Source organism: Panthera onca, chromosome A2 (genome assembly GCF_046562875.1).
Source record: "Panthera onca isolate mPanOnc1 chromosome A2, mPanOnc1 haplotype 2, whole genome shotgun sequence".
NCBI lineage: Eukaryota > Metazoa > Chordata > Mammalia > Carnivora > Felidae > Panthera > Panthera onca.
In genome coordinates, this window is record NC_138340.1 from 35,926,632 (window position 1) to 36,138,994 (window position 212,363).

A 212,363-nucleotide genomic window follows, 5' to 3' on the forward strand; every position below is an offset into this window, starting at 1 on the left:
CTAATGGACCATTTATTCCCCCCCAAAGTAGTAGAAATGTATCTCAAGGTGAAGCAGTGTCATTTGTACTTGATCTTATTTGGTGGACAAGATCAGATGTGTGTGCAAAAGACACATTCTTTCATGTGCCATAAAATTGACTTTTTAAACTCTCTGTTCTTACCGTGGAGGGTCCTATACCAAAGGCAGCAGAGAATGCCTAAAACATCATGTGGGGCCCTACACTTAATCAAATTTCCCTAGGTTTTAAATGATCTTGAATGCTACGTGTATAGGTCTCAAGTTTGCCATACAGTTGACACGCCCACAATTAAATGTAATTTTAAGTGATTTTTCACATTTGCATTTAAGGCAATAAAATCACAAAAATTTATGTGCCATCAGCAGAGTGACTTTTTTACTTACTCGTAGGACAGTAATAATTCTGGTAAGCATCCAAATTCAAAGTTAGCCAACAAGTGCATGTCAGCCATTTCCATTCTTTTTGCAAGACTAAAATAGACATACTTGTTGCCCCTATAAATGTTATAGTACTGTTTTCCCCAATGACTGTGAAAGGACAAGGATAATTAATAGTGCAGAAAGGATGTTTTTGGCATTTCTTTATAAAATCTATCAGTTATTACAGTAGTAGATGTTTCAATGACATTATGCATTTAAAATCTGGGTCACTTTTCATCTGTAATATATTTCTCCATGACAGCATCTGAGACTGTGCAGACACACGTCTGCTGCAAAATCATTAAACCAAGAGAAAATGACTCAGATTTTACTTACATTTAAAAAAATAACAAATGAGAAAAGTGCTAAGTGAATAAATCATTTACAGTCTAAAAATCAAACATTTCAAGACTTCTAAGGGTTAACAAAATATTTTAAGTGACATAAACTGGATCTCAGAAATCACCCTTGATCTAAACAGAGACTGTTTCAGATTTTAAATAATTTACTTCTATGACTATACCTTAAGCCATAAAAATCCCCACAGGTGTTATTTCTTTTGTGAATATGTCATGATCAAGCTTTGGTTATAAAATATTGGAGCTGATACACTTCCTTAGCACTCAGTAAAATGGTGTACTGATGTTAAAATGTTATTTTATTTCTGCTAACCTGACAACAGAACTTAAAGTGCAAACATTTAAACGCTCTAAAGCAAAAATACAAATGCACACACAAGAACCCCACCAAGTCTATTCATTAAGATTTAGAAAATAAATTTTCTTCCCTAATCAGAGTTTTCATTGATCTACACCTGCAAATATGTTTTGCCAAAGCATTTTGATACTTAGACCCCTTTGAAACCACTTTAATGCAAGGACTAAAGGAAAAGTTCAAAAGAAGACCGGAATAAGAACCCTGTGAACCCGTCCACGCTCCTTTGTGAAGGCAGAAAGAAACAGAAGACCCAGTGAAGATCCACTTTGAAGTCTCTGCTTTGTTCCTCCAGGGTTTCTTGGAGGTTTGGTCCTTGGGATCCAGATAGGATGTGAATTGTGTGGCAGCCCGTGGCTATAATTCAATGTAATAAAATCATGAAGCCGAGAGGGCTGGGACAGTTAAGTGAATGACACTCCGTACAGCATACTTCTACAAATGTGATGTTGCTGAAATCCAAGACGATTTTCCACAAACCAGCGAGGATGGTAATCCAAATAGGAGACTTCTGCATCCTGTTGCTCCTCCCACGTTAAGCACATCTGTCTTTGCTACCGTGTTACCTAAAACAAGTAAGTGAGCATTCAGTATCTCAGCCCCACCAAAAAAGGTCCCTTCTACCTACCAGACCCGTAAGTCCCTGTCTATGTCATTTGTGCACCGTTTGGCACATTGTTCCTTTATTTGTAACCCACCTCACCAAATCACCTGTTCAAATCCTTTACATTTCTTACTTTCAGGTTGCAAAGAAAACATGCACAAAGACTTGCACAACACGATATTATGTACCTTAGCTTGGTTTTTTTTAGAGTTATCAAAACCCCATCAGATTAGGTACATTCATTGCCCATCAAGTTAACTCATGCATGTTGAGGATGCTTTCTTGAAGGCACTAAATTTTTTCAAATGAATGCCAGTTAAGATCCATGTATGTCAAGATCAAAATGCTACCTTTGTTACTTTTTAATGTAGTTAACTTTTATTTTAAAAAATAGGTTATTTTAGAAAACTGCCATAATGACTGCAAACAGATCTTCATTAAGAAGTTTACTATTTTCTCTACTTTTAAATACTTAGAATAAATCAGCAGTTTCTATAGTTTTATTTGGTAATGTATTTTACAGGTTAGATAATCCATACACAAGCTAGAGGGAAAAAAAACCAAAAGCTTAAGATGTGAACCTGCCTATAACATAAAAAGATATTACTTGATGACAGAGTCATCCTGCCTGGTCTTTAGACCCAATCAATTATTTATTCAAACCTCAGATTTGCTGTCAATTGACATAAAGCCTTTATTTTATACATTTTACAAAAGAGTTGCTCTTTTGTTTGTGCTGGGAATACTAGAGCAAACACAACAAAAACCTGTCCTCATGGAGTTTATCTACAATAGGGCTAGCATACTTTTTCTATAAAGGACCAGATAGTAAATACATTCACCTTGGTAGGCCATATAGTCATTGTCACAACTACTTAACTCAGCCTTTATAGCACAAAAGGAGCATAGACAAGACAGCAATGTAAACTAATGGGCACTGTTTTATCCCAATAAAATTTGAGCTGTAGACACTGAAGTTAGGATTTCATGTAATTTTCATGTTATGAATTTTTTTTTCCTTTTGTTTCCAACCATTTAAAAGTGTACAGAGCATTCTTAGCTCACAGACCTTAGGAAAACAGGCCAAAGGCTGGATGTGGCTTGCAAGCCACAGCTTAGTGATTCTTATTCTAGAAGAAAGGGATGGATGAAGAGACAAAGAAAGGATATGTCAGAACGTGATATACGCTAGGGAGGAAAAAAAAGATACTAAGGCCAGGTGGGTAGAAGTCTTGAGATTTCTAGAGGATTGCCAGATGAGGAGAATCTGGAGTGATGAGAGGGAGTCCTGACTACCTAGGGGGAAAAACTAAGGCCTTTCTCCACCTCAGGTACAAAAGTGAGACAAGGGGTGCATGGCTGGACTGTCAACTTAAGAGGATCAGTTTGGTAGAAGTGCTGAAAGGCAAAGCCAACAGCACAAAGGAGGGAGAGAATGAGGATTCAGGAACTACTCCAGAGTCTTAATCTTGAACACCGGTCTTTTTCTGATGGGGAGGAGTATCACTGCCTGAGCTTCTTCGGCTGGTAAATGTTTAAGTAGCATCTTCTCCCTTCATTTATAGTGAAGAGTGAGTGAACCGTGAATGCCATGACCCGGTGCTTGTCCTGTGATTAACCTCATGAAATGGTGGCTACTGCCACATTAGCTCTTTCTGGATCTAAGTACAGATGGAGGATGTAATTCTCAATGCATCTTATTTAAGGAAGCTTCCTTTCCATGCCCAGCTCATTTTGGAGCCAATCTCAAGTTGAATGACAGGATTCTTTAGCATTTATTTTCCTGTAAAGTTTTCATTTTGCTAATTGTATATGTAAGGTTCATTGTCACTTTGAAATTCGGTGGATACCACACTGCTAACATGCCAATACTAGCTCTACTCCACAGGGATCAGGAAAGACAAGACCTCAGGGGAAAGGAACCATCTCAGCTGGAACTTAAAAGACAACTAGAATTTTAGAAAAGAGAAGTGATGAATGAGGTAGCAGTGGGGGTATGGAAATACATGGTCTATTGGGGGAGTCACATTTAGGGGTTGACCTCAAGATGCTTACACTCTATTTTCTGTTACCCATGGGGATCCATTGATGGTCTCTCACCAAGGAGAAACCTGGGCAAGGAATTTACCCTGGAAACACAGAAAACAGCACTACAGCAAAAACAGAGCAGGTGTGGGGCCTGGTTAAGTGACAATCAACGGATGAAGCACTTTTTAAGAATGGTTTGCCCCAACCCAGACTTACTATACCAGACTATCCAAGGAGTGTGGCTCAAAACAGTAGGTACAAGGACCCCCCTAGGATGAGTTTTCTGAAGCTACTGTTACCATTAAATAATTATTATAATAATGCAGCAAAAGAGAATGAAGATGATTCATAGCGGTAGCCTAAGAAACAGAGAAAGGTACCATTCACAGGGTGTTTTCAGGCAGATACCATAAGAACGGGTCATCTTAGATCTTAAGGGTAAGAGATGGTATAGCCGAGAAAGCCTCATTTAACTCTTCTCTCTCCTTTTCTAATATGAAATACTAGAAGCATGCAGAGAATGCAAACTTAGAAGAAGTAAGAGAATCAGGTAGGATGCTTACCAAGAGCTACCGGAAAAAAATACATTTGGATCCAGTTAATTCTTTGCTATGGGGGACCCCTCCTATGCATTTTAAGATTTTTACAACCTGTCTGGCCTCTACCCACAAGATGTCTGAACAACCCCCATTCCCACAACGTGTGGCATCTAAAAATGACCCTTGATGGAAAAACTGCCCCCGGTTGAGAACTGCTCCAAAGGCATAGCTCTTTACCCTTAGATGTTGGAAAAATAAAACCTTAAACATCTAAAATTTCTTGAAATTCAGTACGATTTATTTCCATTTTCAAACATCAAATAGCCCTGGACAGTGGCTGGCTTTCGTGCTGAAACAACATTGTGTGCAATTGTTCGGAGCTTTAACACGAACGACTCCAAATGAAGACGAGGAAAACTGAGGCAGAATGACAGTGAAAGTTGTATTTTTTCCACAAGAACTAGTAGGTGAATGCTCTCTGCGAATACCAAGAGCTATCCAGGCACAATAAACTCACTGCCGACCTTTTACACCTGGAACAGACAGCATGGCTTCCTAGGAAACTGTCCCCCTTGTTTTCTGATCTTCATCTAAATCTGTTAATCTCTCAACTTATTTGCATTTAAATGAAAAATAAAATTCTGACATAGGTCTCTTACTGCAGATCATCTTACTTTTTAGCCTTTCCACGTGTTGATGTTGGTGTGCAGGAATTGTTTAAGGAAAATGAAAACTATTTTGTCACACAGTTAATATCCCCCCTAGAACTGTAATCCCTCAACCATTGTAGGACCGCTGTCTCACTTATGGGTAAGGTTAGTATCTATTTTATGAAAAAGACAATCTCGGGGCACCAAGTTCTTCCCAGAAGCCAGTCACACCTCCACAAATGAATTTGCTCTGTGTTCATAAGAACCATAAAAGACATAAAATGTTTTATGCAGTTCAAGCCACAATGAGTTGGATTAATAAAGGAAACAAAGTTTTACTACTTTGAGATTATTCTCAAGTGGCATATCACTAAAAAAAAAAAAAAAAAAAAAAAAAGCAGCTAAGTATCATTATGGCTTAGGGAACTGTATTGTGTTTCTACAACTTTTAGAAGTTCCAAATGAAATGTCACTACCGTTGAGGTTTTAGCTAGAGCAAACTTATATTCCCAGCAGACAGAGCCAAAATGCCCCTAAAGGTCTGCTTCCTGCAAATGCTCTAACTGCACACAAATAGAGAGGGAGCCTCCCCAGCAAGAGACTACTTAGACACATTCTTTTCCGGAACATAGTTGGCTTGTGTTCATGGTCTTGTTTTATATTCACATATAAGAATCAATACAAGAATAATCTTCTAAATGTTATTTCTTTGTTCACAAGAAATAGGATAAGAAGACATTTTTATCATTGATGGATCTAATATGCTAGCTCCTTGGAAGCTCCAACATTTTTATTCAGGAAGGGAAGGGGGAAAAGGGGCTGAAAAGGGCCAGGGTGGGGGGAAGGATAGTGGAATTATTTTAAGGCAGGGTTTGCTTAGCAAGCACACTTGGGTTTATATAGATTGGAAGTTAATTAGAAATGATGGGGAATGCTAACCTCTTTCGTCCACCAACAAGGGACTCCATGAACGTCCACTGCTGTGGATATAAAAGTATACACAGGCATACCTCAGAGATACAGCAGGTTCGGCTCCAGACCACCCCAGTAAAGCAAGTATTGCCATAAAGCAAATAGCACAACAAAATGAGTATCACAAGAAAGCATGCCAAATTAATTTTTTGGTTTCCCAGTGCATGTAAGAGTTATGTTTACACTACAGTGTAGTCTGTTAAGTGTGCAACATTTGGTCTAAAAAAGCAATGTACCAGCCTTAGTTTAAAAATACTTCATTGCTAAAAAATGCTATCATCTGAGCTTTCAGCCAGTCATAATCTTTTTAACCGTGGAGGGCCTTGCCTCTGTGTTGATGGCACTGACTAATCAGGGTGGCGGTTGCTAAGGGTTGGGTGACATTGACTGACTCTTCCTTTCATGAAGGCTTTCTCTAGAGCACGCCATGCTGTTTGATAGCATTTTACCCACAAAACTTCTTTCAACATGGGAGTCAATCCTCTAAAACCCTGCCATTGCCTTTCTCAACTAAGTTGATGTCATATTCTAAGTCTTTTGTTGTTAGGTCAACAATCTTCAGAGCATCTTCGTTAGGAGTAGGTTCCATCTCAAGAAACTACCTTCTTTGCTACACCATAAGAAGCACGTCTTCATCTCTTAAGATTTCTCATGACATGGCAGCAATTCAGTCCCATCTTCAGGCTCCATTTCTAATTCTTTTGCTGTTTCTGCCACATCCACAGTTAGTTCCTCCACTGAAGACTTGAATACCCCAAAGCTGTCCATGTGTGTTAAAAGCAACTTCTTCCAAATTCCTGTTAATTCTGACCTCTTTCCAGGAATGAGAAATGTTCTTCATGGCATCTAGAATGCCCAGATCAATCACAGGAATCACTACCTGTGGCAGCTATAGCCTGATGAAAGTCAAAATAACATCCATTCTGTAGCCCATGGATCAAGAAGTCATTTTAGCAGGCATGAAAACAACATTAATCTCATTATCTATCTCCATCAGAGCTCTTGGGTGACGAGGTAGATTGTTCTGAAAGGAATCTTTTTTATAAGCAAGAGGTCTCAATAATGGGTTTTAAATATTCAGTAAACCAACTTGTAAACTGAGGGACTGTCATCTAGGCTTTGTTCCACTTGTAGAGCAGACAGAGTAGATTGAGCCTAATTTTTAAGGACCCTAGGAGTTTTTGGAATGGCAAATGAGTCCTGTCTGTAGCCTAAAGTTACCAGCTGCATTAGCCCCCTAACAAGACAGTCAGCCTGTCTAGGCATTGACTTCTCCTCTCTAGCTATGAAAGTTCTAGATGGCATCTTCTTTCACTAGAAGGCTGTTTGGTCTACAATGAAAATCGGCTGTTTTGAGTAGCCACCTTCATTGTCTTAGCTAGAACTTCTAGATAAGTTGCTGCTTCACCTTGCACTTGTATGTTATGGAGATGGCTTCTTTGCTAAACCTCATTGACCAATATCTGCTAGCTGCAGACTTTTCTTCTGTACCTTCATAGAATTAAAGAGTTAGGACCTTGGTCAGGATCAGACTTTGGTTTAAGGAAATATTGTGGCTAGATGGAGGTTTTATTCAGACCACTAAAACTTTCTCCATGGAAGGGGTTCACTGGAGTAGATTTTTTAAATGTCCTTCATGAGTTTTGCCTTTGTATTCACAGTTTGGCTACCTGTGTCAGGCCTCCTGACTAAGCTTAATCACTTCTAGTTTCTGACTTACAGTCAGAAACATGTGATTCTTCCCCTCACTGGAACACTTAGAGGCCCATGTAGGGTTATTAATTGGCCCACTTTCAATATTGTTGTGTGTCGGGAAATAAGGAGGCCCAAGGAGAGGAAGCGAGGGGAACTGAACGCACAAAGGGGTGCCACCCTAAACTTACAATAGTACCATCAGTGATCACTGATAACCATAGCAAATAATGAAAGGATTTGGAATACTGTGAGAATTACCAAAATGTGACACAGGGACACCAAGTGAGCCAGTGCTATTGGAAAAAATGATGCCAACAGACTTACTTGACACGAGGTTGTCACAAATCTTCAATTTGTACAAACAACAACAAATCATAAAAACAGTATGTGCAAAGCACAATAAAATGAGATATGCCTTTATCAGGTCATTCAGTCACCTTTATATTACTAACAAAAGTTGACAATTATACTACTGCTGATCTTGTATTTGATGCCAGCTAAAATTTATCTTTATAGTTGTTTATAAATGTTATCATTGTTCTAAATTTATTCTTTCATTAGAATGACCAATGTTATTACTTTTTTTTCAATTTTATTACTTTCTCTTCAAAAAACTTATTGGGACTATGAAGGTAACTGAAAATCGACATGAGCCCTGACTTCACATGTCTGTTCTTAGAACACTCTAGGTACTAAAAACCTAACTATCCCTTTCCATGGAAAGTATAACCATAGTAAATGTTGAAAGATAGAGGAGACATGGATCCCGTCAGTGAAGGATTCTAAAGAAATAATGGTTAAGGAGTAAAGAGGGGGGGAAGCACATTCCATGAAGAACACCTTTCTCTGCAATTGCAAAGGCACCATGGTAAGAGGTACTAACAGAAGACTGAAACCAACAAACAAACAAAAGAATGATGGGATGTGACTTCCCAGGTTATTTATTAAGACCCAGATAGGCAGGCAGACTAGCTAGGAATATCTGCATTTCACAAATGTGATTGTGGTCCTCATATGGAGAATGACCTAAAAAGGGAGCATGAGTGGATGTGAGGCATCAACATGAGACACAGTGGGGACAGGACCACTGTTGTAAGGATGGTGACCAATGCTCAAGGAGGGAGATGGAAATAACAAGCCCAGGGACCAGTAACAGACTGGACATAGAGAGGTAAGGAAGAAGTAAGATTTTGGGCTCAAGAACTGGGTAGACACTGGTAGACTTCTGAAAGTGTGGGGACTAGAAAGCACATCCTTGGAAGAGACAACTCTTGACTTAAATCCAAATGTTACATAAGTCTTACTCCTCACAGGAAGTATCCCTCCTTGAGCAAATCATCTGGATGTGGAATCTCACCATGCTGTTTGGATATTGCTGGCTGTCGACTCTGATTCCTTTATTTTAAAGTGGGCTCCCGAAGGAGCTGCAATGAATTGAGTGACTCATCCAGCAAGTCCCTGCTCCATACGATCTGACATAAAGGGTGATATTAGGCAATGGGCTTTTCAAAAGGCCAAAGTAATGGGATGGTACCAGCCAAGGAGGTTTATCAACATAAAATAGCGTCGCTGGTGGTGCCAGGATAAACTGAAGGGGGGACACCACATAGTTAATAACCTGGGGAAGTTGTAAATGAGAGTTGTGTTTGTCTATACTTGCCTTTGTAGTTTTGACTTTATTGCCACTGCTACAGGACCAACCTGAGTAATCTGGAAGCACTTTACAATCCTCTCCTTCCAAGCAAGGATTCATCTGGCACCACCATTTCTGAATCACGATGGAAGCTGGAAAACAAAGGCCAAACAGTGTTTGTGAAGGTGTTTCTTCCTCCAAATAGGGACAACATAAAGCTCAGATGGATCAGTATACGGATTTCAGACTGTAAATAAGAACTATTTCAACGTAAGTCAATTTAAAGACTGCGTTCAGCCACATGCTCTAGAAAACAGTGAGATCCCAAGCTTTACAACATGCCTGGGTATGAATTTGGCTGTGCTTTTTTTTTTCCCGCCCATGACCTTAGGCTATTTAACTCCTCCTGGACTCAGTTTCTTCATCTGTAACATGGGGATAAAAATAGAACCTCACCACAGATGTCAAGAAGATAAAGGTAATCCACAGCAAAGTCTTGGCTAACCATGGACCAGTCACTGGGTTGTCAGAAAATGTTAGCTACTGGTGTGGTCATCATTTTGTAGGTTACAACAGTGTATGTTGAGCTGGCAAAGTCAGTACATTTGACGGGCTTTGTTGCCAGTGGCACAGATTAAAAACAGTAAATGTTTCCATCACAGAGGGGTTCATCTCTCCATGCCAGTCCAGCAAGTGGTAGAATAACTCCTTAAACTCAACAGCTGGAAGCCAAGTAAAAGTTGGCGAGCCTGGTACTCCCTCACATGCCCACATTCTAGGCTTGTTCTCTCACCTGGAAATTCTCTTTCCTCCTTACCCCATCATCCCTGCTGACATCTACCAGTAAGAATTCTCCAGGTGTGGACGCAGACTACGAGAAGTTAAGGAAACTCCATCAACTTGGCCAGGTATTCTCACAGAGTCAAAGGACAAAAGGGAATGTGATTCATATTTAAAGGTGGGCCCAGCCAGAAGGCTGGTACCGATCAGAGATCTAGGGCTGCAGGTACGGTGTGTGGATTAAGGGAGATGGGGTGGCTGAGCCCTGTTTCTCTCTTGTTTTTAATTTTTTTTAAGTTTGTTTATTTTTGAGAGAGACAGTGTGAGTGGAGGAGGGGTGGAGAGAGAGAATCCCAAGCAGGCTCCATGCTGCCACCGCAGAGCCTGATGCAAGGCTGGAACTCATGAAACTGTGAGATCGTAACCTGAGCTGAAACCAAGAGTCAGATCCTTAACTGACAGAGCCACCCAGGCACGCAGAGCTCAGTTTTTCTGTTGAAATAGCAGCACTAAGGTAAAAAAAAAAAAAATACCTCAATGGATGTGACTTAAACTACTATGTCTTGGGAAGTCTGAACTCAACTTCAAGCAAATCTTGAGAATTCCTAATAGCTAGTTTTTACTGAGGGTCAGGCATCCTGCTAAATGTATTTCCTTCATTTTATGGAGAAGAAAAGGCTGAGGCTCAAAGTCACACTGGGCAAACAACACTGGAACAGAGGCATTCGACCACTGGAGCCCCCTCATCAACCCTTGTTGTATTCATACCCCTCCCTCACACCAGCGAGCTGTAGTAGAAACAACTAGAGGTATAGAGGCAGTAAACAAAAGTAGATAATACAGCAAGCTCATGCATTAAAAACTCTTCTCCTGTCAGGCAACAGCACTATGGCAGGATTAGGGCACAGGACCATTTCATTATCAGCTGAAATGGCCAGACATTGTGTTTACTCTACACGAAACCACCATTCCTTATTCTGGCCCAATACTGTGCTACTGTCAGATTAGAGTCCCATTAAAACCAATAATCCCTAAATGAGGCACAATTGTGATCTAGAAAAACCATACGTTAGAAGGTGCCAACACTGAGAAAGGAATATAGCTCTATGGGTTACTTATTTTGGCAGAAATTGCCAATGAACTTGAGTAGACAGAGATAGTAGGGTGAAGTTGGAGAAAGCTGTATGCTCTTCAGTCACAAATATTATAGAAGTCTCACCTTAAAACTGAGTGGAGCTTTGTTATTTTCAAAGCCCTTTTCTATACCGTTGCTCTTATGATTGTCCCAACAACCTTCAGCAGCAGGAAGCAGAGGCAGATGGTTCCGGAAATAAAAACAAGAGCCTTCCACAAAGCAAGTAAAATGAGGGAGGAGGTAGGAGAACCTAGGCTTCTTCCTCTTGATCTGCAAGTCTTTCGACTGTACCACAATTTACAATAATAGTTTAGGTTACCATAGGCTACACAAAGTTTGACCAGATTCAATGTGCTGACCAGTCCTTCATTATTTTCTGAATACCTCAGGTTGGTCCCAAGTGGATATAAAGGTAAATAAGAGATGGTTCCCAACCCTCAATTTGAAAATTCCATCTGCAGGACTGCAAAAGTTATATAAATGTTGACAGAGCTTAGTTATATTTACACAGAGTTACAGCTGAATTTAAAATACTTTTTTTTATCTTTAAAACAGTTTTCTTAGGCAGATTCTCTGCCACTCAGCAGTGGCAACCTGACAGGTGTCAGGGCTTCATGGAGGATTCCAAAGAGGCTCAGACAGATGACAAGTGATCTGTGGAAGTGAAGACACTTGGCGCTTTGAGACAGGGAGTGGCCCACCAGAAAGCCAGGAGGAGGTCCATGTGGCTGCAGTGAGGGGTCAGCAGAAAAGCAAAGGACAGTCAGCTGAGCAAGGTGGTCTGAGAAGCAACCTTCAGGGGCTCTTAATGTCAATTCCAGATTAGACTTGATTTCTCAAGCAGAAGGGAGCGATGGAAAGTTTCTAGTAAGGTGGTTCCACAACCAAGGGAAAACTGTGTGCCCAGGAGAGCTAGTCTGGCAGGTGATAAACCATTGGGGACAAAAAGGAGTCTGAAAGAGACCAAGTGAGGCATAAGTTGAGAAATCTGGGTGTAAATTCCCTACAGAGGAAATAATTTGATTCTTTCTATCTCAACTTCACAGCAGAGAAATACAAGCCCTTATTGGCCTCATGGGGTCCCAAGATAATTCTGATGCCAAATCTAGAAAAGGAGCTTGAGGGGATTTTAAAAAATGCCAATTCTTAACTATAGAAAAGAGTAAAATAGTTTCAGAATACTTTAAAAACGTAAATTTATTTAAATAAAATAACAGCATGGAAGATCGAGCTCTTGTGAAATTATTTACCAGTTTTCTTTCATTTAACTGGAAAATGTGATTTTTCTGAAGACAGATTCACAGTAGGTTCCTTAAAATAGACTTTAAATTTCAGGATAGGTTGCTATTTGCTTAAAAAAAATCATTTTCATATCTTAGTGAATACGTGGGACCCTACAAGTGTGTTAAAGACTTACTTAACAACAAATGCTCTTTCAGAAAGGAAACCTTCACGAGAAGCACCACAGTAGCCACAAGAAAAGTTTCCAGTTCCTTTATGGGTTAAAGACTGACTAAAGAACTCACAGCTAAAGTGAGGACCATTTAAGGGTTTCACCCACCAGTGAATAAGGTGATTAAAAAGTCCAGAAGTCCGGGCATCTGGGTGTCTCAGTGGGTTGAGCATCCAACTTCAGCTCAGGTCATGATCTCACAGCTCATGGCTTCAAGCCCCCTGTCCGGCTATGTGCTGACAGCTCAGAGCCTGGAGCCTACCTGGGATTCTGTGGCTCCCTCTGCCCCTCCCCCTGCTGGTGCTCTGTCTCTCTCTCAAAAATAAACAAACATTAAAAAAAATCTTTAGAAAAAAGCCCAGAAGGTCAAGCTCTGAGTGCGTACTGAGCTCAGCTTTGGGTAGAAACAAAGGACCCAGGAGCAGGATTTTGTTAAAATAACTCTTGAGAACATCTGCCCACTTAACTGAGCCTTGTCTCCATAGGAAAATAAGTTTGTAGGAGGTCTCTATTTTATCCTGTTATAAAATTTCATAATGAGAAAGTGTCTTGTCACTTCTATTTTTAAAATAAAATTCTTTAGAAAGCCCCATGCCTTCCTGACTTATGAAAATACAAAACATCCCTATCTTCAAGCTGCCAACCTGTAATGAATTTCTAGTTTTATGCAGAAAGAAGACAAAAAAAAAAAACAAAACCCCAAAACAAAACAAAAAACCCTAAAGCTCTGCTTTTATGGTAGTGACTAGTGTTTTCTGTAATGCTGTTTTCTAGGTGAAAATATAATGGGACCAATTAGCTATTTCGTTCCTGGTACATTTTCCGTCCTCTCTGTTGCATAAAGTAGATTGAGATTTTTTTCTATTCCTTGTCCCAATTAAATATTACTCCATGACATAAAACACAATGTGTATTCATATAGCTATTTACGTAAACCCACCTTTGAATAAGACTACCAACAAACAGGCTCACTTCTCAGGAGGTGGTCTTCCATTTTTTGTCTTAGTTCAGTTGTATTTATACCCAGTTAAGCTTTTCTAAAGAAAAGGACACTTTGACGCTGAAACTACAGACAGAAAGGTGAAGAACACATCTTCCTAGAATATGGATGTGTTAAAAATAGAAACGATCACAAAAATATGCTCTGAGTGTCTAATATACTTAGCTACTTTGTTCTTAACATTGTCATTTCAAGATGCTCTTGGCGAATTAACCTTAAAGAAAGATTTATTAACTTTAAGCCGTTGGTTAACTTTAAACGTAGGCAGGTGGGAAGACCTGCCAATTTAGATTTGTTATTTCAAGAAAAGAAGCCATTCCAACCTGACCCAGGTAACATGCAAAAAGGCAGTCCTAAGAACACGATTTTTTGTTCAAGAACCTTTCACTTGTTCACACACTTCACACATAACAAGGTACTGTTTTTTCCGCAAAGTACACAGAGTACTGACTGAAGCTGTGGATAAATATGTACAGAACGATCTTTTGGGATCTAGGTTTGTCTTCTAAACTACGTGCAAGCTCACACAGTACAACCATGTACAGCAGGGACCTGCCTCTAAGGCAGAGTTACTTGATCGTAGCCCTTTAGAGGCCCCATAATTCTCGATTGTATGGGGTATACATGCAAATGATAACACTGTCACCAGCATCCCTGACTTCAACCCACGAGATGCCAGTAGCACCCTCTCCCCCAGTATACAACCCAAAGTGTTTCCAGACATCATCAAATATCCCTAGGATGGCCAAAATCACCCCTGGTTAAGAAACATTGATCGAGGGGGGGCGCCTGGGTGGGTCGGTCAGTTAAAGGTCTCTTTCTCACCAATGGTTGAGTGTGAGCCCTGCAAGGGTCTCTGCACTGACAGTGCAGAGCCTGCTTGGGATTGTCTCTCCCCTTCTCTGCCCCTCCCCCACTTGCACACACTCTCTCTCAAAAATAAAGGGGCGCCTGGGTGGTTCAGTCAGCTAAGCATCCAATTTCAGCTCAGGTCATCATGCTGTGGTCCACCGTCCACGGGTTCGAGCCCCAGTCCAGTTCTGTGCAGACAGCTCGGAGTCTGGAGCCTGCTTCGGATTGTGTCTCCCTCTCTCTGCCCGCCCACCCAACTTGCACGGTTTCTCTCTCTTGCAAAATAATAAACATGAAAAAAAAATTTTTTAACTCTGGTTACAGAGATGTACTCAGCCCATGATGAGAAGCTGAGCTAGTTCATGAGACTTCATTAAAGCTTTGGCTGGTGAAAATAATCCCAATGCATGGTAAATACAATGCCACCTCTACTCCTTATCTTCCCTCCTGCCTCCACTGTGGCCAATCCCCCAAGACGAAAATCTGCATCATCTCTCTCTGAATCTGTTTCTCTGGCTCACTCTCACTGCTCTCTCTCCCACACACAAATCCTGGCTACTCCAGGGCTCACCCTGAAACCTATGCTGACAACCTATCTGACCCGTCAAATTCAGAGATCACATCGTTCCTTTTCAGGAATTTTAGGGTATTTGAGATCAACCTTGCTCCTTGAATATAACTTCGCCAAAGGCAGGAATTAAATCCTAAAATTTGAGTTGATGGCAGGTCTCTAATAGCAAAGGCTCTGCCTGCATCTCCAGCTTCAACTATGACCACCTCAGAGCCCAAACGAGCTACTTCTACTACACCACTTAGTTCCCCTCCTGCCTGGTGAAATCAGACCCAGTGCTTCTCACTGGATGTCATCCCTGACCCCACATCTGCTTACTCTTCAAGTACCTTATTTCCTAGAGTTTGTCTCTCTTTCCCCATAAACTGAGCTCCTTGAAAGCAGGGCCAGGTCCCATTAACATGCTATTCCCCAGCACCTAGGACATGCCAGGCGCAATGTGCTAAGTTAAAATACAATGAACCAATGTATGCAGGGTGCACATCCTTCCAACCTCCCCCAGTGCTTCTGTAAAGTACACCTTGTTGTCATTTACCCTACCGCCACTGGGAAAAACTCAGAAACCCACTTTGTCTTTTAGGTGGCATCATGGAACACAGCCAGTCACAAAACCTTGTGAAATCACATCTTGAAGACAGACTCTGTAACTTATCACACAGTCCATAAAGCCACGCAAGTTGTCTACAATATGAACAGGAATTCTAGGCCTTAACTAAGTAATCTGTGACATCTCAGAAAACAAACTGGGGCATCAGAAGAAGAAAAAAAATAGCTGCCTCCCATTTCTCAGCTTTTATTAGTCTTTTTTAAACCCAATGTTTAGAAAGCATTCACTCTGACAAAATAAATGATGCTTCACCATAGTACACATTTATCCCGTTTTATCATAAAGCATTCAGCATTATCTCTGTACAGTGGTATTTTGATAAATGTGAAGAATACAGTTCCCATCATTAAACAGCTTCGTATATTTGGCAGTTGAAGATTCAAATGGAAACATGCTCACCAACCACATAGTTGTTTGCTGTAGGAACCAAGTAGCCTTGGCTATAATCAAGTAATTTCCCACCCCTCTGCCCAAATCCCCAATGTGTGGGACAGACACATTTCAACAATGCAGGATTTTATAAGTTAATTATAACTAAGAAAAAAAAAGGACTTATTGGAGGAAAAACAACAGCTAATTTTTCTCCCTTTTTAACTAATAAAAGCTATGATTTTATGGAAAAGCAATGGAAACACAAGGTAAGTATCTGTGCTCTAGATTAACAGAAATGCGTAAGGAGATTCCACTTTCTATGTCAACATTAATTAATGCCCTGCTCCAATGTCTTCTCGCTTTTGTTTTAATTTAAATGTAAATTCAAGTGAATTTTATATTTTAGATCCTCTCCACATTCTTATTGACAAATATGAAAAGAGGGACGGATCAGCAGAGACTAGGTCTTCCACAAACCAACTAGCAGCATGATCCTGCATAATTATTGTGGGATAAAGATTATTATGGGATAAAGCTAAAAGCCCTAATGGAAGCATTCAAATAATGAATAGAAGATCAGGGGGATATGAAAACAGACACATATTCTAACTAGAGCCTAACCTACGACTTCCAACATCTCCTCTGTGACTTTGATCCAATAAACATTTATTGAACACTGACTGTTTGCCAGGCTAGGCTAGGTGCAGGGGACACAAATATTAACACACAATCATAATCCTATCCTTCAGAATTTGGTTATTCTCTGGATACAAATGTTGTACTCATGAGCTACATATGTACATACAGCTAATCCTGCAATGTTCAATACAGAAGCTTCTAGTTACAAGTTCCAATTTAAATTTAAATCCATACCAGTAACATCTCAAATGCTCAATAGCCACATGTGGTTAGTGGTTACCAATGTTAGTGGACATACGTGCATCAACACATCTAGCTGAGATATAGAGAAAGAATATATACATCATCACAGAATGTTCTACTGAACCAACTCTGCTCAGACACCAAATAATTGATCTCTATTACTTACTTATCGTATGACACCAAGGAAATCATTTAATTAGCATATAAGTCTCTTTGTCTTGACACAGACACAACTAAAATGTCCTGCAGTAGATGAACAGCTAAACAAATTATTACCCAGCCATTCAATGAAATGCTAATCAAGCGAGTAAAAAAAAAAGAAAAAAGGCAAAACAAAACAAAAAACAGGTCAATAGGTACCAGCACACAAAGATCTCATCAACATAATAATGATAACAGGTTGGATTAAGAAGTACACAATATTGGTGGAGGGACCAAGATGGCAGAACAGCATGGAAGGTTTTTTTTTTGTTTTTGGGTTTGTTTTTTTTTTGCACCTCTCATCCATGAAATATAGCCAGATCAACACTAAACCACCTTGCACACCTAGAAAACTGATTTGAAGATTAACACAATATGCACAACCTGAACCACACAACTCAGCAGGTATACGGCACAGAGAGGTGAACTGGGGAGAGAGAAGCCACAGAGGGCAGGGAGCTGCTTTTGCTTGCAGAGAGAGGACAGAGGTGGGTGGGGAGAGTACAGGAAAAGCATCTGGAGAGAAAGTGGAAAGTGGAAAAGTGGAAACAGCCACAGGGACTGAACAAAAAAGGGAGAAAGGAGAGGGTTTAAATTCTATTACGACTCTATAAACAAGGGGAGTGCAGAGTCTGAAACTCTGCAGCTCTATACCTAGCAGGACTCTGGTGGGAAGGGCAAATCCCCAGGGGCAGAGAGTGAGGTCTGAGGGGTCCTTGGGCCACAGAGGGAAAGGTGGTTCCCCTGCTGGGAGGACATTTGGTAGAGGCTGTGCAGCTACTCCACAGGCAAAGGTCCCAGCAGACCCCAAAGAACAACCACATTCGCTGGTGCTGGAACAAGGACATTAAGGGTGAAGCCTGGCGCCAGATGTGTGTTGTGATTTTCCATAATCCCTGAAACACTGCTACACAATTGCGTGAATTTTTTCTGGGGTGGGCTGGCACCCAGCCACAGTCTCTGGGCATCGGCAGCAGCACGTCATGTAGTGTGGCTGGCACCTGGCCGTTGCTCAGTGAGACCCTCCCCCAGAAGGTCTGAATGGGTCAAACTGCAGTTTCTCAGAAGTGAAGGGTTGGGAAACAAAGCTGCATCTGAGATACAACTCAGGAGGTAGGTACCGCCTGGCAGCCTAACAGCTTGGTCACGGACAACGTAAAAGTGGGGAGTGGATGGAAGCCAGAGACAAAGGATGGGTGTGCGATTGCTGATCAGGCAGAACAGAGTTCTGATACTAGAGACTGGGTAGCTGGGTGACACCCTTTTCACCCCTCCTGCACCTGCGCATACAGCCCTACAAGCACCACCACAATACACCCCATGAGCTAAGCAGCGCCATCTAGTGGAGAATGGAGCCATTACACTAAGCCCTGGCCAACTGGGCCATCCTCACTCTTCAGGAATACCACAAATCTCTCTGCCTGCTTAATTTATGCACTATAAAGTGCTTCATAGTTTGACTTCTAGGGGAAACCTGTGTAATTACAATCGTATTTCAGTCTGTACACTGATCCATCTATACAATTTTTTTTCTTTTTCTTGAATACAGAGAAATAAAATATTTTTATTTTGTATTTTTATTAAAAATATTTTTAATTTTTTCCACTATATATTTTACTTTTTTGTAAATTTTTCAAATTATATTTTACTTCCATCATTTCATTTTATTCTATTTCACTGTATTCATTTTTTTTTTTCAAAATTTTAAACGTTTTCCTTTTTTTTTTTCTTTTCTTATCTCTTTTTTCTCTAACCTATTAAGCTCCTTTCAACACCCACACCAAAACACACCTAGGATCTGGCATCATTTATTTGATCTGTGTGTGTTGTTTTTAATTTTTAAATTTCAATTTTTTTACCTTATTAATTCCGTTTCTTCTTTCAAAATGACAAAACGAAGGAATTCACCACAAAAGAAACAGCAGGAAGAAATGACAGACTGGGACTTAACACAGATACAAGCAATATCTTGAATTCTGAATTCTGAATCACGATATTAAGACTACTAACTAGGTTTGAAAATATATTAGAATCCCTTTCTGTGGAGATAAAAGAAGTAAAAGCTAGTCCAGATGAATTAATAAAAGCTATAACTGAGCTGCAATCTCAAAGGGATGCCATGGCAGCAAGAATGGATGAGGCAGAGCAGCGAATCAGCAATACAGAGGACAAACTTATGGAGAATAACGAAGCAGAAAAAAAAAGAGGGAAAGTAGCAAAAGAGACGATTTAAGAATTAGGGAAACCAATGACTCATTTAAAAGGAACAACATCAGAATCATAGGGGTCCCAGAAGATGAAGACAGAGAAAAAGGGTTAGAAGGGTATTGTGACCAAATCACAGCAGAAAACTTTCCTAACCTGGGGAAAGACACAGACATCAAAAAGACACAGATTCAACAAAAACTGACCATCAACAAGACATATCATAGTCAAATTCACAAAATACTCAGGCAAGGAAAGAATCATGAAAGCAGCAAGGGAAAAAAGTCCTTAACTCACAAGGGAAGACAGATCGGGTTTGAAGCAGACCTATCCACAAAAACTTGGCAGGCCAGAAAGGAGTGGCAGGATATATTTAATGTGCTGTATTGGGAAAATATGCAGCCAAGAATGTTTTATCCCACAAGACTGTCATTCAAAGTAGAAGGTGAGATTAAAAGTTCCCCAGACAAAAATTAAAGGAGTTCGTGACTACTAAACCAGCCCTGAAAGAAATTTAAGGGGGACTCTCTGAGGAAAGAAAAGATGGGAGGAAAAAAAAAAAGACCAAAAGCAACAAAAACTAGAAAGGACCACCAGAAACTCCAGCTCTGCAGGCAACATAATGGCAATAAATTCATATCTTTCAGTACTCACTATAAATGTCAATGGACTAAACACTCCAATCAAAAGACATATGGTAACAGAATGGATGAGAACACAAGATCTATCTATATGCTGTTTACAAGAGACCCACTTGGGACCTAAAGACACCTTCAGATTGCAAGTAAGGGGATGGAGAACCATCTACCATGCTAATAGTTGACAAAAGAAAGCTGGAGTAGCCATACTTATATCAGACAATCCAGATCTTAAAATAAAGGCTGCAACAATAGATGAAGAAGGGCATTATATCATAATTAAGGGGTCTGTCCATCAAGAAGATCTAACAATTGTAAAAATTTATGCCTCCAACGTGAGAGCATCCAAATATATAAATCAATTAATCATGAACATAAAGAAACTCATTGGCAATAATACCATAATAGTAGGGGACTTCAACACCCCACTTACAACACTGGACAGATCATCTAAACAGAAAATCAACAAGGAAACAATGGATTTGAATGACACACTGGACCAGATGGACTTAACAGATATATTCAGAACACTTCATCCTAAAGCAGCAGAATATACATTCTTCTCCAGTGTGCATGGAACGTTCTCCAGAATAGATCACACTGGGACACACATCAGCCCTCAACAAGTACAAAAAGATCAAGATTATCCCATGCATATTTTCAGACCACAACGCTATGAAACTCAAAATCAACCACAAGAAAAAATATGGAAATATAACAAATACTTGGAGACTAAAGACCATCCTACTGAAGAATGAATGGGCTAACCACGAAGTTAAAGAGGAAATTAAAAAGTACATGGAAGGCAATGAAAATGATAACACCACAGCCCAAAACCTCTGGGATGCAGCAAAGGTGGTGATAAAAGGAAAATATATAGCCATCCAGGCCTTCCTGAAGAACAAAGAAATGTCTCAGATACACAACCTAATCTTACATCTTAAAGAGTTGGGAAATAAACAGCAAATAAAACCCCAAACCAGCAGAAGACAGGAAATAGTAAAGATTAGAGCAGAAATCAAAGCTAACAACCCCCCCCCAAAAAAACAGTAGAACAGATCAATGAAACCAGAAGCCAATTCTTTGAAAGAATTAACAAAATTGATAAACCACTTGCCAGTTTGATCAAAAATAAAGAGGAAAGGAACCAAATAAATAAAATCAAGAATGAAAGAGGAGAGATCACAACCAACACAGCAGAAATACAAATAATAATAAGAGAATATTATCAGCAATTATATGCCAGTAAAATAGGCAATCTGGAAGAAATGGACAAATTTCTAGAAACATATAAACTACCAAAAATGAAACAGGAAGAAATAGAAAATTTGAACAAACCCAAAACCAGTAAAGAAATTGAATCAGCAATCAAAAATCTCCCAAAAAACAAGAGTCCGGGGCCAAGATGCCTTTCCAGGGGAATTCTACCAAACATTTAAAGAGGCTGTTAAGAAGCTCTTTTGAAGCTGTTCTGAAAAAATAGAAATGGAAGGAAAACATCCAAACTCTTTCTATGAAGCCAGCATTACCTTGATTCCAAGACCATACAAAGACCCCACTAAAAAAGGAGAACTATATACCAATTTCCCTGATGAACATGGATGCAAAAATGCTCAACAAGATATTAGCCAATCGGATCCAACAATACGTTAAAAAATTATTCACCATGACCAAGTGGGATTTTTACCTGGGATCCAAGGCTGGTTCAATACTTGCAAAATAATCAATGTGATTCATCACATCAATAAAAGAAAGGACAAGAACCACATTATCTTCTCAATCGATGCAAAGAAAGCATTTGACAAAATACAGCATCTTTTCTTGATAAAAACCCTCAAGAAAGTAGGGATAGAAGAATCATACCTCAAGATCATAAAAACCATCTACGAAAGATCCAATGCTAATATTATCCTCAATGGGGAAAAGCTGAGAGCTTTCCCCTCCAAGGTCAGGAACAAGACAGGGATGTCCACTCTCGCCACTGTTATTCAACATAGTACTGGAAATCTTAGTGTCAGCAATCAGACAACACAAAGAAATAAAAGGCATCCAAATCGGCCAAGAGGAGGTCAAATTTTCACTCTTCTCAGATGACATATGATATTCTGTATGGAAAACCCAAAATATTCCACCAAAAAAACTGCTAGAATTGATTCATGAATTCAGCAAAGTCACAGGATATAAAATCAATGCACAGAAATCAGACGCATTTCTATATACCAATAATGAAGCAACAAAAAGAGAAATCAAGGAATCAATCCCGTTTTCAATTGCACAAAAACCCATAAAATGCCTAGGAATAAACCTAACCAAAGAGGTGAAAAATCTATACACTGAAAACTATAGAAAGCTTATGAAAGAAATTGAAGAAGACAGAAGAAAGCAGAAAAACATTCAATGCTCCTGAATAGGAAGAACAAATATTGTTAAAATGTCAATACTACCCAAAGCAATATACATATTCAATGCAATACTATCAAAATACCACCAACATTCTTCACAGAGCTAGAAACACAATCCTAAAATTTGTATGGAACCAGAAAAGACCCCAAATAGCCGAAGCAATCCTGAAAAAGAAAACCAAAGCTGGAGGCATGACAATCCCAGACTTCAAACTGTATTACAAAGCTGTAATCATCAAGACCATCAAGACAGTATGGTACTGGCACAATAAAAGACACTCAGATCAGTTGAACAGAATAGAGAACCCAGAAAGGGACCCACAAATGCATAGCCAACTAATCTGACAAAGTAGGAAAGAATATCCAATGGAATAAAGACAGTCTCTTCAGCAAGCGGTGCTGGGAAAACTGGACAGTGACATGCAGAAGAATGAACCTGGAACACTTTCTTACACCACAGACAAGAATAAACTCAAAATCGATGAAAGACCTAAATATAAGACAGGAAGCCATCACAATCCTCGAGGAGAAAGCAGAGAAAAACCTCTTTGACCTTGACTGCAGCAACTTTTTTCTCAACACGTCTCTGGAGGCAAGGGAAACAAAAGCAAAAATGAACTATTGGGACCTCATCAAAATAAAGCTTCTGCACAGCGAAGGAAACAATCAGCAAAACTAAAAGGCAACTGATGGAATGGGACAAGATATTTTCAAACGACATTATCAGATAAAGGGTTAGTATCCAAAATGTATAAAGAACTTATCAAACTCAACACCCCCAAAAACAAATCATCCAGTGAAGAAATGGGCAAAAGACATGAAAAGACACTTCTCCAAAGAAGACATCCAGATGGCCAACTAACACATGAAAAAATGCTCAGCATCACTAAGGAAATACAAATCAAAACCACAATGAGATACCACCTCACACCGTCAGAGTGGCTAACATTAACAACTCAGGCAATGACAGATGTTGGCGAGGATGCAGAGAAAGAGGATCGCTTTTGCATTTTTGGTGGCAATGCAAGCTGGTGCAGCCCCTCTGGAAAAAACTATGGAACTTACTCAAAAAATTAAAAATAGAACTACCCTCCAACCCAGCAATTGGACTACTAGGTATTTATCCAAGGGATATGGGTATGATATTTCAAAGGGGCACATGCACCCCAATATTTATAGCAGCACTATCAACAATAGCCAAAATATGGAAAGAGCCCAATGTCCATCGATGGATGAATGGATAAAGAAGATGTGGTGTGTGTGTGACACACACACACACATACACACACACACACACACACACAAACACTGGAGTATTACTCGGCAATCAAAAAGAATGAAATCTTGCTGTTTGCAGCTATGTGGATTCAACTAGAGGGTATTATGCTAAGCAAAATTAGTCATAGAAACACAAGTATCATAGGACTTCACTCATACGAGGACTTTAAGATAAAAAAGAGATGAACCTAATGGAAGGGAAGCAAAAATAATACAAAAACAGGGAGGGGGACAAAACATATGAGACTCTTAAATATGGAGAACAAACAGAGGGTTGCTGGAGGGGTTGCGGGAGGGGGGATGGGCTAAATGGGTAAGGGGCATTAAGGAATCTACTCCTGAAATCACTGTTGTACTATATGCTAACTTGGATGTAAATTAAAACACACACACACACACACACACACACACACACACACACACACACACACAATATGATACCATTTGGGTAAAACATGCATTCATACTGCAATATACCACTTTTTCTGGAGAACTATCTCAAATACACAAACAGGCCAAAAAAAAAATGTATTGACCAAACAGATAAATGCAGTTATTCTTACAGTGGTGGCCAACAGGGATTTGGCCCAAATAATAAATGTATATAAAAAGTAAAATAAGCTACTGCAGAATAAGGTATTAATATTTTCTTTAGCAAGGGAAAGATATTAAATATGATTGCCACCCTAACTGTATTTTCCAGATCCTGATGCTTTGAGAGAAATGTAGAAGACTTCTTATATCTAAAGATTCTATGCTGGATAGAATAGAGTTTATGCTATAATTCAAAATTCTTGAAGTTTAAAATCCACACAGTAAACAAACACATTCATTTGAAAACAATCTATGATTACTGAAAATGATTATGTTCTCCATTGTGCCCAAATCATTCATGCACCAGCCAATGCGAGAGTGGGTAGAAAGAAGAAAGAGAGACAGTTCCCATCTTCAAGCAACCTAGAGATTAATGGGAACGCACACATTCGGATCTGAAAACATAACGGGATACATGTCATGAACTAGATATACAGGGAGACACCAGAGCATACAGGAGATAAGGAAGGAAAGGAGGAATTAAGTAGACAGAATGTGTGTTGTGGGGAAGAAGGCAATGATCCAGGCCAAGGATACAGGTACAAGTGCAGGATAAAAGGGAACATAAAGTAAGGCACCTAGAGGCACAGTTGGTTAAGCATCCAACTTTGGTTCAGTTCATGATCTCAGAGTTTGTGAGTTTGAGCCCTATATCAGGCTCTCTGCTGTCAGCACAGAGCCCACTTCGGATCCTCTGTCCTCCTCTCTCCCTGTCCCTTCCCCACCCACCCCCTCAAAAATAAAAAGGGAACATAAAGGACCCCACTTGGATGTGGGTAGTATAGTTGAAAGAGAGGAGGGAGACAGAGCCAGACTACGCCAGGCTTCAAAAGCCAGGGTAAAGAATTTGGATTTTATTTTAAAGATACTGGGAGGTCATGCAAATGTGGTTTTAAACACAGGACTGACATGATAAGTTCTGTTTTTGCAGAAGGATCTTCTGACTGCAGGGAGGAAAATGGGAGATAGGAGTAGTAAGCTTGTCAAAATGTAATCTGGGCTCCTACACTGTGGAGGTGACAGTGGCACAGAGAATTGGAGACAAAACAGGTATGGTTTGGATTCAATTGATGGAGAAAATAAATATGTTCAGCTGTCCCGTCTGGAGAGAGAGGAACTTTGCAAATTTCTTTTAAGTGACTCTTGTTTTAATGCTAACCATCTTCTTTTATAGATTACAATCCTTTATCTGTTATCCCCAAATCCAAAAAGCTCTGAAAATGGACAGGAGTTCTGTACAATGGCAACAAAACCTGATTTGAATTAACAGGAGGTTGGTCATCTTGCCCTATCCTGTTCCGAAAGAATATTCTATATACTGCACTGTAGAAATACTAGCATCTGTGAATATGGGGTACAACTGGAAAAGACAGTAGGTTCGTTAGGTAACAGATGCTGTATGTACTATGCTGCCTTTAAAAAATCTGAATTCAGCAACACATTTGGCCCCAGGGTTTCTATGAAGAATTGCAGATGGTAAGTTGGCCATATTCACTTTCCAGATTTAACGGTCACTGAGATCATGCTGATACCCAACTCTAGTGACCATACAGACCATAAATTTGTACCTGTGTTTGGTAGGGGAGGTGGGATATAGGAAAGTCAATTATTATTCTTGATTGTGTGATTCTGGAGTAAAGAATGCATATGTGCATTTTAATGGCTGACCTTTAGACACGCATCAAGTAAGAGTAGAAGCATTCACTTTCAGGGAGTTTTCTTGCCACTATAGATCAAGTGCTACAAGGCTTAACCTCATGTATCCATTCCCCTGGGGAATGATACTTGTTTCTAACAAGCTGTCTGCTAGAAGCGGCCAGAGGCATCAAAAGGAATCAATCCCAGGCCTCTATCAACATTCATTCATTTTTTAAAAATATTCATTGGCACAGCACTCTGCTAGGGGATTTGGAGACAATAAATGACATGTGATTCCAAACTTTTCTCAAGGAAGTTGTTCCAAAGAAGATGTTTCATAAATGTTTGTTAAAATAGTAAACTAGATATAAAGAGAATGTAAGTCTGTAACATTAAATATGAGTTGAGAAAATCAGGGTGCTAATCGCTTTGGAATTGAGAGCTTGAGATCAGGGAGAAAATTGTGTCTAGGGAAGCAACTGCTTTTTTTTTTTTTTTTTTAATATATATATTTTTTAATGTTTATTTACTTGTGAGAGAAAGAGATAGAGAGAGAGGCATGAGCAGGGGAGGGGCAGAGATGGAGACACAGAATCCGAAGCAGGCTCCAGGCTCTGAGCTGTCAGCACAGAGCCTGACGCGGGGCTCGAACTCACAAACCATGAGGTCATGACCTGAGCTGAAGTCAGACGGTCAACCGACTGAGCCACCCAGGTGCCCCAGGAAGCAACTGCTCTGATGCACACGATTTGGATAGACAGTTGGGGGAAAAAAAAAAAATCAAAGCCTATCTCCTTGATTGTCCAGTAACAGAATTCCCTACTAGTACCTCTTGGGAAATATCATTAATTAACTTCCCTTATCCACCAAGCAATTTGTGGAGTTACAATTACGTTCATTTTCAGAGCAGCACTAACCTAGAATCAGCCTCATATTCCTTGAGTTGCAACGACTGTAAAGCAAGGAGGTTCTTGGTAGTTTTAGGCACTTTTTGCAGGATTGGAGAAAATGGACCAGAAAGGTCTTACCTTCAACGCAAGAAGGCTGAGCCCGAGTTGTGCCAGCAACCTGTCCTGGGAAGCAGGAACACTTGACTGTTTGCGATCGCTCTTCTATGCGGTTCTTATTACAGCACCTGTGCACAGCGACCACCTCACAGGTCCCTTGCTTGATTTGGTGGTGACCTGATGGATAAAGGGGGAGAAAAACAAACCCGGCGCTGTGAGGAAAAAATGAAGCTACCACATAGACGAATGATGCCATGACTACATTTTCTAACTTCCTGTTCTATGCTTAGGAATCTTTATAACTTTTCCCTTTCATATAATTTCAAATATATATAAAGGTGGTATGAATAATGCAAAAAAAAAAAAAAAAAAAACTCCTATGAACCTGTGGTAGTCAGAAATTCAGCCCCCAGGACCTTCAACTCCTAGTATCACAGCCACAGCTAAATTATGCTATTTACATGGCAAAAGAGATTTTGCAGATATAATTTAAATCACTAACTGGTTAGCGGCACCTGGGTGGTGCAGTCTGTTAAGTGTCCAACTCTTGAACTTGGCTCAGATCATGATCCCAGTCAGTGCGTTCAAGCCTCCCATTGGGCTCTGCACCGATGGCTCAGAACCTGCTTGGGATTCTGTCTCTCCCTCTCTCTGCTCTTCTCCCACTTGCACATGTGCGCTCTCTCCCTTCTCCCCCTCAAAAATAAACATTTAAAAATTAAAAAAAATTTTTTTTAACATTTATTTCTGAGAGACAGAGCATGAGCATGAGCATGAGCAGGAGAGGGGCAGAGAGAGAGGGAGACACAAAATCCAAAGCAGGCTCCAGGCTCTGAGCTCCAGGCTCTCAGCACAGAGCCCAATGTGGGGCTCGAACTCACCAGTGGTGAGATCATGACCTGAGCCAAAGTCAGACACTTAACAGACTGAGCCACCCAGGCGCCCCTAAATTTTTTTTTTAAATCACTAACTGGTTGGTCTTAAGAGAAGGAAATTATCCTGGATTGTCCAGATAGGGCTGATGTGATCACGTGAGCCCACAAAAGCAGACAAATGAAGCAGAAGGGGAAGTCAGATTGAAAACAGAAACACTCAAATCACCACTGCTGGCTTAAAGACAGAGGGGTCAAAAGGCAAGGAAATGGTGACTTCAGTCCTACAACCACAAGGAACTGAGTTCGGACAACAAACTGAATACATGTGGAAGCAGATTCTTCCCCAGAGCCTCCATAAGTAAAGCGGTCCTGCTGATACTTTGATTTTAACCCAGAGGTCAGACTCTGAGCAGAGGAACCAGCTAGTGTGCCAAACTTCTGTCCTACAGAAATAAGCCCCTAAACTTGTGGTCACTGGTCACAGCAGCAATAGCAGAATAATATAAGACCTTATGTGTAGGTTCACCATTGTTAACATGCAACCCAATTTGCCTTGGCATTGCCTCTCTTTCATGTATCTTTCTGAACCATTTGAGAGTCAGTTGCAGATACGATACCCCTTCACCCTTAAATAACACCTGAGAGTGTGTTTTCTAAGAACAAAGACATTCTCTTACATAATTATCAAAATGAGGACATTTGACGCTGATACAATGCTATTACATAATGCTATTATATAATCTACAGGTTTTCCAGATGTCCTAATAATGTCCTTTATAGCCATTATTCCCCTTGTTCAGGATCCAACCCAGGGACCTATGATGTATTTCGTTCTCACATTTCTTTAGCCTTCTTTAATCAGCTAATACTTTTCAGCCTTTATCTTTCCTAACCTTGACATTTTTAAAGAATACATGCCAGTTATTTTGTAGACTGTCCCGCAATGGTTCCTATGGCCCTGGTCAAGTCTTCAAAGATTCCAACCCCAGCTGACAGCTAACTGCAATCAGACAACCCTGAAGCCGGACCACCCAGTGAAGTCACACTCACATTTCTGATGATGAGAGAAGAGACTGTATGAAATAATATTTGTGGGTTGTTTTATGCTTCTAGGGTTTAGGCTAATTTGTTACAGAGCAATAGATAACTAATACACTAATTCTGGCTATACCAGGATTGGATAGACTTACCTCTGCTCTGATAAAAACAATGTAAACAAGATTGTGGAGGCAATGTTTAGAAATTATTAATAAAAGACAACCTTTTCAAGCCCCCTTGAGCACTCTCAATTTTCACACGTACTATTTACATATAAATTGTTCCGTGAATTACAAGCAATCTCATCTACTCATTAAAACAGGTTTCCCCAAAGACTGTCAGGGGCTAATGCTCTGCTTGGTTTCTGTTGTTTGGTACATGGCCTTCAAATCACAAAACTAGTTTAAAAATCTGAATTAGGCAATGTTTTTAATCGATCAAGTTAGCCCTTCCACAAAACAACCTCTATATTATTCTGACAAGTTTCTCACCCTTCCTCTGCATACTGTGCTGTCGGTGGAAGCAAACTTCAAAATTACTGGCAAGAACAAATACTAAGGCAAAGTTTCATTTGTAAAACACATAAAAGCAGAACCAGTTCCCAGAGAATCAAACCACCATCATGAGAGAGAGTTTTCAATCTACTACAGAAGAAAACATCAAGTGATTACAACTATAAACCTAATTAAACGTATACAACAAGAATGCAGATTTCCCATAGGTAGTTATACACAAACTGTAAAAATTAAGTAAAAATAAATCGTAATTACAATGTGAGGAAAGTAGCATGGGAATTTAGTGCTGAGTAAGCAGAAAAGTAAGGACTTTGAAGAGTTCATGAGGAGATCCTGTCTCTGGTTTCCAATTGCAAGCAAACACAGTCAGGTCAAACATTCCATGAATGGCTAGCCATGTAGTTGGGGGGGGCCAAGGTGAATTTATCCTCAGTCCTCCAACAGTGTCTTCCCCTCCCTGTTGGCCACTGTTGCCATTTGCTCAGCTGCCACAACAAAGTACCACAGGCTGGGTGGCTTAAGTAACAGATCAAGATGCTGGCCAATTCAGTTCCTGGTGAGAGCTTTCTTCCTGGCTTCCGGCAACCAGCTGCCTTCTTACTACGCACTCATGCAGCAAAGACAGTGCTCGGCTGTCTCTTCCTTTTTTTTTTCCTTCCCATGAAAACACCAACTCTCCCTTATGACCTCACTTAACCTTTATTATCTCCTGATAGACTCTGTCTCCAAATATAGTCACATTTGGGCATTAGTGCTTCGACATATGAATTGGGTGGGGGGGGGGGGGGGGGGACACAAATATTCCATCTATATAACAGCCATCATGCATTAATTAGATTTTTTTAAAGTTTATTTATTTATTTTAAGAGAGAGAGAGAGTGAGAGTGAGCATGAGCAGGGGAAGGGAAGAGAGACAATCCCAAGCAGGCTCCGCTCTGTCAGTGCAGAGTCCCATGCAGGGCTCGATCTCACAAACCGTGAGAGCATGATCTGAGCTGCTATCAAGAGTCAGAGGCTTAACTGACTGAGCCACCCAGGCGCCCCACAGTAATTAGATTTTAAATGACCCTAGAGAGTCATGAAGATAGCACTTAACCTCCTTAAGAAAATAAAGGAAATGTGTTTTAGCAACTTAAAATAGTTGAGAAGTGATTGGACATTTACTAATATTATAGTTGCTTAGAATTTTGCTGCTAGTTAGATAGCCATCCACGAATACAAACAGATTTTTTTTTTCCTTTTCACAAACTTGTCTCTGAATAATCAGCTTGCTGGTCTAGGATTTTATTCACATATACAGACCACTGACTATTGTACTTCATTGATTTTTAAGATACATATTTTTCTCATCTTTAACATTTCAGGAGCTATCACAACTGATAGCATCTTATCACTGTAATTGGCAATGCTTTTCTTTCTTAGAAATACACAAAACAGCAGTCTGTCTCACAATCGATGGTCTTAGATTTGATAAAATAGGGTAGTTTGCAGGCACTGTTTTAAATTCTTTAGAAATACTTTCCTATGTAATCTTACAAAAATGCTATGATGTGGGTACTATTTTCATTCCTTTTGCACGTTTAACAGAATGTACAAACATTAATTTGCCCAAGGTCACACAACTAGAAATTGAAAAATAGAGAGACATAAACCCAGGCAGTGTCTGGACTGTCAAAGTGTGCAGGGGAAAGGTAGTAGCTGTAGTAATTACTATTTCACTAAGTGGAGCCAAAACGGCATCTCCACCTCAGCCAATCACAAGAAATGGCTCAGTCTCCCACTGAAAACATCTTTCCTCCATGAGGACGGTGTCTGCGGGACTCTATACAGTCACTAGGTCTAGTCGTCTGTGTACTGATAACACTGGACTGTGGTCTTTGAGTAAGAATAGCCCTCATTTCTTTATAACCTACAGTTTCTGGTGGAGGCGGTAAGTCTTCAGAAACGAGTTCTTAAAAGTGCTTAAGGAACGAGAGCAGAAGACAGGAATCCATTGTGAGCTGCAATGCACAAAAACCACAGATCGTACTTGCTTGAGCAGTTCATCTTGTATTAGCCAGGGCTCTAAGAAACTGGCTCACGTGCTTATGGAAGCTGAAAATTCCTAAGATCTTTAGGGTAAAGGCACTAAGATGGAGATTCCCGGGAGCCAAAAGTTCAGTTCAAGTCTGAGTCCAAGGGCTTGATGAGACCCAGGAGAACCCATGTTGGCATTCCAGCTCAACGAATGGAAGGCTCAAAACTCAGCAAGAGCTGATGTTTCAGCTCGCAATGGCAGGAAAAGATTAATGTCCCAATCCACAGTCAGGAATAATTCCCTCTTATTCAGGGGAAAATCAGCCTTTTTGTTCTACTTAGGCCTTCAACTGATTGGATAAGGCCCACCCACATTAAGGAGGGAAATCTTTACTCAATCTATCAATTTGAATGCAAAACTCCTCCAAAACACCCTCAAAAAACACACAAAATAAAGTGTGACCAAGTACCTGGGCACCCCATGGCCCAGTCAAGTAGTTATATAAAATAAGCCACCATAAACATCACACAACTATGTAGTGTAGTCCTGTTACTTGGGGGGAAAAATGAAAGCTTTTAAAACAGACAAGAAATTTTCATGGTAAACTCACTTTTCTAGAAAAGTACAGGAGGGATGCCTTGCACAATAAGATTGGTACCAACGAGTGGCCACTACCAATAAATTCACTTAAAGATACATCTCCCTCTTCAGCAACAGGAAACATTTTGGTTGGGGATCCATCTTGAAAACTAAAGTAAATATGTATACATAAGAGAGGTTGCAGCTGAAACTTTTCATATGGGATTTACCTTACTGTTTCAAGGTATGAACTAGGACAGGTAAGACTAAGTTATCCAGGAGTAGAGCTGTTCTCTGAAGAAAAACTGGCTGAAGAAAAAACAAAACTCTATCCTCTTGATGCTGTCTCTTAATCCCTGTGAGCTGCTAGGCCATTTCCCTGCCAGTTTTGTCTGGGTAGGTAGAAGGGAAGATATTTATTTCTATTTATTTAACCAACACTTGGATACGATATGCTACAGACTAGACACTGTTCTCAGTGCTCTTGAAGACATATCTTCTAAATGTGGAAAATTGACATTGTTCCTTGATGCCTTTCCACACTTCTGACCTTGCAACCAGGTGGGGTAGGCATACTTTCTTTTTTGGGGGGAAAATAAAAGGTGACTTAAGATATTAGCAAGACTCTAAAATCTAAGATACACAATTCTTCATTCACCTGAAGTTAATGTGGACATCATCTAAAGTATTATTATCATTCTTAAAACATTAATTTACTACTATGCAATTGCTAGAGAAGATGGATTAAACTTATCTGGAGAGTAAACTGTTTAAATGCTTATCTTTTTTTGCTTATTAACTATGCTTTTTAGAGACGTTGCGAACAACAAAGGAAATGTTCATTTGTCTCAATGCAGTGAAAGCCCTTCCACTGTTCAGGAGAGAAACTACAAAACTTCATTTGCAACAGAAGTTCTTTCACTGAAACTATTTGAAAGCCAACAGAGACACAGGAGGCATCAGATGAGAGTGATGTGCTTCCTGCTATTATTTCCCTTGGATCCTTTTCCTTTTGTTCAAATCCCTTTTCCCCCTTCCTTCTCCTGCCTAGCACAAGAACATACACCCTTAAAAGGAAGCCTCACACTCCAGTGATCTTCTTAGAAGGCATTTATTTGAGTGTGGTTTTCTCTGTGGCATTCTCATCCTTTCTCTCCACGAAAGCACGACAGAGGAAAGAGAATGCTGAAAAGAATTCATGAAAAGAAAGCAGACAACGAGGCATCTCCTACATTTCTCAACTTTCTCCCCCTATGCCTGCCCCAGGTTGGCTTTCAGTCACAAAGTCATAGTACCGATGTAAAACAATGGTAGCCATGGGACTAGCTGGGCAAGTTTGGTAACTTACTTGTGGAGACAAGTATCTTCTGAGCTCACACTAGGCATCAGGCCCCCTGCTGGCAATGACGATAGAACAATAAAGAAGCCACATGGCCTGTGGTCTTAACAAGTAGAGAGACTTGAAGAAAATATCTCACAAGACTCCCAAGGAGGAAATGGCCTTCTCCTTAGCTTCTGGTAACGACAGAGGGAGCCATGGCCTTGCAGTCAGAATTGCTGAGCTAGGATGCTACCTTGCAGACTTGGGTAATTCCAAGGAGGCTCTCACTCTCATTTTCTCAGACACAAGGAATTTATTATCTACATCACATGATGGTTATAAATCTTAAACTGCTTAATGAACATAGTGAACTACTTGAAAAACCATGGATGTTGAATAAATGACTTGTTTTTGTTGACACATTTATTCAATAAATATTTGTTGAGCATTTACTCCGTGCTGGCACATGCAAACAATGCTGAACAAAACAGGCCCCCAAATATCCTCTTCCTCAAGGACTTTTCATATTTTAGTAATGAAAGAAACACAAAGCAGGAAAGATACAATTTAAAATGGGGAGGGCCTCAGAAACTAACATTTGAGCGAGAAATTAAAGCAGTAAGAGAGTAAGTCCTGAAGATATCAGAGGGAAAGAGGCCCTTAAAGCTAGAGCTATGTGAGAGAAGGAAAAATTAATAGTAGATGCCAGAGAAATAATGGAGGGTGAATGGGCAGATTATAGAGGGCCTCATGGGTCACTGGGGGCTTGGGCTTTTACTTATAATGGGGTGGGAAGTCGCTGGAGATTATGAACTTAGAATGACCTGATCAGACATATATTTTGTAAAGATCTACTATGAGCAGAAGAGTAAGGATGAAAGCAGGGACATAGCACCTGCCCATAGTAATCCAAGGAGAGGTGATAATAGCTTGGACCATCATAGCAGTGGAAATGATAAGAAAATGTCAGGTTCTGGATTTATTTCGAAAGTAGAAGGGACAGGATTTGTTGATGGCTTAAATTTAAGATGTGAGAGGAAGAGAGGAGTCAATGCTGACTCCAAAATTATAGACCTGAACAATAAGAATAGTGGGTTGTCCCTTAAATAAATGAGTGAAAAACTAGGAGCTTGGTTATTAAGTTTTAAATGCCAATTAGATATTTAACTGAGGAAGGTCAAATAGGCAGTAAGACATTTGAGTCTGGAATTCAAGAGAGAAGTCTGGTTTTCAGATGGACAGTTACTTACCACTGGAATATAGGATGATATTTAAAGTCATGGCACACTGGATAAAATCTCCAAAAGAGTAATTGTAGCCAGAGGGGAAAAAAAAATAATTATTTATGCGTTGAGTTTGGAAGAAAAGAAAAAATAGCCAGTGGCCTTAAAAGAACCAAAAGTGAATGCATAAGGTCAAAGAGGTGGGTTCAAGATGGTAACAGAGCAAGATCTTGAACTCACCTCCTCTCACAGACTCAGCAAATCTACAACTACGTATGGAATAATTCCCTCTAAAGGGGCCTGAAAAATCACTTTAGAGAACGTCCACAACAAAGGGTAAAAGGACAGCATTGAGACAGGAAGAGGCAGAGACATGAACTCACCAGGAAAAAAATCATCCCAGCCTCAGTGCCTCACAACCAGAAGACATTACAACGGTACAGAACTTTTCCTTGAGAAGCAAGGGATTCGATCTCCACATCAGACACCAACCCTGCGCAGGATAGACAAGCCCCCAAATACCAGGCTTTGAAAACTGATGAGGATTATGCTCAGGAGAACTATCAAACTGTGGGGACTGGAAACACTGTGTAAAGGGGCTCATGTGCACAATCACTTGACCTAGAAACCAGCTCAATAATACCAATCTGAAAAGCACATACACCCTAGACAACAGAGATCCACTTACCAATTGTACAGTGTCTGTTACAAAGGCAGCAGACAGCAGAGACTCTCCACAGAAAATAAGACACTGGTGGGAGCCATTTTTGTGATCTCAGTCTACCTTATTAATACTGGCACCGAATGGGTGTCATTTTAGAATTCTCCCCCTAACCTGCTAGCACCAGTGGGTAGTACCACTGAGAACTCTGCCCACAAATGCACAGAAGCAGTTGCTGATGAACCCCAACCTTGGACCAGGGGCCAGACCCACCCACCTAACATAGGAGGACCAAAATATTACAGCAAATATTAACAGGCATAAAGAGAAAAAATAGGCAGTAATATAATAGTAGTTGAGAATGTGAACACCTCACTTACATCAATGCACAGATCATCCAGACAAAAAATCAGGAGGGAAACATTAGCCTTAAATGACACATCAGAACAGATGGACTTAGCAGATATATACAGAATCATCTATACAAAAGCAGCAGAATACACATTCTACTCAAGTGCCCATGGAACATTCTCCAAGATACATTCCATTTCAGGCCACAGAATAAGTCTCAATAATTCAAGAAAACTGAAATAATTTCAAGCATCTTATTTAACCACAATGGTATGAAACTAGAAATTAAATACAAAAATAAAACTGGAAAAAACACCAAAACATGGAGATTAAACAACATGCTGCTGAAAAATCAGTGGGTCTTTGGACAAAAAATAAATTAAAAAAATACCTAGAGACAACTGAAAACAAAAATATGATAAAATAAAATCTACAGGATGCAGCAAAAGTGGTTTCTAAGAGGGAAGTTCATAGCAATGCAGGCCTACCTTAAGAAATAAGAAAAATATCAAATAAAAAATCTCCCTTTACATGTAAAGGACCTAGACAAAAAAGAATAGGTAAAGCCCCAAATTAGTAGAGGGATGGAAATAATAAAGATCAAAGTGAAGAGAAATGAAATTGAGACTAAAAAGATAAATTATATTAAAAAAAATAAATTATTGTCAAGTTAGCTAACATACAGGGTATAGTGTGCTCTCGGCTTTGGGAGTAAATTTCCATGATTCATCACTTACATACAACACCCAGTGCTCTCCCACCATTTGCCCTCCTCAATCCCCATCACCCATTCCCCCCCCACCACACCTCCCATCAACCCTCAGTTTGTTCTCTGTATTTAAGAGTCTCATGATTTGCCTCCCTCTCTGTTTGAAACTATTAAAAAGATAATTTAAAAGATCAGTGAAACTAAGCTGGTTCATTGACAAACACGTAGACAAACTAACCTAAATAAATAAATAAATAAATAAATAAATAAATAAATAAAATAGAGGACTCAAATAAATAAAATTTGAAATGAAAGAGGCAAAGTTATAACTGATAGCATAGAAATAAAAGTATCAAGAGACTACTACAAACAATTATATGCCTTCAAACTGGATAACCAAGAACAAATGGATAAATTCCAAGAAACATACAATCTTCCAAGACTGATTCAGGAACAAACAGAAAATCTGAAAGGACCATTTACTAGTAAGGATATTAAAATACTAATCAAATACCTCCCAACCAACAACACACCAGGACTAGATGTCTTCAATGGTAAGTTCTACCATCCATCCAAAAAAGAATTAATACCTATCCATCTCAAACTCTTCCAAAAACTAACAGTGGGTAAAACTTCCAAACACATTTTATGAGGCCAGCAATACCATGATACCAAAACCAAACAAGGATACCACACTCACAAAAATTACAGGCCAATATTCTTGATGTATATGGATGCAAAAATCCTCACCAAATTACTAGAATGCTTAATTCAACAAAACATTAAAAGTATCATACATAACAATCAAGTGGGATTTATTCCAGAGAGCAGGGAAGGTTCAACATCTGCAAATCAATCTACATAATATATCACAATAAAATGAAAGATAAAACTATACAATCATCTCCCAAGATACAGAAAAGCACTTAACAAAATTCAACATCCGTTTATGATATAAAGTCTCAACCAAATGGGCTTAGAGGGGATATACATCAACATAATAAAAGCCATATATAACAATCCTACAGCTAACCTCAACTCAATGATGAAAAGATGAAAGCCTTTCCTCAAAAATCCAGAAGACAAGGATGCCTACTTTTCCACTTTTATTCAACCCAGTACTGTAAATTCTAGCTACAGTGATTAGGCAAGAAAAATAAAAAAGAAGCATCCAAATCAGAAAGGAAAAAAGAAAACCATTTGCAAATGACATACTATATTTAGAAAACACCAAAAAACTACTGGGGTAAATGAATTCATTGAATTCACAAGATACAAAATCAATATACAGAAATTTGGGCATTCCTATCCACTAAAAAACAAACAACTAGCAGAAAGAAATTAAGAAAACAATACCATTTACAATTGTATCAAAAAAGAGTATAATTCCTAAGAACAAATTTAACCAAGGAGACAATGGCATTTTTCACAGAAGCAGAACAAATTATTCTAAAATTTGTATGGAACTACCAAAGACCTCAAGCAGCCAAAGCAACCTGGAGAAAGAAGACCAAAACTGGAGGTATCAGGCTCCCTGATTTTAAACTACACTACAAAGCTATACTAACCAAAGCAGTATGGTATTGGCAACAGAAACAAATGATCAACAGAACAGAACTGAAAGCCAATAAAAACACAAACATATATAGGGACAATCTATAAGAAGGAGCCAAGAACATACAAGGAAGAAAAGTCGGTTCAATAAATGGTGTTGGAAAAACTGACACAAATGCAAGAATGAAAGTAGACCGTATTTACATCATACACAAAATTAATTTAAAATAGATGGACTTGAATGGAAGACTCGAAACCATAAAATTCTTGTAAGAAAAAATGGGCAGTAAATTCATCAGTCTCAGCAACATCTTTGTGACTCCAAAGGCAAGGAGAAAATAAACAAATGAGACCACATCAAATAAACAGCTTCTGCATAGCAGAGTAGACCATCATTAAATGTTAAGGCAATCTAAAGGAATGTGCAAAGATATTTGCAAACTGTCTACGTGATCAGGTGCAAATATGCAAAATATATAAAGAGCTCCTAGGGCTCAACAACAACAAAAATAAAAACACTTAAAAAACGGGCAGAGGATTGGAGTATACATTTCTTCAAAGAAGATATACAGATTGCCAACAGACACATGAAAAGATGCTCAACATCACTAATTATTAGGTAAATGCAAACGAAAACAGAGTAAGGTAACACCTTATACCTGTCCGGGTAGCTCTTATCAAAAAGACAAGGAATAACGAGTTTAACAAGGCAAGGATGTGGAAAAAAAGAAAACCTTCATACACTGTGGGTCACATTGTAAACTGGCATAGTCACTATCTAAAACAGTGTGCAAATTTCTCAAAAAATTAAGAATACAACTAACATATGACCCAGCTATTCCATCTCTGGATATTTATCCAAATAATACAAACATACTTAAGTCAAAAAGATATATGTACCCTTTTGTTCGCTGCAGCATTTATTTAAAATAGTCAAGATATGGAAACAAACTAAGTATCCATCAATAAATGAATAAAGATGTGAACACACAGACACAGCAACATGCAGGGAATACTGAGCCAGAAAAAATGAAATCTTGTCATTTGGACAATATAGATGGGCTTCTGAGGGTATTATGCTAAATGCACTAAGTCAGACACAGAAAGACAAATACTGTATGATTCCATTCACCTGTGGAATGTAAAAAACAAAATAGATAAACAAACCAGAAACAGACTCATGGAAACATCAAATAAACTACAGGTTACTCAAGGTGGAAGGTATTAGAGGGCAGGTGACATAAATAGGTGAAGGGGATTAAGAACTAATATATGAGTCACAGGGATATAATACACATCATGGGGAATATAGGCAGTAATCCTAGAATAATTTTTGTATGATGACAGATGGTAACAACTTGTCACGGGGATCATTACATCATGTATAAAAATATCAAATCACTATGGTGTGAAACTAAAACTCTAACAATACTGTATGTCAAATACACACAAGTGCAAATACACACATGTCAACACACACACACACACACACACACACACACACACACACACAATAGCTCCCACTTTAATTATAATACAAAACCTGGCTTTAATTAACAACACATAACTTTTCAATGTTACGTTGAAATACCACTTAACATTTTAGTGGAACGAATCTTCCATTATTTCACAAGCAGTCCATCAAACTGTCTGTACACCCCCCATCCCCAAATTCACTTGTTGAAGCCCTAAACTCCAAGTGACCACAGTTGTAGATAAGGCCTTTTCAAGGTAATTAAGGTTAAGTGAGATCTTAAGGGCAGGGCCCTAATCCAGCAAGACTGGTGTCCCTTCTCTCCATACAGGCACAGTGGGAAGGCTACATGACGTCACAGTGAGAAGGTAGCCATCTGCACACCAGGAATCAAGTCTCCACCAGGATATGAATTTGCTAACACATGGATGTTGGACTTCTAGCTTCTAAAGCTATGAGAAAATAACTTTCTGATGTTTAAGCCACCTGATCTCTCCTTTTTTGTAATGGCAGGCCGAGGTGACTAATATACACTGTTACTTATTAATTCTAACTTTAGAGAATGAGTAAAGGTGACATACTTCAGATCAAGGGGTATCGCACTAATAACATGACTGGGCAAAACAAATCTTTGGGGATCACTCATGTTTCTGAAAAAGTCTCTCTCCATGTGTGCATGGGTACAGGTGTATGTCCGTGAAACTGCTTTTACCATTCATTACAGAGTATTGGGAAATATCAAGTAAAAGGCATGATTTTTGTCTTTACCTGCTGGTGGTCTGGATTCTGCCTGCCTTAGTTTACAGCAACAAAGACTACTACAATGCCAAATTGTACTGGAGAATGGTCTGGTCCTTTGGAAATATATGTAGCTTGCCACTTACTTATAAACAATTCAGAAAAAAATGGCAAGATAGGCAGACAGATTTTTAACTGGTAGTTCCAATATGATAGGGTATAATGTGATAACTCTTGTAAGAGATATAAAGATGTTCATTCTACTTTCCTTCCAACCCTTCTTTAGGTTTTCTAAGTGTGCAAATATGAAATTGGGGGGTGTAGATGGAGGCAAGCTAACATTACAAGAAATAAGTAGAAGGCATTATAGAGCTATAGACCCCAGATGCCTCTGTTTAAAAAACCAATCTGCCATCTCTCTACTTCTGTGAGGTTTCCAACAAGGGGCTTCACTTCTCTTTGCCTTGGTTTCCATATCTGCAAAATAATAAACCTTCAGAGGTTTGATGTGAGCATAAAGCTAATATAGAGAGCACCACATGGCATATAGTAGCTGCTCAATAAATATTAGTAATACTAGTAATAATACACTACATATGATCATAACTATTATTACTCTATTATTAGAAACTATTAATTTTTTTAATGTTTATTTATTTATTTTGAGAGAGAATGAGCAAGTAGTGGAAGAGCTAAGAGAGGAAGAGAGTGAATCCCAAGCAGTGCAGAGCCCGATGTGGGGCTTGATCCCACGACCCTGGGATCATGACCTAGGGTCAAGAGTTGAACATTCAACCAATTGCACCACCCAGACGCCCCTATTATAAACTATTTAAACAACTAGTAAACTGGGAAGATCTAGGAAGAAATACAAAAAACTAGATTCAATTCATTTTCCAAAAAATTATACTTCTCACAATAAGGAAAAAGTAAATGCCTTCTCGGAGCAAGAAATCAGCATTGCAAAGGCCCCTTAGCCAACTGATATTCATTGTTTCTGAGATAGGAGATAGTCAGGCATCTTTGTTTTAATTTTTTCCAGCATGGCACATGAATCCATTTACTTCCCCCCAAGTTTTCATCCAGTACCTCTTCAAACCCTGAGCTCTCCGATCAAAAACCAGGTGATAACAAACTTAGGCATTTCCAATGACGTGAGTCTTGACTCCTATCCATCCTGGACACTCCAGTTCCTATTTCTCTGGCTCCTGGTTTTACTACTGCCTAATACTTTTACTGGTTTCAAAATCAGCAGGATCACCAGGGGACAGGAAATCAAATGAAGTGCCTCCCCATGCCAGGGGATGAGACTGAGCACCCTTCCTCTGAAAGGGGAACATAACTGCAGAGACATAGAAGAGACTGCCAAAAGCCTCTCCAGTTAGAGGCAACTGATGAAGCAGAGAGCCCACATTACACTTCACCCATGCCTCCCCTCTGAGTCCCAGTCTGCCTCCCCCCCTTTCCTAGCACACAAAAAAAGGAGGCGGACGATTAAATGTAAGGTTTATTTGAAAAACAAAAAGAAGGACAAGTGAAATTGCTGTGTTCAAAGAACATATTTAAAAAGCGATACGTACAAAATAAAAGCAAATGAGAATTAAAGATAAAATAAACAAGGCTTGTTTTAGTCCCTGCAAATCCCTTTCAATATCTGCATTTGTGATTTCAGTAACATTTCATACATAGCTGGATAGATTTATTTGTTCTACTAAATTTGTATGCACAACCATCTCAGTAGACAAAAATAAATGTATGCACATATAATGTAGAAATTGGCGATACGCTTCTATTTGTACATTTAAAATACAAAAAGTATATATGTATTTTTAACATTCTCCCTTAGGAAATTTTGTTCTATTTTACTTTCTAATGGAAATAGACTCTAGCAAGAAACTGCATAATGTTTTTCATCATACCCTAAACAATATTTTAGGTGTTACTTAAACACTCTCTTATAACTATGATTTTTCTTGACATATTATACATGGCACGAAGTACCTAAGTCTAGAATTCAAACAGAAAATTACCTTGACGTGGCATTATCAATGTGTCTTTAACAGCACATAGCAGAACCAATTTTCAAGAGATGTTGTAATTTCTAAATTCCAGTTAAAGACGGTCGAAGAACCAGTTTTGTTCGTCTCTCTTTCCTAAGACTTGACTAAAACTCCAGTAAAGGAAGACAAAAGATCCAAACTCACTAAAGCAAAGAGAGCAAAGTGGAGGTACCAACAGCCGAGACACCTTTAATAGTCTCTGGGAAGATGGAAAGTAGGTGGATTAGGAGTAAGTGACAGAGACACAGAGAAGTGGATACTGAGGGACCGAGACTGATTCAATTCCAAGGCCCTCAATGGGTCCTTCAAAGCATGGGGCTGAAAGCATCAGTATACTCAAAATTAAAATCTACTAGTCACTAAATCCTATCTATATTCAGAGATGTCACCATTCCCTAAGAAAGCACAGCTGACCTTTGAACAACACAGGTTTGACAGTACGGGTCCATGCATGCCTGGATTTTTTTCGATAAATATATTACGGTACTGTAAATGTATTTTCTCTTATGATTTTGTTAGTAAGATTTTCTTTTCTCTTGCTTCCTTTATTGTAACAACGCAATATATAATATGGAGAACATACAATACAAGTGGGGTTTTTTTTAATATTTATTTATTTGTTTTGAGAGAGCATGAGCAGGGGAGGGGCAGAGAGAGAGGGAGAGAGAGAATCCCAAGCAGGCTCAGCGCTGTCAGCATAGAGCCAAATGCAGGTCTCAATCCCAGGAACCATGAGATCATGACCTGAGGCAAAATCAAGAATCAGCCACTTAACGGACTGAGCCACACAGGTGCCCCCAAAATGTGTTAATTGACTATGTTATCAGTAAGGCTTCCAGTCAACAGTAGGCTATTAGTAGTTAAGGTTTTGTGGGAGTTAAAAGTTATACATGGCACAGGGGTTGGTGCTAACTTTTGCACTGTTCAAGAAAGAGTACAACATTTGGAGAAATTTTCTAATATGAAAAAGATTAAAATAAACAAAGTGAAAAAATAAAACTAGAGAATAGAGAATTAATGCAAGGAACAGACAAAGACCTAAGAGTGCTAACAGTGGTTGTAGGACTCAAAAACAAAAAAAAAGGAGGAAGAGAAGGAAGAAAAGGAGATGATGAACTTTTACTGTGTGTCATTATACATGTATGTGTATATACACATACACCTATATATTTGCCTTTATACATATCCCCTTATTAGTTTCATATATAACTTTATCAATTCCCATAGTTATGGAATACACACACACACACACACATTAAATCTTTGACAATAGGTAAAATAGGGGAATAACACAGTTTCACAAAATCATCCATCAAATATTCAAAATACAAAATGAAACCACATTTCAAATCCCCATAATAGGTTACTGAAAACCGTACGATAATAATGTCAGCAAAAAGAAAACACCATTAAGAATTTTTTTAATAGCAAAATCAAGAGTTCTCCCCCAAGAAAATCTCTCAGATTTCAAAAAACATAAAGAGATGTAAAGAATGAAACCAAACAGGAAATACTTCGAGAAACAATCCAGATGGCCCAAAATCCTATTCTAGAGATAGAGAACAACAAAAGCACAAAGCATGGTGAGAATATCACCAAAGAAAAAACACATGTCCAAGATCAGAACAATGAGTAACTTCAATCCAGTTTGCAGAAACACAGCATGAAGAGCAGAACAACACCACAATACACATAATCAAGAAACAAACTTTTTAGGATAACAACAACAAAAACATACCCCCCAAAAAGGTAAAAACTTGGAGATGCCAGGGTAGGAAATATTAATAGAGAGAAAAGGAAACAAAACCATTTTATTAGGCTTCTCAAAACCACCACAGTATGCTAAATATCAATGGAGTCATGCTTTCCAAATTCTAAAGGAAAATTTCTATATCCAACCAAACTATCAATAAAGTGTGAAACAAAACATTTTTCAGGCATTGCTTCAAAACTTTTATTTTCATGAACCCAACTATTTAAGAACTTAGAGGAGGATATGCTACAGCAAAATAAAGGAGCAGAGTGAGAAAGAGAGAGATATGGGAAAACAAGAAATTCAATCTAAAAGATCAGTGAAACAAAACCACAGGGTCAGTGTTTCAGCTAGCCAGAATGGATAATTCTGGAACAAGAGACTCTTGATATGATGCCTAACCCAAAAAACATATATACATGCAAATAAAACAGTTAGGAACAGTAAAACTGTCCAAGAAAAGCAATGTAATCTTTTACCTGTCGTAACAGAAGATTAATAATGTCTAAAATTGATGAATCAAGAAATCACAGTATATGCCTATGTTTAGAAACATGGTACAAATAAAAATCTAAGATATAAAAAAATAGTTTCAGCTGGAGAGAATTGGAAATACAGTGAGAGGAGGGAGTTTATTTTCAATAATATACCAATCTTAATTTGGTAAATTTAATCGTAACCAGCCAGATGATTTTCAAAGCCATCCTATCTTATATTCATAGCTGAAATCTTTACAGGCATGCATATATATATATAGATATATATATATCTATATATATATATGTTGATATGCATATATATGTGTTGATACGCGTGCACGTGCACACGCACACACGCACACACACATGTATATGTGTGTGTGTGTGTGTGTGTGTGTGTGTTCATATACACATAACACAGATGTATGCACACATAAGAAGTGGCTCCTTTGCAGTGGTAACTATGCCTAAGTATAGTTTGCTATTTTAAGTAAGTTTTTTTTCTATGACACTAAGGTTCAAGTAAAAAAAAAAAAAAATCTATCTTTATGTGCTGCATTTTTCAGATATACTTAAGTAGTCACACAAGAGCACCGTAATTCCTTACAAGAATATTGGCTAAAAACTCTTTTTAAAACTTCCAAGACAAAAGGGGTAATCTCAATGAAGGATGGGCTTATGATAGTTAATTTTTTTCCTGAGCACCTTCTCTTAGACTATAAGCTTCATGAAGGCAGAGAATACAACTTGTATTCATGATTAGATCCCCACAATAAACATTCAATAAATTCTTTTGGAATTAAGGAATTAGGCCTGTTAGTCCTCTTTTTTCATATACAGCCCACATTAATACTAGAAGACAACAGCTGCATCAAAGGTCCATCAATAGCCTGTGAACTCAAGCCAGTAAAACCTTAATACCACAGAAAACCAAGGAAGATTTCCCTGCAGGAGACTGTATGCTCATCCTCTGGGCTAGTTGGGAACTCAGACTCATTAAAAGAGGAAGAGGAAGAGGAAGAGGAAGAGGAAGAGGAAGAGGAAGAGGAAGAGGAAAAGGAAGAGGAAGAGAAAGAGGAAGAGAAAGAGGAAGAGAAAGAGGAAGGAGGGGGGGAAGGGGGGGAAGGAGGAGGAGGAATTCAAATATAATCCTATTCACATGCCAAACCTTGTTTTTCCTAGATTTTTATCAGTTAGTTCATTTTTACTTTTCGGTTTTGTTTTGTTTGCTTTTGATAAAACTCTTGAGATAAACACATTAAAAAATGCCTCCCTCCTAAAAACATGATGGCCTTAAGAATGATGCCCAAAGAGGGGTAAAAATAGAGTTTCTTGTGTGGGTTATACAATTTAAATGCTGTAAGGACAGTAAAGTTTTTGAGTATCCAGGACAAGTGGGTGATAACATGTTTTGAACTGCCAGAAACAAATCTAGTACAATATACCACTGCTGATAATAGTGATCATCTCTGAAAAATGACACCAAGGAAGACAATTTTTGGAATAAACAAGAATTGATTTTATAATTAAAGAAAAGAAAAGCACTATAAAAATAGGAGTAAATAAAGCAGATGTCCTCTTAACCAATGTTCTGCAACAGCAGTTTTCAAAGGAGGTTATGCCAACTTCTAGAAATACAGAAAGATTTTTGAAGAGGTACACTCACAATTAAGAAAACTGGTTTCCAGCTAATTCTCCATACATGGTTATTTTACCTAAACATATAGGATGTGCTCGGATGGAAGCATAAATATGCCTGCTCTCCAGTCCCGGCTCGCTTTCTCTCATTTTATGAAGAGAAACTTTTGTGCAACCCATATTTCGCTGTGGTGCTAGGAATAAATATTTCTGGGTTAATACCCCAAAAAAGAAGAGTTTGAAATTTGGTGTCACAGAAGTCATCCTCCCCAACTTTCATCTCATTAAGAGATGAAATCCCAAAACAATTTTACTAATGAGGAAGAATTTTAGATGTCAACCTAAAGGCTTCACAAGGGTCTCAGAACCACCCTCTACTTTTCCAAAGAATCTCCAATTCCAAAGTGACAAATAGGCAAGCTTTACACAAACAAGACCATATGGAATTCAGAACATTAGATCCATGCTGAAAGAAATAACCTTCATATGACAAATCAATTGATTGGGAAATGAGTGCACATTTACAGACACTAAGTTCAAACAAAATATTTAAGGCAAGTTTTATCTTTTTTTAAAAAAATAACGCCTTCTCTAAAGGATTTTTTCAGTTAACCAGGCAACTACTGCTCTCTATCACCTAGATGAGAGCATCTACTAAAAGAAAAGGTGGCAGTTAATTGCAACAGTCATTCCTAAAAGAGGACATATTATCCCCTATAACATTAGGTGTTCTGTTTCTACCCTAACTAGGGTGTACTGCAATACTACAGTGTAATCCTCAAGCTACCTAGAATTACCGCAGTTTCAGAGATTAAGGGTTACATCCTCGACAAGACTGCTCCCACTTCAGATGCCAAGTCACCTGCAGTTCTGACCACCTTGGCTACACATTCAGGGGTTCCCACAAGCTCATCAGCTTTGATAAGTCACTAGAACAGCTCACACAACTCAAGGAAACACTACACTTATATTTTTATTAAGGATATACACAGGGTAAGGTCTGGAAGGGTCCTGGACACAGAGCTCCCATGCCCCCTTCCCTTGGATTAAATGCATGTCATTCTCCTAGCGTATGGAGGTTTTGTTTACCAACCTTAAGGTCAATGGAACTTGTGCCCAAAGATTTTACAGAACTACCATTACATAGTCGTGACTGATTAAGTCACTGGCCACGTGATTGAACTCAGTCTCCAGCCCTCCTCCTCCACCCAGAGGTTGGAAGGCTGCAAGTTCCTAATGTCTAATCACAGCTGGGTCTTTCTTGTGGCCATCCCCTACCTCCCCATCCAAAGCTATCTAGGGACCCAGCCTGAGTCCCTGCATTAGCTGCATTAGCATGACGAAGGGGCTTCATTAGCATGACAAAGACAGTACTATCCACTCAGGAAATTTCAAAGTTTTTTAAAGTACTTGCCAGGAAGGGGCAAACACCAGAAATGTTCTTTATTATATCACAAGAGATAAATCAAAATTGTGGAAAGATTTTGGGCACCTGGGTGGCTCAGTTGGTTAAGCGCCAACTTCGGCTCGGGTCATGATCTCGTGGTGAGCTCAAGCCCCAAGATGGGCTCTGTGCTGACAGCTCAGAGCCTGAAGCCTGCTTCGGATTCTTTGTCTCCCTCTCTCTCTGCCTCTATCCCACTTACACTCTCTCTCTCACTCAAAAATAAATAAACATTAAAAAATTGTGAAAAGATTTTGTTAAATTTTTAATGAACTTTTGGGTTGAGAGAACCAAGAGCACGGCAGCTTAAAGAGAGGTAAGAACAAGAACAATCCTGGGATCTTACAATGATAAAAAGCAGAACTGTGCTGCCATTGTGGGTGGGGAGAGAGGAGATGGGTAGGAAACCAACTCCCTCCCACACTGCCTTCCCTCTATAGATGCGAGGGCAAGTTCAGCCACCAAGGAGGGAGAAGCAGAAGAAAAAGCATTGAAAAGGCCCTGTCCTTGAAGCTCAGACATACAGGGTTGCCTAAAACTGATACTGGAAGAGAAGAGCTATCAACATCCCTGCTTCCTTCACAAGACTTGCACTGAGAAAAGAGCACTATCAGTCTACCACTGGGGAAAGGACAAAAGCAACGAGAAAGACCACCTCTACACGGGTCCAACACTAAGCACAAGGTAGTACCAGTCCACTACTGAAGGGATGGGAAAGCTGTGGGGGCACTGAGGGTAATGAGGGCAAGAACAACATCAAAACAAATTCAGCTTAACTACAGACTAGACTGACTTAACTCATGGACTCATGGAAGAAAAGAGATGGGCCTATTCCTGATCGTAAATAATATTTATCTCAGTTTCCTCTTCCATGCACACTGTCTTGCATTAAATGACAATTATGAGACATACACAAGAAACCAAGAAAAAAATGACCCAGAAAACAATCGAACACCGGTTTTAAAGTATTGAAGGAAAAAACCTGCCAACCCAGAAATTTATGTTCAAAAATGAAGGCAAAATACAACAGGAAAATTAAAGTATAATTCCAAAAACTATTCAAAATGGCAGGAATGGGAGGATGAAGGGACAAAAAAAAGCAACAAGCAAAATAAATAAATAAACCAGTAGTCTCAAATCCAAACATATAAATTATTATAGTAAATAATAATGGACTATAGAATTCAGTTGAAAGGCAGAGACTGTCAGAATAGACAAAACAAAAACCTAACCCAAATATATGCTAGCTACAGGGTATACACTTTAATTATTTTTTAATTTTAATTTTTTTCAGGATATACACTTTTGAAACAGAGAGGTGAAAAGTAAATGAATGGAAGAAAGATATACTATGCAAGAGCAAGCACAAAAAGAATAAAATAGCTGTATTAGGAGTAGACAGAATATATTTCAAGATACAATGCACTACGATGGATAAAGATGAACAGTTCATTAGAATAAAAAGGTCAGTTTAACAGAAAGATATAGACATCATTACACTATATACAATAGAGCTTAAAAATACATAAAGCGAAATGATTGATTTAAAGGGAAAATGGAAGGAGGGCTCAAGGTGTCAGCCAGAAGACCCTGAACTCCTCTCCTCTCATGAACACAATAAATTTACAGCTTACTTACACCAGGCACCCCAATCTCCGGGGGCCAGCAACAGAAAGATAAGTACCCAAAATATATGGCTTTGAAAATTAATGGGGAATAAGACGAGGAGGATAACAGAATTACAGGTAATGGAGATCTCAGTCTTAACAAGCTCATGCACAAACCCACTCACCCTGATATCCAGGGCAAAAATAAAAGTTTGAAAGTACCTAGACCAATAGACAACACAACTTATTAATTCCAAAGCAGCTATTAGAGAGGCAAGAACCTGCAGAGACTCCACCTAGGAAGGAAGTGTGGGTAGAGGCTATTTTTGCAAAATCATCCTAACTTGCTGGTGACAGAGCTGATAGGTGCCATTTTTGGTGTCCTCCTTCTAAATTGCTAGTACCATATGGTGTCCCTTCCATACCCACACCCTACCCACCACCTACAGTTCAGAGTTGCAAAAAGGCTGAGCAAAAACACCCCAGCACTGGGGCACCTGAGTGGCTCAGTCAGTTGGGCATCCGACTTTGGCTCAGGTCATGATCTCACAGTTTGTGGGTTCGAGCCTATGTCAGGCTCTGTGCTGACAGCTCAGAGCCTGGAGCCTACTTGGATTCTGTGTCTTCCCCTCTCACTGCCAATCTCCCACTCATGGTCGGTTCGCCTCTCAAAAATAAATAAATGTTAAAAAAAATTTTTTTTTAAAACAAAAACACCCCAGCACTGCCCAACCCTTGCAAATACTGGGCCACAGCTCTATCAGGCAAACAACCTGATCCTGCCCTTCTAGTCCAGAACTGGGAACGGCAAGCACCCTGAGCCCTACCCACCCCAGTCAGCAGCAGCCAAGCCAAACCAGGCCAGGCAAGTATCCCAGTCCCACCCTCCCCAGGCAATGGATGGGGACACACATGGACCAAGGAGTGCCCCAAGCCTCACTCATCCAGCTATGAAACTGAGCCACCAAAGGGCCCGAAGCCGTGACATCCCAGTACTGCAGCTAACCAACAACTGGGCGCAGCAACTGCCCTGAGCAGAGCCCATCCCACAGAAAGATCAACTCCAAAGCAGGAAGAGTAAGCACCTTGAACCCCATCCTCCCTATGTAGTAGCCAATCCTCAACAAGTCCCAGTAAGTTCCTGGAGCTCCACCAACCCCACCAGAAACTAAAGCGCAACCAGCAGGGTAAGTGCCCCAACTAATGACCTTCCCAAGCAGCAAAGGAGTGCCCCAGTGCTGCTGCCCCCACACAGAGACTGAGCCACAACCAGGATGGGCAATCAACTCTAACACAGCTCAAACCACTCAGTAACCAAACAGCAACCTGTTACAAATTAATACCCAGAGCCCGGTCCTTCCCTTACAGAAGCCAAGGCCCAAACACAACACAATTCACAGGAAAGACACCACAGAGTGCCAGACTCTGATGGAGAAGAGAGACTGCACTCTGGGCCACAAGGAATAGCTCCTACAGAAGAGGAGTTATGCAAGACTGAGGGAGGTAGCTGTTTAGCTTAACATATACAGATTAACAAAGACAGACAGGCAAAATGAGGAGAGAGAGGAATATGCTCCAAACCAAAGAAGAAGGCATAGCCACTGAAAAAAAATTAGTAAAGTTCATTTATGAGTAAAGTTCATTATGTAGAGAATACATAAAAAAAAAATAGTAAAATGTATCACCAAAAATATTAAAATGTAAAGTTTTGGACTGTGTTCAAATTTAAGTTATTATTAATTCAAAAGAGACTGTTACATCCATATAACCTATTTTATGTAAACTGAAGAGGAACCAGAGCACCTGGGTGGTTCAGTCGGCTGGATATCTGACTTAGGCTCAGGTCATGAGTCATGGCTCATGAGTTCAAGCCCCACATTAGGCTCTCTGCTGTCAGCACAGAATCCACTTTGGATCCTCTGTCCCCCTCTCCTTCTGCACCTCCCCCACCCAAGCACATTCTATCCCTCAAAAATAAATGCACATTTAAAAAAAAGAGTAACCACAAAGAAAAAAAATCTTACAGTAAATACACAAAAGGAGCCAAGAATCTAAACAAAACACTAAAGAAAACATTCAAAGAACAAAAGAAACAAAGAAAGGAACAAAGAACTAAAACAACAGCCAGAAATAAATGTACAAAATGGCAGTAAGTACATACGTATCAATTATTACTTTAAATGTAAATGGACTAAATGCTCCAATTAAAAGACACAGCGTGGTTGAATGAATTCAAACAAGCAAACAAACAAACAAACAAACAACAGTTTTTTCTATGTGCTGCCTACAAAAGACTCACTTCAAACCTAAAGACACGGATGGAATTTAAAGGGTTAGAAAAAAAATGTATCAGGCAAATAGAAATAAAAACAAAACTGGGGAATAATACTTGTATCAGAAAAAATAAACTTTAAAAGAAACTGTTACCAAAAACAACAACAACAACAACAACAACAACAACAAAGAAGAGCATTACAAAATGATAGGGGCTCAATTTAACAAGAATATGTAACATTTGTCAATATTTATACATCCAACACGAGAGCACCTAAATATACAAACCAAATTCTAACGAAAGTAAAGGGAGAAACAGACAGTAATACAATAATAGCACAGGACTTTAATATACCACTTCCATCAATGAACAGATCATTCAAACAGAAAATCAATATGGAAACATTAGCTTTAAATATCACATTAGCCCAGCTGAACTTAATAGATATATGCAGATACATACAGAATACTCCATCCAAAAAAGGCAGAATACACATTATTTACATTCTCCAGGATAGATTACATATTTGGCCATAAAACAAGTCTCAATAAATTCAAGAAGACTGAAATATTTCAAAGCATTTTTTCTTCCCACAAGGGGACTGAACGACAAATCAACTGTGGGAAGAAAGCTGGAAAAAACAAACAAACAAAAAATTAAAAAACATAAAAATGTGGAGATTGAACAACATGCTCTTAAACAACCAGTGAGTCAATGAAGACATCAAAGAGGACAACAAAAAAATATCTTGAGGGGCGCCTGGGTGGCGTAGTCGGTTAAGCGTCCGACTTCAGCCAGGTCACGATCTCGCAGTCTGTGAGTTCGAGCCCCGCATCAGGCTCTGGGCTGATGGCTCGGAGCCTGGAGCCTGTTTCCGATTCTGTGTCTCCCTCTCTCTCTGCCCCTCCCCCGTTCATGCTCTGTCTCTCTCTGTCCCAAAAATAAAAAAAAAAAAAAAAAAAAAAAAAAAAATATCTTGAGACAAGTGAAAATTGAAAGGCAAAGTTCTAAAACTGTTGAGAGAGCAAAAGCAATTCTAAGAAGTTTACAGCACTACAGGCTTACTTCAAGAAACAAGAAAAACCTCAGATAAACAATCTAACTTTACATTTAAAGAAAACAGAAAAAGACAAAAATGTCCCAAGTTAGAAGAAAGGATAAAAAAGATCAGAGTAGAAATAAATGAAATAGAGACTGGAAAAAGACAAAGGATCTAAGAGTATTAAGAGCAGGTACCCTGAAAAGATAAACAAAATTGACAAACCTTTGGCCCAACTCATCAAGAAAAAGAAAGAGGGAGCCCAAATAAAATCAGAAATGAAAGAGGAGAAATTTTAACCAATGCAACAGAAATACAAAGGGTCAGAAGAGAATACTGTGAACAATTAGCATATACAGAAATAAATACTGTGCAACAAATTAGACAGCCTAGAAGAAATGGACATATTCCTTGAAACACACACCCTTACAAGACTGAGACAGAAATAACAGATTAATTACTAGTAATGAATTAAATCAGTAATTAAAAAAAAATTCCCAACAAACCAAAGTCCAGTGTCAGATGACTTCACACAAGCAAATTCTACAAAATATTTAAAAACTTAATACCTATCCTCAAGTTATTCCCAAAAATTGAAGAGGAAGGAATAATTCCAACCTCTTTTTACAAGGTTAGCATTACCCTGATAACAAAATCAAAGTTGGTTTAGAGGGAACACACCTCAACATAATAAAGGACATACATGAAAAACCCACAGCTAACATCACATTCAAAGCTGAAGAGCTAAAAGCTTTTCCTCTAAGATCAGGAACAAAGCAAGGATACCCACTCTTACCATTTACAGTCAACATAGTATCGGAAGTGTTAGCCACATAAATAAGAGGAAAACAGAGGCATCCAAATTGGTGAAGAAGAAGTAAAATTGTCATATGTGCAGGTGGCATACCACATATAGAAAACCATAAAGACTCCAGAAAGAAACAGAGAGAGAGAGAGAGAGAGAGAGAGAGAGAGAGAGAGAGAAAGAAAGAAAGAAAGAAAGAAAGAAAGAAAGAAAGAAAGAAAGAAAATATTAGAATAAATGGATTCAGTCAAGCTGCAAGATACAAAATTCACACACAGAAATCTGTGATGTTTTTATATACTGATAATGAAGTAGCAGACAGAGAAATTAAGAAAACACTCCCATTTACAAGTGCAACAAAAAGAATAAAATACCTAGAAATATATTTAACAGAGGAGGTAAAAGACCTGTACTTTAAAAACTATTTCACACTAATGACAGAAATTAAAGATAACACAAATAAACAGAAAAATACCCTGTGTTCATGGATTGGAAAAATTAATACTGTTACATGTTACCCAAAGCAATGTAATCCCTATGAAATCCCAAAAGCATTTTCACAGAACTGGAACAAATTATCCTAAAACTTGTATGGAACCACAAAAGACCCCGAAGAGCCAAAGAAATCCTGAGAAAGAACAAAGCTGGCAGTATAGTGCTCCCTGATTTTAAACTACACTACGAAGCTACAGTTAAAGAAAAAAACAAACAGTATGGTACTGGCACAAAAAACAGACACAAAGATCAATGGAACTGAATAGAGAGCCCAAATATAAATCCATGTTTATGTGGTCAGTTAATCTATAAAACAGGAGGCAAGAAGAATCAGTGTAGAAAAAGACAATTGCTTCAACAAATGGTGTTGGGAAAACTGGACAGCCACATGCAAAAGAATGTAAGTGGACCACTTTCTTACACTGTACACAAAAATAAACTCAAAATGGATAAAAGACTTAAATGTAAAACCTAAAACCATACAACTCTTTCAAGAATACACAGGCACTAAGCCCTCTGACATCAGTCTAAGGGGTATTTTTTTGGAATATTTCTTCTCTGGCAAAGGCACCAGCAGAAAGAAACAGGACTGCAACAAACTACCAAGTTTTTGTACAGTGAAGGAAACCATCAACAAAACAGAAAGGTATTTTAGAAAAGTAGGAGAAGATAGCTCCAAACAATATATCCACTAAATATCTAAAATATATCAAGAATGCACACAACTCACAAAAAACAACCCAATAAAAAAAAAAATGGGCAGATGATCTAAATAGACATTTTTCCAAAGAAGACATACAGATGGCCAACAGCACATGAAAAGACACTCAACATCATTAATCATCAGGGAAATGTAAATCAAAACCATAAGGAGACACCACCTTATACCTCTCAGGATGATTATGATCAAAAAGAAATAACAAGGTTGGCAAGAATGTGAAGAAAAGGGAACACTTTTGCACTGTTGGTGGGAATGCAAACTGGTGCGGTCATTATGGGAAAATATGGAGCCTGGAGACTCCTCAAAAATTGAAAAATAGAACATATGATCCAGTAATTCCACTTCTGAATATCTATCTAAAGAAAAGAAAAATGTCTACTTGAGCAGATATATACACCTATATTCACTGAAAGATCATTATTTACAATAGCCAAGATAAGGACACCCAAGTGTCCACAAAAGATGAGTGAATAAATGAATAAAAAAACTGTAGTATTTGTATACAACACAGTATTACTTAGCCAGAAGAAAAGAACAAAATCTTGTCATTTGTAACAAGGATGAACTTTTAAGGGTATTGTGCTAAGTAAAATGAGTCAGACAGAAAAAGAAAAATACCATATGATTTCACTTGTATGTGGAATCTAAAAGGCAAAACAAATAAAGGAACAAAATTCATCAATGCAGAGAACAGAGTGGTGGTTGCCAGAGGGAAAGGGGGTTGATGGTGGATAACAAGGGAGGAAAGGGGTCAAGAGGTACAAACGTCCAGTCATAAAATGAATGGGTAATGAGGATGTAATGCACAGCATGGTGACTGGTTAGCAATGTTGTATTGTACATTATGTAGCTTTATAAGGTGTTGGAAACTAAACTTACTGTGATCACTGCAGTATACACAAATATTGAATCATTCCGTTGTACACTTGAAAGCAATACCAGTATGTTTCAAAGAAGAAAATATCACAACTTGGATTTAGCAGTGGATACTTAGATATGTTTAAGACATTAAAAGTACAAGCAAGAAAACAAAATTAGATAAACTCAACTTCATTAGAATTAAAAACTTTTGCCCAAAAGACACTGTTTAAGGAGTGCCTGGGTGGATAAGTTGAGCTTCCAATTCTTCATTTTGGCTCAGATCATGATCTCACAGTTCCTGAGTCTAAGCTCCCCACCGTGAGTGCAGAGTCTGCTTAGGATTCTCTCTCTCCCTCTCTCTTTGCCCCTTACCCCACTTGCATGCTCTCTCTCTCTCTTTCTCTCTCTCAATAAGTGAATAAACTTTTTAAAAAAGACACTGTTTAAGAAAAGAAGAAATTTTAATACACGGTGTAGGAAAAATAATTTGTAAAACTCACCTAATAAAGGACTTGTATCCAGAATATAAAGAACTCTTGTAACTCAGCAAGAGAACAAACTAATGGATATATAGCTCCTTCTCCAATAACATTCAACAACATCAACATATACTAGAGAAATGCAATTTGCAACTTTAATAAGGTGCAGTAGGTGCCTATTAAAATAATTATAATCATAAAACTGACAAAACCAAATCTGATGAGAACGTAGACAAAATGGAATTCTCATACACTGCTGGTGGGAATGCAAAATTGTATAGACACTTATGAAAGCAAATTTGCAGTTTATTACAATGTTAACCAGGCAACTACCATACAACCCAGTAACCCATTTCCCAAGGGAAATGACAACTTATTTCCCCAGATGGACTTGTATGTAAACACTGGTTATAACAGCTTTTTTCTTAATGGGCAAAAACTGGAAACATCTCAGGGCACATGGGTGGCTCAGCTGGTTAAGCATCCAACTCTTGATTTCAGCTCAGGTCACGATCTTACAGTTGTGAGCTCAAGTCCACGTCCAGCTCTGCAGTGAGTGTGGAGCCTGCTTGGTATTCTCTCTTTCTCCCTCTCTTTCTGCCTATTCCCTGATCATGTGTATGTGCACATGTTCTCTCTCAAAATAAATACACATTAAAAAAAATAACAAAAATTAAAAGCTAGAAACATCCCAGTGTCCATCACTTGGTGAATAGAAAAGCAAATTATGGGAAATCCATACAAGTGAATACTACTCCACGGTAGAAATGAACAAATTACTGTCATACACAACAATGTGGAAGATTCTCAAATGAATTATGGTAACTGAAAGAAGCCAATATATTGTATCATTGTATTTATATCTCAATCAAGAAAACAGAGAAATCATAAGGAAAGAAATCAGATCAGTGGTTGCCAGGAGCTGGGTATTAAGGAACAGGAAGGCAAACATACCCAAGGCAACTTTCAGGAATGATGGAAATTTTCTGTAGTTTGATTGTGATTATTACACCTACTTGTATGTATTTATCAAAATTAATCAAATGTATGCACTTACAAGTGGTCCTTTTTCTTACTGAAGTATAGTTGATACGTAATATTATCTCAGGTTCAGGTATCCAACATACTGATTTGACAATTATATACATTACAAAATGATCACCACAATAACTATAGTTACAACCTCTCACCAAAGTTCATCACAATGTTGACTATATTCCCTATGCTATACATTAAATCCCCGAGTTACATATTTTATAACTAGAAGTTTATGCCACTTAATCCTCTACATCTATTTTCACCATCCCCACAACCCCCTCCCCTCTGGCAGTCACCACTTTCTTCTCTGTATTTATGAATCTGTTTCTGGTTTTTTGTTTGTCTGTATGTTTTGTTTCTTATATTCCACATTTGTTTTTATCTGACTTATTTCACTTGGCACAATACCCTCTAGGTCCGTACCTGCTTTTGTTAGTAGCAAGATTTCATTTTTTTTCTTTATGGCTGCGTAATTTTCCATTGTGAATATACACACCTTCTTTATCCATTTATCTTTTGATGGACACTTAAGTTGCTTCCATACCTTGGCTATTATTAACAATGCTGCAGTAAACATAAGAGTGCATATATATTTTTGATTTAGTGTTCTTGTTTTCTTTGAGGAAAGATGGAGAAGTAGAATTAATGATATTTCAATTTTCAATTTTTGAGGAGTCGCCATACTGTGTTCTATAATGACTGTACCAACATGTATTCCTTGCCAACAATGCATGAGGATTCCAAAAGAGATGATTTTTGCATATGTAAATTATGTCTTTAAAAAACTGCCATTTTTTCATTTTTATTTATTTATTTTTATTTCTTAATTTACATCCAAGTTAGCATATAGTATAATAACGATTTCAGGAGTAGAATACAGTGTTTCATCCCCTACATACAATACCCAGTGCTCATCCCAACAAGTGTCTTCCTTAATGCCCTTTGCCTATTTAGTCATCCCTCTACCCACAACCTCTCCAGCAGCCCTCAGTTCTCTAAATTTAAGTCTCCTATGTTTTGTCCCCCTCCCTGTTTTTGTATTATTTTTGCTTCCCTTCCCTTATGTTCACCTGTTTTGTATCTTAAATTCCACATATGAGTGAATGCATATGATATTTGTCTTTCTCTGGCTAATTTCGCTTAACATAATACCCTCTAGTTCCATCCATGTTGTTGCCAACAGCAAGATTTCATTCTTTCCGATTGCTGAGTAATACTCCATTGTATATATATACCACATCTTCTTTATCCATTCATCCATCGATGGGCATTTGGGCTCCTTCCATTCTTTAGCTGTTGTCAATAGCGTGCTATAAACACTGGAATGCATGTGCCCCATTGAAACAGCACACCTGTATCCTTTGGATAAATACCTAGTAGTGCAATTGCTCGGTGGTAGGGTAGTTCTATTTTTATTTTTTTGAGGAAACTCCACACTGTTTTCCAGAGTGGCTACACCAGTTTGCATTCCCACCAGCAATGCAAAAGAATTCCCCCTTCTCTGCATCCTCACCAATATCTGTTGTTCCCTGAGTTGTTAATTTTAGCCATTCTGACTGGTGTGAGGTGGTATCTCTTTGTGGTTTTGATTTGTCTTTCTCTGATGATGAATGCTGTTGAGCATTTTTTCATGGGTCTGCTAGCCACCTGGATGTCTTCTTTGAAAAAGTATTCATGTCTTTTGCCCATTTCTCTACTGGATTATTTGTTTTTGGGATGCTGAGTTTGATAATTTCTTTATAGATTTTAAATACTAACCCTTTATCGGATATGTCACTTGTAAAAATACCTTTTCCCATTCCATGGGTTGTCTTTTAGATTTGCTGACTGTTTCCTTTGTGGTGCAGAAGCTTTGTATCTTGATGAGATCCCAATAGTTCATAGTTGCTTTTGTTTCTCTTGACTCCCAAGAAGTGTTGAGTAAGAAGTTGCTGTAGCCGAGGTCAAAGAGGTTTTTGCCTATTTTCTACTCTAGGATTTTGATGGCTTCCTGTCTTACATTTAGGTCTTTCATCCATATTGAGTTTATTTTTCTGTATGATGTTAGAAAGTGGTCCAGGTTCATTCTTTTGCATGTTGCTGTCCAGTTTTCCCAACACCATTTGCTGAAGAGACTGTCTTTATTCCAATGGATATTCTTTCCTGCGTTGTCAAAAGATTATTTGGCCATACATTTGTGGGTCCATTTCTGGGTTCTCTATTCTGTTCCATTGATCTGAGTGTCCGTTTTTGTGCCAGTACCATACTGTCTTGATGATTACAGCTTTGTAATACAGCTTGAAGTCTGGGATTATGATGCCTCCAGCTTTGGTTTTCTTTTTCAGGATTGCTTTGGCTACTCTGGGTCTTCTCTGGTTCCATACAAATTTTGTTTGTTCTAGCTCTGTGAACAATGTCGGTGTTATTGTGATAGGGATTTTATTAAATATGTAGATTGCTTCGGGTAGTATCAACATTTTAACAATATTTGTTCTTCCAATCCATGAGTATGGAATATTTTTCCATTTTTTTGGTGTGTCTTCTTCAATTTCTTTCATAAGCTTTCTATAGTTTTCAGTGTATAGATTTTCCACCTCTTTGGTTAGGTTTATTCCTAGGTATTTTATGGGTTTAGGTGCAATTATAAATGGGATCGATTCCTCGATTTCTCTGTTGCTTCATCAATGGTGTATAGAAATGCAACCTATTTCTGTGCATTGATTTTATATCTTGCCACTTTGCTGAATTTGTGGATCAGTTCCAGCAGTTTTTTGGTGGAATCTTTTGGGTTTTCCATATAGACTATCATGTCGTCTGCAAACAGTGAAATTTTGACTTCCTCCTTGCTGATTTGGATGCCTTTGTTCCTTTTTTAGGAAGGTGTGGATTGCTATACACTTCCCTCTTATGACTGCCTTCTGCTGCATCCCAGAGGTGTGGGGCTGTGGTGTTATTATTTTCATTGGTTTCCATGTACTTTTTAATTTTGTCTTTAACTTCTTGGTTATCATTCTTTAGTAGGATAATCTTTACTCTCCAAGTATTTGTTGTCTTTCCACATTTTTTCTTGTGGTTGATTTCAAATTTCATAGCATTGTGGTCTGAAAATATGCACGGTATGATCTCAATCTTTTTGTACTTATTGAGGGATGATGTGTACCCCAGTATGTGATCTATTCTGGAGAACGTTCCATGCACACTGGAGAAGAATGTATATTCTGCTGCTTTAGGATGAAGTGTTCTGAATATATCTGTTAAGTCCATCTGGTCCAGTGTGTCATTCAAAGCCATTGTTTCCTTGTTGATTTTCTGTTTAGATGATCTGCCCAATGCTGTAAGTGGGGCGTTGGAGTCCCCTACTCTTATGGTATTATTGCCAATGAGTTTCTTTATGGTCATGATTAATTGATTTACATATTTGGATGCTCTCACGTTGGGGACATAAATGTTTACAATTGTTACATCTTCTTGATGGACAGACCCCTTAATTATGATATAATGCCCTTCTTCATCTATTGTTACAGTCTTTATTTTAAAATCTAGATTGTCTGATATAAGTATGGCTACTCCAGCTTTCTTTTGGCAACCATTCACATGACAGATGATTCTAAAACCCCTTACTTTCAATCTGAAGGTGTCTTTGGGTCTGATATCCATTCTGTTACCCTATGTCTTTTGATTGGAGCATTTAGAGAATACTGAAAGAAATGAACTTATTGCCATTGTGTTGCCTGTAGAGTTGGAGTTTCTAATGGTGTTCTCGGGTCCTTTCTAGGCTTTGTTGCTTTGGGTCTTTTTGTTTTGTTTCATCCTTTCTCCCCTCAGAGAGTCTCCCTTAAAATTTCCTGCAGGGCTAGTTTAGTGGTTACAAACTCGTTTAGGTTTTGTCTAGGAAACTCTTTATATCTCCTTCTATTATGAATGATAGCCTTGCTGGATAAAGAATTCCTGGCTGCATATTTTTCCACTTTGGCATGTTGAATATATCCTGCCACTCCTTTCTGGCCTGCCAAGTTTCTGTGGGTAGGACTGCTGCGAACCTTATCTGTCTTCCCTTATAGGTTACGCATCTGTAATTCAAATGAAATTACATCCAGTTTCCCCTAGAAGTCAAACAATGAAGCACTTTATAGCCTGTACACTAAGCAGAGGGAGAGACTTGTGGCGGTCCTCTAAGGCTTGGCTGGCACAGTTGGGATGGGGCTTGATGTAACGGCTCTGTTCTCCACTAGGTGGCACTACTTATCTCACTGGGGTGGATCCGTGTGGCCCACACACAGGTCTACGCACATGCATGGGAGAGGTGAAAATGGCGTCACTCAGCTTCCCAGTCTCTAGCATCAGAACTCTGTGCTCTCGCCAACAGGCAATCATGCATCCTTCGTCTACAGCTTCCGTCCACTCCCTGCTTCTGCAGTGTCTGAGACCAAGCCATCAGCCTGCCAAGTGGCACCTCCCTCCCGAATTGTATGTCACATGGGGCTGTGTTTCCCAACCCCTCACTTCTGAGGACCCTGCAGCTTGAACCTACTCCAACCCTCTGGGGGAGGGTCTCCCCAAGCAATGGCCGAGGGTCAGCCCAACCCCAGGAACGCACAACCGCGCTGCCGCAGAGGCCTGGAGACTGTGCCCAGGTGCCAGCCTGCCCCAGAAAAATTTTCCATGATTGTGTAGCAGCAGCAGTTCAGGGACTATGGTAAATCACAACACACATGTGGTGCCAGGCTTTGCTGCAGCCTAGCGTCCTTGTTCCCACACCAGCAAACACAGCTGTAATCTGGGGTCCGCTGGGACCTTTGCCTTTGGGGAGGCTGCATGGCCTCTACCAAATGTCCTCCCGGCAGGGGAACCACCTCTCCCCACGTGACCCGAGGACTCCTCAGACCTCCCTGTCTGCTCCTGGGGATACGCCCTTCCTACCAGAGCACTGCCAGGTATTGAGCTGCAGAGTTTCCGATTCTGTGCTCCCCTATTAATAGAGTCCTAATGGTATTGAAACCCTCTTCTTTCTCCTTTTTCCCTTTCTTGTTCAGTTCCTTGTGGGCGTTTCCACTCTTTTTCTCCAGCTGCTTTCAGGGGGAGTGCTTTTCCTATACTCTCTCCCATCTCTGTCCTCTCTCCACAAACAAAAACAGCTCCCTACTCCCCGTGGCTTCTCTCTCCCCTAGTTCACCTCTCCGTGCTGCATACCTGCTGAGTCATGTGGCTCACAACTAACTGTTGTGTTAGTCCTCAGATCAATTTTGTAGGTGTGCAAAATGGTTTGGTGCTTCCATGCTGCTCCCCCATATTGGCCCCTCCCCCCCAAAACCTCCGACCTGCCTTTTTTTATTTTTTTTTTCAACATTTATTTATTTTTGAGACAGAGACAGACAGAGCATGAACGGGGGAGGGTCAGAGAGAGGGAGACACAGAATCTGAAATAGGCTCCAGGCTCTGAGCTGTCAGCACAGAGCCCGACGCGGGGCTCGAACTCACGGACCGCGAGATCATGACCTGAGCCAAAGTCGGCCGCTTAACCGACTGAGCCACCCAGGCACCCCGACCTGCCTTTTTTTAAATGCAGGATGTGTAACACTGTAATTGGTCTTCAAATACTATAACTACATCCCTAGCAATAAACCAAAACAAAGGTGGACAGTGTCAGAATCAGACAAACATAGACAAAAAGTTCTAACCAGCTTAGGAGCTTCAGTGCTGTGCCCCAAGTCCAAACAGGAGAGGCCCATCTACCACTTCCTAGGAGTGTTCTTAGATAAACAACAACAAAGGATCCTTGCAAGCACTGAGGATTTTCCTTCTAAAATAAAATACAAAGAGGCTGGTGATGCAAAAAAGGTGCTGGATCTGTTTCAGAGCTCCCCACCTAGTTCTCTGACACCCCAGATGATTCCAGAATTTGCAAGATGAAATAAACTTTGAAAAAACAATTCTCTCTCTTCCTCTTTCTCCCTCTCTCCCTGACTCACTCACACTCACACTCACACACAGAAAAAAAAGTTAGAAAGAACATATACCAAATACAACAAAAGTGGTTGTCACTAAATAACAAGATTACGGAGATGTTAATTTTGTTTCACTTGTCAGATTTTCCTGAGTTATTCTTATAATGATCCTGTTTGCTCTTGCAATAATGAAAAAAAGGTCAAAACACAAATGATAAATTAGAAAAATATTTGTAACAGGACAGATGGAACTATGTTCTTCAATATGTCAAAAATGCTTACAATCAGTAACAAAAGATTATGGAGTATCCAAAGAATCACAAATAGACCAGACATAGAAATAAAATACAAACTGCTTCTAACCATATGAAAAGATGTTCAACCTCACTAATAATTTAAAATGTGCAAATTAAACCAACCTAGACTGGCAATTTAAAGTTTCAGGATTTAGGGGCACCTGAGTGGCTCAGTGGGTTAAGCATCCGACTTCGGCTCAGGTCATGATCTCACAGTTTGTAGGTTCAAGCCCCGCATCAGGCTCTGTGCTGACAGCTCGGAGCCTGGAGCCTGCTTCGGATTCTGTGTCTCCCTCTCTCTCTGCTCCTCCCCATCTCGTGCTCTGTCTCTCTCTCAAAAATAAACACTAAAAAAAAAGTTTTAGAATCTACATAGAGTCATTGTGAGGGATGACACAATCTTTTGTGTAAATTGTTACATTGTGTAAATATTGTAACAATGTATTTAGGACACTTTTAGAAATATGCATCAAAATTTTGAATGCACATACCCAATAATTCAGCAATTCTAATTCTAGGGATTTGTGTTTGTCTAGGTACAGAAATATTTGTAATATCTACACAGCATCATGTATCAGGCTCTTCAGTACCAAAAAGCATAAACAAACTTAATGTCCATCAATAGGGGACTAGTTAAGCAAATTATGTTAAGTCCACACAATACAGGAGAGAGATCTGCAGGGATTTCTATCACACATGTTCAATTTCCACAATTAAATTAAGAAGTCAAGTTTCAGGACAGTATGGAGACCATTCTCCTCCTGTGTTTAAAAAAAAAGAAAAAAGGAGACACAAGTGTAAACATGCATGGACAGTTATTGGAAGAAACACAAGAAAATGGTTAACTCTGGCTACCTCTAGGTAGAAAAACTTTTGTACATCCTTTGCACTGTTTCAAATTTTACCATGTACATGTATTAACTTTTATAACCACTTAACCTTGAATAATAACATACCGTACCTTGGTTTTCTACTTTGTAAAATGGTAATACGTGTCCAGCTCATCTCAGAAGGTAATTGTGAAAACTTAATGAGGAAATACAGATGCATGGAGGTGATTTGTAACCTTTAGAGAATGTTGCATAAACTGCATTAAAGTCATATATTATTGCTAATCATGATTTTTTCTAAGCTAGAGGTAATCATTTTATGGCCCAGGATTTACATGATATAGATTTAAGAAAATTTAATTTAAGGTGAAAAGATAAATGAGAAATAAATGCTAAGAAAATAGCTATAAAATGTACTAGCGGAAGGATTTTGTATTGTTTTGCTTTTAAGGACAGAGTAGAAAAATTAAAAGGGTCAAGGAAAACATACAAATACTCATGCAAAAGGCTTTTTGAAAAATCTCTGTGCTAAATAAAAATTTCATCTCTAACATTTTTGAGGTCCTTAAAAATGAAGAGAAAAACATCACATGAAGTTCCACAGGAGCCTCGTAATTAAAGGAGAGTCAGTCGAGGCCAAGGTGATCCAAAGAGAAATATGTTCCCTCCATGCTGAGTGAATTTTAAACAGGTGTTTGCAGGTATCAATAAAGCTAATGTTAAGAGGAAATAGAAAAACAACGAGACCTCAGAGTATTCAGCAGAGACTGAAATTGCAACAAACTAACCCCCTACACTCACTATTAAAAGCTCATTAACTCCCAGCTGTTCATCCATTAGGCTGAGAAGAAGAAAAAGCGCATGCCCTAGCTGTCACATATTTATACCAGAGGTTTTCATCTCATAAAAAGGAGAGAGAGGGAAGATAAGGAGAAGATAACAATCATAATTATCTCACCAGGCTGTGGAGAAAGCTGTGCTAAGTACAATAAACCTCTCAGGCAATAAAGTCAGATAATGTCCAAAGTCTGTCATGTAAAGAAGAAGAGCAGAAGTTGGATGATGCCCACTGGCATCACGGGTCTCGTCCTTGAGCCTTTCAGAAACCAGATCCCCATGACTTACCCCAACAGGTCACATCTAATCTGTACTACAAGCAGAAATACCTGCAAATGAAGTATTTTTCACCAAGCTATTCACTATGGGACACAGTCTTTGACTACAACATTAAATTAAAAGAGGGCACAGGAACACAAATCAAATTTAAAGCAATCTGTCCTTAAAGAGGGATGGAATGGAGCTGCTTCTTGTTGATAAGGCTTCTAGGCCAGGGCTCAAAATCTGGTAACTTGTAAAATGATTCCAGCCCACAGGTATTGTGTTTGGCTCAAGGATCCTAAAGGAATTTAATTTCTTAGTTGTCAATATTTAAAAGTCAAGAGATTTAATTCAATGGTCTATCTCCAGCTTGCCTGACAAAATTGGAAGACTGCAATGCTAGGCCTACATTTGCCTATTTCAATTAGAAACAAGTCTTAAGTGTTTGAGGTTTTTTGACCCTTGTTATAGTCCCAGAAGCAGAAAGACTTAAAAATAAACCTTCTGTATATAAATGTCATGCTATGGTGTAACAGATGGATCCTTTTTCCCAGCTCTTTTTCACTATGTAGCCTCTCTATGAACCTAGCCTCACCTATCTGGCTGAATGCCTACATTTCTTCTCTCTCACCACCTGGCCACCTTGCTCCTCCTCAAACATGCCAGTCACCTTCTGAGTCAGGACATCTGCACTTGCTGTTCCCTCACCTGGAACATTCTTCCCCCCAGAATTCATCAGTACTGGCTCCTTCACCTGATTCAAGTCTTTACTCCCACGTTGCCTTCCAAGAGAGGTCATCCTTGACAACCCAATTTAAAAGTCCAACTCTGATCCCAGCTTTATTTCTTCCTGGAGAACTCATGACACATGCCATAGTTTATTTGCTTATTTATTGTCTATTTTCTCCCACCTATGATGTTAGCCTCAAGAGGGCAATTTTTTTTTCTTTTGTCTACTGTTCTATCATCAATTGTCTGGTGAATAACAGTGCCTGGCACATAGAAAGCACTGAAAGAAAACAGTCATTCAATGAATTAAATGTTTCTCCTCAGAAAACAAAAAGCACACACTTAACACATACACGTATGTAATAATGAAACCATGATTACTCCACACCTCTAAAATGAGAGTACAATGTATCATAGCCCTAAAAGAAATGCTAAAGGATATTTTTCATGCTGAGGGGAAATCCTAACAGAAAGAAATTTGCAACTTTATCAATAAAGGAAGAGCAATTTAAGTGGTAAATAATTACATACATATTGTCTATTTTTCTCCTCTTACATTAAAGAAAATGTGTATGGCTATTGAAGGCAAAAATTATCACATTACTTGGTGGGGTTTTTAATGTACACATCTATAATACATTTGGCAGCTATAATATAAAGGAAGGAGGATAAACAGATTTATATGCTTGAAGGCTTCTATATTTTGCTCAGTGAGTCCAAATAGCAACTTTAAAGTAGATTGTGAAAGATTAGATATGTGTATTTTAAGCCCTAATTTTTTAATCAACCATTAAAAAAAAATAATAATACAAAGAGATAGAACCAAAAAGATGATAACAAAGTATCAAAATTCACTCAACCCAAAAGAATAAAGGAGAACAAAGGAGGAAAAAGTAGTAACCTACCAAAAACAAAAAATAAACAAAAAAAAAAAAACCCAAATAATTAAATGATAGACTTAAGTCCAAATATATCATCACGTTAAATGTAAATGATCTAAGCAACTAATTCAAAGACAGAGATTATCAGATTGAATAAAATAACAATACTTGTAGTTTAATGCAGTAAGAACCCTTCATATGCTAAGGGAAAAGGACGTGCTAAGTATACTCAGCTGACGTGTGTTACACAGTCAATTCTGAGATGGAAGTTCACCGTCCCATTCATAGGGAGATGGAAATCCCCTGAATCCCCTAGTACAAATGACCTTAAATTAGACATGAGTCTGGAAGCACTGCAACCAGGGAACAAATTGTTACAATGCCAAAGAAGTAAAGTAAAATGGATGCAACCATTGGATCTGCAAACTTGGGGCAAAGTGGGGAGAGTATAAGCCAGAAATAGCAATAAATTTAAAGGATCTCTCCCACCTTTTGTACAAGTTTAGCATTAAGAAACTAAGAAAGCAAGACTCAGGAACCCTACTCTGGCAAGTTTTGGCTCTAATATCCATGCCCACTACCAACACACACACTGATTTACTTTTAAGTATTTATGGGCAATGCCAATGTGGGTATTAGCTTAGTAGGAGAGTAAGTCAGGTGTGTAACAGATGGAGACTGTTATCAGAGACATGTGACTCAAAGAGGAAGGAACATGGTAAAACAAGGTCATTGTGGCTGGAGGCATCTCGGTACTATGGACTGATCTTAGGCCACAGGGTCCAATAAAGGGCTCCACCCTAAAGACCTGACTATACATGGCCCAAGGGCCACTGGTCACAATGGTCTTGCTCTCTGTTCAATCAAAGTGTTACAGGTTGAGTTGTGTCCTCCAAAAAGATATATTGAAGTCAGTACCTAAGAATGTGTGCTTGTTTGGAAATAAGACCTTTGCAGATATAATCAAGTTAAGATCAAGTCTAATCTAAAAGACCCGTGTCCTTACAAGAGGAGGAAAATGCCAAGTGAAGACAGACACACAGAGTGTAACAATGGAGGGCAAGACTGCAGTTATCCAAGGAACACTTGGGGCTATCAGAAGCTGAAGAGGCAAGGAATGATCCTCCCCAAGAGCCTTCAGAGGGAGTATGGCCCTATGAACAAGCTGATTTTGGACTTCTAGCCTCCAGAACTGTGAGAGAAAAACTTTCTGTTATTGGCAGCCATCTAGTTTATGGTACTTTGTTAGGGCAGTCCTAGGAAACTAATACCGCAAAGGGCGACATTTCTCTTTGGAATATATAATCACTTCAAGAAGAAAAGATAAGGTTTTGTTTCCATTAGAAGAACACCCAAGAAATAAATCATTCCCTGCCTCACACCTTTGTCTGATGCAGGCATCTCAGGGTTTTTAAAAGCCTAGGAAGTAAATGAGAAGAACAGCCATATAACCTAAATAGGTACAAAAACAAATGGAAAGTCCTGTATCTGAGGTAGTGGCAGCTTCTCAGCTCTGCATATACTAAACTTCTGTTAGAAACAAGAAATTAAGATTCTGATGTGTATATTTTCAGACAGTGAAACACTGTGCAGGCTGAATACAGCACCTATTTGGGCCAAACACGGCCCACAAGCTATGAGCCTACAATCCCTTCTGTCAATCACACCCTGTACCCCAAGGCAGAGACTAAGATTCTAACAAAACCCTGGAACTGGCAGAAAAGTCATAGTACTTTCAATACTTAAGAACCTACCCGTGGATTTCACTAGTTGTCTGGACTTTTTGAAGTTATTAAACACTCTTAATTTTTCTTAGAAACATCCCATCAATATCCATCCTTGCAAGCTCATTTCACTCATAAAATGAAATGCTGGACTGATACCACATTATTAAATAGTACTTACGAAGGTTACGAGGTTAATGGACAAAAAACCCTTAACTCATCATCATTAGTAGAGGGAAATTATAAATTATTAATCTTATTTCTGTTTTTTGATTGAGAACATTAGCTATGATTACATATATGGACTCACCCACTGACAATCATTTTTTCAATCAATGAGTTGAGGGAATTTTTCTAAGAGAGAACTGAAATTTCAAAGTCGATGGCACATATCCTGATGTCGTGGTCTGGTACATGGCCTGGATATCAAGATTTTTAAAAGCTCACCAGATGGTCCTAGTATGGAGCAAAGTTTGCAAACTTGTACAACAGAAAATAGAATGAAAGACTTTTTCTAACACTTGGGTAGTATTTGTTTCAAATTCAAATTATAATGTACTTATACCCCAAAGATAATCTCCTCAAAGCTTTCAACTTCTCAGGAAAACAATCAGATTGATTTATGCTGTCTCTTGCGCTGTTTTAGCTGATAAAAAAAAAATCTTCTGGGTTACTAAATTGGTCTAAAGTTTCCCATGTCATTGTGTAATTATTTTTCTTTGCACAGGCAATAATTTCTATCTTAGGTGTTTTCAAATTAACCAGATTAAAAGAATACCAATTAACTGTGCACAATATGTGTTCAGAGGATGGATACAACTTTGCTTCTACTCCTAATGAAACTGAGACCTTTCATCTCAAATTCAAGCAGAATCTCAAACACTAAAATGAAATGAGTTTGATATTTTCCTATTTCTATTAAATTGATGGCCATCTACACACAGGTAAAAAGCCTCCTCATTCTCTTCATTATCCCTGTACAGCTGCACTACTGCTTCTGGGAGATCAACGGGTTATAGTGTCTCTTAAGAGTGGGATTACATCTTTCCTATATTTCTGCTGTTGTTATTCTTGACTTCGCAAAGCATCTCAAACTTTGGCAGGCAAATACAGGCAGTTTATCTCTCTCTCATTTGAGGGAAGTGGAAACCAACTTATCCAAATCCTACACTGGGAGATAGATCTGCGGATGAGATTATGTGATTCAATTCAGAAAAAGACACATTCCCCCAACACTTACTAAAAAAAAAAAAAAAAAAAAAAAAAAAAAAAAAAAAAAAAAAAAGTATTATTTTTAAATTCCACTAAGCGGATTGTGTAATTAAGGAATACTGGGCCAGTAACTGCACCAAGATGATCATCGGTCTACTGAAAAACGCCCTCTGTTTTAATTGCTCTCTTGTCATTCGTTTCAGGGTTTGGTTTTGCAGCAAACTGTTTCAGATAAGCAATCCTATTTGGTGGTTTGTAGCTAGGCAGCCCAATTCGGAAATCCAACTGCCACTTATACAATGATTAGTCATAAAGCTAAATGGCAAAAATGGCATGTTAATTTTGAGCTGATATTTGAGCAAGAGAACATTAAAAACATTTAGCATAAGCCAAAATGCTCTCTACTGTAAGAGTTAGCTGAACTTCATGAAGAGTAACAGTTACAATCTTTTGCAAAAGGAAAGAGACTTTGAGCCAGTTCTTTAAAAAAGGGAGCTTCCATTTTTGTTGCCGTGCTTGAGTTGTGGATTTTAAAAACTGCATCACCCATGCAAGTTTAATTCACTCTTGTAACAATGAATCAAATGTAGGCATAGACAGAGGGATTCCAAATCAGATAAAATGAAATTCAGAAAACGCCATCTCTTTACCTGCCGATCTATAAAATAACTCAAGATGTAGCCTTACTGTGTTTAATGGCATAATCAAAAAATGTGTCAGGACACTGGAATTGCAAAGCTGCTTCACTTTACACCCTGTCCCCGATGACTCATTTAAAAGTGGGCAGGTTGTCAGAATCGATGGGACATAAACACCTTTCATTCCCTGAGGAGCTGCTAGGATCCTGACCCGTGCCACCCCCTATTTTTTTAAACTCCTCTCTTTGGAATACAAGGCTTTCTTAAAAATTCTAGTATCTTTTACCAAGCTTTGGTAAGCCTATGATTATTTATTTTGTCATTGATGAGAATATGGAACTCATGTTATAAGGAGTCAATGACCATGAATATAAGCTAAGGGGATTAATTTGCTTCATTTTCTTTACCCTCTATTTACCCTTTGTTTTCCACCCTGGCTGTTCTCACTTCTTCCTTGGTCATTTTAAAAGCCATAGGTTAATATAAACATGGCCTTATGTTACTCATGTTAAATATATGCTGTTAATACAGAGTAACCAAAAATGACTTTAAAGACCCTCACTGTCAGTTAATACAAGTAACAGGGACAGCTCTGGTCTTCAGATGATTTTCTCCTTTCCCCCCCTGCCCAGATGACCACAGGTCTGCTCTCCAGCTTTGTTAACCCTTCCAAATCACTTCTTTCCATTTTCCTTGGCTCCCTCCTTCCTTCACACTTCTTTCAAAATGCCACACTAAGTATTGATCTCAATAGTAAATAGCTTAGGCCTCTCTGCAAATATCAGTGCCAAGAATATCTGTCAATCATGGCAGGTGGAGGGCGAGGGGTTGGTATATACACTCCACACTGCAGAAAGCATGATGCAACCCCATTAATGAATGTGACCCAGCAATTCTGATTCCCTTCATTATTATTAATAATCACCCACTTAACACCACCAAGGCAAAGAGTAGTTGAAATTGGCTCCATCATAACACAAAGATGAAAAACAATACAGTTACTGCGGAATTAAGGGCAGATACAGTTGAAAAAACATACTCTACTAAGAGTTATAAAGCCTAAACTAAGCCTTTGCTTTTGAATCATGTTTATGCTTCACTAGCAAAATCACCATTAATTTTGAAACCTTACATTGCTATAATTGCTTTACTAGCATTGAAAGACATACTTGGGTTTTCACAGTGATTCACTCAAGAACCACAGGTAAGAAAAAGAATAAGCATAAACACACTTTTCCGGCACAAGTGTTTCTTTGGATGTGTAGGTTACTGAGGAATTACAACAAGGAGCTGAAGGTAGTGAACTTATAGCAGAAGCTGGTTTTCTGATGTGCTTTTGCATCTCTATTTTAGAGAATAAAGACAGGTGTGTCAGTCCACGAACTACAAAATAAATTCCAAAGGCTCCCTTTTTCAACAATAGGTATTTGAAGCCTACTGTGCATCAGATGCTGTTTTAACACTCGGGATATAGCTCTGAGCAACAAAGACCTGGTCCCCATCCCCACGGAGCACACAATCTTTTCTACTCCATTCACTGGATGAATCTGACAGTAACAAGAGACATCACACCACTGTGTATTGTCAGTAGAATTACAAACCATTTTTACCAATGTGCATACACACTTCAAGGGCTGAGGCCAAATAGTAAGGCCTCAACACATGAGACTATCAAATGCATCATGGCGGAAAGAACCAGGGTATGCAGATTCTATTTTTCAGGGGGGGGGGGGGGGGGGCTTTATGAAATAGGGAAGTTTTGAGCAAGGTTTATTGGGAAGGAAATGAACATGGAATACTATTCTGTGTGTGGCAAATTGGTGCTGTGATTTAGTCAAACTCAGGTGGCAAAATTGACAAGAGAATAATTTTACTTAACTGGGACAACAAATAAGTTGACCATGGTATTAGGCAATCGTTTCCTCTACTTCATGACACTCTCTGTCCTACGTGTATATTCTGGTAGGGAGATTACATGCACACACAAGCCAATCATGCTCACTCTTCCACACTCGGTCACCAGACCTGACAATACTATTTCCCAGCTACCTCCTAAATCCATCATGACAGACTGCAAAATTGGCCACAGATTTCTCCCCTCCTTTTATTTATGCCCTTGCAATGGACTTTGTAGCTTCTCCCAGCAAGAGGTATCTGTTTCTATCTCTGAATCCAGGATACATACCTATGACTTACTTTGGCCAGTGGGACATTAGCAAGCATTTGAGTGGGACTTGCACATTGAGACTTGCCTTCTTGCTGTTCTTTTAACACAGTCAACATGTGAACAAGTCCAGCCGCCCTATTATCACTCAAAGCCAACCAACCTCAGACATCTATGTGGAGCCATCCTGATCATTCAGCCCCTAGGAGACCTGCTAAATGACCACAGACACACAAGCAGGTGAACACACAGGCACCCCAATCATACTCTGTTGAGCCTGGCACAAACCAAGACAACTGCCAAGAATCTCAGGCTAAACAACGGCTGTTGTTTTAAGCCGTATGTTTTGAGGCAAAAGCTTCTACATTGACTTACTCATCTCCTTACTCGGCCATCATAATTTCTCGCCTACAGTATTGTCTTCCATTTTGCCCTCTCCAACCATTCTCCGTGATATGGCCAGAACAATCTTTCAAACTATACAAATGAATGTGTATTATATAAACTACATGTATATGAGGCAACTGTCTGGGTCAGTCAGTGGAACGTGCAACTCTTGATCTCGAGGTTGTGAGTTCAAGCTCTACACTGGATGTAGAGATTGCTTACAAATAAAATCTTAAAAAATAGATACATATACACACATACACATATACAATATATGTATGTATTTGATGAACAGAATGGTGTGTTGCAAATGTTTAACAACCATCTCAGAGGCAGGAAAGGTGGATGATTTGTGGCATTTGCTAATTTCCATGGTGTAACCAGTCCTCCATGGTGGATTTCAAGCTACCAGGGTTTAAAAATTTGTTTGCCAAAGTCTTACAAAGTGAATCACCAGTTTTCAAAGCCAGTATACACCCCGGTCTTGTACAACACTCACTCTTCCCTCCTTAAAAAAAAATTTTTTAAGTAGGCTTCATGCCCAGCGCAAAGCCCAATGTAAGCTTGAACTCATGACTCTGAGTTCAAGACCTGAGCTGAGATCAAGAGTGAGAGTCAGACGCCTGGGGTGCCTGGGTGACTCAGTCGCTTAAGCGTTCCACTCCCAATTTCAGCTCAGGTCATGATCTCACAGTTTCATGAGTTTGAGCCCTGCATCAGGCTCTGCACTGACAGCACAGAGCCTGCTTGAGATTCTCCCTCTCTTTCTGCCCCTCCTCTACTTGCATCTCACTCTCTCAAAATAAAAAAAAAAAAAAAAGAACAAAAAAACCCACACAATATGTCAAAATTCAATGGTTTACTCCATTCCTTTAAAAAAAAAGTCAAGCGTTTAACTGACTGAGCCATCCAGGTGCACGCTCTTTAAAACTTTTAATGGCTAAAATCCAAAATCCACAGATTACAATTCTTAGCTACCCGAACAAATTCATGTGTCCTGGAAATCACAAAATAGACAGAGAAACACTTCAGTCAGAATTTTATTTTGCCCATACAATTAAATTTTAATCTACTGCCAACATTTTTAATTCCCCAAGTATGAAATGAGAAACTCTTGAAAAACCAGACAATCTAGCATCGTAGATTGGAGCTCAGAGGACAAAGACACTTGACACCGGTTTGAGTGTTTTGATTCATAATCCCTGCCCCCACAGCTTGTACCAATTCTGGCTCACTTCTTGTTATTATGCATCCTCCTAGACACAGGAGTTTGAATATGGTGTATAAAACTTTCTGAGCCTTTCTACATCCTTCAATAGGCAATATTCCATTCAGCTTATTCTAAATTCTCCACACTTATGTGTAGGTAATTCCAGGACTGATGTTAAAATAACACCTCCTCATGGAAGACCTTGCAGAACCCCCTGACTAAACGTTCCTGTTACACTCTCCCATTCCTTCTTTATTGTTAACATTCATCGTGCTTACAGCGACCTGTGAAATGCCAGTGTCCCCCTCTACATTTTAAGTCCCTCAGAGCAATGATCAACACTTCAGTACTCAGCACACATGGTCTGAGAGACAAATATACTTTAAATGTTCATTAAGTAAAAGAATAGATTCCACAGATAATCAGATAAACATGATTTTGTGCAGAGATTCCCACAGGAAGCGCTTGGAAAAGAGGTAAAAAAAAAATTAGCTAGACATTCAAGAATAGCTGTAGATACAAAAAGCAGAGAGGGCAGAAAGCATTCTAGATGGGAACAGCTTCTACAGTTGTGAGCTTTGGACCGCCCAGCATCTCAATGCCAGTAACAGCCTGATCTTCCTTTAGTGAAAGACCTTCCTTTCCCAGGCTCAACCTGGTGACTCAGGTAGGATCCTACCTTCCAGCTCCATGTACAGACCTTATGACCCAGATCTAAGAGGTCAGTGCTTTGCATTTAGCCAAGTTCATGACTCAGTCCTACCTAAAGCAGGCCCAGTTAGAGCTAACCTGGTCTTACACCCAACTGATGAGTTTATTGCTCTGTCCCAGAACACTGAAACCCCTAAGGACAGAAGGTTTGAGCTACTGCTGTCATCTTGCCACCACATGGAACCAGAAAATAAAGGTAAAATCCACAGGAGAGCAGAGGCAAAAAACAGACAAAAAGTGAATCCTGGAGCTCTTGTTGGAAGGTCAGTCAGGCTATAATGACAGCAAGCTCTGCCTTCACAAGGGTACCTTCCATCCATGATTTGTTGTTGGCTTCAGACACATTGGATAAGTTACTGCCACTTGGAAAGAAAGCTAAGTAAAAAAAGGATCCTTATGACCAATGTTATAAAAGCTCAAGACCCTGAATAAACCACATGCTCATTGCAGGGGGTTTATAGTCAATGATTAGGGGATGAGGCTGAAAAAGAAAAAAAAAAAAAAATGGCCAAACTATAGACAAAGACCTGATTATAGGAATCAGACACCTGACTAGTTCCAAAAAGAAGGGTGCTACACAGTATTTTTAAAATATCTATATACAGAATAAAATTGTATATTGCCTTTTTCAGAAAAGCAAAAATAAAATGGAAGTCACACAAAGTAAAATAGGACCAAGAAAAATCATAAAATATATAAGTATCAGCAAATTTATTGTAATTAAGTTTAAATAGGAGCTGAGCTGGGGCGCCTGGGTGACTCAGTCAGTTGAGCATCCAACTCTTGGTTTTGGCTCAGGTCATGATCTCGTGGTTTGTGGGTTTGAGCCCCACATCGGGCTGCCAGTCAAGAGCCTGCTTGGGATGCTCTCTCTCTGTCCCTCCCCAACTCCCACTCACTCTCTCTCTCTCTCTCTTTCTCTCAAAATAAATAAATAAACTTTAATAAATAAATAAATAAATAAATAAATAAATAAATAGGAGCTGAGATTCCTGGTAATCAGGGTAAACGTTTATGTTCTAGACAACAGGGAACCATCCATCAAAGGATTTTTGAACAGAGACACGTTAGGAATACTTGGTAGGCAGAATAAAACCAAACCTTCCCCTTGCCCCACTCCACCCAACAAATGTCCACATCCTAATTCTCAGAACCTGTGAATAGGTAACCTTACCTGGCCAAGGGACTTTGCATGTGTGAATAAGTATCTTGAAATGGGGAGAAAGGTCTGGATTATTCTGGTGGGCTCAATAGGGTCATAGGGTCATTCTAAGAGGGAGGCAGGAAGCTGAGAGTCAGAGAGAAGGCGATGTGACAAGGGAAGAAGAGGCAGAAGAGGCCAAGTCATGAGAGGCCATGGCCAAGGAATGAGACAGAGAAAGGACAAAGAAACAGATTTACCTCCCAAGCCTCCAGAAACAACCAGCCCTGACAACACCTTGATTTTAGGACCTCTTATCTCCAGAACTGTGAAATGATACATGTGTGTTGTTTGGAGCAATTATGTTTGTGGTATAAAGCCAGTGGTCTTACAGACACTCTATCCTGGCATCACAGAGCCAAGCTTTTCAAAACAGAAGGAAGCACGGAGTGATTCTTGCACAGCCCAGCAGTTCTGCCGATAGGAAAAAATGGAGCCACAGAGCAGCTAGGCAACCTGCCCAACCTCAGAAAGAGTGACTTCCCTGCCTCGCTGTTCACACTCCCCTCCAACAGGTGTGCCCCATGCTTGTTTCTCAGCTCTCCAAGGCCTGGCACCAGAATGGGGAGGCTGCCTTTTGAAGAATTTCATTAAGGTGCGTTTGAAAGCTTGTCAAAACTTAAAGAGCAGAAGAAAAGCAAGTTCTTCTGCCAGGTACATATTCCACAAATTTAATGAGAACCAGAGCGCATGAAAAAAATGTGTTGGAATCATCATTAATGAGACGTGGAATTGAAAAGAGGCTAAGGAGAGGGCAAAGTTATAAGATCAAAAACAGGGGACATCAGCTTTGTCACCAAAGCCATAGGTATGTGGCAGGCATCCGAGGGGAAGAGCACAGATGCCTACCTTTTGACAGTTGCAAAGCTAATTGGGCTTTCACGTGTTGAATGGCCACCGCAGCCTGGCACAAAAGAGCCCACCATTAATTTGGGTGGCCACTCTCTTAGGATGCCAGAGTTGCACAGCCAGAACTGTCATGCATTTAATTTCCAGAAAAGGTCACCCATCATCCCAGGGTCATTAATTTTACTTTTATGGAGACAGTACATGAAAATGGTATTTATTAATCATTTATTTTTTTAATCATGGGACATGTCGATTTCCAGGTGAAACACACACCCATATCCCTCTCAACCAAAATATTAAGAAGACTTACTGTTTTGCTGAAGCACCCCTGTTTTATTGTGTCAATTTATCTAATTGACCATCACCTTGTAGTTATGAATGAGCTCTGGAATCCCTATGAATTTTGCTGCAGTGTTTTGGGCAATATACACGTACAGGTTGGAAACCAATTAAATCTCTTTTCCACTAATAGCTGTTTGTGGCTTATGTGAAAAGTATATTAAGAAGCTTCTTAGAATCTTAGATTAACAAGCTTCTTAGTTCTTTATACTTCTCCATTCACAGCACAAGCTATGGTGGTGCTTTGCTTGCTATAAGTATCTGGTGATAGCAACAAGAATGTGGCCCCTAAAACCATTTTTACCTCCCACTCATCTATCACACCAATTCAATTAGGTCAAGTCTTAATTCCATGATCCAGACCAGAAGTTGGCAACCTTTTTCTCAAAAGACCAAACAGTAAATATTTAGACTTGGAGGGCCAAGAAGCAGGATAAAGGATATTTCCATGCCTAAATAATCATTTAAATTGACCTTTTAAAAATTTAAAGTATGAGGGGGCCTGGGTGGCTCAGTTGGTTAAGCGTCTGCCTTTGGCTCAGTTCATGATCTCACCAGATGAGTTTCAGCCCCGCGTCAGGCTCTATGCTGACAGCTCAGAGCCTGGAGACTGCTTTAGACATTTACGTACAAGAGATTTTTCAAAATGACAGGAGGGAGATTACACTGTATTCTTACCCTGTTACAAAATGATAATAGCGGTATTAAGCAACAGAGAAAACTATTCTAATGGTATCACCAGTTAGCTAACTTTTATAGGCACTTTTTCCTTCTCTAATTGACATTTTATAAATGGAAGCTGCTTCGTAAGTGTTCCATTTTGATTTGTACCAATCTGTTGACATTGCACATGAACTGGAAGAAAATATGGAGCCTTCTGCTTCAAGTATCTTAATTTACATGCTAATCAGAAGGTCAAAATGAATCTTTGTCACGTTTAGAGCCCTGAACATTGGCCCAGAAATAAAAGGCAGCCTGGTGATTCTTTTTTTTTTTTTTCTTTTGCTGGCAGGAAGGAAAATCTTTTTTTAAAAAAAGGAGCAATTGATAACAATGGAGGTTTAGGACGACAAAATCTAGCGCATTAGAAAATAAATACTGTGGAAACTGCTTTGGTACAATGAGTATGACTGTGTTTCAGTTGAAAATTGTCCTTCATTCCAATAGCAGTGGAGCAGCAGATGGCCTGAAGTTACCATAAATATGGAAGCTCTAGAAGTACTCTGCTTTGAAGAGCAGCCAAAACACAACAATGTTGAACAACACAGAGCACACAGAGAACCGTCTGACACATGCAGAATAATGAGAATCCCTTCTCCACAGCATAAGATTTCTAAGCACAGTAGAACACCCGAGACATCACCCAGCTTTTCCATGCAGCAGTGACGCATGTGGAAGCCCCATTCTTAAAGGTTACATGACAAGGAAGTTAGCCTTTCTTTCTTTCAATTAAATTACCACATTTTCGCAATACAGAACCGGAAAGAGAATTTCAAGGGCTTTCTTTGGCAACTTGCTGTCAAAATCCCCTCTTACTCTTAAGATGAAAAGCTGTACAACGCAATGGACAATTCTAATGGGTTGGTTTGCTTTAGCTTATGTGTAACTTTCCACCATTCTCTAGATACTGTGACTTTTTTCCTTGCTTATATCTACCTAACTGGATACCTGAAATGCCATTCAAAAAGTTCTTCATTGCTGAAATTACAAAGGGAGCTCATTTTCTTTTTTTTCTTTTTTTTTTTTTTAACGTTTATTTATTTTTGAGACAGAGAGAGACAGAGCATGAACGGGGGAGGGGCAGAGAGAAAGGGAGACACAGAATCGGAAGCAGGCTCCAGGCTCTGAGCCATTAGCCCAGAGCCCGACACGGGGCTCGAACTCACGGACCACGAGATCGTGACCTGAGCTGAAGTCGGACGCTTAACCGACTGAGCCACCCAGGCGCCCCAGGGAGCTCATTTTCTATGTACTGCAGCTACTGTCGCAATATTCTGTAGTTACCAGGCTTCAGCAAATAAATACATGTGAGATCCACATCCATCTACTTGTTAATGCCTACTATTTACTGTACTAAATAACTAGAGATACAGAAATGCATAACTTAGAACAATACTCCTTTCCCTGTGTTTCTAGAGAATTGGTTTGAAACTGCTATCTTCTCTAGATCTGAACGGTAAAAGGAGGAGTGCAACATCCCTGATCCGTAACTCCGTCCTGGGCAAGGTTGATTTGTTCACAAGTGCCACGTTGACGTGACCATCACCCATTCAAGGGGTATGACGAAGGCCGAGACCTGCCATGATGATTTATGTGGAAAAAGAGTGACTGGCAACTACTCTGCCAAGGGTGAGTCCCAAGAAGAAGACTAGGGTGGGGAGGGAAGCATCAACAAGTCTGGCTGGGCTGGAGGTCTGAACCTCAGTCTCTAACCCTATTTTACTGATGTTTTGATTTTTCTCTTGTTTTCTCTTGTTTTTCATTAGGTTCAGTAAGTGGAAAAAAGAGGGATAGGACTCATTGTATCAACAGATAAGATGCCTGCCCTCAAGAAGCTGAGAGCCTTTACTTTTTGGTGTTTTGCAAACATTATTTATATATTTAGACCATGAGTAGAAAACAACGTCTAGCCCACTTCTTCAAGAAACATGAATTCAATGTATCCCTTTGAAGAAACTACTGACCCATATTTCAAGGCACCTAAAAATGTAGTCTCTGGATAAGTCAATACATAAAGGGCATTAGGTACATATAAGATAATATAATTATTTGAAAACAACTCACAAACAACCAATCGGGTACACGGTATCTTGAATTTGGATGACTGTAAGTACATGATAACATTTTGAACATTGCAGAAAAGCAATATGCCAGTGACCTGGACAGTATTTTATTTTACAGTTTATGCCCTGGCAATCAGGGGGCAGAGAAAAACACTTCCACTGAAGTCTGTGACACAGTATTTTCTTTCTAAGAGAAAAATGGCTTTCCTCAAATTCACTAGTCAGTAGCAGACACTATTCTACTGGTTCTCACGCACTATAATTGTCTGATTTAAAAACTGTCAAAGGCATCAAATAAGAAAATATTTTACTTTAAGTGACATTTCTAAGGAAGGACAAATAAGCCCTAACCATTTACTTTGCCAGTCTTATTTATCTAAAGCATGTATTATATACGGTGGTTAAGCTTTTATTATAAAAAGCTTACCACCCAGGACTTGGCCAAGAAGATATAAGCTTTACATGTAGGATTTGGCCAAGAATGCACAGACTGATGATATACAAGTGTCATAAAGAGTTGTTTAATGAATGCTAGCAAGTGCCAGAAACTATTCTAGAAGCTGTGAATAGAAGAGTGAATAAAATCACTCTACAACTACTTTAGCGAGGGACAAGAAATGCTGAGTATATCAGACATGTCAATCACAACATCTACTGACTTGCTCTCTCTGCTCACATTCAATGCTCGATCATCTTGTGCCTCATTTCCTACAACCGAATGGTCTAGCGTAGCTAATCCATAGGCTGTCTAGTGACTAAGACCTTTGGTCTGACATTAAAAAAACACCAGATGGAGTTGATCTCCTTCCACTCCCGAACTTGAACAAAGGACTGCCAAGAGATAAGGTAGTTAGCAAGGGCACTTGAAGCCAGGAGTTCATGAAGTCTGTCTTTCTGTAAGGAGGACAGCAAGGCCTTGTTAAAGGCAAATGCTAGCTAACGTTACAGCACAGCAGAAACAGGGAGCAAGCAGAAGCAATGACGAAGAGCAGTAATCCCCAACTCAGAGCCAGACTGCCCACACATAGACATTTTGGAAATATATAGGGCAGTTCAGGTCGTCTCAGGAATTGGGTGGACAAGGGCATCTTGCAGTACTCCTGAAGTCTTGCACAGTGAAGAACTCTCGAGAGATCTACTTGAGTTTTAATATCCTGCAGTACCTTCATCTACATTGCATATAAAGGTGGAGTGCACTAACAAGTAAATGTAGGGAGGACCGTTTTGTTTTGTCCGGAGCTTTGCAAAGAGACGCTCACCATTTCAGGTAGACCTACCACCCACACAGGACTGCTTTGTGTCACGTTCTCCAACCTAATACACCTCTGCTGGTTTGCGTCTGAAGCTGTTACATTCAGAGATTCCACAGAGTGTTAAAGTATCTGATAACATCATGCCCTCTGATGCTGTCAGGCCTGAGCATTTACATATTGAATACAGATCATTCTATTCCTTTTGGTCTCTCCTTCATAATAGGGTAAGGCATAGTACTAGAGAGTTTTTCTTTAGTTGTGTGTATAAGTAGATTGTACTCTTGGTGAACTTTGGCTTAAGTCAGTAAAGGAGGTACTGAAAAATATTTCTTGGAAAAAAAAAAAGAATTGAGATGGGGTTGAAACCAGTCAGAACAGAGGAGGAGGAACATACAGGAGAAAGGGAGTGTTCTAAGACACAGGCACTCACATCCATGAGCAAGCCTCTAAAAATGGCCCTTTCAAGGCTTCCAGCTGGCCCTGGACCTTCAACTCCCCCACCCAGGTCAGGCCATTGCAAATACCTCTTGCCCCCTTGTCCCATGACCCTAATATTTATCCAGCCACCATAACAATCATCCTAAAATGATCATTACTAATGTCTTTCCAAAGTTCCAAGTTATCTTAAAGTGTTCACAATCTAGACCCAACAAATCTTCCTAAAATAACTTATTGCCTACTCAAGCCCTCTCAATGAGCCGCCCTAATCTACACTTTTCCCTAAATAGATCACAAGCTGTCTCAAAACCCATCTTCATACCTTCTGGTTTCCCTATGGCAAAGCCTATTCTCAGCTAATTCTAAACCCTTTATCTTTCCCTTATGTTTCAATACAAATCCCATATACAGAAGTCGTAAGTGATCATTTGTCTTCTAAATATCTAGAGGGAGCCACGAGGTATGACACAGAAGGCCAAATAGGGTATGTGACAGTACAATAACAACCTGCCCCCAAATCTCATGGGCTTACAACAATAGTTTCCTTCTCACTTATGTTAAACATCCGATGTAGATCAACAATGCTTCTGTTCCAGGTCATTCATTTTCATTCTAGAACACAAATTAAGGGAGCAGCCTTTATCTTAAACATGGCTGCTCTTCATGACAGAGAGAACAAAGAACATGGGAATTCTTTTTTTTTTTTATTTATTTTTTAACGTTTATTTATTTTTGAGAAGAGAGAGACAGAGCATGAGTGGGGGAGGAGAGAGAAAGAGGGAAACACAGAATCTGAAACAGGCTCCAGACTCTGAGCTGTCAGCACAGAGCCCGATGCGGGGCTCGAACTCACGGACTGCGAGATCATGACCTGAGCCGAAGTTGGACGCTTAACCGACTGAGCCACCCAGGCGCCCCTAGAACATGGGAATTCTTAAGATTTTTACTCAGAAGGTGCATGTCACTTCCACTCAGATTTCACTGGCTAAAGCAAACCATATGACCAAACATGTTGTCATAGACGCAGGGAAGGAAAGGGCAACAAATAGTTTCAAAGAATATTAAAATCTTTGATAAGTGAATCAGCTTACATAGTTAGTGAACACTTCCTAGCAATACTTTCATACCTCTAGTTTACAGGGTTCATGCTCAGCAACAAGTCATTCATTGGTACTCTATTCTAATAGGATGATAGCAGTGGGTTTGAACATGTTTAATTAATTTTTTTAAGTTTATTTATTTGAGAGAGAGAGCATGAGTAGGGGCAGAGAGAGAGGAATAGAGAATCCCAAGCAGGCTCCACACCGTAAGCATAGAGCCTGCTATGGGGGGTTGAACTCATGAACTGTGAGACCATGACCTGAGCTGAAATCAAGAGTTGGATGCTTAACCAATGGAGCCACCCAGGGGCCCCAGATTTGAACATTTAAAGTGTAAGTCGAAGCCCTGAAAGAACAGTGATCGATATAAATCAAAACCAATAATATCTCTTGGATCGCCATTTTGTGAATTTAGTTAACCAATGCAATTAAGTTCTACTACAATAAAATACGGTAGACATGAATTTATAGTGCACTTTAACAGTATGGAGATTATAGTTATTTGTCTAGAAACATGATTTGTTACCAATAACATATGGCTGGGTGGGGGTTTTTTTTTGCATTTTTAAAATATACAAATTTATAATAGGGAGATAGAAAATACTACAATCTTACTACATGCAAAAAGTTAGGAAAAATGAAATCCTCCACAATTAAACAAAATGTGAAAAACTTCATTTCAAAGTGAGTAAGCCATGGAAACTACAAACTGGTCATGCTATGCCACAGGAAGGTGTCCATATAGCTGGAATGAGGACGCCCAGTGACTTCGTTAGTACCGTGGAAACCAATTCTGCCAATTATCTTACTCACTATTGTGCTGTTGTTTTAACAGTCACCACTTACAAATTATCTTTAGTTCTATAATAATGTCATCCATACATTCAATGATGCTGAAAAACGTGGCCAAACATCCATAACTTTTGAACCACCTCCAAAATATATACCAAGCTCTTAATTTAGGAACTCAGAGCTATTAGAGGTAATACGGAGGAAATGAACACAGCATCAAGGAAACAATAAGATATGATAGCTGTAGATTTATGAGCCATGAAGTTAACTTTGTTTTTCTCGTTCTTTTTTCTCCAGGAGAAAACAAGTCCTCAAAGATACACGCATTATGAATTACACGAGTTCTTATCACTCCAACAATAAACCCCACTGCCCCCCTCAATTTTAAGTCTTGCCACAAAGAGTAAGGCCATGAGGGCCCATTCACAATAACTACGCTTCTTTCAGGTGTTTTGCCCATATCCAACTTCTTATCCAAAAGAAAAATGAGAAAATATTGACATGCTTAAACCACGATAAGTACCTAACAGCGCTCTGTCTTCTATTTAAAGACATACATGGCTGTCAAATCCATCACTTACAGAGATATTTGCGAGTGCTCCTCCAGTAAATCTGCAATGAAAACTGCCTGTAGAAAACCTCTACTGGTATTAATTTTTGCAATCCTACTGAGCCTCATGTTAACAAAATAAAAATGTATTATGCTCACTCTATTTTTGTGGCAGGTGTGGAAAGCTTTGAAAAGCTACTTGTTTACTTGTGGCTGGCATAGCTGTCTTTCTAAATTATCCAGTGAAAACAAATACTGACTTTTGAAAAAAAAAATGTAATCCCGAGGATGAGTAGGATGTAAAATACTGAATCGAGTCAATGTCACTAACATCTACATGCCTACTACGTGCAAAGCAATGTGCCAGATGTAAGCCTAAAATTCTCACCCAAGGAGCTATTTAATATGCTATCAAATAAGTGATTCTCTTATGAATTCCAGCTGAAGCTCATCTGCGTATACCTCTCAGGGACAACCATCAGCACCATTTACTGGACCTTCTTATTCATTCTCAGTCAAGAAAATATTGCTAGCCACTGCTACTTATCCAAAATACCTCTAAGAGACTTCACTGAAAATCTTGCTGCATGTTTCATTCCTTTTGCAGTGTTTAAAGCTTTGCTAATATGGAATTAATATCACACTCACCTCTTTAACCCTACTGTAAAACTGTTTATTCACTAGCTCTTCTCTCCTGGTACATTAGTTTTGTTCCAATAATGTTTCAAAACCATGAGGCCTACATCAACTCACACGGATTTACCAGAATTGCATTCACCTTTTCTAAATGAAGGAATGCACTCATTTCCTAGTCCTCACAGACTTACCACCTCTTCAACCCCAGAGAATATATAGAAGATATTCACTGGCTTTTAAGTATGAGAACCCTGGGGTTTCAGGGCTCCTGGGTGGCTCAGGTGGTTAAGCATCCAACTCTTGATTTCGGCTCAGGTCGCAATCTCACAGTTCATGAGTTCAAGCCCACATTGGGCTCTGTGCTGTCAGTATAGAACCTGCTTGGGATATTCTCTCTCCCCCTCTCCCGCTCACTCTAATAAACTTAAAAAAAAAAAGAGAGAGAGAGAGAGAGAGAGAGGGAGGGAGGGAGGGAGGGATATCCTGGGGTTTCATCATACTTCCTGTTGTCTTTTCGTAATGCCCCTGCCAGGGATGCATACCTGAGGTCCTCGGGCATCAAGGGGCCCACAGTCAAAACTTGTGGGGGAGGGGATACAGGGAAAGTGAAGTTAAATGGGGAAAACAAGTTATATCTTTATTCCCCTGACCTCCCACTGAATCCAGCAGTTCCTTCAATGATGAATATAGTCAATGAAATCCAATACTATCAGCTGTACCTGAGATTTTGTCACCCAAACAATCGTGGATATTTTCATCTCACATTTCAGTTGTGTCAGACGTGCTAAAAAGTCCTTTCTGTTCACTTCTGCTTCAAAATTACAGTAGTTATTAGGCCTGCTACATGATCTTTTTAAGTGTGTTACTAAAGTTCAAATATCAGCTTAACTCTCAGTTTTTTTGATATTTGATAACTGTATTTCAGTATAATGGGTTTTCTTAGTTGTAGTATTGAACTTTATTTTATGAATTAAAAACATAATAAATTTCCTGGGGGCACCTGGCTGGCTCAGTCGGTACAGCACGCAACTCTCGATCTAGGAGTCATGAGTTCAAGCCCCACACTGGGCCTAGAGCTTACTTTAAAAAAAATAAAATCAGGATTTAAAAAAAATGGTGAAGATGGTAAGTGGTATGTGTTTAAAAAAAAAAAAAAAAAAAACATAATGGGTTTCCTTTGTTGTAGTAATGATTTTAATTTTGTCAACTAAAACCACAATCCAGGGGTCCCTGGGGGGCTTGGTGGGTTGAGCATCTGGCTTCGGCTCAGGTCATGAGCTGTGAGTTCAAGCCCCTGAGTTCGAGCCCCGCGTCAGGCTCTGTGCTTAGAGCCTGCTTCAGATTCTGTGTCTCCCTCTCTCTCTCTCTGCCCCCATCCCCACCACTCACGCTGTCTCTATCTTCTTTCTCTTTCTCCCAAAAGTAAACGTCTAAAAAATTGTTTAAAAAAACAAACATAATCCATACGTAACTCTTTTCTGACAAAAAGAGTTCATGACTCGGAGGATGAACGTTGGTGGTGTGGTTCAGGGACAGTGCCCAGGACCAGTGAGGAAGCTAAGGCCTGGAGAGACTAAGTGGCTACTCTAAGTTATTCCCAAAAAAAGTGACAACGACAACAAAGATCATTTTTTTAATACTTAACTGTATCTCTTTCCTATTACTGTTGTAACAAATTACTTCAAATTCAGTGGCTTAAAACAATACCAACATTATTTTTATCGTTCTGCATGTTGGAAGTCCAAAACAGGTGTAATTGCATTATAATCCGCATTGACAGGGCCACATTCTTTCTGGAGGCTCCAAGGAGAAGCTATTTCTTTGCCTTTCCCAGATTCTACGAGATGCCCGCACTGCTTGGTTCCTGGCTCATTCATCTCCACAACTAGCAACCATATCACTCTACCTCTAACTAACATCTCATCTCTTTCTGACTCTGACACCCCTACACCCCCACTCCCTTTTACTCAAAAGGACCCTTGTGATTACATGGGGCCTACCTGACTCATCCAGGACCATCTCCATACCTCAAACACTTAACTTTTTTTTTTTTTTAATTTTTTTTTTTAACGTTTATTTATTTTTTGAGACAGAGAGCGACAAAGCATGAATGGGGGAGGGTCAGAGATAGGGAGATACAGAATCTGAAACAGGCTCCAGGCTCCGAGCTGTCAGCACAGAGCCCTACGCGGGGCTGGAACTCACGGACCGCGAGATCATGACCTGAGCCGAAGTCGGCTGCTCAACCGACTGAGCCACCCAGGCGCCCCCCAAACACTTAACTTTTAATCACATCTGCAGTGTCCCTTGTGTCATGTAAAATAACTCATTCACAGGTTCCAGGGATTCAGATATGGATCTCTTTGGGAAACCTTACTCTGCCCACCATTCTAACCATATTTCTTAATTATGTTTAGCATGACAAAACAATACAATGAGTTTGAAAATATCATCTTCAGTGTAACAGAGGAGAATTTTGAGGTTTTAAGTTCGGAGTTCAAGGTCACATGGCCAGCAAGGGGGACAACCAGGATTTGCTCCTCTTAGCCACCAGAGCTCCCTTGGGACACCTACCATGAATGAGCTGCTTTACCTGTTTGGTATTTCCCTGTCCTTTTTCCTCCAGACTTGCTGCCCTATCTTTTCTAGACCCGCTCTCACTTACTCTTGAACAAAGAGTTTTAATGCTTTCCTTCAGGGCTTTTGAGAGCCTAGTGCTGTCACTGCCATGACCCCGGTCAGTTTAGAATTTTATTTTTATTTATCCAGTATTAACCTTACCTTAAATGACATACTTCAGAGGAGGGGAAAGCAAAAAGGAGAGGCTCACTTAGCAGCTTCTTTATCCCCACCGTAACTCGTAAGAATGAAAACACAACCTTTGAAGGGAAAGCCTTTCGCTACCTGTGAGTCCTGTTCAGGATATCTCAGGTCCATTCAATGACCATTTCTGCCCTTCTGTGCAAGACTTTCTTTTGCATTCTATGGGCAACACAGTGAAGTGTCCATCCCTGCTCTCAAACAGTTGACAACCTAAGGGATGTGAGAGGGAGTAAGCAGAAATCAACAGTGCAAACCTGTTGGACGGGGAGGGACACGGTCAGTAACCCAGGCTGGTGGTCAACATCACGAAGAGGCCTTTAGTAAGAAATCAAACCAGAAGGACCTTCAGGACAGGCAGGGAGCTCTGCAAGAAAAGAGGGTTCTGAAGGGTGAGAGAGTGCTGCTGGACAGAAACAGAGCACAGAGGCCAGGAATCATGGCAGAGTTGAGGGAAGTTTATTTGAGCTAAAGAGAAGAGGTAAGATAGCAACAGGACACTGACCTGGAATCAGAAAGCCTACTTTTTGAGGAGCCAGTTCTGCCACTATGTGCGTAACCACAATTACTTGACCATGCCAAGTTTTCTTGTCCGTAAAAAAAAGGATAAGAAGAAGGTTAATTCAGAGGCGTGTTATGCAGATAAATAAAATGATGTAAAACCACCCACCAGTGTTTATCTGCATTTGAGGGTACAGTCGCAGTAAAGAAGCACTACCTGGAAAGGAAGGGGAAGAGGAGACAGACATAATGCAGATGGTCCCCGACTCACGATGGTTGGACTTAACGAGTTTGTGACTTGGAGATGATGCAGCAGCGGTACACATTCAGGAGAAACCATACGGAATTATCGAATCTGGATCTTTTCCCAGGCTAGCAATATACGAGAGAATGCTCTCTGGTGCTGCTGGGAAGTGGCAGCCACCGCTCCAGTTGGCCACGCATTCCCGAGGGTCACCACCAACACATTTCCAACCATTCTGTACCCACAGAGTCATTTGGTTTTTCACTTTCAGAACAGTACTCAATAAATCACATGGGCTACTCAACACTTGATTCCAAAATAGGCTTTGTGTTACTTGATTTGGCTCAACCGTAGGTTAATTTAAGTTCTCTGAGCACATTTAAGGGAGGCAAGGCTAAGCTATGATATTCAGAAGGCTACGTCTATTAAGTACCTGTTTGGTTTATGCTATTATTTTCAACTTATCATGGGTTTATCAGGACGTAACCCGATCATAAATCAAGGAAGATCTGTACAGTATCATCAATGGTCTGAGGAGGCTCAAGAATAATGAAAACACACTCCTTCTAAACATTCGATACTTGTCTACTCCAACCTTTCTTACCCGGTAATGTTATGAGGACAACCAGATGTAAGATAAAATAAGAGGTCGTGTACTATTTCAGATTTCCATTTTAAAGGAAGTTACCTGCTGCTCCAAAGACTTTGGAATAATAACAGATTCAGCATATGTAATACACAGACACAGAGCCTAGGATTTTCCATGACTGCAACATAACTTCATATGAAATATAGCACCCAAGGTTATATTAGCATGTCTGTCTAGGAAGCCGCAGTAAAAAAACCAAACAAACAAACAAACAAAAACATCAGTGTAAAGATTATCGTGAGTATCGAAAGCATTCCGGTTAGTCGTGAAATAGAACTAGAAGAAATAGAACTAGTAGAAATAGAAGTGAAATCAAGAACTTTTCCTAAAAATAAGTCTGTTAAGAATGAACACTCCACAAACTTTTTTTATTTAAATTGTGTGTAAATATTTAATTTGGAGGAACTATTTTTCTTAATTCTTTTATAAACTTTGAATGAAAGTTTCCCTTAACTGAGATCCACTCCTAAAACGTCATCAACAATGACAAAAATCAAACATTTTCAGGTCTACAGTTTAAAAAATGTAAAATCTAACCGCTTTCAAAGTTCCTGTCTTTACAAAACAGAGGAATAAAAGTCTAGTGTCAAATGCATACCAAGGTATTCCCATGGTGAGCTGGGAGATCTACGGTAAAGTGGCAGCCTCAAGTCTAAGCTGCCTCATGTACATAACAATGATAAAAATGTGACGATTACCTGAAACATTTATTGTAAAGTTTCGAACACTCTGTTACATGGCTAGCGGAGACATTCATTCCCCATTTGATATACCTCATTAGCCAGGGTAACACTCACCCTGGCTTCTCTCCCCAAGTTGGAAGAACCCCTCTATAGAAAGGAGAAACAAAGACTTACATAATTGGTGGATTGGCAAGTGTAGGCAGAAGGAAGTGGCCATTCCAAGGTCCATCTGTGGTATGAGCCCTTTTATAATCTGCTTACCTGAACGGACACTAACATTCTGATCTGCTTGGTTCTGTGCAGTAAGGAACCTACACCAACCATGCATGGTAAAGAAGCCATCTCATTTAAGACTAAAGTATGGGCAAGTCCCCTTTGCCATAAACCCAAGGCTACATTCTCTAATCTTGCCGTTATTGGCAGTAACGTTGAAATTTTAATTCTCCACCTGTTTGATTTTTATCACTTGGTTCTGAATTCAGACACGTGGTAAAGAACGTCCTCTACCTCAACTAATAGGCACATAACACTAATACCTATTACTAGCATCATCACCTAAATCTTCCTGAGGTTCACTACCTTATATCCAAGCGCCTTCTTGACAACTTCATGTGAGTAGCTAATAAGCATTTCAACTCAACATATCCCACATCCACTTCCACTCCACACACACACACCTGCTCCTCCCATACACTTCCTCATCTCAGAAATAGTACCCCCTTCCTTCTGGCTGATCAAGCCAAAAATATTGGCATCATCCTTGATCCCTCTCATTCTCTCTCAATCCACATTCCATCTGTCAGCCAAGTCGTGTTGGCTCCATTTCACAACATTTTCAGAGTCTACTCCATTCTTGCCACCTCTCCTGCTACCACCCTCATCCAAGGCACTACTGTTTCTTGCCAGAAATTATTTCAACAGCCTCCTAAGTGGCCTCCATGCTTCTGTTCACTCCTTCCTAAGTTTCAACACCCCAACAGAGTGATTCTTCTAAACTGCAAGTCAGGCAATGTCTCCCCCTGCTCAAAACTCACCAAGCTCTTGCAGCTCATTCAGGGTAGAAACCAAAGTCTTCACAGGGGCCCACAAAGCCCAATATGGTCTACAGCCCCACTCCCTGCAGTACTCACTCCACTTAACTCCCTGATCTGACCACCTACTTTCCTCACAGCCTTGGCACTCGCTCTGCCCTCCGCCTAGAACACTTGCTTCCCGTTATTCTCAGGTCTTTGTCTAAATGGCACCTCCCAGAAAAGCCTTTCCCGATGACCCTTTCTGAACAGCCACATCACCCACACCCACCCTGCTCCTCCAGTCCCTTGTCTCTATTATTTTTCTCCTTAGAACGCATCACCATCCGATATTTGTTTTTCTGTTTATCGTGTATCTCCACTCATTAGCATTAAAAGTTCGTTGAAGACAAAGACTTTGTTTCCCTGAAATGAGAACTCTGGCTGATACAGTTAATAATACCCAGATATTTGTTAAAGGAATAAATGAGTGAGGTGAAGGCACAGGATACAAACAAAGGTCTTTCTTCCTTGCCTGCGGCTTCTAGAAGACTTGATAATAATAACTATCTTGAAAAAATAAGCCCCAAACTGCAAAGTTGCAATTTCTCCAACTAAGGTAAACTCGCGAAGTTAGCCGCTCAAGCGCAGCACAGAGAGAGTATTTTTGTGGGAAATCTCACTACAAAGCTCCGATGTCGCGTGGCTGTCTTGCAAAGGTACAAAGTTGGCTTGCAGGTGACATAATTAGGTCACTGGGGGCAGGAATTGCTTAGAAATGATAAAGAAATCCGTATGTCTCCTCAAGTCAGTCTCCCGGTCGCTTCTACAGCTGCGCCTTTCCTCTTCCCTCCTCGGGAACAAAAGCCAGACTCTCAGCCATTCCACACCATCTTTACTCTAGTACATTCCACTTCAGGGCGGCCATTTTATTCGTCTTTGCACACCCCTCTTTAAAATCACTTGGGATTCTTCAAGCACGCCTACAAAATTGCCCTTCCCTTTGAGTCAGAAGAACCCTGTGCAAATCACGGTGTATTTTCCAATAATATGCAATATAGTTACCAAAAAGAAACCCATTCCAGCAAGATCTGGACGTTTTATTCTTAATACCTTATTAAGTGCTCTAAAATGAGAAACTACAGAGAAGAAAGAAGAAATGGGTGTACGGCCCTCCATCAAAGCCTCTTACCTCTTCTGATTGTTGGCATGAGAATGGACTACTATGTTTTGTAGGAACACCCCCATCACAAGAGGATGGGGGTTTTGTCTCAAATCTCTTGCCCCAGAAATAATCCTGATTCCTCCATCCACCAGGATGTTTTGTCAAAACACAACTTTATTCCCAATACTGAGAAGAAATTGAAGGCTCAAAATTAAAAGGGGCTCATATCTATTTAAGCCGCAGGGAACAATTTAGGTCCCTGCAAATGGTACTTATCAAATTTAAATCAACTGCTACATATGAAACAGCCTGAGTATCAAGAAGCTTGAGAACCAAGGAGCCTCTATGTACAAAAATCTGGATTCTAGGACTGACACTTACACAGCAATTCATCGACTGAATTACTTTACCTTTAAAATCAGTTTCTATAGGGCACCTGGGTGGCTCAGCAGGTTAAGCATCTGACTCTTGATTTTGGCTGAGGTCATGATCTCATGGTTCCTGAGTTCAAGCCCCACATAGGGCTCTGCACTGAGAGTGGGGAGCCTGTTGAAGATTCTCTCTCTCTGCCCCTCCCACCTGCTCTCTCTTTCTCTCTCTCTCTCTCTCACTCAAAATAAACTTAAAAAAATAAAAACACCAACGTTAGAAGTGGCAAATCATAAACTAGTCGTTCATTCAATAAATGTCTATTGAGCACCTACTATGTTACAGGTACCCTTCTAGGCAGGGAAGAGAGAACAAAACAAAAAAATTCCTGCCCTGATGGAGTTTACTTTCTACTAGTCCTTCAAAAAGAAAAGTTATTTCCAAAGCAAAAGTCATTGCTAGTATGGAACTCACTTTGTATGGAAGAAAAAAAACACTCAAATTGGAATCCAGAGGTCAGGGTTCAAGATTTCACCATGTCGACTGCTTGCTGTGCTTCCTTGAGAAAGCTCCTTAATTAACTTTCCAGCTCTTTAGTTTTGTGTATTATATCAGGATGCAAAGGATGAAAGAAAGCACCTAGCAAATTACCTGGCATATGGAAGGTGTTCAAAATCTCTAAAGAACAGTGGTCATAATCGGTATGATTCTCCAACCCAGGGCTGGAAAATTTTATGACCCTGAGGCCAAATCCAACTGGCCACGTGTTTTTGTAAACAAAGTTTTATTAGGACACAGACACACCCATTCATTTATGCATAATTTGTGGCTGCTTTCACATGACAACACCAGATCTGAGTAGTTGTGACAGAGGCTGTATGACTCACAAGGCCTAATACATTCACTCTCTGACCCTTTGGAGAAAAAAAAATTGCCAACTCCTGGTGCAATCCCAGAGTTACACTAAATGATCCAAGAACAGGTACCAAGAGCATCTCCCAGTAGCGGGTTTGAAGAGTAGAATCCGAGGCCTGAGCCCATCCACATTTTAGCAAGATCTCCAAGTGTGATTCATTCGACACGGAAGGTTGGGAAACCCAGCTGGGGAGTGAGCCCATGATAATACATGCATTCTTGCTCTCCAATGACTGGGTACATTCCAACTTTCTCCTTCCTACTTCTCCAGCCAAGAGATGAATTAAGACCAATGATTTTATACCTTAGTGAACATCAGAATCACACATATAGCTTGGTGAAAATATAAACTCCTGAGGCCTCACTCTAGTGATTCTGATTCAATGAGCCTGAGATGGGGTCAAACAATTCACAATTTTTAAACTATCACCCCCTGAAGATATTCAGACACAAGGGATCCTGGAACATCACTTTGGAAACATTGAAAAGTATGCTTTTATATCCTATAGAATTGGGGCACAAATCAAAAGCATCATTTGTGTCGAGTGCTATTAACATTTTTCTTATAATACTGAAAATGTCACCGGGAAATTTGTTAGTAGTTTATCACAAAGTGATGACTCCACAGCTGTACATGGGTTAAGTGCTGTAACTCTGAGCTACAAAAAATACTTTACCAGAATTACTGTTTTCAGTGACAAGAATCCATTTTTATATCTTCATGACCTTAATCAAGGAACTTTACTGAACACCAGAGGTTTATAAGGCATCACTGTAGGTAGACGGAGAGTCCAACACTGAGTGATCCATGTAACATTCATTCATTGCCCAAATATTTGTCCAGAGCCTGTTCCACAGCCAGGCACTGTTTTTTAAGGCTTTGAGGGCCCCCTATTATTTCTTCAAGTTTTAACACCCCCCCCCCTTTTAACCCTTTAAAATGTAAAAATCATTCTTGGTTCTCATGCAATACCAGAACTAGCTATGGGCCAGATTGAGCCACTGGGTTACAGTTTACGGATCCCTTCTCTAGGTGATAGGACTACAGCAGTGAATAAAAACAGACAAGAGCCCCTGCCCACTGAGAGACCATACTCTAGCAGGACACATGTAGTAAACAAATACAGTAAAATGTAGAGAGCAATTAAGTTCTATGAAGACAAATAATGAGATAAAGAGTGACAGCAGAAGAGGACTTTTCATAGAGGGTGGCCAAGGAAGCTTACATGTAAGCAGAATTCCGAATGAAACAGAGAAATGAATATTCCTCTCGCAGATACAGCATAGCCTGCCAAAGTTAAATTATCATCATGGGTCCCTCCATGCTGTTGCAAATGGCAAGATCGCATTCTTTGTTATGGCTAATACTCCGTTTTATATAAATACCACATCTTCTTTATCCACTCATCTATCAGTGGGCACCTGGGCTGCTCCCATATCTTGGCTTTTGTAAATCTTGCTGCGGTAAACAAGGGCACATAGAGGGTATAATGCTAAGTGAATTAAGTCAGAGAAAGGCAAACACCACGTGATTTTACTCATATGTGGAATTTAAGAAACAAAATAAATGGGAGTGCCTGGATAACTCAGTCAGTTAAGCTTCCAACTCTCGCTTTCTGCTCCAGTCATGATCTCATGATTCATGGGTTTGAGCCCTGTGTCAGGCTCTGTGCTGACACTGCGGAGCCTGTTTGGGATTCTCGCTCTCCCTGTCTCTCTGCCCCTCCCCTGCTTGTGCTCTAGCGGTCTCTCAAAATAAACAAACTTAAAAAAAAAAAAAAAAAGAACAAAAGAAAAAAAGAGACAAAAACCAAACTCTTAAACACAGAGAACAAATTGGTGGTTGTCAAAGGGGAGATGGATGGGGCCTGAGGAAATAGATAATGGGGATCAAAACTTCACTTCTTTCTTTTTAATTTTTTAAATTTACATCCACGTTAGTTAGCCTTTAGTGCAACAATGGTTTCACTTCTCTTGATGAGCACTGAGAAAGGTACAGAATTGTTGAATCACTATTGTACACCTGAAACCAATATAACATTGTATATTAATCTCCCTGGAATTTAAAAATACAAATAAATAAAACACAGGCTTTGAGAAAGAAAGAAAAAAAAAAAAACCATGATCACCGTGGTGAATAATGCAAACACCATAAGGAAACATAGGAAACAATGTCCAAAACAAACACAAGTCATTAATAAAAATGGCTTCAGGCCACAAATATTAATGGTCAAGACAGAAGTGAAAATTTTACTACATGATGTAAATGCAAATATTTTAAACAGGTCCCAGAAAACTCCGCACCAACTCAAGCTTCATTAACACTCCAATGCAATTCACAACCTTTTCATATTGAAAAATGTTCCCCTGCCTCTTAAAAAATCATTTTAATGCCTTCTTTCCCTGACATATGGCCTGCCACTCTGCCTTCCAACCTCACATTAATCCATTAGAAGCATTAAGTTTGAGATCAGCCAATCCTCACTACCGAAGTCTGATGCAAAAGAGTATCTGGTCTTTGGATTTACAGTTAAGGCAGGGGGGTGGGGGGGGGGGAATCTAAGGACACCAACTCTGTAAACTGATGATCATAGAGACCATCAGCGACAGCCACAGAGGTGCTGGGATGTGAGGAAAATGGAAGAGAACCGTGATGGGTCCACCATGAAAACCAAGCTGTGCCCACAAATTTAATATTCTATAGGCAGAAAGCTAGAGGAAGAAATAACTTTATTAGACTCTGCAGTTTACCTCCTTTCATTTCTGATAGAAGCTGTGAAAGGACAAGATCTTTTCTCCAAAGAGACGCTTTGCTCCCATAGGCTAAACTCTCAAGAAAAGATAGAGATTGTGAGACAAAAGGACCCTATGGCAAATGTGGGCTGTATCAGGAAACCCCCTGGGACGGAACTTATTCTCACCACTTACAGGTTGCAGAAAGACCATTTGTAAGCCTAGGTAAGTAATCTCTCCAAGAAATGCTCCAGAGATATAAAACACATGGCTTTTAAAAATAAAATTCTTTAATTCTGTTTCCTTTAATACCCAAAGACAGGAGCTAAAGAAGTCAGCTGATGACCTTGTCACATACCCAGTGTGGTCATGGAGAAAGGAAAACCGAGTCCTGGCCCTTCCCCATGGTTCCACAGGTTATTAGCAAACACCCTTCCTGCATGAGGAGGCTTTCATGGTTTCCCTCTGGGAGACACCATACCTGCCAAACCCTTCACCAACCATGGCTAGACTGACCAACAATTGCCATTCTTTATGTTTGTTTATTTTTTGAGAGAGAGACACAGTAGGAGTCGGGGGAGAGGGGGGAGGGCAAAGAGAGGGAGATGGGAGACCCAGAATCCAAAGCAGACTCCAGTCTCTGAGCTGTCAGCACAGACCCCAACACGGGGCTCACACCCACGAACCACGAGATCGTGACCTGAGCCGAAGTCAGACGCTTAACCAAATGAGCCACCCAGGCGCCCCAACATTGCCATTCTTGCTTCAGTTACTATTATCTCCTAAAATACTGAACTAAGTGGAGTTTCTTTCTAATCCTGGGCTTGCCCTGTCTCACATTCTGCACCTCTGCTGTCAAGACAGTAACGCTGTTATTACGTGCAAAAATCTAACACCATTCAAAGGCTTCCTTTTTACAAGTCTAAACAGAAGGTTACCTTAAAGAATAACACACACACACACACACACACACACACACGCGCAACTTTTAATCTGCATTAAGTCTCTGTGGTTCCACAATAGTCTGGCTTTGTTCTTGCCTCTCTTTCCTGACAGCACAAGGCTATCAGCCCCTGAGCTAAATCACAAGGCATGACTATCACCCTCCACAATTCATGCACTGTCACCTTCAATTGATCTACTAGAGGGGCGTGAGAGCGTCTCAAAGGCTACCAGTTCCACCTTGGTAGATTTGTGCACAATCAGGTATGAAATCACTTGGTCATAAAATCCACATTAATATCCCAGATACATAACATATTTTGGAAACATTTGCCACCTTTGTATGCAGTTCCTGTCTTGAACTTGTCCTCCACAGGTTAAGCGAAACATATTCATAATTCACTCACCAAGTATTTTTTTTAACGTTTATTTTAGGGGCACCTGGGTGGCTCAGTAAGTGTCTGACTTCAGGTCAGGTCATGAAACTCATGGAACACAGGTTTGGACCCCACACAGGGCTCTCTGCTGTCAGCGCCGAGCCCACTTTGGATCCTCTGTCTCCCTTTCTCTCTGCCCCTCCCCCACTTAAGCTCTCTCTCAAAAATAAATATTAAAAAAAAAGAAATGTTTATTTTATTTATTGGGGGGAAGGAGCAGAGAGGAAGAGAGCGAACCCCAAGCAGGCTCTGCACTGTCCACGCAAAGCCTGACGTGCGGCTCGATCTCACAAATGGCACTCACCAAGTATTTTTAAGTCCCCGCCTTGTGTCAAAAATTAATGCTAGGAATTTCTCTAGGAAAGCTAAAGACTACCGCTACTAATACCTACTCCTTTTATAGCACTATGCCAACTTCCTACGCAATAATGTATTCTATCTTCACATCTACCCTAAAAGGTAGATGTTATTATCAGCCCCATTTTATCGTTGAGGAAAGGGAGACAAACGAGTCTTAGTTTCCACAGCCATTCAGTGGCAGAACCAAAATTTGAACACAGCCAGTCTGGCTCCAGTGCCTGCACCATTAACCGCCACCTTGCAACACCTGTGGGTATCGGCCTTCTCCATCTGTAACTGGAACACACACAAAATGAACCTGTCCAGCACTTTCCGAGGCTCTACCCTGCAGGGAACTCCTGAGGCAGATAAGGCATGGAAGACAATGAGTCGGACAGCATCCTCTCTCTGCTGTTAGCCCTCTATCTGCAAATAAAAATCATGGTCTCCGCTTGTAGTCTCTAGTCCTGTGGGCATGAAATTTAACTGGAGTTTCCCGTGACCCGTGTAAGGTCTTCAGTCAGTAAGGTAGAAAATGTAACGGTCTTTTTGTCCTACTATTCGGCCTCTCCATGGACCATGGTTGGTCAACTCACCTTGGTGGCAATGGATCCATGAACGTGGATTAAAGGTAAATAGGGGCTAGCCTATTCTGTCCTACTTCCTCATCCCCTCAATGATCCCTCTGCCCTTTTAACAGCTCCCACATCCAGGGCCAGCGGCTCAGGGAATACTATCTATTACTACCTCCAGAGGCAGTGAAGCCTGCATGACACCCCTCCCTACCCCGAGACAGAGGTCCTAGCCCCCGTACCACATTCTTAGGCATGACTGCCTTAGGGTGGGAACATGCACAGTTCGTAGTACGTGGAATGTGGCACACTGTCTCTTTTCTATTGCGTAAGCTCACCTAACAAAAACCAACTGGATTCACTGGAACAGTTTGTCAGGGAGAATGCCAACTAAAAAAAAAAAAAACAAAAAAAAAAAAAAAACAAAACCAAAAAACGCCTAGGGAAAAATAAAATAAAAACAGTCCTCTAAAAGTTCTCCCTTAAATAAATTTCCTACCTCTAGCACAAGCTATCCTTCCAGGGAAAAGGAGCAATAAAAACTCCAGCTGATGAACATAATGCAACATAGTTTTTCCATTATTTATCTTTATTTAGCTATTCGAGTAGGAGCCTCACTTAAAAATCCATATTTCCCTCTTCTCAGATTTCTTACGTTCTTTTTGCTCAATCGATTGATCTGAAATGTGACGGTAACTCGGTGTGACATTATTAAAGATAGCCACAAATGCTTTGACACTCAGCTGAGGGAGAGATGGGGTGGGTGTCCCCTCCCTTTGAATATGAATGTGCTGTGTGACCACTGCAAATATTAGAATATGCAGAAATCACACTGAGCCGATTTCTGGGCCCAGGCCTCCAAAGACTGACAACTCCTACTCCATAGCTTTTGGAAAGCGTGTTCTTGAGCCCTGAGCCAGTAGTAAGAGGTTCAATAACGCTGCTAGAGAGACCGTTTGGAGAGACCTGAAACTACATGCAAAGAAACACAGCTGAGTTCAGGCTTCCCACGCCAGCCAAAGTAGCATAAACCTCAGTGAAGCTACCTTAAATCCCTCACACTAGCCCAAATGTCATCTCAATGCCACTAAGCAACCCAATCCACGTGGAGAACCACCCCCTCGCTAAGTGTGCCATATTCCTGATCTGTAATCACGACCTAATAAAATGCTATTTGAAATCATTGCGTTTTGGGAGTCATCTCTTACAAGCTTCAAATAATAACCAGTCCTGCCTCAAAACCCCAACTTTTAATCACATTGTCTCACTCACCATCTTCTCTCCCCAAGGATCCACTATTGAACAGCTTATTTGCCATTCCTCAACAGGTTCATCTATTTGCACTGCCCTCCCCATACTTCAGTCTCTCTAAAGGGCCTTTGGCTTGCTGGTTGCCATTTACCAAGATGCCACAAAATTGCCACTTTCCCCGTAGAGCAACCAGCATCTTTGCCCTCCTTTTCAAATTCCATCTGGTCACCAAAGGCTCTTATACCTTCAAATAAATGCAACACGCTATACTAAACACTTAGGCATAAGCTACTAATTGGATTATCTAATTTCAAAATTTACTGATATGGTCTAGTAGGTATGGAAGATCAAAGGTAGGCAAGACTAGAGGGGGAAAACAACCTGGGGGAGAGATAAATGGGACTGGAACCTGGATGGTGGCAGCAGAAATGGAGACAGTTTCAAGGGCAGGATTAAGGTCAAACCTCTAGGACTGGGTTGAGCAAAGTTGAGCACACCTCAGAACAACCTTCTTAAAAATTCAGCTTCCTAGGTTCAGACCAAGAGACACTAACTGAGTAGATCTGAGTGGGAGCCCAGGAACATGTGTTTTGATAGCTTCTGATTCTGATGCAAGCGGCCACAGACCACTCTTTGAGAGGCCCTACTTGGGGTCTTAGCACATGATGAGTGACAAACATGAGAAGACATGATGAATCAGCACGAATTCTTCAGTCTCAAGACATACAAGGCCAAGACAGAAAACGGGAGATCAGGAGGAGCTCATTTGCAGGGAGATGAGTGTTTCAAGCCCACTAGTGTTAGGAAGAACCAGGCATCTTACTAACTGCATTCAGGAGTTTGGGAGGAAAAACTGGACCCAGCCCCTTCCTTCTCCTTTGGGACTTCCACGCCCGCAGGACACTTGTATTTGGCCAGCTCTGAGCCACGTGAGGGCCACTTCTGTGCAACTGACCTACGGTTGTCCACGTCTGCCAGCAATAGAATACAGAAGTTCCATCTAATTCCAAGGAGAAGCATTACCAAGCCCCACTGGCTACAGAATTGAACTGAAGTGAATTGAAATGGCCAAGCTTCAGCTCGGCATAAAAGTCAATGCACACCCACGACCAACTTCTTTTCAGATTCACTAGGCCTGAATCCTTACTCATTGAAATTCACTAACCAAGTTCCCAAACATTATCAGACCACCCTCAGTTTAGCACTGTCACCCACCAAAAGGAAAGTAAACTACCAAGACTGAGCCCTCAGCTCTCATGAGCTCTGGGGTCGGGGGGGAAAATCCCTCATCTCATATTCATGATCAGACTAGATAATCCTTTTGGATCTAAAAACCCTCTGTGTTTCCCCTACAGTGTTCTGAAATAATTCCTCCTTAATAAACTCAGCTCCCTTCAAAGGAAAACTGAGGGTTCTTAAACCAGAATTGCAAAAGTTCAGTTGTGATTCACTTGAATCTTTTGCAAGAACATGGTAATAATGTACAAAGCAATGTCATTTCTGAATAAGTAAATTATACTTTAATTTAGAATGTCAAATAGATATAAAGTTGGAGTGTCACAATGTTTACATATCTATTAGCCTTAATTATTATTATTATTATTATTATTATCTACTACAGAACTAAGGGGGAAAAAAACACATTTTTCCCCTGCTTGTGTTCTAAAAATAACTCAAGTGTTAACAGATATGAGTCAGTTGTGTTTTTAATATGAGAAAGTGTGACTCTTTAACATTCATCTTCCTTCTATTAACTTCTAGCTTATTTTAATGTTTTAAATGCGTGATTTACCATTTATTAATTCCACCTTACCTCCTCTCTGCCTACTAGAAGGAACTTGTTCTTAAAATCCAAGTAAGTCCCAACTGTCCTGTGACGTGGGGTGGGACTGGGACCTCTAACTTTTTGTACAATGCAATCAGCACCCCTCTATATTTTCCTATACTCTCTAACTCATCTGTTTTCCGTGATATGGCCCTTTATTAATTATTCACTTCAATGCAATAAATATTTATTGAAGGCCTACTCTAGACAAAGACAGCACAGCCAAGCAGGTAATGGATGGAAAAATGCCCAAGTCTGAGGCATTCTGGATCCTCTACTTACTACGTGCGTGACTTTGGGCTAGCTGCTTAACTGCTGTGCCTCAGTTTCCCTATCTGTACAAACAGAGCTAACAGTATAATATACAACACTGCCTCAAGCGTAGCAGGCCTCAGTAAGTATTAGCTTTGACTGCTAACACTATTTCTAAGCATATTCCTGGGCTCAGGGAAGATGGAAATAAACAGGGTACAGTGACCGTTTCATATTTTAGAACTCACTCCCCGATTTAACAAATACTAACTGAACACCTGCTATGTACCAGACACTATTCAGGGGATATCATTGTGAAACCTCTTTCAATGAGAGAGAAAAACAAACGAAAGTCTACTAGGATGTCAGATAATTGTGAGTTCCATAAAGAATTATAAAGCAGGATAAAGGGTGAGAGAGTAATATGGTGGGACAGGGGGCACCTGAAGAGACAGCACTGAAGCAAAGTCCTCAGTGAAATACGGGAGTGAACATGAAAGAGAGTTCAAGGCAGAGAGAACACAAGTCTGAGATGAGAGCAATTCTTTTAAGAACAGCAAGGAGGCCAGTGTGGCTGCAGCAAAGTCAGTAAGGAAGACAATGGCAAGAGATGATTGTCAGGGATCGATCTAATGAGGGCCTTGGAGGTCACGGGAAGGGCTACGGGCTTTATTCTAAGGTCACTGGAAACCACTATATGGTTACAAGTAGGGAAGTGACATGATGTGCAGTGTGGAGAATATACTAGAATCACATGGATTTTCACTAATTTTCAACATGCTATCCATTCACTAGTTGCTCTTGTGAGTTCTCGCAGCTCCTTGTGGGCAGACACCAAGTCCTGCAATTCTTGGAATCTCACCCAGCCTCCCTGGAGCAAGGAACAGATATATGATCAAAGCTTTCTGACTGAATGAATGATCTCTGCTTCTCATTTGACTCCATTAAAAAAAAAAAAAATCACCAAGTATCTTCTAATAAGCTCTTTTCTCGGGTTTTGTTTTGTTGTTTTTTTTTTTTGGGGGGGGGGGGAAGCTGGTTTGTTTCCTTTCCTATCCACCTTTCAAAGAAAAGTGAATAACAATTTCTCCTCCACAGAAGTCCACATTCCAACAACCTCAAGCAGCTGGAGCACAGCCCTGAAAGAACACAAAACATTCTATGGAGCTCTGCAAGAACTGGTCATAACTCGTGGCACCGGGGTGGCTCAGTCAGTTAAGTGTCTGACTTCGGCTCAGGTCATGATCTCACTGCTCATGGGTTTGAGCCCCAAGTCAGGCTCTGTGCTAGCAGCTCAGAGCCTGGAGCCTGCTTCCGATTCTGTCTCTCTGTCTCTCTGTTTCTTTCTCTCTCTGCCCCTCCCCCACTCGCACTGTGTCCCTCTCTCAAAAATAACCATTAAAAAAAGAAAAGAGAATCAGTCATAACTTCCCAACACACTCTTACTTAACCTATAATCCTAACCCTTGGTCTCAAATGCACAGCAGAATAAAAATTCTAATACAGGATGGTGGAGTTCTTAGGGACCAGAATATTGACCGTGATAACAGATCATTATATGGAAGTTAAAAAAAAAAATCTAAATCACAAACTATGCAGAGTGCTACTACAAAACTCAAAACTAAACGCTTCTAAAGTAGTTGACACCAAAGAGTTCACTTACATTCTATATCTTTTAATTTACAAAAAGTAAACAGTAAAATAGAAATCTAGATTCGTCGAATTCAAGCCAAGTTTCAGTATACAGTAGGTGAAGATTGATTTGCTGTTGTACTTTATATATAATGAGAAGAAAATTTGATTTCTGTAATGAAGCCCAATAAATTGCTGACATTATAAACTGCCAAGTAGGGGAAATGAAGTTGCAGAAGATTATTTAGAGTAGGTGTCATTTAGGTTAGGAAAAAAAAGAGAGCAAGGGTTTTGTATGTACTTACACATGTACCTAAACATCCTGAAAAAGAATGGGTGGATAAGCAGACAGTGGTAAGTACCAACCCAACATCCCTTTGCCCCAGCAAATCAGCAAAATGATTGGGTTCCAAAGTGGTCATGTGACAATGTTGTGGCCAATGAATGCAAGCACATTGTACTGGACACGTTTTCCAGAAACCTATTGCACTCCTGACAAAGAGGATGGGAGTCAGGTGCCATGTTCATGTTTCCCTTTGCCCTTTCCTGTTTTTCCTGCCCGAAATGAACACGCGCTAGCTATCTAGGATTAGAGCGGCCACCTTGCCACCATAACCACAAAAGTCACACAATAAGGACAGCAAGGCAGAAAGGAAAAAAAATACCTGGATTTTTAAACAGTGTACCACTCTGGACTATCCACCTCTAGGTTCCTCATTAAGGGGGGAAAAAAAATAAGTTGATTTGGTTACATTTAGTTGATGATGTGTAGGTGAACACAATCCAAACTGATTAATACACCAAACTAACAGCTCTGGTTAGCTCTGAGGTCAAAACTGGGTAGGGGCACATGGGCAAAGAGGCCTGGAAGCTCTGATTTTATCTTTCTGAATGTTTTAAAAGAACATTGCTTTATTATTTGTGTCCACTTAGTCAGAAAAAAAGAGAAAAGAGGATCATTCTAAGAGTCCATAGATAATATTGCACAAAGGAATGGGCGAGCATGTTGGCTTACACAATGTCCCTCTCCGAAGATTAACACGTTCCCAAACACACCTAACTTGTCTGACTATTCCATTCTTCCAGAGTCTTATGGAAGCTTCTCTTGACCTAGATTTCAACCCACTAAGCAGCCTCTTGGGGTAACAAACTTTATAAGCTCCATATGTAGCAGTAACCTTCACATGATTTTTAAATTAACTCCTAAGAGTAGTCTCAGGTAGGAATCCCGAGCTGCAAACTAGGTATTATGATTCCCCTTCTACTAGGACTAATCGATACTAGGAAAGGCACTCACCCCAAGATACGGTTTTCAGCACTCCTACGGACGGAATAAATAATAATTACACCTCAGGTCACTGAAAGGATCTGAGCGTCACCACAAGCATGAGGGGATAACAACACAGACTTCCAGGACCAGGGTGGAAGTCAAATGGGATGTGCGTACGGTAGATGATTTGGCTCAGCTCCGGTTAATAACATCGTAATAATTACTACTGTCAACTAAACTCATCACCATGTACATAACATTCTTCTTGAATTAAACTTAAATTCCCAGAGCATTCTTATAATCAGCTTCCATGCACCTGTTCCAGGTTCCAAATGTGGCAATCAGATTCCCTGTCACAATGGCATTCAATGATTTCTCCCACTTCACGCAAAGTGTCCACATGTTGCCACATAGCTACTTCTGAAAGCTCAAAGATATACTGGTGGCACAATTGTTAAGTGATACAGTACATCTAAAAGACAAAGTCCCTCTCAATAAAGGAACATCATGGCCTGTCAATTTGCTAAGCACATTAAGCATACAGAGAGCATTGCACAGATGGAAAAACAATGCCTGTACCCTAAACTATGGGACTAATTTGGAAAGAGGGTTAAAAAGGAAATAATGTTAGATGTTAGCTAACAAGAACCCATGGATGTCAACCTTTAACCACTCAGGTAATGCTCTTAATTGCCATCAAAATGATTTCAAATCATTGAAATGGAAAATGGTTTTTACATCCTATGACTGCTTTCCTAATGTATCGTTACCTAAAAATAAGTTATGTAGAAGTACACTGTGAAACATAAATGCATATACACTTATTTATATATATAACCATACTTAAATATATTTACATATACATATATATGTATGTATATGTATATATATAGTAAAATGTTAATTCTCCTTGTTAGAGCTCCAAAGACAAAAACCACTCAGAAATAGCACTTAGTTTTAGCACCAAAAAGCCCCTGAAACCAACATTTTTTTAAAGGGGGAGTGGGGCAGGAAAAAGCCCTATTATCTGAAGCAATACAATATATTAAGCTCTGACTCTAGTCAAGAGAGGAGGTAAGGACTAGAGCAGACCCATTTATCTCCATCTCATTCCATCATCCAGTCATGTAAATCTGATTTCTGATTCTCCATCTGCTTATCAAACATCAAGTATCACGACAAGACGCTGTCTTCACTGAGAGTGATCCTGTTTTTCCTCCCCTCTGTGGACTGTCGGATCCTGCTCACTTTATCAATCAGTATGGCATTATCTCTAAGTCCTCACGTGGAGCAAGGAAGCCATCGCATAAAGCCACCTGTTCCCGTATGAGGAACAAGGCTCGCCCACAGATAATACTTCATGGAAATGCTTGCCATCCCTTACACATGCACCATCCCCTTAAGTCTCAGTGCTTGGAAGGCTATCAGGAACAGCAAAACGTCCATCCGCTTTCACAATATCCTTCTTGTAGTTATGCTACAGTGAAATTATAATACTATCAATCTAGTAACCCATCATTTTAAGGAACGCCTGTGGGAAGCAGAAGTATTACTTCTTGACTTTCTTAGTTGATGGGAAAAGAGAAATTATGTTTTTTATTTATCCATTAAGTCTTCTTTTTCAACGAAATTGTACATAAAAATATTTGATGGGTTAGCGGGAACTATTCTAAGTGGTGTGGGTGTGTCTGAGTGTCAGTGTTTAATGGACACACATCCACACAGATCCAAGTGGAATCCTCACAGCAACTTTACAAGGTACATACAATTGCTATTTCATTTGACTGAGCACACTAGTGTTCAGAGAGGTTAAGTAATCTGCTTAAGATCACACAGCTCATCTTGAAGAAACCGGCATTTATTTCCACACGGTTTTGATCCTGGAGCCGAAACTCTTAACCAATGGGCTATGAATGACGACAACGCATGCAACCTGAAATAAAAATCTTCTAGTTACTTTTATCTTTATTCTTGAACATGTGAATCAAGGCTCTCAGACTCAGTTGCTGATACTGCAGGGTCAAGAAAGTCAACATAAATGAGGGAAGCAGGTGGCATAGAAAATGAAAAATGTCCCAAAGGCTGGGGCAGCTAGCAGTCAGCTACAGCAAACTGTTACAAAGAAGAAACAAAAATCTAGTGTTTCCCGAAATCTGAATTTGTATGTCAAATCCTGTGATTTTCAAAAAATGCAACCGATAAAAAAAAAAACACTTTTAAATATAATCTGGGCCAAACAAAACATTATGTGGTCCACCACTTTGAAACCTCTGCTTCCAACGATAACTTAACCAAATTTTGGTGGGGGAAAAATACATCCAACCACTGGCAATAAATAATTGGTGATGTTCACATTTCCTAGCAAATATCTGATATCTGTTTAACTCTGGAAAACGTGAATCCCTCCTTCCTCCTGAGACAGTTAACTAAACTTGTTTCTTAATTCATGTCTTCCTGCTGCAAAGTTTTCCTTTGCTCAGGTAGAAAATGACCTTGCTGCTTCTATTTATTATTTAACAGAACTCAGTCTCAAAATCCCTGTCATAATCCATAATAAAATAGAGAGCGCAAAACTTAATCGGCTGTAAATGTACAGTAGTTAGCATTCACCGCAAAATGCTAATAATATTTCGAGAATGCCATTTCTCTTCCTGGCCTTTGGACCAAATTGGTTAATGGGCTGAGACCCGGGAAATAATGGAAATGATTTAGGCAGAGAACTTCCCAACCATGCGCCAACCTTGAACTGCACTGCATCCAAGCAGGAAAGCAGCGCCGAGGTGGTAGCCTATCACACAGGTTTGGCGATGAGAGTTCACCAATCTGTGTGGACACCTGTCACTCTGACAAAAGGACCATCTAATATTTCAGTCCCAAGCAGCCACTGCCCACTTTGTAGACACTCCCAGCACCTGATTTTCTTAGAATACTACACAATTAAAACTGAATGTCTACTGGGTGTGCAGAATGTTTAAATCCGGTGGTTGCCAAGGGTTTTCTAAAAGGTAGTTCTAGTCCATTTAGGTCTCTAACCCAATATGCTAATCACGTACACTCATCACTGGGCTGTGACCCTGAAACGGATCAAGGGAAGCCCAGAAATTATTTTTCCACAATCTTTGCCTTCAAATTCCTCCCTTTCAAAGAAGACATCTCATCCACAGCCTCTGGGACTAGAAAGGAGAATGGCCACCGTGGCCTGCCACCAATTAATATTTTGTAATGTGGCATCTGCACCCCACACATACACAACCCAGCAATTCCTCCCAGCCGTCCATATATCCCAGGGAAATTTCTGAACAGGTCCATACAGGGACACATACATGGATCACCAACGCACTTTTGTTGGTGTTCGTCTGGTTTGGCTCTGGGATAGTGGAGAACTGGAGCAACCCAATGTCCACTGCGAAGAGAATGAAGTCACCTGTGGAGGGTGTCCGCTCGCTATGGGATGTTCGGCAACAATTCGAATCTTGGGTCTGTTCTTTACTCACTCTCAGGAACTAACTCGGGAAAATCTTTCCCGCTTACATCCTGAAAAGCCGAGATGACAAGCCCTGAGAAATTTTACTTTACATGAGAAAATAGCCTATTGTATTCAATATTCGCTCCATTTTTTAAAACAAATCATATTGTGCCAGGTACCCTGTGAAACAAAAATAAGATACCCGTGCCCATCCTTTCGGAATTCTTTGCCTTGGAAAGGAGAAAGACACAAATCCTTTTCATGCCCAGTGATAAAGGCCGCAAAAGACGTGCACACCCATGCAATGAAAAACACTGAACGCACTGCCACCACCACAGGAAGCCGGGAGATGGAAGGACACGCTGCTCTAGGCAGCCATGCAGGGGCGTGAGCCCACCTCCCCTGGGCTCAGCTCTACACCCTCTGCGGCAAGGCCATGGTCCTGCAAGTTTTCAAGCATTCCCTTATTTCTCTCTCCACAAATGGGCAGGAAGGGACACTAGGAATCACCAGAAAACCAAGCCACCTGTGACCTGTCGTCTTGACTCCCACCTGCTGGAACTGCAAATTGAGAACACGAATGGGAGCCGTGGAGATTCAACTTACTGGATACCTGATGAGGGCCAATAAACTCCACCGATGTCCCCCAAATGGGTCACACACAAGCTCCATGTGCCAATATTGCAGTATGGCACCGGAGCTTTCCCCTAGCATGGTGCTGACTGACGTATCCCCTACGGCCTTTCCCAGCTGGTCCAAGAGTAAGCTTATCTTTGCTGACACCTGAGGTGGCGACAGGCCAGCCTGCCACACAACCATCAAGTAATTGCCCTGGAGGGAAACAGCTCTCCGTGGATGCCACTAGTTGCCTGTGTTTCCAGCACCCCTTACCAAGACCCTGGGCTTGTTAACAAGGGCAGGGAGACAAGGATGTGGCTGTAAACACAGCAAATCTTCCTCTTTTTCAGGCCACGGTGAAACCTGCAAACTTCCTCTCAAAACAAATACTGGAAATGGATAAAATAAAATTCATGGGATTGCAAAGTAAAATAGCCACATTTTTAAACAGTGTTTAGGACACATGCACACCCACATGTCGCTGTTAGTAAAAATAGGCATAGAGTGGCACACGGACCACACGACAGTCATTACAAGGATGTTTATTTTTACCCTAATTAACCTGTTGATTAACGTGTTCCTGAGGGTTTCCAAACTAGTACATATTATTACACAATATTCATAGAGATTCTAATTCTATCCTTCAGGAACGCTCAAGCTACAAATATCTTCTAATTGTGAAATGCATCACTCTATCTGCCACACATGCCCCCTTATGAGCCATCAGCAACGTGGATCAAGCAGGATAAGGGACACTGTCAGGGGCCAGGGAGCAGAATGCAGGTATTTAGTCATCCTGGATTGGAACCATCTGAACTGGCATCTCAGCGATGATGAAACCCACTGGCCACAACTGCTGACCTATCTGTGACCACGCCCTCACTACAGCTCAATGCTCACGAGCACCTTCGCAATAGATCATTGAGCTGGAGGGTTCAAGCTACACTGAGTGTGAATACATTTTACTCCTAAAAATAAAGGTCACAATCTACTTCCAATGAGACGGTAGGTGCATTGTTGCTACAAAAAGGCACCCATGACACAGCATTAATAGAAAATCAAAGCCCTTTTAAGTCAATTTCTTTTTTCTCCATTAAAATGCCATCAGCACACGCTTGAAAAATGAGATACGTACAGATGGGGGACATCTATCTAATGTTGTAATTGCTACCAAGATGGATAGAAGGACCCATAAGAATCTGCCCCTCTCCTAGTCAGATCTACACATTGTCAATTTAAAAACTCATCTAACTTCTGTGTTTTACAGCTGTAGAAACTGAGGCCAAGAAATTCAGAAATTTATCATAGTAATATTTCATGGTCTACAAAACTAGTTACTGTCTAAACCTGGAAGAAAGGTGGGTCTCCTGGCAGGCGTTCTCAGGCATTAGAACTACACAGATGTAATTTAAAATATTTTTATCCAAAAAGTTGTATGGTTTAAATTATGACACCATTATTTTAACTTACTAATTCAGACTAATTAGAGTGGTCATATCAGTCTGGCTTATTAACATGCCTAAGTAATTTAAAAATAAATCTATGATTTTATTATTTTCAAGTACTCTCAGCAACTTCACCTAGGTAACAAGAGGAGAATTTATAATTGGCAATATTTTTATTTTACCTGCTAAAAATGCATTAGGTGCATTATTTACAAAAATTAACTCCACATGAATCACAGACCTAAATGTAAAGCCTAAAGCTAAAACATTTTCTAGAAAACAACCTCTGTGACCTTGGGTTAGAGACAACCATTCCTAAGACATCAAAAACGCAATACAGAAAAGCACACACTGGGAAAGTGGACTTCATCAAAACGACAAAAAAAAATATGCTCTTCAAAAGACACCACTAAGAGGATGAACCAACTGACAGAAATTATTTGCAATTTACTTACCTGGTGAAGGAATTATATCAAGGATACATAAAAAACTCTCAAAACTCAGTATGCAAAACAAACGCTACTTTTGAAAAAGGGCCAAATTACTGGAATCCACACTTCGCCACAGATACACACAGCAATGGAAATCAGGTGCGACATCATCAGTCATTAGGGAAAAGCAAATGAGAACCACCGTAGGGTATCACTGCACACTTAGTGAAAAGCCCACCAATAAAAACACAGAGCCTACCAGGCGTGCACAACAACATGAGGCACTGAGACTCTCATTCACTGCTGGTGGGAGTGGGGGGCTGGTCCAACCACTTTGGAAAACAGTTTGACAATTTCTTAAAATGTCAAACATACATCCACCACACGAACCAATCATTTGCTCCCTGGTATTTGCTTAAGAGTAATGAAAGCTTAGGTCCACATAAGCTCTTGTACAAAATGTTCATAAGGCCTCTCTCTGAAATGGCCCAAACTGCAAAACACCCCAAATGTCCATCAACAGGTGAATGGATAAACAGTGTGTGGCCAACAATGGAATTACTCAGCAATTTTTTTAAATGAGCTGATACACACGACATCACGGAAGAATCATAGAACAATTATGCACACGGAGGGGCACCTGGATGGCTCAGTCAGTTAAGCGTCTGACTTCAGCTCAGGTCATGATCTCGCGGTTCGTTTGTTGGAGCCCCCCCATGGGGCTTCTCTGCTGTCAGCACAAAGCCCACCTCAGATCCTCTGTCCCTCTCTCTCTGTCCCTCCCCTGCGCATGCATGCACCCTCTCAAAAAATAAGTAAACTTAAAACAATTATGCCCAAAGAAATCAAAGAAGAAAAAAATATATACTGCATGATTCCACTTAAACACAATTCTACAAAATGCAAACTCATCTCTAATGACAGAAAGATCAGTAGTTTACCTAGGGATGGTGGGGGCGGGGGCAAGAGGTACCGGTTATCATGAGGGGCAAACCTCTTTCAGGGGTGACACATATATTCATCATTTTGATCGTGCAGATGGTTTCATGATGTACATATATGTGCTAAAACTTAACGAACTTGGATGTCTGCGTGGCTCGGTCGGTTGAGCATTTGCCTCTTGATTTTGGCTCTAGTCATGAGCTCATGGTCCGGAGATGGAGCCCTATGTGGGGCTGTGCACTGGGTATGGAGTCTGCTTAAGGTTCTCTCCCCCCCCCCACCCCTCCCCAGCTCACACGCATGCAGCGCGCGCACTCTCTCTCTCAAAAGAGAGAAAACTTATCAAATTATACACTTTTAAATGTGCCATTCGCGGTACGTCAGTTACACTTCAATAAAGCTGTTAAGAAGAAATGCAATTAAAAGAAGGGCTTTACATTCCAACATAAGACCAAAACTCTTTATATGAACTATTTAATTTAAAACCTCACAAAAACACTTTGAAATGTGGCACGTTGCTAGGCCCATTTCCAGGAAAAAGAAACTGAGGCTCCAAGAGAATGAATAACTTTGCTATTCAGGAACTCACATAGCTAGGACTTTACAGAGCAAAGGCACAAGCATTTTGATTTCACGTTAAATAAATGCTTCCAAAGAACTTGACAATTTTTTAAGATAACTTCAACAGCTCCCAGGCAAATATATTTACACTATTTATTTGCTTAGCAAATCTCTTTTCATAGACAGCACATGGGTAAATGTCATCCCTATCATTCCAGGATAATCACAAGCTCTAAAATTAATAGGGTTCAAATTAAGGTTTCAGTGACTCAGAAACAATCCAGGTTCTGACGTGTGACACACCCCCTGAGAGTTGCAAGTGAGGCTCACTGTAAAATAAATTCAACATCAGCACAACACAGGGTGGAAAGGACAGGCTAATAACCTTCTTGCTCCCACCTGGAGAGATCAAACCCCTGAATTTTTCTCCAGGAGCAGACACACATGCACACACACACACACACACCCCTGGCAACCAAACGCTGATCTAGCCATTCTGTGGATGTTTCAAATTTCTAGGTGGTGCCCTAAAAGTACGCTAACTAGGAAAATAGTAAGCTGCCCTCTCTCTTTACATACAGGCATTATTTCCTACAGGATACGACTGGCCAGCAACAGCTTAAGCCCATGTAATACTGCCAACTGGAATTCCCCATCGTCCGCTGGTCAACACTACTTGGAAGTCTTTAGGATGACACTGCAGGACATCTGGCGAAGGGGTAGAGAAAACAGAAACATATTCACTTCCCTGACTCAAATCTACCCAGGCTCTCAAAGCTCCTGTTGGAAGAAGTGCCTTCCACCATCCCTTGCAAATGCTTTCCAAACAACAACTTCCGTGATTGTGCTTCATTTGGAGGAAGAAGACACACAACTCTGTTCTCCTTCATCCATCACCAAGTTCAGGTTGCTCAAGTCCTCCACCCCCAGACTTCAGGTATTTATTTCTAGTCCTTTAGCAGGTAGCAAAGGTCAGTGACGAACCAGAAAAAAATTACCTGCTTCTAGTAACACTATGGATACTCCCATTTTATTCATTTCATGCTCATAATATCTTTTTCCTGAAACAAAGTTCTCTATTATTTTCCCTTCTGACCTTGAGACCCCATAACTCACATCAAACAGGTAAGAAACAGGAAACGCAATTGGAGACGTCACCACCTTCAAGCTCTCCTAGTCTTGTTTAAATGGGTTACAGTTCTCACCTGATTTCCAACATTCCCTAAAACAGAAACACTGATGGCACATGACATTAGGAGTGAAATTGGGTTTTTTAAATTTTTTTAATGTTTATTTATCTTTGAGAGAGATGGAGAAACAGAGTGTGAACAGGGGAGGGGCGGAGAGAGGGAGGGAGGGAGGGAGGGAGAGAGGGAGAGAGGGGGAGAGGGGGGGGGGGGGAGAGAGAGAGAGAGAGAGAATGAATGAATCCCAAGCAGGCTTCAGGCTCTGAGCTGTCGGCACAGAGCCCAACGCGGGGCTCAAACTCACAAACTGTGAGATCATGACCTGAGCAGAAGTCAGACGCTCAGCCGACTGAGCCACCCAGGCGCCCCAGAGTGAAATTTTTTTTAACTCTGTATACACACATAGCCTTCTCATAAACAATCAATCATTTCTAGTAGCTTTTTGAACATCTCTTCAATAACATTATTTCCAGTGTGCTATTGTGAGACCACCATATGGGGCAAAATATTTCAAGCATCCAAACTACACCTAAGAAAACACAAAACCTTTTTCTTCCTGTCCCATCTCTACCCTTCCTGACTCTTTTTACCAATGATTTCATTTTCTTTATATGGGACAAAAGATTCTGATTTCCTTATATAGCACTGACATCCAGAGGAGATACTGACCTATAGCTTTTAAACCCCAAATTGTAGGCTTTGTTTAGATGAGTTTAACTACATGGCTTGAAAGAGGAAAGAGGAACTTTCTTCTCAAGGGTGAGGAGAATCTTTTTCCTAACTACCCAGAGAACTCTTCAAAGGCGGGATCTTTGCCTGCTCTGCCTCAAAGACTCAAAAGGGGGCAGAAGGAAAAGTCTGCTTTGCCAAGTAGGGTGACTCCCCAGCTCATTTAAGGAACTGAAATCCTTTTCTCTCCAGTCAGTGAAACAACCCTTCCTTCCCTCGAAAAATGATGTGAAGCCTGCTCATTTGTCAGGCATTTTGCAAGGCTGACCTTGCCGACAGCACTGGGACTTGAACTTAGAGCTGAGGACGTCAGAAGAAGCCGGAGATTAACACCTCGTGTAATCTGTTCCTTTCCCTTCATATTAAATGCCAAGGTTCTGAAAAGCCCATCAAGATGGCACTGGAGGAAAACAATGTAGGGTACAAGGTAGGTGAATGGACGCTAGAGGCTTTCGGCATCCAGGAATGACCGTGCTGGTGCAAAATGAGTATTTATTCACAGTCCTTCCGAAAAGTGGAGATGGAAGTCACCTTTTTAGAGGCAAAATATCCCTCTATCAGGCCAGCTGTGGCACATTAAGGCTAAAATGGAGACACAACAGGCCTGGATGAAACCAGAGCTTGGTAAGAGCAAGAGTCTCCCTTTGTTTTTCCTCCCAAATCAGTGATTCTCATCTCTGGCCCCAGGCCTGAACACTCACCAGGTAGCTATTAGCTAATACAGTTGCCTGGGCTCCACCTGGCAAGATTCAGACGCAACGCAACTGTGGTGAAAAGCCTCTGCCTTTGATCGTGTAATAGCTCCTCAGAGAGAGAATTAAGTAGGCATCATCATACAGACACCCTTATCAATCACCGCCCAAACAGAGGCTTTTTGACCATTCCACAATCCTTCTTCTTGTTGATAAAACAAAGGATTTGCCTGTGGAGCTGCGTCCATAAAGAAACCATTTGCTGGAGGTGGGGCAGGAGGAGGACAGGGAAATTATGGAAGAAACCGTACTGAAACTGCATCATCAGATTGCACCTGAGGGGGTAAATGCCCAGTATTGGTCAAAAGAAGCTGTCCGTGGAGTAACTTCAAGACTTACTGGCTGGAGCCATCACACACACACACACACACACACACACACACACACACACACACACACACACGCACTCACTCTATCTCAAATTATTTTGAGACTTCACTCTTCCTAAAAGTACTCTCTTGCAAAGAATGGTCACATAGGCAGTGATGAGGAAATGGAACGATCTTCCCCACTCTTTATGAACAGAGGTCACAAACCCCACTTACCTAGCATCTTCCATAAACCTAGAGGTAGTCATGGGGGGGAGGGGGGGAAACTAAATACAACATAAAAACAAATTACGTAAAACACAGATAAAACATTGTGCCCTACAAGTGACCCATGAAAATGCAAATAACTCATAATTCTCATCTTTCAGGAAGTATTGTTCAGACCCAATGTGTTAGCTTGTGCTATTTATCACAATACATGTGGCTATGGAGCACTTGAAATATGGCCAGGGCCACAGGTAGAAATAATATTTTGGATATATTAGGTTACATAAAACGTATTCATAAAATTAATTTCACCTATTTCGCTTAACTTTTTAACACGGTTATAGAACATTTAAAATTACATATGCAGCTCTCATATTTCTACTGGACCACCATGCAGTAGACCAGGCTTGCTTTCTGCTATTGAGCTCTTCTGAGCCTCGCCTGCCCCCTAGTGTCAGAACTCCGGCAACACACGCAAATCATTTTCCAAACATCTGTATCAGTACTATTCATTTTAGTCTGCAAAGTAAACAATAGTAGCTTACATATGCAGCTTTATTATTTGCAGTTTTCACAAGTAAGTTGCATTTGAGCCTCATCAAAATAACTCCTGTAGCAGAAGTTGCATTCCCCACTTAGTTATTATCTTGGAAAGAAAGACATTTCTTACAGAAAATTAGGGCCAAATTAGTCATTCCAATCAAAAGTACCTGCAGAGTTCCTGTAAAATTTCAGCCGTTATAGGAGCCAGAAACATGAGCTCAAACTTAGATTCAATAACTACCCTTCGATTTATCCTAAGTTAAAAATAACACAAGGCACCTGTAGGGGCTAAGCGCTGGCCACCCTCAAGATGGGCCACGTTGGCATAAAGGTTATTTTGAGTTGAAAGCAATCAAGACCCAGTGGATTAAGTAAAGCTCTTTAACTCCCCATGAAAACTGTGTAAAATGATTTTTGATAGAAGACCTGCTCCAGGAAGAGAGCTATCACCAGAAGTAACTATGTTATGATATAAACCAGGTATGGTAGAGAGGGAGAATAGGCCTGGTCCACGAACATTGTCTATGACCCACTGTTCCTGAGTATCCCGGCAAATATCTGTTTACCGCACATTTACTGCTTCATTCTTCCTAAGGATTGCATTCCTTCTCTTTGAAGGCCCAGACCCCTACCCACTTCTTAGTTCAGAATGATGGACATACCTCATTTTGCCTGGCTTTGTAACTTCCATGTCTGTATGGATTCCCCATACATAGCCTATTAAATTTTATTTTCTCCTGTTTATCTGTCTCGTGTCAGTCTGATTCTTAATCCAGCTAGAAGGACCTTGAGGGGACCAGATATTCTTGCTCCCTGACATACCAAATCACAGAACCACAACATTCAAATTTTCATCATCATTTATAATACGGAAAACAGGACACCTAAATTACCATAAATTTCAACAGTACAGATAGCTATAAAATAGAATACATTTAAAAGGAGAAGGCAGGTTGCAATAAAGACAACTAACATTCATTGAGCACTAACTGTGGAACACAATTCTTAGCACTTTCGAGACGTGAATACAGGCATACCTCGGAGATACTGCAGGGGCAGTTCTAGACCACTGCAATAAAGTCAACGACACAATAAAGACAAAAGGATTTTGTTTCCCAGTGCATATAAAAATTATGCGTACAATACACTATAGTCTATGAAGGGCACATTATCATTAGGTCTAAAAAACAATGTACATATCTTAAAAATACTTTATTACAAAAATTGCTAACCATCATCCAAGCTTTCAGTGAGTCATAATCACTGATTGGCTGCAGATCACCATAATACAATAATGACATGGTTTTAAATATTGCAAGAATTACCCAAATGCGACACAAAGATGTGACATGAGCCAATGCTATTGCAAAAATGGTGCCAGTACACTTCCTTGCACAAGATTACGACAGACGTTCAATTGGAAAGAAAAGATAAAAAGAAAGAAAAGGAACGAAGAAAAAACAATTCAGTAAAGCACAAGAAAACCAAGTACAATCAAACAGGGTATGCCTGTGGTGGACCCCTAGTTACAAACCTAACGGGACTCTTTTTTTTATATTTTATTATCTCCACTTTACAGAGGAGACTAAGTCCCAAACGGAATTGATAATCCGCCCAAGTACAGAAGGGGGAACCAAGCACACGTGAAACTCCCACAGCTCACTGCACCACGAACAGTACAATCCCTTGTATCTGACCCAGGCATTTCATGTCTTCTGCCAGCACCCAGGAAACTGTGACTGGCGGACTCATTAGCTGGCAAGTAGGGGGAGATCTCAGACCTGTCACAATTCTCATCACCCGACCAGCTTCCAGCACCTCCAGTTCACTCTGTCCCCAGCTTCCTGCAGCCTTGTTAGAAATTCCTTTTTTCCTGCTTTCTTCAAGTTGAGCCGAAACGTCAGTCTTCATAAAGCAATGCTCTTCATCACGGTCAGCCTTTTAGAACCATGAAAAACAAGACTTTTTCTCTTGTACATGATAAAGCTTTGACCTCCCAAGGCACTGATCTATCTCCTTGTACCGACACAATTCCCAGCCGTTCCTCAAAGATGAAAGTTTCCACACTGGCTCTCGTTCTGGATGCCTCTAAATACATACATAGCTACCATTTATGGAGTGTTTACTATGTGCTAATCCATCTGCCTACTTTTTCTCATTCTGTCATCCCCATAACCTCGTAAGGTAAATACATAGAACGTTCCATTTTCACAGACGATGAAGTAGGTTCAGAATGGGTAAGTGGTCTTGACAAAGCCACACAGCCATACGTGCAGAATCAGGATTACATTTGACTTGAGAGTCCAAATACTTGGTTCCCTTTATGGCTTCATTCTCACGTGTGTTCCAATTAGTCAGGGCCTATTTACACCTGGACAGAGTATAGCACATAGGAGGCTTTACACCAAAGCAGATTATATTAAATAGCAGCTAAGCACCACAGCATCTACTGTCATTTAAAACCCCAAAACAGGTCATACTTAAAGCTCCCTGGGGAAACAGAGCCACTGAAATGAATCTGCAAATCAGCAGCACCTACGTTCCTAACTGTCTGTTACATCAGAAAAGAAGCGATGATGTTACATCAGAGAAGAAGCATCCAACTTCTAAGGGGAATTTTAAATTTCTTTGAAGTGTCCAATTTCTCCTAGGAATAAATCTCAAGGTCGTAGGGTGTTTATCATCCCAAACTCATCATGTCTACACTGGACGAAACTTTTGCAAATCTCCCCCCAGTACTAATTCCACAAGCTTCTCAAGTTTCTGAAGCTGGCAGCACCTTCCACCATGTTGTCTGCTGCCCTCTTGCGGGGAAACGGTGCTACTGACAGGAAAAAAAGAGGAAAAAGAAGAAAAAGACAAATCGCTAGTTGAAGAAATAACAGAGTTAACTCTGACTTCTTTTAAAAGAAACTGACCTAGCAGTTGACCCTTTCACCTTTTCTATTGCTTGAGGCTACACAAGTCCATGTGGTCTCACACTCCATCATTACATCAAGTAAGACCTTAAAAAACAAAGAAGGATGGTCTTTTGTGTTTTCTAATTCCTTAGAAACACCACTTGTGGACTTCTGTCCATGAATGCCATGTGCCTTAAAGAAAGACTCCCACCACCTATCCTAGGAAAAGTAGGTGGGGTTTTATTAGGTTTGGCTTCTTAATGCTTGAACTGAAATGAAAACCGCAAGCCACACCTAACACCTCATCTTGCAAAAGTGGGGTGAGTCGCACCTTCTTCCCCACCATCTTAGAGAGTCGTTGTAAGAACTCTCCTTGTTTAGGGGCGCCTGGGCGGTTCAGTCGGTTAAGCATCTGACTTCGACTCAGGTCACAATCTCGTGGTTCGTGAACTCGAGCCCCACGTCGGGCTCTGTGCTGACAGTTCAGAGCCTGGGGCTGCTTCGGACTCTGTGTCTCCCTCTCTCTGCCCCTCCTGCACTCATGCTCTCTCAAAAATAAACATTAAAAAAATGTTAAAACAAAAGAACTCTCCTTGTTTATACGCAACCATCAATGAGCCACTCTCCTAATCCAAGCCATTAAAAGCATCCAATAAACTTCTAACTAGGGTTTCCTGGGGCCACAGCTCCTTTAATTGGCCAGCACCAAACAAAAAGCCCTTGGGACAGTGTCAGGAGTCCTTCTGGACACTCAGGCACAGGCTTCTGCAGTTAACCCTCTGCGGCTTGTTCCTGCTCTGGAGCTGCCTACATCCAGAGCGGAGTAAAAATCTGACTAGAGCTTCTCAGCCTCTCAGTACAGACAGCCTCCCCCACCCCCACCCCACTCCTGTTGATTCTGACTCCGAGTTTTCTATCAGCGGAGCTCTTATGCTAGGAAGAAAACCACAGACTTGCTTCTCCTGAAGGTCATTAGTGAAAATTTCTACCAGTCCCCAACCCCTCTCCATCACACACACACACACACACACACACACACACACACACACACACAGCCTCACTGGAATGGGAGGGAAAAGGGAGAACAGTGAAGGGATGAGGTAGGGGATTATCAAAGTGCCCAGTCTACAAAAAGCTTTTGCAAATCAATGAGTAAACAATCACGAGAGCCAAAAGAAAAGTGGATAAAGAATACAGTAGCTCAAATAAAAACAAACAGTTCACCAGCACACCGAGTTGTCAGTCAAAAACAGATGCAAGCCCATACAACCCACAAGTTGGCAAAAAATTAAGACCTGATAGCACCAATGGGGCGCCTGGGTGGCTCAGTTGGTTAAGCAACTGACTTCGGCTCAGGTCATGATCTCGCAGTTTGTGAGTTCGAGCCCCGCATCGGGCTCTGTGCTGAGAGCCTGGAGCCTGCTTCTGATTCTGTGTCTCCCCCTCTCTCTACCACTCACGTGCTCATGCTCTGTGACTCTCAATAATAAATAAATGTTAAAAAAAAAAAAAAAAAAACTTGAAGCACCAAGTGTTGACAAGGTTTTGGGGAAACGGGCATGATCACTCAATTAATGTTAGTGGAAGTATAAATAAGTCCAAAAGTTTCGAAGGGCGCTTAGGCACTACTAAAACATTAACGTGCTGGGTTAGAAGCTGAATACTCACCAAAATTCAGGTTCTGCTAATCTCCCTGCACAGCTAAAGTGTTTCCCAGTTGCTCTGCAGTAAGGTGTGGTTATGGGCCTCTGGTATACACACATACTGGTATACACATTCTTTTTTTTCCGGAAGGATAGTTGTTAATGATTAATTTTATGTATCAGCTGGATTGGGCCATGGGATGCCCAGATACCTGACTAAACATTATTTCTGGGCGTGTCTTGAAGCATATGGGTGGCTCAGTCGGGTAAGCCCCCAACTCTCGATTTCGGGCCAGGTCATGGTCTCATGGTTGGTGAGATCGAGAAAGAGTTAGCCTCCATGATGACAGCATAGACCCTACTTGGGATTTTCTCTCTTTCTCTCTCTGCCCCTCCCCCACTTGCTCTAGCCAATGGCAGGACGGTGCAAGTGATGCAGCCCTCGTCTAGGCCACCCCATTAACACCTCTCAGGTGAATTTTCCCTGCACATCTCCCTTCCCAGGTGACTGGAATAGAGGCCACTCTAGGACAACCGGGGATGCCACAGGTTGAAAATGATAGTACTTCCATCCACTGTCGGTTCCAAAGAGACTGCAGTACAGAATGATCACCCGGCTGACGTAGTTACCTCCTACCCCCAAGACTTATAAGCAAAAACCAAACTTCCATTTGTTGAGCCATTCTGTGTACTTGGTCTTTTGGTTACAGCAATTAGGCTACTCTCACTAATGCATTTACATGCACTTTAACTCAATATCTCACTACTAGGAGTTCATCTGAAGTTGGAACATACACAGTTGTATAAATATGGTAAGAAGCCAAGCGTCCACAAAATTGGGAGTGGTCAAATCATTTATGGCACATCCATACCATAGAGGACTAAGCAGTGTGACAGAGAGTAATAGATCTATAAGCACTCACATAAAAAAATCTACAAACTCTGTTGTTAAATGGGAAAAAAAAATCAAAACAAGGAGCACAATAATATGTAAGTGCATACACACATACTGGTATACACATTCTTTTTTTTCCGGAAGGATAGTTGTTAATGATTAATTTTATGTATCAGCTGGATTGGGCCATGGGATGCCCAGATACCTGATTAAACATTATTTCTGGGTGTGTCTTGAAGCACATGGGGTGGCTCAGATGGGTAAGCCCCCAACTCTCGATTTCGGGCCAGGTCATGGTCTCATGGTTGGTCTCGTGGTTGGGCTCCATGATGACAGCACAGAGCCTACTTGGGATTTTCTCTCTTTTTCTCTCTCTCTCTGCCCCTCCCCCACTTGCTTACACTCACTCACTCTCTCTCAAATAGTTTTTAAAAAATATTATTTCTGGGTGTGTCTGTAAAGGTGTTTCTGGAAGCAATTAGCGTTTAAATTGGTGGACTGAGTAGATGCCACTGCCCAATGTGTCAGAGCCTCATCCAATCCCTCCACCTTGCAAATTACAGATCATGAAACATCTCAGCCTACACAGTTATGTGAGCCAATACGTCATAAGAAATCTCTTTCTATATCTAACACACACACACACACACACACACACACACACACACACACACACAGTAAAAGAATAAGAGAACAGAGCCCCCTTCAGGAGGGAACCAGTCCTGGCTCCTTTGATGGTTGTTTAGACAAGTGGTGAGAGGGATTTAAATCACAAAGATGAAGGAAGCCCCCAAAAGCCAAGAAGCACGTGCTGAGAATCCAAATAAAATCACCTAGGAATGAAAATTTCATTTCCTTAGCAGAATTTGCCAAGGCTTTGCTCTGACTTCTTGCTGTCCTGATTGCTGTTGAGTCTTTGCTCATATGGAAGATCCTGTCCCTACTTCTTGTGTATATAATTCTAATCTTAATTTATATCTATCCCTATGGTTGCACCTTTTCTAAATTCAAAGACATGAGGATTGCCACATGGATAAAAACTGAAGGTTCCGTCACATCCTGTGTTTCCTTCAACTTTTAATCACTTTCCAACACAATGTTGCAAGCTGAGTTCCTGGATGTCTGGAAATCTGTTCTTGATAACCTGCCCCACTGAAAGGTTTGCCTGACTGCTACCCTCTCAACCTCCACCCAAGAAAAGAGATACGAATTAAACAGATAAGACTAATGACTTCACACACTCTATCCCTGAGAACAAGCTCATCAAAAGACACACAGTGCAATGACCAGCTAGCTGTAGGCACTTCACAGCAGCCAAATGGTATTGATTTTATGCTGATTCATTAAAATTTCAATTATTTTTCCCTTCTTCTCTGAACTCTTGCTTGAGAAGGGAAAATTGAGTCGTGAGAGATTTTTAAACTCATCTGAAGCCTAAAATTATGTCTTAACCTTTAAATACCAGAATAACAGAGTGGAAAGCACAACCAGTTACACATCTGAAGGTAGGGATATCTGATAAACTCTACACACAAGACCTGTGGGAGAGAATTCATGATTCTGACCTATACCTGGTTTAAGGGTTCAATATTCACTTTTTCACCAAGCCGTCAAAGCAAGCCTGGCATTGCCACGCCTCAAACTATGGAAGCAAAGACAGTAAATTAATTACCTGGCAATAAGTCCACAAACGTGAATTACTCAGGAAAACACAATTCACTGTGGGCTTTCCAAGTATGTACCACTTTCAATGTAGATGTAACAAGGAAAGGGGAATGGGGGCAAACACACACACACACATGCACCTGCACAACCACACACAGATACTTAACTGATTATTTTCATCTTTTTTTAGAAATAAGCAAAGTATAGACCAGGGTCTCACTAGAAATTATGAGGATGATACTCTAAAACTTTAGACACGTCTTATTTTAGGTCCCATACAAAAGCTACCACTGCTTTTTTCTTTCCTTTCTTCTTCATTTTTTTAAACCCTTCACCATCGTTTCTCCACACATGTTGAAAAGGTCTTAGATTATCTGAAAGCTTCGCTCCAGCCCTGGAAGTGTTTAAGTTTACCAATAAAGATGTTCTGCCTTCCAAGGAAGCTACAGCAGTAATACATGCACAAAGAAAGTGCTGCTGGCTCTCTGGGATTCTTTGAGAAAAACCACTGTAAGAATGGAAATGTACTCAAGAAAGGAAAAGGAACAAACCTGGAAAACATCTTTAAAAAAATGTCTGCAGCAACATTCTTTAAACACCACACCACTGAACTGCTTTGCTCTGATTATTTCATGCTTTCTCCCGTTATTTATACACCATCAAAAGCTCTTGTCAATTACCTGTGTCTCAAACATGGACTCTGACGTTTGCAAGGGTTTTATTAATTGATCTCAGTGGCATATCATGAGCTTAAAGGGCTTACCTGCGTGTCCCCGGAGGTGCTGGCTTGAGGCGGACATCAGCTTACAGCACACCATTAACACATAGGCCAGAAAGAGCCAGTGTGACAGTAACACTGACTTAGCATAGACTCTCATCCTGGAGAGAGAAAGCAGGACACAAAGTCAGTGAGAGCTCAGTGAGGTGAGGCCCTGGGGCAAACATGCCAACAGGCTCTGGGGGAAACTGGGAGAAAGCTGCAGGACATATTCAGTGCTGGACTTCTTCTCCCCCCAAGGAAAGTGAAGGCCAATTACATCTGATTTGCACCCAGTATTAACTCAATGTGCAATGAACACTTTTTGTAATTACGAGTTTTCATGTTAGCAATGTGCTTCAGTGAGAAGTCTATTTAGGGCCACCTGGGTGGCCCAGTCGGTTAAGTGGCTGACTTCAGCTCAGGCCATGATCTCATGGCGTATGGGTTCGAGCCCTGCATCAGTCTCTGTGCTGGCAGCTCAGAGCCTGGAGCCTGCTCCAGATTCTGGCTCTCCTGCTCTCTCTTCCCCATCCCCACCCAGCTTGTGCTCTGTCTTGCAAAAATAACCATTTTTAAAAAAAATTTTTACAACTGCTAAGTCTATTTATGAAGCCCCAGTGTATAGCTTGACTTGTCCTGATAGAACATGGGGGTATGTATACTATTTTATATCATGAAATGAGAAAGTTACATACTTAAAGGTGGATTCAAATAAAATAGCCACGGTTTCTGCATTTCAAAGAAACCACAGAAATTGTCACACTCAGCCTGAGAGTTCTCTCCTGGCTACATACTATATATACATATTAATATATGATTATCAGCCTCAAAGTTTGGTGGGAATATGGGCAAGAATAGGTAAATATAAAATAAAAACAGATGAGAAGATAAAGAAGATGTGGTATATATGTATGATGGCATATTATTCAGCCATGAAAAAATGGAATCCTGTCATTTGCAACAATTCGGATCGATTTTGAGGGCATTAGGCTAAGGGAAACAAGTCACACAGGAAAAGACCAATCCTATTTGATAACACTTATATATGGAATCTAAAAAAGCCACTCAGAGAAACATTGTAGTTAGCAAAGGTTGGGAGGGCAGAAAAATGGGGGTGATATTGTTCAAATGGTACGATTTTTCAGCTACAAGATTAATAAGTTCAGGGGCCTAAGGTATAGCATGGTGGTTACAGCTAATGATACTTTATCATATACTTAAACGTTGCTAAGAGTAGATCTTAAATGTTCTCATTACAAAAAAGAATACATGACAGGATGGAGATGGTAGCCAGTACTATGGTGGTCACCATTTTGCAATTTATATATATTTATCAAATCATCACATTGTATACCTTAAACACATACCGGGTTATGTATCAATTACATTTCAATAAAGCTGGGAAGATAAACCTAGGTTCATATGAATGGACAGTATCAAAACAGTTGCTCAACGACAAGTTCATGTGGATGTGGGGGAAAGGGGCAGAGAGAGAGAGAGAGAGAGAGAGAGAGAGAGAGAGAGAGAGAGAGAGAGAGAGAGAATATCTTAAGAGGCTCCACACTCAGCACAGAGCCCAACACAAGGCTCAATCCCATGACCCTGGGACCCTGGGATCATGACCAGAAGCTAAATCAAGAGTGTAATGCTCAACCAAATGAGCCACCCAGGTGTCCCATCCCCCAATTTTCTTTTTAATTGAAGGATGGTTGACATCTCCCTAATTTCCTGCCCTTTTTGACATGACATTAGATAGAACGTGATCGACTTGTTTCCAATTTTTTTAATTAACTTTTTCAAGCAAAAGTCAGAGAGGTTGGCATGTGAAACTCCAGTGGTATTAGGCACATGAGTCATGTTGTCCCTGATATAATTCACTAGAGTGGATCAAAGGAATCCCCTTCATATATGTAGTTCATGTATCAACACTCACGGACAGACAGTAAAGACAGGCCCATGGGCTTGGCTTCCGTTTTGCCTCACTAGAGATGAAATTTCTGAAGCTCTGGAAGGAAGGGTCGAGATCCCATGACCACCAGCATCACCTCAGCCAGAGCCCCGAGTCTGTGCTTGAGGGAAAGCACCGCCTTGGGCACCTAGCATCCAAATCATACTCCAGAGAACAGGTTCTACCCCCACCCTTCTCTCTTGGCGTCTCCCAGTTCAGCCACACAGATCTTGTTGAAAAGGTATCATCCTCCTCATTGACAGGAGACACCATCTGCCTTTGAAGCAGCCAGGGGAAGGCAAGGTTCCAGTATCATCTTTGAACAACTCGGCATTAAAAAGGCACCAAGTGTTGACTTTCTTTTGCCCGTCGCCTTGGAAATCCTGAGCATTCTAAACTAACATGGGGACATCAAGTCTCTCTGCTGTAAAGGCCCTACACATGCCTTCATTTCTCAAAGCCCCATCTCCTATCTCTCCCATCTGTTTATTGGTAAGTGTTCCAGTCAACAATAGGCTCTTTTTTTTTTTAAATGTTTTATTACTTATGTTTGAGAGGGGGGGGGGGGGGGAGGGAGAGAGAGCGCACGAACAGGGGAGGGGCAGAGAGAGAGAGGGACGGGGAGGGGCAGAGAGAGAGAGGGAGACACAGATTCCAAAGCAGGCTCCAGGCTCTGAGCTGTCGGCACAGGGCCTAACACGGAGCTTGAACTCACAAGCTGTGAGATCATGACCTGAGCTGAGGTCGGATTGTTAACCAACTGAGCCAGCCAGGTGCCCCAGTCAACAGCAAGCTCTTAGTAGTTAAGTTTTGGAGGACTCAAGTGCCCCAACCCTCGTGTTGTTCAAGAATCAACTGTAATTAATTATAGTATCATTTTAGGGAATTGATTATTAATTTATTACTAACTGGCGAAAGCATGTAGTTTCAAAATTCCGTATTTGTGGAATTTGTGGGCAAAGTGCTCTGTCCCAACCCATTGTGTTTTAAAATTCCAGTTGTGGGGTGCCTGGAGGGCTTAGTCAGTTGAGCGTCTGACTTTGGCTCAGGTCATGATCTTGTGGTTGACAAGTTTCAGCCCCGTGTCGAGCTCCATGCTGACAGCTCAGAGCCTGGAGCCTGCTTCAGATTCTGTGTCTCCCTCTCTCTCTGCCCCTCCGCTGCTCATCCTCTGTCTCTGTCTCTCAAAAAATAAATAAATGTTTAAAAAAAATTTTTTAATAAAAAAATAAAATACAATAAACATTAAATTTTTTTTTAAATTCCAGTTGTTAACTCCAATATTAGTTATTGACCTAATTGTTACAAAAGCTCTAACCCAAGTGTCAAAAATTCAAATGCCTGCAAGTGAGGGCATAGGCTGGCGAGACCCGAGGCACTGGGAGTGGCAGGGAGTGGGGAGGCCTAGCTAGGGACAGCGGCTGCCACCCCGAACTGTTACTGTAGCCCAGGAATGTGAGCCCAGGGAGGCCAGGACTAACTTTTCAAGAGAAAATGGACTCTGGTATGCGATAAGCACGTTTTACATGTTGGCAACTAACTCCATTTGTCTTATTTTAAACACAGAGTGCAGAACAGACCAAGTAAAACACACTTGCAGGCTGGATCAGGCACTTTGGCTTCCAGCTGGCAGCAATTAGTGACCCCAAAAGGGAGAATTTTAAGGAATCAGATAAATGGGGTATTAGTGTTCTGTTTCTGCATAACAAACTGCTACACTCTGCAGTTTAAAATGACACTGGACCTATTATCTCACAGGGCACTTAAGTCAGAAGTCTGGCACATTCTAGCCAGGTCCTCGGCCCAGGGACTCACAGGACAGAAATCAAAATGTCCTCTGGGCATGTCCTCACCTAGAGGCTCAACTGGGGAAAGCATGATGTCCAAGCAACTGCGTGTTATCAGCAAAATCCATTTCCTTGGGCCCATATAATTGAGATCCTTGTGTTCTTGCTAACAGCCAGGACCTGCTCTCAACTCTGAGGAAAATGTTACACAAAGGGAACGTGCTCTCCCTCACTATCCTTTCCTTCAGCTGGCATTCCTCAGAGGTACCAGACTGACCTGAAGACCAGAATCCCCCCCTGCCCAGTCCGTGTATCCACGATCCATTCTCTGAGATGTGAGGCACATTGCTGAGAACTTCAAGTATGAACAGCTCTCTCTCCTTGTAAATAAACCCATCAAAGTCAACCTGGTTCTGAAACTCACCTTCTTATTCTTTTTTTTTCTTTAATTTTAATGTTTATTTATTTTTGAGAGAGAGAAAGAGACAGAGTGTGAGCAGGGGAGGGGCAGAGAGAGAGAGGGAGACACAGAATCCGAAGCAGGCTCCAGGCTCTGAGCAGTCAGCACAGAGCCCGACGCAGGGCTCAAACTCATAAACTGTGAGATCAGGAACTGAGCTGAAGTGGGACACTTAACCGACTGAGCCACCCAGGCACCCCACCTCCCTACCTTCTTATTCTTAATCCAATTTCCAGATGCCCATTGGCTTCTTAATTCTTTACCTTCCACTCAGTACCATTAAAGACCTTTCTTCGGCTTTGTGGCTTGGCTCCCCTGTCTCTAACCACTAAGTCCCACCCAATTTAGTCTCCAAATTCAGATTGGGTCTTTCAGGTGAACTATAACCTCTCCTACCTAATGTACAAGTGAAATCTGGTTTCCATCTGTTTATCAGTCTCTTTATCACCTAAACTTGTCTGAATGGGTCTTACCAAATTTGGAGAGTATATTTGAGATTCTCTGAGTATCAAGGTTGGGAATTGCTTGAGCAGAGAATTAATTGAGGGGTACTCTAGGGTTATCACTTATAGAGGAGGAAGGCAAAGGGAGGGGAGAAGGCAGGACAGAAGGAGGAAAAGGCCTCAGATAACCCAATAGAGAATTCCACAGCTGAGATGCCCATTCTCAGTGGTCCCAAGTTGGCATGAAGGGCCACACCTTTTCCATGTTGATCCATCACTGGATATGAGCCGCCCCTAAAAAGGGGGGTAATTTTAGGCAAGGGTGCTCTTTGAATTGAGGATAATTCAAAGAAGCTGTAGGCCACCTTCCGCAGCACTCCCAACAGTGAGGGAATAAATCCTTCATTCCTAAAGGGGGATCTGGGCAGGGCATTGTAGTGTCCACTACTGTCCATCTTCAAACAGAACACAGCACATGCAATACACCTCATTTACTTTGTGGGGCTGGGGAGTCACCCTCAAGAGAAGACTCACCCTCAGAGGTATAAAGAGACCACACCATGCTTGTTAAAATGTCACAGGAAGTGGTTTCATACATGAAGCCTCTCCCTGCCAGAGCCTGTTTTGACCTAAGATCCATTCTCTTCCCTTCCCCTGGGTCACTCCTACCGGATGCGATTTCCAGGCCCCTGAATCAGCTGGCTTTAACCAATAGGAGATGGTACCTAGAGCCTGGAGAGTGAAAGAAAAAGGATAGGGGTATTTCTCCCCACCTTCTCCAATTTGGGCAGGATCTATGGAGGGGTCATTTCTCCTCCATGGTGCCAGTTCCTGCCAGAAGGCCCATTATGGTTCTAGCTCCCACCGAGGGTCCCTTCCCCCAGGTGCTGGCAAACACAACTTCCTTCCTGTTCTACAAGCCTTGGATGGTAGTAGCTTCCTACTGTTCCCTATCCCTGGGCTGCCTCCACACCTTCTGCTTGACTTCTCTGACTCCCCCTTTATATATATTCCCTGAATTCAATTCCCTGTGTCCAACATTATCAGAATGCCTTTTCTGTTTACCTGGTTGGATCCCAACAACAAACCCCAACGCCAAAGCCTCAAGGGCACCCATTCCAATCCTAGGGGATGATCCCTGATCCATTTTCTTATAAGGACAATTCTATGTAGCAGGTTCCTGGGAGACGTTTCGGTGCCTAGAACAGGTATTTACTTAACAACAGCTGTCGCTGTCTGGAAAAAGGCCCGGGGATGAGTGAGCATTCAACAGTCTTTCTTTATTTTAGTCAATAAACAGACCCCCAGTAAAAAGATTTCTGACCTACTACACATACCATAATATTTCAACTTCAATTTCTTCCACATTGAACATTTTGTTCAAAAGTATAACAAAATTGGCTTATCTTTAAAATTTCGCCTGTCACCCTACCAAGTAGCCAAGACACTGCTTTACAGACGGAAATGGTTTCAAAAATGAGAGCTAAAATTTGAAAAACTTGGGTTCCCAAAATACCCAAAAAATCAAATGTAAAAGAAACCTTTTATAAAGGATCATCAACTCTAAGATACTCCGTTTTGCTAAATCCTCAATGCTTCATAAAGAAACCATCTCTAGGTGTCTGTTAAAATCATTTTACCTTGGTGACTTCACAAGATATGGTTCCAGTCAAACACAATTATTTCAAGATGAATTTCAGACCAACTCCAAATTCCCATTTGTAGCTATCGCCAACAATTTCTGCAGTTCCAAAAAATTATCTTAGCTTGGGAAGACCTATTTAAGAAACAAAAAAGATGGCAAGGCATTAGCATTCTAATGTTGAAAGGATACAGATTTCCGGTAGCAAAATACTGTTTTTTACAGTGAAATCTGCAGTTGCAGGACTGTGGTAGGCAACGGAATGCATCTATATTTGTAAAGTGTCCTAACACACAAGGGGGGAAGGATACAGAATCCTACACTCACTAGCCACAGATGTGGTTAACAGAACACAATTTTAAAGGAAAAGTTCTCTCAGCAGCAAAGGCATTCAAAATTTGATGGAGGATCCCAAACCATTCATGATGCAAAATTCCATTCTCCCCATTTTTTAACATTGGAATGAAAATGAAGTGGGAGATTGCCCATTCCAAGAGTTCCGCAACTTGCCCAAGCTCACAGCGCAGTGGAAAAGCCAGCACGTCCATCAACTGATGAATGGATAAAGAAATTGTGGTTTATATACACAACGGAATACTATGTGGCAATGAGAAAGAATGAAATATAGCCTTTTGTAGCAACGTGGATGGAACTGGAGAGTGTTATGCTAAGTAAAATAAGTCATACAGAGAAAGACAGATACCATATGTTTTCACTCTTATGTGGATCCTGAGAAACTTAACAGAAGACCATGGGGGAGGGGAAGGAAAAAAAAAAAGTTAGAGAAGGAGGGAGCCAAAACATAAGAGACTCTTAAAAACTCAGAACAAACTGAGGGTTGATGGGGGCTGGGAAGGAGGGGGTTGGTGGGTGATGGGTATTGAGGAGGGCACCTATTGGGATGAGCACTGGGTGTTGTATGGAAACCAATTTGACAATTAATTTCTTATTAAAAAAAAAAATACCAAAAAAAAAAAAAAAAAAAGGAAAGAAAGAAAAGCCAGGAAGGAGGAAGAGGGTAAACGTCTTTCCAAAATAAACCATTACACCAAAATACAAAGAACACTTGTTAATTCCCTAATTGACATCCAACACGGTCCTTTAATGCACAGACCTCAAAGGACTTTTCTACTCAGTGAAACATTTTTGCAAGGATTCAGATGATCCCAAACCAAAGACATGTCAAAGGGGCGGGGGGGAAATGGACCTTGAAACTACGCCATTTTTTTTTAAGTTTATTTATTTATTTTGAGAGAGAGAGAGAGTACAGGAGAGGGGCAGAGTGAGAGGGAGAATCTCAAGCAGGATCCACACTGTCAGCACAGATCCCAAAACCGATCAGTCCCACGAACCATGAGATCATGACCTGAGCTAAAATCAACAGTCGGAAGCTCAACCAAGTAAGCCACCCAGGCGCCCCAAAACTACACCATATTTAACATTGCTAAGTTAAAGGCATCCCTCCCAGTGGTGGAGAAAAGAGAAAAATGACGATGTGCATCAGTAAATATTACAGTTGCAAACATGAGATAAAAATGTTCACTGCAACACAGTCTAGTTACTTTAGAATCACACTGAACCTATTACAAACCTGCCACAAAGCACAACTGAGCCTTTTCTCTTCTTTAGACGCCCCTAAAGGTAATTACATGTTTGACTGAAGAACACAGACCCACCCCTTTGGGGCTTAAGGAAAGAGAGTCGGCCTTGAATGAACAGCTCAACAAGAGGAAAGAGACTTTGAGTAACTGCACAAATATAAGGTATTTGGGGGAAAAAATACTGGAAACTGTTCATGTCCCACATCCTCCAACTTTATTAAGTATGTTTGTCCTGATGTCCACCCAAGGGCACAGTGTGACCTTCTGTTATCGGAAAGAAATACACAGTATAATTTATCAGAATCCATCATAATGAACTTCCCACATATTGGAAACCAAAATGACCTTTCCTAGCTAATATTTATCTTGTTTTCTTCACACAAAAGGAACCACTGGGGATTCTTCTTTTCAATTCATTAAAAAATGGACCCATCAGTGAAAAGAAATGTGATCTCATCGTTCGTATGCCAGACAAGGAGCCAGGAGTTTAATTTTAGGCTGGACAGTAACTCATTCGGTCAGATTTTCCCAGGGTGTACCCTAGGCGCTGGCTTCAAAGGATTAACTCTTTCTTGTCACTTCCAAACTCGAGTGCAATCAAGAGCATGAATAATTTCGCACATGGCACCAAAAGCATTTACTTCTAGTCATTTCTTTTCTCTGTTGTTTTCCAGCCATAGTACAGTCCTTTCTACCCATCTGCTTCCAAACGTGTTTGTTTTTAAAGAGATTCCATGTTTTCCATGATGAAAGACACTGCCCATGTCTTGACTTAAAAAAAAAAAAAAAAAGTTTTCGTGCGCCCCATCATTCTCAGAATGAACTTAAAACACTTGGCATTTAGATGTCGGGTACATTTTTCATCTTTTCCCTCATGTGTTAGTACTGCGTAGGGATAGTCACTCTCTTCCAACAAAGGAGCAGAGAGTGCCTGTTTATGTTTCCCAGTACCAAGAAACTTGGAGGTTTCCAGCCACAGGAGACCATTCTTCAGATGTTTAATTTATTTCTGTTGTACACAGGAAAAAATTCTGCCTACACTTGATTTCTTATCAAGGAAATAGTGAGGTTTTTTTCCCTTTCTCTTTTCTCTGGATCTATTTGCCCCCACCATGAGTAGGGCGAATTCCCTAAGGGGATTATTCTTTTGAAATAGTCATTTACTTGTAGATAAGCAGCCTCAGAATATCTGTGTTGGTTTTGCTGCACCCGCCTCACTCCACACATGTCAATCTGGATAGCATCAAGTTCCTTCTCAGCTTTCCAGTCTACAAATTTACAGGGATGATATATCACAGTTCCTTTTAGAATTGGAAGACACAATGACCTTACAGCAAGATCTAATCACGACGCAAAATCAGACTAACTCAAATTTGAGGGACGCTCTAAAATGTAATTGCTTTTGAAAGTATCAAGGTCATGAAAGACCAAAAAAAAAAAAAAAAAAAAAAAAAAAAAAAAAAAATTCTAAGGAATTGTTTCAAATAAAGGAGAGACACATGGCAACAAAATGCAATTCTGATGGTGCACTGACTGGATCTTGGGACCAGAAACACACACATACACACACAAAGCTATCCTCAGGATGAAGTGCCTACACACACATACACACAACATACACACATACTGCTATAAATGACATTATTGCGACAATTAACAATTTCTAAACGTAGCCTGCAGATTAGAGGGTTGTAGCAACCTTAAGTTTCCTGATTTTGATCATACTGTAAATAAGAAAGAGAATGTCATTACTAAAAAAATACACCTTGGGGCGCCTGGGTGGCTCAGTCGGTTAAGTGTCCGACTTCAGCTCAGGTCACGATCTCGCGGTCCGTGAGTTCGAGCCCCGCATTGGGCTCTGGGCTGATGGCTCAGAGCCTGGAGCCTGCTTCCGATTCTGTGTCTCCCTCTCTCCCTGCCCCTCCCCCGTTCATGCTCTGTCTCTCTCTGTCTCAAAAATAAACGTTAAAAAAATAATTAAAAAATTAAATTATGTTAAAAAATACACCTTAAAATATTGAAGAATAAAAAGCAAATGCCTCTACCTCATTTTCAAATGATGCTGGGGTGGAGGGGGAAGGAGGGAAGGGCAAAGGAAGGGAGACACAGAAGACTGAATGTATGAATATAAAAAATAATGAGCATAATGTAAGCAATTGGTGAATCCGGGTAAAGGGCATATAGGCATTCTTTGTACTATTCTTTCAACTTTTCATTAAGTCAGAAATGATGTCAAAATAAGAAGTTACATGTCTTTATACGTATATATAATTTATTGTCAAATTGGTTTCCATACAACACCCAGCGCTCATCCCAACAGGTGCCTTCCTCAATGCCCATAGCCCACAAAAAGTGACATATCTAATTAAAAGCCTTCCATTCATAAGATATACAAAAGTGGTTTAGAATTTATTACCAATCCTAAACAACACGGAGAGTTGGTAGTTGTAATGTTCTGGTTAATTCAATTCTCTGAGCATCTACTCAAGCCCCCACAGAAGCACTCACATAGTGCCAGTCCCTATGTTAAAGCACTTTAAAATATTTGTAGGATTGGAGCATCAGGGTGGCTCAGTTGGTTAAGCGTCCAACTTTGGCTCAGGTCATGATCTCACGGTTGGTGAGTTCAAGCCCCATGTCAGGTCCTGTGCTGACAGCTCAGAGCCTGGAGCCTGCTTTGGATTCTGTGTCTCCCTCTCTCTCTCTGTCCCTCCCCTGCTCATTCTGTCACTCTCTCTCTCTCTCTCTCTCGAAAATAAATAAACATTAAAAAAAATTTTAAACAAATAAAATATTAGTAGGATTTATTTATATCCTGATACACAGATGAGGAAAGTAAGGCATAAAGACAGTAAGTGATTTGCCCAAGGTCACCCAGCCAACAAGCAGCTACGTTAGGATTCAAATTCAAGCCATCTGGTACCAAGGCACCTACTGTTCCAGTTCCTGTGAAATTATTTCCAAAAAGTATTAGTCTCTTTTCATGCTTTAGTAAATAGACTGAAAATACATCTATCTTCTTTAGGGACTCAAGACCTTGATCAGCATCCTAAAGATGAGAATTCTGCCTGGAAAAATGTGTGTAGGCAACTGGACTAAATGTGCAAGCAGATCCAGGCTTGGAGCCAAAGGTGTTTGCTATTAACCCCTAAATAAATGTTGCTTCATCTCGGAAAAGCTGCGAAAAAAACAGGGATTCAGAATTGCTGCAGGCTTCTGATTTGCTGCAGATTTATTAAAGTCTTATGTCATTTTCCAAATTAAGACCAAACATGCAAGAATTCTAAAGTCCTTGAATGCTTAAGCTGCCATTTTTCAAACAGATGGGAGACAACCACACTGCAGATCACAACTTGTCTAAAACATTGCAGAGAAAATACACCAGAGCCAGAACATACCGCATGAAGGCTAAATTACTTTTGTGGATTTCAATGAAGGAATTCGGCATTGAAACAAAACCAAAGGAAAAAAAAGAGGATTTTTGTCTATGCACCCTCCCAGACTCATTTCCTGACAAACTCCAATTTGGAAGCATTTCTGCAACAACACAGCAGAGCAGATTCTCGCTTAATAACAAAGCAAACAGGGGGCACCTGGATGGCTCAGTTGGTTAAGCAACTCACTCTTGATTTCAGCTCAAGTCACGATCACAGAGTCATGGGATTGAGCCCCATGTCGGCTTCACGCTAAGCGCGGAGCCTGTTTTGGATTCTCTCTCCCCCCTTGCCCCTCTCCCCTGTTGACTCTCACTCTCTGTCTCTAAAATAAAAATATAATAATAATAATTAAATTTAAAAAAATAATAAAGCAAATGGTCCCAAACGGCACTGCCCTTTCCCGCCTGGCCAATGGTGAGTGTTACAAGTTCTGCCTTGCATCACCTGCACAGTGGCCACTTTCCAATAACTGGCTATTTCCAGACTCACCGTCAGTTCGTCTGACCTCCCAGGGTGGGATCTACTAGGAGGGCCTGGCAACTCTGGTTCTCAGTCCCCGCCCCCGCCCCCCCCCCCCCCCCCCCCGCATCAGGGAACAGGTTAGCATAATTCTCCCAACAACTGATAAAAGAGGTGACACCCTTAAAAGTTTGGATGTTGTAATAAATCATTTTACCACACTAATTTCTACTCAATCAAGACAGCAGATGATGTAAATGACAAATGCATCATAAATTAGCAACCTGGGTTTAGGGAGTTAAAAAAAGGGGGGGGAACAGGTTCGTGAGTGGAAAACATGAGAAAAGATGATCCCACTAAGGGATGTCTTGTCTGATAAACAATGGAAATTTTGAAATGGAAGTTGCCTACATAAATTCATTCATCATTTCTTCAGACAGAAATGAGGAAAGATGTTTCCATTTCCAGTTGCTTAAATAACAAAACCGCACTGAATTGTCTTCTGGAAATTTTAAAGCAGCTTTCCACAAAAATACATAAAAGCCGATGTAAACCTTCTCTTCACAAATTTATTCTGAAACAAGTATTAATGAGTTTCCTATTTTTAAGAGTGTGCTGATGAAGGTAAATGTATCTAATAGGTTATTGATGCTTACATGAATATATTTCAAACATGGATACATGGCCGATGCCTCCACTGGGCTATCATTTATAATTATCACACGATGCATGGAATTACTTAGTAATTTAGAGCATGTTCACCGTCATATGTTAGAGTGGGCACGTTTTTTCTGCCAGAATGTGGTATATACATGTCATAAATTGCTTTTTTATTGCCTGCTTAAAAACATCTATGAAGAATTTACTACTGAGCCATTTTAGAACATATTAAAGCATGTTGTAAATGAGCCATTAAAGACAATAACTGTGTCTATTAAATATTAAACATTTTATAAATGGCATTTTAATTTCAAGTGTTAGCAGTACTATCTCATCTAAATTAGCTGGTGGAGAGTTCTTTAAAAAGGCTCTTCCAGTTGGCGATGATTTAAATAAATTAAACAGACATGCTGTGTTTTTATAAGGTTCACACACTGTCATTTTAAGAACCGAGAAATTCCTTAAAACCACACAGCATCCTTACTTAAGGGCAGTGACACAATCCTTTCTAGTAGAATTATGAGCAAACAGTGCATTTTGTTAATGAAGAAAAATCCAGCCTTCCAGTGACCACGAGAAGCACAAAAGCAATCATCACTAAGTGACAATGGTTGCATCCAGAGCCGGTATACAGGAAACGCAGAAAACAAACTGGCAAGTTACATGAAATGAAATGCACTCACCGAATTCAGGAACACCCAGCGTGACTCTACAGCTTGTTGTCCGAGGGAAATCGCCCACGTCTGGGGCTGAACCAATGGGAACAGTAATGGCAATTTAGCCATAAATCTCTCAAGGCCTAATTATCCTTACTGCAGAGGGTTTATTTCTTTTAATTAGACCAGTTTTTTAATTGGAAATTTTCCTCTCATTTCTCATTTTTCAAATCATCAAAACAGAGCGTCCAAGGATTTTAACATAATAAATAACCAACATAATATGTGAAGGCTACCCACAAGTTGCCAAGCACTTGAATTTTTACCATAAAAGTTTTTATGTGATGTGATCTAATGTCTACATAAAGAATATTCGTAAGGTAAGTTGTACATAAAGATGGGTAACAGTGCCTCTACTATGTTAACAATTGCACTCCTGGCTGGGGCATGGGGTTACAGGTTGGGGATGGGGGTGGGGGTCAGGGTCTGTTCACTTACAACCAGAATAAACCTCTTGAGGGGAAGGATGATATTGTATTTCTCCTGTACCCTAATCTCTACCATAATGTCCTGTGCATCATGGGTGTTAAATATGCTCTGTTAAATAAATGAATAAATGTAAGTCTTTAGTTTCACTCCCAAATGAACGGTCATCTAACTTCTATGACCCTAAATGAACCTGTGAACTAATAGAGTTCAACTAGAAGACCCGCCAAGGTGACTTCCGTATGTGAAAATGACTCACAGAGCATTCTAGGTGAAACACAGTATGATTCTGATATAGATAACATGCAGTTCATGGACATATATACACAGTAAACTCAGCCGTGACAGAATTAATGGCAAGGCAATGCCCACTGCCAACAATATTGGCCATTTTAATCTATTAGTGGGACAAATGCTTCTTAAGAGCTTAATCTAAACCTTTATTAAATTTCAACCTAAAAATCATCTTATGTTTGCCAACAGTGCCCTCCTGTGGCAAAAAATAAAAAGTCTCTTGACAGTGCTAATGTTAACTGACCCACATTTTTGTTAAATAAGTAGATGTTTTAATTTTTTAATAAAGCCATATTTATAAACAGAATATAAGATATCCTTAAATAAACATAAGATTCTACATATTTTATTTTTTTAACATTTTTATTGATTTTTGAGAGACAGAGAGACAGAGCACGAGTGGGGAAGGCGCAGAGAGGGAAACACAGAATCCGAAGCGGGTGCCAGGCTCTGAGCTGTCAGCACAGAGCCCAAAGCAGGGCTGGAACCCACGAATCATGAGATCATGACCTGAGCCGGAAGTCGGGAGCTTAACCGACTGAGCCACCCAGGCACCCCAACCAGCACTTCTGATCAACTCTCCCGCAGCAGGCCATGTGTTGGGCACTGTGCACAGAGGATGGCTAAGGCCCTGGAGCTAGTGTTCCAGCATGGGAGACAGACAAACAGGCAAACAAGCATGAATAAGGTAACTGTGGATTGGAGTAAGTATAACCAAGAACACAAAAGCGAACAGTGTGACAGAGACTGGCTGGGCTTGGAAGATGCACAGCTACCTGGACTGGGTACCCGGAGAAGGCCTGCTGAGAAGGGGACTCTGATACAATGGTGAGCGACAAAATGTGGGCTTCAAGCGCATACTACATAGAGAACCAGCATGCGCTTGCAGGAACCACCAGCCAAAATAAACCTGCTGTAGTCAGCAGCAGAGCAGCAGTCGGAGTGGCGGGAATGGGGGGGGGGGGGGGGTAATAAGCTAGGGGAGGGAGGGGTTGGAGATGATATCACAGAAGTCCCGGGGGCAAATGATGAGGGAGATTGCAAATCATAGTGTGGAGCTGGGATTTGATTCCACACATGCGATGTGAGAGTTTTAAACAGGACAGGAAAAGGAGATGGGTTAGGGAAAAGAGCCCTCCAGCTGCTGGGTAGAGACTGCACCCTGTGGTGGGGGGTGGGGGGGGATGCTGAGAGACTACTGTAGGAATCCAAGCAAGAGAGGGTAACGGCTTGAAGCAGGATGGTGAAAAAAGAGCCAAAGAAAAACTCATGTTCTGAAGCCTAAGGCAGCAACTGCATACAGCAGGCTACCAATAAATGTTTGCGAACCAATGAGCTGGTGCCTAAGGGAGCAAGGGGGGTAAACTCCCCTTTCCCCTTCATTAATTCTCTCTAGGGCTGGCGTCTATCTTACCTGTGGGTCCAAGAAAATTACTGCCTTATCTATACCCTCAAGTGAAGAAAAACTAGCAAAACATTTTATTCACTGCTTGTCTGTCACACATGAAGGTCTCAACCTAGAAGTGCAAGAGAACGAATCTAGGCTTGAAATTAATGTAACGTGGTGTGGCGAGGACACTTCAACTTAAAAAGAGAGAGAGAGAGACAAAGAATGAATTTGTCCAGCTATCTTGAGAATAGAGCACCAATGAAGTCAGGCCTCTTTCAGAAGAAGTCCTCTCACACATAACACCGGGTTACCTCAGGCACTCCGTGTGGAGGCAAACTAATGAACTAACTTGCAAGGTCGAAGTCTCGGGTCTTAGTACCAAGAACACTGGTTCTTATCTTACGGACATTGCACACCCAAGAGTGTATTCTATTTCACTCTTCCCTTTAGCTAACTAGGAAGCTCTGAGCCAAATTTATAGCCTACCCTCAATAAGCAAATAGAACTCTTCACCATGCGTTTTATATGCCTAATTTATACTTAGTTTTCTTTATCTTCCCTTTATCTTTCACTTCACTCAATATTTTTAAAGACGTTCTCAAATCTGTTTTGATGGGGACAGATACAAATACATGAGTATTATGAACAAGACCACCTTATCTAATATGCCTTAACGGATCCAAAGTTCAACTCGCCCTGTCTCTATGTCCACTCCCCTTTTGCCTACCCACGCCGCTCACCAGACCAGAACTCAAAATTCCCACCTTATGACAGTCACCTAGGGTAAAACATTATTTCCCTAGAATAAAATGAAAACGTAACCCAGACCACATGATACAAGAATTAACAGGCAATGAATCACAATGCAATTCAAGGATGGGTTTCCTGGTAGATTGTAAGTCATTAGGGAAGGGGTCAAAGGACTTTTAGGGTCTGGTTTATGTGAGGCCCAAAGTCTATTGCATGTAATATAGGGAAGTAAGCAGTCAGGGGACCTGGAAGAAGACAAGGGGCAAGGGATGGGATGGCAAGGGACCCCAAGGGCATATGTTTTACAGCTTTAAGAAAAGATCAGCCTTGGCTCACAGTGATTCATAACCAATCATGCCATATGAAATTAAGATAGGCATTGTGTGATCTGAGAATCTAGAAGAATGTTCATGGGCCCTGGAAAGCAATGGAAAGCCACATCCGATTGCTTTGTATCTAAACTCAGGAGAAGACAACCGAAGAATCTGGCATCGTGGTAATAACCTAACAGATGGATACCCAGGGCCCAACATTGGACCCGTCGGTTCACTTCTCATCTCATTTACTCCTCGAAATGATCTGAGAACGCGGTTCTGTTTTATTTTGTTTTCAATCCGTACAAAAGAGAAATCATTCCACTTACTTACAATATTACTTACAATAGCACAAGACAAGGAAATGGGGGACTCGGGATTCCAAACTAGGCTGAGAGAGTCCACCCTCTGGGAGGAAAGGGGCGTTTAAAACAGAAAAGTCTGGAGAAACCAGAGAGGGGGGCTGGACGTAGTAAATGCTCAGTCAAGACTGCAGACTGCGGTGTGTACCATACACAAAGTCCCACTCAGAAGGCCTCCCATCCGAGGATGGAGGTGATGACAAGGACGGAGCCCTCCTAACACCCGGCTGCAGCTGAGGAAGGAACCCATCACATAAATTCCTGCCACATCTACTTTCTCATGTGTGAACACTAGGAAACACCTATCCAGTATTTCAGTGAACATGTCTCAGTACATCTCAGTAGATGAGACGGGCTCTGCGAGTACAAGGCACACTGGGCCTGAGTACAAAAGAAAGACCCACCCCACCAATCATCTTTAAGACTCATTACACGCGGATATGGAAACAGTGTAGACATGAGGGTTAAACAAAATATATTATGAAAGTGAGAAACAAAATGCAGGCCTATCAGTAACACCGTAAGTTGTGATTCATAGACAACAATACACTCCCGATTATTTTTTTTCTCTTCATTTGGAAAGAACCTGTGGCACTCACAGCAAGTGTCTTAATCTCCTCCTGATTTGATAGCATCGACTCAGACAAAGGCCTGTGAGGCCATTCTTCTGTATTCAAGAACCCCCCCAAAAAAAAACAAAAACAAAAACAAAACCAGCTAATATTTATAACGCGTTACAACCAGAAACTGAGTTTTAAGAAATTTCTATGCCGAGTCCACATTTTCACACAAGAATTCACTAGTCATGTTTCTTTGGGGCATCAGGGAAATATTCTGGCAGCAAGTAGGCCCATATAAGGAAATATAAGGAAATCATGGGGTCATGATCTCGTAATTCCAGCACAGAAAAGATGTGCTACAAACTTGACAAGACTTCTAAAGCAGAAAAACACAAGAGGCTGGCAACAATAACCTCTTATTCTTAGGAGTTTATGCCCTCAAGGTAATAAATGCAGCATTCATCCCCAAAAGGAAGAAATGAATATAAAAACTAAGATTGTCACAATCTGCTACATAACATAAAAATACATAAGATGTAGATTTAGCTTTGTCACCTACGGGACCTTTAACCTTTCATTAAAATAACAGAGTCCCCTGAAACCCCGTCCTTCCGTTGTAACCAGTTCCAAAGTACTTTTGTAAACAGGGGCCAGAGGGAGCAGAAACAATGAAATTCCAATATGATCCAGCTCTTTTTTCCAGTCCTTCATAGGCTTCCTGCCTCAGGACCTCTGCACATGTCATTCCTTTTGTTCATAGACAAACATATTGTTCTGTCCTTCTCCACTTAGTTACTTCCTGCTTCATCTTCATTTCTCAGGACAACCACCCTGATGGAGGCACTGTCCTAATTACTAAATAAAATCTCTAAATTTTAGCCTTTTCTTCTTGATTATTCAGAATTGCATTGTTATACTCACAGGAGTCTCACCCATAAGACTGGAAGTTCCATGTAGGCAAGAGATAGGTTTCTTCTCTCAGCACTGAATCTCATCTCTAGCCCTTGCTACTGGACCTGGCATGTACCAAGCATTCAACAAATATCTGTTGAATCAATAAATGAATCTGAAAACCTAAACTGAAGCAGGATATCCAGTCTCCTTTCCCCAACAAATCTGGGTTTTCAATCACAGTACTCACCGTGTGGCAAAATTTTTAACTAGAGACACTTTTTTAGGTGTGGAAGCAACTGGAACTACGGCTTTCCCTGAGAACATCCCAGCCCCCACCAAACCTCTTATGAGATGAGATGCATGGCAATATCGTTTGTTGTGTTGTTCGGCCGCCCAAGGCTCACTCAAGCCACACCAGGTAAAGTTTCTGCTTCCTGGGACTTAGAATTGAAACCAAGATGGGGCTCCTGGAGGGCTCAGTCAGTTAAGTGTCCAACTCTTGGCTTCAGCTTAGGTCATGATCGCACACTTTGTGAGTTCAAGCCCCGCGTCAGAAGCTGATAGTGCAGGGCCTGCTGGGGATTCTCTCTCCCTCTCTCTCTGCCCCTCCCTGGCTTGCTCTCTCGCTCTCAAAATAAATAAACTTTAAAAAAAAGAAAGAAACGGAGAGATAGCTAGTCATTTGAGACTAAGCTAATGAAGGGGAGAAACATAAATTTGGGAGTTGTGGAGTGGCCATCTTTCTCTCAGTACATGTAGAGGCACCAAAAAAAAAAAAAAAAAAAAAAAAAAAGGCAAGCCAATCTGCACAGACACAAGATTGACACAGATACTCAAAGAGCAGAAATGAGATACAAGAGTCTGATCCAGGTTCCAGAAGGTTGTTCTATTTGTAGCTTTTCCTTGGTCTCTCTTCATTCCATAAGAACTCCTAAGAACTTTTTTTAATAGTAATTTTCACCTTTGGTCTAGCTGGAGTGATTTTTTTTTGGTTGAATCCAAATAGAATTACCCCCGTTTCATTGATGGGGAAACTGAGACCCAAGATGTTAGCTTCCCTAGGTTACAAAGCTAATTGGTGGTACAGGCAGGCCTCATACTCACACCTTCTAACGTAAGAGTAACTCCGTCTGCCCTGTCCAAGTGACAGCTTCTAGCCACGTGAGCCATTAAACTGAAATGAACTTACATGAAATAAAATTTTAAACTGAGTTCATCAGTGGCACTAGCCACATTTCAACTGCTCAACAGCTCCACCTGGAGAATGGTATATTAAAGAGCACAGCTATAGAACATGTCCATCACTGCAGAAAGTTCTATGGGAGAGCACTGGATCCATGAAGGGTCAGTCCCCTTCATCTGAAAAACCTAAAATGAACTCGAGAAACAGGAAATGGCAACTCAGAAGCAACAACCCACACAGGAAGGAAAAAAACTTACACAAATCTGTCAGTAATATCCTCAGAGGGATAAGAGGGTCTGTAACCAAGAAACAAGATCAAGGGGTTATTTTAAAAACAAAAGAGGGAGCACCTGGCTGGTTAAGTCAGAAGAGCAAACAATTCCCGATCTCGGGGTCATGAGTTTGAGCCCCACGCTGGCTGTAGAGATTACTTAAGTAAATAAATATTTAAGAAAAAAAAGAAATATTCAGGGAACAAACCAGAAAATCAGTAGAAGGAAGATGACGACATTTCCCAAAAAGTAAAGCAAAAAGAAATGGAGGGGAGCTAGGAGAGAAACATAAGAAAATTAGAGTGCCAGACAAGGAAGTCCAGTACCTGAGTATTAAGAGTTCCGCTAAAAACAAAGAGAAAATGCAAGGGTGGGGAGGGGGGAATAATCAAAGAAAAAATTTTATTAACAGGAATGAAGGATACAAGTGTCCAGATTGAAAGGGTTTAGTACCCGGCACAATAGTGGAAAACAACATACACCAGAACGCTGGAGACAAAAAGAAGATCCTTAAAGGTTCCAGGATCCAGGATTTTATCAAGGATAAAAAACAGGTCAAATGCAAGAGAACCCATCTCCCAAGGTATTTACTGCTCAAGCATACCTTCTAAGAAAGCAAATGGAAGGGGTGCTCACCAAATAAAGGAATAAGCTAAGAAAGTCTTCCTATGCAGGATGCAGGAAACATGATATCCAGCACCGGTGCAAAAGAATGCAAGCCATTTTAACAAAAAGACCCAAACAATGGCTCAAACATAATAAAAGTTCATTTCTCACCAAGAAAAGTAAAGTAAAATAAACTGCAGAAGCTCCCTTCAGCCGATACACTAAATGCAGTGGAAGACACTGGAACATCAACAGGTCTTGCCAACCCACGACATGGGCTCTCATTCCCAATGCGTCACATCTGTTCAACAGGCAAATCATCGGACCTCCCTGAACCTCAAGTTCTTCATCTTAAAAATGGATTTTAGAGTTTACTTTTTTTTTTTAAGTTTATTTATTCTTGAGAGACAGAGCATGAGCAGGGGAGGGACAGAGAGAGAGGAGGAGACACAGAATCTGAAGAAGGCTCCATGCTCTGAGCTGTCAGCACAGAGCCTGACGCGCGGCTCTGACTCACGAACCACAAGATCATGACCTGAACTGAAGCTGGACGCTTAACCGACTGAGCCACCCAGGCACCCCAAAAATGGATTTTAAAATAGCTACTTGGGCTACTGTAAAGTTGAAATGAGGCATGGTATAGGGAAAGGCTGAGTAAACTGCAACCATGCTAATGTGAGTTGTTGTAATAAGTAATAACAGCTCACTGTGACTTCCAGAACCCCTATAAATGCCCCATGTTGCCCTAAAGCTTTCCTCTGCATGAATTCATTTAATCCTCCCCACAATTTGAGGCAAGTGCTATCTTTATCCCCATTCAAAGAGGAGGAATTTGGAAGCAGGGCATCCAAATGTAACTTGCTCAAGTTCAGCTACCAAGTGGCAGAGCTGGGATATAGACCCAGGTCCCAGACTCTGCCCTCCTAACCACTGTGCAACACTGTCTTTCCAATGTCTACAAATGAGTGTTCAAGCCTCCCTTTTCTCCTACCCCTACCGCCCCTTTTTTTCGACCAATACCTGGATCGTTCACTTTGTGGATACACACTCTCGGGCTTTCGCTCCGAACATTTTCCCCTTGTGTGCATATATTTTCGTGTATGGGTATGAAACCTTACTGGACATGAAACCACTTGATGCCAAAACCGAAATCAGCCTTGTTCACTCCACAGCGTTATGCAAAGTAGTAATCAGCAAATGGATCCTACCTGAGAAAACCTGACAAACCAAGTTAGTAAAACCACATTCCAAAGTATTTTCAATCTAATAAGTAATTTCAGACATCATTGGTTCTCCCGATCAATGGCTATTTCTATAACAGATGAAACCAAAAAAAAAAAAAAAAAAAAAAGCAGACACAGGAATCCCTCGAAGTAGCATCCCAGGGTTGTGGCTCTCGTCATTAACATGGGTCTGACCTATAATGATGGCAGGTACAGTGCTGGCAACACTTTCCTTCAACCAACACTTGCCGAGCATCTCCCGTGAGGAGACAGTAGAGCAGTCACCAGTGGCCTAGCCAAACAGGAGCTTCAGCACAGGCCGTAAAGCAAACTGTCAATCGTGGAAATGGGGGTTCTGAATCTGGGGTCCTTGGGTAGAATTCAAGGGTCCATGAACTGGGATGCAGGAAAACAATGACATCTTTATTTGCACTAACCTCTATTTGAAACTCAGCATTTCCTTCAATTATCAAAGTCAGCAACAAACGACACAAGTTTATAACAGTTCCTATGACTTGGTCACAAAGAGAAACCACAGGTATTTTCAAGTTACATTACAGTTTGTGGTGCATACCTCAGAATATGTATCCATCACCACTCCACAATTATGTAGTTAATGGATTCGCCTGTAGAGCATGCTGTTTAATGCATTAATACAAAAGTGCACGCTCTTGATCACAAATTGCCTTAATGTTTTGGTCATTACATATTTTTTTTTTTGAGAGAGAGACCGAGTGCGAGCAGAGGAGGGGCAGAGAGAGAAAGATGGAGAGACAGAGAATCCCAAGCAGGCTCCACTTGTCAGCACAGAACCTGATGTGGGGCTCGACCTCATGAACCATGAGATCATGACCTGAGCCGAAATCAAGAGTGGGATGCTTAACTGACCGAGCCACCCAGGCGCCCCTGACCACTACATTTCAGTATAGCTGGCTTCCTTTGTAATTGTATAAACTTTCTTTCATGTGTTTTAAGGTATTATTCTGAGACAGGGTCCACTGGCCTCACCAAACCTCCAAAAGTAACTACGGCACAGAAAAAGTTAAAGAATCTACCTCCCAAGACATGCCAAAACATGTGATACAATATCACAGCTACCTTCTCCCTCCTTCCCCTTCCCACCCTAAGGAAGCTGAACCCAGCACCCATCAATTCTGCCAGTACTGACACCACAAGTTGGAAAGAAAACTCACAGATGATGCAGCTGACTTCTGTGTAAGGCATAAACCAGTCACAAAAGCACCAGGCGAGGGTTGCAGAATGAGTTTTGCAAGGTTGGGGGAAAAAAAAAAAAAAAAAAAAAACAATTTGCCCTGTATAGAAAGTACCATCGTTTCAAGTACTTCTTGCAACCACTATTTGTAATGTATTCCAACTTGCAAGTGTAGAAATGGCCTCATTATCCCCACAGAGGTCCTTCAGAAAGTCTATTTCAAAGCAAGCACATTTGAAAGTTAGCCCGCAATCTAAAAGCCAGAGCTATAAATACGCATGGCCTGGGAAAGAAAGCAAGAGCAAGCTGGATTCCATGATTGCATCTTCAAGGAAGAAACTGGCAGAGCTGGAGGCCAGCAGATTGCTCAGTGAGCAGCTGAGAGGAAAGGGAGATGAACTGTCAAAGATCTTTAGGGTAACAAGTGTCAGAAGTCCAAGGGCAAAGAGACCCCTGTCACCCTGAAAGAGATAAAATACACATGCAAGCAAACACTAACAAAGAGGTTCATAAAAGCTTTCCCGATTTATATCGCAAGTGCCTGTGCAGGCTATGACAGAAGGCAGGGGACAAGGAAGTGAAGTTATCGATATGAATGGGGTCTCGGGGTGAGAGCCCCCCGCCCAAGCAGAGCCCAAGACAAGGACATGAGGTGCATGACTGAGGTTGCTGCCATGTATGGTGGCAGGCAGATTCCATAGGGCCTCCCCAGAATTGTAGAGAACGGCTCCCAGAATCGTCCGCTGCTGAAAGCATCTCTCCACTGGGTTTTCATCAGAGGTATTACCTCCCATTTTCGTGCGGGCCGCCTTGGCTTGTACACACTGCATCGGAGAAGGCCCTGTGAGGAAGGTAGAAGGCTACCTGACAAACATAAGGGACAGAACGTGAGCAGCTTGGGCTGCTCATTCAAGTTGCTACCTTGTGTTATTTCCCTCAGCTCCCCAGAAGTTCACCTCTGGACTTGCTCAGAATGGTCCTCTGCAGCTGCCGGGGGATGAGGAATATGTCATAAGATACCAGAAGTATCTGCTACCCACGGCAAATGGGGAATGTGAGCTTTTTCTTCCAGAGCAGCTTTTCCTGCACTGAATTTCAAAATTCATTCACTCACCAAATATATCTGAGCCCCCACTATGTGACAGGCACTGCCTCAAGGGATGGGGACAAGCAGCGAAGGGGACACGTGAGGTCTCTGCCTTGTATTCTGCTATCAGCCATCTGAAAAAGGAGTATTCCAGACATTGATTAAAAAAAAAAAAAAAAAAAAAAGATGACAGCAGAAAGTGGCAAGGAAGGGGGAGAGGGCAGAGAGGATAATTTAGCAAGGGCAGTCGAAACTTGTTGGAGTTAGAGACTAAAAGATGAGAGAAGCCAGCTGTGGGACAGGTGGAAGAAGGACTTTGAAACAAAGGGAACAGCATGTTCAAAGGCCCTGAGGTACAAAGAGACCAGCTAGAGTGCTAGTGAGAACAGTCTCCCCTAGGGTAGGTGCAAGAGGGCTTTTATTAGCAGCAGTTCTCATTGGTCAGAGAGAGAAAGCGCACTGTGGAAATTCATTTTCAGATAATGATAAATTCTGAAAAGTATACAGAGTCCTGTCTTCAAGTGGATTTCCAACCAAACCAAAGGATTTCTTTTCCTGCTTTTTTGTTTTGTTTTGTTTTCATTTTTATTTGTTTGTTTGCTTGGTTTTGGTTTTGGTTTTTTGGGGTTTTTTTTTTGTTTTTTTGGGTTTTTTTGCTTTCCACGTTTTCACCCACAGATCACTGAACTGGGGAGGTTCCCAGGGTTAACGAGGCTTGAACCCAAAGGAAAACTCCCCAACTGCCTGTAGTCCCAGGGCATTTGGAAAGGAGAAAACAAAACTAAACCATAAAGTAATTTCACATCTGAGGGAGAAAAGGTAAGGAGCAAGTGGCAGGAGGCACAGGTGAACAGTGTCCTGTGCACACAGGCCAGCTAAGGAAGCGGGGTGCAGCCTCGGGGCTCCTCAAAAGGTGAAGGGTCCTTCCTCAAAATGGCAAAGCTTGTTCTGCATCCCCGCTCCTTTCTCATGTCATGGGTGATGATACATTGATTGGCACAACAGAAAATCAGGTATCGATTTCATATATCCCTCCCTGGACATCAGAATTGAGAATCTTGCCAGCTGACTGCCCTCTAATTTCAATTATTTGAGGCCTCTCAGGCTTGAGAGTCTCAGTCCACAAATAATAATCACTGCTATCAGAAACCTTTTATTTAGCACTAACTAGTTGCCAAATGTTATGCTGAAAACTTGTTGTATATATTAACTCATTCAAGTCTTGCACAGCTTTCCAAGGCACGGACCTTATTAGAGGAAATTCAAACACAGCAAGGTTAATACTTTGGCCAAGGTCATAAAGCTGGTAAGTGGGGAAGCCAGGATTTGAACCAGCAAGGGTCTCACTCCAGAGTCCTTCTCTTAATACAAGCTCTAAGGGCTTTGTTAAATCCGTGTTAACCGCACAGCTGACTTGCCGTGGTGATGGTGTCGTGAAGGTTGGAAGCCTGCCTGGAAAAGAGAGCCCACATCTCGCACACAACTCCTGCCATCTGAAAACCAGTTTCCACAGTATGTTACATCCATCATGAAAGGGTCTCAGTAAAAATGATTTTAGCCAAGAGAGAGAAAAAAAGGAAAGAAAAAGAAGGTTTAGAGAAATTGATCCTCCAGTAATACCCAAAGTAGTCGAAGAAATTAACGCCCATTGTCCAAATAGAAGGTGGAGGCAAAGATATGCACCCAGTGTCATTCTCAAGATAATAGCTTTCTATCTAGCTGGCTCCTGGAAAGTCACCTGCTTTGGAGAATGCCTCGATCCTCAAATGAAAAATCTTCCAGCTTCTGATACGAGTGTCAAGAAGGCAAAAGGCTGGAATGAGCTGAGCCCAGTTGAAGGCAAAAGGCTGGAATGAGCTGAGCCCAGCAGAAAACGCACAGAACTACAAAAGGGCTATTTTTGTCACGCTCAGGGCAAGGAGAACAACAAGACATGGGTCTCTTGCTTGGAGACAGTGGCATGATGCTAACGGGTGACAGCGAGTGGAATTACTCAACCTCCAGTCTATGCCTGTGTTCTGTTAAGAAGGATGAGATGCTTTCCATAAGGGGTAGAGGGAACACAGGTTAGAGGGAAGTGCGGTCCAAAATAGGTGTTGCGATTGTCAGAGTGCCTGCCCTCTCTAAATGAGTCCAAGGCTCCTCGCCCTGATGAATTAAATCCCATACCTCTGATGGCATGGGATGTGAGGTGGCAAAAATATTACTGGCAAACTGAAAAATCTGGGAAACAGGAGACGTACCAGCAAATGAAAAGGAGTGAAAACAGAGGTTCTGCCAATCATGTTATCAGTAAGCATGGGCCAACCTCACAAAAAACACTTAGAATGCCATTATTAACATGCGTGGCCAGGAGCAGCAAGGATTCCTTGGAATCTGTATGGATTCAACAAGGAATAACCCATGCCAGGCAATGCTCATTCCCTTTTTCATACTCATAGCAGTTGACGATCAAAGGCTGTTATGATCACCAATTCCAGAATTCAGCAACATGTTCTAAGTTTTTCATAAAACTCCAAGCAAAACTATAAAGAAATATAGTCCAGACATAATGAAAATAAATAGGCTGAATAACCCATCAAAAGTTTTCCTTGCTGCTGATTAATTACATCTATGTCAATTCAGAGTGTATTCTCTAGAGGAATGGCGCTGGACTCCGTCCAGGGCCCCCATCCTGGTCATCTTCTTATCATTAATTTAGATGCTGACATTGCCAGCATCCCACTCAAATTTGGGGATGATCTGAACCCAGGAAGAAAAACAACAGTTTTGATATGTCAAAAGCAAAACTGAAAAAACTCCAGTAAGGTGCCCAATCCACTGAAAGCTAAGAGAGTTAAATTCTCTGGAGGCAAATGCAGGTTATGAAGGTTGGGGCTAAAAACCTAAGTAGAAAGCAGAGGATGGAAGAAACACCGCTCTCATGTAGCACATGGAGGAAAAATTGCTCAGAGATGTCTCAAATGACTTTGAATTTAAAATGCTGAATTTAAACCAGGGAATACAATATGGCTGCTAAAAATGTTATTTTGATATTACGTTTCATTAATGAAAGTATATTACTTACAACTAGAGAAGGGTAATTCGGTTATACTCTGAATTAGACCAGAATGAAAGATCTCACATTATTCAGTCCAATTTAAGATTCAGTTCTGTCCCATAGCACTTCTGCCGCGATGAAATGTTCTGTATCTCCAATGCAACAGTCATCCCCATATGTGGCTACTGAGCTCTCGATATGTGGCTAGTATGGCTGAGGAACTGAATTTTTAGTTTCATGTCACTCTAATCAATTTAAATTTATGTAGCTGCTTATGGCCCATAGCTACTGTATTGGGCTGCACGGCTCCAGACCAAGCCATACGCCAAATGGTGAAGAAAGCCGGGAGGAGAGCAAGCCTGAAAAAAAAAAAGACTCGGGGAGACAAAATGGCAACAGTATTTACTATCTGAAGTGCTGTCTTGTGGAAAAAGGGTTAGAAATATTCTTTGGAGCCCACTGAACAGAACTAGGACTTAGAGAAATTAGAGTAAAATTAAAAAACAATCATGGCTGTGTAGAAATAAGTGTTTAATAATGACAGTGTCAGTTCCATAAAGCAAGACCATAGCCTACCCCCTAGCAGAGTGCCTGGCACTGAGGAGACCCTCAAGAAATACTTCCATTTAATAAGTAAATGAATTGGGGCACCTAGGTGGTTCTGTTGGTTAAGCATCCAACTCTTGATTTCAGTTCAGGTCATGATCTCCCAATTTGTGAATTCGAGCCCCACACTGGGCTGTGCACTGACAGCACAGAGCCTGCTTGGGATCCTCTGTCTCTCCTCTCCTCTTCTCTCTCTCTCGCTCAAAATAATTAAACTTAAACATATGTGTGTGTGTGTGTGTGTGTGTGTGTGTGTGTGTGTGTGTGTGTATATGGGGGCGCCTGGGTGGCTCAGTCGGTTAAGCGTCTGACTTCAGCTCAGGTCATGATCTCGCGGTCCGTGAGTTCAAGCCCCGCATCGGGCTCTGTGCTGACAGCTCAGAGCCTGAAGCCTGTTTCAGATTCTGTGTCTCCCTCTCTCTCTGACTCTCCCCGTTCATGCTCTGTCTCTCTCTGTCTCAAAAATAAATAAACGTAAAAAAATAAAATAAAAATTTAAAAATACATATATATATTAAGTGAGTGAACCAATCAATGAAATAGGAACCTGTCCAAATGGAATACAAATGTGTCAAGACACAACGAATTCCCCAGTGTGTGGGAGTCCCCAAGTAGCTGGCTGACCACTGGCCGGGACAGGCACCCACCAAAAGGCTGCTGGACTAGATCGCCTTCAGCATCCTTCCAAATCTGCTCACAGCCTCACATCTGCTATCAATGGGATGGGATTCAAACCCTGACACTCACTATTTCTGTGATGATACATCTACTGCTGCATAACAGATTAACTACATACTTGACAACTTCGCACAGCACAGAACGCATTTATTATCTCACACTTTCTGTAGACCGGGAATCTGGGCACAACTTAGCTGTGTGCTTCCTCAGGGTCTCATGAAGCTGCATGCAAGGTGTCAGCCAGGGCCAGGTTCTCACCTGAAGGTTCAACTGGAGAAGACCCCACTTTCCCACTCACGTGGATGTTGGCAACACTGTCCTTCATCCTTGAGGTTGCAGGACTGAAAGCTTCAAGGCTTTTTGCTGGCTCTCAGTTCCTAGAGGTCATCTGCATTTCTTTGCCACATGGGCTTTCCCAAGATGCCTGCTTACATCTCCAAGCTACCAAAGAGAATCTTTAGGGCAAGGCTACTAGCAACCAGAGTTTACATATGTAACAATCATAGCTATGACATCCCATCATCTCTGCTGTATTCCACTGGTTAGAAGCAAGTCAGATCCTGGCCCACAAAGGTGTGAACTCTAGGAGGCAGGGATCACACAAGGCTACCTACCGCAGTGTCTGACAGTGACCTTGGCAAGTCAGCACACTCCAGCTTCTCCTCCATAGAAATGAGGCACTAATAGGGGCACCTGGGTGACTCAGTTGGTTAAGCATCGGACTCTTAATTTTGGCTCAGGTCATGATCTCACGGTTTGTGAACTGGAGCCCCATGTTGGGCTCTGTGCTAACAGCACGGAGCCTGCTTGGGATTCTCTCTCTCTCCTTCTCTCTCTCTCTCTGCTCCTCCCCTGCTTGCTCTCACTCTCACTCTCTCAAAATAAATACATAAACTTTAAAAAGAAAGAAAGAAAGAAAGAAAGAAAGAAAGAAAGAAAGAAAGAAAGCAAGCAAGCACTAATTGCACAATGGAGTCATTATTGGCACATTTAATATACAAACTCACTTTAGAATGTAACCATGGTCAAGTTTGTCTCCAAAGCAGTGTTTAAACGTCACAACAACAGACTTCATAGAATAGATTTAGGTTAAAGAGATTTAAGATTAAAAGAGAAGTAAGCCAACCCTTTAAGCCAGAGAAATACTTAAGAATTCTCAACTCATCACCCACCTATGGAAGTTTGGTAGTTACAAGCAGAATTCATTCAACATTCATTTATTCAATGCATTTGAACACCCAGACTTCTGCATTCCCTTTGTTCCTTCCTGTGGACTAGCTCAGCAGTTCTCAAACTTAAGGTATAAGAACTCTTGTACAGGGTTGTACCCAAAAATATTTTATGGGATGTTTCAGGAAAGAATTCTGACTATACACTGTTTTTCTTTTAGACACTTAATTCAGCACGAAATCCCATGGGCAGTCTGACTCCATTGTCCCAACCTCATAAGCTTGTCCTGATAAAACATCATTAAAAGGGTGACACAATGTTTGGTACTTAATTAAGTGTTCGATAAATATCAGCTCCTATCTCCTATTAAATTACTAAACACACACAAAAAAGATTTGATGATAGATTGTGCCTGGAATATTTGCTCATTTCGATGTCACTTTCCCCAAAACAGGGTTAGGCTCTGTATCTTTCTCTTCTGTGGAATTTACATTTCAATAACTGTAGCCACAAAACATGTTAAGGGCCCGGTCACATTCTGGGCAGCTTGCTGCTAAAACTGAAGACGCTGCCGACGTTCAAGAAGAGAGCAATTATGCCAAGCTGATCGATAAAACGAACTGTAAAGATTAATCCTCCATAATCCATTTTTTTCCTATAGAGGACTGAGCACGGCGATTTCTCACTCCTCTACCCTATGTCTCTATCATCTTCTCAGAAGACAAGGACAAAACACAGACAATTAAAAGGTGCTTTCCAATGAGACCCAAATGTTCTTCCCTACAAGATTTACACTCCCTGCAGATGTGGACTGCGAGGGTAAAGAGAAAGGGGACGATAACAGAGACATCGTCTTGGGCACTGTGCTGGACAAGGTCCCCATGCTAGCTCATTTGTATCACACATCCTTCCTAACTGATGGGTATGATCGACTCTGTTTTACATATGGAGAAACAGAAGCTCCGGGAAAGGTTACCCGGTTTGCCCAAAGCCACACACACACACACACACACACACACACACACACACACACACACACCCCCAACATGGAATTGGAAGCTAGACCCTCAGAAGAGGATCCCCTAATATACAGCATCTCTCCAGCATAGCAGAATCACCAAAGCCAATCAACAAATATTTGAAAGTATACGTCCTGGGCACTGGACGGCTTATAAATAAGCCAGAGCACCAATAAGCAGGAAAGACACAAAAATACAAATTCACTTGTAATTTTGGAGTAGCAGGTAGGGGACAGGGAAAGAAGATTGTTTAATTTATACCAGTATGTCAGAAAAGGTTAGACAGAAAAATAAAAAGCCATAAAGCCTCCAGGAAAGCTTACGTGTATGTTGTGATGTATGTGTCAGCAGGTGGGGCTGTCTTGGCTCAAAACCCTTATTAGTAGTAATATGTTTCTTGCCCACACAGAGGGCTCTGGCGCCCAGATCATCAGCCCAAGTGGTGTGAAATCATTTCAATTCTCCGCACCTCACCTCTGAGGCATCACCCCTCCCCTAAGCCCCCTTGGATCAATGTTTCATCCGCTACGTTCGAGCGAATCACTGATCCTACCCCTTCATTCTTTGAGTCTAGGCTCACAGAATATTTCCCGCACCTTTATTCCATTATTTCCATTCTATTATTTTCCCCCTTGTCTGTTTCCCACTTCCCAAGACATTAAAGGGAAGCCCGCCCCTAAAGGGTGTATAAGCAATTTCCTTTCCTAACACCTGGCAGGGCCCCTTTAATCATGAAACATCAGGAAAAACCTGCAAACCAAAATCTCCCTTCCATTTTTACCAGTCCCATCGAAGCTGGGTCTTTTTATTTGCCTGCAGACACTACATCAAAAGAAGGGGGCGGGGGGGGGGGGGTACTGGTTGATTAAAAGACTGCCATAGCTCAAGGACACAACCAAAATGTTAGATGCCTGACTTAACTACTGGCCACTAATTAAATGCAAAACAGTAGCATTAATGCAAAAGGGGATGAGCAACACTATATTGGGCTTTTCTTTTTTTCCGAACAGGGAACACCCCTGGTTTTCCCCCCCACCCCCACTCCATCCCTCTGCATTTTCAAAGTGCCGGGGACCAGAAGAGAAACCGAGCAGCATACCGTTAATCAACTCTTCCTCATCTGCATGTGACGCTGCATTCAGAGAGAATTAATGACGGGTGTAGCTGAAAACCAGGCGGACCAAGGTGCTGTTGGCTCCCACTCAAGTGCTCCTGGATTTCTGGCTGTTCTCTTAAGCCCCAAGAGATCAAACTCGGTTCTTCTGCTTCAGCCAGAAAATTGCAAAGTCCTAAGACTACTCTCCCTGGGCTTCAGAAAACCACTAGAGATTAGCAAAATGAAAAGAAAAGATGCTGAGTTCTCTGATATTTTCCTCTGGGTGTTTGTTAAACCACTTGGGGATCTCACTTTAGGGGTTCACGGCATTTACACAGGTTCCTAATGCAGGTGGCTGTTGAGAAAGCACGACTGAAGGCATTGGGGGAAGGAATCCTGCCCCCAAATATTTCCCCAGCCAGGTTATCTTGCTAGAGATCAATGCTTGGGGTTATTAAGGAATTGTATGTCCTGGAGGAATTAACATGGGAAGACTTTAGGCTACTCAGTCTTTCACTAAAATGCCCTAATGACTATCCTTTTGAATAACACCAACGAAACTAAATAACAATAAATACAGTGGGGGCTTATATTTAATGAAAACTTCCTGCGTGTCAAACACTGTGCTGTGCGGGTATTTCCTATCCAATTCACACCTGATATTTTCTTTTTAAAGATGAGGACACCTGATTAACATTATTTGCCCAGGGTTGCACAGAGTCAGGACTGAAGCCAAGATTGAAATCCAGGTAGAGGGACGGTAGAGCACGGTTTTCTGAAGGCCACCTAGTTCTGTCCCATTCACACCTAGTGGCTGGTTGGGGTTGCAAAATAAAGCTAACCACCAGGGAGCAGAAAAGAGGGCATAGGGGAGGCAGCATGGCCAGCTGGAACACCAAAGAGCCCAGGAAGAGGGGGGAAAGACGTCCTGGAAGGGACAGGGAAAGGCTGCCAAAGACAAAGCTTGTTTTATTTAGCAGAATGGTTATGAGCAGAGCCTTTGAAGGCAGGCCACCTGGGTTCAAATTCCAGCTCAAATCACTAGCTGCTAGCGTTCAATTTATAGTGCTGTTCCTTGCTGCCTCTCTGTCGGGCACAAGGTCCTGCAGAAGGGTAACCATTTGGAGAAATCAATGTTACTAATCTGATCAATGTTGGAAAGACATTCTCAATTAGAGACGGAGAAAGACAGAAAGAGAGAGACGGGGAGAAATTCAAGCTCTGAGCTACTAGTTGAGTGATGCTGACAAGAGGCTCCACACTCTCTTTTCCAGTTTCCTCCTCTGTAGAATGAAGACAATAGTCCTACTCACCCCAATTAAATGGGCTAATATGTTCAAACGATTTGGAATAGTGCTTGGCACACGACAAGCGCTACATAAGTGTTTTAACTATTTAACAATTCTGGCAAGAACAACCCGGGCTCAAACATTAGTCTGAAAAAAAAAAAAAAAAAGCTATGCAAAAGAAACAACCATTGTATGTCCACTGAAACCACGTATGAGAGTGTTCATAGCAGCCAAAACCTAGAAAAAATTCAAATGTTTAATACCGGGATGGATAAGTATAGAGTGGTCTATCTGTACGATGAAATACTACACAGCAGTGAAAAACTGTTATGTGCAAGATCAGACATCATATTGCCCAGAAAACTCAGGAAAGAGTACACACACAAGTTCCCACGTATATGAAGCCATAGTAGAAGGAAAGCTAAGAGAGAGATTCATGGTTACCTAAGTGGGGTGGGTATAAGGGACCCATTCTGCATTCTGAATAGCAGTTTTGTGGGCGTGCTGCATATATGTGCATATTCACACGGCTAAGATTTGGGTACTTTATTATAAGTTACACCTCAAGTTTCAAAAATGAACAAAAGCCACTGGGTCAGTATGGTACATGTGATTACACGTACAAAGTTAAATTTTTTGTTTTAATAATAGTTTCAAACATTATTTAAGCACTGAGGCATTTAGCCTGTGTTTCATTAATTGAAAGATTAAACTCGTTATTTCACTGTCTCGTTAAATGAGACTGAATATAAGTCTATTTCAATAAAAATATGGGAAAATTTGGGGAAAAAAACATGAAGGCAATGTGCAAATGACTGAAACTTAGAAATTCAGAAATCACCAGATTATGAGGCAGCTATGGATGGGAGTCAAATGGGCCTTTATTCTAGTCCAAGGGTGGAAGGACTGAATCAGCCTGTTCCTATACAACCTATAAACTAAGAATGGTTTTTGCACTTTTAAATAGCATGGGTGGGGGAGGAGGAATCAAAATGATATTTCTTGACATTCCAATTTCGGGACTCCTGGGTGGCTCAGTCAGTTGAGCATTTGACTCTTGATTTTGGCTCAGGTCCTGATCCCAGGGTTCCTGAGATCCCTGCTCACTGAGGTGTTCGCAAGTAACCACCATAATTAGCTCCTTTGCTCCAGAGTCTGACTTTATAAAGCTCACAGGACATGTGCAAGCCCTGAGTTCTGACCCAGTGGCAATCAGAGCACCATCGGAAGTTGCTTCCACAAGACAATGCAGAAAACAAACCGTCGCGAGGGAACTGATGGGTTTCTCGTAATACATTATAAAATTTTCCCTTTTTTTTTTTTCTGGAATGTTACTGAGCCCTCAGGTTAGTTCTTGCTTAAAAACCAACCCACTTTAGAGTCTTCTTCTGTTTTCAAGGCATTGGTGCATCTTCATTTTTTTTTAATATTTATGTATTTATTTTGAGGCGGGGGGGAGCAGAGAGAGAGAGAGGGAGAGAGAATCCCAAGCAGAGTCCAACCTATCAGCGTAGAGTCCGACATGGGGCTCAATCCTACCAACCACAAAATCATGACCTGAGCCGAAATCAAGAGTCGGATGCTTAACCAGCTGAGCCACCCAGGTGCCCCAGCATTATCGTATCTTCAGAGCATCAGCACTTAAGGCTATTGATGGAAATGTGCCAAAAGAAAATAATTGGGAGTGCCAATTGGCTGATAAGAGAATTTGACTGTCAAACAGTGATGGAAGATGAATTTTCCTACCTCTGAACGTTCAATAGACTATCTCTTCCACATGGAATATACTTCCTCCTATCTTCAGTGTAGCTACCAGACTGAAAGTTCCCTGAATATGAAAACCGTATTGGAATCAAGAATGGTACCCTGCTCACCATCTTATGCAAAATGGGCATTTGAGAAATACATGGAAGAAGGAAGAAACAGGAAGTTCTAGTCCTCATTCAATACATATGGTACTGATTAAGACACACTGAGTTTATGTGCTCATTTCCTCAGGTTTTAAGTGACTATCTCTGCAAAAGCAATAACTATTTTTGACAGACAAGTTCAAAATCAAAACCTACCACCGTGAATGTGTACTTTTGGAAATAGGGTAAATATCTTACAGTTGTGAGAAGTTGTTTCGTATAGAATGCTGTTTAAGAAAAGGTGTGAGGTTCCTACTGGCTCTAATGTTAATCATTTATGATATACTGTGGTTCAGAGCTCAGCAACTGGAATCATTTCAGGCAGTAAATATACATTTCCTGTCAAAACACATCAAATGGGTAAGACTTCAATCTATTGGAGAATGAGTTGTAACTAACTTCAATATTGGCAATTTGGAGAATGCTCTGATGGCTTTTAATAGCTGTGGCAGTTTTCTCTTCACTTCTTGACCCCAAACCACAGAGGATCTCTGTCTGACCCTCCCCAGAAATGGTTCTCAGTATCTATGTAGTATGGGAGGGATGTAAAATGCACCCCTCCAGATCCAAATCTGCCGTGGAGCGTGTCTGTTCCCATCACTCAGATCTTCCAGAACTAAAGCTATGTCTACACATAACTTGAAAGAGCATTCTGGATTTATGAGCTATAAATCCTTCTACCATGTTATGAACTCATTAAGGGTGAGGTGTTAACCTTCTGCCTGTACCATTTCACTTCACTACATGTAATGATGACGTAGAAAATAAAGGCTTCAACACAAAATTACTTGCTCTTTTACAAAAATTAAGTCCCCTGGTACGCAGGCCAAGGCAGGTACTTTAGCACCATACAATCGCCAAGGCCTCCTGCTGCTTTTATCTGTTTTGCCTTCTTCCCACCTGTCTTTCTTCCTCAAGGTCACCTCACGGACCAAGACGGCTGCTCGGGCACCAACTATCACATGACATTCCAGTACTTAACATATCCCCAAAGGGCTCCACTCTCAATGTTAGGAAGACTCCCACAGAAATACCACCTGTCATTTCTACATGTGTCTCACATGGCCACCCTACTGCCAGAAAGATTGTGAAACAGTCATGATTCTGTACAGCATGTGCCTAGCTAGAAATCAGAGCGCCATTAGGAAGGAATGGGTGGAAATGGATATTATGTAGGCAACAAGCATCTCTTCCACAACCCTGTATTGTATGTATACAGATGGACCATCGAAGACCAAATAAAAGAAAGAAATGTAGATTCTCCAATATGGCGCCTCTTGTCACCTCACGGAACCTCCCAGGAGATTCCATTCTATCATCCTGGAGGCCAACACTCACCCATAGATGTGAATATTCTCAGACTGGACATTTCTTCTCGGATTGGTCAGTAGTGCATATTCCCTCATCATGTTAACAAAGTAGCAAATTTCACAGGTAAACAGCACCTCAACTCTACTTATTGTGACACCAACGTGTTCTATGGTTTGAGTTTTCAGGTTTTGTCTCCTGTGAAATTTAATTATAAAACCGTGTGTGTTTCTATCTCATCCAAACCCAAGAGCAAGATCACAGTCTTACTCCCCTGTGTGTCAACATGGCAGGACTGAAAGCTGAGAGAAGTGATGGCATTGACCAAGGATCAGATGGAAAGGGAGAAGCCCAAGCTCTGAATTCCACAGCTCTGCGTTTTCACACCAGTGCCCAGCCGTATGGAAGATCACTACAGCTTGGCAGAGGCAATGTGGCTTTTGGCAGGACTTCAGGAATAATGACAGTGTGCATTTATACACTAAGCTGCAGTTTTCAAAGCATTTCCACATAGTCAGCAATTGGAAACACCCACCAATGCTTTATAGGAGGCCAGATTGCTGTTGCTCTGAGTAGGTAAGGGATTTATGGCCTTGAGGTAACATTCATGATTTAAAGAATAAGGAGCCAGCCAAAAAAGAAAAGGAAACAAACAGGATGCAAGTTCCAAGGAAAGGAACGTCAAGTACAAAGCCATTGAGGAAGAAATGAGTCTAGGCATTCTAGGAAATGAGAGATGGCCAAAGTGGTTTTAGGGGAATAAGCAAGGGGAAGGTGTCTCAGATGACATCAGAAAATTGAGACACTGGCAACTGACATCTTTTGGCCCTACTTCCACACAACTGCTACTTTTCCTACAACCACATGCATTTTCTTTCTTTTTTTAATTGTTTTAACATGTATTTATTTTTAAGAGAGAGAGAGACAGTGCATGAGCAGGGGAGGGGCAGAGAGAGAGGGAGATCAAGAAAACCAAGCAGGCTCTGCACTGTCAGCACAGAGCCTGATGTGGGGCTCAAACTCACAAAACGTGAGACCAAGACCTGAGCTGAAATTAAGAGTCGGACTCTTAACTGAGCCACCCAGGTGCCCCACTTCTTTTTTCTAAAGCAGGCTCCATGCCCAACATGGGGCTCAAACTCACAACCCCAACATCAAGAATTGCATACTCTATCGACTGAGCCAGCCAGGAGCCCAAACAAAATCCATTTTCAACATGGAAATGTTATCTATCTTCTGTCTGTCTCCACCTCCACTCAAATTCCTTCTCTAACTTTCAAGAAAGACAAGGTATCTTTTAATAGCAACATATGCTATTCATTTTCAAATATCTACAAAGTTTCAGAATTATAAAACTCCATTTGCTTTAAAAGCAAATTTTCCACAAGCTTTCTCTGTGCTTTCAAATTTTATCTCAATATGTGTATTTTTTAAAAGAAGATATACATACAAATACACAGGATCCTATTGCTTATCTATCCAGAGTAAACCTACAAAACATCCCTCTGCAAGGAGAGAATTCCAAACCCCTGCTATAGTATTTACACCTAGTAGGCCCTCAATTTCACTGGCTCCTTTGGCCTATCACTTAGAAGGTCCCGTGTTTCAAACAGTTAGAGGGAGAAAAAAATTTTTAATATCTTGGCATCCATCAACCAGCATTTTCAAGGGCATGAGAACTGCAGCGCCCAAGGAGCTGTCTAAGGTGCTTAAGGTTAATGGCTGTATTTACATAGCCATCAATTCACTTTACAAAGAACTGCCCTGGTAGAATGATACAGCTCCCATCAGGAAGCCCAGCCCCGGCAGAGCAGACAGGAGTCTGAAGGAGGGAAGGAAAACGCCTGATAAATCTTAACGACTCCGTCCTGTTTTCATTAGATTATTTATCTCCCTCTTTTCAGTTAAAAAGTCTTGATCCTCTTGTTGAACAAAACAGACTACACTTCCATCACTTGATGAGTCACTTACTAAAACATTTTGACAGTAAAATAGTAGCTGTACCCCTTCTGAGGGAGGTATACCTATACATGCACTGTCCAAAAAGGCAGCCGCTAGACATGAGCAGCTATTTAAATAATGCTAAATTAATTGAAAATAAATAAAATTTAAAATTCAGTTCCTCCTTGACAACAGCTGCATTTCAAGTGCTCAACAGTCAGTCACATGTGGCTCAGTGGCTGCTGTTAGTGGAGGACACGGATTTTAGAATATTCTCTTTCATGGCAGGAAGTTCTACTGAAACTTTTGTCCGGTCTGTAATGTAAAAGGCTTGACCTGTAGGGAACAACTAAATAAAATGCAGTACGTTCCTAATGAAAGTTAGTTAAAGAAAGGGACAAGAGCTATGGGTCACTCTCCAAGACAATGGTAAGGGAACAATGCAAATTATTGAAACAGATGTATATAAATTACTATTTAAGTGAAAAAATTCTACACAATACTACACAATACGACCTATTTAGTAAACATATGTAAATTAAATAATATAAATAGAAAAGTTTAAATACATTTTGATGTTTCCACATTATACTTTTGAAATAAACGTAAATGCTCCCTACTTCTACTGACCAGTGAGCACTGACAGATGAACTGCAAATGGTTAGGGAGAATCTACCAGCATACCATCAGGCCATTCTCCCTCCTCACGTTGGGATTTCACTGAGACATAACGTATTGTACATATATGCAGAAAGAGATTAGCCAAATTCTTAACAGTTGGTGGGGAGAGAGCTTTAGAAATGGGTTGGAGGAGTCGTTAAAGGTGATCTTTACTTTTTATCTTACTGCAATTTTACTTTTATTTTTTTTACAACTTGCATGTCACCAGCAGGGCTTCCACAAGGTCACTGGTTGCTTATTATCACTGGCGGAATCACTGTCCATATGATACAAAGCTAGCGGCTGTAACTACACTGCCAATTCCCAGCCAACAGAGAATTCCATCCACACTCTCTAGGTTCTATAGTAAATAAAATGCCATGCTTTTTTTTAACTGGATATTTGTTCTTTAAAAAAAAAAAAAAAAGATTAGGGCAGATGAGGGCAAGTTTGTTGTTTGGATGCTTCTGCCGTTTTGTCTTCCATGTAAACTAACTTCTGCCGTGCCCTAGTCTGCCACTCAACCTGGAAGCCTCATCTTCGAACTGTCTGGAGTTGAGAACTAGAGGGGGACAGAGGGCAAAATGGCAGGCAGCCAGGGAGGAGAGCTATAGCATCTTGACAGTTGGGCAAAGATGACCAAAGTGAAAACATGCCAAAGGGACAACAGTGACTGATGGGTCCCAAGGAAATGTTAGTACAACATACACAACACACCACAGCCTTCGAGAGAACACCAAAGTTCCGCAAACCAGCCATGTAATTAAAACACAGCTCTGGAGACAGAGGAGGTTAAACGACTCTGACCCAGCGCATCCACTCTTCTTGGTGGCTGCCAGTTCCAACCTTCCTGCCAACACCCACACATTTCTATACGTCAGACTATCTCTAAAATAATCTCCCAAAACCCCAACTTAAAAAAAAAAATGAATAAGGATTTAAGCAATCAAATTCTTCAACATTTGTTTCTCATTCAGGAGACTGTAGTTTGCAAACTTCAAGTTCTCGTTAATAGTGCAAGACATAGTAAAATCTACTGAAAGCTTTTCATTTAACCAAACATGGACAGTAATTTATTCCTCCAAGTGGTAAGAGAATGCACCAAGCCAGGCATCTGTGCAAAAACTTTCCATACCCCCTTCAGTCCTATAACTCTATCTACAATTCCATCTTCTGGTCCTAACTAAATCTTCAATTATTCCCAGAATGGATGAAATCTTAAATCCACATCAGCTTTTAACATCTGCTGAGTCTTAACTATACAGGAACCAAAACGAAATTCCTGTATGTCACCTGCCGATAGGATTACAATTTAAATCAGACTCAAAGGATATGAAAATAGAAGGCACATTTTTTTTTTCCTGATCAGTATAGACATCAGCCAGATGACAGAAGTAGGTGATATGCTGGTTACATGCTACATACAGCAAAACAGCCTCAATACCCATTCACACAACTGTACGATTCTTATTCTAAAAGGCCTCAACTACAGGGGCGCCTGGGTGGCTCAGTCCGTTAAGTATGCGACTTTGGCTCAGGTCATGATCTCACAATTGGTGAGTTCAAGCTCTCCATCAGGCTCTGTGCTGACAGCTCAGAGCCTGGAGCCTGCTTCCAATGCTGTGTCTTCCTCTCTCTCTCTCTCTCTCTCTCTCTCTCTCTGCCTCTCCCGTTCGTGCTCTGTCTCTGTCTCTCAAAAATAAATAAACATTAGAAGTCCTCAACTACAGAAAATACATCTTATACTCTAAAAGGAACTTATGGACATTATCAAAATCAGTGTCTCATATGTGTAACACTGATCCAACCAGGATCTAATTTGTATTTTGGCCTCAGTAATCTATATTGATCTTCAGAATTATACTAGTTAGACAAACTTAACCAGTGTATCACAAAATGAGAAGCTCACAACCTAATCAAAATAACCCTGTTCTATGAAAATCTCCATATTAAATTTTTTACCTCTGAAAGATGAACTGGAGAAGGGTAAAGCACAAGCCTGTCAGCATCAACGCTCTGTGGGACTCGTTGGAATGCAAATTCTCAGGCTCCGCCCAAGACTTACTGAACCAGTAGCTCTGAGGGTGAGCCCTGGGAATCTGTGTTTGAACAAAATTCTCCTTATACACTAGTCTACGTGAAAACACGGAACTGCAGGAGAAAAAGGAGCCCCTGCACAATGTTGGTGAGAGTATAAATTGGTACAGCTTCTGCGGAAAACAGTATAAAGGTTCCTCAAAAAATTAAACATAGAAATACCATACAATCCGGTAATTCCATGACTGGGTATTTACCCAAAAAAACCAAAAATACTAATTCAAAAATATATATGCACCTCTATGTTTAATGTCCATTGAAGCATTATTTACAATAGCCAAGATATGGAAGCAACCCAAGCGTCCATCAATAGAAGGATGAATAAAGAAGGAATAAAGATGTCTGTCTCTCTCTCTCTCTCTCACACACACAATGAAATATTACTCAGCCATAAAAAAAAAAAAAAAGAATGAGATCTTGCCATTTGTGACAACACAGATGGACCTAAAAGGGTATTATGCTAAGTGAAGTAAGTCAGACAGAGAAAGACAAATGCCATATGATTTCACTTATACGTGGAATCTAAAAAACAAACAAACAAAAAGCAGAAAGAGATCCCTAAATACCAAGAGCAAAGTGATGACTGCCAGAGGGTAGGGGGGCTTGGGGGATGGGCAAAATGGATGAAGGGGAGTGGGAAATCCAGGCTTCCAGTTTTGTAAGGAGTAAGTCATGGGGTAAAAGATACAGCATAGGGAATATAGTCAACGCTACTGTAACTGTTTTATATTAACAGAGGGTAGCTACACCTGTGATGAGCATAGCGTAAGGCATAGACTTATTAAATCACTACGTCATACACCTAAAACCAATGTAACATTGTGTGTCTATTATACTTTAATAAAAAGAATTGCAGTAAGATTAGAATTGGGATACTGGCATACCAAACAAGATTGATAACATGAAATAGATTTCTTAAATCCAGTATGTTCAGAGGACAAAAAAAATTGCCATCAGCATAAACCCTATATTCTCTCCTCGTTACTTACTTCTAAGTAAATGAGGACTTTGAAACTTGTATATGGATGTAGTCAACTGCTTGTAAGTTCATGTCTATTTATGCTATGGTTCAGAAATATTTGCACATCAAACTAGAAACGGAGTTTACACTTGGGATCATGAATCTTTTGTAAATGTGAAGAGAGTAAATTTGGAACCAAAATGTCTTGAAGAAACAGAGCTTTCTAGGAATTCTGCCAGTCCTTTTTCTCAGGGTGACCTTAACTTTCAGACTTGAGTATTTTCCTTCTCTGATTAATACTTCCGTAGGATGATTAGTGTACTTTGTTTGAGTATATATCCAGACAAGCTGACTTTTCCCCTGTTACCAGGAACCTACAGCTTGCCTCTCCATCCTAAAGGGTAACCCACTATGCAAGACCAGTATCAACAGCCACGTTTACTGGTTCTCTGCTCCCTCTACTCACCCACAAAGGACGTAGGGCTGATAGGTTCCAAACACTGCCATTTTCCTTTTAAACAATACAGAAACCTTGCAAATGAACTGCACACATCTGACTTAGGATTCCCAGGAGGACACCCCTAGACACAGACTTATTTCTAGGCCTTTAGAATCAAATTAGAATACCCCATCAGACACCTATTTGTGCAAACGTTAATTTCAAGTGTATTTAAATGCCTTAGCGTCTTGCTTTTTGCTCATCACATCAAGCAGAGCTGCTTGGACTGTGTAATCACAATAATGAATAAACATGGGGTGCTTATAAAGGACTCGGGAACCACAAAACTGATCAATTGTTAATTCTATAAAGTGACAAAACGTGCCTTCTTTTGCAAGAGCTCCATTTACCTGTATTTTTGGTGGGGAAGACGCCAATGTCTTCTGCCTACTGTCTCCGTAAAATAAAAATGCAATCATCACTCAGATCCTACCTAAGGCTTATCTTGATCTCCATTATTTCCTTGTACTGTCTATATCCATGGCTACCCCCACCTCCAACGAAAAACAAAAACTGGCATGGCATTTTAAAAACCCTGAGCTGCATGGTTATTAATCGCCAGAGGGGTTGAGGCAGCACTAATATGAACAGCCAAAATAACCACAGTAGATATTTATCGGCCTCTTATTATTTTGATCAAACACCAATTTCACAATGAGCGTGACTCACAGAACACCGCAGTTCAATCAAATTCCTTAGTGTGGTAAGATCAGGACTTTCAGAGCTTCTTCTTGCAATCAACACATTTGTTATTTATCTCCTAGACCCCCACCACACCCAGGCCATGCACAGGAGGTGTTCAGGTCATCTTTCTTGAAGTGAAAAAATGAATCACCTAGAAAGAGCTTTGGCTCTCCCACACTGCCTGGGTTCACGCCGTGGCTCTGCCACAAGCTTCCTGTGTGGTTTCGTCCAACATACTTCACTTTCCTAGTGCACAGAAGGGAGATGATGACGCTCTCTACCATGGAGGGCTTGGGAGAGAATTAAATGAGATAGTGCGTAAAAATGTTCAGTGCAGTAAAATGATACTGCCTCTATGAAAACCAATACTGACGGATCCTCAAAAACTAAAGAATAGAATTACATGATCCGCCAATTCCATTTCTGAATATACACGCAAAAGAAATGAACACAGAGACTCAGAAAAATATCTGCAGAGCCATGTCCATGGGAGCGTTATTCACAGAGGCCGAAAGGTAGCAGTGACCCACACATCCATCGATGGGTGAATAAACAAAAGGTGATGTTTCCCAGCCTTAAAAAGGAATGAAATTCCAACACACATTACAACATGGATGAACCTTGAAGACACTATGCGAAGTGAAGTAAGTCAGGCCCAAAAAGACAAATACATGATTCTCCTTCAGTGAGGTACCTGGGGCAGTTAAACTCCTAGAGATAGGAAGTAGAATGTACCTGCTAGGGGCTGAGAGGAGAGAGCTGGGGAGCCACTATTTAAGGGGCACAGAGTTTCAGTTTTACGGGACGAAAAGAGTTCCGGGGATGGACGGTGGGGACAGCTGTAAAACAATGCGTATGTTTAATACCATCGGACTACACGCTTCAAAATGGTTAAGCAGGGGGCGCCTGGGTGGCTCAGTCGGTTAAGCGTCCGACTTCAGCTCAGGTCACGATCTCATGGTCCGTGAGTTCGAGCCCTGCATCGGGCTGTAGGCTGATGGCTCAGAGCCTGGAGCATGCTTCCAATTCTGTGTCTCCCTCTCTCTCTGCCCCTCCCCCGTTCATGCTCTGTCTCTCTCTGTCTCAAAAATAAATAAACGTTAAAAAAAAATTAAAAAAAAAAAATGGTTAAGCAGCAGGACGCCTGGCTGACTCAGGCAGTAGAACATACGACTCTTGATCTCGGGGTCATGAGTTCAAGCTCTGCGTTAGGGGTAGAGATTAAACATAAAACCTTATAATAAAAAGAAAAAAATTAAAATGGTAAAGTAGGTGAACTGATGTAATTTGTATTTAAGCACAATTTGTTAAATGTTTACTTATTTTAGAGAGAGAGCGACAGGCTGTGAGCAGGGGAGGGGCAGAGAGAGAGAGGGAGACACAGAATCCGAAGCAGGCTCCAGGCTCTGTCAGCACAGAGCCCAACACAGGGCTCGAACTCACGAACCACGAGATCATAACCTGAGCCAAAGTCAGATGCTTAACTGACTGCGCCACCTAGGCGTCCCAATTTTAGCACAATTTCTTAAAACAGTGCAGTACCCAGCAACATCCTTATTCAACAAATGATAGCTATTGTAGCTACTATCATTTTTTGAAAGGTCAACAAAGCAAATATTTGACAAACATTCCCTAACGTAGCGGTGGCAAATACCAGCAGAAAACTTTAGCAAAAGAGACATTTGTTATCTAACGTCCAATTCCATTCAAATGCCTCCTTGCCCACTCTCACCCACCCCTACACTAGCTGGTACCACGTGGCTTTGCTGGGGAGGTTTAAATGTTAACCAGTTCATTTCCCAAATCCTCTCAGCCGAGGTGAGTGGAAATTCAGCACACAAGGAGACTGAGACTGGTACCAGGGGACAGATTCATAGCCATCCCCCAGCTTGCTTAATGGAGCTCCATGCTCCCGAGCAGATCCAAGGGTCTGCAAAGAGCAGGACAGAGGGTGAAGATGTGAGTTTTATCCTGGGAGGACTGGGTCCATGGTAACCAATTTTATGGCTCTTTTGATTTGTGTCCGTGGATGTGTGTGTGTGTGTGTGTGTGTGTGTGTGTGTGTGTGTCGAGAAGGAATTAATCCAAAAATATAGATGAAGAAAGCTGTGTGTCTCCGATGTGAAGCCGGGTTGCATAATCAGTTCTGAAAGCAGAGAAAAGGTAACAGATGTTTACATTACAATCTGGCTGCTTCTGCAAGAGCTGCCAAATGATTTAAATAGTCACGGAGATTGCAGGCCCCAGTGAATTGTTGCCCCCACTGGTACATGCAGAGAATTCACCCCAATAATATATTTTGGGACTGCCTTAATTAAACGCCCCACTGTATAAAAAATTTCTGGCTTACAAACTACTTAAAATATTAAACTGAGGGGTGCCTGGGTGGCTCAGTCGGTTAAGTGACCACCTTCAGCTCAGGTCATGCATGATCTTGTGGTTCGTGGGTTCGAGCCCTGCGTCAAGCTCTGTGCTGACAGCTCGGAGCCTGAAGCCTGCTTCAGACTCTGTGTCTCCCTCTCTTTCTGCCCTCCCTCATTTACGCTCACGCGCCCTCTCCCTCTTTCTCTTTCAAAGGTGAATAAATGTTAAAAAAAATTTTTTTAATCTTAAACTAGACACCAATTAAAAAAAAAATTTGAACAGAAGGACTTTTTCCAACACTCACATTATGAAACTTGCTGTCTCTGACAAAGAGGAATGCATTATAAAGAAACTCAAAATTGCTTTTTGACTCGGAGTGTTTTATGACCAGGAGGAAGACGAAATTTTACATAGAAAAACACATAGCCATGAAAAAGAATGTCCTCTAGCTCTCTTCACTGAATTGTCATCCTTCCCAGAATGGTTCCAGAGTATATCTGAGTCTTACACGAATGCAGATAAACAGCCATCACTGCACAGAAAGTCTTCCTAATCAAGGGCATTTCACCTGACTGCATGGATGTCAACAGTCTCTTTCCCCCGCCATGGTTTCACCAAAGGCCTGCCAGTGGCCCTTTGCCAAGTACAGATTATATGATATATGGCCTCATTTATCTAAAATGATTTGGTCTAAACGTCTATATGTGGATAAAGGCACAAGGAAGGAAATGGAAATAGGTTTATTGAAATATGAAAAAGTATTTTCTCGATGGCAAAACTGGGTTCATTTTTCACTCTCCTTTTTATACTCTCTTACAGTATTTGAATTTTCTACCCCAAACACACATTATCTTTACAAATTAAAGAAATCGAAAAGACATCTTCAAACCAGAAGGCTTGAGCAACAGCAAGAATCCTAGTTTCTGCATTAGACACCTCAGACCTCAGTTCCCTGCCCGAAATAGGGAGCTAGGGACATTGGATAAGACCTGGTCTGGGCCCCAAAATTTGACCTGGATCAGTGTTTCTCCATCTCAGCACTACCAACATTTTGAGCCAGAGAGTTCTTTGTTGTGGGAGTGCCCCATTCATTAGCAGAAGTTTAGCAGCACCCCAGGCTTCTACCTGCTAGAGACCTATCTAATTTGGTTGTAGTAACCAAAAATGTCTCCAGACCTTGGCAAATGTCCCTGATGGAGCAGAATTGCCCCCAGTTGAGAACCACTGCCCTAGATGGTCTTTAAGTTTCTTCCTTCCTGGAAACTTTCTTGGATTATTTTAGACTCTGTGCCTAAAGTCTCAGTTTTAGGACCAGTGATGCACAGGGAAGTGCCCACGATATACCAAAGTCTCATCGATGTTTTCATGATTCATTAAGCAAAAGAAATAAAACTGAATTTTCAGAGAATACTTTGGGACATGTGGCATAAATATGAAACAGAATTCAAGCAGGTGCAATTGTCATCTAAAAAACTAATAATAACTGGCTTTGGACAGTTCCACCTTTAGTTAAGACAAGTAAAATGCTATAGAAATGTTCAATTGCTTTCTAATTTGAAATGAACTTACAGCACTAAAAAAAATCAAAATAGACTACTGTTTTCTGCAATGCCATATTTTTATTAAAAAAGAAGAAAAAGCCTAGGGGGTGCCTGGGTGGCTCACCTGATTAAGTATCTGACTTCTGGTCTCAGCTCTGGTCATGATCTCACGGTTCGTGGGCTGAAGCCTTGTGTCCAGCTCTGTACTGTCAGTGCAGAGCCTGCTTGGGGTTCTGTCTCTCCCTCCCTCTGCCCCTCCCCTGCTTGCTCTCTCTCTAAATAAATAAATAGACTTCAAAAAATAAAAAATAAAAATAAATATTTGTAAAGGCCTACTGTTTTTTTTCTATTTTATAAGAAATACTATGGAGCACCTGGGTGGCTCAGTCAGTTGAGCATCCAACTTCAGCTCAGGTCATGGTCTTGCGGTTCGTGGGTTCAAGCCCCACATCAGGCTCTGTGCTAACAAACAGCTCAGAGCCTGGAGCCTGCTTCAGATTCTGTGTCTCCCTCTCTCTTTCTCCCTCCCCTGCTCATGCTCTGCCTCTCTCTGTCTCTCAAAAATAAATAAATGTTAAAAAAAAAAAAAAGAAAAATACTCGAGTGTCTTTCTAAAGGAGATATTTTATTCTTCTGCATGAGCAATACTACAATCTTATGAAAGGAGACAAATTAGCCACATCTTTACTATCTATCTTCCTAAACACAGCATATTTTTATTTGCCATTTCATTAACATTTTATTAACAAGAACTCCCTAATATCTGACACCACCATACTTTTGAATTAAAATTATTTATGCTCATGCTAATGACTTGCTTGCTACTTGTAAGATCCTGACACCTTTTGAATTAAAAAGAGTGACAAAAAAAATATTCAACACGGTTTTAGATTCATGATTCTTTGAAAATCAGTAGTTCATCCATATAGAGAAAGCCATTTATTAACCAGGATGTTTCATTACCATCAACATTCTACACCTGACACACATTAAGTGTTCCACAAATGCAGAACACCATTATCATTACTCACAACCATGCCAGAAAACAGAGTTTTATTCCAAATAACCAGTTTGGTTTTACAGCAACTAAAAAGCACAAACTATGAAAGAGGAGACTATCACTCAATAAATTAATATTCTGAGTTTTCAAGCCTTGTATCATGCCTCGTCATCATTTTAACATCTGTGTCTTATTATGTGCTCAAATAGGTCCAAATTGAGTCACGCTACCCCATCTTCTTCCACTGCCACCTCCCCTTAAATGTCTCTTTTGTAACCGCAGATACCATGACAGCTACTTGAAAGTGGCCCAAGCTTGCAGCTGTCAAATTCTTGAGCTGGGCTCAACCAGCATAACATTCTAACAAACTGATCCTTGAAAGCGAAAGAAGGGGACATGATTGGGCTCTGCAGACACAGCGGAAATGAGGGGTCCTTCCACCATCCCCACACCACCCTGCAGGCCTTTATTGGAAAAGTCAGGAAAGGACACTGGGCCGGAAGTTAGGACCCTAGTTCTTTTTACACCGTAGTGGACTGAAGTCATAACACCTTCTAGCCCTGATCTTTTAGAACACTAAACTCTTGAAGTATTCTCCAGATTTAAAATTCTGTGAGCTTTTGGGTCTTTCTTTAAACCAGATGGTGCAATTAAATTTATGTTTGAAAGTAAAAAAAAAAAAAAAAAGCACAAGAGCCCTTTTAACTGACTTTATGGAAGAAATGGGATTTAGTTTGAATAGTAACTCTAAAGCAGGAAGAGTTACTTCTTTTTCTAATAGATATCAGAAAGATGGAAAGCCAAAGTTAATTACAAAGTGTAATTCAAGCCTATGTCTGTAAGCAAGGACTTCAAGGAAGGAAGTGAGCTTTTTCTAGTAATGTTTTCAAAACAAGTATTTATGAAGTGATTAATGTGGCCAAGATCACTTCACCAATCCCTTTGTGGACATCCTTTCCCTACTGCCTGTCCCTCACCCTCAATCCTGTATCTCCCTAACAAATTAGGATAAAGTACGCTGTATGATCTCCCAGTCATCCAGGATTGGCTTCAGGACTTGAAGTCATTTTGCTAATCTTAGCAGATGTATTTATCCAACACCGGATGAAATGCACACACGTACACAAATAAGTCCATCATCTAGATGTTGGATAGATGTTCCATCTATCTTGAGGAGAAAAAAAAAATCTCAGCAGGCTAGGCCAGTTACCATGATGTCTCTCCATTACTGTAAAGAAATTAGAGCCAAAATATAGGGTAAAAACTCCCAAGGAGGAAAAAGGCAGAAGGGGGGAAAAACATACTTCTCTGCAAATTGTAAAGAGATCTATAAACTGCAGTCTTAATTTTATTAAGCTAAGCTTCTTAGTATAGAAATCCCCAAAACTCTCCAACTGGGCAGCTAATTGAGTTAGGAAGAGCCAAAATGACGTCCCTCTTTCTCTTATTCATCACAGGCGATGTACAAACGCTTGCTCAATATGATAATGTGACTCTTGTCAATGCACGTTCAAATCAGATAGAGGATTGGCTAGTGATGATGTCATCCCCATGGGTTAATCCCCAGTGAATGCAGTTTTAATATCATATGCATCAACACAACATTTACATAACAAAGTATTATATTAAGTGTAACAATAAACGGAGGTACAGATAAAAGCAGCTATTAGAGAAAGGTTACGTGACACTGAAAAGGAGGTGGGGGGACAAAGACTTTTTTTTTTAGATTAAATGGAACTAGGTCATCAAACAATACACATCTCTAAAAAAAGCAAAAAATAAATATTGAAATTCAAGTGACCTAGAACATTCTAGCACTAGAAATATGAAAATGTTGCTTCCAATGAAAAATATTCAGTAATTAAGTAAAAACATTTATAAGTTGTGTGTGTGTGTGTGAGAGAGAGAGAAAGAGAAGTTTTAAAAAATTAAAGTCATTCAAAAATAAGTGAACAAGCAAGTATTGCTTTTCTGTGAACAGCAACTTTATCAGGGAAAATTGGCCAAGTCAAATCGTGACTTAAAACCTTACAGTAAATTTTAAAGCGTCAAAGGGTAGTTAAGATGCCACAGAGGGAAGAGAGAAGAGTCACGCAAAGCAGAACAATGAGACAGAACTGAGGGAGGAAACCTTGAAATACAGCTTTATGAGAATATTGATCAAGTAATGTCCACATATATGAAGAAAGCTTTTTGCACAAATGAGCAATGCCTCCTCACGCGGTCAGTTTGGGAGGACATAAGTCATTATTAGTCATGATGATTCTGAAAACTGTCTCTTGCTGCCTTATTAAGATCTGTATTTCCAATCCAAAGGAAGTGTTAGGCTTGCACACTGATTTATGACTACAAACTTAGCAGAAATGCCTCTCACTGTAAAGCCCACAGGGAGCTGTTGAATTTTTTAAGTCATACATCTGTTCAAGAATGACCAAGTGTAAAACACTGATTATATTGTGATTGGGCAAGTGTGGGTGTCTGGGTGTGCAGGTTTAATTTTCAGGTTGGTGTGGATAATCCCTATACCAAGGGTATTAGAGAAAGAAGCCGACCAAGGCTTTGAACACACCGATCCCCACACACCGGGATTGCCTGTCACATCACATCAACCTTGCTAGTCTTGGAGGGACGGCCATAGAAAAGTTAAAGGGGAAAAGAGTACAGGGATGCAGATGCTTCACCAAGGGGGGTCCTTAAATCCGGGTTGGGGGCAGGGGAGGGGTGGAGTTTGGGCACTTGAGTAGGTCTCAGTGAGTCCATGAATCTGTACGTGTACATCTTGCTGCGAGTTGCCTCATGACTTGCCTAAGGCTGTCACTGGCATCCGTGGAACCCCCAGACGTTAAAAAATACTGATCCAGAAGAAAATACTGATTCAGGAGAAAATCCAGTGGCACTGTGTCTAGCTTCAGCTGCCTCCATAGATGTGGGATATACGGCTTTTCACTTTTCATCCTTCCCAAGCCATGAGTTTAGGGTTAAATATGCTCTCCCTTCCAGGAGCGGATTGACAGGGCAAATGATGCAAGACAACGTTTAAAAAAGTGGGGAAGCAATGCAGACACTCTGCCCTGGTGGCTAATCCGAGGTGCCTAAGGCGGGAAGGGACGGAACTTCCAGACCCGCTCTTAGTGCTTCCACATGGGCGGGAAGCTTAGCGCTTCAGCCGGAAGACGCGTGCCAGGTGCACGCTGAGTCCTTCCAGCAAAAGCCTCACAGCCAAGATTTCAGGTGTAGGCTAACCAGCTCTCTCCCGTTGGCTCCTATAAGGATCCCGGCTCAGACCCAAGGGTTGAAGCCCAAGGCCGGCTTCTGCAAAACAATTGCTCACCACGAGTTCGCCCTCGCCCTCTTCATACCGATCCGTAAGTGGCCTTTCCCGCACCCAAGGAGCTCCCTGGGGATCTCTGAGTGGCAGACACGAACCCTGAAGTTGCAAGATGCAGCTGCCCAGCCCCAGCCATGCATCCTCTCACTCAGGAGCGCGGCTTCCAACTTCGAGGTGCACGGCAAGCACCGCACAGGAGGTCACTCCCGCACTCAAGAGCATCGGGGTTGGGGGCGGGGGGCGACGAGGTGCTGCCCGGAGCCGAGCCAAGCCGGTATCAGCCCGAGAGGCAGCTGTTACCCACGAGACAGAGACTGAGCACTGGATCCAGAGCCACCCCAACCCCACCTTCCCGCCCTGTCCTTTCAGCTCCCAAACCTTCTTACTTGACTAGAGCCGCAGCCAAGTCCGGCGGCCGGGCCCAGGACGAGGCACGGATCTCCGCACAGAAGCCGGAGGACGCTCACCGCGCCACTTCCCCGCGGGCGCCCAGGGAGTGGCCCAGCACCTCCGCAGGCTGTCCGTGAAAGTTCCCACGTCTCTCCGAAGACAAGTCCGAAACTGCCGCAGAAAAGCAGCGACCGTAGAAGCGCGGGCGCGACTCCCCTCCTGGGGTCCGGCAGCAGCCGCACGCCGGCTCGGTGCGCCCCGTCCGGGCCGCGCGCAGAGAGCAGTGCAGGGCGGAGCCGGCAGGCGCGCGGGCCGGGAGGGGCCGACCCACCGCGGGCCGCGCTGATTGGCCGGGCCGGCGGCCGCCCCTTCCCCCGCCGGGCCCGGTGGTCCACGTGGGCCGGCCCTCGTCCCGCCCCGGCCCCGTACCGCCCCCGACTCGCCTCCGCTCGGCTCGCAGCGCCTCTCCTGAGCGCCTCGCTGTGGCCACCGCTCCGCGGGTGCCGGGGAAAGGTATTCTTTCCGAATACCTGGAGCCGCGTGAGCCCTCCATGAGGGAGAAGAATTTAGGGTTCGGCTCCCAATGCAAAACAATCCCCACGCACGGTATCTGCGTCCGAAGACCCGAAACACTTCGCAGACAGGCTTCCTTGGCGGCCCAGAGCGTAGCGCAGGCATCACTAATCCGACTTCTTATGTAACTTGCTTGCGTGGGAGAGGAGGAAAATCCGCGCACATGTCAATAACGGAATACTTTGTTATTTTAAAAATTACAAAAGTACGACTAAGACTTCTCTGACTCGCACTCCGTGCTGAACCTTCCCCGACTGAAGTAACGCTAACAATCTGTCACATGTCAATAGTATTCGTTTTACAGAGATCCTCATTGGATCTCCATTTTGTAGGCAAGAAAACTGAGGCGCCAACAGGTTAAATAACTTGCTCAAGATTACGGCTAATCAGTGGTAACTGTGTAATTTGAACCCAAGGAGTCTGGTTGCAGAGTCCACGTTCTTTAATATTCGAAGTGTAATCCAGAAGAGGCATCCCCAGAGACTTTGTTAGAAATGCAGACTTTGAGACCCCACACTGGAATCAGAAACTTCATTTTAACAAGATCCCCGGGTGGTTAGTTTATGCAAAAGTTTGAGAGGCACTGCTCTCTACCACTATCCTGTTCACTGTCATTGGTTTGCCTTACTCTGCACTGATATGAAATAATGCGCTCTCCTGCCTCTACCCCCATCCTGCACTTCAAAGTGTATTTGCCCTTCTCTGAGCCTACTGCTTGAGCCAATGTATCGAAGCCTTCCTGCCTCCCTTCCCCCTACCTCTGTTCTTTGCACACGTGTACCCCATACCATATTATTTTGCATATCATTTAACACTTTCAACACTTTGTTCTTATCAAAATCAGGGCTCTGGGCCAAAGACAATCATGTTACAAAGTAGTCACCAGTCTTAGAGGGAATTCAAGCATCAGAGACAGGGGCTTCATCTCTGAAGTGTGCCTTTGTGCTAAGATTCTAGGGAGAATGAGGGCAGGTGCAAGGAAAACCTATAAGTACATGCCAGGAGATGTCATACCTCTCTCCTGAGACCATTCATTCATTCATTCATTCACTCAAAGCAATTGAGGGTCAACTGTGTATCAGGCACTGTAAACAGGTGCTGGTATCTGCAGAAATAAAACAGTAAAAACTCCTCCTATGGAGTTTACCTTCTAGTGAAGGGAAGCAGGCAACAAATGATAAATAAGTAAAGTACAGATGAGTAGAAGGTATGTTACAGAGAGAAATTAAGTGTAGAAAGGGAGAAGAGTGCTAGAGCTGGGGCTATTGAATGGAGTGGTCAGGCTAGTTGTCACGTGAACTTTGGAACAAAGACTTGGAAGGGCTGAGGGAGCAGGTCATTTAGAAGAACTCCACATTCATTCATTCACCAAATATTTATTGATTTAGCACGTTATGTCAAGCATGGTTATGCCATGCATCTGAGTGTTCACTTAAGCTCTGCTTTTTTCAGATCTCCAAGTCTCCCTAGACTGAAGTTTACCTGTCCTTCGGGGGGGGGGGGGGGGGGCAGGCAGGGAGGGGGGAATGTAAGCAATTGTGTGGCTCTACCTAATACCATATTCTCCCATCTTGGGTGTTCAACATTGTTAGGGGTTTAATTGTGTCCCTCAAATTCATATGTTGATATCCTAACCCCTAGTATGTTGGAATGTGACCTTATTTGAAGACAGAGTCTTTACAGAGGTCATTAGGGTAGACCCCAAACCAATGTGACTAGCATCCTTATAAAAACGAAAACTCTGAAGACAGAGGCACAAGGAGAATGTCACGTGAAGATGAAGGCGGAGATCGGGGTGATGCATCTACAAGGCTAGGAATGCCAAAGATTGCAGACAAACCATGCAAAGAGGAAAGAGGCATAGAACAGACTCTCTCTCTCTCTCTCTCTCTCTCTCTCTCAGCCCTCAGAAGGAACCAACCCTACCAGCTTCTTAATTTCAGATTTGGCCCCCTAATTTGTAGTGCTTTGCTAGAGCAGCCCTACCAAATGAATAAAAGTATGATTCTTAGGCAAGATGGTACAGTTAGGTACCATCTTCAATTTTCCAATGTCTTTTGGCAAGAACCCAAAATGGTCTGATCAATTGAGATTTACTAACCAAATCAGAAGAAAAGGCAAATTATGTTTAAAAACAAAAAGCCAGGGGCACCTGGGTGGCTCAGTTGGTTGAGGGTCCAAACTCTTGATTTCAGATCAGGTCATGATCCCAGGGTCATGGGATTGAGCCCAGTGTTGGGCTCTGTGCTAAGCGTGGAGCCTGCTTAATATTCTCTCTCATTCTCTCTCTCTCTCTCTCTCTCTCTCTCTCTCTCGCTCTCTCTCCCCCATGTCCTCCTCTCGCATGCTCTCTTTCTAAAATTAAAATATATATATATATATATATATATATATATATATATATATATAGCAAAAAAAATAAAAACAAAATGCCAAATGAGCCCCAATTATTTGATTATTTTTACATCATCTATTTATTGAATGCCTGCTGTGCACCAGGTTCTGCGATATGATGACAAGGCAAATGTAGGCCCTGCTTTCATGTGACCTGTGTGTCTTGTTACAGGAAGAGTTGGACAGTGAGCAAATCATCAAATATATGAACAAGGTAATTTCAGAACCGAGTAAGGGCTTAAAAGAAGACTAGAGGATTAAAAGAATGGAGGATGGGTTTAATTTAGATTGGCTGCCCAGGGAAGGTCTCCACGAGGTGGTGACATATAAGCTAAGACCTCAGTGACAGATAGCCATCCAAGCAAAGAGCTGGCAGAAACTGCTCTAGGCAAAGAGAACAATCCCTCTTGGAAAAGAAATATCTCTGCCATGCATTCCATAACACTCTTTCTTTCGCTCTTTACCACCCATTGTGCCTCCTTTGAGGTAGTACAAAATCAATTAATGCCTGTCTCATAAAAATAGGGTCAAACTCTTTATCTTCTTAAGTAAGAACCTGTGAAGGCTGTACACATGCAGTTTTACACGCATGAGCAGCCTCACAAAACACCCTTTGACGTGGTTCTGTATTTGTGGATGGTGATAGCACATGACTGAGACACTGTTTATTTTCCTTACCTGTAGCATCTGTTGGACACGCCCTGGTGCTTAAGCAACAGGCTGATAACTGTGCCTGAGAAGGAACATTCCAACTCTCTTAGGCCCACTTACAAAATCCTCATATTATCAAGTGAAGCTTCAGTTTTAAAATTTTGCTATGCTCATGTATTTTGAATGTCATCTTTACTTGGGAGATTAGTAAGAACACTAACGTTAATCCGGCGGACTTCACATGGATTGTTATCCTCACAACCCTATGAGATAGGTTCTCTTATTTATAACATCCATTTCACAGATGGGAAAACTGAGGCTCAAAAAAGACTAAATAATGCACCCAGAGTTAAGACCACTATTGGAGAGCCGACTTAGACCTTGAGCCGGTCTCTTTCACTCTGAGGCTTATGTCAGGATGGGCCAGCCCAAAGCAAAAAGCATGTGTGTTTTCCTTTGCATTTGCCTTTGAAATTTTCAAAGCACTGTTTTCTAACTTTTTTTTTTTAACCCCAGCCCTCTAGCTTTCAAGTTCACTCTTCTAGGCAGATATTTGCTTTGCTTTCCTTCACTTCAAACTGGGAACTGCAAGAACTTTGATAAATGAAATGACTGATATATATTTTGTTTTCAGCCTGTTTTTCAGCATCCTCTGAGGAAACAGGAGTCAAGCTCCTTGAGCTCAGCCTGCCTTGTCAGACATCCGTGCCTCATACACGGACACTCTCCACCACAAAGGGGGGCCCCTCCCCTCACTCGGATACTAAAGACCAGACACCCATGACAAACCAAATGCCCTACACGATGCGCTATGCCAGCTCTGGCCCTCTTTACACAGATACTAATAGGTCCTCCTGCCTGAGAGTGAACATCTAAAAATGGCTTCAGCTGATCTTTGTGAATCACTTTCTATTCTAGTAGCTTCCCTACAGTCTTGGCCAGGGAAAAAGCCCGGGAAATTTGCAATGGTGAAAAGATGTGAGGTATCTCTCCTTGGATCCTGGATTCCCCCACCTCGCTTAGGAAGTGGGCAGCCGTTTTAGCTGTTAAATGACTTCCTGCCTGGGATGGCTTGGTCAGGCTTGCTTTAAACTTCTGGAACCCAGACAAGGTATCTGGCCATTCGCTTTGGAAGGCTCAGGTGGGTTTCACTCTCCTTCCATTCACTGACCACAAATGCTTCAATAATTTATGCCCTGGAAAAGAAGAGCACTTCAGGGAAAATTAGCATAAGAAGGATTTATGGAACCACAGTGGGAGGGCATTTTTAGAGATCACACAAGAGCTGTTGCATGGAGCAGTATGAGCCAGTTCCAAGCAGGACCAGCCTCAGAAAGAATCATCAAAGAAATAAGACTCCTCTGGTACTCTCTTTTTCCCATCCCTTCCACCCACTGTCTCCCAATGTGGCTACACAGAAGACCACTACTGTCATTCATTAATTTATGTTTTCATTGATTCTTTTATGAAGTCATTTAACATTTTTGTTTGTCAAATTTGCACATCCTGTTCACAGCAGTATGAGACACACAGCCAAAAGATAGGAACAACTCAAGTGTCCTTGAATGGATAAACACAATGTGCTCTGCACATACAGTATCATATTATCTGGCCTTTAAAAAGAAGGATATTCTGATACATGCTAGAAGAAGGATGAACATCGAAGACATGCTAACTGGACCAAGCCAGTGAAAAAAAAAAGACATCTACTGTATAATTCCTCTTATATGGGGCATCTACATTAGTCAAATTTGTACAGAGAGGGTAGAATGATAGTTGCAAAGGATGGAGACAGGGGAGAATGGGCAGTTTAGTGTTTAATGGGTATAGAGCTTCAGTTTTGCCAGATGAGAAGGGTTTCCAGAGATGGATAATGGTAATGGTTATGGAACAACACAAATGTACTTAACACCATGGAACCGTACCCCTACAAATGGTTAGGTGGTAAACTTTATATGTATTTTACCACATTAGTTAGTTTTTTAAACTAACATTCTTCTAAATCAATCAAGAGTAACAAAATTTTAAAGCTTGAAATGTGAGACGTAATTCAATTTTTTTTATTTTTTTGAATGTTTATTTTTGAAAGAGAGAGAGAGTGAGGGGTGGGGAGGGGCAGAGAGAGAGGGAGACAGAGAATCCGAAGCAGGCTCCAGGCTCTGAGCTGTCAGCACAGAGCCCGACGCAGGGCTCGAACTCACGGACTGCGAGATCACGACCTGAGCTGAAGATGGACGCTTAACTGACTGAGCCACCCAGGCACCCCAGATGTAATTCAATTTGTATCAGAGCTTACTAGACTTAGACTAAACACATTTTCATGTAAACAAAAAAAATTGTTTAATTTTGTTTGTATATGCTAGACATAGTAACAGGCACTTGAGATTCAGTTGTAAAAGACATTCATAATCCCTCAGAACTTAACAAAAACATAGCATGACGACCTAGATAGAATCCTCATTCAGTTTATACTTTCTTCCTCCAACAAACATGGAGTCCCATTGAAATTTTTAAAAATAGGAGAGACTCTGTTGACAGAAATGCAGAAATGCTTGACCAGTGATAGGCTAATAAGAATACTATTCTGAGGGAAAACAGGGTTTGTAGTCACATTTGTATCCCACCATGGGCCTAGCCGGGCCTTTCTAACTCTGTATTCTTTGGGACAGCCATCCCACATCACAGAGAGTGATTACATGTACTAAGAATCCCTTCCTTCCCTGTTCACCAACTCAGCTTGCTCTGAAAAGACTCAATCTAGATGAGGATGATGGTCAAGAGACAAAGGTCATCAAGTATCTTTGGAACTTGGGTTCTGAGGAAGCTGAGCTTGTATCATGCAAGTGGATATTATGGCAAACTCAGGGTGGAAATAGTAACCACGTTTCCGGTCCATAACTGTGCTATTAAATCTCCTAGACTTATAGTGGAAAGTTTTGGAGAAAGCAGAAAAATAAGTATGGGGTTTTATTCCAACTTTCTTTCCATCTCCTCTATTTTTATACCGGCAACAAAAACCACCTGCCATTCGACTTTTATTTTTGGACTTGAATATTTTACCTCTACCTTGAAATGACGTGATTTAGTCAAAGGTCATAAATGTTAAAGTAGGATTTAAGAGGCTTCACTTGGACATCTGACATTTGGAATACTCTTGATCAGGGACTTACCCACCAGGGAGGCCAAATCTATCAGTGGACCTCAAGTCCCATGGATTTCAAACAAGTTGCAGTACTAAACATTTGCCTCACTGCCAAACACCCCCGTCTGAGGAAGCATCCTAGGCAGAATCCTTGATTGCCAGTGACAGAAACTCAACACAAACAAATAGGCAAAAAGAGGCTACTGCTTGCGTAACTGAGATGCTCTAGAAATGTAACTAGATACTGGTATTCAAGGGAGGGCATGAATGTGTAAGTATTTCTTCTCCATCTCTTGGCTGTGTTCTTTTGCTTGCATTGGACTCATTCTCTCTTACTAAGAGGAGGTTTCTTCCAAGAGGCAGGAAAGATGATCTTCAAAAACTCCAAGCCATCTCCTTCCAGCCATATGACCTTAGATGCAAAAAGAATTCTCCTCTCGCTTCAAATTAAAGAAATGTAGGCCAGGTTGTTTTACAAGCACCTCCTCATGCCCACACTGGGTATAAGAGGTGAATAGCAGTCACACTATAATCACACAGTTACATTCCTCCAAAAGAAGGAGTGTTGGACAATAACTAATGTCCATGCCAGGAGTGTGCCACATACAATGCCCTGATTGACCAACCCATACGACAATAGCTAATTAGATTAGTTTAGGCTCCGGAACCTAAAACTGTCCATCCATCCACTATTTCTGACTTGCGTGGTCTGGCTGGAAAAATGGCATGAACCAATCACACTTTCCTCCCTGGAATTTGAAAATGGAAGCTCAAGAAACTGAGCCATTGATTTGGGGCAGCTGAACTAAATTACATGACAAATACTTATGGGTAATGTGCAACTGAAGTTATAAAGAAGCCAACCTACATAACTGGAGATCAAAGAAGAGACAAACATTGACGCTGAGACCATATCACCTCTGAAAGAGAGGTTCAGGGACTTGCTGGCTCAGTTTACTGGGAGTCTTCATTAGATGGTCTTCACTCTCTCCACTTTACAGATGAAATATTGAGGTTCAGAGAACTTATCTGATCTTTCTTAATGTGATGTTTCAAGCTAGAAAGTCTCTAAGTCAAGAATACACTTTCCCCCTACTGCAAGAGGCCTCAGAACCTTGAGTAGCATTGAAAGAGCTGTACTGACTGCACAGATTTGGAAATCATCTATCTACTTAGACTCCTAGAGGCATTCCCTAAAGCCATGGAAGGGCGTGAGGCTGCCAAGTGAAGGATCACAGGTAGGGAATAGCGGTGATATTACTCATTTATCAGTGCTCACTCTCAGCAAGACTCCACACATTATGTACTCTCTCAGCAAAAGGGAGGTTGGGGCAGAATTTGTGGAGATAACAGTGATCATGCTTCTAGGTGCCACAACATGAAACAAACTTCAACTTGTTTTGTAGGACTTGGTGATTTTCCTCCCATGCTTATGCTGCATATACTCCCATTTTATCCAGCCTGAAAACTTCAAGAGAATCTCCCTTTTACACATGAATTTATAAATAAATCTTGCAAATTAGCACAGGCATACAGAGCCAGGCTGAAGAAAATGAGACAGAGCATATCAAAAAGTGGGTGTCAGGTTGAATATGGCAACCCCCAAGGCGACACCTCCACCCAGTCATGATAAACAAGGTTCCACACTGAGTTGATTCTGCCCCTGGTGAATTCAGAACATTCTAACATTTTAATAAGATTTTTAAGAGCAACAAATAAAAAGTAACGTATGATTCATCATGTCAGCACTTTATTCTGTAACATTAGCACACACTGACATAAATTTTAAGGAGTAAATACATGTGCTGAGATGATTTTTTAAATATTCCCTTGTACTTCCTTTTAGTCCATGACCCTACTTTCCATCCTCACCCGCAACAAATTCAAGCAGCTAGACAGTATGCTTACAACCCTAGGGAAAAATGTACCAAAGCAAAACTCGGAGAACAAAGACACACAGCCATGGCTTATGAGTTTCAAAATAGGCCGCTGAAACCCATGCTGGAGATAATAGTTTTGAAAGGGTTTCTGAGCCCCAGAAGCCAAATTTTTGAATATCAAAAAGCCACAGCATATCTCGAACAATAGATTGGGAAAAATAGCCTCTCCTCTAGCTTTCAGACAAGGCAAGATTCCATAGGCTGGATGGAAGAGAAGATCTGATGAAAAGAAGAAAGTATGAGGCCAGTGAGCATTACCTACAGAGACCACCATGGACAGCTCTCCTGGGTCATGTGAGATCAACAACAGAAGTCTGACCTAGGATGGATGTGCACAGGGCTTCTCAACCTTGGTGCTGTTGACATTTTGGCCAGATAATCATTTTGGCCTGGGACCGCCCTGGGCATCGCAGGATGTTTAACAGGATCGCTGGCCTGTACCTACTAGATGTCAAGAGTACCCCTAAGTCATGACAGCCAAAAATAACTTCAGATATTGCCAAATATTCACTGGGATGGAGGGTGAAGAAGGGAAGGTGGAGAGAAAATGCCCAGGTTGAGAATCAAGATGGGAAGAGGGAAAGAGAAAGAGAGATTACACAAATATCTCTTTCTAATGAAAAGTTATATGTTCTTCATATAGCAAACTTTAAGAACACAAAAATCACCCCCCCAAAAATCATCTATATTCTACCCACTCAGAAATAATCATTGTTAATGTTTTATCTGCACACATTTTTTCCTATATATGTATTTTATTTTCACAAAGCCAAAGATTGGGGCCATATAACCATAGGTTATACAGTTTTGTAACCTGCCATTTTTTTACTTCACAACATGTTGTGGATTTTCATGAAGGTACAGTATTCCTTAATACAGCCATAACATAATTTAATTAGCCAATCCCCTATTGCTGGACATTCAGGTTACTCCCAATATTTCGCCATTACTGGTAATGCTCTGATGAACATTACATATTCCTTTGACTGTTTTCTTAGGATGAATTCCTAAGGAATGTTCTTAGATAAAACTGATATTTGGGGGCTGTTTCTATAACATTTGCACTTTCATTGGTTTAAGCCATAGTTTGCTGATTTTAAAATATACCTTCTATTTCTCTAGTGTTTCTTACTCCCCCACAGAGCTTTCCACTTTGTCAAGTATGCAGGGCAGCTACAAATTGTCCCTTTTTACCGAGAAGAAAACAAGTGATCCCAGAAGTTAAATGACTTGCCCATGGCAACACAATTATGTCGCACCAGAAGACTAAAACCCATCTCCCCTGAGTCACCTGGGCTTTTGGCTAATCGTGCTCACACTGGTACCATATTTGCTGCCAAAATTGAAATAATTCAGAGAAGATGAGTATGTCCCATGCTCATGGATGATGTGCAAGTTTGTGGGCACTAAGATGTTAGGATAACTCTTGGTTATGAGTCCTGTCTCCAAGTGCTATTTGTGTACATTCCAGAGATCCCCAAACATAGTCCAAGGCCATGAGACCTCGGATGAGTGAATCTACCACTCTCCATGCAAAATTCCACAACCAATCTCCTCTCCAAATGCTGACTTAGAGGGATAATATTTTAAAATGCTAATTCCAACATCTGCTGCCATCTTATCCCTAAAGCCAAATTAAGTCGGTACAGTCTGCTTTTACTTCCGGTTACACTCTAACACAGATTTATTACCAATTAATTTCTTGTCGAGGAAAAACAACCCCGTCATAAGTATTTTAGATAACAACATCTAAGTATTTTATATTGCTTTAAGTCTGAAAAGTTAGAATAGAGATTGCATCCAATGTTCATTACCTCTTAATGTTTGCATTCTTTTTCATGTTTTGATTCACCAAGAAAAAATGAAAATGCTACCCGCTGCTTAGCCATTTTTTAGGTTTAATGAGATTAAATAAATTCTGAGGGGGAAAGGAGTACCGCTTAATAATGTTTTAAGTGGTTTGTGGAAACATTCCCTCTACCATGGGCACAATTTTAAACCCAAGCCAACTTCTGCAGTGCTACTGAAAGCTAATGAATGCCTTAATAATATGCAGAGGAAAAAAGCGATGAGTTGATTAGATACAGAAATATCCTAGACCTCTGATTAGGAAAACAACTCCATTGTACTTAGAGACAGAGCTCATAACAAAGAATTACCCGAACATCCCAGCGATCCATCTCACGATCCATTAATAATAAGTGATCTTCCTGGCAGCATACGTTGAGGTAACTGACACTCACTGATTTGAGGGCAGACTTCAAAGCTCCAGATAAACCTTGAGCCAATTTCTCCCGGTCCTAATATTACTCAAAAACTGAGCACAGTTTAGAAGATCATATAACTTTTCCATTTCCTAGAACCCAGTTGATTCCAATCCCTCCTCCAGTTAATTAAAATTCCTTTGCAAGTTGGCAGGTTTTTAATAAAGTATTTGACAGATTCATCTAGAAATGTTACTTTACTTTTCCTGATTGTCTACCTAGTCTTTGGAACTGTTATGTATGTGCATGTCTTTCTCTGTGTATAAGATTATTACCTTCAAACATACTTGCTTCCTAATAGTTGAACATCCAACTGTGTAAATGTACATCACATAAAACTGAAATACACAGTTTCTTAGAATCTGGCAAATTCTGAGATACTTGTTACTTGATCCTTGGGGCCCCAAGCAAAGGGATATGTTAGATGTAACACTGCTTGGGTAAAGGAGGCAAATATCAAGTGGCAGGAGCCACTTGAACAAATATACCATTAAAACCTCTCACAGAATGTGAAGAAGCCATAGACAGGAAAACACAGGCAAAGAAACAATAAAAAGAAGTACAAGCTACAATATGGATGAACCTTGTGAACATTAAGCTTCATTTCATTATTAAATGAAAGAATCCATGGGGCGCCTGGATGGCTCAGTCGGTTGAGCATCCAACTTCGGCTCAGGTCATGGTGTCGCAGTTCGTGAGTTCGAGTCCCACATCAGGCTCTGTGCTAACAAACAGCTCAGAGCCTGGAGCCTGCTTCAGATTCTGTGTCTCCCTCTCTCTCTCTCTCCCCCTCCCCTGCTCATGCTCTGTCTCTGTCTCTCAAAAATAAATAAATGTTAAAAAAAATTTTTTTTAAATGAAAGAATCCAGTCACAAAAGACTTCATATTGTATGATTACATTTACCTAAAATGTCCAGAACAGGCAAATCCATAAAGAGAGAAAGTAGACTAATAGCCATGAGCTGGGAAAGGGGGACCAGGGCTTGACTGCTGAACGGGTGTAGGGTTTCTTCTGGGGGGGGAATAAAATGTTCTAATATTAGGTAGTGGTGCTGACCACACAACACTGTCAACATACTAAAACCACTGAACTGTGCGCTCTAAAGAGGTTAATTTTATGACAAGTGAATTATATCTCAATAAGGCTTAAAAAAAACAAAACAGGCAGAGACAGAAAGGAGTCAGAAGAAAAGAATGAAGAGCCTGAGGTGCGGGGGCTTTAGTTACTAAGAGAAGCATCTTTTCTCCTTGGTCTAACTTGACTGATGAAGTTTCCAGGCAACTCTGATATAACTAATTAAAATATATATATATTTTTAAGCAAGATAAAATCAACCCTGGATCTGTGCTCACCTCAACCACGTAGATTCAGCAAACATTTCCCAAACTATGTGCTAGCCACTTAAAATATAAAGAGATTGCTGCCCTTTTGGAGTCACAATCTTTCAACCAGAAAATAAAATATCTTTTAAAATAAAAGAAGAGGGGTACCTGGCTGGCTCAGTCAGTAGAGCACACATCTCTTGATCTTAGGGTTTTAAGTTCAAGCCCCATGTTGGGTGTAGAGGTTACTTAAAATCTTTAAAAATAAAATAATAACACTGTATACACTGTATGTTGGCTAACTTGCAATAAATTATATTAAAAAGAAGAATAAAATAAAATAAAGGAAGAGAGTACAAAGGTTTGAATGATTCTCTTTGGGTGTGGAATCATGAGTATTTTCTTTTTTCCAGTGCTCTAGAATATAATGACTTTATAGTACAGAGAGGGAAATGAATTTTTTATATAAAAAAAGGAAAAGGTATTGGAGAAAAAATACAGTAAGTGCTATATTAAAGCTCTGGAAGCAAACGGGAAGGAGAAAGGAGTTGAATATCAGGAGGTCAGAGAAAGCTTGACAATTATTTGATACTAGCCCCAAGAGTTAGGAATCTTGGGCTTGAAAAAGTCTAAGGATGTTCCTCCATTCTTCATTCCTGATCTGAAGGACATGATAAAGGTCAGGTCCTTCAGCCTACCAGAGTGAGCCTCAAGGCTCACCAGCTCCCCACCCCTTCCCCATGCCCCCTCTGGGAGAAGTGAGGGGCTGCAGCTCTCAGCCCAGGAAATATTGTCCTACCATCCGCCCACCTCCACTCATGGGTTAGACCTGCCTTTGTTTCAATAGGGCAGGAATCTTGTTAACAGATAGGAATCATTAGGAAGGCATTCACTTCTGGATCTGGGCCAGCGGGTGCCACTTCAGACTCTTCTGTTGTTGCCAAAGCACATAACACAATAAGACAGTTGCTCTATTGGTTTGCTGCAGAAGTAAACGCGGAAAGCTTTGCTATTAATGCACACACAGTGTGTGGCAACAGGTAGAGGAAAGCCTCTGTCCATTCAGTTACTCTGCGGGAGAGATGGTTGCCTTTTCAAAGCTGATGCATCCAGTTCATTTATTATTATGAACTGTTTGCATTGCCACAATTCTGACCCCATCATCCTTTATCTTGTTCTTGTGGTTACCCCAGCCTTCTCTGATGGAACCAAAGAAGATGGCAAAAACCACACCAGCTCAAACCCATGGTCCACCCATCCCTGCATTCTGAGTGCAACAGGGGAAGGGAGCCTATTATTAAAAAAGAGGATGGGCTTTGGGTTTGAATTCTAGCTCCATCAACTCATCAGCTAATTGACTTTGGGAAAGTTATTCCAGCTCTCTGGTGCTTCATATCCTCCTCTATAAAATGGGCATAATTAGTAGTGCTCTCATAGGGTGGTGGTGAGGACTATTTCAAATCAAATACACACAATCTCCTGGCACTAATTAGTACTGAATAAATTTGAGGTCATTTTCATTACTTCTCTTAACAGGAGACTTTCTAGAGCAGCATTCCCCAAGGTTTAGAGACATTATTCATGTATTCTATCATTTTCCTCTTGATTGATTTAGCTAATGAAGATATGTTTATGTATACATAAATGTATACAATATATATATAGGTGTATATACATATATGTGTATCTATAGAGCCTTCACTTTATTGGGGCTATCCTGGTTGCAAGGGATAGAATTTCAATTTGACTGGCTTAGAACCCCTCCAAAAATTTAGGAAACATTTATTGATTCACATATATGAAATCTTGAGTGGCAACTGACCTTCAAGCACAGCTGCATGCAGATAGCCAAATAATACCATCGCAAATTGGTCTCCCTTCATGTTTTAATCTTTGGTTTTCTGTGTGTGGTAAAATTAACCAATATACATAAAGTACTTAGAATAGTGCTTGTCTCACAATAAGCACTAGGTACATATTACTATTATCCTACTTTTACAGATCAAGAAACTGAGGCACAGGGAGGTGGTATAGGTGTTTGATATCCCAGCAGGCCAGGCAGTTTCAAAAGACTTTTCTTGACCACTTCTCTCAACTGTCTCCTCAGTGGGACAGAACAGGAGGTTGAGCCCTGATTGTGAAGGGGTGGAAAACATAAGACCTAAAAGACAGATGCTTCCAAAATAAAGCAAATGAGCAGGAAAGGTTGGGTCACTTGCCACTCGATAGGGTACTATCCTTTCAAATCTGTGTGTTTTCTTTTGAAGCAGAAAATAAGTTCCTCCTTTTTTAACTCATGCAGAGATCCTATTAATCCTACACAAAGACGGTAGTTACACTCACTTAAAAAGTCTAGAGGCAGGAGGGGTTGGAATAGGAGTCCTAGTAGCTGTTACTCTTTGTTGACAACCCCATCTCCCGTCCCCAAACCATTTTCTGCTCTTGTCTGCTGCTCTGCGCCCTACAAGCTCACCTACATGGAATGACCCTCTGAACTTCTCCCCCCTGCCCCAGCTTCTGGGTGGGTTTGGCCACTGGTCACCTGCCTTTGTGAATTCAGGCCCAAAGGGAGTGGTAATTCCCATAGTTGTTAGTCCTTGGGTGCTTCGCCTGGTAGGTTTTCTGACCCCAAACAGCACCTTTGCACAGAGCCCCCTTTGTTTCATTATCTTCAGTTGAAATCTTTGAATTTGTCATTGGTCTGTAGGTCCACATGAGGACTTTTGCGGGCCCTTGGCATTGCTATTTTCATGAACACTTTCCTCTACGAAAAACTATTTAAAATGATATTTTATGACTGCATTGGTAAAAAGATGAATGTAATCCAGGTTGCATTATATCTACTTTTTCTCTTCTGACTTTATTTATTTATTTACTTATTTATTTATTTATTTATTTGTGGAGAGAGAGAGCACATGCACACACATGCACCAGCAGGGGAGAAGCAGAGGGAGAAGCAGAGGGAGAAGCAGAGGGAGAGGGAGAGGGAGAGGGAGAGGGAGAGGGAGAGGGAGAGGGAGAGGGAGAGGGAGAGGGAGAGGGAGAGAGAGAATCCTAAGCAGGCTCCACGCTCAGCGTGGAGCCCAATTCAGGGCTTGACCCCAAGGCCCTGGGATCATGACCTGAGCAGAAATCAAGAGTCAGACGCTCAACTGACTGAGCCACCCAGGTGCCCTTTTCTTCTGATTTTAAAAGAAAGTAGAACATTTTCATGGGCTCCTAAAAGTGTCATGGGCCCTAGGCATTGTACCTGCTACTCAAAATGGAGAAGTCAGCCCTGCTTGTTTTCTGCCAGCACTATGACAGATGCTGTCCCTGCTACCTGCATACCTAACAGACAAAACATAGAAACTTCTAGAAAGGTGGGGTGCTATCAAGTTAAGATCATGATCCTCAGGTCAGATTTCCCAAACAGCCTGTTTCCATTACAGTGGACCCGGCATCGGCATCCTTGCCCTTAAAGCAGATCCTGTTTCCAAGTCACAGCTATGATGACAAGATAATAAAGGAAGAAAAATGGAGTATCTAGTGTTAAATTCATGCCCAATTCATTTACTACTCGCCACACTCCAGGGGCTGATGGCACAACAATCACATTCTTCGTTAATAACACTCACTTTCCCCTACGTAAATAGATCACTTCATAGCTGAGAAAGAGGGAACCTTTTCTATATATTCTCAGATCACAGTTTTGCTTCCAGGATTGGAAAGCAACTTAGCATTTTTTGTTTTGTTTTTAAATGAGAACCGAGCGTGTTTTGAGGATGAATACTGCCTTTAATTGGCAATCTGTTAAGTATTGACGATCTTGAAGGTTATATTCAGGATTTTACTTGCTCAGCCAGCTCTCCGTCTGTGAGCATCTCGGAGACCAGGCGGAAGGAAGTGGACAATGTGAAGCCATCCTGGGAAAAAGACAAGCTAGGCAGCAGAAGTATTTTTAAATGGAAAACAAACAGTTATTGATTTTCTTTTGGAGTTTCACGCCTCACACCCTACACAATGCAGACCAGATTCACAATGCACTTCAGATTCTCTCTTTGCCTTTTTTGAATCTTCAGTTCTCATTTCAAGGTAATGGCAGATTTAAATCTCTAAGCCCCTGGATCCCTCTGATTCCCCTTCCCAGTCTATTCTTTGACTGACTGGAGGAGGGGGGAGGTCCCTAAAAGGACAGAGGAAGCTGAAAATCTGCCCCTCAGCATCCTGAATATCAACCATAAAACTAATGAACTGTGGCAACTGAATTGTCTAAGTTCATTCCAAATTATGTCTCAGTAAAGTTCATCTTTGTTTCCAATTATCATCCTGGAATCATAAATGTCGAATCTGAGGTACAGCTTCTCAGCTCTGTGAATCTTGTTTGTATTCTTACTGTTAAGGCCATGATAGGTGAAGGCCCACTTCACCGGATATTTAGGGCAATGGATCCTCTCTTGACAACAACAACAAAAACAAATTCTTTCATCTTTTAAGAAATTAAATCTGAAAGGTCTCTGAAAAAATAAACGTCCTGATTCAGTGAATCTGAATTTTGACAGGTTCATGAGGATAGTGTTTTTAAATGTATCTCCCTTACCTATTCATAACCCAGTTATAAATCATGTTTATTTTACGTCTTTTTTTCTTCATCCTCTTATGACTATAAAACATTTACTCTGACAAGTTTATAAAGAATATTGAGGTTGATACTTGCTGGTCTTAGTGGAAATTAATCAAAATCCATCTGTTCCCTTCTCGGCCTGGACAATTTCATTACCACTAAACCAGGGATTATAGGATTCTTACATCTTCTTTTTTTCCAACACAGTTCAGTTGATTTAGAAACAATGATTAAAGCTGCTTACTTTAAGGAAGATTGTTTCCAATCTTGCCTTCTTGCAAGGCAGAGAAAGATGAAAGCATCTTGATCCTGAAATATTTATATCTAAGACTGGAAATCTGTATCGGAGGCATGATGAACGATTGCAACCAAAGATTTTTTATTTTAAAGTCATATTTCTTATCTCCACACTTCACTTTCCTTACAAGCTACAGGAAAAAGGCACTAAGTGCATTCACTGCCCCCTCTCCCAGGTAAATTTTCCACCTTTATTTAATTGTAAATCCAGTGTGGCATAATAAAGAGACTCAAAGATAAAGATTACCTTTCTGACACTGACTATTTATAGGGATAAATATCAGTTATCCTTATGTGGCCTTAGAATGACTGCTTTGAAAGGAATGCAGAACACAAATTAGAGGGAATGAATTTAAGCCTCCCGCAAGGAGATACCTTGATCTGGGATTCAAGAAATCTAAAGAATTAGAAGTGATTACTAGAGAGTCATTCTGGGTTTACCCAGCCTCAGAAAGGTGCTATAATTAACTGTTCTTACTCTTAAAAAAATATCTGGCTTCCATACTTTTCCCCCTCTAAGGTCCTTTAAATGGAAGTAAAAATGCTCAGACCTTAAGTATACCATTGGATAAGCTTTGACAAATGCATCTATTCATAGAACCATCACTCCAATCAAGATCTAGAACATTCTATACTCTTAATTATTTTTGGTGTGGCTGTTGTTAATAAAATGGAAATTATTATAGCCCTCTTCTACTAGGAATGAACGCCCCTCTAAATCCCAAAAGGAATAAAATAAAACGAAAGACCTGTTAGCTGGGTTCCCTATGGACCAAATGCTTCTTTGAAACCATTCCATAGCCAGGGCCTTTTAACAGCATAACAGAAAAATGAACTGATCTTGACCGGCAGGCAGAGGGGATGGCGTCATGACCCAAACATCAGATTAGAAACACAATGATTCCCTGGGACTGGATGCTAAATCCTGGCAGACAACGCAGCCTTTTCATCTTCTGAAATGGATAAATTGAATGAAGCTTGGCCAATTCTGGGCCAGACTGTTGGATCAAATTCTGTTTTGTTTTGTTTTGTTTTTTAATTTTTTTTATTTTGTAAAGTTCCTAACTGTTCTACATAGACATTAAAACTTCAATTACAGCAAACCCAGAGATGGCCCTTCCGTCCTTGACATGTCCTCCTTCCTCACGTGTTCTTGTGTGGCACGAAAACAGTTACCCAACTATATTCCCGGCCTTCAGGATCCTGCACCTCAGGGCTGCTTCCTTGTATGGCAAGAATCCTGCAGAATAAAAGGAGAATTACAAACGTTCATCCTTGGAAATCTTGAAGGGAATATATACCTACCCTAAGGAGTGCAAACTGCTCTCCGTTTCATTCAGTAATTGCTTCCAGGGGATCTAAGTACAAAAAATAAAGGATGAACGGACTGAAGAGTATAATAAAAAAAAGCTGCATTGTGGGGAGTCGCTTCTATTGGTTTGTTTTTTAAACGAGGAGTTCTGGGGCGCCAGGGTGGCTCAGTCGGTTAAGCGTCCGACTTCAGCCCAGGTCGCTCGGTTTGATCTCACGGTTTGCGAGTTCGAGCCCTGCATCGGGCTCTGTGTTGACAGCTCGGAGCCTGGAGCTTGCTTCGCATTCTGCGTCTCCCCGTCTCTCTGACCCTCCCCAGCTCATGCTCACACTCTATCTCTGTCAAAAAGAAATAAACCTCAAGTGAGGAGTTCTGTACTGCCAAGTCCTATTGTCACCGTACTGCGGTACCACAGAAGAGCCAAGACTCTGAAGCCAGACTCTGAGTTCAAATCCTGACTTGGACACATATTTGATATGTTACTAAACAAACCACTTACTTCCTGGTACTTCCATCTCACCTCTGTAAAATGGGGACAGTAATAATACCTAGCTCAGGGCCAGCTAACTTTTTCTAAGAGCCACATACTAAATCCTTTAAGCTTTGTGGGCCACCCAGTCTCAGTCCCAACTGCTCAGCTCCATCATTGTAGCATAAAAACAACAACAGGCAGTATGTAAATTAATGGGTGTGGCCCTGTCCCGGTAAAACTTTAAGAACCCTGTAATTTGAATCTTATATAATTTTTTATAAGACTTTATATATATATATATATATATATATATATATATATATATATACTTTCCATATATATATATATATATACACTTTCCATATATATATGTATATATATACTTACCATATATATAGATAGATATGTGTATATATATATATATATATATACTTTCCATATGTATATATACATATATATATGACTTTCTTTTTTTAAAGATTTTATTTTTAAGTAATCTCTACACAAAAGTGGGGCTTGAACTCACCACCCCATGATCAAGAGTCATATGCTCCCCTGACTGAGCCAGCCAGGTGCCCCAAGGCTATTTATTTATTTATTTGGGCAGTGTCATGTTTACAACAAAATTGAGAGGAAGGTACAGAGATTTCCCAAATACCTCCACCCTTCACACATATATAGCCTTCTCCATTATCATCACCACTCACCAGAACGATGTGCTTTCGTTTTGGTCTTGTTTGTTTGTTTGTTTCTTACCAAAGATGAACCTACATTAACATATCATAATCATTCAGAGTCTAATTTACCTTACTGTTCACTCTTGGTGTTGTACATTCTATGGGTTTGGACAAATGTATGACATATACCTATCATTATAATATCATACAGAGTATCTTTACTGCCCTAAAAATCCTCTGTGTTCTACCTATTCATCCCCCCACAATCTGCGATAGCTGATCTTACTGTGTCCATAGTTTTGCCTTTTCCATAAAGTCATGTAGTTGGAATCATACAGTCTGTAGCTTTTCAGACTGGCTTCTTAGTACCATGCATTTAGAGTTCTTCCGTGTCTTTTCATGGCTTGATAGCTCATTTTCAAAAGTGCCAAATAATATTCCATTGTCTGGTTCTTCCATAGTTTACGTATCCATCCTCCTGCTGAAGAACATCTCGGTTGCTTCCAAGTTTTGGCAAATTAATCATAAAGCTACTCTAAACATCTTTGTGTAGATTTTTGTGTGGACATAGGTTTTCAGCTACTTTGGGTAAATACCAAGGAGTACAGTTGCTTGATCTTTTGCTAAGAGTATGGTTAGTTTTTTAAGAAATACCCAAACTGTCTTCCAAAGTGACTACACCACTGTGCATTCCCACCATCAAAGTAGGAGAGTTCTCTTGATCCACAACTTTGAAGGCATTTGGCGTTTGTCAGTGTTCTGGATTTTGGCCATTCTAACGTGTATGTAGTGGTATCTCGTTGTTGTTTTAATTTGCATTTCTCTGACAACCTCTAATGCGGAGCATCTTCTCAGAGCTTTATTTGCCATCTATTTTGGGTGATGTTTCCGTTAAGGTCCTTGGCCCATTTTTCGATCATGTTGTTTATTTCCTTCTTGTTAATTGTAAGAGTTCTTTGTATATGTGGGTAACAGTCCTTTATCAGATGGGTCTTTTGCTGAATCTCATGTAATTGTCAAGAAATATTCTTCTTCTTTTGATGTTATTTTTCAACTCTTAGAAACTATAAACAACATTCTTAGCTCACAGGCTGTAAAAAACAGGCAGCAGCCAAATTTGGCCCACTGTACATAGTTCCTGAATTAGCTCACAAGGTCAAGTATTAACACATGCAAAGCTCTTAAACCAGTGCTTGACACATCATAAGCACCACATCCATGTTACTATTATCTAGTGGAAGGTGATGACTGCTACTCTCTCCAGGGGTCTGGTATTAGTACGATTTCCCAGAAAGTTGACTTTATGGGTTTTTAGTTTTGAGAAAACGAGATAGAGGTCCTCAGAGAGAAAATGATCTTAGTGTCTTCCTCCAATATCTAAAAAAATATAGTGAACACTGCCTCCAGATATGGATCCAACATACAGAGTGCGCCATTGTATAGATCCCATCACTTGGGGAATGATTTTTTAAAGCCATTGCTGTCCATTTTTGCACATTAAATCCCACAAAGAGATTTATTTACAACATTAAATCATTTCCTTGCTGCCTGGCTACATTTTTAACTATTAAAATATTCATCACACACTCTAAGAACCCAATGCCAAGTGTTTTATGACCTCTTAAAGGATGACTTCTTTAAAAAAAAAAATCACCTTCAAATGTGGATGTCAGCTTCTGAATGAGTCTAATAAAGAGTGGCCCACTATCACATATCAAAGGGAATAAACAAGAGCCCATTGTCCTGGAAAACACCACCAGGGATGAGCTGATTAAACAGAAATGTATGTGATGCATAAAGGTTGTGGGCTCGGGAGGTGGGGATGAAAAGTGGGGAAGAGTGTGAGGCAAAATTAGTTTGCTCCCCAGTATGAGAAACAAACTAAATTGTCTACAACAATGGTTCCCAGCAACAGTCAGTTTGGGCCCCAAGGATACGTTTGGCAATAGCCATAGACATTTTTGGTTGCCACAGCTGAGTTGAGGGGTGAGAGTTGCTACTGGCATCTAATGGGTAGAAGCCAGAGAGGCAGCTAAATAGCCTACAATCTACAGCACAGTCCTACACAATAAAGAATTCTTTGGCTCCCAATGGCCTTGTCTGCAAGAGCCACCCTAACTGACCCCAACCCCACACCTGACTTTGTCTTGCTTTTTCTTTGAGTTGGATATGATAGGCGGGTGTCAAACAACTAAACATAAACCCTGGACAGCATCCTTCCCGATGTTTCTATTCAGGACCCCGATTCCATTTGAACTCTACCTCCCTCCACTTTTTCAAAAGCATCGTGATGGAAAAATTGCAAGATTGGTGTTCATTTAAATTACACAAATTAATTCAATTACCCTGAAGAAAACTGGTACCAGATCACCAGATTGCTGAGCAACTGATGCTAATTTGGTAATTCAATTTACTAAAGAGGTAATGTGACAAATGTGTAAAAGCTAGTCATCTGTAGCTAGCACCAAGCCATCCAAGGCGGTCAGTACCTGCTGTGTATCAATTTGGATCCATTTCTACTCCTTGTTCTCAACCAAAATGAATCTGCTCGATTTCTTTAAGTAAATAAGGCCCTTTTTAGAGCAACACATGGTGAAAGAAGAGGTAAAAATGAACTTCTGTCCTTTCACAAAGACTCAAAATGCTAAAATACTAAATCAGCAGGGAGAACTGATAAAAAGCTTCCAAATCAGTTTACGAAGACTCAAAGTAATTCTGATTGATCCAATGTAACTTGAAATTGTAAGTACATCAATTAACTTTGTATATTTAACGCTGTTTTAAAAAACACTTGTAATATCAGTTTAAAACTTTTTATTTTTTTAGGGGTGCCCGGATGGCTCAGTCAGTTGAGCGCCTGACTTCGGCTCAGGTCATGATCTCACGGCTCTGGCTCGTGAGTTCGAGCCCCACGTCGGGTTCTGTATTGACAGCTCAGAGCCTGGAGTCTGCTTCAGGTTCTGTGTCCCTCCCTCTCTCTGCCCCTCCCTCGCTCATGCTCCATCTCTCTCTCTCTCTCTCTCAAGAATAAATAAAACATTAAAAAAAAATTTTAAACATTTTTTAATATATTTATTTATTTAAGTAATCTCTACACCCAACCTGGGGCTCAAACTCATGACCTCAAGATTAAGAATTACACGCTTGTCTGACTAAGTCATCCAGGCACCTCTAAAACTTATTTTTACAATAAAATTATATTTAAGCTGTATTTGTAGAGTGCTTTAAACTCTATTTAAATTCATCTGTATTTGGAGAGTGGTTCACAATTTGTGGAATGCACTCATATACATTATCTCTCTTGAGTCCTAAAACAACTCTAAGAAGGAATAGCAGATATTTTCATCCTCGATTTACAGATGCAAATATAGGTTTTGGTCCAACATATGGGTCTCTTTGACTTAAGAGAACATTCAACTGATGACACCGTGTTTTTCCAAAATCTTATTAGGAGGGAATATGACAGAGACAATGGTTTAGATTCCTTAGTGCTAAATAAACAACCCAAAACTCAGTAACTTAAAACAACAAACCTTTCATTGTATCTCACAATTTAGTGGGACAGGAATTCAGGCAGAGCTTAGCTGAGTAATTCTGCTCCACATTAATCTGACTGGGATCACATGGGTCACTCTGTGGTATTCAGCTGGTGTCTGGTGTGGAGGGTCCAGAATAGCTTCACTCACATGCCTTGGTGGAGGCCAGCTGGAAGGTTGGGCTCAGCCCGGTCCCTCCTTTTCCACGCTGTCTCAAGGTCTCTCCAGAAGGGTAGTAAGACTTCCTACATGGTGTCCAAGAGCACATATTCTGAAAGACAGGAATTGGAAGCTGCTGATCTTTCAGTGTGTGGGCCAAGACACTGGCACAGGGTTACATCCACCATAATTAATTGTTCAAAGTGGTCACAGAGACCACCCAGACTTAAAACATGAGGGAAATCAATGAGAGGAAGAGATCCCATCTCTAGAAGGAAAGACTGTCAAAAAGTCTGTGGCCATCTTCAGTCTGCCATGAGATCTTGAGACTCTCTTCCAACTTAAATGTTTAAAGATGGCCCAATGACTCTGACACCTTCCCTGACAGTAGGAGCTATTCTCCTCAAAGAAACTAATTCTATCCGGTGAAATTGCAAATCCTAGAGGGCTGAAGTAAGCGGGGCTCAGCACCCGTGTGTTCACCTGTAGTGTCCACTGACTGACAACTGTCTGATCTTATCCATTCCAATGGTGTCAACCATCATTTCCATGCCAGTGGCATCTACTTTCCTAGGCTCCCAGACTCCTGCATCCAACAGGTACCTCCAGTGGATACCTCTCAGTCGCCTCAGTTCTAACACAAAATGGAACTCGCTGCCTTTCCTCTAAAGCCTGCCTCTCTCCCTCCTTCCCTTGGCTGTGATACAGCCATGTACCTTTTCTTCCATATCCGCACCGAGTCTTGATGTCTCCTTCACACTCATACTCTGCATTAAATTGATAATCATGGCCTAGAGATGCTAACTCCTAACATCCACCCAAATCTCTCCATCCTCACTGCCCGCTGTCCTCAGTCATGCGTCTTCTACAATCTTCTACTTCCTCTGCTTCCTGTCCTGCTTCCATGCAATCCAGAGTGACCTTTCTAAAGGTCCAGATATGATTATGTCACTTCCCATTGTAGCTGGGAGGCACACTGTTGAGAATAAAATCCAAATTCTTTAATGTGATTTACAAATTTTGTTCTTATATGATTTGATTTGAAGACACAAATGCTCTCCTGCCTCAGATTTCTCTCTCTCTGACATTACCACTAAAACATCTATATTATCCATTCCTTTCAGTCATGGCATCTGAAGTCCCTGTTAATTGCAAATAGATACTGAGAGGAGTAGCCACAATTAATACTTCATCAGCCATGAAGTCCTTTACTGAGGTGCATTCATCAAAGTATTTCTGTGGCCTGATTTCATAAAACATTCTGTACTGTGAAATTATCCTATATGCCACTTTTATTAGATTAAAAAATTAGATAGTGATTGATATTAATAGAAAGAAAAAGAAAGAAAGAAAGAAAGAAAGAAAGAAAGAAAGAAAGAGAAAGAAAGAAAGAAAGAAAGAAAGAAAGAAAGAAAGAAACCAATGAATGGAATGGTGGAAAAAGCCACTTTAGATGCAAAATTTCAAAATCATTTGGTAAATCAGCTAACTGTCCTCATTTGATAAGGTTACCATAGCTGGAAACGAATCGAATTCCCCAAAAAATAAATTCCAAGAGATGACTTACATGCATTGGTCACAGATAAATTTGCAGAATCGATCATTTCCGGATATTAGGGACCCATTAAGCAAGACTCAAAACTTGTTTCCATATTTAGCTCAACTTCTGTATTATAATAGTATTTATTACTATGATAGGATTTGACCTTTAATGAACTTTAACATTTTTGAAACTCAAGTCCTCTGTGTCCTCCTTGTCCATCTTCCATTGATATTCTGCTTCTCCAAGTTCCTATCCTATTGGCAAGAAATGGAACATAGACAGTGGCCAGCGTCAAAACACTCATAGCCCCACCCTCCCACATGCCCGGGCTCCTGGCTATTTCTGCTGATGTACCTTCCTCAAATATCTCTAGCTCTACTCATTTATTTCTGATGCACCTGTCACCTTTCCCATCTTCTTCTTCCCCAGCAGCCTTACGTCTTATTACTTAACTTTCCAAAGCCCCCATATATCATTCTCCTCTAAAATCTGAATTTCAGTGATGATAATGGAAATGATGATTAGTCAACATTCTTTTTGCATCACTTTGATGTTATCTTGAACCATCTCCTCTAACCCTCACAATAACACTATATGCCTAAGTATTGTTAGTGTCTCTTTTACAGAACAGGAAACTGAGGCTCAGAGAAGTTAAGTGATTTTGCTAAGGTCATACAATTTATTGATATTTTACAAAGAGATTCTAACAATGCTGAAGCAAAAATTTAAATCATCTTTTTGTACACTAAAATTTTCATGAGTAAAATGATATGATGTCAAAGATTTGCTTCAAGATAATCTGAGGCAGAGGGAGTGATGTGTGGATGAAAAAAGAGTCTCCATGAATTGACGATTTTTATAAGTAGATGATGGGTACACAGATGTTCATGGTACTACTCATTCTACTTTTGTGTATGTTTGAAACTTACCAAATAAAAAAGTGGGGTTTTTTTTTACTGTCATTTTTTTCAGACAATTACAAATAGCCCAAGCCTACGGATCATTATAGCCTTTCCGTGTTTACAGATAATTTCAAAATGTTCCATTATGCATCCAGGCTTATAAACACCTAATGTCGGGATATGGGGTAAACACTCCAGCTTTAGATACAAATGTCTCATCTTTGTCACCCAAGTTTATTTTTTTTCCTAGATCTCGGTAATATGCATTGCATACTTGCCTTAATGGAAGAAACAATTACCAGGGCACTGTTTCCGACTGCATAGTGTTATCTTTTAATTAACCTGGGTAGCCTTTTTTTTACTTAACCTAGTTTGAAAACTGACAGCCAATTGGGCTGTCTAAATAATGGTCTCTGCTGTTCCTTTATTGGGTCTTTTCAATCAAAACAACAGTTCCCTGTGTAGGGTCCCGCTCTGCAGACCCGGTGATACTTTCTATTCTGTTATGATCCTTGTCACAGACATCAGTACAGCAACCTGTCTTGCTAACCAGACTGCTTAGAATTGTTTCAATACATGAAACACAGATTGATCCAATATGTCATCTTCTCTCAAGGTATTCCGAACTCTACCTTGGGGGAGGCTGGGTAGCTCAGTTGGTTAAGCATCCAGCTCTTGGTTTTGGCTCAGGTCGTGATCTCACGGGTCATGAGTTCGCGCGCTACGTCAGTCTCTGCGCTGACAGCACAGAGCCTGCTTGGGATTCTGCCTCCCTCGCTCTCACTGCTCCTCCCCTGCTTGTTCTCTAGCTCTCTCTCAAAATAAATAAAAATAAACTTTAAAAATTTTTTTTAAAAATTAAACCCTTCCACCAACTTACAATGCCCAGTGTTGTGAGTATGTGAGGTGGCTGGATTCTTATCTGCCCGAGGGTTGGATGAAAAGTACCATATTTCTGGGTAGAAATGTATCAGGATGAAATCAGTTTTCTACAAGTGTGCACGCCCTAGGACCCAGCAGTGTCACATCTAGGAATTTATCCTAAGGAAGCAATTGTACAGATGCACAAAGATGTATGTGTAAGGATGTTCGAGGCATGGCATTTCTTCCTTAACAATAATAAGTAGTTGGAAAAAGCTCAACAGTCCAGCAATATGAGATTGGCTTGATGAAATTATCTGCAAACATCACAAATGTGGATGTAAATATTTTTATGGTAATGAGGAGGTACCATTAAATCCTGTTGGCAAATAGCAGGTTATCCAGAAATATGCACAGTAGGAATACATATAAAGCCTGGCGTGAAAAAAGTTGTACCTATATACATATACACATGCGTGTCAAATCTGTATGTACGTGTTTGAGGGAGTGTGGGGGATATTCACAACCACATCTGACTTGATAAATATGGTTTCCTTCACATGATTTCTTTTCACTTCTCTATATCTTCAGGTATTTCTACAGTGAACGTAGTACCTACCGAAGACATTTTAGAGGAAACAAAAATAACAGACAAAACCTATTCTGTCTAAATGTGTTTCAAGTGTTGAGATAAAAGGAAAATGAAAAAAACCTGGAGAAGATGTAAAAAACCTTTTGGGAGCATTGTTTCAATAGAGAAAAGCCTTTCAGCATTAATTATTGAATAGAAATGATGGAAAAGGTAACAGGTAAAGGAATAGAGAAGAGGTCAGAGTCAGTCTGCAACTGGTAACAATATTCCAACCTGAGGCTGAGAGCTCTGAGGTGTGGGACCCCAGACCAGTGACATTCCCTCCCTGTCTTGGAATGCCAAGTTCCCTCCCTGTCTTGGAATGCCACAGCTTTTTGGAATTCCTATATAGTGCCAGGCGTTACTCCCTGACCCTTACCTGAAGGTAGGTCTTCCTAAGGGTTGGCCCAGAGGTTTTATGCCTTGCCCAAAGTCAGAGCTACATCCTAGAGCTGAGGTTGTGAGTCCAGATGTGCCCTTTACTACGAAGCTTCAGGGACTCTCTATTACAAAAAGAGGGCCCCACGAAAACTAAGAGAGAGGCATTGTCACTGTTGTGTTAGTGACTAGGATAGGACCTTGGTAATACCTGGATAGAATTCTCTGAAGACAAATGGGGTCAAGCTGAGTTGGCCAGGCAGCGATGAGAGGACTCTTAGGAACCAGAACTGAGCCTTTGTGACTGTAAATTATTCAGGCTAGATGTTTACAGTGAGCAGTTTACCTTCAGGCCAATATTAACTTCCGTTCCTATTACTATCAGATTAATTGCATTGTTGCTTTTTCTAAATACGCTACAAATCAGGAAACGTCTAATTCAGCAGTTAGTCATTAAAGTAGCAGTGAATCTGCAACTGTTATCTGATGCTCATCTATAAAATAATGCAAAAATCCAGGATTGGCTTTGCTTGGGTTTTTTTGGTATGATAAACAGAGCATTAATAATAAGTAACTGGGATATTGTTTCTAAGTTGGAAAGTGAAAAATTCTTCAGACAACAAAAGAAATCAGGGCAAATAGACAACAGAGGATTGAACAAACAAGGGTAAATTTGCATTTTTAATAATGGATCCATAGAGTACATAGAAACCACAGTTGCAAATACTTCCATTTCAAGGTTAAAAAAACTAGAAAATATGTAAGTACTATGTATGTCAGGATGTTCATGGACAAAGATGAGACAGAGTTAAAGGGGATTTATTATTATCTCACAAATTTCAAATAGCAATGTACTAAAAAGTCATATTTCCTGGGTAGTTCAGAGACTATATAAAAATATGCACATATCCATATCCATATGTATAATAGTCTTCATTTTTCATTGTTCCCCATGATCTCATGCCTTTACATTCAGCTAATATCAAGTACTGTTTTACAGCTGATCGATAAAACACAGTTTACATCAAATGACCAGAGAGTTGTCAATTTTTAAAAATCCCGGCCTCTCTTGTGAATTGCTAACTTCAAAGACATGCATTAAGATTATTAAGCAAGTAATGATTGATTTATTACATAACATTACGAAATGTTTTCTTTGAAGCACAAATTAAAAGGTCATGGATGCCCAGATTTTTCTTCAGGTTGATAGTTAAAATGCAGAATAGATCATATTGCCGGCCGTGAAGGACGCATGAAGGGGATGTGAAGTAACTCTCCTTTCCAGGCAATATTTTAATGAAATGCGTAATATTCTGCAGTGGATTAATGAGGCTGTTCTCTATTTTCAAACAACGGGGAGACAATTAAGACCCAATCCTGGGAACAAATTGGTGTCGCTGTTATTTTCTGATGGTATTTAAAATGACCATTGCTGCAGCAACAGGGCATTATTTAACAGAATGGAAAATAACCATTTACATCCAGCAATTCGGCAGAGATATTCAAGAGAAAAAAAAAATGTACGTGGCAGCTGCTGTTCCTAGAAATAAAGCTGACATTTTCAGATGAAAGCAATTTGACCAGCTAAAACCTAAACATGCTTTGTGCCGTGTTCAGAAGTCACCCAAAATGCTGCCAACACGCTAACACCCTCCATAAAGCCAGCGAGCTGTGCAATTTCTCACCCTGGTTTCAGAACACTCGGAGAAGAGATGGGTAGGGATCTTTGAAGAGGAAGGACTTCAGAACGAACAGAATTAATTAGCCACATGAGTATAAGAAAAGCCATACATCAAGTGTGGAAAAGTCATCTACATATGGAGATTCACTGGGAAAAACTGGTCTTCCAGCCAGACTCAAAGTCCAATCCAAGCCTACTCTCAACACCTGTGTGTCCTAAATAATCAGCAACGATATTGCTCAGTAAGCTTGCATACAATACAAACAGAACAATAAATTATGTATTTTCCCAGGGCAGTGTTATAGAAAATGAGGATGAAATTTCAGTGAAATTCCACAGGTGGCCAATGAGAATAAAGTATTTTTCCTGCCTAAAGAGTCACGTAAAGTCAGCGAGCTTTTCTTACACTTTCGTGACTGGTAATTGTATGTTTACCTCAGTATTTTCCCTGAGGAACATTCTTTCTAATTCTACCTCTTAAAGCTTTGGTCTTCCCTTCCCAGGTCGCAAAGCTATTTTGCTTGCTATTTTAGATAACTTCTATAATTTAGTTCTGCCCCCCCCCCCTCGCCGAAGAAGTCTACATGGCCAAACTGATGGTCTGAAACGATAGGTTTAAAGAATAATTCATTATACTATCAAGATCTTGGCATGCCAATTGCTGAAAAGACTATTTTGAGCTGTCAGATCTAAAGCACATATTTTTTCATTGACTGGCATGCCAAGTGCTTGATGGAATAATGAATTGTTCCGACATCACCATCTCACACAACCCTTGGGCCCTGCAGCATTTTTGAGGGTGATGAATAACGCGGCTCTCTTTCCCTCGTGTATAAAACTAGGAGGGTGAGGTCAGGTATAGGGACTTGCTGAAAAAGGGGGTGGGGTTTAAGAATGGGGTGGGGGTTGGGACGCCTGGATGGCATAGTTGGTGAAGCGTCAGACTTCAGCTCAGGTCATGATCTCACGGTCCGTGAGTTCGAGCCCCGTTTCGGGCTCTGTGCTGACAGCTCCGAGCCTGGAGCCTGCTTCGGAGTCTGTGTCCCCCTCTCTCTCTGCCCCTCCCCTGCTCGTGCTCTCTCTCTCTCTCAAAAATAAACATTAAAATAAATAAATAAAAGAAGGGGGTGAGGGTCAAGGGTACCATAAAGGTCAGCCACAACGGTGGTACCTGTTATACACTTAAGAACTAAAAATACACACGAGCTCACATTTTGACATGATCACCACCCAAACACCACCGTCCAAGTATTCCGCTTTCTCACTTGGGAAGCGTTTGGGTTTTTGTTTTTTTTTTTTCCTGAGACTGGGAAGCTATTTGTGGCCACTGCATGCGACTCAGAAACTCAACTGCTCTGACTCAGAGACAAGAAAGGCATAAAGGCTATGATGTCACTCATATTTCACTAAAAGAATAAAAAAACCCAAAACAAATGAAAAACAAACAAAAAGCAGAAACAGGTCCATAAATACAGGGAAGAAACTCCTGTCTGCCAGCGGGGAAGGAGGTGGGGGGGGGGGGGAGGACGGGCAACATGGGTGAAGGGAGAAGGAGGCAGAGGCTTCCAGTTATGGGATGACAAAGTCACAAGGATAAAGGGCACAGCATAGGGAATAGAGTCGGTGATGCTGTAATAGGATATGGTGACAGATGGTCGCTACACCTGTGGTGAGCGGAGTATAACGTATAGAGACGCGGAATCGCTATGTTGCACACCTGCAACTAATGCAACCTTGTGTGCCAACTATGCTCCAAAAAACCATTCTTTTTTTTTAAAGAAGGCTCCCAGATAAAAGGCACAGAGCATGGTCTTTAGCAAGGGTCAGATCCATATTCCCAAGTTCACTCTGCTCCTCAGACACCCTCATCCCCCACGGCGTCTCTAGGGCGGCCCGAATGTGCCCGGCAAACTTGCCAGGGGCTGTGAAGGGCCCGATCCACAAAATGCTGAAGGCCGACGGAAGGTCACCATCCAGAGCAGCCCTGAAAGCACCAGGCGCCTCCCACCCGCGTAAAGAACTTATCTCCCTGATTTAAAAGGCAGGCTTGGCCCTTCGTTGAAACCAACCTCTGGCTCCCGGTCAGCGGTCTCTTCTACCACATGCCCTGGGCAAAAAGCAGTAACACCTGCTTCAAGCACGTCCCTCCTCCTCTACTGAGCAGCAATCCGTTTTATTTATTTTACCCAACTCGCACCCCACCTCCCCCTCCAAAACAGCTTTGGTTCCCCCCCATCCCAGTAGTCAATTGCCTACCAACAATGGAAAACTGAAGTCTCAGCCCCTCCTTAAACACATTAGCAAGTGAATGATTCCCCCCCCCGCCCCGCCCCCTCGGGACAAAGACCAGGAGCGCTTTGTAAAAAACCTGGAGGAGGAGGCCCTCCTTTCACAGCCCCGGAGTGGCCTGGCGGCCTTACAGAACCGAACCGTGGGTTTACGTAAGTGCACACATTTGCATAGTTCCACACACCGTTTGCCATTTTATCGCAGACTCACCGAGCGAGCGGAAGCAGTTACCAGTTACGACGTGGCGTCCGAACTCCTCACTTCCCAGCTGGCGGCGCTGAGGCCTGGAGCCTGCGGGCGGGCGGGGAGGTCGTCAGGTGAAGCTGACGAACCCCCTCAGTGGGAAGCCGCGTTCAAGGCCCGCAGGCCTGGGGCCTCCGCCACAGCGGGTGCGTGTTTGGCCCTGCGGACTCCCGCTGGCCTCCTCCCCCACATTCGCTCCCCCGGGGGCCTTCCAGGGTTGCAGACGTCGGGGCCCACTCTCCCGGGGCATTTCAGAGGCAAGTGGTCACAACACGGGATACACAACCCCGGCTTCCTGTGTGTCTGTATCTTCTTCCGCCTCTTCACCTGCCTCTTCGCCTCCCTCCTCGTCTCCCTATTTGTTGAGGCCTCACCTTGTGCAGACACTGTGTTACTGCACTTCCCTTCCTCCCCTCTGCTATAGCACATTCCTGCCCTTCAGGGCACTGACCTCAGTATGAGGCAAATACCCTCACCTGATTCATATCAGCCTCCCCATCCCTTCACCCCTTGCTTGCCCAGCAAAGTACCTTGCATGTACAATGACCTCACAGTAACTTTGAGGTTGGCTCGCAACCTCAGTAGCCCCCTTTGACAGATGAGAAAACTGAGGCTCTGTGAGTGTAAGTGACTTGCCTAGGTCACCCAGGCAGTAAGTGGCAGAGCAGGGTATGCTTGTAATTTTCACTGTTCACACTGCCTGTCATCACGTTGTTGTTGTTGTTGTTGTTTTTTAACGCTGATTCATTTTTGAGAGACAGAGACTGAGTATGGGCAGAGAGCGAGGGAGACACAGAATCTGAAGCAGGCTCCAGGCTCTGAGCTGTCAGCACGGAGCCCGATGCGGGGCTCGAACTCACAAACTGCGAGATCATGACCTGAGCCGAAGTTGGACGCTTAACCGACTGAGCCACCCAAGGTGCCCCTCTCTTGTTTTTTTTTTTTTTTTTTAAGGTTTATTTATTTTGAGAAAGAGAACATGCATCGTGGGGGGAGGGGCAGAGAGAGAGAGAGAGAGAGAGAGAGCGCGCGCGCAGGGATGTGGGGTGGGCCTCAATCTCAAAAACCTTGAGATCCTGACCTGAGCCGAAACCAAGAATTAGGCGTGTAACCAACTGAGCCACCCAGGTGCCCCTGTCATTACGGTTCTGCAAAGCCCCCCCAATTTCTTGTGAGACATCATGTACCCACACTGGCCAAATGTCATTACCCTACAGAAGACCTTCCATGGGTCTCAGGAAGTCTCAGTGGGCAAAGCAGACGTTATCCGCAGGCGACTACGGCTTCCCTTCCAAGAGATGGCCACGGCCACGGCCTAACGCTGGGTAAATCCAAAATCTGCTCTATGCCTTACCAGCATGGGTGAGTGAGCCCTTGGAACAGGACGCTGTATGCTAGTCACCAACCAGTCAGAACTTTTGTGCGGGATTCCTGGCTGACGGGAGCAATTTACTTTCCACCAAGAAAGCACACTTTTAAATGCAAATATTGATAGAAGGAAGAGGAAGAAGAGGAAGGAGAAGAAGAAAAATGACAGGAGTGGAACACATCGTTCCCAGCTGTTGGTCCTTTTCACTGGTGTACAAGCAGAGCTGTGAAAGAACGGGCACCTTTTCCTGCCTATTACTTTTATGCCCTTGTCCTCCAGATTTATCACTCCCACCAAGTCACCGCCACCGTAAACCTCGTCTTTTCAAATAGACCGCTATTTGAATTGCAAAAACCCAACTCTCCAGGAACATATAATCTAGCACAAAGTAAAATGATAGTATTACAAAGCGATTTCCGAAAGGCGATTTATTTGCATAGACCTACCTGCCAGGCTGGACCAAGGGTCCGTCTCCGCTCACGCTTCGGGTTTGGGGACCGTGCTGTGAGATGCTCCATCATCACACCTTGCTTTTAATTTCACAGAAAAGCAGATGTGGTGATGTCGGTGTCAACCAGAGGAGGAAAACCTCCCGGTCCCATTTCCACAGAGTGAACCATAAACACTTGCAAAAGCAACCTGTGTAAACTCTCTCCCTGATGTTGCTGACTATCCCCTGCATTTTTGAAAAATGACACATAGACAAAGATGTTTCTCTAGAGGATTTACATTTGTCTGTCAGCGTAGAATTACTCTTACTGTGAGGTGGGGCTTTATTGCCTTCCTCCTCGTTTTCCACCTGCCTCGAGAGTTGGAAGGGTTGGTATGTGCGTGTTTCCTTAGTTCTTCCTTTTTCCACCTCCCGCTACCTCCTTTGGAGCTGGCTTTCAAACATTAATCTTGCCATCTCCCCGCCTCTCCGTAGGTCAGTTCAATATGCATCCAGTACTAACCTCATCTGACTCTAGTCCCTGGCTCTAGTTACTTGCCCAAATCACGTTAGCTACGGGTTTGCCCCTGGGACTTGGCAACACCCACCGTTAGCTGCGTCTCCCATTTGCTGATTCCTCGTCCAATTGCCTCCTATCACACCGGCCCGGTTTCTCTGGCACCTTTATTTAATACTCCACCCGGCTTAGATTTCCACCCAAAACGGTAGGCACTTCAACAGAACTGTGTCCTTAGAATCTTTCCAGATTATTTCCGAAAACTCCAATTGCTTCTCCGTATATTTGTCCGGCTGATTGACCTCAACACAAGAAGGGACAACACGTCAGCGCAGCTGGATGGCATTAAAGTTGGAGTAGGAAGACCTGGGTCCAAGTCCTTTAACCTCTGTTCGCTTCCATCACCAGGGGGTAGGGTGGGGAGAACAATACGTAGAGTGCAAGCATGGCTGTATCATGTAGGTTCTTTCAGACCGTCAGGAAGAGAGATCATCCAATTCGTGACCTAATGTCGAAGTGGCCTCGTGGGTAACTGAAAAGTGGCTTCGGGAACCACGCAGCGACTCAGATCTGGTGTCTTGGTACCAGGGAATTGGCATTCTCTTTGTCCCAAATGTCCCCTCTGAATGGCTGGGTTGTTTGTTTACCCTTTATCTTGCAGCCTCCTGACTGGACAGACTTTCGCTCAGCTATTGATCCCTGGTCCAATCCACTGTGATCAGGTAGTACAACTCATTCAACTCACAAACATGGTGCAACTGACCAAAGCAACTTCATCCCCAAAGCACTGCCCAGTACCCTTTCTCCAGAAGGGCCCTGTGGCCGTAGCAAGTGCTTCCAGGTGCCTGGAGAGGGATTCTTGCAATGCTGACCCTCATACTCCTTGAGAAAAAGATCCAGTGGGCAAATAAGGTTGAAACAGTGAAATATTACCTCTTCCTGTTTAGCTATATTCACAACGCACATGAGCGTATCCAAGGCATGGAGACGCCCTGCAATAAACAATTCTGTTAAACAAGGCTTGTGGCGACATTAACCAAGCAAGCCATTTTTTTGTGTCTGGGGAGAGGCCTGGAAATCAGAATACAAGTGCTCCCCAGATACTAGAGCTTTAAATAACAATAGTTCCATATGTCATAGCACAATCATTGCACTTAATGAACGTATCCTATGGTGCCAGGGACTACACAAGTGTGCCTGCGTTTTTAAAATTGTATCCTTAAATCTGCTCTGCCTGATAGGTATTACCACCAATTTATAAGTAAGAAAACTGAAGCGCCATGCAGCTGGGCAACAAGGCCGTGAACACGCAGCTTTTGTTGTCGCAAGGTGGAAAAGGCAGGGTCTTCTGACTTCTGTGCCTGCATTCTTTGGTCTACACAACTTGCCTCTTCCAGGAGCCCACCTTTCTGTTACCGGTCTGTTACCAGTGCCTGTTACTGGTTGGCAGTCAACAAACCATTGTGGAACGAACAAATGCCATGAAGGACCTCCAAGGTCCCTCTCAGCAAAAACATGCAAAAATTCTGCAATTCAAGGTTGCTAAGAATACATGATACTAAACACTTTGAGAACCACATTAGGTCATGTCAGGACTCGACTGTCAACACTCTTCAATTTAGGCTTTAAGCACTTGTCTTCCATGTCTAGGTTTCAGTGAACTCCTGTGCTTACAGTCTGGTTCTGCTCAAACTAAGTCATAACAGCAATTGTATATGTGATAACACCCATAAAGCCTTTCTAAGAAAGGAATTAGCTCCTAATAAGAATCGAAGAGCTAATGTGCAGCTACAGGTCCGTAAATAGACCTCCCATTCCAAGTAAATTCCTCTGCACATCACTGAGAATGCATTCCACTAAATAGTGTTTGTCACTAGACATTGTCTTTCCAGGGCCAAATGCTTTTCACGCAAGTTAAGAGTGATTACACAGGACTAAGCTATTGGCTGCAACTAAGAAATTCCACACTTAGGTGTGAAACCGTCTGCGAAAGTTCCCGCTTTCCCTCAAATCAGGAATGAAACAAATCGAGGCTCCTGGCTGGCTCGGTCCGCTAGGGCTCTGACTTCGGCTCAGGTCATGATCTCACAGTTCGTGGGTTTGAGCCCCATGTCGGGCTCTGTGACAGCTCAGAGCCTGAAACCTGCTTCTGATTCTGTGTCTCCCTCTCTCTCTGCCCCTACCCCACTCGTGCTCTCTCTCTCTCTCTCTCTCTCTCTCGCACGCGCTGTCAAAAATAAATATTAAAAAAAAACACAAAGGAATGAAACAAATGTATCCATATGCAGAAACAAGGCCTTACTTTGTCACTCAGGTGTCTGGAATCTATGTTATAATGGTATGAAAACGCCGGGCCTCAGGCCACACAGAGACCACTTGGAAGGGCTTGACTGCCACCGCGTGGTCAATGCATGCGTTACCGTCCCAAAGCGAGGGCTGACGCGGTCTATGCGCTGCTCTAAGCCACTTCTTTTATGACAAGAATGCTTATGACACCTTTTGACATGCCCCAATAAGCTAAAAGAGAAGAAAGGTGTTAAGTGTACCAGACTCTGCCTCCCCCAAGAAATCTACATCCCTTGCCCTTCCCGGCTTTAGTTTTCTCCGTAGCGTGTATCAGCATCTGGCACACAGTGTAATTTCACTTATTTATATTGTTTACTGTCTGTCTCCTCCACCGGAACGTAAGCTCCATGAGGGCAAGGACATTTTTCTGTTCTTTTCCCAGAACCTAAAACAGTAACTGGTACATGGTAGTTACTCGGTATTTGCTGAACAAGCAAAGCAAGTGAAAGGACGGAAGCTTATGGATGTGGGGCCAGAAGAACTGTGATCTTTAGGGAAGTCCTCTCCCTTAAACAGCGTCTGATTTTCCTCACGTGAGAAATGGGAATAATTCTTCTGTCATTTTTGTAAAAGTTATGCAATACATTTGGGAAAGCATCGTAGAATCATCTGCTAAATAAACGTAAGTCATAATTTTTGCTTAAACCGAATTCCTCATCAGTGAGCTACTTATTTTTATAATCTAGAGCCACCAGATTGCCAAAAAGTAAGGGTGGGTGTAGCATTAAGACGCAGAAAACCTTAAAAATTGTTCTGGTATTCAAATAAAATATAAAACGATTTATTTCAAAGCCATACCCAAAATGTACAAACAATGAAATCTGTTTTCAAGACTTAATTTTCAAAAGCACTCCTTACATTTAAATTTTATAACCATTTGGTCTTTTGCTCCCATAGAAAAAGTCTGACAAAAGTTAATTCCATAAAGTGTTACATGTACTCGTGTTTATATAAAAGCATTCTCTCTATAAATGTAAAATATTTAAATATAATAGTTGCATTATGAAAATGTCCTCAATTTCTGGAATTCTTGCTAGTCTGTAGAATTGTATTTCTACACACTTCTTAAAATGAGGTAAGCTCAACGCTGACATTTTTTTCAGATACTTTTTTTAGAATTTTATACTGCTCTGATTAAAAGTATAATGCTGCCTTTAAATTTCTTTTATTAAATTTTTTTTTTTTACGTTTATTTATTTTTGAGACAGAGAGAGACAGCATGAGCGGAGGAGGGTCAGAGAGAGGGAGACACAGAATCGGAAGCAGGCTCCAGGCTCTGAGCCATCAGCCCAGAGCCCGACGCGGGGCTCGAACTCACGGACCGCGAGATCGTGACCTGAGCTGAAGTCGGACGCTCAACCGACTGAGCCAACCCAGGCGCCCCTAAATTTCTTTTAAAGTGAAATCTTTTCCCAGAAGTGACTCTATTCTGCACGAAGCACAGCCATACCACT

The 212,363-nt window shown here is 41.0% G+C and overlaps 1 protein-coding gene and 2 long non-coding RNA genes across 7 annotated transcripts; 1 reads left to right on the top strand and 2 right to left on the bottom strand.

Annotated features, from left to right (window-relative positions):
- Window positions 1-635: 635 nt before the first annotated feature.
- TAFA4 (TAFA chemokine like family member 4) lies at window positions 636-174,646 on the bottom strand. Of its 5 annotated transcripts, none has more exons than XM_060631544.3 (6): window positions 174,372-174,646; window positions 129,346-129,482; window positions 123,071-123,186; window positions 26,913-27,068; window positions 9,345-9,428; window positions 636-1,721 (listed from the first exon to the last, which is right to left on the bottom strand). In XM_060631544.3, exons 3-6 carry the CDS (start codon window positions 123,183-123,185, stop codon window positions 1,591-1,593), a joined length of 486 nt encoding a protein of 161 aa, XP_060487527.3. In that variant the 5' UTR covers window position 123,186; window positions 129,346-129,482; window positions 174,372-174,646; the 3' UTR covers window positions 636-1,590. The 5 variants fall into 5 exon arrangements, with proteins under 5 accessions (XP_060487527.3, XP_060487525.3, XP_060487529.3 ...); XM_060631542.3 differs by lacking the exon at window positions 174,372-174,646 and adding an exon at window positions 151,377-151,547; XM_060631546.3 differs by lacking the exon at window positions 174,372-174,646 and adding an exon at window positions 151,377-151,547 and having other exon boundaries at window positions 9,304-9,428.
- Window positions 125,413-134,225, top strand: LOC144615694 (uncharacterized). The gene is made up of 3 exons (XR_013554152.2): window positions 125,413-125,507; window positions 130,977-131,110; window positions 133,974-134,225. It is a non-coding gene; the product is annotated as an uncharacterized LOC144615694 (long non-coding RNA).
- Window positions 174,647-192,500: 17,854 nt separating the features above from the next.
- Window positions 192,501-206,475, bottom strand: LOC144614119 (uncharacterized). The gene is made up of 3 exons (XR_013551652.2): window positions 206,215-206,475; window positions 197,711-197,831; window positions 192,501-192,803 (listed from the first exon to the last, which is right to left on the bottom strand). It is a non-coding gene; the product is annotated as an uncharacterized LOC144614119 (long non-coding RNA).
- Window positions 206,476-212,363: the final 5,888 nt, after the last annotated feature.

Coding starts and splice junctions, on each gene's coding strand:
- TAFA4 (XM_060631544.3), bottom strand. CDS start 123,185: ATGAGAGTCTATGCTAAGTCAGTGTTACTGTCACACTGGCTCTTTCTG. Junction 27,069..123,070: donor GCACCTCCGGGGACACGCAG/GTAAGCCCTTTA, acceptor TTTATCCATCAG/GTCACCACCAAATCAAGCAA. Junction 1,722..9,344: donor AGTGCTTCCAGATTACTCAG/GTTGGTCCTGTA, acceptor TACTTGTTTTAG/GTAACACGGTAGCAAAGACA.